General features: G+C 43.3%; 5 protein-coding genes and 1 non-coding gene across 14 annotated transcripts; 2 read left to right on the top strand and 4 right to left on the bottom strand.

The window, feature by feature from the left end:
- Positions 1–13092: 13092 nt before the first annotated feature.
- Positions 13093–39474, bottom strand: PTTG1IP2 (PTTG1IP family member 2). The gene is made up of 7 exons (XM_055589675.1): positions 39327–39474; positions 32657–32703; positions 26156–26249; positions 24503–24596; positions 20738–20799; positions 18329–18394; positions 13093–13354 (listed from the first exon to the last, which is right to left on the bottom strand). The coding sequence occupies exons 1-6, from the start codon at positions 39472–39474 to the stop codon at positions 18381–18383; spliced, it is 459 nt and encodes a 152-aa protein (XP_055445650.1). The 3' UTR covers positions 13093–13354; positions 18329–18380.
- A 37400-nt stretch (positions 39475–76874) lies between these two features.
- On the bottom strand, positions 76875–91039 carry CLDN12 (claudin 12). 2 transcript variants are annotated; one of them, XM_055589674.1, is made up of 4 exons: positions 90886–91020; positions 90189–90300; positions 89298–89385; positions 76875–80230 (listed from the first exon to the last, which is right to left on the bottom strand). In XM_055589674.1, exon 4 carries the CDS (start codon positions 80191–80193, stop codon positions 79459–79461), a length of 735 nt encoding a protein of 244 aa, XP_055445649.1. In that variant the 5' UTR covers positions 80194–80230; positions 89298–89385; positions 90189–90300; positions 90886–91020; the 3' UTR covers positions 76875–79458. The 2 variants fall into 2 exon arrangements, with proteins under 2 accessions (XP_055445649.1, XP_055445648.1); XM_055589673.1 differs by lacking the exon at positions 90189–90300 and having other exon boundaries at positions 90886–91039.
- A 16934-nt stretch (positions 91040–107973) lies between these two features.
- On the bottom strand, positions 107974–154627 carry SUN3 (Sad1 and UNC84 domain containing 3). Of its 5 annotated transcripts, XM_055589671.1 has the most exons (10): positions 154440–154627; positions 142847–142908; positions 133124–133227; positions 123075–123115; positions 121370–121541; positions 119998–120082; positions 117415–117530; positions 114998–115165; positions 109698–109790; positions 107974–108636 (listed from the first exon to the last, which is right to left on the bottom strand). In XM_055589671.1, exons 2-10 carry the CDS (start codon positions 142881–142883, stop codon positions 108517–108519), a joined length of 936 nt encoding a protein of 311 aa, XP_055445646.1. In that variant the 5' UTR covers positions 142884–142908; positions 154440–154627; the 3' UTR covers positions 107974–108516. The 5 variants fall into 5 exon arrangements, 2 of the variants coding, with proteins under 2 accessions (XP_055445646.1, XP_055445647.1); XM_055589672.1 differs by lacking the exon at positions 114998–115165; XR_008717530.1 differs by lacking the exons at positions 107974–108636; positions 109698–109790; positions 114998–115165; ... (4 more) ...; positions 133124–133227; positions 142847–142908 and adding exons at positions 152064–152393; positions 152546–152660; positions 153651–153818.
- On the bottom strand, positions 125428–125531 carry LOC129659784 (U6 spliceosomal RNA). The gene has a single exon (XR_008718252.1). It is a non-coding gene; the product is annotated as a U6 spliceosomal RNA (small nuclear RNA).
- Positions 154628–154773: 146 nt separating the features above from the next.
- Positions 154774–184170, top strand: C8H7orf57 (chromosome 8 C7orf57 homolog). Its single transcript, XM_055589670.1, has 9 exons — positions 154774–154853; positions 155079–155246; positions 163090–163272; positions 165076–165184; positions 165626–165782; positions 178373–178470; positions 180019–180218; positions 181198–181212; positions 183301–184170. Exons 2-9 carry the CDS (start codon positions 155192–155194, stop codon positions 183357–183359), a joined length of 876 nt encoding a protein of 291 aa, XP_055445645.1. The 5' UTR covers positions 154774–154853; positions 155079–155191; the 3' UTR covers positions 183360–184170.
- A 16978-nt stretch (positions 184171–201148) lies between these two features.
- On the top strand, positions 201149–227956 carry UPP1 (uridine phosphorylase 1). 4 transcript variants are annotated; one of them, XM_055589441.1, is made up of 8 exons: positions 201149–201226; positions 215054–215118; positions 221876–221990; positions 223182–223340; positions 224319–224433; positions 226618–226827; positions 227018–227164; positions 227758–227956. In XM_055589441.1, the coding sequence occupies exons 2-8, from the start codon at positions 215075–215077 to the stop codon at positions 227895–227897; spliced, it is 930 nt and encodes a 309-aa protein (XP_055445416.1). In that variant the 5' UTR covers positions 201149–201226; positions 215054–215074; the 3' UTR covers positions 227898–227956. The 4 variants fall into 4 exon arrangements, with proteins under 4 accessions (XP_055445416.1, XP_055445417.1, XP_055445414.1 ...); XM_055589442.1 differs by having other exon boundaries at positions 201155–201173; XM_055589439.1 differs by lacking the exon at positions 201149–201226 and adding an exon at positions 201440–201584.
- The last annotated feature ends 1515 nt before the right edge of the window (positions 227957–229471 follow it).

The following is a 229471-nucleotide window of genomic DNA, read 5'->3' as shown; positions in this document are numbered from 1 at the left end:
ATGGTGGTTACCAGAGGCTGGGGGTAACTGATACAAACCTTCAGTCATAAGATGAATAAATTCTGCAGATATAATGCACAATATAGTGACTGTAGTTAATAATGCTGTACCTTACACTTGAAATTAAAGCATAGTCTTAAACTTTCCCGTCACATATACACGTTCACACATCAGTATGTGAAGTGATGGATGTAGGAATTAACTTGGTTATGGTACTCATTTCACAATATATATGCATATCAATCATCATGCTGTACTGTTTTATATATGTGATTTGCTTTTTCACCACACCGTGTGGCTTGTAGGACCTTGGTTCCCCAACCAGGGATTGAACCCGGGGCCTCAGCAGTGAAAGTGCAGAGTCTTAGCCGCTGGCCCAGCAGGCAATTCCCTATATATGTAATTTTATTTGTCAATTATACCTCAGCAAAGCTAGGTCAAAGGAACTAAAGTGAGGACAAGCATTGGGAAACAAGCAAAAGCAAAAAGAGAGACAGAGAGGAGCAAGGTCAGGGTTGTTACTTCATGAGGGAAAAAGACAGGAAGTTCTCATATTTTGGGCTTCCCTAGTAGCTCAGCTGGTAAAGAATCTGCCTGCAAGGCAAGAGACCTCAGTTTGATTCCTGGGTCAGGAAGATCCTCTGAAGAAGGGAAAGGCTACCCACTCCAGTATTCTTGGGCTTCCCTGGTGGCTCAGCTGGTAAAGAATCTGTCCACAAAGAGGGAGACCTGGGTTCGATCCCTGGGTTGTAAAGATCCCCTGGAGAAGGGAATGGCTACCCACTCCAGTATTCTGGCCTAGAGAATTCCATGGACTGTAGAATCCTTGGGGTCACAAAGAGTCAAACACGACTGAATGACTTTCACTTCTCAGATTTTGGTGGAACAAAGAGTTACTTACTTCTGCATTGCTGTTACAGTTCACTGCATGCTCAGTTGCTTTGGTGGTGTCCAGCTCTTTGCAACCACATGAACTGTAACCCACCAGGCTCCCCTGTCCAAGGGATTCTCCAGGCAAGAATACTGGAGTTGGTAGCATGCCCTCCTGCAGGGGATGTTCCCAACCTAGGGATCCAACCCGTGGTGATTGCAGATGGAGTCTCTGCCTAGCATAGAAATCAATCTTTGATCCAGTGAAAGATCTGTTTTGCTGGAGTTACAGCCACATCAACTTAAATTTGTTTTTTCCTCGCTCAAGTTATTCCAGCCTTGATAGCTTCGAGAAGTGCTTCTAAATATATACAGAATCAAGTTTTATTCACTCTATAATGATAATTGTTTTCTTCACAATTCTTTATATCACATCCCCCACTCCCAGTTTGACTGAAGCCATGTTAGTTTACATGAAAGTACTGCAAGTAGCAAAAATATCAAATATAAGTTTATGCCTTCTTTTTTCCAAATTCTGCCTAATAGGTAAAGTTTAAAAAAAATGTTGGTGAAACCCACTTAATGAATATTTCAGAGCATTACTGAATTTTAGTGAAGAAACTATTTGGTATTGAAACAAGACTGGCATTATTTTGTTCTATTAAAAAATCCTCTAGTATTTTTCTTACATTGTTAAGAGTCATTATCTCTTTTTTTTAAAGAAAAAAACCCTCTGATTTTGTATTCGGGTATAGCCAGTTAACAATGTTGTAATAATTTCAGGTGAACAGTGAAGGGACTCAGCCATACATACACATGTATCTGTTCTCTCCCAAACTAACCCCCATCCAAGCTGGCACATAACATTGAGCAGTGTTCCATGTGCTGTACAGGAGGTCCTTGTTGGTTATCCACTTTAAATATAGCAGAGAGTACATGTCCACCCCAAACTCCCTAACTATCCCCCACCCCATCCTTCCCCCTGGCAATCACATTATCTCTTTTATTTTTAAACTATCTATAGCATTAAAAATATATTATCATTGATATATATTCATCAATACAGATTCTAATAACATCGATCATTACTTAAAATTTACTACTGTAGGGAAGATTTGAATAGTGGAGCATTTTTGTAATGACAAATGTAAGCAAGATCAGAATCTTTATTTATTGTCTGGTCATCACAGCAACGTCAGACACAAACATAGGTGCTGTGTGCACAGTCATGGCTGACTCTTTGCGATCCCATGGACCAGAGCCCACCAGGCTCCTTTGTCCATGAATTTTCCCAGCAAGGATACTCGAGTGGCTTGTCATTTCCTCCTCCAGGAGATCTTGACCCAGGGATGGAACTCACATCTCCTGCATTGCAGGTGGATTCTCTATCGCTGAGCCATTGGGGAAGCCCATATAAACAGAGAGTGTAGCCACTAATCTTTCTGCCATGCATAGATTTACATGTCAGGTGCTCGTACATTCTATATTTATTCCATGTTATATGCAAAGGGAAGAATATTAAGATTATAAAGCTAGTGAGGAAGGAGATTACTCAAAAGTTTAAAAAAATTTTTTTAAACTAACCATAAAATCTTGTTTCAAGAGTTTTTTCAACCCTTAGAATCACAAATTACTTCACAAGTCATAATGTAAAAGTAATGAAATACTCTACAAAAGTGTTCAATAGAATTTAAATTTTTAACTTAAGGGAATTTGGAAGTTCAACCATTCTCATAGAGGCTGTATGGATGATTAAAACCCTAAAGGAAGCCTGAAAGAAAAAGGACACAGTCATTACTGGAAATGTAATACAACGTTAACTCTCGGGTTTCACGTTAGACTAGAAAGCTTAAGTTCAAGGCCATTACACCAATTTTCATAGAAATATAATGTTCTCCAACTCATGGTCCTTCCCTTGAAAAGCTGTGCATGGGTAATAGTGATTATCAACTCAAATTAGTCACACACACCAGGGTAAATTGGAAATGAAAAGCTCCTTCAATTACTCAAACTAACATAAGTGATTTATTTCCTTCTGCTGACATGAAAGGAAAAGGGTTGAATGTTCAGGAAGGATAGCATTTATCCGCCCTGCTCTAAGGTCAGGGAGCTTACTCAGCACAAATACTCCCAGAAAAGGTTCGACTTGGCAGAAAAGAAACCATCTATTCCAAAAGGTTACCACGTCGGCTCGACTTTTCATCTGCTGTGATAAAAATCCTGTCCAGTCCATTATTGTAAGGCAGCAGCTGCTCTGTAGACTGATAGCCTCCGAAAGAGAGTAGTTTCTCATAATCCCCAGTGCAACTCCTCCACTTCAGACTATTTCATCTCCTGACACCATTCTTCCTCACAACCTCATGGCTTTGCTCTTCCATCTCAAACGCCTAATCCCAAATATTTCTCTACATTTTACATAGTCTTAAAGTGAGCTGACTGGAGGAGGAATTGGCAGCCCACTCCAGTATTCTTGTCTGGAAAGTCCCATGGATGGAGGAGGCAGGCTACAGTCCATGGGGTTGCAAAGAGTTGGACATGACTGAGTGACTAAACAACAACAAAGTCAACAAAATCTGATCCTCTCAGTCATGTCTAACACAACCCAAATTCCTTTTAATGACCTAAGCTGCTGCTGCTGCTAAGTCGATTCAGTTGTGTCCTACTCTGCAACCTCATGGACTGTAGCCAGCCAGGCTCCTGGGTCCATGGGATTTTTCAGGTAAGAATACTGGAGTGGGTTTCCATGCACTCCTCCAGGGGATCTTCCAGACCTAGGGATTGAACCTGTGTCTCTAATGTCTCCTGCATTGGCAGACAGGTTCTTTACTAGTAATGCCACCTGGGAAGCTCTTCAGTTCAGTTCAGTTCAGTCTTTCAGTCGTGTCTGACTCTTTGCAACCCCATGGACTGCAGCACACCAGGCTTCCCTGTCCATCACCAACTCCTAGAGTTTACTCAAACTCATGTCCATCGAGTCAGTGATGACATCCAACCATCTCATCCTCTGTTGTCTCCATCTCGTCCTGCCTTCAATCTTTCCCAGAACCAGGGTCTTTCCCAAATGAGTCAGTTCTTCGCATCAGGTTGCCAAAGTATTGGAGTTTCAGCATCAGCATCAGTCCTTCCAATGAATATTCAGGACTCATTTCCTTTAGGATGGACTGGTTGGATCTCCTTGCAGTCCAAGAGACTCTCAAGAGTCTTCTCCAACACCACAGTTCAAAAGCATCAATTTTTCGGTGCTCAGCTTACTTTATAGTCCAACTCTTACATCTGTACATGACTACTGGAAAAACCATAGCTTTGACTAGATGGACCTTTGTTGGCAAAGTAATGTTTCTGCTTTTTAGTATGCTGTCTAGGTTGGTCATAACTTTTCTTCCAAGAAGCAAGTATCTTTTAATTTCATGGCTGCAATCACCATCTGCAGTGATTTTGGAGCCCCCCAAAATAAAGTCTCTCATTGTTTCCATTTTCTCCCCATCTATTTTCCATGAAGTGATGGGACTGGATGCCATGATCTTTGTTTTCTTAATGTTGAGTTTTAAGCCAACTTTTTCTTTTCTTTTTTTTTCTTAAGCCAACTTTTTCATACTCCTCTTTCATTTTCATCAAGAGGTTCTTTAGTTCTTCTTTGTTTTCTGCCATAAAAAAGATATGGTGTTATCTGCATATCTGAGTTTATTGATATTTCTCCTGGGAATTTTGATTCCAGCTTGTGCTTCATCCAGCCAAGCATTTCTCATGATGTACTCTGCATATAAGTTAAATAAGCAGGGTGACAATATACAGCCTTGATGTACTCCTTCCGGATTTGGAACCAGTCTGTTGTTCCATGTCGAGTTCTAACTGTTGCTTCCTGACCTGCATACAGATTTCTCAGGAGGCAGGTCAGGTGGTCTGGTATTCTCATCTCTTTTAGAATTTTCCACGGTTTGTTGTGATCCACACAGTCAAAGCCTTTGGCGTAGTCAATAAAGCAGAAATAAATGTTTTTCTGGAACTCTCTTGCTTTTTCTATATAATACAGCAGATGTTGGCAATTTGATCTCTGGTTCCTCTGCCATTTCTAAAACCAGCTTGAACATCTGGAAGTTCATGGTTAAGCCTGGCTTGGAGAATTTTGAGGATTACTTTGCTAGCCTGTGAGATGAGTGCAACTGTGCAGTAGTTTGAGCATTCTTTGGCATTGCCTTTCTTTGGGATTGGAATGAAAACTGACCTTTTCCAGTCCTGTGGCCACTGCTGAGTTTTCCAAATTTGCTGGCATATTGAGTGCAGCACTTTCACAGCATCATCTTTTAGGATTTGAAATAGCTCAACTGGAATTCCATCACCTCCACTAGCTGTGTTTGTAGTGCTGTTTCTAAGGCCCACTTGACTTCACATTCCAGGATGTCTGGTTCTAGGTGAGTGATCACACCATCGTGGTTATCTGGATCATGAAAATCTTCTTTGTATAGTTCTTCTGTGTATTCTTGCCACCTCTTCTTAATATCTTCTGTTTCTGCTAGGTCCATACCCTAAAAATCCCCACATAATCTGATCCCTGCCTGTGTTTCCAGCTTAACCCTTGCTCACTCCGACCACACTGAACTTCAGTTTCCCCAAAACCCCGAGCTCTGGCTCACTCTGGAGTCTCCACCTGGGCTGTTCCTCCTGCCCCGACTGCTCCTCATCGTGTCTGGGTCCCTGTTTAAACTCCGCTCCCCTGGTGCCTTTGCTATTTATCGCAAGTACATTCACCACCTTAATTTCCCTCAATTCCAGTCCTTTCGTTCTTTCCAGCAGTGTCACAATTTTTCAATTATTTTTGTTTGCTCCTCACTTCTTTTGTACTTATCCTGGGATCATGGTTTTTTTTTTTCCCCAGCTTTATTGAGATATAATTGATATAAAACAGTGCATAAGTTTAAGGTATATAATGCATTTATTTGATTCTATATATTGCAAAATGATGACCCTAGCTATTACATCCATCACCTTGCATAAACATCATTCTTTTCTTGGGGTAAGAACATTACAGATCTGCTCTGTTTGTAACTTTCCAGTATATAATGTGATATTATTAGCTATAATCACCATGCTGCACCTTAGATCATCAGAACTTACTGTTGTAACTGGAAGTTTGTACCCTTTAACCAACAGCCCCCCTTTGCCCTGATGTTGTCTGTCTTGTTTACAAGGTATGCCCAGTGACCGGCCACAAAGCAAAATGCAAAAAATGCTTATTCAATCAAATTCATCCTGCTGCTGCTGCTAAGTCGCTTCAGTCGTGTCCAACTCTGTGCAACCCCATAGACGGCAGCCCACAAGGCTCCTCCGTCCCTGGGATTCTCCAGGCAAGAACACTGGAGTGGGTTGCCATTTCCTTCTCCAATGCATGAAAGTGAAAAGTGAAAGTGAAGTCGCTGAGTCTTGTCTGACTCTTAGCGACCCCATGGACTGCGGCCCACCAGGCTCCTCCGTCCATGAGATTTTCCAGGCAAGAGTGCTGGAGTCGGGTGCCATTCATCCTATCCTGCTCTTTCTCTAACTCCCTTTGTTCGTATTGGACTCAGAGCAAAATTAACTTGTCATTTATTCAAATATCATTATTATTCAAGGCAACACACACACCTATTATTAATGTATGCAGCGACTGTAAGGTGCAGCCATGACAGCCACTGTTTACTGAGTATTCATTACGTGCCAGAAGTATTTTACCTGTGATATCACGTTATATCCCCATAACTATGTAAAAAACTAGTTTTATCCCTATTTGAAAGATGAGGCAGCTGAGACAGAGAGAGGTTAATATGTGTTCCAGATATCACAAACTGTGATAAAACTGAAATTCTGTATTCTATCCAATAAAACAGAATTTCCACCGACAGAGAGGGAAAAGGAAAGTGATCTGCAAATGCAAAGGGAAGAGATAACAGTTGCTTAAGGGAGACCAGGAAATTGTATTTGAAGGTGGCATTTAAGACAGATTTGGAAAAAAAAAAAAAGGCATTTTGACAAATGAATATGAGGAGCTGGTATAAAGGGTCCACATCAGAAAAAAATTTAGTGAGAACAAAAATACAGGGAAAGAGACAGCAAGCGGGCACAGGAAATAGTAATAGGAGAGTTACTATATGTTGTCCCATCTTTTGAACCCAATTGTGTATGTCTTTGCCTACATCATTGAGAATTTGAAAGTGAAAGTGAATTTGCTCAGTCCTGTCCGACTCTTTGTGACCACGTGGACTGTAGCCTACCAGGCTCCTCCATCCATGGGATTTTCCAGGCAAGAGTACTGGAGTGGGTTGCCATTTCCTTCTCCAGGGGATCTTCCCAACCCAGGGATTGAACCTGGGTCTCCCTTATTGCAGGCAGGTGCTTTACCATCTGAGCCACCAGGGAATTTACCTATGGCTAAAGAAAGAATGAAAATGTAATCAGTGTTTTAAAATATCAATTACCTGGACCTATTCTGTAAGTTAAAAGTTACTCCCTTGTTCAATACCTATTTCTAGTAACTATTCTCTCATCAACTGGATTTTAAGTTTTTTGATGGCTTGTACCGTTGTCTTACGGGATTTCTTGGCGGCTCAGCAGTAAAGAATCCACCTGCAATGCAGAAGATGCAGGTAGCCCACCAGGCTCCTCTGTCCATGGGATTGCAAAAGGATTGGACACGACTTAGCGATTAAACAACAACAACCTTTGTCTTACACCTTCATCAGCGGGGTTATAAAAGTTGACTTTTGAAAACGTCAGTGGACAAGAAGAAAAGTCAGAGAGACCAGGGAGAGGCATTACACATAGTGATGTCAATGATAACTTACCACCCTTGCCCTTAAGGAGTTATATTTTGACAGAGAGATGAATTGATTTGTGTAAATTTATGTAGTACAGCAGATATGTTAGAAGAAATATTAATACAAAGGGCTAGAGCTCTAGAATTCCATAAGGCAAAATTATTTTAAAAATTAACTCCAATAGGTATTTAAATTACAATGACATTTTCCAAAAGTGTTTTTTTTTTTTTTTCCCCAAAAGTGTTTATGGACAACTTTTTTAAGACTAAGAACAGTAAATTTCTATGATAAAGAACACTTATAGAATAAAAGCTTCTTTGCAACAGTTATTTACATAGAACAGCAAAGAGTCTCATCTAAAATTTTATTAATGTACTTACTACGAATTCTTCTCAGTGAATAATCCAACGCAGCATCCATTTTTTTATGTTCCCTATCTATGGCTTTCTATAATCAAAGTTCTTGACTGGAGAAATTTAAATAACTTTTCTTGCACTTTTTGTAAAAACCAATCACCTTCAGTTTCTTCACATATTCTCACCACTCTCCCATCATAACATTTATCTAAAGTCCCGAACAACACACACACACACACACACACACACACACACCCACTCTAATGCTTGTATTAGGAACCAACTGACTTGAAGGTGTGGGGTGATTCTCCCTAATTTATCCTATTGAATGCATATAATGTGTCTTCATTCATGCACTCTAGAGTGCCTCACACTCAGCCTTCATTTTACAAGCCTCATTGGAAAACTGTGCTACAAAATCATGAGGGGTCATTTGCATTCTTAAAAAAATTGACGTATATGATAAACTAGGATCTGATGTTTACAGAATTGTAGTAGTTTAACAATACTTTGTTGGTTTTTTGTTGCTTAGTCGCTAAGTCATGTCCAACTCTTTGCCACCGCATTACTGTAGCCCGCCAGGCTCCTCTGTCCATTGGATTTCCCAGGCAAGAATACTGGAGTGGCCTGTCATTTCCACCTCCAGGGGATCTTCCTGACCCGGGGATTGAACTCGCATCTCTTGGGTTCCCCATATGTGGATTCTTTACCTCTGAGCCAGCTGGGAATGTAAATTAATCTTCTGTGGTGGAATTTTAGGTATTATGCATGGTAGTGATGATATTCTTTGAAGCCTGAGTTCCTCCTATGCTCGGTTGCTCAATTGTGTCCAACTCTTTGTCACCCCCAAGGACTGTAGCCCAGCAGGCCCCTCTGTCCATGGAATTTCCCAGGCAAGAATACTGGAGTGGGTAGCCATTCCCTTCTCCAGGGGATCTTCCCAACCCAGGGATTGAATACAGGTCTCCTGCATTGCAGGTGGATTCCTTACTATCTGGGCCACCAGGGAAGCCCGAAATGATCAAGGAGGTTTGTGAATTCTAATCTAAAATGTCATTCAAGTCTCCTCCCCATTTCATGCTGTCAGCTGTGCTCACTTGAATGACTGACACTCTCCTAAATTGTCTTCCTGCCTCAATCTCCCCTCTCTAAATCAGCCATTCACCCCATCTCCTGTCCTGCTCCCCTCAGTGATACTATTGAGATATATTTCCTTGCAAATGTGATTGCTATTCTTCACCTTTGCCAAAGCATGCTTCTACGTTTCTTCAAAATAAAGTCAGTATCTCTTTTTACTTTAAAAATGAAGCTCAAATTCCTAAGTGGGGATTTCAAGCTGCTCCAGGAAAAAGGACCAGATGCCTTTCTCATTACATAGTATCATGATTAAAAGCTCAGACCCTAGAGCCAGAGCGCCCAGCTTTGAGCCACTAAGAAGAACTGCTGCCTGCACTCGTGTAGGCTGAGGTGTCCCGAGTGACTGACGGCGAGGTGTGAGCAGGGGTAGAAGTGTAGCCCTCCACTCACCCAGCTATGCCTCAGAACAGGGCTTCTACAGGCTCAGGAGAAGGGACACCACTTTCCATTTCACGTAGAGGCACCGTTACGGTTCTGGTCCCTTTCACACTTAGTGCAGCTAGTACCAACGCTTTTCTCATGGGGCTGCTGTGAGGATTCAGTGAATCACAGCCCTCAGGGCAGTGAGTGCCCAGCAACCTTCAGCGGTTAATCACGCCCCTTCCTTGCTCCTTATACATTAAAGAAACAGAATTGGCTTACTAGTTTATTCATGTATAATTGTGCTTTTCCACCTTCATGGCGTTCATCAATCCTTCTGATTTCTTTCCCCCAAACTCTGTCCCCTAGCAGCTCTAATCTCTGCCTGTGCCCCCTTCAAACTCAACTGAGCTGCCATGATTGTGGCCATGAAGGACTTACTTGACGCCTACAAATATGAGCTATCTAGACTTTAACTCGACTCCGGGGCACCTATGGACCCCTGTTGTGGAACTTGACTTTACTACTATTTGTACTATCTAAACTAAAACTTGTATATCTTAAGACCTTGTCCTCCTCAAAAGATTTTAAGTGTCTAAAGGTAACCTGTAAGGTTCTTCCATATGTTTCTACAGCACCTACAGACATACAGGGACATAACAGGCAGTAACAGAACCATTTATTGAGTATCTACTATATTCCAGGCACTACAAACATTACTTCTCACAACAACATTTTTAGTATTGCTGAATGACTTAGTATTTAAATAATTTGCTTAACAAGCAAGCAAAAAATCTAATTCAACTTTAAAATTCATGAATTTAAATTTATGAGAGTTTTATTATAATTTTTGAAGTATACTTCATTTTTTATTATGAAATAGTAAATATTTTTGAGGAAATTTAGAAAATGAAAAAAGTGAAATTGTTCTGAATCCCACCACTGCAAAACAAACACTGTAAACATTTGGGTGTTAAGAATTGTTTTTAGTTACTACTAATAATATTCTATCATTTAATTGGGTTTTTACCTATGGCTGATTCATGTTGGGTTTTTAATAATATATTAAAATCGTTATAATCAGTCTCTCTAATTATCCAATTTTTATTACTCTATAGTAAAATCTACAATAAAGACCAAAGTGAACACCAAAAAATAAATAAATAACTTGCTTAGCATTAAACAGCTCAAAAGCCTTCTCCAGTGGCTCAGCGGGTTAAGAATCTGCCTTCAGTGCAGAAGACATAGGAGACAGAAGATGTGGGTTCGATCCCTGGGTCAGGAAGATCCCCTGGAGGATGAAATGGCAATCCACTCCAGTATTCCTGCCTGAAAATCCCATGGAGAGAAGAGCCTGGTGAGCTACAGTCCAAAGAGTCGCAAAGAGTCAGACATGACTGAGAGTGCAAGCAAACAGCCCAAAAGTGTTGGGCTGAGATGAGAACCTAGGATCCTGTTGGTTCAGGGATTAGACTACTTCATGGTAGTATCTTGCCAGGCTCTTTCTCTTGCCCAGTAGCTACCACTTACTGAGTGTATATTATATTCTAAGAGCTTCTCCTACATTTTCCCTCAATTTCCTTGCAAAATAGTTATTATTATTCTTATCCTAAAGGAAATCAGTCCTGAATATTCATTGGAAGGACTGATGCTGAAGCTGAAACTCCAATGCTTTGGCCACCTGATGTGAAGAACTGACTCATTTGAAAAGACCCTGATGCTGGGAAAGATTGAGGGCACGAGGAGAAGGGGACAATAGAGGATGAGATGGTTGGATGTCATCACTGACTCGATGGACATGAGTTTGAGCAAGCTCTATGGTTTGGTGATGGACAGGGAAGCCTGGAGGGCTGCAGTCCATGGGGTCACAAAGAGTTGGACACGACTGAGCAACTGAACTGAATTGATGTGCCCAGTTGCTTCAGTCATGTCTGACTCTGTGCAACCCCAGGGACTGCAACCCACCAGGCTCCTCTGTCCATGGGATTCTCCAGGCAAGAATACTGGAGTGGGTTGCCATGTGCTCCCTCAGGGGATTTTCCCAACCCAGGGATCGAACCTGTGTCTCCTGCATTACAGGGAGATTCTTTACTGCTGAGTCACTGGGGAAGCCCATTATTTCTATATGCATGAAGAAATCAAGGCTCAGCAATTTACCTGAGATCTTACAGTGAATAAATTCCAGACACATCTTGTAAATCTGACCTCTGAACTCCCCCATTTTCCCAAAAGCCTTGTCACATTTTAGGAGAGTCCTTTTAGAAAAATGTTACTGCCTTCCCAGAGTCTCATTTAGGTTGTTATATTTCATTTAGACACCCTTTTGACAGAAAGTATCACTATATACATTTATATTGAATAGAAAAAAGTCAATCCCTGCATTATATTTTATCAACTTTTATCTTTATATATCAACTATTAATCCTGCCTATTATAAATAACTTGGCAGAAAAATGATTGTTCCCCAAAGAATTTGATAGAAATTTACATAAAAACGACCTTGATGTCAGAAAAAGTTATTGATATAAAATGATTTAGACACCCTTTTGACAGAAAGTATCACTATATACACTTACATTGATATAAAAAATAGTAAATACTAGGTCAGGCATATGTTGAGAGATTTACACTTAGTACTTGTCATTATTAATTTCACCAGATAATTGGGTTGTGCTGTATTTCTATTATATTCAAGTTATTTGGAAGGTCAAGATAAAATACTAAACCTAAACAATAGGCACTGATATGAATACCAAAATAGATCTTGAACTAAATGCCAAGCAAAGAAAGAAGAAAGGGAAAAGGAAAGATGCAGGATCAGAGTCAAACACTAGATTTATTTAAGAGTTTATAAGAATACAACGTTGAAAAGGAAAAACTTGAGGCGGGGGTGATTTTACTGGAAATTAGTCTGACTTATTTATGGGAAAGCAATAATACCAAGTAAATATGCAGCAACTTCCAAGTTGATCAAAAGATACTTAGAAGATATTACTTAAAGTTACATGACTTGAATATCATTATTCCCTTTTGCCAGCGCTCACTATTTGATTGGAAATATCCTACTAGTTTGGGGGGGAAACAACGGGCAAGTGAAAGTAGAAGAAAATTAATAGAACCCAGATCTTCCCAAGCAAAGAATAACTCCAAAAGAGTGGAGTTATAGTAACCTTCATTATGAAAGCACCAGATTCCAGAGCTTCTAGAAGATTCTGAGGAAAACTGGACATATTTGCAATGCATTATAAATGTATAATTACCATTTAAATGGGGGAGAGAAGGCTGGTGAGTGAAATGAAAAAAAGGCATTTTCTTATAGCCAACCAGAAGTTTGCATTTCGGGCAATGATCATCTAATCTACAGAGTCAGGTTAACAAAGCTATTGTTGTCTGCCACTCACCCTCAGCCTTTTAACTGTCGGCTCTCTTCTACCAGCAGAAACAGAAAGTTAAATCTACCTCCATGATTTTCAGTCACAAATTTGCTCATGAGGCTCTGGCATGCTTGACAGGTAATTCAACAGCATATGTTTACCAAAAAAAAAAAAAAAAAAACAGAAGTGACATTAAGGCATCTCTTTTTATTCTCCCTTTTTATTATTTGAGGGCCCAATTTATAAGAATAAGTGAAAGTTTGGAGTAAATTTCTATTGGTTGCACAGTTGCGATGATTATGGTCATCTCATCTCACCTACAATCCAACGAAGACTTTCTTTAATAACATTCCTGTTTGTGGATTTGGCCAGGCAGCAACTTGAATGTGGAAAATACTGCCTTATTCCAAAAAGGCATTGAACATCCTTTTCAAAGTAGTTTAAAATTTGTCATGTAGATTTCAAAACTCTGGAAAAGTATCAAAGGTGTTTTTATTGGACAGTTGAATAATAAAGTACAGAAGGTAAAAGATTTGTCAAGAATCACACAAATTAAGTGGAAAGACACCTATCACATGTATATTTCAGAAGTCTAATTTATTACTTTTGGATTACTGCTACATTTCTTATGAGATTAGCTACTTTTTAAGATGTGTTTCAGAGAAGGCAATGGCACCCCACTCCAGTACTCTTGCCTGGAAAATCCCATGGACGGAGGAGACTGGTAGGCTGCAGTCCATGAGGTCGCTAAGAGTCGGACACGACTGAGCGACTTCACTTTCACTTTTCACTTTCATGCGTTGGAGAAGGAAATGGCAACCCACTCCAGTGTTCTTGCCTGGAGAATCCCAGGGAGGGGGGATCCTGGTGGGCTGCCGTCTATGGTGTTGCACAGAGTCGGACACGACTGAAGCGACTTAGCAGCAGCAGCAGCAAGATGTGTTTGCCAAACCCTGTCTGAATTTATCAGGGTGGCATATATTGACTGGATTAATTTTTGCTTCTATCTCAGAAAACTCAGTATTTAGAAGTAAGAATATAAAAATGGAAGATGAAACATTAATAAATCATGAAATGAAAGCCTGTGTATACAATATTAACCATGTAACAAAATTGATGGGATCATTAGTTACATAATGGCTACCCTATTTGGGCTTTCCTTTTGTGTCTTCTTTTGTCTATTTTATTTGGAATCTTTGAAAATATTTGTTACAAGTCAATGTAATGAGATAGGCAATGGTCTTTCTCATCATCTAAGCCAGAAATCCATGAACTGTGGCTGGTAAACCAAACCTGACCCTCTTGTGTTTTTGCAAATAAAATGTTACTGGAACACAGTTACATACATTCAATTATATATTGTCTATGGCTGATGTAGCAGAATGGTAGGGAAGTTGAGTAGACCAGAAAACGCCCAAAGCCTAAAGTATTTGCTATCTGGCCCTGTATGGAAAAAGTTTGTTAATTCCTAAACTGTCCCATCTCTTAGTGTTCTAGAAGACACTGTAATCCCTGGTGACAAACCTACAACCCCACTCTCTGTCCCATTAGATCTGTTTTTATTTCTACTTCTCCAAGACAACCATTTTTCAATCTCCTTCTTTTCCTAGTAAATCTACCATCTTCTGCTTACATAGTTTTCCCTTCTCGGTATCACAATTAAGTCTATTCCAAAATTTATTTAAATATAGTCACATGTGGCCCAATCTCTGCATAAGGTCAATCAAAATAACAGTAATGGAAAGATATAATTGAAAGAAATGTTCATATTCCTTTGGGTTGTAAAGAAAATGTAAAAGTTTAAATGGAGGAGTGTGCTTTTAAAGAGTAATAGACCTCTTGAGAGTCCCTTGGACACCAAGGAAGTCACACCAGTCAATCCTAAAGGGAATCAACCCTGAGTATTTCATTCGAAGGACAGATGCTGAAGCTCCAATACTTTGGCCACCTGATGTGAAAAGCTGACTCATTGAAAAAGATCATGATACTGGGAAAGGTTGAAGGCAAAAGGGAAAGGGGGCCACAGAGGATGAGATGGTTAGAGAGCATCACTGGCTCAATGGACATGAATTTGAGCAAACTCCAGAAGATAGTGGAGGACAGAGGAGCCTGGCATGCTGCAGTCCATGGGGTTGCAAAGAGTCGGACATGACTTAGTGACTGAACAACAAGAAGAACATTTCAAATCCTATCTTCCCAGCATTGCTAATCTCAATATCCCCCCAAATCAATGACAGCTGCTGTGGCCGATGCCTGGACCTCCCTTTCCAGAGCAGGGTACTCATTCCTCCAGCGGCCAGGCTCTCTTTGGTAATTGCCCTCAGTCAAAGGGAGCTGCCCCACTCAAAGTTAAGTCTCCTTTTGAAGAGCATTCCACATTTAATGACAGTTGAAACAGAGGTTTGGGACCCTTTGTCTCAATTAGAGAGGCCTACCAGGTTCCAGAACTCTCCGTAAAATTGACTGAGGTCTCTATTGTGATTCTATGACTATTTTCCCCCTGCCCAAGTCTCCTTCTCTGTCTCCCACACATGAGTTATTCCTAAGAGCATTCTCCAATAAATTCTTATAGGAAAAACTCTGCCTTGGAGCCTATCCCAATTTAAGATAGCTCCCTGTTCTAATACTCTTTCTCTCATTCCATTCTCATCACTCAAAGGCTTCCCTGAATCTCAGTCTTTCTAGTTCTTTATTCCTCTCTGCTCAAAAGTCCTGATTGCTCACAATCCTGGGTCAATTCTTTTCCTCTCAATAGAATTCATTACCTTTTCTTCAAATTTACTGGTTAGATATGAACAAGAATTGAAAAGTAGTTCTATAATTTGTGCTAGTATATTTTTATGTCTTATTTTAAGATCTCAAAATATTGCCTTATAGAAGACAATTTGGGGCTGGAATATCACGTCTATTTTTTAAATGTTTCAACAGTTTTATTTGTTAACATAATATCTAACCAAAAAGCATTAAAAATTGTAACTTTTATATTATGCATTTGAAAGTATTTCTATGATGATTATATGGTCAAATGCATAGTAAAACCTCTTCTGAAACAACATTTTCCCTCTGCAATAGCTATTTATTCAAAACAAACTGCTCTGCTACAAAAGTTGGACAGCAAGGTAGCATAAGAAGACCTAAATTTAAAAGATATACTAATATCATCAAATTTTTCTTTGGTAAGTCTACTCTGAAAGGAAAAAATGAAGGTTGGAGGAAAAAGGAAAGAGAGCAAGAAGAAGAGAAAAAGAGGAAGAGGAAGAAAGACAGGACAGGAAAGGACAACCAAGTTCAAACAAATCAAGAGGAAATTACTGTAAAATCATGAGTTACTTTACGTGCAGAACCTCTGAAGTTTGAGAAAGATTATCTTTTCCAGATACCAAATGTTTAATTTTTTGAAATTTCCAGCATTCGTGCTAGTTAGAATAAACAACTCATCTTTATTATGCTTGAACTTAAAATTAAGAAAAAAATGGAAACAAAAAGTTATGTGAGGTGGGAAGAAAAGCTTAACACCATCTCCAGATATTAAAATAATTTACATATCCTCCATAATTAATTAAGGTGTTAGGGAATGAAGAGCCAGACAAACCAATGGCAGTCAATAGATATACAAAAATACACTCAAATATGTATGGAAATTTAATGTATGAAAAAGATTCCATCTCATCACTGATGTAAAGATGGACTTTTAAAATAAATTGTGTTGGATAGCCATTTGGAAAAAGACAAAACTTGAACTGAATCTCACATCATATATTATGCCTAATTCCAAATGGATCATAGAGCTAAATGTTAAAAAATGAAACTATTTCAGATTATTTTCAAAGGATAAATTCCCAAAAGTGACATTATTGGGATTTAAAGAGTAAAAAAGATTAAGGTTCTTGATTCATATTAGCAAACTGATTTTTAGAACTCTTCTACTAAATTATATTCCCAAATGTAGTATATGTCAGTTCCATTCTTATTCAAGCCTGGACAAGAACTGTGTCCTATTTTTTAAAACATTTAATAAAATATGTGTGTGGTAGAGAGTAAGCTTTAGGAGCCCTCAGTTGCCCTAGGCCTTTCATGACCCTGGGAATATGTGTTATCAAACATTTTTGTAAAATTAAGAAAAGGATGATATAAAAACAATTTTTAGGAAGGCCTCCAAATTCCATAAGTTTCAGACCCCACACCACCAAGATCAACTCTGGATCATTTTATTAAACTATATGCAATTGCTCCTTTAATATGTCACAAATGGACAAATCTAGAAATTTCAAATGATTCAACTAATACGTATAATTTTGGCGATTCATAAGGGGAAACATCTCCATTAACTAATAACAGAATTACCAAGTCATAGAGTAACTCAAAAAGGTTTCGACAGATATTGTCAGATTTCCTTTTTTAAAGTTTGTAGAGATACCCAGCCCCTCCGACAGCAAACAGACAGGCGCGTGTCCCTCGCAGCGGTGGGCACCAGCCAGCGCGGCTGCAGCGCTCACCTGTGCACGAGACTCCTGGTGTATACCTGTCCTCCCAGCGTACTTGGTAGTACTACCACTTTTACTTTCAAAATGGTTTGTATGACAGACGGTCATCCAGGTGTCATCGGTCCTTTAAACTCTAGTTTTTCTCCTGGAGACCATCCTGGCTTCTAGGGGGCCTACAGGCTTCTGGGAGTTACCTGCATTCTCTTTCCCCCCTTCCTTATTCACCTGCACTGACAACGGCAGAGTCATAGACTCATGGAGCAGCATGCCTCTAGGTAGGGACTCCCTCTCTCTGTACGCGGATGCTGGATGTAGGAGGTAACAATAAAAGTATGCCTGTGTGTTCATCCTGTTGAAAGTCAAGCACCTGTGTGTGCACACAACGTATATGCACACACACCACACAAAGCCACATGACTAATTGTTTAAATCCAAGTGACAGCCCCCAGCTGTTCACCATCCAACATGCCAGCAATATTGGCAAGAGGGTCCTAGCACTGGAGCAGGAGCTGAGCAGGGCGACCTTTATTGGTCTCCAAGGGCTGAGGTTCTGTGACTCCCCTAGAAACAGTGAACATCTATTAAGGGCTTACTGAGCATGAGGGAAATTCTGAAAATTTTGCCCATAAAAATCTCATTTTGTCTTCAGACAAAATGACTAATTTAGTCACAATTACTAGAGAGTATTAATGAATAAGCAAACTAAGACACAGACAGGCCAAGTTAGTGGTCTAGTATGACATACTTAGTAAATGGAGCCCAGATTTCAACTCCTGACTTAGGAGCTGTTATAGCTCCATTTTCTGGTTCATGTTTCAGGCACTGAAAATCACTTTACATTTCACAGATTTTATTTCCATTTACTTTCTGAACCACTCTGATTACATTTCTGAAAAGCTTCATTATAGAAGGGAGGGAAGTCATGCAGAAAATTCATGCAATATAATTTGAAAGCTTACCATTGAAGAAACTTCCTTCTTCTCTATCTGGGCAATCCAGCTTTTCAGTTATCTATTCATTATACACTGTGAGAAGAGACAATCAGTTTACCTTTTCAAAGTCTTCCTAGGCAAAGTCAATGATGACTTACCTAATTTTCAAAAAAAATGCTAAACATAAAATATTTATGAATATCATATGATTTCTATTCTGAGATTTTTATATTGTTGTTTAGTCACAAGGTTGTATTCAACTCTTTGCGACCCCACAGACTATAACCCACCAGGCTCCTCTGTCATTGGAATTCTCCAGGCAAGATTACTGGGATGGGTTGCTGTTTCCTCCTCCAGGGGATCTTCCTGACCCAGGGATCAAACCCACGTCTCTTGCATTGCAGGCAGATTATTTACTGCTGAGCCACCCAACTGCTATTTTAATATTTAAGACTGAAATGACGTAAGGTATTATCAAATTGGGTGTGAGTCAAACAAAGAGAAAAAGGCCAAATATCTGGTGGTGACCACAAGACGACTTGTCTCTGATGACAGCCTGTGGATGCTCAATGAATTCCTTTTGAAGAGTCTTGTTTCCTTTATTCAACCTTTTAATACAGGCAGTCCCTTAAGCCTGAGAAGTTTCTTCTGGGTAAAAGTAAAGCTGCTTTGTGAATTTGATTACATTATATTCTTACAATGAATCTCCTGTAACTAACTGTTCTCAAAATGTGAATACATAACTGCTTCTACCTAAAATGAATAAATATCCAAACTTGTGCTCTTTTGTAAAAAAATACCAACCTTTTATTTTGTATTGGAGTACTGCCAATTAACAATGTGACAGTTTTAGGTGCACAGCAAAGCAACTCAGCCACATACATACAACCCTGTGCTCTTTTCAAAGCATTTCTCCTGGCCCAGTTGCTATGGAATTGAACGTGGATAGACACAAGTTGAAATGCCACATCGTTCTCTGCAGTCCTCTGGTTTGATTTCAATCCTAGGAAGCAGCACTTCAGCTCCTCTCCTTAAACAGCTTTTTTTTTTTTTTTAATTTATTTTTAACTGGAGGATAATTGCTTTACAATGTTGTGTTGGTTTCTGCCACATATCAAGATGAATCAGCCATAGGCATACATATATCCCCTCCCTCTTGAACCTCCCTCCCGCCTCCCACCCCCCATGCCACCCCTCTAGGTTGTCACAGAGCACCAGCTTTGAGCTGCCTGCATCATACAGTACATTTCCACTGGCTATCTGTTTTACATATGGTAATGTATATGTTTTAATGCTACTCTCTTAAATAGCTTTTCCAAATAGTTCATGATCCTGTTACCATTGAAACAATTTCTATGTAACAAGAGCTAGGGGTTAGCAATGGAGTCTATACATGCTTGACAGTTGATCCTTAAACCATACAAATTTTACCCTGCTTCTCATTCAGATATGGTATCATGTCCCAGAGGCCCAAAACAGCACAATAACCTGGATATCCCGACATTATTTTTAATGGAAATTATAAAGGACCTTGCAGTACCCTTTCATCAGTCAATATTTTATGGTTCAGTCATCCAGGTGAACAAGGGTGCTATGGTTCTGACTTTAGTTGGGCTTCCAGGATCTAGGGGCTTCCCTGATAGCTCAGTTGGTAAAGAATCCGCCTGCAATGCGGGAGACCCTGGTTCGATTCCTGGGTCGTGAAGATCCCCTGGAGAAAGGATAGGCTACCCACTCCAGTATTCTTGGGCTTCCCTTGTGGCTCAGCTGGTAAAGAATCTGCCTGCAATGCAGGAGACCTGGGTTCAATCCTTGGGTTGGGGAAGATCCCCTGGAGAAGGGAAAGGCTACTCACAGTATTCTGGCCTGGAGAATTCCATGGACAGTTGATGGGGTCGCAAAGACTCGGACATGACTGAGCGACTTTCACTTTCCCTTTCCAGGGTCCAGGCATGGGTGCAAGCATGTGAGAACCTACCCAGAGCTGTCCAGGTTTAGTGGAAGGAAGCTAAGATTTGAGTTCTGGGTAAGGAGGAATCTTGTAAGTAGGGGAAGGCTTAAAGAATCAAGCTGAAAAAAAGTAGAGACAGGGTCAGTCGACTAAGCAAGGCAAATTGTTTTGGGAAAAGTCTTCAAGGATTTCTTAAAGCAAAGTTAATTTTCTGTTGAGTTCTTTTTGTGGAGTGGGAGTAGGGGGAACTGGGAAAGCTATTAATACCCAACTCTGACTGGAAATTTTAGTCTTCTCTATCAATATGATGGTTTTTACCCATCTTAGATTAGCTATTGAGGTTATAAGAATATGTTTTAGAAATGAGAACAGTATTTAATATTCATACTTTAATTTTGATGCCTGGAATAAGTAAGGGGAAGAATTTCAATTGTGAGTTACTGAAAGAGTATGGGGCATTTCATCCAATAAATTAAAATACTTGCCAGGATCACCCCCATGAGGCATGTAAACTGTGTGTGGTCTTCCACCAATATAGACAGGAGTTCTGTTCAAAAGGATGATAAATTTGAAATTAGTGAGGCTTATTTTGAAAATAAATTTATCATTGGAGTTATTTTATTTCATTAGATTACATTTATGTAATGTTCTATTACCATTGTTTTATCACATATTAAATTCTCCTTATATTTATCCATCAGGAGACTTAAAGTGTTTGATTAAGGATATGGTAATGGAATTAAAATTAATGAAATGTCATTTAAAATTTCAGTAAGTTAGCAATAGAATTAACAACTGCTAATTTACTTCTCCACATCTTCTCTCAGTAGGATGTAAACTCTGTGAAGGCAAGGATTTATCTTTTCTTGCTATAATTATGTCCCTAGTGACAACCACATTACATAAGGCATAATAAATACTCAGTAAATATTTACTGAAACAGATGAGAGTCAAGGAGGCATTGAGTACATGAACAGTTAAACATTTATGTTATCTGACATTTGGAAGTTTAAAAAGTGCTTTAACTTAGAAGCATATCTGCTAGATAATAAGACCATTAGATCAGATGTAATAATCAATATTTTAATGCCCCATTACTCATTCATTTTTTAATTGAAAAATGGATGTTTCTGGAACCCAAGAAGAATCTTTGTATTATGAAGCACAATAAGTCCTTAACACAAATTTCCCTAACAGGATGCAGTTCTCATGGAATTAATAAGATTTCCAAAATTAAAAGATGCTTGGAAGAAAAGCTACGACAAATCTAGACAGTGTTTAAAAAGCAGAGATATCACTTTGCTGACAAAGGTCTGTGTAGTTAAAGCTGTAGTTTTTCCAGTAGTCATGCACGGATGTGAAAGTTAGACCATAAAGAAGACTGAGCACCGAAGAATGATGCTTTTGAAGTGTGGTGCTGGAGAAGACTCTTGAGAGTCCCTTGGATAGAAAGGAAATCAAACCAGTCAATCCTAAAGGAAATCAACCCTGAATATGCATTGGAAGGATTGATGCTAAAACAGAAACTCCAATACTTTGGCCACCTGCTGCAAAGAGCCAACTCATTGGTAAAGATCCTGAGGCTGGGAAAGATTGAGGACAAGAGGAGAAGGGGGAGACAGAGGATGAGACGGTTGGATGGCATCACCGACTCAATGGACCTGAGTTTGCTCAAGCTCCGGGAGATGGTGAACGACAGGAAAGCCTGGTGTGCTGCAGTCCATGGGGTCACAAAGAGTCAGACACGACTTAGTGACTGTACAACAACAGATCTCTAAATGAAAACGAAAAAAGAAGAGATAGATAGCAGGTGAATAGCAGAGCAAAACCAGAATGAGGGCAGTTGTTGGCCCATAGTTGCAGGGGTTTCAGAGCTTTCCATTCAAACTGCAGAAGCTTCAGTGATGGATATTTGCTCGGGCCCCTATTCTCTTGTGGGAATAATCAGCCACTTCACTGATAAGCAACTATGCAAAAAACTGATGACACTTATAAAAGACCGGGGCCCTAGGGGAAAATATAGGTATTTTTTTAAAAAGCAACAAGTTTGTTACAGCCTCTTGCCACAAATGTAATGTACACTTTTTGGTTCTTCCTTCTGGGTATATTTTTGTAATGAGATGTAAAGAATAAGGAATTACCTTCTATCTTACTGTTTCTTTTCTCCTTATATGTTAATAAGAAGAGGATAAAAAGTCTCATAGCCAGAAAAATACAAAGTCCTGGACAAATTACTGGTCTTAAGTAAGCGAACAGAACATTTGGCCAACACTTATTTTTTCATCCAGGCACATTTTACTTACAGATGGGCCTATTAATGAACCTCTGCCTAATCTATGGATCTTTCTATCTTGTCTATGGGTTCTTCTTGAAAAAGGCACACAAACTGAAGAAAGAAAATAATATTGTGTTGGCTTGAAGGAGAATGGAGAAAAGCTTCTCAAAGTGTATGGACTATGAAAATATTTTCCATACCATTTGTGAACTCCTTTTGAAAAAGTTACTTGAAAATACACTCCAGCAAAAGAAAAAAATAATGAATTCTAAAAAAAGGAAGATATGGGATTCAAAAAGTTCTTCTAACTCAGCAGAGCAGTGAAAAGAAACTAATTTTTGTAAATTATAACAGGAAGTCAGAGGACTTTTAAAAGAATATTTATAAGAAGAAAATGAACATATTTTACCAAATACTAAATGAGTAAACCAGTCCATTCTGAAGGACATCAGCCCTGGGATTTCTTTGGAAGGAATGATGCTAAAGCTGAAACTCTAGTACTTTGGCCACCTCATGCGAAGAGTTGACTCATTGGAAAAGACCCGGATGCTGGGAGGGATTGGGGGCAGGAGGAGAAGGGGACGACAGAGGATGAGATAGCTGGATGGCATCACTGACTCGATGGACATGAGTCTGGGTGAACTCCGGGAGTTGGTGATAGACAGGGAGGCTTGGCGTGCTGTGATTCATGGGGTCGCAAAGAAGTCGGACACGACTGAGCAACTGAACTGAACTGAAGTGACTGAAATGAGTAATCACAGTGTTAGGAATAAAGATACATGTGTCCTGTGTCCTTTTTGTCAAGAAATAATAAAGGTAGCTAAAACTCCAGGAAATCCAAAAGCTGTATAAGAAAGTTACAATGTAAACATGAAACAAGCTGAAATGTATCAGGATTTTGAGAAATGGAGAGTAAAGAAAGAGACTCTTTGGTTGGAACACTAGGTAATTCTTTGTTAAGCAATACAGGTTTGTGACATAGAACTACCTTTTGACTGAGCGACTTTACTTTCACTTTTCACTTTCATGCATTGGAGAAGGAAATGGCAACCCACTCCAGTGTTCTTGCCTGGAGAATCCCAGGGACGGGGAAGCCTGGTGGGCTGCCGTCCATGGGGTCACACAGAGTCGGACACGACTGAAGTGACTTAGCATAGCATAGCATATTTCCACTTCCGTTCTTTCCTAAACATTATTTACACAATCATAATGTGTTTTATTCTTTTTAATAGTTAAAAAAAATTTAGATTCAAATTATAGAGTAAATATTTCAAGATATAAATAAAGTTACAGAACAGAATGCAAATACTATACACTGAAAAAAGTCAAATGAGTGAGAAAGCTTACTGAATTCAGGAGTTAGAGAGAGAAGAAGACAAATAGAAGGAAACAGGTTTCCAGATTTTCTGATCTTAATTAACAGGAAAAGTATTGGTAGGTAGAGAAATAGAGGGCTGAATAGATTCCTCAAAGTGAAAAGGATGGCCAACAGAAGAAATGTTAGGCATCTTAACAGCTAGTAGTGAACAAGGATAGTTACAATTCTAAAATAGCAAAGTAATAATATCCTGTAACAGGGAAAAACAAAAACAAATATGGATCGTGCAAGATACATTTTTCAGTTTTCATGATGGGGAGCAGATAGATAATATCTAAAGCCAATAAATCATGAAAAAGAGAAAAAGCCATATTGTTCAAAGACTTGGAGTTAACCAAAAGAAGAACCACAAATAGAATCATACTAAAAGGATCGCTTTTGGAGAGGAGGTGTCAGAGGTGGAGTGGGGAGTGGGAAAATTAAACTTTTTATTTGACAATTTTCTGTACTTTTCGAAAAAGTGATGTGCCCTTATCATATGGATACATGTATTATTTTTATTACATGAAAAAAGTAAACCATTCCTTGATTACTAGCTCATTCTCTTCAGTGATATTATTCCAAAGTGTTTTCTTACTAAGGATAAAATGAACATACCTCTGTAGGTAATATTGATAAATGCAGAATTGACAAATGAACGCTATAACCATGATTGCAAGAAGTAGAAGCATCAGGAATCCAAACATGTCAACTGAAATGAATGAAAAGAACTATATTTTAAGCTGATAGAAGGTTAATTTCTCATAGTTTCATCATTTCTACTACCATGCAGTCTGATTCTTAAATACAAATTCACAGGTCATTGTTAAAAATTATACAGTAACATACATTATACACTCCAATAAAACCATCTTTAACGCAATCGTCACTAACATCTGAAAATAATCTGGGTTGCTAAAAAATGTTCTTTGTCTCCCTGGTGGCTCAGACAGTAAAGAATCAGCCTGCAATGCAGGACACCTGGTTTGATCCCAGGGTTGGGAAGATTCCCTGGAGAAGAGAATGGCAACCCATTCCAGTATTCTTGCCTGGAGAATTCCATGGACAGAGGAGGCTGGAAGGCTACAGTCCATCATGTCAGAAAGAGTCAGACGCGACTGAATGACTAACAGTACTTTAATCTCTAGATTGGTAAACTATTAGGCCACTAGCTTATTTTTTTCCTTTATCTCTAAACTCATTCCCAGGAGGTATCTCAACAGAAAAAAAAAAAAAAAGATCCTTCAGGCTACTGTTTCTGTACAAATACAAATAGTGGGTAGTGGGGGACGGTTTATTGTTTGAGTTTCAAGAGTTCCTTATCAAAAAGACAAGCAACATTTGCTGGGAAATCAGATCTCCAGCACTTGGAAACTTAATCTCCTCTCAATACTATTTAACTTATCAGCCTGGTGTACCTGAAAAATGAAACCAGAGGGCAGAAGATGAAGTAGGAGCCTAGGGGTTCCCCATTCATACTAAATACACAAAGTGTCACTCACTCATATCAGCTCTTTGCAACAAACAATTATGAATTCAATTTACCTGATGGTATCTGAAGAAAACATGGGTTTGTGAGAAAAATTTGTAATCTTTCACTTTAATTAAAAAAAATACAATATTACAGATATAATTTAAAGATTCTTTGATGATTGAGATGAGTTTAGTTCTAGGGAATCATTCTTTTTGATTGGCAATTCTCAGTATTAAACACATTAGCTGAGAAAATAGAAATTATAATAACACCACTGGGCTCAGTATGTCCTCATCCCCAGGATTAGCTTATAAGAAACTCCTGGAGTTCCTGAAGCAACTTAAGAACACAACCCTCCTTTCACTGGATTATAATCATTGTAAATAGGAGTATTTTAGAGATGAAATCTGAAGTATTTAACAATCGGTAAGGTAAGGCACCCACCAATCAGAATAAAGGTTGACCTAGTTTGGAAGCTAGTTTGGAGAAGGAAATGGCAACCCACTCCAGTGTTCTTGCCTGGAGAATCCCAGGGACAGGGGAGCCTGGTGGGCTGCCGTCTATGGGGTCGCACAGAGTCGGACACGACTGAAGCGACTTAGCAGCAGCAATTTGGAAGCTGGTTGGAAGCAATCAGGGGAAACAGAAATGAACAGATTTGCTGTATTTTAATAAAGTAAATATAATAATTTTTCTTTTTTTTTCTGCAGGTAATAATTTTTCAACTGTAGCAAATCACTAGTGTTTGCAAGTCTGTTATTAAAAAGTGCATAAAAATTCAAATAAGGACAACTCACCTTGACAGTTTAACCAAAATGAACAACTGACAGGACACTCAGAATTTGGAAAACAAATTTTTTTGCAAGCCTTTTCTTCACTGCACCAAAAACACTGTGTTGGAAGGAAAAAAAAAGTATAATAATCACAATCTCAGTAAGTCTCTGGTACTAGTTTGATAAGTATTCAATTTATAACAGCCATCATCATCATCATCATATTATTATTATTTGTAGTTGATGCTGCTGGTGGTCTGCTCAGATCTGCTTTACCAGGCCCACGCACACAAACCCAGCTGCAGTGTGTGACAGACAGTGGCTCAAGCTGCCCTTTTTCTTGCATTGTCCTCATGGATAGGTACCAGCTTGCCTCTGAGGTTACTTCCACCTCCATCAGTAACTGACAGGTATGTTGTGTTGTTGCATGGGTGTGCTCAGTCACATCCAACTCTTTGTGACCCCATGAACTATAGCCTGTCAGGCTCTTCTGTCCATGGGATTCTCCAGGTAAGAATACTGGAGTGGGTCGCCATGCTCTCCTCCAAGGGATCTTCCCGACCCAGGGATCAAATTCATGTCTTCTGCATCTCCTGCATTGGCAGGTGGATTCCTCATCACTTGAGCCACTGTGCATTGCCAACTGACAGGTATACGGGGTTCTGAATGATGGGTTTGCTTGCCTCAAGGCAGGCACCAATCTGCTATATAACCTTTTGCCCCAGGGCTGCCCAGGGTTCAGGCCAAGTGTAGGCTTTGGACGAGATCACATCTTAGCTTGGCTCTTGTCCCTTAGTTTCTCTGAGTCCCTTACTCCTTCATATTAATAATTTTGCTGAACAGCAGTCACTCAAGGAATCACATGTTCCTGGATTCTTTCTCAGGCTCTGTGGTTGTTAGATTGTGTGAGTGTACTCAGTCATGTCCGACTCCTTTTGACCCCATGAACTGTAGCCCACCAGGCTCCTCTGTCCATGGGATTCTCCAGGCAAGAATACTGGAATGCCATTTTCTCCTCCAGGGCGTCTTCCCAACCCACAGATCGAACCTGAGTCTCTTGTGTCTCTTGCATTGATTGGCACATGGATTTTTACCACTGAGCCACCTGGGAAGCCCTAGTGAACTAACACATTACTTCACAGACCATTAATAAGGATTTCAGTAGATAGGTTGCTTTTTGGTCCCTCCCTCGAACACTCTTTCCTATTCCCCTTGTCTGCAGCACTCTCACTTTCCTCTGGGGGTTCCTCTTCTACTATACATGGGCCTGGAGGTGCTGTCAACCAGCCGTGCCTTGCCCCCTTCCCCTTTTTGTTCTCTGGTGGTTGATGATCACTTGTAAATAGGAAAGCTGAATTCTAAGTCCCTTGTTGAAGTAAGTAAAAGCAAGGTATAACGGTGGCAACCACTGATGGGAGATAAGACCAGAATCTAGAAGAATAAAAAGAAAAAAAAAGATAAGGACAGCAGAGTGGTAAAAATGGCTGTCACTTACATAAGGCTCACCACGTGACAGGCACTATTCTGAGCCCTGTATATGTATTAAGTCACTTCACACTCATGACAACCCTATAAGCTATGGACTGTTATGTCCACTTTATAGAGGAGCAGAATGTGGCGCAGAGCAGTCCACCAACTCGCATGAAGTCACACATCTAGTAAATAGGGAAGCGTAGGTTCTAATGCAACCAGTCTGATTCTATGCTGGTAACCAATCCTATGAGACTGCTCCCAGACCCCTCCCAATCTCCTCCTGCTGGATATCCTGAGACCAGCAGGATATACATTCCAATGTAAAAAGTCACTCCTTAGATGGCAACCCACTCCAGTATTCTTGCCTGGGAAATCCCATGGACAGAGGAGCCTGGAGGGCTACACTCCATGGACTTACAAAGAGTAGGACACAACTGAACAACTAACACTTTTCAGACACTTCCTGAGAACAAGAGATACATCACAGGTCAGCTTTCGTTTTGTGTTAGCCAAGATCAAAGGTCAAGTGAAGGTAAGTTTCAGATTGAAATCATTTAGGCTAAATGGGTCCTGTCCTCTTGGACTTTTGCTTAAAGACTGGAACTTCAAAGTCAAGGGCTAAGATCAAAGATTACACCGTGGAGACTTCAGGCCTTGGTTATTAGATCTTGAAGTTTCTAAGAATCAAGTTCATGCCATCTAGCAGGGGTTTTTTGTTTTGTTTTTGGCTGTGCTGGGTCTTCATCATGGTGCACAGGTTTCTCATTGCGGTGGCTTCTCTTGTGGTGCACGGGTTCCAGGGCAACTTAGCAGTTGTAGCACAGGGGCTTATTTCCTCTGCGGCATGTGGGATCTTCCTGGACCAGGGATCGAACCCACGTCTCCTGCATTGTCAGGCAGATTCTTAAATGCTGGACCATCGGGGCAGCTCTAGAAGGGTTTTATGGGAGATGAGTTGCCAGGAAAAACCTGAACCTGTCAGAGAGGAGCTTGTGGTCACTCAGCACCAGGCTGGTGCCCTGGCCCAGGACACCAGGTTCACAGCATGTGAGCTTCTAAGGCAGTGCAGCCCCCAGAAGAGACTTTCTCCCCTGCCCCTCTCTTTGATAGGAGCTTAGGGAACAGTGGAAGAGGGACCTGCTTTGCAGGTTGAGCCAGGGGGTCGGGGGTGGCGGGGCGGGCAGCAGCCAGACTGGGTGATCAATAACTTACTCCCTGGTCAGGGAATATCTGCACATTTCCCTGAGATTCCAAAGTTATAGCCGGGTGGGAGTGGGAGGCAATAACTGACAATGATTCTGAATAATTCCAATTTTACTTGAGGGCTAGATGCATTATTTTGCCAGGAGCATTTTTTAAAATGTAGGGATGAGGAAGATAGAATATGTGCCTCCTAAAGGTCAAAGGATGAAACAGGCGCCTAAGGTAGTTTCTTTGTTTCTTCTCTGTCTGCCTAGCCTTCTTCACCACCCTGCTTCCTGTGGTAACCGTACCCTCTTTCCTTTGTGGAGCTCTTCCCCAACTTTCTGGGGTGCTACAGCAATCAGCCAGCTCCGCTCCAGCACTTTCTTCCTACTGGAATCACCAGATGCGGGTGATGGCACCCAGAGCAGCCCGTTCCTCTGGCCCAGTAACTAGTGCTGAACTGGACAGGAGAGACAAGTAGGGTCGATCAGAATCTTCCGGGGAATTGTATAGACATTGGGAGAGATCTGCTAAGAGCCTGCCTCTTCCCCGGCTCTGTGGAATGTTCATTCACCATAGAACACAATGAGGTCAGTGGCTCAGCGGTAAAGAATCTGCCTGCAGTGCAGGAGACACAGGAGACTTGGGTTCGATTCCTGGGTTGGGAAGATCCCCTGGAGGAGGGCATGGCAACCCAAACCAGTATTCTTGCCCGGAGACTCCCATGGACAGAGGAGCCTGGCGGGCTACAGTCCATAGCATGGCAGAGTCAGACATGATTGAAGCGATTGAGTACATCCAGAGGGAGGCAGAGCTGGGAGATAAAAAGAAAGACAGGAAATGTGAATAACAGCCTTTTAGACTCAGCTGTGTGTGAAGTCAAGGCCACCCTGGACTTACGAGTTTTGTGAGTCAATGTATTCTCTTTTGATTAAATTAGCTTGAGCTGGGTGTCTGTCACTTAACCACAAAGAGATCTAATTCCTTAACTGAGGCTAAAAAGTCTTCAAAGAGCAGAACTTCGAATTACCCAGAAGAACTGTAGAATATATTCAACCTCTCTAAATTACTAATGCATAATTTAAGACAAATTACAGGATTTTTTTTTCTTGTAGCTAAGGAAGATGACCTGTATAAACACAAAGCCATGCCAACCAGAGACCCTTCAGAGAGTGACAAGTGAGAAGTCAGCTAACAGACTTTAGACTGATGGATAGTATCATTAGAATGGAAAAAAATGCAGAGAGGAGGAAGGTACTTATTGTGCAAAGAGGGATTTTATAGTAGTGGACATAGAGAGGATAAAGAGTATTTACTAATTATTTAAGGCCAAGTGTTAGAGATAATAGAGGTTAGGTTACACTGATATAAATAGCATTGTTTTCTATAATTTTATTCATTTATTTACTTTGACTGTACTGGGTCTTTATTGCTGCATAGGCTTTTCTCTGGTTTTGGCGAACGGGAGCTACTCCAGTGGCAGTGCTCAGGTTTCTCCTTGTGGTGACTTTTCACAGTCTCTGGGGGCGCGTGGGCTCAGTAATCGTGGCTCCCAGGCTCTAGAGCACAGGCCCAATAGTTGTGGTGCAGGGGGTTTGTTGCTCCGTGGCATGTGGGATCTTCCTGCATCAGGGATTGAACCTGGGTGTCTCCTGCATAGGCAGGCAGATTCTTTACCACTGGGGGCTAGCAAGGAAGCCCTAAAGTATTGTTTTCTAGAGGCTGAAAATGTAACTAGCAGATACAATATGTCCACTCTATTTAAAAAAAAAAAAGTCTCTAAGTGGAAAAATATAATTTTGAAAGGAGTGGAACGGATAATAAATGTGATAGTAGTTCATAAGAGAAAGTACTCACTCCTAGTTGATTAACTATGTAAGATTTCTTTCAGAAAATAGGAAGAATTTGTCTGAGTTTTGAAGAACAGGTAAAAATCTATATAGGAAGGGAGGGCTTTAGACACAGAAGCTATAGTAGAATAAAGAACAGGTTTCAGCAATAAATACTAGAGAGGGTGCAGAGAAAAAGGAACCCTCTTACACTGTTGGTGGGAATGCAAACTAGTACAACCACTATGGAGAACAGTGTGGAGATTCCTTAAAAAACTGGAAATAGAACCACCATACGACCCAGCAATCCCACTGCTGGGCATACACACCGAGGAAACCAGAATTGAAAGAGACACATGTACCCCAATGTTCATCGCAGCACTATTTACAATAGCCAGGACATGGAAGCAAGCTAGATGTCCATCACCAGACGAATGGATGAGAAAGCTGTGGTACATATACACAATGGAATATTACTCAGCCATTAAAAAGAAAGCATTTGAATCAGTTCTGATGAGGTGGATGAAACTGGAGCCTATTATACAGAGTGAAGTAAGCCAGAAAGAAAAACACCAATACAATACACTAACGCATATATATGGAATTTAGAAAGATGGTAACGATGACCCTATATGTGAGACAGCAAAAGACACACAGATGCAAAGAACAGTCTTTTGGACTCTGTAGGAGAGGGCGAGGGTGGGATGATTTGAGAGGGTAGTGTTGAAACGTGTATATTATCATATGTGAGGCGGATCACCGGTGCAGGTTCTATGCATTGAGACAGGGTACTCAGGGCTCCCTAGAGGATGGGATGGGGAGGGAGGTGGGAAGGGGATTCTGGATAGGGAACACAAGTTAGTCCGTGGCTGATTCATGTTGATGTTTGGCAAAACCCACTACACTATTGTAAAGTAATTAGCCTCCAATTAATAATAATAAAAAAAAGAACAGGTTTCAGGCTTCCCCGGTGGTTCAGTGGTAAAGAATTTGCCTGCCTGTGCAGGAAACACAGGTTCGATCTCTGATCCAGGAAGATCCCACATGCCTGACAGCAACTAAGCCCCTGCACCACAACTGCTGAGCCCGGGAGCCTAGAGCTCACAGCGTCATGGGCTCTGCAGAGCCCATGTGCCACAACCGCTGAGAGCCCCAACGCCCTGGAGCCTGTGCTCCACAACAGGAGAAGCCAGCATAGGGTGAAGCCTGAGCGCCACCATGAGACCGTAGCCCGTGCACTCCACAACCAAAGAGAAGCCCAAGCAGCAACGGAGGCCCAGCACAGCCAAAGACAAACCAGTAAAGTCTTGTATACACAAGAACAGGCTTCCACAGTGGTGGGAGTGAGACTTGTCATCATGGGATTTTGTGGAATTATTGGGAAAGGCAAACTTTTCTCAAGTGGAGATGGACTTTGAACCAGACTACAGAGTGTGTTTTTTCTTTTCTTTTTAAAAATTGAATTATACTCTGTGGGAGAGGGTGAGGGTGGGATGATTTGGGAGAATGGCATTGAAACATGTATATTATCATAAGTGAAACAGACCACCAGTCCAGGCCGATGCATGATACAGGATGCTTGGGGCTGGTGCACTGGGAGACTCTGAGGGATGGGATGGGGAGGGAGGTGGGAGGGGGGTTCAGGATGGGGAACACATGTCCCCCATGACGGAGTCATGTCAATGTATGGCAAAACCACTACAGTATTGTAGTAATTAGCTTCCAATTAAAATAAATAAATTTATATTTAAAAATAATAAAAAATTGAATTATAATTTTTTCAAACAAAAAATTATTTTGTTTTTGAAGTATAATTTTCTAGAAGGAAGTACATGTTCACACTAAGTTTTTCTTTTATTTCTAGGTTCTCAAGGAATGGTGTGAAATGCAGAAATACATCTTAATAACTGTGACCAGTCATTCCTATTATTAAAGAACTGTGTAAAATGAAGTTTGGACTACCTTTTAGACTACAACTGTAAATTACATGACTTTATAATACTCCCAAGACAATTTCTTCATATAAAAGTTAACTTACTTTCTTTCTGTTTATACATGATTGACAATCATTCTCTGCAGCACATTCTGAAAAAAAAATTAAGTACAAAAATATAAATATTTTTATTGCTCGATTTTAGATAAAATGCATTTTGTTAAGTCATTCCTGTTTCATGGCAAATGTATCCATACCTGGAGCATTTTCCTTTATTATTTTCATAAGTCTAGACACTTTCTCATTGATACTATTTAAACCCTAACTCCTTCTTACTTTCTCCTCTTAAACTCAGAAAAAAATGAGATAGCATCATCCAACTTCGATGAGACAAATAAAGTTCAAAAAAACAACCTCCCTCTCCTACACTAACTCCCTGGTCCCACCAGACATCGAAGGCTACACCTCTGAAGCAAATTGGACTAATCCCATACCGCACTCACCGATCCAGGGAGAAGGAATCTGACCAAGTCAGACCAATCAGAAGCCTCCTTCCATGATTTACAGATTGGAACTTGAAGGTTAGGGGTCTCTAACTCTTCAAAATTTTAAATACGATTTTTATCTTTGTGTAATTATAAAAGTGATACATATTCAATATAAGAAATAAGGATACATAAAAATCAAAAGTCAGCTGAAATTTCACCATCCAGAGAAATTCTGATGCTTCATCTTATTTTAAACAAATTATTACCATGATCTAAATTTGAATTTTGCCATCATTACAGAGGACTGCAACCATTAAATCTTAAATTTTTAAATACTTAAAAATCTTAAATCTAGTCAGAGACTAGAATCGTCTCTCCTTTCCTCTCGTTCGCATTTTGGCATGACTCAGACTTTTACTTTTCATGACATTTCCATCGTTTTCCAAATCTATTTGCTCCTTATGGCCTCATTCCTTTCTCTGCAGCCTGCACTTCAGGTCAGGGAATGAGCTGATCTGGGTCCATCTTAGAGATTTAGACTAAGTCTTTGTAGAACTAACCAGTGGTCCTTCTTGTAGTCTTTCTTCCTATTACTGAAAAACCAGTGAAGGGCAGCTGACCTACATGACCATCGGCTACATGAAGCAATGAGTTCTTTCCTTCTTTTCCTCTGTGCCTGAAGAAAGAGACACCAGCTATTTCCACAGCATTCTCAGGGCCAGATTCTCCCTGTACTCTAAAGACTGATTGTTGTGTATATTTGTTTTCTATCTAATCACTTCTGTCCTCCTGAATAATTTTCCTAATACCTGCAGCATCACTCTCTCCTAGTTCTCTTGGAATGTTTCTGGCCATTCTTTTTGAGTTTTTTGGTTGGTTCCATTTGCTCTAATTATGCCTAAAATGTTGCTATTCCATAAAGTTCCATCCTTGGTCTTCTTCTCTTCTTCCATGAGGGATCACAAGTTCAAATACCTAGAGACGCCAGGCATCAAAATATATTATACCCCATATCAAAGCAAAAGCTTTATTTTTGATTGGCATTGCAAATAATTAATAACTAAAAGATTGAACAACTGAATCTGACAAGTTTATCTAGGATGAGTAAAAATATTTTTGGAATCAAAATTTTTTGATAAACAGGTAAGAGAAAAATTTAGGCAATGGATAATAAGATTTCATATATTACTATTCTCTAGACCACCTCTTTATATTTTATTTACTTTATTGATTTCTTATATAGGCATGTAAATTGAGTCCATGGGCTTTTTAATTTGTTAAGTGCTTTTTCAAGTTTCTATCAGCTTTGGCTAGAAAGTAGTTCTATTTCATAGTTTATATTTCAAAATTATATTGTTAGGTTCATAATGTCATCTCCATGTATTGAGCTGTTTGTATGTCAGTATGGAATATTGCTTATTATTCTCCTTAAATATTTTTTATTTAAATTCTGTTTTTATCTAACTATGTTGCTACACTTGCTTTATTTTTCATTAGCATTTGCAGTGTATATATTATTTCATCAATTTATTGTTTGTTCCTTTATTTCCTCTAGTCACACCCTGCAGTCACACCTGTTTCTGTTTCCTTAAAAGTTTTTGAGATATGTTTTATATTCTTCTTTCTATCATTGATTCATCAAGATCTACATTCTCCACCTATACAAGGATCTTAATGTGCTTTAACTTTCTTCCTTTCCCTTCCCACACCACTCCCCAGGAAGAAGTCATCTGGAATTTTAATAATTATTAGTTATCAATTATTATTAGACTATCAGTGCATTTACATTGCTATCAACTTGCAATCAATCATTTATAATTAATTCTGTTTCACTGGTTTCTTTGCTTACTACTCTTTTTTGAACCCCACATTTCCCCTTAGTTCATTTTCATTTTGCTGAACAATATCCCTGAGCACACGTTTCTCAGAGAGGGTCTGTAGAGTGACAGAAGTCACTCTGATTACATATAACATAGGTTATACATAGGAATGAGGTACCCAGGTGATAGAAAAGATTGAGAAATCTACCAGGAGGAAGACAGTGAAGACCCAGCTCACCCCAGATATCAGTACATGCTATGCTAGAGAGCAGAGGAAGGAGGCAGCTACCAGAATCCAATATAATAAGTATATGTAGAGTCTGCATGACAGATATTCTTGGTGCATTCACCATTAGCAGAAATAAACAAATATATACTATAGAAATAAAGAGAAAACCTGCAAGCCTTGCCTCCCTTTCAAATATGTAGCCTTCATTTTATTTCCTTGGAGAGAGGCCTGACTTGTCATCTCATTCTGACTTTGAGATATGTTTCACCGAATCTGTTTCTGCTTTGGTGGTTTCCTAGCTCAGCCCTTGTGGGGGAGACTGTCATCTGTTCCTTGAGTTTTGCTTTCTTCTAGGGCAGTTTATCTGTTTTTCTGCATGTGGCCATATGTGTGTGCTGTCACTCAGCTGTGTCTGACTGTTTGCAACCTCATGGACTGTACCCCACCATGCTCCTCTGTCCATGGAATTTTCCAGGCAAGAATACTAGAGAACCAGTTGCCATTTCCTCTTCCAGGGGATCTTCCCAACCGAGGACTCAAACCCACATCTCCTGCATCGGTAGGCGGGTTCTTTGCTGTTGAGCCACCTGGGAAGCCCACATGATCATGTAGTCCTTCACTATTTACTGTTAGCTGTGCAGTGTTTGCTTAGGTTCTATATTGTCCATTTTCACCTTACTAATGCTTTGACAGCTTCTTTCAGAACTTCCATGTGTGCTGACATAGTATAAGTGACATCTTGGCCACCTTACGACTGTCCTTGAAAATTTTCTTCTGACAAACTAGTTTTACCATATTTTATGGTGGCGCTAGTGGTAAAGAGTCCACCTGCAAATGCAGGAAATGCAAGAGATGCAGGTTTGATTCCAGAGTCAGGAAGAACCCCTGGAGTAGGAAATGGCAACCCATTTCAGTGTTCTTGCCTGAAAAATTCCATTGACAGAGGAGCCTGGTGGACTATTGTCCATGAGGTTGCCAAGAGTTAGACACGACTGAATGACTGAGCACACACACAACAGCACATTCTTTTCACTTGGCCGTTCTAAGCATTTGACAAAGGGAGAGAACTCATGTGAGTCTGTGCCACCAGACTTTGTTATGGTATCTGGACTCTATACTCTCTTCTGAGCTTTTGTCATTTTTCCACTGCCAGGGTTCACTCTAGCTAATTGCTAAAATTGCTAATTTCCAAACAGGGGATATCTTTGAATTGTTGATCTGCTCCCTAAATCCAGTGTATAGCCCAGGAACTTGTGTTTCCATCAGAGTCAGATCCATTGTTCAATTTCTCTGTTTTCCTTATTTCTTCTCTGTAACTATTTCTCTGTTCTTCAGAACAGGGTGAAAAATAGGACACCCAATCAGTTTGCATCTCTCTAGATCCGGGAGTACTAATGAACATTTTTGGAATTTAGTGACTGGGTCATTTCTAAGGGGTGATGGTGGCATTTGGAGTGTGGCCATGCTGTGCTGTTCTCTTCTGATCCAGAGTCTTCTATTTCTTTCCATGTTTGCCCTTTGTTGTCTGATTGCTCCCAGTAAGAGAACTTCTCTACAGTTTAGTATTTTTTTGTTCACTCATTAGGTATTGGAGAAGAAGATTCTTAATTCAAAGTACCAAGAGTAAACTAGAACTTCTTCAGATATTGCTTACTAAACTCTCAAATGTAAGTGAACATCAGGGTTAAAAGCTCTGGGGATCAAAGTAACCCACTTAGTAGGAGATCTCACTTGATGTGGGATCATTCACAGAGTCCTGTGGGTACCTGTGGGAAGGTCTATCACTCGGAGTGTTAGAAATGATAGAGGTGGCGGATTCATTTTGATATTTGGCAAAACTAATACAGTTATGTAAAGTTTAAAAAAAAAAAAAAAAGAAATGATAGAGGTGGAAATCTCCTGTGAGAGGTTAGAAGAGGTTTTGGAAGTGAAAGTATCATGTCTAAGAAACCACATGCTTATAAAAGGGGAAGGTTGAATGTGAGCTCAAAGGGGAAATTACCCCACGCTAAGAAGCCAACACTCAGGAGAGGCTCAGAAATAGGCTGAACCAGGTCTTCCCTTCAAAAGAGAAGTTGTTTTCTTAGAAACACTGACCAAGATTGGTCAGCCCCAGAACCAAGCTGGCAGAAGACCAGACTCTGTTATCGATTTGTTCAGTTACTCAGTCATTTCCAACTATTTGTGACCCCATGGACTGCAGCACACCAGATTTCCCTGTCCTTCACCATCTCCTGGAGCTTGTTCCAACTCCTGTCTATTGAGTTGGTGATGCCACGCAACCATCTCATCTTCTGTTATCCCCTTCTCCTCCTGCCTTCAAGCTTTCCCAGCATCAGGGTCTTTTCTAATTGAGTCAGCTCTTCACATCAGGTGGCCAATGTATTGGAGCTTCAGCTTCAGCGTCAGTCCTTCCAATGAACACCCAGGACTGATCTCCTTGAGGATTGACTCGTTTGATCTCCTTGCAGACCAGGGGACTCTCGAGTCTTCTCCAACACAGTTCAAAAGCATCAATTCTTCAGTGCTCAGCTTTCTTTATAGTCCAACTCTCACATCCATACATGACTACTGGAAAAACCCATAGCTTTGACTAGACAGACCTTTGTTGGCAAAGTAATGTCGCTGCTTCTTAATATGCTGTCTAGGTTTGTCATAGCTTTTCTTCCAAGGAGCATTCTTTTAATTTCATGGCTGTCATCTATGATTCTTGATTTATTTTTGTTTCCTCCTTTTTGCTCTTCCTCAGTATTTTAACATGGTTTTCTAAAAAATTCTAGTATGACTCCAATTTGCTAAGCGACAAAGGGAAAGATTTGTTTCTACGTTCAGCCTATGTTTTTAGGCACTCTTTGTGGGGAGAATGTGGCAGGTGTGGTAAGAGAACATTGTTTCACTTAAAGTATGTATAGGAATGATTGCGAGGTTAAGTGAGAGAAACATGTACAGGAGAGATGAAACCCAAGGAAGCAAGCCAGGTCTTCCGGTTCAGCCGCCCCCAACCCCCACCCTCTCAAAGGAACTTCTCATTTCAGGGCAAAGCTAAGAGCTTTCGGTTCGGTTTTAGGAAGGAAGACAAACTTGGTTATAGATACTATCTTTTTGGCTCTGAAAACCAGAAAGCAGTAATTATTCTGTCTCAGAGTCTTCATAAAAATGGCAACCTTGGCTTTATAGGGCATTTTCCAAGTAGTTCAAATCTCATCCTTATTCTATCTATACAATTCCAGTTTAGGATACTGGAGACTTCATCTCCAGGTTCATAAATTTAACTCAGTAAGGCTTTTAACATTTCAGCGTTTCTTCTGTTGGGGAGGGGAATCAAGGGAAGTCTCTAAACCAAAGTACTGACTTGATAAAACCCAAACTAAGAATGTATTAGTTAAGACCTTAAAACACTAAAAAAAGACTGTGTGCGTGCTTAGTCTTGTCTGACTCTGCGACCCCGTGGACTGTAGCCCTCCAGGCTCCTCTGTCCATGGGGATTCTCCAGGCAAGAATACTGGAGTGGGTTCCAATTTTCTACTCTAGGGAATCTTCCCAACCCAAGAATTGTCTCCTGCATTACAGGTGGATTCTTTACCATTTACCAGAGCCACCTGGGAAGACCCCAATTTAACTGGATTTCACCAAAAACATGAAGATCTTTTACAAATGTCTTCCCATTGTCAACTACAAATTGGCACTTGCCAAGGGCATTTGCCGTCTGCCTCTGAGGAGACTGAACCCTGTGCTGCGGCTGTTGACCTTCAACACCCCTGAAGGAGTTCAGGGTGGAGTGAGGCACTCTGTGCTCCAAGGAATCTGGTGGGACAGGTCTTTAGATAGTTAGATATTTTCACAAACTGATTTCATAATCCTAATCCTTACATCTCTTCATATATAGAAAAATCACTAAATCCCTTCATGGTGACATCAGCTCCTGGTGACTGGCAGAAAACCTCTTGTAAAGAAAGCATTTGATTGCATTGAGCTCCCCCTTCACCAAAACCTTATATATTGACCTTCCCCAATGCTTCTTTGGAGTGGTCTCTCAGAGCTATCTGAGGTGCTGTCTCCCAGGCTGCAGTCCTTATTTTGCCCCTCAAAAACTTCATTAGTATCTCACATGTTGTGCATCTTTTTAGTCAACACCGTCAACACCCAAAGGCAACTTTAGAGGTGAAAATTTCAGCCTTCCAGGAAGGCTCAAATATAAAAGCCATGGCACACCTCTGGGCTCAGGACGGCTTACCTACCATCATCCATAGCTTTTGGTCTGTGCTTGTTCTTGTATCTGGAGATTTGGGGAAAGCTATTTTCTGAGAAGCTGATAAACAGTTGGATGAGAAAGAGAGAGATAAAAACTGGCAGGAGGATTTGGCTCCACGACCGCAGGCAGCACATAGCTCCTCGGACCTGGGTGCCACCAGTTGCTGGCCAGAGGGACTGTGATAGGCATCAGGTACTTATTTGGACCTGCGGGCCCACTCACGGACCATGAGCCGTCCCAGCAGTCCCTTCCGAGGCAGCTCTTTCAGAGCCTTGGACTCCAGCAAAATTCACAGAATTTTAGTACCACTAATGTTCCAGCCAGAATGCAGAATGTTTGTCATGCAACACTGGCCTGCCATGGTCACCACCTACACTTTGTCACTGGTCTCGATCGAAGTCCATTACCCTCCCAAACCCACAGCATTTCCCTGCTGGGTTGTTGCTTTTGAAGAAGTCCTGAATTCTAAGCTCCACCATTCAATAGCTAGAAAGCAGTAGCAGCTTTCTTCGCCTGGTTATTAGTTTTTATTTTTAAAGTGATGGGGAAAATATAACTAGTAGTTAAGATGCTGATGCTGGGAAAGATTAAAGGCAAAAGGAGAAGGGGCCAGCAGAGGATGAGATGGTTAGATAGCATCACCAACTCAATGAATACAAATCTGAGCAAACTCAGAGACAGCAGAGGACAGAGGAGCCTGTCTGGTGTGCTGCAGTCCATGGGGTAGCAAAGAGTCGGACACGACTGAGCGACTGAACAACAAAGTCTGAACAACGACAAAGTCATAATGATATACTGGCAACAATATATGCTATTCTTTTAAAATAATCTAGGTAAAAATGTCACATTTCAGAAATATAAGTAGTATGATTTAAAGGATAAGGCAAAATTTGTGAAGGTGGTTCCAGAATGACTGAAACTTAAGCAATATTGCCCCAGTGCCCAGGGGTATGGTGGGAAGGAACAGGGTATAGAGGCCTCTGCTTGATCAGGGTCTATCTTGTTGTTTCTTAAGTCTTTATTGAATTTGTTACAATACTGCATCTTTTTTTGTTTTGGTTTCATGGCCCCAAGGCATGTGGGATCTTAGGTCCTTATCCAGGGATCAAACTGAAACCCCTGCCTTGGAATGTGAAGTCTTAACTGCTGGATCACCCAGGAAGTCTCTTGTTTTTTAAAGCTGAATGATGGAGCTGTCCCATGGCCTCCTTGACACATTGATCTAGACCACGCTGAGGACGATGAATCCAGTATTGACAATACAGATGGTGAACGGGACCAGCACGGAGTCTCTTTTCCTCACCTCTTTGTAATGCAGAGGACAGATAGAGCTGTTAATATAATATGAAAAATGCTCATAAACTGACAAGATAAGGACAGAAGGAAAAACAATAGTCATTTCAGAAGAAGAAATAAGTCCCTGCTGATCCTTTGGACACTGAATCAGACAATCCCTGGAATCAAATTGTTCGATCATCTGACTCAATAAGTCTCCTTTTGCTTAAGCCAATTTGAGTTATGTTTTCTGTCTTTTTGAGCATTCCTCAACAGCAACATATCAAGACTCCTCCTAGGAAGGAAAAGCGGTGGTTACAGATTTGTGACACTGTTCTTTTTTTTTTTTTTTTTTTTTTTTTAATTTTATTTTTAAACTGCAAAGTCCCTGTGCTCCTTCCTGGAGTTGATGTGAATATCTGCAACGAGGAAAGGGAATCTGTAACTCGACAGATCCCATGTATGAAGCTCCTTTTGTTCATAAATGAAGCTTGCGCTCTTGCTCTTTCTATCTACATACACATTTCCATATGTACATATGTATACACTCATTTGCATATGTACATACACATACAAAATTACCTATCCAAATAAGCAAAATTATCTATCCAAATACATACAAGATAAAGGTACCACTTCTATATAGTCCCACATTCAGAACAGAACATTGTGATTGTCACAGGAGACCCCTAATTTCTAGAGCAGAACCGTAGCTCCTGGTCAGGACACTCTCCCATGGCATCTCTCTCCTGTGCCTACTTAATGCCTTCCCTGTCCTGATGTGGACCTCAGCAGCTCTGAAGTCCCTGAATCTATTCAGATAACTGCAGCATCCCACTTCAGGCAGAGGGATGAGAATGTGATGTGATCACCCAGCACGCCTAAAACTCTTGGACTGACCTCAGTCTCTTGGCACTTCACGAGTTAGGTTTTATTGCCTCATCACAAGTACCATCATGCCCAGAGAGGTTGCCCCAACTCTGGCTGAACTGAAACCAGCCTCATATACTCCGACATAACAACTGCCACTTACTCATCGCCTTCCACTTGTAGCCGATGGCCTTGTTTACTACACCAGAGAAAATGGAACCAGTCCAAAGGAAATTTACCTAGATTCCACTTCCACACTTAGCCCAGCATCTGCACTCACATTCTCTGCTTTCCTGTTTGTAACCATAGAGAAATTGTTTGTGCTTCTGTTCAAAGGCAAAGCTGCTCCATGGGCACTAGATTTCACCCTCTATGTCTCTCCCATAGAATTGCTCCACCAACTCTCCTCTTTTTCTTCTGCATTATTTGTTTTTCAGTCTCTATTGGTTCATTCTCAATAGTATACAACATGCTCTTATTAATTCTGTCTTTAAAATCACATACAAACTTTGTCCTAACTCTACTTCTTTTATTAGGTATCACCTCATTTCTCAGGAGGAGCCTATACTTAGTGACTTCAATTTTCCTCCATTATTGTCTCTTGTTGTTATTGTTCAGTCACCAACTCATGTTTGTGAGCCCATGGACTGCAGCATGTCAGGCCTCCCTGTCCCTCACCATCTCCCAGAGCTTGCCCAAGTTCATGTCCATTGAATCGGTGATGCCATTCAACCATCTCATCCTCTGTCACCCTCTTATCCTTCCACCTTCAATCTTCCCCAGCATCAGGGTCTTTTCCCAAAAAAGTCCAAATTGTCTCTTAAACTCTCTCTAATCATACTCCCCAACCCCAACTCCACCAAAAGGCTTCTTGTCAAGGACACTAATGATCTCCATGTACTAAATCCAATGATTAGATCTCAACCTTCCTTTTCCCTGACTGATGGCCAACAACTGGCATTGTTGCTCGCACCATCTTCCTTGATACCCCCTCTCACTTTGTTTCTAGGTCACCAAGCTCTCTTGAATGTTATACCCCTCAGGTTATTCCTGCTTGGTTTTTTTTTTGTTTTTTTTTTTTTTTGATGCTACTTTTCTCCAAGACCTGTTCATATTTGCGTAGTCTAGAGTGAATCCTTGGTTTTCTTTTCTAAATACATTTATTCATCTAGTGATATGGTTTTAAATATCATGGCAAATATCATCCAATGTGCTGCTGACTCCTAAATTTCTATTTTCAACTTGGACCTCTCTCCTAAACTCCAGACAAATATATCAAAATGCCTATTCAACAGCTTCAAACAACATCTTATCTCTAGACAGTCAAAATTTATGATCTTCCATCCATGTTCCTATCCTTCTAATTTTTCAGTCCCCAAACCTTAAAGTCATCCTTGTTGTTTTATTTTCTGACACTCTGCACCCAAATTCATTAGCAGATCACCTCTTGTCTTCAGATGAATAAACCTCTCCCTCCTCTTCTGTTATTCTTTGCTCACAACCTTGTCCTGCCCTACTCTCCCAGCCTGTCGGTAACACAGCAGCTTTGGAAGGACTGATGCTAAAGCTGAAACTCTAGTACTTTGGCCACCTCATGTGAAGAGTTGACTCATTGGAAAAGACTCTGATGCTGGGAGGGATTGGGGGCAGGAGGAGAAGGGGACGACAGAGGATGAGATGTCTGGATGGCATCACCGACTCGATGGACGTGAGTGTGAGTGAATTCTGGGAGATGGTGATGGACAGGGAGGCCTGGCGTGCTGTGATTCATGGGGTTGCAAAGAATTGGACATGACTGAGGGACTGAACTGAACTGAACTGAACTGAGTAACTCTGTTAAGAGTCAGACCAGGTAACATCTCTACTTGGAAACTTCCATCTGAGTGTAATACTCGAGCTCCTTACCGAAAGCTGATGACTGTGTGGTCTGACACTTCCCTGCCTGGCCCCTCTGGCACCAGCTACTCTCTTTTTCTCCTCGTGTGATTAGGCTCCTGCCATGCTGGCATCTCTGCTGTTTCTCACATATACTCACTATGCTGTCAGCACAGGGTTTTACAATGGGTGTTCCCTCTGCCTGGAGCGCACTTCCTTTAGATAGCCCCTTGGTTAACTCCCTCAGCTCCTTCAAGTCTCTGATTAAATGGCATCTGCTCAGCAAGGCTTCACCTGAACCCCCTTGGAGAATATTGCAAGCCACACCCCCTTATAGCGGTCCTCCCAATCCCCTTAGCATGTTCTGTTGTCTTTAGGCTTTGTACTAACTTCTAAGATACTATGAAATTTGCTTCTTATGTTACTGCTTTTTTCCTTTCTCCTGTCCACTGGAAATATAAACTCCACAGAGTGAGGATTTCTGTCTCTTTTGTTTACTGATAACAACGCAAACATTAGAAGAATGCCTAGCACATAGTACAAGCTCAATTTTTCAAACTGAATCTATATCCCAAAGCATTCATCATCTTAGCTCTGGTCTTATACTCCAAGAAATCTCTACCTGAACATCCTCCAGATGTCTCAAACCCAGTATGCCCAAGGTCAGTCTCATTTTTTCCCATCAAATTTTTCCTTCCTCCTGTCTTCCCAGTTTGATTCACAGCACCAATATCCATCCAGTCACCTAAGAGGGAAACCTCAGAGTCACTCCTCAGCTTTAATTTTGGAACAAATGCCTAGCCCTTTCCAAAGGCTAACAGTCATTTGATATTAATCACAGTCCTTTAGCCACATACACAAACATTTTTTAATTGCTTTAGTCACTTGTCCTGGTCTCTTGTGGATTGTTTTCCATTGATTAGTGCATAAGTCTGCTTGGGCTGCCATAACAATATACCAGACTGGTGGCTTAAACAGTTAATTTCTCCCAGTTCCAGAGGCTGGAAGTCCAAGTTCAAGGTGCTGGCAGCATTTGTTTCTCCCGAGGCCTTCATCCTGTGTTCTCATGTGGCCTTTCCTCTGGGTGTGCGTGGGCTTCCCCGGTGGCTCAGTGGTAGAGAATCCACCTGCCAAGGCACGTTCAACCCCTGGGTCGGGAAGATCCCCAGAAGAGGGCCTGGCAACCCGCTCCAGTATTCTTGCCTGAGAAATCCCGTAGACATATAAATCTGAGGGGCATATTCTGTCCCTAACAGTCAGACATAGCACTTTCCCCTCATCCTGAGATTCACTCTTTGTCCTTCAGAATTATTCCTGTCAAAAAATTCATTCCTTGTGCACATGCAAACTTTGTTTTCCCTCGTTTACATTTTTTCCAGCTCATCTGTATTCTTGCCTTTATCAAAAGCAAATGTGCGTCTACGAAAATGGTTTTCAGTACTTTCCCTGCTTTCGTGTTTATTGGGTAGAGAGAATTGTTTGTAAAATATGGGGAAAAAAACACAACTCTTTTAGGTTTGGGGCACCAATTTCAACATGTTGGGGGATATTTCCCCCACAGTGCTCTGGACAACAGCTGGGTGCCCTACAATTCAACTAAATTCCAATGCTGTCTACCCAAAGGTGGCATCAGATTCTTCAGGGAAGGGTTCCGTAACACAAGACTGCACCCCTACCCCAACACACTTTAGACACAAGTCAGAACAAGTCCATGCTATCACCTGTGCTTTCAAGGTTCCCACAACATCCTGCTCTGGTTCAGTTAATTTACTAGAGTGCCTCACAGAGCACTGAGAAATGCTGTGCTTAAAAGTCATCAGTTTATTATAAAGGGACACGACTCCGGGGCAGCTAGATGGAAGAGATATGTAAGACAAGGTATGGGGAAAGGCTGAGCAGCTTCCACGTGCTCTCCAGCCCCACCACTCTCCCATTTCCCCGTGTCACCAACTGGGAAGCTCTTCACTCCCACTCCTCTGTAGTTTTTATGGAGGCTTCATTACAGAGGTGTGTTTGATTAAGTCACTGACCATAGGCAACTGATTCAACCTCTAGCCTCTCTTGAGTGGAGGGGAGTGGCGGGGGTGGAAAAGGAGGGAAGAGGGGATGATTGGCAATCAGCTCCCATACTTAGGTGAGGCTCCAAAAGTCACCTCATTTACATTAAAAAGGCACCTTTATCAGGGTCCTGGGTCTTCCCTGGTGGCTCAGCAGTAAGGAACCATCTCCAGTATTCTTGCCTGGAGAATCTCCTGGACAGAGCAGCCTGGCAGGGTACATTCCACAGAATCGCAAAGGGCGGACACAACTGAAGTCACTGAGCATTCACGCACGCAGCCATCATGGTCCTTACTTAGAAATTCCAAGGGACTGTTTGGTTGAAGTATAGTTGATTTATAATAGTATACTAGTTTCAGGAGTACAGCATAGTGAGTCAGTATTTTTACAGATTGTACTTCATTGACACTTATCACAAAATAATGGCTGAAGGAAATTCCGAGTTTTAGGAGCTCTATGCCAGAAATAGGATGAAGACCAAATATGTATATATGTATCTTATATATCACAAGCTGGAATCAAGATTGCCAGGAGAAATATCAATAACCTCAGATATACAGAATGACACCACCCTTTTGGCAGAAAGTGAAGAAGAACTAAAGAGCCTCTTGATGAAAGTGAAAGAGGAGAGTGAAAAAGTTCCCTTAAAGCTCAACATTCAGAAAACTAAGATCATGGCATCTGTTCCTGTCACTTCATGGCAAATAGATGGGGAAACAGTGGAAACAGTGGCAGACTTTATTTTTGAAGGCTCGAAAATCACTGCAGATGGTGACTGCAGATGAAATTAAAAGACGCTTACTCCTTGGAAGGAAAGTTATGACTAACCTAGACAGCATATTAAAAAGCAGAGACATTACTTGGCCAACAAAGGTCCATCTAGTCAAGGCTGTGGTTTTTCCAGTAGTCATGTATGGATGTGAGAGTTAGACTATAAAGAAAGCTGAGCACCAAAGAATTGATGCTTTTAAACTGTGGTGTTGGAGAAGACTCTTGAGAGTCCCTTGGACTGCAGGAGATCCAACCAGTCCATCCTAAAGGAGATCAGTCCTGGGTGTTCATTGGAAGGACTGATGTTGAAGCTGAAACTCCAATACTTCGGCCACCTGATGCGAAGAACTGACTCATTTGAAAAGACCCTCATGCTGGGAAAGCTTGAAGGCAGGAGGAGAAGGGGACGACAGAGGATGAGATGGTTGGATGGCATCACCAACTCAATGGATGTGAGTTTGAGCAAACTCCAGGAGATGGTGAAGGACAGGAAAGCCTGGCATGCTGCAGTCCATGGGGTCACAAAGAGTAGGACATGACTGAGCGACTGAACAACAACAAGCCTCCCAAAGCCAAAGAGGCAAAGAAACTCAGGTAATAATGCAATCCAATCGATGGATGTCAGGGCAGTGCAGAGGAGGGTGGAGAATGGGTTTGAAAGTTTAGCTGGTGAATAATCTATACCTTTACTTCACAAAACAAATAGCCCTCTCCTCTGATATATACTTATACTCAAATATGTATTTGTATATAAAATCATGGTGTATTATGAATTTTCATTTTATGTGTTTGGCTCCCTCTACTAAATCAAGACTCAGTTCTTACATGCCTCATTCATGGTGTTAAGTATGCTAGTACCCATTATAGGAGGAATTAATAAATAAATAATTTTTGAATAGCTAAATGAATGAATACTTATTGTCTGTCTCCATGGCTTAAAATTTTGCTGGGGGAATAAGGGAAAATGTACACTAATTTTGTGTTACATTTTAATGACCAATGAATTCCATCTGGCTCCTAAGTATAATAAAGATGTCAATAGCAAAAACAGGATAATTGTTCCTGATTGCTGGCTATATGCAGACATGAGAAACACACAGCAGAATCTAAGAATTTATACCACAATTTGCTTTTAAAAATTAATTTCCCATTATTTATAAAAATAAGACTAGCTCATTTATCTTTGGTTTTGGCTTTGAAAGTCCACATTTTAGTTTCTTATTTTGAATTTAATTTTTAAATTTTATACTGGAGAAAAGTTGATTTATAATGCTGTGTTAGTTTCAGATGTACAGCAAAGTGATTCAGTCATACAAATATTTTATTTTTCAGATTTTTTTCCAATATAGGTTACTAATGGAAGTGAAAAATTGAGTTTATCGCCAAAAGAAGCACTAAAGTGAAAATTTAAAGCATTCAAATGTTGTCTAACAGCCGAACCTTGATAACTAAACTGCTTATCGAAGGCAAGCAGGTGAAAAGTCTCCAGGATACTACTGGAATAATTAGTGAATACTGTTAAAGTTGGTATCGATGTCCCTTCCCCCCCAAAGTATAGAGAAATTGTGTTTTGGTGACTGATGTTCCTTTTTCACCTGTGGGTCACTGAGCTTTGAAAGTTGCGTGAGATGACGTTTAAGGCGAATGTGCAATTGGACCCATTACTTACTGTCTAGTACTGCTGTTGGCTCAGTGACAGGGTTGCGCCAGTTTTAAGCAGTGCTTCGGTAATACAGTAGACATTTCTCTAGACTTCACATTCTTTTTACATTCCCAACCAGTGGAAAGAAAGCACAGTGGGGATTGTTTTCTTGGTATTTTGTTTTTACAGAAAAAAGGAATGTTTATGATTTGTTGGACATTTCTGAGGGCACGTATAACATGAAAAGAACATTTCAGTAGAGAATGTACATTCTGGCTGGACACTGTTGTTAAATGCATTGTTCATCAAATGTTCTGTGATACTGAGTTTCAGGCATCAGTTGGATTATATTATGGTGAAATTTGTGATTAAGGTAAGCTAACTCAAAATGACAAGCCAAGGGCTTTTAAAACCCACATTTCAATGAAACCTGGCAGCACAAAAACAGCTGCTCTAAGTCTGCTCCTCTAATATTTCAAAGGAAGACTAGCAATGGATTTCTGATACCATATGTGCCAACTGCAGAAATTCTAGAACAGTCTGAGAGACCTTGGGTGAAAGGTCACACTCTGCCTTATACAGATGGCATGTTTAATTATTAAAGAGCAATTTGAAGCATCTAATCATTTTAAGCCCTGAAATGAAAGGTTTTCTCAGATACCTCGAAACTTGTTGCAACCTAAATTTTACTGTCAAACTTCCATGGAGCCTGGAAGTAGCATATGTGATTTCATATCCTAACTTGATTTACATTCTCATGTGAGCTGAATTTGTTTTGCAGGCTCTGAAAGACATTGTTTTGGAGGGGGAGGTGGGAAACTGAAGGTCATGTCTTTGGCAGAGAATTTACCTATTCCTAACAGGAAAATTAAATCTAAATCCTTGCTTCAGTCTTAAATGAGGCTCAAATTTCTCAGGAGGATGGCTGAATTGCCCCTTCTTTCAGCAGAATGTTTGCAGTTCTGAGAGAAATGTTTGCATCTAGCTTTGAAAATCTTTTTCAGAAAAATCTTAGCTTTTGTTTGTTACCCCCAAAAATAAATAAATAAATAAACCTAGCAAAGTATCTGACGTGCAACATTCAGTAAATATTAGAACCTCCTCATTCTCTCATTCAATGCATGCACACACATTTTCATGCTCATAGATTGGAATTCAAAGTTACGTGATCTGGCAAGCACCATGGAATAAAATCAAGGATAACTGCACCAATCTATAAAGGCGAAGTTAGTTCCTATTGTTTTCATCCAAAGAATTCTAATTGACATATAGAGTTTATTTGATAATGTCATGTTTTTATCTTCTTTCAAAACTTTATGTATTTTGCTTTTGGCTCCTCTTTGTTGGTGCACATGGGCTTTCTCTAGCTTTGGTGCCTGGCTTCTCTTGTTGAGACGCACAGGCTTAGTTGACCCTCTGCATGTAGAATCTTCCCGGACCAGGGGTCGAATCCATGTCCTCTGCATTGGCAGGCAGATTCCTAACCACTGGACCACCAGGGAGGTCCAATAATGTTTTCTATTGAGCAGAATCTGGGGGAAATGTCCCTAAACAATGTCAGTTGAAAATAATAAGAAAGGACATGCAGTAAATCTGTGGCTTCAAGTTCACATGGAAACCAGACTATGCTCTCCCAGGAGACTCTTGCTTTATTAAGACTACTGATCATTTTGCCTAGCACTGACAGGTGGTCAGAATAAATGGTCACAAAGATAATGGGTCTTTGACCTTGACTTTCATTATATGACATTATGTTACTTCTCAAAGGGAACAGATGATGCTGACTTCACATCTCTCCTCCAAATTGTTTTTACCAATCAACAAAGAGAGAACTGCTTTGTATCATTCTATTTACAGAGAAATATGATTAGGAGCTACATAAATCTAAAGACTATTTCTCCACGAAGATTTCTGTTCTTTAAAAAAATCACAGGTATTGGATTTCCCTGGTGGTCCAGTGGCCAAGACTCCACAGTCCCAATGCAGGGGGCCCAAGTTCCATCCCTGGTCAGGAACAAGATCCCATATGTCTCAGTTAAAAGGTTTCACCTGCCACAACAAAGATCAAAGATCTTGAGTATCATAGCTAAGACCTAGTGCAGTCAAACAAATAGTTTTTTTTTTTTAAATCACAGATATTAAGTGGGCTACTATACTCTTCTGAGTATCACCCATTTGCTTCCAATTCTTTGGTTTTGTGCTGGTCCATTTGAAGTCACACCAAAGAATAGAGGCTTTGAGCAACAGAGCAAGAAAAGAACATGATTATAAATATTCATATGTGTGTACTGTGCGTAGTCACTCAGTTGTGTCCGACTCATTGTGACCCCATGGACGGTAATCCCCAGGATATTCTGTCCATGGGGATTCTCCAGGCAAGAATACTGGAGTGGGTTGCCATGCCCTCCTCCAGGGGATCTTCCCAACCCAGGGATTGCACCCAGGTCTCCTGCATTGCAGGCGGCTTATTTCCCATCAGAGCCACCAGGGAAGCCCTTAATATACTTCTAAAAACATTTGGGATATCCTGAATATCGCTGGAACATATGCTTGTAGATACTGGATACTGATTTTATTTCAGAAATCGGATAACCTTCAGTTCAGTTCAGTTCAGTTGCTCAGTCGTGTCCGAGTCTTTGCGACCCCATGAATTGCAGCACGCCAGGCCTCCCTGTCCATCACCAACTCCCAGAGTTCACTCAAACTCATGTCCATCGAGTCAGTGATGCCTTCCAGCCATCTCATCCTCTGTCGTCCCCTTCTCCTGCCCCCAATCCCTTCCAGCATCAGGGTCTTTTCCAATGAGTCAACTCTTCACATGAGGTGGCCAAAGTACTGGAGTTTCAGCTTTAGCTTGCTATTCTGTAAAACAGCAGGTCACACTGAGAAATATGATCCTTCTAAAAATGCTTGCCTCTTCTTATTTTCAGATGATTGCTCACATGGGAAATCCAAGAGAATCTATAAGTTATGAGAATTAATGAGTTCAAAGAGTTTTCTTGATTTCAAATCAATGTTCTCATATGCTAGTCAAAACCAATTGGAAAATGTAATCGAAACAAAGGTCCCATCTACAATATCATAAAAGCTAAAGATATAAATATATTAGCTTTAAATATCAACATAATTTCAGAAATAACATTGAATGTAAAAAACGAACTACAGCATGGTAGATACAGGATAGATATTCATATAAATTGATAAATTTATCTTTTTATATAAGTACAAAACTGGCATTAAAAATTTACATGCTAAAGTACTATATAAACATTTATGGGTTAATATAAAAATTTTAGGTTGCTGGTTACTTCTGGAAGGTGCAAGTAAAGAATGGAATTGGAGAAACATTCACTGGGACTTTATTACTTAAAAAAAAAATCTGAAGCAAACATATGGTAAAATGATCATGTGTATTGTAGCTGTGTGGTGAATATCATTGTTTTCTTCAAGGGATCATCATTATTTTCTATAACTACTTATATTTCATAAAAATGTGTTTAAATGCCATTGTAATTGTAAGGAATGGCACAAAAAGATTTTTTTTTTTATTGTTCTCTTATACCAAGTGGAGGATCTGAGTGTGAAATAAGAATCAGTCTGAATGAGTGAACAGTTCTGTTTTTCTTAGGCAATTCGCCAACAAGTTAGCCAGAGATGAAACATGCAATAAGTCGGAACCTACATGACCAGAGTTGATGCTTTAGAAAAACAACCTCCTACAGTTCCCCTAAAGGAGAAAATTATCCCTCCAGCTTTTATGAAACAGACATGGTTTCAGTGGCCCTGGACTAGGGAGGAAAATGTCCTGAGTCTGGGGGCCAGCTGTGCCACTACTTGGTGTCTTCGGAGAAGCTCCTTTCTCCTGTCCTCAGTCTCTTCATTTGTAACACGTGGGTATTCCCTGCTTCCCCTTCGCACAGGCTTGCTGTGCAGAGTAAATGGAGTGATGCAAATGTGACAGAGGATCCTATGTACATGATTTTCACTGATTTTCAGGCTGAACGTTATAAAAAGCAAGTGTAGTTAAGACGTCAGGGGAGTGCAAAGACAATCACTTTGGGGGGAAAAAGAATAAACTCTGCCTGATATCAAAGGCACAATATCAGGGGAATAATCATGCATGAACAGAATTTAATCCCAAGGATTCTCTTTAGAAGAACATGTACAGAGATGTTAATTTTCGTGCTTTTTTCCCTCTACATTACTAGAGGACATTATTTGAAGAATTTCCTTCTTCTCTTATCAGGCTGAGTTGTTTGGTAGCAATTAAGATGCCTTAGGTTATTTTTGTGGGACAAGGGCTATCCTCCAGGATTGACTTTAACTGAAAAGAGGCTGTCAACTATTTTTTATCCACAGATGTAGAAACTCAGTGGTTAAAAGCACAGACTCATTAGCTCCACTGACTGAGTTTGACTCCAGACTCTGCTACTTATAATTGATGCCAACTTATTAACCTCTTTGCCTCAGTCCCTTCCTAAGAAAAACGATGATGATGATGGTACCTAACTTTAGGCTACTGGGTCTTAGAGAAGGCGATCATAGCTCTCCCCAGGGGTGGCCCTAGGTTTTATGGGGTCTGAAGCTTGTATTTTTTAGGGATCTCTTTAAGAGAAAGAATATAAACCAATACAATATTGTAAAGTAATGAGCCTCCAATTAAAATAAATCAATTTAAATTAAAAAAGAGAAAGAATATAAAATTATAAATACAAAGTTATAAGGCCAGTGAAGGGTTCAGGCATATCTGACTCTTTGCGATCCTATGTATCATAGCCTGCCAGTTTCCTCTACCTATGGGATTCTCCAGGCAAGAATACAGGAGTGGTTTGCCATGCCCTCCTCCAGGGGATCTTCCCAACCCAGGGATTGAACCTGCGTCTCTTATGTCTCCTGCATTGGCAGGTGGGTTCTTTATCATTAATGGTACCTGGGAAAAGGAAAGATATTCCCATCTGAATGCAGAGTTCCAAAGAATAGCAAGGAGATATAAGAAAGCCTTCCTCAATGATCAATGCAAAGAAATAGAGGAAAACAACAGAATGGGAAAGACTAGAGATCTCTTCAAGATTATTAGAGATACCAAGGGAACATTTCATGCAAAGATGGGCTCGATAAAGGACAGAAATGGTATGGACCTAACAGAAGCAGAGATATTAAGAAGAGGTGGCAAGAATACACAGAACTGTACAAAAAAGATCTTCATGACCAAGATAATCACGATGGTGTGATCACTCACCTAGAGCCAGACATCCTGGAATGTGAAGTCAAGTGGGCCTTAGAATGCATCACTACGAACAAAGCTAGTGGAGGTGATGGAATTCCAGTTGAGCTTTTTCAAATCCTGAAAGATAATGCTGTGAAAGTGCTGCACTCAATATGCCAGCACATTTGGAAAACTCAGCAGTGGCCACAGGACTGGAAAAGGTCAGTTTTCATTCCGATCCCAAAGAAAGGCAATGCCAAAGAAGGCTCAAACTACCACACAATTGCACTCATCTCACATGCTAGTAAAGTAATGCTCAAAATTCTCCAACCCAGGCTTCAGCAATACATGAACCGTGAACTTCCAGATGTTCAAACTGATTTTAGAAAAAGCAGAGGAACCAGAGATCAAATTGCCAACATCCGCTGGATCATGGAAAAAGCAAGAGAGTTCCAGAAAAACATCTATTTCTGCTTTACTGACTATGCCAAAGCCTTTGACTGTGTGGATCACAATAAACTGTGGGAAATTCTGAAAGAGATGGCAATACCAGACCACCTGACCTGCCTCTTGAGAAACCTGCATGCAGGTCCGGAAGCAACAGTTAGAACTGGACATGGAACAACAGACTGGTTCCAAATAGGAAAAGGAGTACATCAAGGCTATATATTGTCACCCTGCTCATTCAACTTATATGCAGAATACATCATGAGAAACGCTGGGCTGGAAGCACAAGCTGGAATCAAGATTTCCAGGAGAAATATCAATAACCTCAGATATGCAGATGACACCACCCTTATGGCAGAAAGTGAAGAGGAACTAAAAAGCCTCTTGATGAAAGTGAAAGAGGAGAGTGAAAAAGTTGGCTTAAAGCTCAACATTCAGAAAACGAAGATCAGGGCATCTGGTCCCATCACTCGTGGCAGATAGATAGGGAAACAGTGGAAATAGTGACAGACTTTATTTTTTTGGGCTCCCAAATCACTTCAGATGGTGACTGCAGCCATGAAAGTAAAAGATGCTTACTCCTTGGAAGGAAAGTTATGACCAACCTAGATAGCATTTTCAAAAGCGGAGACATTACTTTGCCAACAAAGGTCTGTCTAGTCAAGGCTATGGCTTTTCCAGTAGTCATGTATGGATGTGAGAGTTGGACGTGAAGGAAGCTGAGCGCCGAAGAGTTGATGCTTTTGAACTGTGGTGTTGGAGAAGACTCTTGAGAGTCCCTTGGACTGTAAGAAGAACCAACCAGTCCATCCTAAAGGAGATCAGTCCTGGGTGTTCTTTGGTAGGAATGATGCTAAAGCAGAAACTCCAGTACTTTGGCCACCTCATGTGAAGAGTTGACTCATTGGAAAAGACTCTGATGCTGGGAGGGATTGAGGGCAGGAGGAGAAGGGGATGACAGAGGATGAGATGGCTGGATGGCATCACTGACTCGATGGACGTGAGTCTCAGTGAACTCCGGGAGTTGGTGATGGACAGGGAGGCTGGCGTGCTGCAATTCATGGGGTTGCAAAGAGTCGGACACGACTGAGTGACTGAACTGAATGGTACCTGTGAAGCCCTTATCTACCTCTACATTTCTCTATTCTCCAAACCAGGAACCAACTGAGAAAGTAGACACCGTTGGAGATCAAAATACAGCCAAACAATCCTTTATCTACAATTTGAAATCCAAAAAGTTTTAAAACCCAAAAGAGTTTTTGTAATTCATTTGGCAGCAAAATCCAAAATCTTTGAATTCATTTGACAATAAAATCTGGTCTGACTTAATGAGACATAGTCTCATTAATTTATCCAACTTTGTCTCATTAATTTATCCAACTGTGCATGAACATTCATACCTTTTATTGCATAAATAACAAAGTGTTTGATAATGGGGAGTTGTCTCAGAACCTGTAAGTAAGACATATAACTTTTCTGAAGTCTGAAAACTTCTCAAATTTGAAACCCACCAGGTCCCAGGAACTTCAGATAAGGAATTGTGTAGTGTCAGGTACATTACAAATAAAGCTGAATTGGGGAACACATCAGAACCCCAGAAGTACAGGGGCAGGGTTCTGAGTGTGTACAGAGGGACTGAGAATCCCCTAGGCTGGGGCACAGCCTCCCCAGGGAATAAGCTGCAGCTTCTTTCCCATCTCTTAAACCACCAACTCTCCCAAGTTCATCCTGAGGAGGAAGGAGTTACACAGGAGAAGATTATGTAGCCCAACAAGTCACTCCCAAAGTGACCTGGAGAGTGGAGAAGAAACACAGTAAATAGGAAAAAAAAAGTTCCCCACTAAGAATGGTTTTATTGTAAAGGTGAAGGAGAACCATGACTTGCAGAATGGAGCTGGAGGAATCAACCTTCCTGACTTCAGACAATACTACAAAGCTACAGTCATCAAGACAGTATGGTACTGGCATAAAAACAGGAATATAGGCCAATGGAACAAGGCAGAAAGCCCAGAGATAAACCCACACACCTACGGGCATCTTACCTTCGACAAAAGAGGCAAGACTATACAATGGAGAAAAAGATAGTCTCTTCAATAAGTGGTGCTGGGAAAATGGGACAGCTACGTGTTAAAGAATCAAATTGGAACACTTCCTAACACCATATACAAAGATAAAACTTGAAATGGATTAAAGATCTAAACGTAAGACCACAAACTATAGAACTCTTAGGGAAAAAAAAAAAAAAAAACATAGGCAGAACATTTGTCATAAATCACAGCAAGAACCTCTATGACCCACAGTTCAGTTCAGTTGAGTCACTCAGTCGTGTCCGGCTCTTTGTGACCCCATGAATTGCAGCATGCCAGGCCTCCCTGTCCATCACCAACTCCCAGAATTCACTCAGACACGTCCATCGAGTCGGTGATACCATCCAGCCATCTCATCCTCTGTCGTCCCCTTCTCCTCCTTCCCCCAATCCCTCTCAGCATCAGAGTCTTTTCTAATGAGTCAACTCTTCACATAAGGTGGCCAAAGTACTGGAGTTTCAGATTTAGCATCATTTCTTCCAAAGAAATCCCAGGGCTGATCTCCTTCAGAATGGACTGGTTGGATCTCATGCAGCTCAAGGGACTCTCAAGAGTTCTCCAACACCACAGTTCAAAAGCATCAATTCTTTGGCACTCAGCTTTCTTCACAGTCCAACACTCACATCCATACATGACCACTGGAAAAACCATAGCCTTGACTAGACGGACCTTTGTTGGCAAAGTAATGTCTCCGCTTTTGAATATGCTATCTAGGTTGGTCATAACTTTCCTTCCAAGGAGTAAGCATCTTTTAATTTCATGGCTGCAGTCACCATCTGAAGTGATTTGGGAGCCCAACAAAATAAAGTCTGACACTGTTTCCACTGTTTCCCCATCATGAAGTGATGGGACCGGATGCCATGATCTTCGTTTTCTGAATGTTGAGCTTTAAGCCAACTTTTTCACTCTCCTCTTTCACTTTCATCAAGAGGCTTTTTAGTTCCTCTTCACTTTCTGCCATAAGGGTGGTGTCATCTGCATATCTGAAGTTATTGATATTTCTCTTGGTAATCTTGATTCCAACTTGTGCTACCAGCCCAGCGTTTCTCATGATGTATTCTGCCTATAAGTTAAATAAGCAGGGTGACAATATACAGCCTTGACGTACTCCTTTTCCTATTTGGAACCAGTCTGTTGTTCCATGTCCAGTTCTAACTGTTGCTTCCTGACCTGCATATTGGTTTCTCAAGAGGCAGGTCAGGTGGTCTGGTATTGCCATCTCTTTCAGAATTTCCCACAGTTTATTGTGATCCACACAGTCAAAGGCTTTGGCGTAGTCAATAAAGCAGAAATAGATGTTTTTCTGGAACTCTCTTGCTTTTTCCATGATCCAGTGGATGTTGGCAATTTGATCTCTGGTTCCTCTGCCTTTTCTAAAACCAGCTTGAACATCAGGAAGTTCACAGTTCACATATTGCTGAAGCCTGGGTTGGAGAATTTTGAGCATTACTTTACTAGCATGTGAGATGAGTGCAATTGTGTGGTAGTTTGAGCATTCTTTGGTATTGCCTTTCTTTGGGATTGGAATGAAAACTGACCTTTTCCAGAGTAATGGAAATAAAAACAAAAATAAACAAGTGGGACCTAATTAAACTTAAAAGTTTTTGCACAGCTAAGGAAACCATAAACAAGATGAAAAGACAACCTTCAGAATGGGAGAAAATAACTGCAAATGAAGCAACTGACAAAAGATTAATCTCCAAAATATACAAGCAGCTCATGCAGCTCAACATTAGAAAAACAAACCACCCAATCGAAACATGGGCAGAAGACCTAAACAGACATTTCTCCAAAGAAGACATCCAGATGGCTAATAAGCACAGAAAAAATTCTCAAGGTCGCTTACTATTAGAGAAATGTAAACCAAAACTACAGTGAGGTATCACCTCACAACAGTGAGAAATCACCTCACAACAGTGAGCATGACCATCATCAAAAAATCTACAAACAATAAATGCTGGAAAGGGTGCGGAGAAAAAGGAACCCTCTTGCACTGTTAGTGGGAATGTAAATTGATAGAGCCACTATGGAGGACAGTACAGACATTTCTTTAAAAACTGGAAATAAAACTGCCCGTGACCCAGCAATCCCACTACTGGGCATATACCGCTAAGGGACAGACTGAAAGAGTAGCATCGAAATATATGCATAACCATGTGTAAAAGAGAAAGCTAATGGGAAGTGCTGTATAGCACAGGGAGCTCACCCTGGTGCTCTGTGATAACCTAGAGGGGTGGGATGGGGTGGGAGATGGGAAGGAGGTTCAAGAGGGAGGGGACATGTGTTTACCTGTGGCTGATTTGTGTTGATGTATGGCACAAACCAACACATCAATTAAAAAAAAAAAATGAGTTACAGAGCTTAGCCTGGTTTCTGAGCCACAGGGAGCCTGAGTAGAAGCTGTGGCCACTGTTACTGTCCTATATCAACCTCACGCACTGACTCGTTTCCCTTTGGCCTCAATCTCAGAACAGTTTGAGCCTCCCCAACTCTGATCTCCTTCTTTTAGGGTGAGGGAGCTATTTAGAAAAAATGGCTCTTAAGGGATAGATTTCAACTTGTGATTTCATTTTCTCTTTCTTTCTGTCCTGTTTTATCTTGATTTCTCCACCCACTTATTTTACATTTTCCTTTCTCTGGTTACACTTTACTTATTTTTAAAACTTGTGTATTTTTTTAGTAAGGACTTTAAATCCTTTCTGGAACGAGACTGAGTAAAATTATATAAATAATTTTAAAAGAATTCGAAGAACGTCAAAAGTATTTGCTACTTACTCCACATAAAATATAGATGAAATCAGTCAAGTGTGGAGGAGAAACCCTAGGATTAAGCAGTCTTGCATGACTGAAATTTGGTGGAAGAAATAACCTTCATGTCAGATATTTTTGTATTCAATTATCTTCTGGCTCCATGAACCAGAAACTTCTCCCTTTAAAAGTATCAAAGAGCATATCATCTTATTTTATAAGAAATGTCTGATCAAACATCAAATCAAACTTCTTAATGATAAAATAGGTTACTGGAGTGGGGAAGAAGGAGCGGACAGTGCTAGGGCTTTTGGTGAGTAAATCATGTGCTGTGTGCTCAGTCACTCGGTTGTGTCAGACGCTTCATGACCCCGTGGACTGTAGCCCACCAGGCTCCTCTGTCCATGGGATTCTCCAGGCAAGAATACTGCAGTGGGTTGCCATTTCCTTCTCCAGGGAATCTTCCGGACTCAGGGATCAAACCTGCATCTCTTGCATTAGCAGGTGGGTTCTTTACCACTATCGCAACTTGGGAAGTCCAAGTAAACCATAAGCTATGTGAAAGTACAGTTCATGTATCTTACAAGAATTAATCAATTCTAGTATATATACGTGTGTGTGTATATATATACAAATATATATTTACTTTTTATAATCACAATGAAATGTGTGTCCACTGTAAAGTATTTGGGAAAAAGAGGTTACTACAAAAGAAAGCAATACACATGACCCAAATCTGAGATCAACTCTGAGATCATTGTTAACAGTTTGGTGTATATCCATGTAGTCTTTTCTATTGACACGGACAGTCTTCTGTTTTCTAAAATGGGATCATATTTTACTTATTGTTTATAACTTGCTTTTTCAGTTAACTACAGATCCTAAATATCTTCCCATATTATTAACTATTACTTTAAAATAATTTTTGTAACATACATAATACATGTTCTTGGTAATATATGCAAATAGTAGAGCGCCGTATGGAGACACAAGTCAAATCCCACTCATCCCACCAGCGTCTCACGGGCACTCCCTAGAAGTGCCCACTGCAATATTTCAATGTGTGCATGCGTAAAGGAGGTTGGTAAATGGAACTATAGCTCTTAAGAGAATTGAGGTAGGTCTCCATACTGATGAGAAAAGATGTCAAAAATATGTAAAGGGTAGAGTAATATTGATAATATGATTCCTTTTATGTAGAAAAATAATTTCCCTGCAAAGGCCCAGACAATATCTGAAAGGATGTACACACACACACACACACATGCACACATTGAACTATTGCAGTGGGCACGTCCAGGGAGCGCCCGTGAGACACTGGTGGGATAAGTGGGATTTGACTTGTGTCTCCATACGGCGCTCTACTATTTGAATATATTACCAAGAACATGTATTATGTATTTACAAAAATTATTTTATTTATTTAGTAAAAATACTAAAACACTATAAATGTAACATATATATATTTACTAAGTAAATAACACTATAAATTTAAATTATAAATTATGTAACATTTATAGTGTTAAATAAAATAATTTAAATTTATAGTGTTAAATAAAATAATTTTTGTAACATACATAATACATGTTCTTGGTAATATATGTTATATATATAGTGTTATTTATAGTAATATATTTATGTAACATAATCATGTAAATTTAAACACTATAAATGTTACATAAATAAAGATATATAACTTTTAATTTTTATCCCCTGGGAGACAGCCTTTTGAAATATGACATAAAGTAAAAATTATAAAGGAAAAATCTGATATCCTTGACTACATAAATCTCAAACATTTGCAAAGTGAAACAAACAAACAAAAATCACTAGGTATAAATAATAAATGAAAATCTGAGAACGATATTTTCAGTGCAAATTATAGATAAATGACTAATTTCCTCAGTGTGTGTTGGCATTTCAGGGATAAAGAAAAATAAGTAGCCAAACAAAATAAAAACAAAAGAAAGAAAAAGGAAAAACAGCCATAAAAAGGTGAAATGCCCATTCATAAAGAAATGAAAATCAAATAAAGATGAATGCATTTGGTAACTGTCATCGTTGGTTAGATGCAAAGAACTCTGTACTTACAGTTGCAGAAGTATAAACTGGTACAATCTTCTTTGGAGGGTGAATTGACAATACCAACATTCTAAATACATCTTTTAACTCAGAAATTCCACTCCTCAGTTTTGTTGTTGTAATTTGTCTCTAAGTGATGTCCAACTCTTTGTGACCCCATGGACTGTAGCATACCAGGCTTCCCTGTCCTTCACTATCTCCCAGAGTTTGCTCAAACCCATGTCCATTGAGTCGGTGATATCATCCAACCATCTCATCCTCTGTCACCCACTTCTCAGCTTGCCCTCAATCTTTCCCAGCATCAGGGTCTTTTCCAATCAGTCAACCCTTCCCATCAGGTGGCCAAAGTATTGGAGCTTCAGTTTCAGTACCAGACCTTCCAGTGAGTATTTAGGGTTGATTTCCTTTAGAATTGACTGGTTTGATGGTCTTGCAGTTCAAGGGACTCTTAAGAGTCTTCTGCAACACCACAGTTCGAAAGCATCTACTCTTTGGTACTCAGCCTTCTTTATGGTCCAACTCTCACATCCATACGTGATTACTGGAAAAACCATAACTTTGACTATATGGACCTTTGTCGGCAAAGTGATGTCTCTGGTTATAAATGTATTGTCTAGTTGTTATAGCTTTTCTTCCAAGGAGCAAACATCTTTCACTTTCATGGCTGCAGTCAGCATCGTTGGTGATTTTGGAGCCCAAGAAAATAAAATCTGTCACTGCTTCTGCTTTTTCTCCTATTTGCCATGAAGTGATCGAACCAGATGCCATGACCTTAGTTTTATGAACGTTGAGTTTTAAGCCAGCTTTTTCTGTCTTCTCTTTCACCCTCATCTGGAGGCTCTTTACTTTCTGACCTTAGAGTGGTATCATTTGCATATCTGAGGTTATTGATATTTCCCCTGGCAATCTTGATTACAGTTTGTGAGTCATCCAGCCTGGCATTTTGCATGATGTACTCTGTATATAAGTTTAAGAAGCAGAATGACAATATACAGCCTTGACATACTCCTTTCCCTATTTGGAATTAGTCTGTTGTTCCACATACGGTTCCAACTGTGGCTTCTTGATCCACGTGCAGGTTTCTCAGGAGACAAGTAAAGTGGTCTGGTATTCTCATCTCTTTAATAATTTTCCACAGTTTGTTGTCATCCACACAGTCGAAGGTTTTAGCATAGTCAATGAAGCACAAGTAGATGTTTTCCTGGAACTCCTTTGCTTTCTCCATGATCTAATGAATGTTGGCAATTTGATCTCTGGTTCCTCTGCTTTTCCTTAGCCCAGCCTGTACATCTGAAGTTGTCGGTTCGTGTACTGTCAAATCCTAGCTTGAAGGATTTTGAGCATAACTTAGTTAGCATGTGAGGCGATCACAACTGTATGGCACTTTGAACCTTCTTTGGCATTGCCCTTCTTTAGGATTGTAATGAAAACTGACCTTTTCCAGTCCTGTGGCCACTGCTGAGTTTTCCAAATTTGCTGACATATTGAGTGCAGCACTTTAACAGCTCCATCTTTTAGGATTTTAAATAACTCAGCTGGAATTTCATCACCTCCACTAGGCTTCCCTCATAGCTCAGTTGGTAAAGAATCTCCCTGCAATGCAGGAGACCCAGGTTTGATTCCTGGGTCAGGAAGATCCTCTGGAGAAGGAAATAGCAACCCACTCCAGTATTCTTGCTTGGAGCATCCCATGGACAGAGGAGCCTGGTAGGCTACAGTCCGTGGGATCACAAGAGTCAGACACGACTTAGAGACTAAACCACCACCACCACTAGCTTGTTCCTTGGTCTTTATCCCATATAATTAAGTATGTAAAAGGGTGTCTATAAGGATATTTGTTATAGTGTTATTTAAATAGCAAATTCTCATATTTGAATGCATTTAATGAAAACACATGAAACCATTCCTTAGAATTACTTAGAATAACCACTAGATGTCACAATTGTTGCACAAAAATAAAGCTATACCCAAAGTCAATCAAATTTGAAGGTAATAAAGAACTTTGTATATACAGTCCTTCATGTGTGCGTGCTCAGTCATGTCAGACTCTGCAACACCATGGACTGTAGCCTGTCACGCTCCTCTGTCCATGTTATTTTCCAGGCGAGAATACTGGAGTAGGTTGCCGTTTCCTCCTCCAGGGGAATCTTCCCAACCCAGGGATGGAACCAGCGTCTCCTGTGCTTCCTGCATTAGCAGGTGGATTCTTTACCACTGAGCCACCTGGGAAGCCCCCATACAGGCTTTCACTTCAAGATAACTGGTGCTTATCCAGGCCACCCAACTCTTCAACAAGGACAATTTACATCACGAAGTACTTTGTAAAACAGTATTTCACAAACTGATCTTCAAATTCTCTTTTTAAAAAATGTTTTTCTCATATCAAGGAACTCAAACCAGGGCTCTGCGGCAATCTAGAGGGGTGGGATGGGGAGGGAGGTGAGAGGGATGCTCTAGAGGGAGGGGACTTATGTATACATAACTACGACTGATCCATGATGATGTCTGGCAGAAACCAACACAACATTGTAATTATCCTTCAATTAAAAATAAGAAAAAATAAAAAAAAATTTATCACAAAGAAGTCTCAGTGGGTTTTTATATGCTTTTATAAAACTTTATTCTAAAATGCACTAAAATGGAGTAGGCTTTTGTGGTGTGATTTGGGAGCTTCCAGGAGGAACTCAGGCTTCAAAGAATCTCACCACAAACATGTATAATTCCTAAAATTTCGCTATGGAAGATTAATGTTGAGGAGTTTAAGAGTTTCCAATCTTTAGAAGTGTTAACTGTAAAATATCTCTGAATGAGGTGACCCTTTGAGCACTATTACTGAATAGTTTTGAAGATTTATTGAGCTTTAAACAAGAACAAAGCCCACTGCGAAAGAAACGTAAAATGAGTGCCCAGGAGACGAGGTGGGGCGGGGTGCCGCATGCTGGAAAGCGGCTCCGGCTGGGCTTTGCACGCCTACCTGGTCAGCCTTTACGCTAGGCGTGACACAACTCACTGAGATCTACTTCTGAGAAGTGCGAATACTTTGGGGACCCTAAGACCCTAGATAACATGGGGCTTATCAAAACCTGTATTCTCACAACGCTTTCCTAATGTCACCCTTATTTCCCTTATATCAAGTGCATATTTGATGCTGATCTAAAGTAAATACACACAAATATATTAGGAAATATATATCATTTATTTGTTTCTGTACTCAGAAACTAATAGTCAAAGCAAATGTTGAAACCAAGCCCATATTTAGTTTTCGATTAAGAAGTTCCAAATAAAAGCAACTGCACACAGACAGAGGGCTAAATAAACGTTTGGCTTTAAAATCAGGATTTCTTCATCAAATACAGAAGCAGGAGGTGCAAACTGAATAGGAAAAAAAATCAACAGTGTTAGGTGATAACTTTTACAAATAGTTGCTCACTAGTTTTATATCAGATATAAAATACAATCGGTAATGAAAGGGCTGAGAAGGTCTCACTTTGGCAAAGCAAAACAGAATATCAAACCTGAAGATTCAGGTGCTTTTTGAAAGTTTTTCATTTGTAATGAATTACAACATTTGTTACAATATTAACAAAGTGATATATGTAAGTATATTTAGTGTTAGATATTAGTCAGCTCCATATTAATACCTTTAGTCCATGGTACTGTCTACAATTTTCAAAGCAGATTTTCATACTTTCTTTGATTTTCTCCTATAGAATGACTTTTTTGGATTGATATAAAAAGTACTATCAGCCTGTAATTAATTTTCTCCATCCAACCTATAGGTCCAACTGAATTAAATATCTTTAACCTCAGGCATTTCAGAAAGAGGAAAATAAGTCTGCCTATTGCTTGTGGCCACCTCATGCGAAGAGTTGACTCATTGGAAAAGACCCTGATGCTGGGAGGGATTGGGGGCAGGAGGAGAAGGGGACGACAGAGGAGGAGATGGCTGGATGGCATGACTGACTCAATGGACGTGAATCTGAGTGAACTCCGGGAGTTGGTGATGGACAGGGAGGCCTGGCGTGCTGCGATTCATGGGGTGGCAAAGAGTCAGACATGACTGAGCGACTGAACTGAACTGAACTGATTGCTTGTGGGCAAAATTTTTTAAAGCTAGAGATGACATCAGTACCCAGTCCCCTAGCCACCTCCCCTGGCCTCACAGCTCTAGCTCATTCATGTCTTTTTCAAATGGACATGGTTTATGATGTCAGTTGTTCAGTCGTGTCCAACTCTACGACCCATGGACTATAGCTGCCAGACTCCTCTGTCCATGGAATTCTCCAGGCAAGAATACTGGAGGGGGTTGCCATTTCCTTCTCCATGGTTTGTAACTGAATAAGTAGTAATACCTTTTCCTTCACCATGCCATCATCCATTTTTTCCTATCCTTGAACTAAATGGTAAGGGTTACATCTTTATCCTAACATGATGGAAGAGCAGTGTGGTAGCTCTAAACTGGTTAAGGGCTGGGTCTTTTCCCCCACCCAGTTTATCTTAGGTCATATTATTGGAGAAGTGTGCAAACACACAGTTTTGTAGACCAGGGGTCTTCTAAGCATGGATGCAGCCATGATGATCCATCAGGGCAGCGATCCACAAAATCCAACCCAGCCAAACCCAGCCCACCACTTGTTTATCTTTCCTTAAAAATTTTTTTATTAAGATAAAATACACAAACATAGAATTTACTCTCTAAATCATGTTTAAGTGTGCGGTGGTATTAAATACATTCCGAATGTTATGTAACCAGCACCAATGACTGAATCCTTTATAGTGTCTCCTCCACCCACTCAAACTCCTGTGCATAATAGCAGCATCAACTTTCCACTGGGCCCTTCCCCGAGTTAATTAGTTTCTCATTCTTGTATTCCCCCCTAAAAATCATAGCAAAAGGGGAGAGGTGGGTCTCATAACTCTTGGCTCAATTACTTTGACTTATTTAAGAAGGCTAGTTTAACGAGAAAAAGCTGAAGCATGATACTGTGTTTCTTTAAACTTGTAATGCATTTTGGGTTTTTTTTTTATTTTGTTTTGAGGTTATTTTTAAAATTCTGTTTATTTATTTATGGCTGCACTGGGTCTTCGTTGCTGCACGTGGGCTCTCCCTAGTTGTGGTGAGCGGGGCTATTCTCTGCTTGTGGTGCCCAGGCTTCACTGTGGTGGCTTCTCTTCTTGCAGAGCACAGGCTCTAGGCACATGGGCTCAGTGGTTGTGGCACATGGGCTTCACTGCCCAAAGGCAAGTGGAAACTTCCCACACCAGGGATCAAACCCATGTTCCCTGCAAGGTGGATTCTTAACCATTGGACCAGCAGGGAAGTCCTTGTAATGCATTTTGAATAGGGTCATACTCATCTGGGCCTGTCATGGCTCATGGTAAAGAATTCACCTGCAATGCAGAAGACACGGATTCAATCTCTGGGTCAGGAAGAGCCCCTGGAGTAGGAAATAGCTACCCACTCCAGCATTCTTGCTGGGAAACTCCCATGGACAGAGGGGCCTGGGGGGCTGTGGGGTCACAAAGAGTTGGACATGACTGAAATGACTGAACATGCTCGATTCTCATCATCCAAATTCAAGTATCATCATGGAGCGCACTACCATTCTTTCTGGACAAGCATCTGTAAAGGAAGATTCTGATATGCAACATGCTACCTTGCATCACCTTTTTCATCCTCAGCTCCAATACTAGGTGTGGTCACTCACCTAGAGCCAGACATCCTAGAGGTGGAGTCAAGTGGGCTTTAGGAAGCGTTACTACAAACAAAGCTAGTGGAGGTGATGGAATTCCAGCTGAGCTATTTAAAATTCTAAAAGATGATGCCGTTAAAAGTTCTGCACTTAATATGTCAGCAAACCTGGAAAACTCAGTGCTGGCCACAGGACTGGGAATGGTCAATTTTCATTCCAATCCCAAAGAAGGACAATGCCAAAGAATGTTCAAACTTCTGTACAACTGCACTCATTTTACATGCTAGCAAAGTTATGATCAAAGTCCTTCTAGTTAGGCCTCAACAGTACAGGAACCGAGAACTTCTAAATGTACTATCTGAGTTTAGAAAAGGTAGAAGAACCAGAGATCAAATTGACAACATTCATTGAATCATAGAAAAAACAAGGGAATTCCAGAAAAACATCTGCTTCACCGACTACACTAACATCTTTGATTGTGTGGATCACAACAAACTGTGAACAATTCTTAAAGAGATGGGAATACCAGACCACATTACCTTCCTGAGAAACTTGTATGTGGATCAGGAAGCAACAGTTAGAATCAGATATGGAACAACAGACTGGTTCAAAATTGGGAAAGGAGTAAGTCTAGGCTGTATATTGTTATCCTGTTTATTTAACTTCTATGCAGAGTACACCATGCGAAATGCTGGGCTGGATGAATCTGGAAACAAGCTGGAAACAAAATTACCAAGACAAATATCAACAACCTCAGATATGCAGATGATACCACTCTCATGGCAGGAAGTGAAGAGGAACTAAAGAGCCTCTTAATGAGGGTAAAAGAGGAGAGTGAAAAGAGCTGGCTTAAAACTCAATATTTAAAAAACTAGGATTGTGGTATCTGGTCCCATCACTTCATGGCAAATAGAAGGGGGAAAAGTGGAAGTAGTGACAGATTTTCTTGGGCTCCAAAATAACTGAAGACACTGACTGCAGCTATGAAATTAAAAGATGCTTGCTCCTTGGAAGGAAAGCTATGGCAAACCTAGACAGCACATTAAAAAACAGAGACATTACTTTGTCGACAAAGATCCATATAGTCAAGGCTATTGTTTTTCCAGTAGTCATGTACAGACAGATGTGAGAGTTGGACCATAAAGAAGGCTAAGTGCTGAGGAATGGATACTTTCAAATTATAGTGCTGAAGAAGACTCTTGAGAGTCCTTTGGATAACATGGAAATCAAACCAGTCAATTCTAAAGGAAATCAACCCAGAATATTCATTGGAAGGACTGATGCTGAAGCTGAAGCTCTGATCCTTTGGCCACCTGATGCGAAGAGCCGACTCATTGGAAAAGACACCAAAGCTAGGAAAGATTGAGGGCAAAAGCAGAGGGGTCCAGCAGAGGATGGGATGGTTGGATTAGTCGGACATGACTTAGTGACCGAACACACAGACACAAACAGAACTTAAGGAAAGTCCGTTGCACCCTCACAACCATCTTTGAAAAGAAGTGTGGTGGCTATTAGCCTTCTTTGGTGGCTAGGACAATAAAGCATCTGCCTGCAATGCAGGAGACTGGGGTTTGAGCCCTGGGTCAGGAAGATTCCCTGGAGAAGGGAATGGCTACCAACTCCAGTATTCTTCTGGAGAATTCCATGGACAGAGGAGCCTGGTGGGCTATAGTCCATGGGGTTGCAAAGAGTAGTACACGATTGAATGACTAAGACTACTACTAAAGTGGTTAATACTGTGTCAAGGTGCAGATGTAGAAACTGAGAAACAGGAGCTGGGATTCTCAGACACCTGCCCATCGCCTACTTAGTGAGAGGAGACCCGGAACTACAGGGATCTCAGTGCTCTTGACTCCACACCCAGGGCTCCTCTGCTGCCTCCCACTGAAACAAATTAAGAATTTCAAGGCAAGCTTTCCCCGGTGGTCCAGTGGTTAAGAATCTGCCTTGGCGACGCAGGGGATACGGGTTCCATCCCTGGTCTGGAAAAATTCCACATGCTGCGGGGCAACTCTGCCCATGTGCTACAGCAGCTGAGCCCCTGAGCTGCAGCCACTGAAGCCTACACATCCTGGAGCCCGTGCTCTGCCACAAGAGAAGCCACGGTGATGAGAAGCATGAACACGGTGGCTGGAGAGTGTTCCCCCCCCCGCCCCGCCCCCCCCACCCGCCACAACCAGAGGAAAGCCTGAGCAGCAATGAAGAGCCAACACAGCCAGAAAAGAATACAGAAAGAAAGAATTTCCAGACGGCGTCCAGACTATTAAACCAAGGGCAGAGCCCTTCTGAACCCAGGACCTCATGTGCCTGCATGGGTCCCACAAAGCGCTGCTCTCATGACACAATGCCTTCCCAAAGCACAGATCCAGCTGGGTCTCGGGGGACCCGGGGAGTGCTTCTTATGTGTCCATGGTACAGCTTGTGCATATGCCACAGTCAAAGAATTGCTAATTTCTCTTGGCAGGGAGAGTGACTTTACTTCCAACAAAAAATTCAGAGGCATCTGTAGAAACAAAAACAAATACATAAACACAGGAAAAAAGGCTGCCAGTCCCTTGAAGGGCGACTGTCGATAGCAGGGCTCCCAAGTAAAACATCAGGGTAAGATGATTTTCTTTTTTCTTTGCCATTTTTCTCATTGGAGCATCCTAAATTTTGATTCCTTTACTTCCTTAACAATCATACTTTTGTCCTTTGAATAAACTGAATTTCTATTCATCATCCTTTCATGGTACCACTTCTAAAAGCAAGTATTTCACTTGAGTTGAACTTTAGAACTTTAGATAATTTCCACTTTTCAGTGTTAGGTCTTCCTTAATTTTTGCTCTGTTCCTGGTCATGGTGGTTCTGCTTTAGGGGAAATTTATCAGTCTCTCCCTAACTCTAGGCTTCCCAGTAGTAAAGAATCTGCCTGCCAGTGCAGAAGATGCAAGAGACAGGGTTCCATTCCTGGGTCCGGAAGATCCCCTGAAGTAGGCAATGGCAAACTCACTCCAGTATTCTTGCCTGGAGAATTCCATGGACAGAGGAGCCTGGCGGGCTCCAGTCCATGGGGTTGAGTCAGACACAACTGAACAACTGAACACACACACACACACACACACACACACACACACACACACACTGCCTAACTCCATGTTATTAGCATTAATGGCTTTTTCTCCCTCTGTGCCTGCCAAAGTTGTACTGGCTGGTGGAGAGAGAAGCAGTCTAAGAAGGGTAGGGACAGTTGGCTTTTGATGCTTTCCATTCTGTGGCTGAGCCATTCTCCCCCACCCCCACCCCCACCTCTCAGGTCACATTTTCTTTCAGTCTCTTTTATTCCCCAACAGAGGAATTCAGTGTCCTTTGGCTCCCCGCTCTGGGAGTCCTAAGCTACCTAGCTTGTGCCCTTTTCAGGCTAAGTATTAGGAAAGCAATCAGATTAACTTCACTGTACTGAAATACCAATACAATTCAGCTTCCCGCTCCTAATGCTGATCTCACAATTGCTGCCACCAAGTTTTTAATTTTTCTTTTGGCTGCACAGCATATGGATCTTAGCTCCCCAGCCAGGGATCAAACCCCCACTCCCTGCACTGGAAGTGCGGAGTCTTAACCACTGGACTGTCAGGGAAGTCTCTGCCACAGGATTTTATCTTGCCATTTGTTCTACCAAAGGAAGGTTTTGCTTGTCAACTCAACTGCCTGGTGAATCTTAGAATCAGCTATTTCCTCCTCTACCTAGGAAACTATCAGCTTTATTTTTCTTCCTGAAAGGCTGACCCCAGAAATAATTGACCATTAGATAAAAACAAACGATATATTTTTTTAAGGGATGGTTTATTTGTTCCTGATAACCATAGACCAACATAACACTATGTATGTGTGCTGTGCTAAGTCGCTTCAGTCACGTCCATGTCTTTGCAACACTATGCACTGTAGCCCACCAGGCTCCTCTGTAGCCCACCAGGCTCCTCTGTCCATGGATTCTCCAAGGAAGAATACTGGAGTCGGTTGCCATATCCTCCTCCAGGGGATCTTCCTGAAGGATAGAACCTGAGTCTCTTACTTCTCCAGTATTGGCAGGTGGGTTCTTTACTACTAGTGTGACCTGGGAAGCCCCAACCACTATGTATATGTGGACTTAAATTCACAGCCTAAAAGTTGAGAGTTACATTTTATTCGGCAGCGATTTTTAGGACTTCAAACCCAGGAGACAGTATCTCAAGAGACCCTAAGAGAACTGTTCACAAGAGGCGAGGGGAGGAGCCAGATTATATAGAAGTTTTGCAGAAAAATTTCAGGTAAGCTGAACATCAAGAGATTATTGTTAATTAGAGAAAACCAGATAACCCAAGTTAAGGAATTTAGCACTTTTCTATGTATGGGAGGGCTTCCCTGGTAGCTCAGTCAGTAAAGAATCCTCCTGCATGCAATGCAGGAGAACAGGATTCTATCCCTGGGTCAGGAAGATCCCCTGGAGAAGGAAATAGCAACCCACTCCAGTATTCTTGCCTGGGAAATGCCATGGGCAGAGGAGTCTGGTGATCTACAGTCCACTGGGTTGCACAGAGTCAGACACAGCTTAGCAACTAAACCACCCCACCACTGACTGCTGGGCAGAGAATTAATGATACAGGAAAAGGGTGGGATCCTGGAGACCGCTGACAAGCTATTGCACCACCAGTGAGCCATGGTGGTGGTTTGCCTGGATGGCTGTATGGGTAGACGCAAGAGTCCGGGCTCACTGAAATCATTCCTTTGGTATGCACCTCAGCTGTCTGGGGCCTGTATCCTGTGTTTCCACATCCTGCGTTTCCTCAGGGCTCACCGCAGGAGGTGACTGTAGTCTGATGGCTGCTATGATAGAGGGCAGGTATTCCTTCCTTCCTGAGTTCCCTCAGGGCTCACCAGCTCTCCACTGTGATGGTTGCGATTGCTGATAACTGTGACCTCCCTTGTTTACTGATACGGCAGGAAATATTCCACTTCTTATATATCATAGTGCTGCTGCTGCTAAGTCGCTTCAGTCGTGTCCGACTCTGTGCGACCCCATAGACGGCAGCCCACCAGGCTCCCCCGTCCCTGGGATTCTCCAGGCAAGAACACTGGAGTGGGTTGCCATTGCCTTCTCCTATATATCATAGTAGTTTGACTGTAAATGCGTGATTTAACATCTATTCCAAACCCCATGAGTGTTTATTCTTCAGTTTATTTCCCTGGTAACAGAGGCAGTCACTTATAACCTAACCAGAATTAGAAAGGACTCTGCTCCCAACCTAAACCCAGATATTTCTCACCTCCCACCCAGATTAGGCTGTTTTACCACATTTTGCTAATAAATATTCAGCATTTTCTAAGGGAATCTGGGATCATGAGAGAGATTTTTTCTGACATGGAGCCAGGAAAGCTCACAATACCTCTTCATAGCGTAAAGACAAATACTCCTCAAGGTTACCCCCGCGTTTGCTTTATGCTCTTTGTATCGGTCATCTACTGCCATGTAACAAACTGCCCCTGAGAAACGGAGTATTTCCTGCCATATCAGTAAACAAGGATGTCACAGTCATCAGTGATTCTGGCTCTCCAAACGTGAATTCCTGAGCCCTAGAGGCAGTCAGGAGGCAGAACGATGCCTGCATCATTGGCAGCCACCAGGTCGCAGCCACTCCCTACAGTGATCAATGAGAACTAAGGATGTGAACAAAGCAGGATACTGGCCCCAGATAGCTGAGGTGCATGTCAAAGGAATGATGCCAGTGAGCTCAGACTCTTGAATCTTCCCATATACAGAAAAGCACTAAATCCCTTAACCTGAGATGTCTGGTTTTCTTTAATTCACCACATACCTATGATGTTCAGACTACCTGCCCCTTGTTGCAAACTTCTATATAAGCTGCCTCCTCCCCGCGCCTCCTCGGAGCACTTCTCTCAGGATTACTTGAGATGCTGCCTCCTGGGCTTGAAGTCCTGAAAATTCCCACTGAATAAAACACAACCCTCAACTTTTAGGTTGTGATGATTTTTTTAAGTTGACAGCTCCACACATACCATCTTGAAACAACAGTAAGCACTATTTCACATAGGATGTGTGGGGCAGGAACTTGAGGCAGCTTAGCCAGGAGATTCTGGCTTGGGACCTTTCAGTCAGGTTGCAACTGAGACGTTGGCCAAGGCTGCAGTAATCTGATACCTGTTTCCAACATGGCTGGAAAATTGGTAGGGGGCCTCAGTTCTTCCTAAATTAACTCTAGGGGCTGTGTATGTCCTTACAACACGGCAGCTGGCTTCACCCCAGCGGAAGTGATCCAAGAGAGAGAGGCAGAAGCTACATCTTTTATGACCTATAACCTCAGAAGTCACAAGCTATCATTTCTGCAAAGTCTTACTGGTAACACATGTCAGCCCTGCTGCAGGGAAGAGCCAATTGTGACTCCTAGTTGGATCTGTTTCTTTGGTTTGCTTTTCGTTGCTTTATTATTATAATCATACGTAATGGCCTACCTTGGGGACCCTGCCCCTCTGCCTGACTATAAGGGCCTTTGTTCAGCTCACAGAGAGACAACTTGAATGGAATGCACAGGTGGGCATTCCAGCCCACCTGTGAATGGCTGCAGGAAAGAAATGAACACATCCCCTCCTATGTTGCAGGATAAATGGCCTTTTTACTTTACTTCCTCACCCCCTAACATCTAGATCCAGATAAGATGGTTATCTTGAGATATTAGTCTGCCACCTTCTCTGTCAGTTGGTTTTCCGAATGAAGTTGTATTCATTGTTTCAACACCTCATCTCCAAGTTTATTGGCCTGTCATGCTGCGAGCAGAGAGAGCTTGGACTCTGTATATTCAGTATGGGAGCAGGACTGCATAAGGATGTGAATCCCAGGGGGCAAGGATCACTGCAGACCATCTTAAAGGCTAGCTATCACATTCATTATGCCACTCTTTCCATCATAAAGGAATCAGAAATTCCTTGTTTCCAACGTGGCTTTCCTACATGGTTGGAAAACTGGTAGGGGGTCTCAGTTCTTCCTAAATTAACTATAGGGCTGTGTACATCCTTACAACATGGAAGCTGGCTTCGCCCCAGAGGACATGATCCAAGAGAGAGTGAGGCCTCTCTCTCTTGTGACCAATTTGCATTGGTATGTGACCAATCCAAAGGTCCTCGAGAAGGGATAGTCACTATTATTTATTATTGAATTTGCATTCAATAACTAACCCTAACTTTTAAGATATTGTTAGTGTCAATAATTGCCAAAAGTCTGATCAATGATGGGCACAATGAAAAAAACAACCTCTCCAGATAATGTGTGTGGCTGTGCTATGCCAGGCAGTGTGCTTTTCCTGGCTCCATGTTCCATGATGTGCTCCTCTGTTTACTGCTGCGCAAGACCTACCACTCAGTCTCAGAGCAAGAATGCAGATTCTGTTCTGAGAGGTAACTAACTGCTGAATAAAGTTGAGGAGAGACAAGGTCATGTTTGGATTTTATTAGGTTCCTTCTGTTGTCAGTATACGGGATGGGTTGGTGGTGGGGAGGAAGAAAGAGCAATACTGGAAATAGGCCCATTAAAAGTCTGTTTCAGAGAGTCCCTTTATCACAGATAAAGTTTTACACTTGTTATAATTCCCAGCTCCTTCATTAACTAAGTTGAAGCTCAGCAAATTAATCTCACCTGAGCAATGGTATGTGCTGATTTAGTGTTTAATAACAGCTGAGGAGGGTGGGGAACGAGAAGAAGGAAAGAAGGAAGGAAAGGAAGGAGGGAGGGAGGGGAGGAAAGAAGACAAAAAGGGAAAAGATAAAACTCTGTAGTATCTGCTAATTTCTGTGGCATCAATACTTTCACCATGGCCAACTGCAAACTACAAACATGATCTCACTGGACAAGGAGCTGGGAAGAGATGTGTACACCTGGCTGATACCACCAGGCTCCAGCACCCACTGCTACCTTCAAGCTCTTTAAGCAGAAGCATCCAGGAGCAGGTCAGTAGGTCAGAACATGACCCAAAGTCCTCACTCACATGGCCAGCAAGGGGGAAGACAGACTTCTTAGGCACCTGCTCACCCCAGAAGGGATCAGTCAGGAGCCAGTTTCCTCACTCTCTTCAGAAACATCCTGGTACTCAACTCCCAACCTGGACTATCCAGACCATAGAATTAGCCTAAGAGTAAGGACAAGAAAAAGGACATGGGCATAGGGGCAAAAAGTATTTTTAAATTTAAGTGAATTATCTGTATTCGTTTACTGGTAGCTCAACTGGTAAAGAATCTGCCTGCAATGCAGGAGACCCCAGTTTGATTCCTGGGTCAGGAAGATCCCCTGCAGAAGGGATAGTCTACCCACTCCAGTATTCATGGTCTTCCCTGGTGGCTCAGATGGGAAAGAATCCACCTGCAATGAAGGAGACCTGGGTTCAATCCCTAGGTTGGGAAGATCCCCTGGAGGAGGGCATGGTAACCCACTCCAGTATTCTTGCCTGGGGAATCCCCATGGACAGATTGAGCCTGGCAGGCTACAGTCCACATGGTTGCAAAGAGTCAGACATGACTGAGCAACTAAGCACAGCACACACAGCCTTTCAAACTATTAAGAATGAATTGTGGAGCAACACCACTAGATATATAATGCAGTTAAAGTATTACTATGCCTTTTCTCTTAATGAGAAGCTGTTACCTTTTTCTATAAAGCATAACCCTGGAGACATGAATCTACATATATATTTTTTTCTATAGAGGATTTAAGTGAACAAGGACCACTCAAAACTATGATTACTACATTATTACTAATAGGACCCAGTCACACTGGGTTTTTCACAATGTGAAAATAAAAAATTTCCTCATCCACCATCTCATTGTCTTCATTAAAATTTGCTGAAGCATTTGTTTCACAGAACAGTGTGGAAGGCTGGCCCATTTCCAAACAAAGTGAAAAAACCCTAAATTCCCTGTTAATCGCAGACTTGTATAAGAATAAGAAAAAGGCCCAACAATGGCCTTTTTCTTGCAGAGTTCCAGTCCTACCGTGAGGTTTTAAAGGGCTCTGGCACGCTATGGCACTGACACAGAACCTTCCTGGCTGGAGGGTGGTGAGACACCCAGCAGGGACAGGGAGAATGACTGTCTCCTAGAAAAGTTCTCCAGTGTGGGGGAGGGGAGGGGAGGGGACAGCCCTTAGGCTAACCTGTCAGTCTGCTTCAGGATTGCAGTTATTGATAATCAGTGAAATGGGACAGCTAATTCAGATCCCTTGAGTCCTGTGGTTCTGTCACTTTGATTTATATCTCTTCTGCAAGGACCTTTTTATTTTTTCCAGAGAAACCTGACGCAAGCTCTTCAAATTCTTTCCTAAACATGAAATATTTTAGAGATAATTTTGACTGTAAGTTTTTCTGCTTTTTTATAAAAATGAAGAGGTGTGAGATCAGGAGAGGTAGAGAAGGAAGCAAAAAGCAAAAGCAGAACTGACAAGCTACATGTTTCCTCAAGATGAGTCTTAAGCGATGGTCTTAGTGGAACTATCACAAAAGCCATGATTTGACCTTCTCATTGCATCATATCAAGAGGGGAGCATGGTGTTGGTTTAACATTGGTGATAAATTTATTCACCTGGTTAAAGCTGCGACTACCAAGTTGATCCATTGTTACTATTTTCCCTTCAGAAACTAGTAATTTGTGGAGCAGTATTTTGAGATCATGTAAATATCCTATTTTTTGTCAAACTTTCACCAGTTTTAATTCCATTGATGTTTCCCCAACTCCATCTATTTTTCTATACTGATCATTTGGTAGTTTACTGAAGAAGCAACTTTTCTTTTTTCCTATTTCTATCGGTAGGGATGCATGGCTTTTTGCTTTATTCAATAGATTCCATGTTATTTTGATGCTTAGATTGTCCCAGATTGAACCAGTGGGAACCTCTTTAAGCCGGGTCCTGTGTAATTTAAGTCCCCATCCTTCTTCGAGCATTTCTTTTTGCAGAAGACAATGTGCTGGGCTCATCTTGCACTTTTCCTACCCCAGGACTGGAATCAGTCTTTTTCTCCAAAGAGCTCTGTGTAGGGGATATTTTTAAAAATTGGTCTTGGATAGTGATTGCAAGCCATTTATATTTTTCACTTCTGGTTGGTAAATCACTTGTGAATTTGGTTAGCATGAAGAGTTTCTCCAGCATTTTGGCCACCCTCAGGGAGCTTGTGCAACTTGGGGGCAGACTCCAGACTGTAGTGTGTTAGTATAATCAGCTATGGGGATGGCCATCCTGAAATGGCTTCACACTTCTAGTGCAAGAGCTCTGGCATCCAATGTCCCATCAGAGCCATGGGTTCAGTGAGGGGTGCTTGTGAATGCTATCACTGGGAGGCCAAAAACTAAAAGCTCATTCCAGGTCCTGGAAATTTTGAGGTGCTTACCTATTAGGACCACTTTTCCTGGCAACCTTGAGTTCTGAAGAATGAAGAAAGGTCCTCCCACTTAACCATTTGTGAACTCGCAATCGCCAAGAGCACAGGTGGCTGGAAAACTACACTGATGAGGCAAGTCTGGCCTATTTGACTTTATTTGCTGTTTTTCTGTGGAATGTTGAAATAGTCCAGTGAACTCCTAAGACCAGTCTTAGAAATGAAGGGTCTTGATGCTTCTGAAACAATAATGCCAAGTTTTCTGATTCCAACTGCTATTCTACAGGGGTTTAAAAGGGGTTGTGTCTTTTACAATTTGCACATATTTGAGAAACATTTCTCAAAATATTTTACCTTAAAGCACTGATGAAAATGAGGACAGAAACAGAAAATTGTAAAAATACATCTTTTAATAAACATCAAGAAGTACAGTGCAGTTTTATCGAAGTTTTACACTGCAGTTTACAGCAAACATATTATCTATTATAGTGTATACTTATTTACAAGTAAAGTAAACTCAGGCGTTTTTTCCCCCCGTGGTTGGATAAACCAAAACTGGTGCATCAGACTACATTTAAGGTCTTCCAAACTGTTTCCCAAGCTTCTGTAAAAGGCCTTTAACATGAAGAGACTTGCAACAACAAAAGAAAGATATCCCCCATCACAATGATAGCCTGATGAATGCTCAAAAGTTATTTTAAAAATTATAAATATATGGATTCCTTTGATGGCTTTGAAGAATAAGAATAGTTTCTGACAGCAAATCTGAAATATTAATGACAATAAGGGAAACACCTGTTTCTATTGCCATGTGAATCCATAATAAACACTAATTTGAGGCCACAGGTTATGAAAATAATCCAAAAAATGCTTGTAGTAAAAGTTCAACAGTTTATATATATTTATATATATGGTCCCATGGACTAAAAACTGTCTAGAATATTAATGGCTTGGTCTGCTTTTAACATTACTTATACAAAGAATGGTGGAATTCTTGACACTTCTGGACAAAGTCAGTGAAAATGGGAACAGAAATTAATTAGTAAAAGGAAAATTAATATTAATCTTAAAATTTTACCTGCTGTTGTCTTGGAATGATCAAAACTCAGCTACATCCAAGAAGAGTAAAAAGAACTGAAGGAAATCAGAAGCTATTGCTTAAAAACCAGAGTTTTGCATGCTTTCAACTGAAGGCATTTAAAAATTATACAACTGGATGTACTTGCTATTTACATAAACCAGTGTTTGGAATTAGAAACGAAAGTACTGCTTTATACACAGAAGTACCAGAAGCATACTCAGATTTGCAAAAGAGGCACAATAACGTGTCAATCATGCAACTAGTTGTATGTGAGATTTGTAACGGGTAATAGAACAAATTCCCCATGAACACAGCACTGATGTGGAGCAAATGACATCAAATAAGCAAGCAGCTCAAATTCCTAAGGGTAAAGACCCAATATCCCTGAATCTATAAGCATTCATCTCGGTGTTAACATGGTTTCCTCTAAGCATTATCTCATTAGAAGAGAGATTTAGATACTTCTCCCTCTTTGATATGCCATCATATTTTTAGAGGTGAAAAGGGAACAATTGGTGGGTTTTGTTTTGGTTGTTTTTTTACCACTGTGGCCCATCCAGTTCTCATGAATCTGATACCCTGTTATCACAGCATCAAGACTAAAGGTAGGTGCTCTAAAGGGTCCAACAAACTGAATTTCTGGATCCATATATTGCTGGTATTTACAATAAGCCTGACTGTCAGAAAGCCATGTCTTTGGGTGAAATGTACTCCAGGAACAATGATTGAGTGAAGACCAGCTGCCACTGAAGTCAGTTAACCATATGATCTTCTATCTTGAAGTAAAATTTCTTAGTAGATGGGATGAGATCTCATACTTTCCATGTATTCTCTACAGCACCTAGTAACGTGCTGGGCAAAGATATATGCTCATGGAAATAATCGGTGATGGGGTGGGAACTGAATCAAGAGGGAACCTGGTCATGGGGAGGCCATGCCTCACTCCACCCATCACCCAAAAGGCAGTCACCCCGATGAATCTCTGCAGCTGTCACCGAAGAACAGATGCTTGTCCCCTGCCACTATCTGAAGGAGAACTAACCACTCGGGCCTCTTTCTTTCTCTTGGTCACTAAGAGATTACATGTGGGCCTGAGTGCCACCTGGTTGATGATATCTGGGAAAAAGAAAAGGTGTTTTTTTTTGCCTCAAAGGAAGCACCAACCCATCACATGGCACAGTTTAACTCTAATAATACAACTTATAGAACCATTAACTTTTATAATTAGGTTAAATGTTATCCATACTAATAGATATTTTAAAGGTTAGGCTTATTCTGACATCACTTAAGATACATTTTATTTTTAAACATAGGCATGAGGTAGAAGATAAGAACTCACAAAAGAAAGTCATCTTCAAAATACCAAACTCTATTCAATACAATTAGCCCCGAGAAAGAAGTAAGAAAAGTTACAGCCTAAGCTGGTAGACTGGCTACTGATAAACTATTACCCTTACCTGAAAAAAAAAATCTTAATTTGAAATTGTCCATTTTTTCCCACCAATTTAAGGTATTATAGAAAAAGGGCGATACACATTCTGACATTCTGAAATATTTCTAAGGATCGCATATAACAGCTCCTCTTAATAATCATTTTTTACTATGTGGCTCTAAATCACCTCAATTGAGACACAGGTCCTTTCTACCTAAATAACTGATCAGATATCAATATGGAGGTTAAAAATGCTTTGAGCACAAGAAGCAAGATAAAAGGAATGATTCACATTTAAAATATTGTACTTTTCATAAAAACTAGCAGCACTTCATCCTACCAAGACATACAGATTTGGCTTCACTGACTGATCAGGAACCGAGGAAAATGGATATACGTCCAAAACAGCTTCTTCACGAGGGAAATGTGAGGCTAGAAGGTTTCTTGAACAACGACTTCCCCATTAGGTGGTGTGGGAAACTACTGGAATGTCGATTTCAATGGCAGAGAGGCGGGAACGGGCTGAATAGGGCTGTGAGTACGTGTGCATACCGGGAGGGTGGGAGTACAGGGGCTGCCAGAAAGGAGAGGGCAAGGACTTGCATGCACAGTACCAAATAAATAGTAGCAGGGCCGTCATAAACAAGCCCCCAGCACTAGCCACAGTGACGTACACAGCATAGTCAAACGCAAAGACTGGCTCGAACTTCCTGTTCAGGTGGATGTTGTAAAAGATGACCCAGATGGACGGGGAGAGGCTCACAGTACCCGCCAGGAAAAACAGCAGCCCGGCCACCAGATGGCAGCCCGCACTATTGACCAGGCACTTAGCCAGCTTGATGTTGGGCACGGAGGATCTGAAGGCCGTGTTACACATTCCGATCAGGCAGAGCAGCAGGGCGCCCATCGCGATCAGGATGCTGAGCGGCAGGGCAAACTGGAGGACCCGCAGGTCCAGCTGGTCCACGGAGGAGTACCAGGCAGCGTCGTACATCAGGCAGTCATTGCCCCCGTCATAGCGGGCGCACTTCACCCACAGGCCTGTGTAGACGGTCAGGTTCTTCTCGTTTCTGTTGAACGTGATCAGTCGTAACTTCCTCCAGTTGGGAAGCAGTGTGCCCGCAAAGAGGCCTGCTACCGAGGCGATTCCACACAGGAAGGACAGCACAGTGGCCGCGTGGACATCCCGACAGCCCATGGCAGGCAGGCAGGCGTGTACAGTACTGCCAGTCAGACTAGGGGGACACAGAAGAGGAGAGATCATGAGGGGACCCCGGGAGAGCAGAGCAGGAAGGGTGGGGCTGTCTGCGAACACAACCAGGGATGTGGAATCAGACAGGGGAATTCTGTCCCTTGTCTCCATATGCAATAGGAACGGATATGAGCACACGTGCCATGACCGCAGAGCACAGGCGTACATGCACACCCCTGCTCACTAATAGCTGCTCATACAGCAACCAGAGTCTTCACACACGAGCATTTTTCTATCCGGTGAATCAGAGGAACAACCAACATAATTCCAAATTCACTTAACGTCACATCCAAAATTCTCTCAGTTTTCAAAAATCACTCATTCGACACCCACGTTATCAAGCACTTAGGTGTGTCAGATACTCAAATATGCAGGGCACAGCACCATCCACAAACACAACACCATCAACTCCAAACACAAATTCGGCCTCTGATGCTCACACAGATGTAAAAGGAGACTAGCAAAACAGGCAAAGGTGTGAGAAGAGAGGGCAGCGGAGTAGCTAAAGGCAGACGCTGAGCTAGACGGCTTGAAATCAAATCCCTGCTTCCTCAGTTACTAGCCAAGTGACCCAAGTGGCTTTGGATCAGCAACACTACTTCTGTGCGCCTCACCTTCCTCATCTGCAAGATGGGGAAAGTAACAGTGCCTAACTCACAGCTTTTCTAGGTATTCAATGAATTAATATGACATCAAGTGCTTATAATTATACCTGGCGCCTTGGAAGTGCGATGTGAGTGTCAACTATTCTAAGCACTCAGTGATCAGCTCAGTGCTTGGCATCATGGAGCAGTTCAAAGAACATTTGTGGAGTAAATGTTAAATAAGAAAAAGCAGACAGCTCATTCCTATGTACTAGGCATACCAGAAAACACAAAATGTAAATAGACTCCTCTCCAATGAGTTAGTCAAAGCAAAAAGACAGGAAAAAGGTCCCTGACATTATTCTGCATCATCACTTCCTCGCTGATTGACTATGGCTGGCATGCTTTTCAGATTAAACTATTGGTTATTGGTTATAAAACTGACATACTACTATTGGTTAGTCTACTATTACAGCTCATATATTTCTGAAATGACAACCTATCTCTATTAATGCTAGCAAGACTCTTCATCTCAAATTAAAAGGCTAGACTCTTTATCTGTATATGACATATTATAAAAAAAAAAAAACACAGTATGTTATTCAGCTTTATTTCTTCACGAGTTTGAAACTCACTCTCCAAACACCACTCAAATGTATTTTTTTTCTACTTTCTATCATGTCTCCTGCAAGGCAACAGAACAGACTGCTTTAATTTACTATATATTTAGTCCAATCACAAAAACTGGGAATAATTTTTAGTCAAGGCTATGGTTTTTCCAGTAGTCATGTATGGATGTGAGAGTTGGACTGTGAAGAAAGCTGAGTGCTGAAGAATTGATGCTTTTGAATTGTGGTGTTGGAGAAGACTCTTGAGTTCCTTGGTCTGCAAGGAGATCCAACCAGTCCATCCTAAAGGAGATCAGTCCTGGGTGTTCATTGGAAGGACTGATGCTGAGGCTGAAACTCCAATACTTTGGCTACCTCATGCGAAGAGTTGACTCATTGGAAAAGACCCTGATGCTGGGAGGGAGTGGGGGCAGGAGGAGAAGGGGACGACAGAGGATGAGATGGCTGGATGGCATCACTGACTCAATGGACGTGAGTCTGAGTGAACTCTGGGAGTTGATGATGGACAGGGAGGCCTGGCGTGCTGCAATTCATGGGGTCGAAAAGAGTCAGACACGACTGAGCGACTGAACTGAACTGAACATACTTTTACACACACACATATGTAAGTGTACAATATAAAAATTGGTTTAAGTGATTTTTATATTGTAAAATATAAAAGTGACCATTTTTTAAAACCCTCAAGAATAACTAGTTGTAAGTTTTTCTGTTCTTAGTTTACTATTTGTTTATCATGTTGTCTTCTGTCAATATTACCAAAAGTAGTAATTGTTTTAAAAAAAATGTTATGGATGAAAATACTTGGAGGAATTATGGTCGTAATTTATTTTTTTTTCCTGAGAATTTTAAATGCCTGATTTTAGCAACCAACCAACCCCCTGAGTCCAACAATGGAAACTGGTGCAGGTGTGAGGACGTTTACACTGGAAAACGCCACTAGTTTTGTCAGTCTCCAGAACCCAGCTTCCTGTTGGTTTCTGCTCATGTATCTTCTCCCCAGTATACTGAGAGCAACTTGCACACAAGTCATTTTAGGAATATTTGAATAAATAAATACTAGGCTCTGACCCAAGACCACAGGAGCTTAAAAAGGTAGGCTCTTAATGATATAGAACTGGACAAGGAAGTAGCCATTACCAAGCTTCATTCATTCAGCAGGGATTTACTACTCAGCACACGCAAAACACGCTGTTAGGTCCTTGAGGCACACCAAGGCCATAAAGATCTGGACTTTGCCCCAATATGTTAACCACCAGACTGAGGGAAAGAATATGCTGTTTTATCAAAACTCAAAGTGCTGATAATGAAAAAGGCATCTGATAACTACATATTAAGTGATCATTGTTAGGTATCAACCAAATAAGATATACAAGTTCATAAAAATGAATAATTCAGGGTTAGAGAAAAACTGAGCAATGAAAAGAAAGAAGACTTAATCAACATTGTGAAGATGTAAAAAAAGTTTCCCTCAATTCCTTTCAAAGCTTCAGAACGCCTTCAGATCACCACTGCTAAGTCCTAACCCAATCACAATTCCTTCCTGTTTTCAGAGGTAGGGGACAAATACTTGGATTATCAGTATAATTGAGTTTTTTCCATTCAAGCTCCCCTGTACCCCTGATTCCTACAAACGAAATGAGAAACAAGATCAGAACGAATTTTATTACTAAGAAATAAATTTTTGTAGTTCTTAGCCTATAGATTATCAAATGACACTAATAAACACAGCTGGATCAATACTTAAAATCTATTTCAGTTTTAAGTGTGTTCAAATTTATCACGAATCATATCAATCCAGATGTTGGATCAGTCCCCTGAATTGGCTTCTGCTCAATTATACTTGGCTCAGATCTCAGAAACTAACTAAAAGTCATATTTTTAGAGAGCCAACAAGTATACCTGGAGCAGCGGCTGCGCGGCAAGCAGCCGAGAGGAGCTACCCCACATCCAAGGTCAGGAGTGGCGGCTGCATTTTGCTGGCGCAGCTGTGAAGACATACCCCATGTCCAAAGTAAGAGAAAGCCCAGTAAGATGGTAGGCGCTGAGAGAGGGCATCAGAGGGCAGACAGACTGAAACCACAATCAGAGAAAACTAACCTACCTGATCACATGGACCACACCATGGATCACAGCCTGGTCTAACTCAATGAAACTAAGCCATGCGTGTAGGGCCACCCAAGACAGAGAGGTCATGGAGGAGAGGTCTGACAAAATGTGGTCCACTGGAGGGAATGGCAAACTACTTTAGTATTCTTGCCTTGAGAACCCCATGAACAGTATGAAAAGGCAAAAAGATAGGACACTGAAAGATGAATTCCCCAGGTTGGTAGGTGCCCAATATGCTACTGGAGATCAGTGGAGAAATAACTCCAGAAAGAAGGAAGAGACGGAGCCAAGGCAAAAACAACACCCAATTGTGAATGGGACTGGTGATGGAAGCAAGGTCTGATGCTGTAAAGAGCAATATTGCATAGGAAGCTGGAATGTTAGGTCCCTGAATCAAGGCAAATTGGAAGTGGTCAAACAGGAGATGCAAGAGTGAAGATCAATATTTTAGGAATCAGCGAACTAAAACGGACTGGAATGGGTGAATTTAACTCAGATGACCATTATATCTACTACTGTGGGCAAGAATGCCTTAGAAGAAATGGAGTAGCCATCATAGTCAACAAAAGAGTCCAAAATGCAGTATTTGGATGCAATCTCAAAAACAACAGAATGATGTTCGTTTCCAAGGCAAACCATTCAATATCATGGTAATCCAAGCCTATGCCCCTACCAGTAATGCTGAAGAAGCTGAAGTTAAATGGTTCTATGAAGACCTACAAGACCTTTTAGAACTAACACCCGAAAAAGATGTCCTTTTCATTATAGGGGACTGGAATGCAAAAGTAGGAAGTCAAGAAACACCTGGAAAAAGAGGCAAATTTGACCTTGGAGTACAGAATGAAGCAGGGCAAAGGCTAATAGAGTTTTGCCAAGAGAATGCACTGGTCATAGCAAACACCCTCTTCCAACAACACAAGAGAAGACTCTATGCATGGACATCACCAGATGGCCAACACCAAAATCAGACTGATTATATTCTTTGCAGCCAAAGATGGAGAAGCTATATACAGTCAGCAAAAACAAGACCAGGAGCTGACTGTGGCTCAGATCATGAACTCCTTATTGCCAAATTCAGACTTAAATTGAAGAAAGTAGGGAAAACCACTAGATCATTCAGGTATGACCTAAATCAAATCCTTTACGATTATAGAGTGGAAGTGAGAAATAGACTTAAGGGACTAGATCTGCCTGACGAACTATGGACATAGGTTCATGATATTGTACAGGAGACAGGGATCAAGACCATCCCCAAGAAAAAGAAATGTAAAATAGCAAAATGGTTGTCTGAGGAGGCCTTACAAATAGCTGTGAAAAGAGAATCGAAAAGCAAAGGAGAAAAGGAAAGATATACCCATTAGAATGCAGAGTTCCAAAGAATAACAAGGACAGATAAGAAAGCCTTCTTCAGGGATCAATGCAAAGAAATAGAGAAAACAATGGAATGGGAAGACTAGAGATTTCTTCAAGAAGATTAGAGATATCAAGGGAACATTTCATGCAAAGATGGGCTCATTGAAGGACAGAAATGGTATGGACCTAACAGAAGCAGAAGATATTAAGAAGAGGTGGCAAGAATACACAGAAGAACTGTACAAAAAAGATCTTCACGACCAAGATAATCACGATGGTGTGATCACTCACCTAGAGTCAGACATCCTGGAATGTGAAGTCAAGTGGGCCTTAGAAAGCATCACTACGAACAAAGCTAGTGGAGGTGATGGAATTCCAGTTGAGCTATTTCCAATCCTAAAAGATGATGCTGTGAAAGTGCTGTACTCAATATGCCAGCAAATTTGGAAAACTCAGCAGTGACCACAGGACTGGAAAAGGCCAGTTTTCATTCCAATCCCAAAGAAAGGCAATGCCAAAGATAGTTCAAACTACACAATTGCGCTCATCTCACAGGCTAGCAAAGTAATCCTCAAAATTCTCCAAGCCAGGCTTCTGTGAACTTTAAGATGTTCAAGTTGGTTTTAGAAAAGGCAGAGGAAACAGAGATCAAATTGCCAACATCCGCTGGATCACCAAAAAAGCAAGACAGTTCCAGAAAAACATCTATTTCTGCTTTATTGACTATGCCAAAGCCTTTGACTGTGTGGATCACAATAAACTGGAAAATTCTGAAAGAGATGGGAATACCCGACCACCTGACCTGCCCCTTGAGAAATCTGTATGCAAGTCAAGAAGCAACAGTTAGAACTGGACATGGAACAACAGACTGGTTCCAAATAGGAAAAGGAGTATGTCAAGGCTGTATATTGTCACCCTGCTTATTTAAGTTACATGCAGAGTACATCATGAGAAACACTGGGCTGGAGGAAGCACAAGCTGGAATCAAGATTGCCGGGAGAAATATCAATAACCTCAGATATGCAGATGACACCACCCTTACGGCAGCAAGTGAAGAGGAACTAACGAGCCTCTTGATGAAAGTGAAAGAGGAAAGTGAAAAAGTTGGCTTAAAACTCAACATTCAGAAAACTATGATCATGGCATCCAGTCCCATCACTTCATGAGAAATAGATGAGAAACAGTGGCTGACTTTACATTGGGGGGCTCCAAAATCACTGCAGATGGTGACTGCAACTGTGAAATTAAAAGACACTTACTCCTTGGAAGGAAAGTTATGACCAACCTAGACAGCACATTAAAAAGCAGAGATATTTCTTTGCCAACAAAGGTCCATCTAGTCAAGGCTATGGTTTTTCCAGTGGTCATGTATGGATGTGAGAGTTGGACTATAAAGAAAACTGAGCACCAAAGAATTGATGCTTTTGAACTGTGGTGTTGGAGAAGACTCTTGAGAGTCCCTTGGACTGCAAGGACATCCAACCAGTCCATCCTAAAGGAGATCAGTACTGAATGTTCATTGGAAGTACTGATGTTGCAGCTGAAACTCCAATATTTTGGCCACCTGATGTGAAGGTCTGACTCATTTTAAAAGACCCTGATGCTGGGAAAGATTGAAGGCAGGAGGAGAAGGGGACGACAGAGGAAGAGATTGTTGGATGGCATCACTGACTCAATGGACATGAGTTTGGGTAAACTATGGGAGTTGATAATGGACAGGGAGGTCTGGTGTTTTGCAGTCCATGGGGTCGCAAAGAGTCGGACACGACTGAGAAACTGAACTGAACTGAACAAGTATATGGCATTTTTCAGAAGGGAAATATTATGAACCTTAATTTAACTGAATTTCAATCTCGGTGCTGGAATTAATGTCCTCACTGTTTGTAACTTTCTTTGGCTGCTTTACATTTTATACCCTGCTCATAACTCTACATGTGTATGATTTGATACAAAGCACAGAGTTGGACACGACTGAAGTGACTTAGCAGCAGCAGCAGCACCAGTATATCCCATAGAGGGATAAAGTAACATCTTATAGGGACAGTGAGAGAAGGAATATGTTCAATGATTTAAAACTGAAAGATATGCTGACTCTTGGAGCTCTACCAATTAATTTGAAACCATGCATTATTTTTGCAATTGCAAATCTGATCATTTCACTATATTTCACCATTCAATAGCTTTCTATTGGGAGAAGGCGGTGGCACCCCACTCCAGTACTCTTGCCTAGAAAATCCCATGGACGGAGGAGCCTGGTGGGCTGCAGTCCATGGGGTCGCGAAGAGTCGGACACAAGTGAGCGACTTCACTTTCACTTTTCACTTTCATGCATTGGAGAAGGAAATGGCAGCCCACTCCAGTGTTCTTGCCCGGAGAATCCCAGGGACAGGGAGCCTGGTGGGCTGCCGTCTATGGGGTCACACAGAGTCGGACACGACTGAAGTGACTTAGCAGCAGTAGCAGCTTTCTATTGAATAGTTTCCTCAGAATAAAGTTTCCAAAGTTTCATATCTTTCCCATAATTTCCAAAGTTTTACTTCCCACCATCTGATTCCTGCCAGTATATCAGTCTCCTTACTGAGTCAGTTTCCTACCTTACATATTAGTCTATGTAGCCATAATGCTTTTCTTTTAACTTTTCAAATTTTGTTTTTCAATGTGGGCTTTTTCTCATGCTGTGTTTCCTCCTAAAACTTTCTTAATCACATCCTATTCTTTGCTTAGCTGACATGTACTTACCTTTCTAGTTTCCAGGGAGGCTGGACCTAAACCTCCCCTCTCCTCTCCAACCCTTCCCCTTCCCCCATCCCTAGTTACACGCCCTGGTTGCACCTTTGTAATTTTTCTTTGATAGCAGTAAATTTGCTTATATTCTCTGTTCAGTGTTTATCCGTCTCACCAGACTGTAAATTCCAGGAGGACAGAGAGCCTTCTGTTTTATTCACTGTGTCCAACACTGGCACGTAGAAGGCACTCAATTATTTGTTTAATGAATGAACAAAAAAACAAATGGAAGGTTCATATGAGTACAGTGAGGACACAGAGAGTTATCAATTTGCTCCAGGATCAGTTCCACTCATTACATTCATTCATACTCTGTGTTCTGAAGCCTCCAAACTGCTTCTAGAATGTGCCCCTGCTTTCCACTCTTTACTGGCCAAAGTCTCTCATTTTTAAAAATGAAGTTCATTTTCTTCCCCCAGAAATCTCCTAAGAAAGATGAGGCCATTCCCAGGTTATTTATATGCAGCCTCTGCTTCTAGGAACATATATAAGTTTAGCGACACTGGTTAATTCCCACCGTGGCTAGACAATCAATTATGACAGTTGATTCTCGTGTTTTCAACTTAATAGGTATGTTACATACAGGATGTGCCTTTAAGACTACTGGTTCATATACTGAATTAATGTTTGCTTATCAAAGTTAAACAATTTTTTATACTTGTATTTCTATTCCTTTTTAAAATATTTCTCCCAATGAGGAAAAAAAATAAACATCTTTTTGCCATTTGAAAGCCCCTTATTAGCGACTGCAGCAGATGTGCAAGGCTAAGAATACACTTTAACAATCTGAGGAGCACCCACGAACACTAGCTGGGCGACAGGTCTTGAGCTGAGTTGTATATACAGATGTGTGGGCTTGCTGTTTCCATCTGGGAGGCAGCGTGGTATTGTAGCCCAGGTGACCCAAGACTCAAACACCAGTCACAAACCACCATTTGCAAACCGAGCAAGTCCTATGCCCTCTGCATCTCAAATTTCTCAAATGTCCCCCAAGATAGTTGTGAGATCATAAACAGTAAAACCCTTCGTAAAACAGAATAGGGTGGGAAATTTAAGTCTGTGACGATTATTGGTAGGTTTATTTGAGAGCATTCTCTTTGAGAATAGCTACTGACCAAATCAGATAAGGCCTCTGTTCGAAACACCCACTTCACATCTGACTGTTCCACAATGACTTGCAGAGGAGATGGTACACAATTAAAGGTTATCAAAGATATTTCAAATAAAAATATTTTTCAAAGAATATCTTTCCTGTAGGTCTGAATGAGTTCAAAGAAGTTTGGAGCAGGAATAATGTCGAAGAGGTTTAAGAATTCTCAGATCCATTACTGTATTTTTTTCAGAGACAATTCTAAGGAATAGCTACATGAGAACACATCTGTAATAGCAGCTACATTAATCCTCGGTAGTAACACTAGCAGTCCCTTCTACCTTAGAAGGTACTGTCTCCCTTAGAAGGGTTTTCTTAGAAGATATTGATCATCAACATAGCACCTGGAATGGAGATCTATCCTATAACTTTATTTTGTTAAGAGAAAAAAGTGTCATATATATGGAAGTAAAAGGAAGAAATAAAATCAGGGCATGTACTTACTCTTTGAGGTACTTGATAGTTCCAAAGCAACTTTAATCAACTTAGAAGAAATATATGCACATCTGAACACAGTCAAGATGGCCTGGACCTAAAGAACAGGAAAAGCACTCCAAATTAATACAGTACTTCTTTAAAAACTCAATTTGAATTCATATGGAACTAGGAAAAATAATTACCAACCATCTAAAACCAAAGAAGTCTTAAGCCAAAAAAAGGTGGGCAGTAAGTTAAAAAAAAAAAAAAGTAGTTTATTCTTAAATTCACACAATATCTATTTGTGAGCTACAGAAGAAAAAATTAACTCTCATTTTGTGACTTAAGAAGATAGGAAAAACAAGGACGAAAATCACTTCACTGTTTTGGAAATCTTTTCATAACTACAGTGAAAGAACAAGGAGGGCTGATGAAGCACTATGTAATTAGTTGTCTTGGCATAAAACACATTCCTGAGGTTTCTTTTATTCCTTTTAAAAGGATACTGACAAAAAAACTAGTCAAAGTTGCTTGGTTTTACCATGCCCCCTAAAATTTGCAACTAGAATTTCTCTTCAGTTTATAGTTCCACCAACAGCTCAACCCACCATTTAAATGTTTTCATATGTCTTTCTTAAACATCAACAACTTCTTCTTCAAACACTAATTACCTCAAGTAGAAGGATGAGAAGGAAAACTTGTAATGCCTAAGAACTTCCTGGTTCAAGGCGTGTATATACAGATATATACACGTATATATATGTATATATATATACATATATACTGCTAGCCCTACAATGATCATAAAATAGAATGATGTTCCCAACAGTCTGCAGGAAAGGGATTTCAACCAGATTTTTTTTTTTTTTTCTTTTCTAAATACATGTCTGGTTGGTTTCAATCACAGTTGCTTATTACTTCAAAGTTAAGTTTTCGTAATATAAACACACAATAGGATCTCTGAGCAATCCTTTTAAAGTCAGGTCACCAAGTCTGGCCTTCTAACGTCACGACGGGCCCCTTGCAAAGCCTGTAACACAGAACTGGGGCTTCAGAGAAAAGCAAAGTGGGCTTCCAGAGAAGCCCGCCTCCCCACTACCCTCTCTGCGCTCCCTTTGAGCTGTGTCCTCAGGAGCATCAGAGTTGGTAGAAAGACAGAGGAGGTTGGAAAAAAAGAGAGAGAGAGAGCGAGCAAGCGAGCGAGAGAGAGCGCGCTTTCCTGGTTAGAGCCAGTGGAAAGAGACAGCAACAGTGACTGAACGCTGTCGGAACAAGCTCATCCCTGCACCACTAAGTGGGTTTGAACAGAGAGCAGGTCACCATTACACAACCAGCATGAGCTAGTGATTCAAAAATAGCAACCTGTACCTCCACAGCACACACCTGGCCAGCCAAGTCCCTAGTCCTGGCCAGACACGTCGACATTTTCATACTACTGGGTCCAAAGTAATTTTGAGAGCTTCATCAAACACCTCCTCATTCAGCATTCATGTCCACAAAGGTGGTCAGCACGTTCCAATGCTGAGTGACTCTCCTCGTTTAAGCAACCTTACACAAAATCCTCAACTACTTATGCAAAAGACCCAGAAACCAGAACATTGTTGCCCACACCTACCTGTTTCTCACATCCAGGGCATTTTCACTCGCCCACACTGAGGAGCCTCTCAGAGCGTCTTCCTCTCGGCGTCCCAGGAAGTGCGTTCCCAGAGAGCCGCTCCAAAGGCTTCTGGGACTCGTAGTCAGGTTCCCTAAACAGGAATGCCCTGGATGACTGGCAGACTACAATTCCCAAAATCCACTGAGCTGGCAGTCCCAGGCAATATCCTGCAACCACCTCCCGCCTTTCTGCTCTGCTTCCCACCTCCCGCATTCCTTTAACACCTTAACTTCCGTTTAGATTTGGGTTCGGAGAAGGTGATGGCACCCCACTCCAGTACTCTTGCCTGGAAAATCCCATGGATGGAGGAGCCCGGTAGAAGTCCATGGGGTCGCTCAGAGTCGGACAGGACTGAGCGACTTCCCTTTCACTTTTCACCGTCATGCATTGGAGAAGGAAATGGCAACCCACTCCAGTGTTCTTGCCTGGGGAATCCCAGGGACAGGGGAGCCTGGTGGGCGCTGTCTCTGGGGTCGCACAGAGTCGGACACGACTGACGCGACTTAGTAGTAGTAGTAGTAGATTTGGGTTATACGTCTACAAAACAGTTAGAGGAAACAGATCTAAAAATAATTTTGAGTTGGGTACCCAAACAAATATTTCCCACTAAGTAATTTATTTACCACTTTTTATTTACCCCGCCCCACTGGGGGGTGGGGGGAGGTAGTCAGAGTGTTATTTATTTGCTTTTAAACGTTTTATTTTGGCAATATGTAAACTGTGAACTTCCTGGTGTCCAAGCTGGTTTTAGAAAAGGCAGAGGAACCAGAGATCAAATTGCCAACATCCGCTGGATCATGGAAAAAGCAAGAGAGTTCCAGAAAAACATCTATTTCTGCTTTATGGACTATGCCAAAGCCTTTGACTGTGTGGATCACAGTAAACTGTGGAAAATTCTGAAAGAGATGGGAAGACCAGACCACCTGATCTGCCTCTTGAGAAATTTGTACACAGGTCAGGAAGCAACAGTTAGAACTGGACATGGAACAACAGACTGGTTCCAAATAGGAAAAGAAGTATGTCAAGGCTGTATATTGTCACCCTGTTTATTTAACTTATAGGCAGAGTACATCATGAGAAATGCTGGACTGGAAGAAACACAAGCTGGAATCAAGATTGCCGGGAGAAATATCAATAACCTCAGATATGCAGATGACACCACCCTTATGGCAGAAAGGGAAGAGGAACTAAAAAGCCTCTTGATGAAAGTGAAAGAGGAGAGTGAAAAAGTTGGCTTAAAGCTCAACATTCAGAACACGAAGATCATGGCATCTGGTCCCGTCACTTCATGGGAAATAGATGGGGAAACAGTGGAAACAGTGTCAGACTTTATTTTGTTGGGCTCCCAAATCACTTCAGATGGTGACTGCAGCCATGAAATTAAAAGACGCTTACTCCTTGGAAGGAAAGTTATGACCAACCTAGATAGCATATTCAAAAGCAGAGACATTACTTTGCCAACAAAGGTTCGTCTAGTCAAGGTTATGGTTTTTCCAGTAGTCATGTATGGATGTGAGAGTTGGACTGTGAAGAAGGCTGAGCACCAAAGAATTGATGCTTTTCAACTGTGGTGTTGAAAAAAGACTCTTGAGAGTCCCTTGGACTGCAAGGAGATCCAACCAGTCCATTCTAAATGAGATCAGTCCTGGGATTTCTTTGGAAGGAATGATGCTAAAGCTGAAACTCCAATACTTTGGCCACCTCGTGCGAAGAGTTGACTCATTGGAAAAGACTCTGATGCTGTGAGGGATTGGGGGCAAGAGAAGAAGGGGACGACAGAGGATGAGATGGCTGGATGGCATCACTGACTCGATGGACTTGAGTCTGAGTGAACTCCGGGAGTTGGTGATGGACATCATAGCTGCGATTCATGGGGTCGCAAAGAGTCGGACACCACTGACCGACTGATCTGATCTGATCTGATAGCCCATTATTGGGCTTCTCTGGTAGCTGAAACGGTAAAGAATCCACCTGCAATGCAGGAGTCTTGTGTTCGATCCCTGGGCTGGGAAGATCCCCTGGAGAAGAGAATGGCAACCCAGTCCAGTATTCTTGCCTGGGAAATCCCATGGACAGAGGATCCTGGCAGGTGGGCCACGAGTCTATGGGGTCACTGAGAGTCCCACTGGACTGAGCACTAACACTTTCACGTTCATGGCCCATTAACAATGCTGTGATAGTTTCAGGTGAACAGCAAGGGACTCAACCATACATATATGCGGATCCATTCACCCCAAACTCCCCTCCCATCCAGGCTGCCACATAACATTGAGCAGAGTTCCATGTATTGTAGAGTAGGTTCTTGTTGATTATTCATTTTCATTATAGCAGGGTGTACATGTCCATCCCAAGTATATCATTTTTTCCCCACCTGCTGTTTCTGAAGTAAATTTACTTCAAAACAACGGGTATGCCATTGAGGCATATTTGGGGCTGACCTGCCCAGGACAGAGGCTGAAGTGTCATGATCACACACATAAATGCAGATAGAGTAAGTGTGGCAAATGTTCGTAACTGTTAAATCTAGAGAGAGTTACGTATGCGGGTGTTCATTATACTATTAAAATTCTCCATACTTTTGAAATTTTTCAAAATAAAAAGTTTGAGAAAAAGCTTCATAGTTGTAAATAAAAGTAAAGGATGGCATCCATTCCTATCCCACTTTGCCGCTGTATGACCTTGGGCAAAGTAAGGAACCTGTTTGTACCTCAGAATCTCATCTGTAATAATTATTTATATAAAAAACTGCAGTGAGGATTAAATGAGTTGCTATAACACAGAAAAGTTTGCAATAGTGTCTAACACACAATAAGGACTGTACGTGTTTGCTATTACCATTTTTCTGTTGCTTTAGTAACAATGGGACTATTTATTAGTTATGGAAAAAGCCACTATCTGTGCATCGCTACCACTTTCTCATCTGCCACACTGCTTCAGAGAATGCAAGATGATTAAAACCCAGAAGCAATCTGACCCCAAAGCCAGGCCAAGAGATGTAGCAGTGAGAAAGAGGGCAGCATTAGATAGTAAAGAAACTCTGGGAACAGAAAGTGTCTGGGCTGCAGGCCAGCTCTGGTAATAGCAGATGGGCAAGAACAATACGACACAGGATTCTTTGCTCTGAACTTCAGTTCTCTAATGTAGACAATGGAACTGAAGCAGATAACTGTGTACAAAAATCATTTTATATATATTTTTTCTGCAATCATTGATGATTAGTTAAATCTAGTTAGAAGACTTTCGGAGAAGGCAATGGCAACCCACTCCAGTACTCTTGCCTGGAAAATCCCATGGACGGAGGAGCCTGGTGGGCTGCAGTCTATGGGGTCTCCAAGAGTCGGACACGACTGAGCAAATTCACTTTCACTTTTCACTTTCATGCATTGGAGAAGGAAATGGCAACCCACTCCAGTGTTCTTGCCTGGAGAATCCTAGGGACAGGGGAGCCTGGTGGGCTGCCATCTATGGGGTCGCACAGAGTCGGACACGACTGAAGCGACTTAGCAGCAGCAGCAGACTTTAGCTGGGATGTATATGTAGCTGATAGCAGTTTTTTTTTAAGCTACAAACAGAAGGGAAGACAACTCTGTTTCTAGACTTATTAATCAAGTGCAGGTCTATGGTTAGCTTGCCTTCGGTACAGAAAAGATGAAATATTTACATGCCCGAGTGTTACGGGAACCACAGTGACTAGGCTCTGTAGTGAATGTTTGCATAAGTTATTTTACAACAGGAGGTCCTGGTAAGAAATACAGAACTAATAAGCCACCACCAACCAGAAGAATTAGGGAAAGAATGAAAGGAGATGTCATATGTCCTACCACCTTCCAGAATCCTCCTTGCTGAAATCCTTCTTGGCTGAGCAATGCGTGTAGCACAGGAAGGACCCTGAGTCAGAATCAGTGGGCAGAGACAGCCCAGAAACTCGTCCCATCATCCACTGTAAGACCCAAGACTGGGAGCCATGTGGCAGAGCAGTTCCTCTGGGTTCCCTTGCCCTGCCACTCTCCGCCCTGGCACCCCTTTCCAATAAAATCTCTTGCTTTGTCAGCACATGTGTCTCCTCAGACAATTCATTTCTAAGTGTTAGACAAGAACCCACTCTCAGGCCCTGGAAGGGGCCCCCCTTCCTACAACATATTCACATTGTTTCTGGTCTATCTAATACATAGTTTTCCCGTGTAGATGATTAAATGAGCTGGGGAGCAGTGTGGACGCTACTCATTATGTTTATTTATTGTGCAAGGAAATACCCTCATCGGAAATGCAATTAGAGTGAAGCATAGAGTGATTAGAGTCATCAATTAGAGTGAAGAACAGTTTGGGTGTGGAGTTGGAAGTAAGGAACTAACCTTTTCATAATTGCAGGATAGTAAACTCTACCTGGATAACTATTTATTATGTGCGTGCTTTGCGCTCAGTTGCACCCGACTCTTTGCGACCCCTGGACTGTAGCCCACCAGGCCCCTCTGTCCATGGAATTCTCCAGGAAAGAATACTGGAGTGGGTTGTCATTCCCTTCTCCAAGGGATCTTCCCTACTCAGGGATCAAACCTGGGTCTCCTGCATTGAAGGTGGATTCTTTACCATCTGAGCCACCAGGAAAGCCCATGTATTTATTAGCTCTTACCAAAAGCTGTACCAGTGTCTGTCAGGCACCTGCTTCCTCACTTCAGTCCCCAGTCTCCTGAGGAAGGCTATTTGCAGACCTGTAGTTACCAGTTAATGTCGGAAAAATTACCCAAGGGGAAAGACTGACATAGCTGAGAGGTACTGTGGCAATCCTGATGGCAAATCCATCATTTGCTTGAATGCAAATTCAAGCATAGGCATTGCCATCAAAGGCAAATCCAGCATTTGTCTTTATTTTTTCCTATTACATGAGAAAACTGTAAAATGAGGGAAAGTGTACTGCAGAAGTGGCATGAGTGAACGTCTTTTGAGAATTATACTACTTTCAGTTCAGTTCAGTCGTGTCTGACTCTTTGCGACCCCATGGACTGCAGCACCCCAGGCTTCCCTATCCATCACCAACTCCCAGAGCTCGCTCAAACTCAAGTCCACCGAGTCGGTGATGCCATCCAAACAACTCATCCTCTGTCGTCCCCTTCTCCTCCTGCCTTCAATCTTTCCCAGCATCAGGGTCTTTTCCAACGAGTCAGTCACATCAGATAGCCAAAGTATTGGGGTTTCAGCATCAGTCCTTCCAATGAATATTCAGGACTAATTTCCTTTAGGATTGACTGGTTTCATCTTGCAGTCCAAGGGACTCTCAAGAGTCTTCTCCAACACCACAGTTCAAAGGCATCAATTCTTTGCCACTCAGGTTTCTTTATGGTCCAACTCTCACATCCATACATGACTACTGGAAAAGCTATAGCTTTGGCTAGATGGACCTTTGTCGGCAAGGTAATGTCTCTGCTTTTCAATATGCTGTCTAGGTTGGTCATAGCTTTTCTTCCAAGGAGCAAGCATCTTTTAATTTCATGGCTTCAGTCACCATCTGCAGTGATTTTGGAGCCCAAAAAATTAAAGTCTGTCACTGTTTCCCCATCTATTTGCCATGAAGTGGTGGGACCAGATGCCATGATCTTCGTGTTCTGAATGTTGAGTTTTAAGCCAAATTTTTCACTCTCCTTTTTCACTTTCATCAAGAGGCTCTTTAGTTCTTCGCTTTCTGCCATAAGGGTGGTGTCATCTGCGTATCTGAGGTTATTGATATTTCTCCCAGCAATCTTGATTCCAGCTTGTGCTTCTTCCAGCTCAGTGTTTCTCATGATGTACTCTGCATATAAGTTAAACAAGCAGGGTGACAATAGCCTTGACAGACTCCTTTCCCAATTTGGAGCCAGTCTGTTGTTGCATGTCCAGTTCTAACTGTTGCTTCTTGACCTGCGTACAGATTTCTCAGAATGCAGATAAGATGGTCTGGTATTCTCATCTCTTGAAGAATTTTCCACAGTGTGTTATGATTCACACAGTCAAATGCTTTGGCATAGTCAAAAAAGCAGAAATAGATGTTTTTCTGGAACTCTCTTGCTTTTTTGATGATCCAGTGGATGTTGGAAATTTGATCTCTGGTTCCTCTGCCTTTTCTAAATCTAGCTTGAACATCTGGAACTTCATGGTTCATGTACTGTTGAAGCCTGGCTTGGAGAATTTTGAGCATTACTTTGCTAGCGTGTGAGATGAGTGCATTTGTGCAGAAAGTTGAACATTCTTTGGCATTGCCTTTCTTTGGGATTGGAATGAAAATGGAACTTTTCCAGTCCTGTGGCCACTGCTGAGTTTTCCAAATTTGCTGGCATATTGTTTACAGCACTTTCACAGCATCATCTTTTAGGATTTGAAAGAGCTCAACTAGAATTCCATCACCTCCACTAGCTTTGTTTGTAGTGATGCTTCCTAAGGCCCACTTGACTTCTCATTCCAGGATGTCTGGCTCTAGGTGAATGATTAAACCATCATGGTTATCTGGGACATGAAGATCTTTTCTGTATAGTTCTCCTGTGTATTCTTGCCACCTCTTCTTAATATCTTCTGCCTCTTTACTCTTTTACTACTTTAATGATAGATTTTGCTTAAACAACTCTTCAGAAATTCTTCTTCATCATTTAGATGTTAAAGGAAAAATACATCAATGCATTTCATAATTCTTTAGAACCTTACCATCTTTGGAGCCCATTAGAAGTGTTAGGTACAGTGCTGGGGGCTGGGGCTCTGAGGAAGGAGCCCCTCCACCCAGGAGAACTGATGTCCAGTGTTCGTTGGGTGCCTGTTGCTGTTTGGTTGGTAAGTTGTGTCTGATTCTTTGGGACCCCATGAACTGTAGCCCACCAGGCTCCTCTGTCCATGGGATTGCCCAGGCAAGAATACTAGAGTGGGTTGACATATCCTTCTCCAGGGGATCTTCCCGACCAAGGGATCAACCCCCCATCTCCTGTCTTGGCAGGCAGATTCTCTACCACTAAGCCACCAGGGAAGCCTTGTTGGGTGCCTGCTATGTTTCATTTTGATGTATTAGAACCTTTTTTCCCCTTTTGTGACTTCTGAAGTCTGAGTCATATTTACAAAGGTCTTCCTCTATCCAATGTCATACAAGAGTTCTTCCAAGTTTTCCTGTTATAATTTTATAGTATGTTTTGATTCTGTTGCACCTGTAAATTTTTTACCATATTAGGAATTCAACATGTTACCAACTGGATTCCCTGGTGGCTCAGACAGTAAAGAGTCTGCCTGCAATTTGGGAGAACTGAGTTTGATCCCTGGATCTGGAAGATCCCCTGGAGAAGGAAATGGCAACCCACTCCGGTATTCTTGCCTGGGAAATCCCATGAACAGAGAAGCATGGAGGGCTACAGTCCATAGGATCGAGAAGAGTCAGACATGACTGAGCGACTCCACTTTCATTTTCTTTCTTTTCTTTCACCAACTGAGAAGTATGAATGGAATGCTCTTTTCTTAAAGACAAGGTAATTGTTCCAAGCCATTTGTTTTTCCCTATCCTTTTAAAAGTGCCACGTTTATCATGTAAATATTACATTTTGATGTAGATATCAATCTATTTCTAAATAGCAGAAATAGAATTTTTTGTTTGTTCCATTGATTTGTCAGCGTTCCAGTGCCACACAACTTAAATTATTTATATCTATGTCACTAATAATTCTGGAAAACCAGTCCAATGTGTGGATTTTTTTCCTCCCACCAGAAGAAATACTCCAACACCAGCCGGGTGTCCTATGAATCAAGTCTGACACACCCCACAGGTCCCACAAGACTGCCCCCTCATTCAGCTCCCCCCCGTCACAGTCCTATCCTTCTGATCAACGGGCTGTAAACTGGGGTACCATGATCCCCTCTTTGGATTTGAATATTTTGCCAGAGCCACTCACGGAACTCAAGAGAAACATTTTACTTACTTCCTACAAAAGGAAGTAACTCAGAAGCAGCCAAATGTAAGAGATGAATAGAGTAAGGTGTGATGAAGGGGCTCACTGCTTCCATTATCCCTCAGAACTGGCCAGCATTCCCTAATCTCCAAAGGTTCACCAGTGTGGAAGCTCTCCAAACCTCAACCTTTCGGATTTTTATGAAGGTGCCTTTACATAAGTGTGATCGGTTTGATTCAATCACTGGCCATTGGCATTCCATTCAGCCTCCATCTCCTCTCCAGTCCCCAGACATTGGGGGCTGAGATTGAAAGTCCCAATCCTCTAATCAGTGGTTGCTTCTCCTGGCAACCATCCCCCATCCTTTCCAAAGGTACCTCATTGACACAATAAAAGACACCTTGATCACTCTTATGGCTTTGGAAATTCCAAGGATTTTCGGAGCTCTGCATCGCAGTGAAGTGAAAGTGAAAGTCACTTAGTCATGTCTGACTTTTTGCAACCCCATGGACTGTACAGTCCATGGAATTCTCTAGGCCAGAATACTGGAGTGGGGAGCCTTTCCCTTCTCCAGAGGATCTTCCCAACCCAGGAATCGAACCCAGGTCTCCTGCATTGCAGGTGGATTCTTTACCAACTGAGCCACAAGGGAAGCCCATAAACTGGGAAGAAAACCAAATGCATATTTCTTACTGTAAATCACAGTATAATAGTCATACAGCTGTTTCCCTTTGTTGTCATTTTTTTCAAGGTTTATTTTTGTTGTTGTTCAGTCATTTAAGTCTGCCCAACCGTTTGTGACCCCATGGACTGCAGCATGCCAGGCTCCTCTGTCCTCCACTATCTCCTAGAGTTTGCTCAAATTCATGTCCATTGAGTCAGTGATGCTATTGATGTCTAACGGTCTCATTCTTTGGTGACACCTTCTCCAGCTTCCCACTGAGTTTATATTTCCATTGAAATTTTAGAGTCAATTTGGTTGAAAACACATCCCTTTGGTTTTCTATGTATATGTGTTTTAATCTTTTAAAAACTTGCTAAAATGGAAAATGTTAAACATATATAAATGTAGACAGAATAGTATTAACTGAAACCTTGTGAACCAGTACCTAAATTCAGTGATCATTTAATGGCCAAACCTTTTTATTGATCCTCCTGTTACATAGAAGACCCGATTCCATGTTGGATCTGCTTGGTGCTACCAAACATAAAAATAGTAAACACTCCATCTGTCCTGAAGGAGAGCCTTTTGTGGTGTATATTAGATAAATGGGCCAGACAGATCCATGAGCCTATGACTAAGAAAGACGGGATATACTATTATAATGGAATTTGTACACAATGTGTATGAGGATCAGAAGAGTGATGGCCCCTGAACGGCTCTTTCAGTTATTTTACGATCTCGCAGTTGGAAGTGTTTTGCAAAAGAGCAGGAAAAAGAGATAAGATTTCGTATGCAGAAGCATTTATGCGCTCACATCAGGAGGAAGAGGACTCACAGGACCGCCACTTTGTGGTGCAACCGCTGAAAGGAAACCAAGGGGAAACCACAACCCTGCCTGCCAAGAGGACCCACTCTGTACCACTGAACTCTTCACCTCCGTATTGGCCAGCCACCGTCCCACTTGGGAATACCAGACCACCTGACCTGCCTCTTGAGAAATCTGTATGCAGGTCAGGAAGCAACGGTTAGAACTGGACATGGAACAAGAGACTGGCTCCAAATAGGGAAAGGAGTACATCAAGGCTGTATATTGTCACCCTGATTGTTTAACGTATATGCAGAGTACATCATGAGAAACGCTGGACTAGAGGAAGCACAACTGGAATCAAGATTGCCGGGAGAAATGTCAATAACCTCAGATATGCAGATGACATCACCCTTATGGCAGAAAGTGAAGAGGAACTAAAGAGCCTCTTGAAGAAGTGAAAGAAGAGAGTGAAAAAGTTGGCTTAAAGCTCAACATTCAGAAAACGAAAATCATGGCATCCGGTCCCATCACTTCATGGCAAATAGATGGGGAAACAGTGGAAATAGTGGCTGACTTTATTTTGGGAGGCTCCAAAATCATTGCAGATGGTGACTGCAGTCACGAAATTAAAAGACGCTTACTCCTTGGAAGGAAAGTTATGACCAAACTAGACAGCACATTAAAAAGCAGAGACATTACTTTGCCAACAAAGGTTCATCTAGTCAAGGCTATGGTTTTTCCAGTGGTCATGTACGGATGTGACAGTTGGACTGTGAAGAAAGCTGAGCACTGAAGAATTGATGCTTTTGAACTGTGGTGTTGGAGAAGACTCTTGAGAGCCCCTTGGACTGCAAGGAGATCCAACCAGCCCATCCTAAAGGAAATCAGTCCTGATTATTCATTGGAAGGACTGATGTTGCAGCTGAAACTCCAATCCTTTGGCCACCTGATGCGAAGAACTGACTCATTTGAAAAGACCCTGATGCTGGGAAAGATGAAAGGCAGGAGGAGAAGGGGACAACAGAGGATGAGATGGTTGGATGGCATCACCGACTCCATGGGCATGAGTTTGAGTAAACTCCGGGAGTTGGTGATGGACAGGGAGGCCTGGCGAGCCGCAGTCCATGGGGTCGCGAAGAGTTGGACACGATTGAGCGACTGAACTGAACTGACTCCACTTGGGCAGACATTGACCCCTTTATAAATATAATGCTTACTAGGGATGAAAGGCGGAGAAGCAGCAGCAGCAGCAGCAGCAGTAGCAGGGATGAAAGGAGGATGGTCACTAACAAGGTTGGAGAGAAAGTGCACCAGCACCATCTAGCGGATCCAAATGGAACTCCAGAAGGAAAATCTTGCAGTCCCTATTGTGGAGCCTTGCTGCTACTGCTGCTAAGTCGCTTCAGTTGTGTCCGACTCTGTGCGACCCCAAAGATGGCAGCCCACCAGGCTCCCCCGTCCCTGGGATTCTCCAGGCAAGAACACTGGAGTGGGTTGCCATTTCCTTCTTCAATGCATGAAAGTGAAAAGTGAAAGTGAAGTCGCTCAGTTGTGTCCGACTCTTAGCGCCCCCATGGACTGCAGCCTACCAGGCTCCTCCACCCACGGATTTTCCAGGCAAGAGGACTGGAGTGGGTGCCATTGCCTTCTCCGATTGTGGAGCCTTACTGGGATCCTAATAATGGAGGCATTCCACTTTTAGAACACTGCAGGAGATGTATCTTAACGGGTCTTCAAAAGGGGATGCAATCTCAAAAACAACAGATGATCTCTGTTGGTTTCCAAGGCAAACCATTCAATATCACAGTAATCCAAGTCTATGCCCTGACCAGTAATGCTGAAGAAGCTGAAGTTGAACGGTTCTATGAAGACCTACAAGACCTTTTAGAACTAACACCCAAAAAGATGTCCTTTTCATTTTAGGGGACTGGAATGCAAAAGTAGGAAGTCAAGAAACACCTGGAGTAACAGGCAAATTTGGCCTTGGAATATGGAATGAAGCAGGGCAAAGACTAATAGAGTTTTGCCAAGAAAATGCACTGGTCATAACAAACACCATCTTCCAACAACACAAGAGAAGACTCTATACATGGACATCACCAGATGGTCAACACGGAAATCAGATTGATTCTATTCTTTGCAGCCAAAGATGGAGAAGCTCTATACAGTCAGCAAAAACAAGACCAGGAGCTGACTGTGGCTCAGACCATGAACTCCTTATTGCCAAATTCAGACTTATATTGAAGAAAGTAGGGAAAACCACTAGACCATTCAGGTATGATCTAAATCAAATCCCTTATACAGTGCAAGTGAGAAATAGATTTAAGGGCCTAGATCTGATAGATAGAGTGCCTGATGAACTATGGAATGAGGTTCATGACATTGTACAGCAGACAGGGATCAAGACCATTCCCATGAAAAAGAAATGCAAAAAAGCAAAATGGCTGTCTGGGGAGGCCTTACAAATAGCTGTGAAAAGAAGAGAAGTGAAAAGCAAAGGAGAAAAGAAAAGATATAAACATCTGAATGCAGAGTTCCAAAGAATAGCAAGAAGAGATAAGAAAGCCTTCTTCAGAGATCAATGCAAAGAAATAGAGGAAAACAACAGAATGGGAAAGACTAGGGATCTCTTCAAGAAAATCAGAGATACCAAAGGAACATTTCATGCAAAGATGGGCTCGATAAAGGACAGAAATGGTATGGACCTAACAGAAGCAGAAGATATTAAGAAGAGATGGCAAGAATACACAGAAGAACTGTACAAAAAAGATCTTCATGACCCAGATAATCACGATGGTGTGATCACTCACCTAGAGCCAGACATCCTGGAATGTGAAGTCAAGTGGGCCTTAGAAAGCATCACTATGAACAAAGCTAGTGGAGGTGATGGAATTCCAGTTGAGCTATTCCAAATCCTGAAAGATGATGCTGTGAAAGTGCTGCACTCAATATGGCAGCACATTTGGAAAACTCAGCAGTGGCCACAGGACTGGAAAAGGTCAGTTTTCATTCCAATCCCAAAGAAAGGCAATGCCAAAGAATGCTCAAACTACCACACAATTGCACTCATCTCACACGCTAGTAAAGTAATGCTCAAAATTCTCCAAGCCAGGCTTCAGCAATATGTGAACCGTGAACTTCCTGATGTTCAAGCTGGTTTTAGAAAAGGCAGAGGAACCAGAGATCAAATTGCAAACATCCGGTGGATCATCAAAAAAGCAAGAGAGTTCCAGAAAAACATCTATTTCTGCTTTATTCACTATGCCAAAGCCTTTGACTGTGTGGATCACAATAAACTGTGGGAAATTCTGAAAGAGATGGGAATACCAGACCACCTGATCTGCCTCTTGAGAAATTTGTATGCAGGTCAGGAAGCAACAGTTAGAACTGGACATAGAACAACAGACTGGTTCCAAATAGGAAAAGGAGTTCGTCAAGGCTGTATATTGTCACCCTGTTTATTTAACTTATATGCAGAGTACATCATGAGAAACGCTGGACTGGAAGAAACACAAACTGGAATCAAGATTGCCAGGAGAAATATCAATAACCTCAAATATGCAGATGACACCATCCTTATGGCAGAAAGTGAAGAAGAACTAAAGAGCCTCTTGATGAAGGTAAAAGAGGAGAGTGAAAAAGTTGGTTTAAAGCTCAACATTCAGAAAACGAAGATCATGGCATCCAGTCCCATCACTTCATGGGAAATAGTTGGGGAAACAGTGGAAACAGTGTCAGACTTTATTTTTCTGGGCTCCAAAATCACTACAGATGGTGATGGAAGCCATGAAATTAAAAGACGCTTACTCCTTGGAAGGAAAGTTATGACCAACCTAGATAGCATATTCAAAAGCAGAGACATTACTTTGCCAACAAAGTTTCGTCTAGTCAAGGTTATGGTTTTTCCAGTGGTCATGTATGGATGTGAGAATTGGACTGTGAATAAGGCTGAGTGCCCAAGGATTGATGCTTTTGAACCGTGGTGTTGGAGAAGACTCTTGAGAGTCCCTTGGACTGCAAGGAGATCCAACCAGTCCATTCTGAAGGAGATCAGTCCTGGGATTTCTTTGGAAGGAATGATGCTAAAGCTGAAACTCCAGTACTTTGGCCACCTCATGTGAAGCGTTGACTCATTGGAAAAGTCTCTGATGCTGGGAGGGATTGGGGGCAGGAGGAGAAGGGGACGACAGAGGATGAGATGGCTGGATGGCATCACTGACTCGATGGATGCGAGTCTCAGTGAACTCCGGGAGTTGGTGATGGACAGGGAGGCCTGGTGTGCTGCAATTCATGCGGTCGCAAAGAGTCGGACATGACTGAGCGACTGATCTGATCTGAAAAGGGGATACCTGAACAAAGGAGCTTGAACAAAATCCAGAAGGTAAAACAAAAACCAAATGAAGATCCATCAGAATTTCTGGAAAGGATTCATCAAACTTATAGGCACTACTGTGTAAATGTAAGATCAGGAGAGGTAGAGAAGGAAGCAAAAACAAAAGCACAACTGATAAGCTACACGATTCTTCAAGATGAGTTTCAAGCGATGTTTTTAGTGGAAGTAGGACAAAAGCAATGATCTGACCTTCTCATTGCATCATATCAAGAGGTGCATGGTGTTGGATACAGACCCTGAGGCCCCTGAGAATGTAAGGATGGTAAATATGACCTTTATTGGGCAAAGTGCCTCAGACATAAGAAGAAAATTACAAAAATTAGATGATGTGTTTAGAATGAGCCCTTCTCAATTAGTAGATGTTGCTTTTAGAGTATTCAACCACAGCGAACAAGAGCAGAAGCAAGAAAGATGGAAACCAGAAGGCAGCTTTTCTGGCAGCAGTACTGGATTCCCAGAAGCCGAATAACCTAAATGAGGTAAGCCACCACCACTGGGGGAGGAACAGTGTGCTTACTGCAAGGAGGATGGGCACTGGAAAAATGATGGCCCTAAAGTATATCAGGAGGACAGAAGCCTCTCATATGGTAGTAGAAAGAGGGGGATATTCTGATAATGAATGAAAAGTCCCAGGGCTCCCTTAGACTTCATGCATCTGATTCTAATTTCGCCACAGGAGCCCTGGGTGACTCTGCCAGAGGGGAACAAATTGATGGGCTTTCTAATAGATACAGGTGCCACATATTCTGCAGTGAACACCACGGTGGCACAGAAAACATCCCAGTGTATCCCAGTCTTGGGAGTTCTGGACAAGTAGTAAACCATTCATTTTAACAACCTCTATAATGCCAACTAGGGGATCTCAGCCTGAAACACAACTTATGTGTCAGAGCGCCCTAGCGCCCCCTTGGGGATGAGATCTCCTTTGTAAATTAAATGCTCAAGTAACTTTTTCCACCAAGAACAGCTTGACACCAGGGTCCCACTGGAGCATGTGCTGAGCCTACAAATGATGCTCATGAAAACCCCAGAGGAGACAGAGCTCTTCCCCACCGAGGTCTGTGAAAAGGTAAGGCCAGAAGTGTGGGCTGACAGCACTGTGTGTGTGCTCGGTCTCTCAGTCGTTTCTGAGTCTTTGCGACCCTTTTAGACCCCTTTTAGGCTCCTCTCTCCATGGGATTTTCAGGCAAAAATACTGGAGTGGGTTGCCATTTTCTTCTCTAGAACATCTTCCCAACTCATAGATTGAACCTGCATCTCCTGTGTCTCCTGCATTGCAGGCAGATTCTTCACCTACTGATAGCACTCTGTGGAAGGCCAAAAAAGCAAGACCAATACAAATCCCATCAAAAAGGGATTCTGGGACACCTAATCTAAAATAATATCCTCTGAGACAAGAAGCCCAAAAGGGAATACAGCCAATTCTGGAAAAGTTTCTGAAAATAGGACTGATTAAACCTTGCAGGTCTGCATATAACAAATGGCAACCCACTCCAGTGTTCTTGCCTGGAGAATCCCAGGGACGGGGGAGCCTGGTGGGCTGCCGTCTATGGGGTAGCACAGAGTCGGACACGACTGAAGCGATTTAGCAGCAGCAGCAATCCTCCTGGTCAAGAAGCCAGACTCGACAGACTATCAGTCTGTCCAGGACTTGAGGGCTGTTAATTAAGTCTTATACCCTGTGGAACCTAATCCATGGTGGTCTAGTCACTAAGTCATGTCTGACTGGCAACCCCATGGACTATAGCCTGCTAGGCTCCTCTGTCCATGGGATTCTCCAGGCAAGAATACTGGAGTGGGTTGCCATTTTCATCTCCAAGGGATCTTCCCGACCCAGGAATCAAACCCAGATCTCCTGCATTGCAGACAGATTCTTTATCGAATGAGCTACAAGGGAAGCCCTATGTACCCTGCTTACAACTATTCCAGGAGAATATGGCTGGTTCTCAGTCCTGGACTTAAAAGATGCTTTCTTCTACATTCCAATTACAGAAAAATCACAGCCATCTATTTACTTTTTAATAGCAGGACCCAGAAACACAGGTAGTCCAACAGTATTGTTGTATAGTCCTGCCTCAAGGATTTAGGAATTTCCCTACCTTGTTTGGGGAGATGCCAGCTAGAGTCTTTAGAAATTTAAGATTGGATGAAGGACTCTTACTCCCATATGTGCATGACTTGCTCACAGCGAGTCCTACAGGTGACAAATGTGTACAAAATACCATCAGGACCCTGAACTGTTTGGCCAATTGTGGATATAAGGCCTCCCAGAAAAAGGCCCAGATATGCAAAGAGCAAGTATCCAGGCTTTGCTCTCTCTGAAGGACAGCGGGGGTCTTTGGCCTCATAGGAAGCAAGCAATTGCAGAACTGGGAACACCTATGGGCTCGCAGAGTCAGACACGACTGAAGCGACTTAGCAGCAGCTGCAGCAAGACCCACAGCCAGCTGAGAGGGTTTCTGGAAATGGCAGGGTTCTGTCGGATTTAGATCCCAAACTACAGGCTCACAGCGAAAACCCCTCTACAGGGCACTGAAGGGACGTGATCTTGAACCCCTGTTTGGGACTAAAGAGTGCCAAACGGTCTGTGAAACAATAAAAATGTTAATAAAGTTACTCTCAACCCCAGCTTTAGCACTCCCAGACTTTAAAAAGCATTTCAAACTGTATATACATGAGAGATAGGGTATAAGCCTTGGGGCGTTAATTCAAACTCATGTCCTCCTCCAGGGGATCTTCCCAACGCAGGCTTATTCTTCACCAGCTGAGCTACCAGGGAAGCCCCTGGGTATGCAGTGGTAACACTTAAAGGGATTATTAAAGCAAAAGCCCTGCCCCCAGGGAGCTCAGCTCAGAAGGCAGAAATCAGCTTCTGGCTGATACATACACGGGCTCCCACTATGCATTCTCTGTGGGGCAGGTTCACTGGGCAATCTGGAAAGAAAGGTGGCTTCTAACCTCAAACAATAAAGATACTAAACAGGCCTCTGAAATCCTGTCACTATTTGAGGCAGTCCACAAGCCCTCACATATGGCCCAAATACCAGAATTTTTTTTTTCTGGGTTTTAATTAAGATTTAACTGAATTTGTAGATCAGTTTAGACAGAATCGACTTCTTGACAGTGAAGTTTTTGTATCCACAGACAGGTTATGTCTTTCCATTTTTTTAGGTCTTTTCATTGTCCACTGCTGTTTTATTGGGTCTTCATACAGTTTAATTCTTTCATTTGATTTTTTTTAAATTTCCATTGAGGCTTTTGTAAATTATATCCTCTTACTGGTTGTGGTTTATATTTTTTATTTTGATTTATATATGATAATTTTGTATCCATCTTTGTTTATAATGTATTTTTCATTGATTTTATTGCTTTTGAAGGAATTCATCAAGTCATCTGCAAATGAATTATGGTTGGCCTTCTTAAATTTTACCTCTAATTTCTTTAGCTTCTCTAATTACAGAGTGTGTCCAGATCAGTGTTAAGTAATAGTGGTAACAGGAGATATCCATGCCTGGTATGGATGAATTAATAAATGAAAGCAAATATGCTATTACGAGAAAGAGTGTTGAGAATTACCATCTTCTTCTAAATGCAAACTCGTTTTTCAGTGCTTCAACAACATGATTCATCCTCAGAAGCCACACTAATGCAGAGATTGAATTTATTTTCATACTTTCAATAGTAAAATTCATTCACTTTTTACTGCAGGTAAGAACCACTTTAAGGTTTCTCTCCCACTTCTGATTTTTGATTCCTATGGATGTGATATAATCAAAGGGAATTGGAGTACCTGACTATTTTGGACTTGTGATCATGGCTGCCTGCACCAGTTCTTCTAGCTGTCATCTCTTGGGGTGCCATGAACCCTGAATCTATATAAACAAGTATAGTTTGGGTGTCCCCAATTGCTGAGAATTTTAAGTTTCACACATAACAAGAATTCAGGAGCTTCATGCTGAAAAAATAGAAAAGATTAAAATTAACGTCTTATCAAATGAACTATCTCAAAGAATCTCAAGTAATGCTGATATAAATGAAAAAAATTAGAACACTTTCTTTCCTTCTTAACTCACGTACTTTCAAGCACCAGTCTAACGGATGACATCCTGGTCTACCATAAGGAAAGAGCTGATAAAAAGGCAGACACAGGGAAGGCAGATAGCACGGTGGTCTGCACACTGGGGACCTCTCTGCCTTCTCCTGCCTCCGTGGTGGTCCTGACTGGCTGCCCCAGGGAGGGGCCAGGGAGCGACGTGGATGTACAGTTGACTGTAAAACTTGGTAAGGGCATTCATTTCTGACACATACATTGCTTTCAGCTTAGATTTTCTCACCACTGGCCAAGAGGCGTAACACACTTGTGTTTACATGGCTTGAGGTGCCTTCTACGTCTTTTCACTAGTTCCTGTGACTAATGAGAACTAGTGAAATACATTTCTTATGCCTTACTGCCTTTTAGGGATTTATAAGTTACCAACTGGTATTCTTTCCCCTTTGAGTTAGGCTAACAAGTTTTTCTTATCTGGTATGAAATATCTATTCTCTCTGAGTTCCTCTCTGCCTCCAATCATCTTGCTTTGTACCATCATTCCCACCCCCTCTACCCAAGGAAGACAATAGTGACTGTCAGATTAAATATTATCAAGGGAATCTGACAAATAAGGACTGAGGAAGAGTATGTGTGTGTGTGTGTGTGTGTGTGTATAAAAGTAATGGCAAATAATAAAAAAATTTGTCTCGGAAACAACTTTTGTATTATATTTGCCTGTTTTTTTGCTTTAAAACTTATGAACATGATTGGAGCTAAGAACTGGAATTCAGACAAGGCTTGCTTATCTCACACTTTTGTCACAGTCATTCTCACACACCACTTTACATCAAGCAACCCCACAAATCCCTCCTGGGGATGAAGCATGGATACCGCACCTTCTCCCACCACTTTACATCAAGCAACCCCACAAATCCCTCCTGGGGATGAAGCATGGATACCGCACCTTCTCCCAAGGCTCTCATTACCTGGAGTGCAAATGTTTGGACGGTGGTCCCTGTTTTGTTATATACAAACTGACCTAGAAAAATTTCTTCTCCTTCACAGTGTTTCAAGATGCCCTATAAAGAAAGCAACAGACAGGGAGGTTGTAATGAATGTGTGTTCTGTTAAAATAAACGGAGTCAACTGTCTGATAAGTAACAATTCCCCAGACATCTTTGGGTGTCCACCAGGGACACATTGCTGCGCTGCATGTCAGTACTGGGTATGGGTCGGGGGGAGGATTGTGAGGCAAGAACCAGCCTAATCAAAGGGCTGAACAGACTAAGATGGAGAGAGACAGACAGACAGGATGAAGAGACAGATGACAGCCCATGTCAGCATTGACTTTGACCTCCTAACTGTATTTACTACGCTTTGGGTAAAATAAACCAAAAAATGAGCCCCAACATCGACCCAAAATGCGTTAAACTTCACCAGTTTGCTGAACTTTGATTACACAAATAGCTCCATCCAAAAAGTAAGCTTTTGTTGATATGTGTATGCAATTTCCCTTGTGCTTTTGACCTTCCTTCTCTACCCTTTAAAGCTGAAGATTTTTGAGGAGAGAGCGAGCACACTGGTGGAAATTAATTTATCTTGCAAATCTAAAGTTTATGGTTAGAGTCTTTGAATCGCAGCACCACAACAAAAAATAAAGTTTCATGAGTTCAATCATTTTGTAATGAAAATCGTAATATTTAAACTATGAGTCAATTTTGTAAAAGAATTGGGACTTCCCTGGTTATCCAGTGGTTAAGATCTCTGCCTGCCAACGCAGGGGATGCGGGTTGGACTCCTGATCTGAGAAGACCCCACACGCCACAGGGCAACTAAGCCTGTGGGCCACCACTACTGGGCCCTCGCTCCAGAGCTCGCGAGCTGAGGCTACCAAGCCTGTGCGCACAGCTACCGAGGCCCGCAAGCCCAGAGCCCACTGTCCGCAACAGAGTAGCTTCTGCTTATTGCAACTAGAGAAAGCCCACATGCAGCAGGGAAGACCCTGTGCAGCCAGAAATAAATGGATAACTAAAAGAACTGGATACTTCATGATTAAATAATGCCCCACAGTTATATATACTTTTCATCTATATATTGACATATATAAACATACATATTTCATATTTGACATATATATATATATCTCATCTCATATAGTTCCTTTAGCCTGTTCAGAGAGGCATGCTAGTTTTATTTCAAACCTTCTTTATGATCCTGTTTTAATTTCACTTGGTTCATAAATGTGCTAATATTGAGAAAAACAGTGACAAGTATTTTGTCTTACTAAAAGGATTTTTTTTTTCACTCTTTAAATATGGTCAATTTCTTAAAGGATTCTTGCCTGAAGGATTCACTCATAATTCCTCTCTAATGAGCAACTGTGTGCACTTTTCGGAGACAGGGTTTGACCTGCTCCAATCCAGTATAACTCAACTACAAGTGTCTGTAGAAACCGACTGTGAGTGCCAGCAGGCTCACATCTAAGGACGGCAGTCTGTTTTATAACTCGAGACCCACAGCATCTAAAGGTGTTCCAACGACACACAAGGCAGGTAAGCGCCGTGTTTAACGCTGAGTCCCCTTCAGAGAGGGACCCCAAGGGGATGGAGTAAGGCATAAACCTCTGAGGGAAACATGGGCGCAGACCCGAAGAGAAAAGCACCTGGAGACGGCCAAATGGTGGCTGGTGCGCTGGCCTAGAGGAAACTCAAGTCGCTCCGGCTGCAGGGGGCAACCAGCAGCACGCTGGAGCTGGTGCTGACTCCGAGTTCAGAAAGGGCCAGAGGTGGGGCCACGGTGTGGAGGCCAAGCATGAAGCTGGGAGTCCCCTCATCTGAGGGTGGGCTGATGATCTTTTTAAAAACTGATTAAGTTTTCATCGCACCGGGTCTTCGCTGTGTGAGAGCTTTGTCTAGTTGCAGCGAGCAGGAGCCACTCTCTAGTTTCTGCGCACGGGCTTCTCAGAGCGGTGGCGTCTCTTGTTGCAGGGCACGGGCTCCAGGCACACAGGCTTCAGTAGTTGCAGTGTGCAAGTCAGTACCTGTGGTGTGTGGGCTTTAGTTGCCCTTGGCAAGTGGAATCTTCCCAGACCAGGGATTGAACCCGTGTCCCCTGCATTGGCAGGCAGACTCCCATCAGCTGTACTACCAGGGAATTTCCTCTGATGGTCTTTTTAAAGAGCATTTAGAGCCTACCATCACTCCTGTCCTGGTGCAGAAAAGAACTGTCGTTTTCTTCCCACCTCCAGGACAACTGACCTCAAGAGCATCCTGCAGAAATAACAGGGGACGGTAGATCCTATCAAGAATGATGGGCTGTGCCCTGCCACACCCAGGGTGTGGGCAGAGCTGAAAACCCCTGGGCACAAGGTTGTAGGATTCCTGGGGTCAACCTTCTAGAAACCACACTCTGGGGTCTCCAACCAGACCATCGAGCTGTGAAGCTTGCTGTCAACTTGCCCATAATGTGTGCAGAAAAAGCCAGCTTTTGACTGTTCAGCTCTTAAATGAGACAGACAAGCATCACCAAATACACGAGGAAAGCACTTAGCAAGGAAGATGGAGCCCATATTATAAATAGCAAGGGAGGTACTTGGGAGTATGTGAAGGAGCTGAAAACATGGAACAAATCTACATCTGCTCACATCTTCAGACGTTGGAGAGAAGGTATTAGAACCACGAAGGAAGATATTTAGATTCTAGAAAAGGGAGCATTTGCCAAAAAAAAAAAAAAAATCAGAATAATCATGACAGCAGAATTTAAATATTCAAAATTAGGTTTAAAATATAATTTGATTAGATATTCCAAACAGTAAAACAGAAAACCAAAGAAGAAACATAAGATTAAAAACATTTTTAAAACAACAGATTTAAAACAAGTCAAATCCTTAGAGAGTGGAGCTGAAATCCCCTGATAATAGCTGTGCAGCAGGCCTGACCAGGCACCAGGTGGGAAGAGATAGGAGCAGAGTGCTCCTGAGGGATATCTTTAAAAAATAAAGGAACTTCTCTGGTGGTCTAGTGGTGAAGAGTCTGCATTGCAATGCAGGGGACATGGGTTCGATCCATGGGAAGGATGCAGGGAAGGGATAGTTATGGAGTTTGGGATGGATACGTACACCCTGATACATTTAAAGTGGATAACCAACAAGGATCTGCTGTAGAGCACATAGAAAGAACTCTGCTCAGTGATGTGGCAGCCTGGTTGGGAGGGGAGTTTGGGGAGAATGGATACGCGTATATGTACGGCTGAGTCCCTTTGCTGCTCACTTGAAACTATCACATTATTAATAGGCTATACCCCTGAGAGAGTCAGTTCCTAGGCAAGTTGATAGGGAGTCTAGAGGTCCCCAAGGAGAGAGGGGTCTGGAATCCTCAAGGAGGAAGAACGGACAAGCTTTTTTTCTTTCTCCACATTCCTTAGGATTATTTAACAATAATGTATCCTGCCTAAGGACAGTCTTTGGATTCAACCTTTTGTTATCTTAAAATGTTAATTATGGGAGTAGACCTGGTCTTTACAAGGATGTATCTTGCCTGAGGAAAGTGTTACCTTAAAATGTAAATTATGGGAGTAGGTCTGATGAGGTCTTTACAACCTCCAGACATTCTTTGGATTATATAACCTCATTGTTAACACTAGCAAGCGGATACTCTTTTTGCCCCCTTCTGATGCCTATGTCAGAAGCTTTCTCTATCTCCTTTATACTTTAATAAAACTTTATTACACAAAAGCTCTGAGCGATCAAGCCTCGTCTCTGGCCCTGGATTGAATTCTTCTCCTCCGGGGGCCAAGAATCCCAGTGTATTCGCGTGACTCAACAACAACCTTTCACCCCAATACAAAATTAAAAGGTTTAAAAAAAAGAAAATGTATTCAAGGTCATTGTATGACTCAGCTAAGAACAATACTGTTCACAGAGTCACAATGAACACATTGGATGTATACTGAAGCTGAGATATGCCATATGCCAGTGTCTCACACATGAAACACAGATTTATCATGTGATCTAGAAACTCCGCTCCAAGGCACAAACTCAAGAGAAATGAAAACCGAGGTCCACAGAAAGCTTTGTACCCAGCGCCTCACAGCAGCACTGTTCATTGTTCATAGCAGTCAGAAGAGTGGGGTCCATTCAAATGTCCAGCAACTGCTGAATGGATAAATAAAAAGGGGTCTATCCATATAGTAAAGTATTATTCAGCAATTAAAAATGAAATATTGACACATTTTAGCCTACACAGACCTTGAAAACATTATGCTGAGTGAAACAAGCCATTCACAAAAACCATTCACATATAATATGATTCCATTTTATAGGAACTATCCAAAATAGGGCTTCCCAGGTGGCTCAGTGGTAAAGAATCCGCCTGCTAAGCAGAGACATGGGATCTATCCCTGGATTGGGAAGATCCCCTGGAGAAGGAAATGGCAACCCGTATTGGAGCAGTATTCTTGCCTGGAAAATCCCATGGACAGAGAAGCCTGGCAGGCTGTAGTCCAAAGGGCTGCAAAGGGTCAGACATGACTTCGTGACTAAACAACAATGACAACATTTGAAAGAGGCAAATCTATAGATACAAAAGAGACTAGTGGTTGTCAGTGGCTAGGGCAGTGAGGTGGGGGATGAGAAGTGACAGATAAGGGGTGCAGGGTTTCTCTGGAGAATAGTAAAAATACTCTAAAATTGATCATGATCATGGTTACACAACTCTGTGAATATACCAAAAGTTACCAAGTGTACACTTAGTACCTGACTGAATTGCTGATGTGTGAATTATATCTCAATAAACCTGTTTTTTTTTTTTTTTTCTTTTAAGTTAAGACATAAACATTTTGGGAGAATTGGGAGAGGCATGGAAGAGAACTAATCTCCATTATCCATTCAAGGAAGTCAACAGTAACAATCAAAACTGAAAAATCAAGGAATAATAGTAAAAGCAAATATGAAGGCAGTATCCACATGAGCAGCCCAAACTCTGGCAAGTGAAAGCTTCCAGGGAGTAAAAATTGGTGGGAGAAGTGGGACAAGGGAAAATCTTGTTTCATTTTCATCTATGGGAATTGTACACGTATAACTTGGATAAAATTTTTAAAAATAGCATTAAGTAGTAGTAATCATCTGGTCCAACCCTCTCACATTGTAGATGACAAAGCTGAGATACTGGAAGTAATACACAGAAATAGAAATGTTTAGCTGCACAGCTCAGATGAGACCCCAGCTCCCAGTTCCTAGCTGATCACCTCCTATAACCCCTTCTGAAGGAAGATTTAGACAGCTCCTCACATAGACAGAAAATTCCTTGGGTGCGCTGGAGATGTTTCCTGAGGGGGACACCTTCTCTGAGATGTGCTCCATGGTAACAGCAGTTGGTATGATCTTCCTGGCAAGCTTGATTAGGGCATGACCCTGGGAGCCTGGAAAGGCCCAGCACTTCCCAGGGTGGACGTCCGGCTGGAAAGAAAGCACTGCATCAATCCCTGACTTGCTTATATATATCCACTCCTACAAGGTTGGCCAGCTAAGCACTACTGACTATAGATCTTGCTTATGCCTATAATATGAAGGCACTGTGTGAGACGTATCAAACAGCAAAGCTTCCAGATTCCCACAGGTGTGCTGACGTCAATCAGAACCTTTATTTCATGAGTATGTTTTCTTTTGTTGCTCTACTTAAGACTGTAGGCTGCTAGATGCAGCCGGTTGGTATGAGTGGTGATAGCACTGGTGAAGACAGTGCTGGTGGTGGTAATGAAGAGAGAGGTGACAATGACGGCAGGTGATGGTGATGATGGTTAATGTGATGGTGGTGGTGGTGGTGATGGTGACGGTGATGATGGTTAATGTGATGGTGGTGGTGGTGGTGATGGTGATGGGTAATGGTGATGATGGTTAATGTGATGGTGGTGGTGGTGGTGATGGTGATGGTGATGGTGATGATGGTTAATGTGATGGTGGTGGTGGTGATGGTGATGGTGATGATGGTTAATGTGATGGTGGTGGTGGTGGTGATGGTGATGGGTAATGGTGATGATGGTTAATGTGATGGTGGTGGTGGTGGTGATGGTGATGGGTAATGGTGATGATGGTTAATGTGATGGTGGTGGTGGTGGTGATGGTGATGGGTAATGGTGATGATGGTTAATGTGATGGTGGTGGTGGTGGTGATGGTGATGGTGATGGTGGTTAATGTGATGGTGGTGGTGGTGGTGATGGTGATGGTGATGGTGATGATGGTTAATGTGATGGTGGTGGTGGTGGTGATGGTGATGGTGATGATGGTTAATGTGATGGTGGTGGTGGTGGTGATGGTGATGGTGATGATGGTTAATGTGATGGTGGTGGTGGTGGTGATGGTGATGGTGATGGTGATGATGGTTAATGTGATGGTGGTGGTGGTGGTGATGGTGATGGTGATGATGGTTAATGTGATGGTGGTGGTGGTGGTGATGGTGATGGTGATGGTGATGATGGTTAATGTGATGGTGGTGGTGGTGGTGATGGTGATGGGTAATGGTGATGATGGTTAATGTGATGGTGGTGGTGATGGTGGTGGTGGTGGTGGTGGTGGTGGTGATAACAGTAGTGGTGATGGTGGTGGCGATGGGTGATGATGATGATGGTGGTGGTTGGTGATGATGGTGCTGATGATAATAGAGATAATAGAGGTGATAACGGTGGTGACAGCGATCCTGGCACTGGTGCTAAGGAAGAAAAATGATGTCCATCATTTTCTAGATCTAGACTGTACTCTGGACTGAGATTTATAGGTTTGCCCCTGAAGGTATTTCTAAATTAGAAATAAATTCAGGTGTGTAATTATGGTTAAGAGCTCTACTGTCAGTTGGTATCAAAGGCCTTTTGAATTGAACTGAAATGTTAATGAAAATCTTACTTGGATAGAAAGATGGTAACAATAACCCTGTGTACGAGACAGCAAAAGAGACACTGATGTATAGAACAGTCTTATGGACTCTGTGGGAGAGGGAGAGGGTGGGGAGATTTGGGAGAATGGCATTGAAACATGTATAATATCATGTATGAAACGAGTTGCCAGTCCAGGTTCGATGCACGATACTGGATGCTTGGGGCTGGTGCACTGGGACGACCCAGAGGGATGGAATGGGGAGGGAGGAGGGAGGAGGGAGGAGGGTTCAGGATGGGGAACACATGTATACCTGTGGCGGATTCATTTTGATATTTGGCAAAACTAATACAATTATGTAAAGTTTAAAAATAAAATAAAATTAAAACAAACAAACAAAAAGAAAATCTTACTTGGAAATTTCTGCTGTTAAAATCGGGCTTTATAAAAATGTGGTGACCTGAAGAGCACAAAGTACACTACTTGCAGTCAGGGGTCATGCACCTTCAACAGGTATTTGTCAAGTGACTGAGGTTTTTGGTGGAAAAGGAAGACTACAGAATCAGCTTTAAGAGAAGATATGGAATGTGTATGTCCTATTGGAGAAGTACATAGTCTAGTTCACTGACCTTAAAATAAGAATCAATTAGCTAATCATAGTTTTCTGCCCATAAAATAAGACATAATGTATTTTGATGACTATAAAAATGCAAGGAGATGGTTTCAGGTTCTCTGACAAGTTCAGAGCTGCGTCTCTTTCAGACATTAATATTTTCATGATAAATAATAGGAACAAGATCCTAAAATATAAACAGGTTATTTTTAATCTAACTCTTACCTGGAGAATGATGTCTGGAGGCATTTCATAATTTAAGAAGCCGATCCCATGCCAGTACAGTTTTGCTTTATTATTTTTGTAACTTTCTGAGGTCCCAGCTTCAACAACAGAGGCTCCTGATAAGATAAAATTGTTTTTTAAATTAAAAAAAAAATCACACAATTCAAAACACCATTTAGATTTTAATGGTGCTGGAAAACTATTACTGGGCAACTTACAGATGAGGTAAAACTCATACCAGGAAATTGGTGGTAAAAGTATGATTTTCAGCTTTCATTACCACTGAAATATTGTCACTTTGAGAAAATCATGTTTGTTCTGTGGTTTCACAAAATTTCTGGAACTGACATTATGATAAAAAAAAAAGAAATCTGGAGCCACTGATTTAGACATGGAACTATTAGGTGGATTGTGTTTATTACCTAAAGAAACATCTGGATCCCCACATTTTAACAGCTTTTGTGATAAATAAACCCGATTCACTCAAAAACAAAAGCAGAAAAACCAACAGTGTCATAAATATACTAACAAGTTGTATTTATAATAGCCTTTCTTCAGATTCATTGAGCTTTAATTTTAATCGAAATAAAAAATATACTCATCAAATATTATCCCTTCAAATTACTTCATTTTAGAAGTAAAAGTTGTTTTAAGAAATAAAATGCAAATCACTTCCTTAAATTCCATCTGGGTATCAAAATACAGCATTAAAAAAACACAAGTATGAGTGAATATCAAATCACCAGTGCTTTTTCTGAGAAGGCAGGATTTTAATAGTGAAGTTTGAGAGTGTTTACAAATTCCGGATGAAAGGCCTTTGTCAACAATGTGGTTTGTAATACTGTCTCCCAGCCCATGACTTGTCTTTTCATTCTTTTCAATATCTTCTTGCCAAGCAGAAGTTTTAAATTTGGATGAAGCCCAAATTATCCATTCTTTTCCTTTTGGAACTGTATGTCCAACTCTTTGAGCACCATCAACTTGCTTTTTCCCTACTGTCAAAAGTTAATTAGTGTGGGATTATTTCTGGACTTCCTATTATGTTCCATTGATTTCAAACTCTCATTACTGCAGCTTTATAATATTGTAGCTTAACATCAGGGAATCCTCCAAATTTGTTCTTCTTTCAAAAATGCTTCAGCTATTTTAGAGACAGTTTGTAGACGTCTACAAACAGTTGTGCTGGGATTTTGATCAGGATTGTATTGAATCAACAAACTAGTTAGAGAATTGCCATCTTAAAAATAATGAAACTTTTAATCGACAAACATGGAAGATCTGTCCAGCATTTAGGTCTTCTGTTATTTCTTCCATTTGTGGGTTTTGTTTGTTCATGTGTCCAGTTTTTAGCACACAGATCCTATGAAAATTTTATTAAATTTACACCCAAGAATTTCATGTCTTTCACTGTCATTGTGAATAAGACTGTTTTTAAATTTTCTTTTCCCAATTTCTGATCATGAGCATTTAAAAATGAAATATACACAGTTGAACTTACTAATTTCACTTATTCTAATAGAGTTTTGATGATTCTCTATGTAAATCTCTATGTAAGTAATAATTATTTGGCAGAGTCTTTATGGCTATATATGGTATCGTGTCATCTGCAAATTGACACGATAGTTTTACTTCTTTTTCTCCCATTTGGATGCCTTTTACTTCTTTTCCTCTCTGATTGCTATGTCTTGGATTTCCAATACAATGCTGAACAAAAGTACAAAAGTGAGAGCAGGCATCCTTGTCCAGATTCCGATCTTAGAGGAAAAAGCGTTGAGCTTTTCACACTGAGTACGATGTTAGCTGTGGACTTGTCATAGATGCCTTTACTATGTTGAGGTGGGTTCCCTCTATATACTTTGTGTTCTTTTTAGTGATTGCTCTGGCAATGTTAATACACATAACTAACTTTTCAAAGTCAGTTTACAGTTAATATCTTACCAATATGTGTAAAATTCAAAATTTTATATCCATAGAGTTTAACCTCACCCATTGACCTTCCCTCAAGACTTGTCACATCTACATGTATTAAAACCCCATCAGGGACTTCCCTGACAGTCCAGCGGCTAAGACTCTGCACTCCAAAGGCAGGGGGTCCAGGTTCGCAAGTCACGGAGCAGCTAAGCCTGTGCACCACAACTACGAACCCACGTGCTGCAATTGCCGAAGCGCACGTGCCGCGACTACGGAAGCCCGCAGGCCTGTGCGCCTCAACAAGAGAAGCCAACAGAATGAGAAGCCCGTGCACCGCAACAGAGAGTAGTCCCCGCCCACCGCAACTGGACAAAACTTGGCACAGCAGCAAAGACCCAGTGCAGACCAGTATTTAAAAAAAAAATTTTTTTTTTAAAAAAGGACGTTACATAGAGTTGAGACACTATCACTTAATCACTAATGGTGCATTGAGACTAGTTATTAGCAGTCATTTTTGTATGTAGAAGACAAAATGCAACGAAGTTTGTGATGCTTACGCAAACTTGCTGTGGCAGGCAGGCTTTCTCTGTGGTCCTCTTCACAGACGCTAGTGAACGGAGATCGTTCTGAAGTCCTGACTTTTTACATCGAGCTTAACGTTTCTTTACTCACCTGCCGACTTAAGGGCATAATCAGCCATCTGGACTTGATCTTCTCTCAGCTTTTTCAGTATGTAATTCACCAAGTTGGACATTTCCTATACAAATTGTAAAAAGAGTTTCCTGTTAAGAATCTCCATCACCTTCTTGAGTCTTGACAATTTACTCTATTGATTCGGACCTACGTTTGCTAATCGGCCAAACACACACAGGTTCTTCCTCTCCCCTCCACAGATCAGTGGGATCCCTGTTTCACAGGCAGCTGAGGTATCAGGGAGCTGAGAGGTGCTGGGCCACTCGCCAAGGTCATGGAGGAAGGCTGGATGTCAGTCCCCTGAGGAGCACCCCAAAATGCTCGCACAGTGGAACAGCCCAGTGAGGTTATGTGTGCGACCTGCTGGGCCCCCCTGCTTAGCAATGAAGACTGGAGTGTTCTGTAGCTGTTTGGGAATCGAAGGCAGTTTACACAGAGCACATGATTGCTTGTATTAGAAATTATTCCTCTTTTAAATCAATATTGGGTTATAAGGATGTTCTCAGTCTTAAGAAACCAAGCATCCTGAGAGAATGTAACGGTCTGAGTTCTAAATAACAAAGCACTTTGTCCCAGGGCCGTGAGGATGGGGGCTTGGAGGCAGTGGTGGTCAGCGTCAGCAGAATGTGTACTTCAAAAAACAGAATCTCAGGAAAAAGAAACAAAGCCAGTGCTAACAGAAGGAGAAGAAGTAAAACCAAGCTCTTGGTCTTCATCATCATGTTGCCTGATCTGGTGCTCATCCGGTCAGATACACTAGCGTTAGGTCCCTGAATAAAAATATTTTACTATTTAAGTATTTGTGTATAAACATTCAGAGACTGCCATTTGTGAATGAGCAGTCTTTTTTTTTTTTTTTTTTTTAACTGCAAAATAAAACAGAGTCAGTTACTTATTTGGGTGGAAAGTCAGTCTTACTGCAATACAAAATCTTCCCTGTGACATAGCCATTATGAAAAAGTGTGCTTCTAGGGGTGAGCCTTAGTAAAAGTAAAGTAGGGGCTTCCCTGGTGGCTCAGATGGTAAAGAGTTTGCCTGCAATGTAGGAGACCCAGGTTCGATCCCTGGGTTGGGAAGATCCTGTGGCGAAGGGAATGGCTAGCCACTCCAGTATTCTTGCCTGGAGAATTCCAAGGACAGAGGAGTCTGGCGGGTTGCAGTCCAAGGGGTTGCAAGAGTCAGACATGACTGAACAACTAACACTTCACTTTACAAGCTAATGTAGAAAAGGAATTTGCAAGAAGAAAGAAGACAGACCACACATCCCAGCCATCATTACATTTCCCCATCACATAAGTTGTCCACTTTCTGGAAGTGGACACGCCCCTGCCTTCCTCCCAGGCTCACTTACCTCATTGATGACCTCGGTGTGGTTCCAGCCTTCAGCGGGGTCTATGTCGGCATTCCAGCTATAATTGTGCAGACCATCCCGCATGTCTCTAAGCAATGCCTTTAGAACATCTATTTGTTCAATTAAAAGGAGAATTTCCCGGAAGTTGTTTTCCAAAGTCTGGCTCTCCTTCCTGTGAATGGAGACCTTCACTGTGAAAGGAGGAAGCAGTGGACTCCCTGCCAGCCCCATGCTGGGCTTCAGGGCCAGCAAAACCAAGCAGTGCTTTACCTTGCAGAAGAGAGAACCCTGAGTGAGGGGTGCCCCCTTTCCTAGAGAACAGCCCTGCGCTGTGCATGAGGAGCAAAGACATTTCGGGAAGCACTCCTGAGGGCATCGCAGGCATGGGCTGTGCTCTGTGCAGGGAAGGGGGGCTCAAAGGCCTTCACTCATCCCATTCTTCCCTCGGGGATTGAGGCCAAGCTGACTTGAGCAACTTAATAGTGCCCCAAACCCCCCTCTCACCACCTTAGGGGCAGGGCACCTTGCACTTTGAGTGGGGTACGGAGCAGGGGGATGCCAACCAAGCCCTGAAATTCTGTGAAACAGCCTTTAGAGACGAGTGACTGAAAGATTCAGGGGCCCAGGGGTGGGGGCTTAGGGGAATGGGGTGGGGGTGGGGCAGCTGCCTTTCACCAGCTCAAGGGTGCAAGATTTTACTTCCCAAGAATCGGCTCTGCTACTTGTACAGTTTGAGAGTTACTGGTAGAGAGAATAAGAAAATGTCAAACCAATGGGTATTTCTTTATGTTGAAAAAATGTAAGTACTGTTAATACTTATTGTGTGTGTGTGTGTGTGTGTGTGTGTTTAGTCACTAAGTTGTGCCTGACTCTTTGTGACCCCCATGGACTGTAGCCTGCCAGGCTCCTCTGTCCATGGGAGTTTCCAGGCAAGAACACTGGAGTGGGTTGTCCTTTCCTCCTCCAGGGGATCTTCTCCATCCAGGGACTGAACTCATGTCTCCTGCATTAGCAGGCAGATTCTTTACCGCTGGCCTTCCCTTTACCAGGGAAGCCACTTCTTTCCCCCCAGTTTATGAAATGGGCTTCCCTCATGGCTCAGTGGTAAAGAATCTTCCTGCCAATGCAGGGGATGCAGGTTCAATCCTTAGGTCGGGAAGATCCCCTGGAGAAGGAAGAGACAACTCGTTCTAGCATTTTTGCCTGGGAAATCCCATAGACAGAGGAGCCTGGTGGGCTACAGTCCATGGGGTTGCAAAGAGTCAGACATGACTTAGTGACTAAAAACAACAAACAAAAAAACAAAAACTTATGAATCAATATATGTTCACAATTTGGAAAATACAAAACTGCTGAAGAAATAGAAACTGTTAATAGTTTTTGTAAAAGTTTTTATCCCATGCAAAAAAGTTGTATTAAATAACAAAATAATTTTGTGTCCCACTACACTTCTCAGATAACCAAATATATTTTTAAATTATTTTAATGGCTTCATAATTCTCCATTCCAGGTATTTAAACCCTGGTCTATTTTTCTAATTTTATCCCATTAAAAAAAATAATAAATAATACTGAAAGCACCTCCCAGAGTACGTTCCCTTCAAGAAGGATCCACAGAAGTAGAAATTAGTTTTATAATTTTACAAAAGCATTTCAGTGTTTGGACACACGCCAGAAAGTCACACACACGAGAACATCTCACTCACTTTAAAAGTTCCAGTTGCTCTTTTGGCATTCGAAGCCTGGCCTGGAAAATAAAACAGAGCAAAACCAAATCATTCCAAATCCTGCCTACTCGGGTGGAGTTGTTTTTCTTATTTGTGGAGGGGAAGGAAATCAAGGACCACCCTTCATAGACACCCCTGGCCAGCAGGACCCAGAGTCTCTAAGACATCTGCATCTTCCTGCAAAGAGTGATGTTTAGAGGAGACGCAGAGACATCCAGCCCTGAGGCTTGTCCCTGTAAACAGTGAGGAGCATCCCTTTGTACATGAGGAAGCTGGCTGCTGGAGTCCATTAGCCATGACATCAGGAGGATCACAGACGCTTATCTAACACTGACAGGGGGTCTCAGAAGGACCATCTTGTGTTTGAACAGGTGGTGCCCCAGCCAGGCTGACGATGCTTCTGATGTCGAGGATGTGCAGGGCCTCAGTGGAGGCGGTCCACACAGGGGCAGCGGACCGAGGGTCTGCTCAGGCTGCCGTTCCCCGCCCCCACTCCAGTTCCCCCCACCAGCTCCTCTGTGTGGGAGGCTCCACATGCCACTCTGGTTCCTGGATCCCCCAGAAATAGCTGAAAAGCTAGCAGTTTAAACTGACAGAGGTGAATTCTCTCATGGGCCTGAAGGCCGAAAGTCCAAAGGCAGGCTGTGGGCAGGGCTGTACTTTGCTGAGGCTCCAGAGAGAGTCTGTTTCTTGCTTCTTCCACCTTCCGGCGGCCCTGGGCTTCCTGGCTGGCGCGGTACCACCCAGGCCTCTGCCTCGTCCCCATGGGCCCTTCGCCCCCGGCTGCTTCTCCTCTGTGTCTCTCTCATGAGGACACGTCTCAGTGCGCTTGAGAGACCATCTGGGAAAGTCAGGACAACTTCATCTCAGGATCCCCAATTACGTCTGCAGACTCTTTCTCCAAATAAAGGTCCTGTGGGCAGGTTCTGGGGGTTGGGCCATGAAATAGCTTCTCGGGGCTCACTTTCACCGCAGGGACCATCCATGTGTTCTCTGACAAACAAGGCCCATCCTCTCAGCCGACAAGTCTGCTTCCATGTTTCAAAAACTCTGGCTTCCCATCAGTGTGCTGTTAAAATGGTTCAAGGCACAAGGAACATCTTATCCATGCCACTATGTGCCATACAGAAAATAATTACCTCGCTTTCTTTTTTTCCTGCTGAGCATTTTAATTTCATTTTTAAAATTTTTATTGGACTATCGTTGCTTTATGATGTTGTGTTAGTTTCTGCTGTACAGCAAAGTGAATCAGCTACCCGTATACACGTATCTCCTCTTTTTTGGATTTCCTTCCCATTTAGGTCCCCACAGAGCACTGAGTAGACTTCCCTGTTCTATACAGTAGGTTCTCATTAGTGAGCAATTTAACTTATTACAGGCTCTCCTCAATATTTTTCTTTGTACAGAGATGTGGAGTTGGGAGCTGATTTTTGGTAGGGATAAATTCTTATTTCCAGTGTTTCAGTTGCTGTTTGAATAGGTTTCCTCTCACTAGGGACAGTGTTTTGCATTTCTGTTACTTTTTTTCTGTTTTACCCTTAAAAGAACATATAGAAAGTATGCCTTCACTAATTTGCTGATAAATGAATTTCAGAGTTCTTTGAAAGCTAACATTTTCCTAATTTTTAAAAGCATTTGCCTCATTCCCAAAAGGACTTCAGGTGGCTTCCACTTTACGAACAAACATAGAATAAAAAGTCTTTGAACAAAAAAGTGAGGCAATGAAAGTGAATAGAAAACAAGGACTGGAAAAGGACGAAAACATGTGAAAGATGGGTGTGACTTCAATTCCTGGAGTTCTCAGCTGTGGCCCTACATCTGTTCCTAACATTCTAACAGCGGAATTAGGTGTGGGTGGGAGGGAATGGGGGAGACAAGAGTTGGCAGCAGTCCACAGGGAAAAAAGAAAACCTCAAAGATGTGGCAGAGGCTGCTTTGCCTATGGCTGGTAATCCATCCCTTCCATGAGGCTCCTGTGATAAGAACGTGCTGGGTGTCTCCTAAGAACTTTCCCAGGGCTTCCTTCCTGGCAGGTGGGCAGAGCCCCATGGAAGGTTAGGACAGCCGTCCAAAGCCTTCATTAAGACTCTGCAGCAACTCCAACAAAGCACCTGCTGGCCAACCCTAAACATGCCCATTAAAGGAGGACCAGTGGGCATCTGCAGTCAGTTGAATGGGTGTAGAATTGGCAGCCTCCTGAGAAATGACAAGGTGAAGGAGAGAACGCAAAGGAACAGCTGTGGGCAGGGCCACAGCCTTGCTTCTTGCTGTTTCATTGTTTTACCCTTAAAAATATGGAAGACTTATCAATTAAAAATAAATAAATATTTTTAAAAATATGGAAGCCTTCACAAATCTGCAAGTCGTCCTTGTTTGGGGGCTGTGCTGATCTCTGCATTGTTCCAGTTTTTGTATATGAGCTGCCAAGCTGAGCGCTGTTTTGTTTTTTCAGGTAAGGTTGATTGAGATCCAAAACTTTATGTCTTAGACTGTGGCTCCGACACTTAGAGCTGGGACAGATTGGATGCAAGAGCTCACAAATGCCTCACATGGCCAGTACTTCTTTCTTTTTTTAGACAAAACTGTCACAAGTTAGGGCTTCCCAGATGGCGCTAGTGATAAAGAATCTGCCTGCCAATGCAGACGACAGAAGAGACGCGATTGGATCCCTGGATCCGGAAGATGCCCTGGAGGAGGACATGGCAACTCACTCTAATATTCTTCCCTGGAGAATCCCATGGACAGAGGAGCCTGGCAGGCTCAGTCCTTACGTCACAGAGTCAGACAGGACTGAACAACTGAGCATGCATGCAAGTTATCTAATTTTAAACCCTGTAACTTCCAGGTGAATCCTGGAAGCTATCGGATTGGCCAAAAGTTCGTTCAGTTTTTTTCCTGTAAAATGGCTCTAGTAGTGTTTAGCTGTCTTTAACTTTGTTTTAAACAATTTTGTTAGGTTGTATTGTGACTGCTGATATATCAGTGTGCATTTAAAAAAAAATTATCAAATTGGTGAATTTTTGTGTGGCTATTTTAATACTGAAGACAGAAGAAAAAAGGAACATTTCTGGCATATTATGTTTGGAATAATTATTGTTTGGATAAAATATATGTTTGGATAAAAATATAAATAAAAATATGTTTGGAAAAATAACCATTTTGGGCATATTTAATATATCAAGAAAGATAAAAATGCAACTGAAACACAAAGATTTGTGGAGAAGCTGCTGTGAGTGATTGAACATGTCAAAAGTGGTTTGTGAAGTTTTGCGCTGGAGATTTCTGGCTGAACGATGCTCCACGTTTGGGTAGACCAGTTGACAGGGATTAAATCGCGACATGAAGTAAGATTACTCAATGTTACATCATGTGGGAGATAGCCACCATATTCAAAATATCCGAATCAAGTGTTGAAAATCATTTGCACCAACTTGGTTACGTTAATCGCTTTGATGTTAGGGTTCCACATAAAGCCTTCTTGACCATATTTCCACCTGTGATTCTCTATTGAAACATAATGAAAATGGTCTGTTTTTAAAACAAATTGTGATGAACAATGAAAAGCTGAAGAGACTGTGGGGCAAGTGAAATGAACCACCACCAGCCACACCAAATGAATATGTACTGCTCTCAACTAGACCAACTGAAGTTAGTACTCAATAAATAGTGTCTAGAATCAGTCAACAGAAAGCCCATAATCTTCCATCATGATAATGCAAGACAGCATGTTTCTTTGATAACCAGGCAAAAACTATTGCAGCTTGGCTGGGAAGTTCTGATTCATCTGCTCTATTCGCCAAACACTGCATCTTTGGATTTCCATTTATTTCAGTCTTTATAAAATTCTCTTAATGGAAAAAGTTTCAAAAACATTTTGGGAAAATGGAATTATGAAGTTGCCTGAAAAATGGCAAAAGATAGTGGAACAAAACGATGAATACATTCAATAAAGTTCTTGGTGAAAATGAAAAATGTGTCTTTTATTCTTACCTAAAAAATCAAAGGAACTTTTTGGCTAACCTAATACAATGATTGCAGATTGCACCTGCAGTTAGATCATTAAGGTTGCTGCTTTACATAGAGTTTTAGATCTAAACCAATTAAATATTTGGAGCAAGTAATTTGCAATCATTGGTCTTAAGCCCTTCATTGTGATGGTGAGTATATGGTCGCTGAGACTGTACCGTGTGTGACAGCTGAACTGTGTCCTTAGCGTAAGTAAACAGGACAGGCCAATGGCCACGCGCTGCAGAGCTGGAGTTTGTCTTTCATCTCTGGAATTTATAGCTGTGTGGCTTTAGGCACACACAGAAATTCCCTCAATTGTTCTGATCCAGCATCCTGATCTATAAATAGATTCACTCCCATTGGAGGATAAAGTGATACCTGTATTTAATGTACTTACAATAACTTCTGGCGCATTATCCTCCCGTTCTCCATGGTGGGAGACTGGGGGGTGGGGCACATCTAACTTTCTGAAAAGCAATATTGGGACTTTCCTGGTGGTTCAGTGGTTAAGACTCCATGCTTCCACTGCAGGGGACATGCGTTCGATCCCTTGTCAGGGAACTAAAATACTATATGCCTTGTGGCAAAAAAAGCAATATTGATTAATTAAGATTCACTACTAAAAGGTCACCTAAAATTGTGAATATCCTTCCTGTATCCTTCTTTTAGTTTATCCTAAGTAAAAAATCAAGAATGAGTGAAAAGATTCAGCAACAATGACGTTTATATTGAAAAGTTGAAAACAATTCGATTGTTGAGAAATAAGTATTTGTTGAATATATTATTTATCCATAGGAATATTAGTTAGCAATCAAATGCTGTTAAAAGTAATATCTAAGGACTCCCCTGGTGGCTTAGTAGCCAAGACTCCACGCTCCCAATGAGGGGCCCTGGTTCTATCTCTGATCAGGGAACTAGATCTTGCATGCTACAACTGAGACCCAGCACAGCCAAATAAATAAATATTTTTAAAAATAATAATGTCTAAAGACAGGGGAACATCTTCAAATCTATTGTTAGTTGAATTTTAAAAAAGGCTGAGAAACAGCTTCTATTGCATGTAGCTTGGGATCTATAAAGAAGTCACATGGAAATGAGTCACAGATTCATATGATTTCTAACAGAACTATCTTCTGTGTGAAAAACAGGTTAACCATTGGTCACTGATCATAGTAAAACGCTGATGTTGTTGTTTAGTTGCTAAGTCGAGTTTGCCTGTTTTGAGACCCCAAGCCTGCCGGATATCCTCTGTCCATGGGATTTTCCAGGTAAGAATACCGGAGTGGGTTGCCATTTCCTTCTCCAGGGGATCTTCCACAGCAGGGGACGGAACCTGTGTGTCCTGTATTGGAAGGCGGATTCTATACCATTGAGGCACCAGGGAGACCCAGTAAAACGCTACCCTGGTGAAAAATACCGGTTTTATATGCTCAGCCTTAGAAATTAAGGAGAAGGCACTGTTGAGTGTGCTGATCCATCTAAACGTGTGAAGTGGAGAGGAAGGAGACCTTTCAAAATGACAGCACTCTCATTCACTCCTTCATCCACTCATGCTGGTGTCTGTGGAGCCTCCGTGTTCCGGGAACGGTGTCAGGCTTGCACAAGCTCTCTGCTCATTCCAATGAGTCCACGGTGAAGTAGAGACTGAGGTACAGGGACTGTCACCAGTAGGCGGCTGGCCACAGAAGCCTCTCCCAGGTGACACGTGAGCTGGGCTGAAATGCCAGAGAGGAGGTACTCCTGCAAAGATCTGGGGCAGAATATCATAGGCAGAGGGAGTGTATTAGTCAGGGTTCTTCAGAAAAACAGAGCAGGATGTGTGTATTTACACAGACTTACTTTAAGGAACTGGCTCATGTGATTGTGGAGGCTGGGAGTCTAACATCCGTGGGGCAGCCCAGCAGGTCCATGACTCAGAGGAGAGCTGATGTTGCAGCGCAGGTCTGAAGGCATCTGGAGGTGGAATGTCTTCCTTTTTAGGAGAACTTGGTCTTTTTCTCCTAAAACCTTCGACTGATTAGACGAGGCCCACCCACCATATGGAGGATAATCGGTTTTACTCAAAGTCTACTAATTTAAATGTTAAACTTACTTTAAATATACCTTCGGAGTAACATCTAGACTAGAGTTATCTTGGGTTTCCACAAACCCACAAGGAGATGCCCTTCCATCTGGGACCTGATTCTCACAGATTCTCAGTGTGGGCAAAATGAGCAGCCTCCTTGAGCTTGTGGGTGCTTTCTGTGTGACCTGTGAACTCCCCGAGGAATGATCCTCACTAGGCTGGAAAGCTGCAGGGACCACACGAGCTCCATCTTCCCCTTTAGGGGCTCCTCATGACAAGCACCCTGAGATTCAAAAATTGCTGGATGAACCAGGAAACAGAGAATTTCAAAAGCCCCAAGGGAACTCAGGTCAAGTTTGCTGACAGGGTGAGTTCATTGATCTGTCCCTTCTTCCGACAGAGCAGTGGTTGACTTGATTGAAGCTCCTGCCTTTCTTCCCCTCTCTTGTCTTCAGAGGCCAAAGTGTAGGATGGACAAGGCTCCTCCTGGCACACTGGAGAGTCAGGGCATGCACCAGAGAGCAAACACCCGTGTCTGGTCCATTCTCCTCTAGCTAGCTCCAGGACCAACACAAGCCATTCCGTCCAGAGCTCCAGGCAGGGGTTAACTGAAGTTCTATCTGCCAGGGCTTCCCTTGGGGTGCCAGCTTAGTTTGTTTGGGTTGCACCAGAACACCAGAGACTGGTCAGCTTGTGAAGAACAGTTGATTTCTCACAGCTCTGGAGCTGCAATTTCACGATCAAGACACCAGCACACCAGCAGAGCTGGTGTCTGATGAGAACCACTTCTGGTCCACAGACAGCGTCTCCTCACTGTGTCCTCACATAGCAGAGACATACCCTCTGCGGTCTCTCTCTCTTTTACGTTGTATTGATTCATTCATTCATTTGACTGCACTGGGTCTTCACTGCTGATGTGCACAGGTCTCTAGCTGCAGCAAAGGGGAGCTACTCTGCACGGTGGTGAGTGGGCTGGCTCCTCTTGTTACGGAGCACAGGCTCTAGGCTCACGGGCTTCAGTAGTTGTGGGGCATGGGCTTAGTTGCTCCTTGGCATGTGGAATCCTCCCAGACCAGGGATCAAACCCCTGTCCCCTGCATTGGCAGGTGGATTTTTAACCACTGGACCACCAGGGAAGTCCTGGGTTCTCTTTCTTTATAGTACTAATCCCAGTCAGGGGGCTCCACCCTTATGACCTAATAACTTCCCAAAGGACCCACCTCCTAATACCTGGGGTTTGTTGTTGTTGGTTAGCTGCTAAGTCATGCCCAACTCTTTTTTGACCCTCACAGACTGTAGGTCGCCAGCTCCTCTGTCCACACAATTCTCCAAGCAAGAATACCAGAGTGGGTTGCCACTTCCTTTTCAGGGGATCTTCCTGACCCAGAGATCGAACCTGAGTCTCCTGCATTGGCGGGTGAACTCTTTACCACTAAGCCAATAGGGAAGCCTTAATACTTGGATTGCTGCTGCTACTGCTGCTAAGTCACTTCAGTCATGTCTGACTCTATGCAACCCCATAGATGGCAGCCCACCAGGCTCCCCCATCCCTGGGATTCTCCAGGCAAGAACACTGGAGTGGGTTGCCATTTCCTTCTCCAATGCCTTGGATTAGGTTTCAACATATGAATTTTGGAGGTGACACAGCAATCAGTCTATGACATTCTAACTCTCGCCCCCCAAATTAATGCTCCTGCATGCAAAATACATCCTTTTATCCCAACAGACCCCAAAGCCTTCATTCATTCCAGCATCAACTTATGTCTAAAGTTCAATGCCTCAACTAAATATCATCCAAGTCAGATATGGATGAGACCCCACATACAATCCATCCAAAGCAACCTCCCCTCCAGCTAAGATGCTGTGAAATCAAACAAATTGTGTACTTTCAAAATACAGTAGTGGGATCAGCATACTATAGACATTCCCATCGCAAAAGGGAGAAACTGGGAAGCAGAAAAATTGATGGATCAGAAACATCCAATCTGTGGCAGGAGTTTACAGGGATTGGAGACTGTGGAGGATTTTTAGAGTCTCTTAGTCACAAAACCGGAGAAGGAAATGGCAAACCACTCCAGTACTCTTGCCTGGAAAATCCCATGGGCGGAGGGGCCTGGTAGGCTTCAGTCCATGGGGTCGTAAAGAGTTGGACACGACTGAGCGACTTCACTTTCACTTTTCACTTTCCTGCATTGGAGAAGGAAATGGTAACCCACTCCAGTGTTCTTGCCTGGAGAATCCCAGGGACAGGGGAGCCTGGTGGGCTGCCGTCTATGGGGTCGCACAGAGTCAGACACGACTGAAGCGACTTAGCAGCAGCAGCAGCAGCAGTCATAAAACCACTTAGTAGATCTCCAGTCCCAACATTATTTATTTTTTTAAAAAAATTATTGGAGTACAGATGATTTACAATGCTATGTTAGTTTCTGGAGTACAGCAAAGTGAAGCAGTTATACATATCCATGCATGCTAAGTCACTTCAGTTGAGACCCTATGGACTGTAGCCCGCCAGCCTCCTCTGTCCATGGGATTCTCCAGGCAAGAATACTGGAGTGGGTTGCCATGTCCTCCTCCAGGGGATTGTTCTGACCCAGGGATCGAACCAGCGTCTCTTACACCTCCTTCATTGGCAGGTGGATTCTTTACCACTCAGTCAGTTCAGTTGCTCAGTTGTGTACGACTCTTTGCAACCCCATGGACTGCAGCATGCCAGGCTTCACTGTCCATTAGCAACTCATAGAGCTTGTTCAAACTCAAGTCCATCAAGTTGGTGATACCATCCAAGAATCTCATCCTGTCGTCCCCTTCTCCTCCTGTCTTCAATCTTTCCCAGCATCAGGGTCTTCAAATGAGTCAGTTCTTCACATCAGGTGGCCAAAGTATTGGAGTTTTAGCTTCAGCATCAGTCCTTCCAATGAATATTCAGGACTGATTCTTTTAGGATGGACTGGTTGGATCTCCTTGCAGTCCAAGGGACTCTCAAGAGTCTTCTCTAACACCACAGTTCAAAAGCATCAATTCTTTGGTGCTCAGCTTTCTTTGTAGTCCAACTCTCACATCCATACATGACTACTGGAAAAACCATAGCCTTGACTAGATGGAACTTCATTGGCAAAGCAATGTCTCTGCTTTTTAAAGTGCTGTCTAGGTTGGTCATAACTTTCTTCCAAGGAGCAAGCGTCTTTTAATTTCATGGCTGCAACCACCATCTGCAGTGATTTTGGAGCCCAGAAAAATTAAGTCTCTCACTGTTTCTATTGTTTCTCCATCTATTTACCATGAAGAGGTAGAACCAGATGCATGATCTCAGTTTTCCAAATGTTGAGTTTTAACCCAGCTTTTTCACTCTCCTCTTTCACTTTCATCAAGAGGCTCTTTAGTTCTTCTTTGCTTTCTGCCATAAGGGTGGTGTCATCTGCATATCTGAGGTTATTGATATTTCTCCAGGCAATCTTGATTTCAGCTCGTGCTTCTTCCATCCCAGCATTTCTTATGATGTACTCTGCATATAAGTTAAATAAGCAGGGTGACAATATGCAGCCTTGACGTACTCCTTTTCCTATTTGGAACCAGTCCGTTGTTCCATGTCCAGTTCTAACTGTTGCTTCCTGTCCCGCATACAGGTTTCTCAGGAAGCAGGTCAGGTGGTCTGGTATTCCCATCAATTGAAGAATTTTCCAGTTTGTTGTGATCCACAGAGTCAAAGGCTTTGGCATAGTCAATAAAGCAGAAGTAGATGTTTTTCTAGAACTCTCTTGCTTTTTCAATGATCCAGTGGACGTTGGCAATTTGATCTCTGGTTCCTGTGCCTTTCTAAATCCAGCTTGAACACCTATTAGATGTTTTATTAGATATTCACATGCAAAACCAATATAACACATGTCTAGTTGGACTCTCTTTGTAGCACATTAAATTTTAAATGAGTAACAGACAAAATGATTTAAGGAAACATCACCTGGTAATTGTAAAGCCGTGAACCATATTCTGCAATTACAGCATAAATTTGTCTGGATTTCTGAGGAAACGCTTTCTCTTTAAACTTCATGTGATTTATAAATCCTGTTAAAGAAAAGATCAAATTTGATTAAAGAGTTTATCTGGAAATACTTATATTTTACATTGATGAAACAATTTATATTTTTAGGCAGCCCAAGAAAAAAATAAAAGTTCCTTCTCTGTGTCCATTCAGGCCTCGTCCCTCCCTCCTTGATGTGTGGTGTGCATGCACATTAACCATTAATCAGAGTGCCTCAAAGATGGGGATGAACTTTATATAAATATCAGTATGTCATTTTAACATATGAGCCTTTGTCTCAAAAATGTATATGACTGTGCCTTCAACTTCTAACACATGGAACAGGTCTCAGAGCTTCTAAGAGTCTGTCTCGTGGGATATAATTGTCAGTTTAGCTTGGATAAAATTCCTCTTTTTTCTTCTTAACTTGATTGTTAGTTGAATTTTTGTTGACAACATATACTAATAGAAATTTCTCTAAGGCGGGAAGCTATAGCAAGTTAGTTTTTTTTTTTAATTTTTCATTGTGTTGGGTCTTCGGTGCTGTGGGGGATTTTCTCTAGTTGAGACCAAAGGGGCTCCTGTCTAGTTGCAGTGCTCAGGCTTCTCGCCGCAGTGGCTCCTGTTGTTGTAGAGCATAGGCTCTACGGTGCACACGCTTCAGTAGTTGAGGCTCACAGGCTTAGTTGCTCCTCAGCATGTGGGATCTTCCCGGGCCAGGGATCAAACCCATGTCCCCTGCATTGGCAGGCAGATTGTTTATCACTTGACCATCAGGGAAGTCCTATGTCAGGTTCTTGAGGGACAATAATTTTCAATGGCAGCAAAAGGTGCTCAAAAAATTGTTTCTCCATTGACACAATCATCAGCTGGCAAAGACTATCAAGATCAACTTCATTGGAATTCCAAAACCTAATCACAAGCTTGCATCAACCAGAGGACTGAAGGAAAGGGCAGATTATTTTTGGCAAGAGAGCAGTGTGGCATTATCACTCACTTGCATACTATCTCCCAGAATGGTGGCAGTGGCTTTGTGGGTGGCAGCCAATATTTCTGATGCAGCTTGCTTGTGCCAGGGATCTAACACAGACCTTATTCTTCAACTACTTTGACTCTATGTGCTTATCTGCCTGGTGTTGCCCTGATTGTCTAGTGCAGAGGCCAATCTTCATTTCTATCCACTCCCATGCACTAGAAAAATCTTCTGGGAGGGTATAATGACTGTTGAAAGAATTGAAGACATAAACTGGCCATGATCATCTGAGCAAGGGACTGTGAATGGAGAAAGTGGCAGACAGATCCAACATTATGGGAGAAAGAAGGCAGAGGATGAAGGCTCATGTGGGAACAAGGGCTTGGAAGGGAAGGGAGAGTGTGGTGTGAGTGTCCAGGACTGGACACATGCTCAAGAAAGATCCCAGAGAAGACCCCAGGCTTGCACCTTAGGTGGATCTGTGGGCTGCATGCAAACAGGAAGTGAAGATTATGACAGAGTTGTGGGTGGCCCAGTTTGGCCTTGAAATAGTGTCCCAGCTTAGAGCCAAACAGCCCAGACTGGGAGAGTGGTTCTCACATCCTTGCTCTCTCTTTCTTATTCATTGATCCTAGGAAACCTGTCAGGACGTTGGTTGACCACTGTGATATCAGAAAAGTGACCATCACTAAACAAACAAATGACTACAGCCCTCAACAAGTAATAAAGCAACCTTTGGAAAAGGGGAAATGCCAATTCCTAGAGTTACTGCATTATAAAACTGAAATGTCTGGTTTACAACACAAAATTACAAAGCATACAAAGAAAAGTATAGCTCATTAAAGGGAAAAAAATTTGACTTACATCTCTGAGGAAGCTCAAACTTTGAACTCACTGAACAAAAACTTTACAAATCAACTGTCTTAAATATGCTCAAAAACTAAAGGAAACCATAGACAAAGAACTAAAGAAAACCAAAGAAATGAAGTATGAATGAAATGAGAATATCAATAGAAAAATTACAAAAGGAAACAAGTACAAATTCTGGAGACGTAAAGTACAATAGCTGAAATGAAAAAATTCACTAAATAAGCTCAACAGCAGATATTAGCGGGCAACAGAGAGATTCAGTGAGCTCAAAAATAGAACAACTGAGATTATCAAGTGTGATGAGAAAGAGGAGACTTGCAAATCCAGAGTTAGGCCTATACATCTACAGCTGATTGAATTTTTTGACAAGGGTAACAAGACCATTCAATGGGGGAAAATATCTTTTCCAACAAATGATGCTGAGACAACAAGATATCCATTTGCTAAAAAATGAATTTGGTTCATTTTAAATTCATTTGCTAAAAATATGAAATTTAAAAATTCATATTATATATAAAAAATAACTCAAAATGGATTGATTAGCTAAACATAACAGTAAAAATCATAAAGTTCTCAGAAAAAACACGGGGGTAAGCCATCATGACCTAGAATTTAGTAATGGATTCTTAGATATGACATCATTAAAATTGAAACCTTTTATGCATCAAAGGACATTACTTAAAAAGTGAAAGGACAATCTATTGAATAAAGGGAAATATTATGTATCTGAGAAGAGTCTAGTATCCAGAATATATTTTTAAAAAACTCTTACAAGTCAACAACAAAAAGACAAAAACCCAATTAAATGGGCAAAAGATTAGAAGAAATTTTCTCCAAAGAAGAGGTATAAATGGCAAACAAGTATGTAAAAAGTTGCTCAATATTAGTTTATATCATTCATTGGTGGTGGTGGTGGTTTAGTCACTAACTCATGTCCGACTCTTGCAACCCCATGGACTGTAGCCTGCCAGGCTCCTCTGTCCACAGAATTTCCCTGGCAAGAATATTGGAGTGGGTTGCTATGTCCTTCTCTAGATACCAGTCATTAGGGAAATATAAAGTACAGAATAAAAAATACAAAATCCCAGTGAGACAGCACTTCACATCCACCAGGATGGCTACAGTTGTAAAAAAACGAATAGCAAGTGTTGGTTGAGGATGTGGGAAAACTGCGACCATCACACACTGCTAGTGGGAAAATAACATGGTGCAGTTTTTCCAAAAAACAGTGGCAATTCTTCCCTAGCAATTTACTAGTAGGTGTATAACCCATAGAATTGAAAACAGGTATTCAAACAAAGGAGCAGCGGCTGCGATGGAGCAGGAGTGGCCGAGAGGAGCTACCCCATGTCCAAGGTCGGGATGGTGGCCTAGAGGAACTACTCCATGTCCAAGGTCAGGGGCGGCAGCTGTGCTTTGCTGGAGCAGCTTTGAAGAGATACTCCACACCCAAGGTAAGAGAAACCCAAGTAAGACGGTAGGTACTGAGAGAGGACATCAGAGGGGAGACAGACTGAAACCATAATCACAGACAACTAGCCAATCTGATCACACAGACCACAGCCTTGTCTTACTCAATGAAACTAAGCCATGCTGTGTGGGGCCACCCAAGATGGATGGGTCATGGTGGAGAGGTCTGACAGAATGTGGTCCACTGGAGAAGGGAATGGCAAACCACTTCAGTATTCTTGCCTTGAGAACCCCATGAACAGTATGAAAAGGCAAAAGGATAGGACACTGAAAGATGAACTCCCAGGTCGGTAGGTGCCCAATATGCCACTGGAGATCAGTAGAGAAATAACCCCAGAAAGAATGAAGGGATGGAGCCAAAGTAAAAACAATACCTAATTGTGGATGGGACTGGTGATGGAAGCAAGGTCCGATGCTGTAAAGAGCAATATTGCATAGGAACCTGGAATGTTAGGTCCATGAATCAAGGCAAATTGGAAGTGGTCAAACAGGAGATGGCAAGAGTGAACATTGACATTCTAGGAATCAGCGAACTAAAATGGACCGGAATGCGTGAATTTAACTCAGATGACCATTATATCTACTACTGTGGGCAAGAATCCCTTAGAAGAAATGGAGTAGCCATCATAGTCAACGAAAGAGTCTGAAATGCAGTACTTGGATGCAATCTCATAAATGACAGAATGATCTCTGTTCGTTTCCAAGGCAAACCATTCAATATCACAGTAATCCAAGTCTATGCCCCAACCAGTAATGCTGAAGAAGCTGAAGTTGAACGGTTCTATGAAGACCTACAAGCCTTTCTAAAATAACAACCCCAAAGGTGTCCTTCTCATTATAGGGGACTGGAATACAAAAGTAGGAAGTCAAGAAACACCTGGAAAAAGAGGCAAATTTGGCCTTGGAGTACAGAATGAAGCAGGGCAAAGGTCAATAGAGTTCTGCCAAGAGAATGCACTGGTCATAGCAAACACCCTCTGCCAACAACACAAGAGAAGACTCTACACATGCACATCACCAGATGGTTAACACTGAAATCAGATTGATTATATTCTTTGCAGCCAAAGATGAAGAAGCTCTATACAGCCAGCAAAAACAAGACTGGGAGCTGACTGTGGCTCAGATCACGAACTCCTTATTGCCAAATTCAGCCTGATATTGAAGAAAGTGGGGAAAACCACTAGACTATTCAGGTATGACCTAACAAATCCTTTATGACTATACAGTGGGAGTGAGAAATAGATTTAAGGGACTAGATCTGATAGAGTGCCTGATGAACTATGGATGGAGGTTCGTGACATTGTACAGGAGACAGGAATCAAGAACATCCCCAAGAAAAAGAAATGCAAAAAGGCAAAATGGCTGTCTGAGGAGGCCTTACAAATAGCTGTGAAAAGAAGAGAAGTGAAAAGCAAAGGAAAAAAGGAAAGATATATCCATTTGAATGCAGAGTTCCAAAGAATAGCAAGAAGAAATAACAAAGCCTCCCTCAGTGATCAAAGCAAAGAAATAGAGGAAAACAATAGAATGGGAAAGACTAGAGATCTTGTCAAGAAAATTAAGAGATACCAAGGGAGCATTTCATGCAAAGATGGGCTCAATAAAGGACAGAAATGGTATGGACCTTAAAGAAGCAGAAGATATTAAGAAGAGGTGGCAAGAATACACAGAACTGTACAAAAAAGGTCTTCACAACTCAGATAATCATGATGCTGTGATCACTTACCTAGAGCCAGACATCCTAGAATGTGAAGTCAAGTGGGCCTTAGGAAGCATCACTATGAACAAAGCTAGTGGAGGTGATGGAATTCCAGTTGAGCTATTACAAATCCTGAAAAATGATGCTGTGAAAGTGCTGCAGTCAATATCCCAGCAAATTTGGACAACTTAGTAGTGGCCACAGGACTGGAAAAGGTCAGTTTTCATTCCAATCCCAAAGAAAGGCAATTGCAAAGAATGCTCCAACTACTGCACAATTGCACTCATCTCACACGCTAGTAAAGTAATGCTCAAAATTCTCCAACATAGGCTTCAGCAATACGTGAATGGTGAACTTCCAGATATTCAAGCTGGATTTAGAAAAGGCAGAGGAACCAGAGATCAAATTGCCAACATCTGTTGGATCATCAAAAAAGCAAGAGCATTCCAGAAAAACATCTACTTCTGGTTTATTGACTATGCCAAAGTCTTTGATGGTGTGGATCACAATAAACTGTGGAAAATTCTGAAAGAGATGGGAATACCAGACCACCTGACCTGCCTCTTGAGAAGCCTGTATGCAAGTCAGGAAGCAACAGTTAGAACTGGACACGGAACAACAGACATGTTCCAAATAGGAAAAGGAGTACATCTAGGCTGTATATTGTCACCCTGCTTATTTAACTTATATGCAGAGCACATCATGAGAAACACTGGGCTGGAAGAAGCACAAGCTGGAATCAAGATTGCCAGGAGAAATATCAGTAACCTCAGATATGCAGATGACAGTATCCTTATGGCAGAAAGTGAAGAAGAATTAAAGAGCCTCTTGATGAAAGTGAAAGAGGAGAGTGAAAAAGTTGGCTTAAAGCTCAACATTCAGAAAACAAAGATCATGGCGTCCGGTCCCATCACTTCATGGCAAAAAGATGGGGAAACAGTGGAAACAGTGGCAGACTTCATTTTGGGGGGCTCCAAAATCACTGCAGATGGTGGCTGCAGCCATGAAATTAAAAAACGCTTACTCCTTGGAAGGAAAGTTATGACCAACCTAGACAGCATATTAAAAAGCAGAGACATCACTTTGTCAACAAAGGTCCGTCTAGTCAAGGCTATGGTTTTTCCAGTGGTCATGTATGGATGTGAGAGTTGGACTATAAAGAAAGCTGAGCACCGAAGATTTGATGCTTTTGGACTGTGGTGTTGGAGAAGAGTCTTGAGAGTCCCTTGGTCTGCAAGGAGATCCAACCAGTCCATCCTAAAGGAGATCAGTCCTGAATATTCATTGGAAGGACTGATGCTGAAACTCCAATACTTTGGCCACATGATGCGAAGAGCTGACTCATTTGCAAAGACCCTGATGCTGGGAAATATTGAGGGCAGGAGGAGATTGTTGGATGGCATCACGGCCTTGATGGACATGAGTTTGTGTGGACTCCTGCAGTTGGTGATGGACAGGGAGGCCTGGTGTGCTGTGGTTCATGGGGTTGCAACAAGTCGGATACAACAGAGTGACTAAACTGAACTGATTGAAACAAATACATGTACACACAGTTCTATACACAACACTCAAAGGGTGGACACAGTGGATGTTCATCCGTAGCTGAATGGATAAACAAACTGTGGTCTATCCATACATTGCAATTTTATTCAGCTACAAAAAGGAATGATCCGTCTACAACAGGGATGAGCCTCAAAAACATAAGCTTAGTGAAAGAAGCCCAACAAAAATGGCCTTACATTGTATGATTCCATTTATATGACACACTCAGAACACGTGTGTCCTTAGAAACAGAAAGCATATTGGTGGTTGTTGCCAGAGGGTGGGGGGAGGTGGGGCTGGGATTGACTAAGGGGTGTGGGGTTTCTTTTGGCGTTGATGAAAATATTTTGGAAATAGAAGTAGTACTTGCACAACATTGTGAATGCACTAAATTCCACTGAGTTGTTCATGTCAAAATGGTTCGTTTTATATTATGTGGATTTCACCCTAGCAAATAAAAATGGATGCAAGTTCAGTTTAATTCCATTGAAATCATTAACACATCAGTGGTGGCTAAAAAGGATCTGGCACTTTTGTGAGCAAATGAGTAACCTTACAGTGAAAGTGAAAAGTGAAAGTGAAGTCGCTCAGTCGTGTCCGACTCTTTGTGATCCCATGGACTGTAGCCTACCAGGCTCCTCCGTCCATAGGATTCTCCAGGCAAGAGTACTGGAGTGGGTTGCCATGCCTTCTCCAGGGGATCTTCCCAACCCAGCGATTGAACCTGAGTGGGGAAAGACAAAGAAGCAGTTTGTACACACTAAGAAGATGTATATATTTCAATCTTAAAAGATGTCAAAGGAGAGACTTCGCTGGCAGGCCAGTGGTTAAAACTTTCCTTTCCAATGAAGGGATTGCAGGTTCAGTCCCTGGTTGGAAAATAAGATCCCACATGCCTCTCAACCAAAAAAAAAAAAAAAAAAAGTAAAACAGAAGCAATATTGTAACAAATTCAATAAAGACTTTAAAAATGGTCCACATCAACAAAAATCATCAAAAAAAAAAAAAGTCTAAGGGATATAGGGCATTCGTTTCCAAAACAAGGAAAATTCTGAGCACAAACAGTTCTACTGTTCACAGGGCGTGTTCCTGATACAGGCAGGGCGGTGGAGCCTCAGAAGAGCAGGCATGCATCACTGGACTCAGGGCTGGGGTAGGGCTGCAGGAAGTCTCAAGGGCAGAGGGCTCGGGAGTCGGGAGCCGGCAGCAGCGACGGGGTCCAGGGAGGGCTCCTGCAGCTCACAGGCTGAAATCAGCAGAGGTGAAGGCCAGATGGAAGCAACAGAGCCAGACAGCATGCAGTTCTCAGTAGAACTGGAAACTTCAAGATGAAGTTTCGAGGTCTGCTGAGATGGGATGGGTGCTCAGGGCACTAAGATGCAGCTGATGGAAGACTGGCACAGACTTCAGAGAGCCCTCAGTCCAGGTATCCACGTGCAAGCCCAACTGAACAGCCCCCATTGCTGCGTAAAACGGCATTTTGTGGCGATAGCTGGGTGAAACTCTGACTTCCCTGGACACTGTGCAATTCAAGGTGTCCACGTACCACAGAACAATTCCTCATTGTACTAGGATTCATGGTGTGTGATATTTACAGCCAGAAAATGGCAAAGCATGTGTTCTAGCATTTCTTCAAGAACCCCGTGATGAGTCAGTCTCTGGTTGTCAAAATCCTTCAAGATGAGTCACCCAGATTTAGAAAAGATCAATTCTGTGTATTTGCAGTAAAAATATCAAGGATTCCTAACTTCAAAGCAACTTCTCTTATTTTGAACCATGATTCTGTAACAGGGAAGAAAAAAATCTGACTCCATATTGGATCTGTTTCTTTTACTTTAATCATTGCTTCCCATGGCTTTTGTCCATTAAAAAGATATTGTCTATACATAATGGCTTGCCTTGGGGAACCCCTCCCTACTGCATGAATGTTAAACTAAAGTGTCTTTGTTCAGCTCACTGGGAGATATTCTGACCCTGCCCAACTTGTGAATGACAGCAGGAAAAAGAAATGAATGCATCCCTTCCCTGAGGATGGCCAAACCAGGAGGTATTTTGCAACACTTACGGCCTTTTGATTTCTCAGACGGCTCAGATGGTAAAGAATTTGCCTGCAAAGCAGGAGTAGTGGTCGTGTTAGTCGCTCAGTCATGTTTGACTCTTTGCGACCCCATGGACTGTGGCCTGCCAGGCTCCTCTGTCCATGGGATTCTCCAGGCAAGAATACTGGAGTAGACTGCAAGGCAGGAGACCTGGGTTCAATCCCTGGGTTGGGAAGATCCCCTGGAGAAAGAAGGGATTGGCAACCCACTCCAGTATTCCTGCCTGGAGAATTCTATGGACAGAGGAGCCTGGTGGGCTACAGTCCATGGGGTCTCAAAGAGTGGGACACGACTGAGTGACTAACACGACCGCTACTGCTACTACTCCGGCACTGCAGGACCGAGTGACTTACACTCTCACTTCATGGTCTTTTTACTTTACTTCCTTTCCTCCTCCTCCTCTGTGCTGTAAAAGAAACTGGCATCCAGACCCGTAACATAGTACTCCAGGACTCTCATCCACCATCTTCTCGGATGCCCAGCTTTCTGAATAAAGTCTCTATTTCTTGCCTTGATACCCTGCCTCCCGATTTATTGACCTGTTCTGTGTCAAACAGAACGAGCTTAGGCCTGGTAACAATTCTAAGAGAAATAAAGTTCTCACTAAGTTTTCTTTTCTTTTTTTTTTTTTTTAATTTTATTTTATTTTTAAACCCCAAACACTGTATTAGTTTTGCCAAACATCAAAACGAATCCGCCTAAGTTTTCAACAAGGAAACCCAAATCACTTTTACAAGAGAACCTGAGTGCTGCAACCACTGAGCCCACAAGCCACAAGGAAGATCCTGCATGATGCAACGAAGACTCTTCATGCCGCAACTAAGATCTGATGCAGCCAAACAGATTAATAAATAAATGTTAAGCGGGGGGAAGGAATGGTTCAAGAGCATGCAGTCACTTCCAGGTTTCTGGGGCATTTATTGCAAATGTGAGTCATTCCCCTGCCATCTCTCTCATCACACACACACCCTGCGAAATGGCTTCAAGGATCGTTGCTTAGTAAGACTCACCTAGAAGAAGTAAGGTCAGTATAAACACCATACCCATGACAGCCTTCCATGATCGAGTTAACCTAAAAAGAAGAAAAATAACAGCAAAAAGAATTTAGCAATACACCACTCTTAACCTTTAATTTGAACTTTAACCTCTACAACCAAGTCGACAGACATGACTAGGCTGAGCATGTGAGTTAATTTAGTTCCTAATCCACTGTGAAACTGAGGGAAAACAGTATTCAGAGTGGTATATATACATATTCACACATACATACACCATACACATACAGCCCTCTCTTTCACACATATTACTGCCCTGTTGTTGCAGGTTTTTATGCCTATAAATGCTTATGAAGAAGAAAGCAAAAGAGGTTATCCTAGAGGTCTGCAATGTATCATGAGCCCAGAAGAAAAAAGAAAAAAGAGTCTGGACTGAGCCAACCAGGCTCCTCTGTCTATGGTATTCTCCAGGCAAGAATACTGAAATGGGTTGCCATTTCTTACTCCAGGGGATCTTCCCCACCCAGGGATCGAACCTGTGTCTCCTGCTCTGGCAGGCTGATTCTTTACTGCTGAGCCAGCTGGGAAGTCCAGAGAACTATGTCAATGAACATAAAATTCTGATAAAATTCTCTAAAGCAATCCTAACCCTTTCCCTCACTTTTTATTGAAATACAACATACATAAAGAAAAAAGCACAGATCATGGCACAGCTCAGTGGATCCAAAGGTCAACTCCACCCTCCCACTGGCAACCAGGGGGACAAGAGCTTTTGTAGATAGGAGGCAGCGGCTCCATGCAGAAACAGCAGTCAGCTCCGACAGTTGTCTTCAGATTGGTCACGGGTGGTCTGACCAGCATCATCCTGATTGTTTTAGGTACAGTTAATCTTCAATTTCAGGGTCCATTTTTTCCCATGTCTTTGAGGTCAGTTCTCAGAATTTCGGCAGTTTAAGTCATGGGTTCGCCTTGGAAAGTCTGGTCATTATGCAGTTAACTCCTTCTATCTGAGGTTTCATTATCTATAAGACAGCTCACAGGATATGGCTCAGAATATTAGGAACTAAAAGAGAAGGAACTAAAAGGTCCTTGACTATGCTTAATGACTACATTATTATCTGGTCTCCTTCGTTTTCCTTTGTTTCTGTATTTCTCATTTCCCTGATTAAACTTATTCTTTGACTCAAGTTTTCCACAGACAAAAGGTAGGCAGAGGACAAGGGGCATTGGGACAAGCACCATGGGGTCCTGCTCTGTTGGACCAGAAATTGCTGGGTTTGTGCATATCCGGTCTCAGCCGATCTTTCTAAAGAGTTTTACAAAGTGATTGCAGTGACATTTCCACATCCAACTTTAAAGATTTTTTTTTTTTAAAGGAGGAAAAAAAAAAAGAAAATGGCTAAAATAGACTAATCTCACTGAAACAGAAGGCTAGGAGCTTTGGGACAAAGTACTCTAAGATAGCAAATTGAAATTTCTATTTAAAACATATAAAAACCAGTTGATGATGAGTCATTCATTAATTACAGAAGGCACCTTGATGTAGCAGGAGAAGCACTGGGTCACAGCTCAGAAAAGGGGGTGAAGCTGTCACCGACTGTGCCGGTCACACAATGAGGCCAGACCATACAGAAAGGTGGAGTTTGGAGCAGAGAAAGTTTTATTGCATGATGGGGGGCAAATTTTGTTAGGAAGCATCATTACGAGCAAAGCTAGTGGAGGTGATGGAATTCCAGTTGAGCTATTTCATATCCTGAAAGATGATGCTGTGAAAGTGCTGTACTCAATATGCCAGCAAATTTGGACAACTCAGCAGTGGCCATGGGACTGGAAAAGGTCAGTTTTCATTCCAATCCCAAAGAAAGGCAATGCCAAAGAATGCTCAAACTTCCGCGCAACTGCACTCATCTCACAGGCTAGTAAAGTGATGCTCAAAATTCTCCAACATAGGCTTCAGCAATACGTGAACTTTGAACTTCCAGATGTTCAAGTTGGTTTTAGAAAAGGCAGAGGAACCAGAGATCAAATTGCCAACATCCACTGGATCAACGAAAAAAGCGAGAGTTCCAGAAAAACATGTATTTCTGCTTTATTGACTATGCCAAAGCCTTTGATTGTGTGGATCACAATAAACTGTAGAAAATTCTGAAAGAGATGGGAATACCAGACCACATGATATGCCTCTTGAGAAATTTGTATGCAGGTCAGGAAGCAACAGTTAGAACTGGACATGGAACAACAGACTGGTTCCAAATAGGAAAAGGAGTTCATCAAGGCTGTATATTGTCACCCTGTTTATTTAACTTATATGCAGAGTACATCCTGAGAAATTCTGGGCTGGAGGAAGCACAAGCTGGAATCAAGATTGCCAGGAGAAATATCAATAACCTCAGATATGTAGATGATACTACCCTTATGGCAGAAAGTGAAGAAGAACTAAAGAGCCTCTTGATGAAAGTGAAAGAGGAGTGAAAAAGTTGGCTTAAAGCTCAACATTCAGAAGACGAAGATCATGGTGTCTGGTCCCATCACTTCATGGCAAATAGATTGGGGAAACAGTGGAAACAGTGTCAGACTTTCTTTTTAGGGGCTCCAAAATCACTGCAGATGGTGATTGCAACCATGAAATTAACAGACGCTTACTCCTTGGAAGGAAAGTTATGAGCACCCTAGACAGCATTTTAAAAAGCAGAGACATTACTTTGTCAACAAAGGTCCATCTAGTCAAGGCTATGGTTTTTCCAGTGGTCATGTATGGATGTGAGAGTTGGACTGTGAAGAAAGCTGAGCGCTGAAGAATTGAAGCTTTTGAATTGTGGTATTGGAGAAGACTCTTGAGAGTCCCTTGGACTGCAAGGAGATCCAACCAGTCCATCCTAAAGGAGATCAGTCATGGATGTTTATTAGAAGGACTGATGTTGAAGCTAAAACTCCAATACTTTGGCCACCTGATGCGAAGAGTTGACTCATTTGAAAAGACCCTGATCCCGGGAAAGATTGAGGGTAGGAGGAGAAGGGGACGACAGAGGATAAGATGGTTGGATGGCATCACTGACTGAATGGACATGGGTTTGGGTGGACTCAGGGAGTTGGTGATGGACAGGGAGGCCTGGTGTGCTGTGGTTCATGGGGTCACAAAGAGTCGGACACGATTGAGTGACTGAACTGAAGCACAAGCCACCTAATTTCACCCAGTACGGAATCTCTAAGTAGCTCATCCACTTACAGAAAGCAATAGTGCCCATTGTCTGTCCAATGTGTTATTGTTATTGTTGTTCAGTCGCTAAGTTGTGTCTGACTCTGTGACTCCATGAACTGCAGCACGCCAGGATTTCCTGTCCTTCTTCATCTCCCAGAGTTTGCTCAAACTCATGTCCATTGAGTCAGTGATGCCATCCAACCATCTCATCCTCTGTTGTTCCCTTCTTCTCCTGCCTTCAATCTTTCCCAGGATCAGGGTCTTTTCCAATGAGTTGGCTCCTCACATCACATCAGGTGGGCAAAGTATTGGAGCTTCAGCTTCAGCATCAGTCCCTCCAATGAATATTCAGGGTTGATTTCTTTTAGGATTGAGTAGTCTGATCTTGCAGTCCAAGGGGCTCTCAAGAGACTTCTCCAGCACCACAGTTCGAAAACACCAATTCTTCAGCACTTGGCCTTCTCTATGGTCCAACACTCACATCTGTACATGACTAGTGGAAAAATCATAGTGTTGAGTCCTGTCCCCCAGGCCATAGGTGGGAGGCTTTGCACCAAAACCACAGAAGCAGAGCCCAGAATCAAGGTCACCTCTGAAGCTGACTAAGCCCCTTTGTAACCGTTGCCAAAAGCCCCCTAACAATCACTAACAAGCTTCCTGATTCCCAATTAGGCAAAGATGCCCAACCAATCAACTAGTGTCAGCTTTCCTGTAGGAATTTTCTTTGCCTTGAGGCTATAAAAATTGGCTATTAACCCACAACAACTGTCAACCCTCCCTGGTCTGTCAGGAGGTTGGCCTGCTGCGCTTGCAGTGCCCACATTATCTCTGCTCTTTGTTCTTAATAAACTCTCCTTTCTGCAATACTCTGGAAATCCTTTTCCAATCCCAGCTTGGACTGCTTCAACACATACCTTTGACTATATGGGCTTCGTCGGTAAAGTGATATCTCTGCTTTTTAATACACTGTCTTGGTTTGTTGTAGACATGTGCTAAAAGCAACAGAGAAGAAGGTCTTCCCAAGAGTCTCCTCTGAAGGGACATGAAATCTTGAAACCACCATCCTTCACATCTCACTGGTCACATGAGGGATCCACTGTCTAAAGAGAGTTACTCAAAGGTCATAAGACCCTCCCAAGGGACTGGTTTAAATGAACATTAACCAAAGGTTCACTAAGCTTTTTCATTAAACCTTAGCTGTTATCTGTGGGGTGGTTATTTCTTTACTCTCTGCTTTGTTTGACCAGCAGGCAGTGCCAAGGGCAAAGTTGATGAGGCTTGGGTTTTGGGGCCATCCAAGTGGTCCAAGATTTCCTGCTGTCTCCCCTTCTTCCAGTTAGAGGAGGCACAGTTGTTAGCTCAAAACGTACACCCACTAACAGCCCGTGTAGCCAGTTCTCACCCAGGGATGTAACAAGCGCCCTCCATGTAAAGACTTGTAAAGCATGGTGCTGGACCTTGCACCTGGCAGAGACTGAGCAGGAGGCCACTGACAAATGATCGACCCATGAGGCTGCAGGTTGCAGTCATAACTTCACACTGCCGGTGAGACTCATTCCTTTAAAAAGAATGTCTTCTCTTCCACAAACTTCGTCCCCCACTTGCTGTGTGTGCTGTGCCTAGTTGCTCAGTCATGTCCGACTTTTTGTGTTCCTGTGGACTGTAGCCCACCAGGCTCCTCTGTCCATGGGGATTCCCCAGGGAAGAATACTAGAGTGGGTTGCCATGCCCTCCTCCAGGAGATCTTCCCTCCCACTTGCTGTAATTAACCTTAACCCCTACCACAGAAGGAGACAACAGAGCAGAAAGTACTGGGATCCAGAGAAATCTTCAAAGTTTCTCTCTATAAAGGAAGGTTATTTTCCAGGGGGACGAGCACACGTGATACATGACATGTACACTATCAAATCTTAAGGAGATCACCCTGCAGTTACGTACCCGCTGGCGTCGGGGTTTTCCTGCTGTGGGAGCACAGCGCTCCCACTGGAGCCGCTGCTGGCGTCCTCAGAGGGAGCCCTGAAGAGCCTGGAGCTCCCCCTCGAGTTGGGTCTCCCACTCATCCCCCCAGCCGAGTAGCTGATTGCTGGCAGCCTCTTTGCTACTTGATGGAAAACATGAGGTGATACAAAATGGTTTGGGATTGGCTTGGGGTTTTGCCTTCTTCCTTCTCGGCTGTTTCTCCTTCAGGCGGAAACTGTGAGTGAACTAACCCTGGAGGAGGCGCCCCAGCTCTTCTGTTGCATCACCTTCTGTGACACATCACAATGGCTGGACGCCCAGGCAGGGGGCACGCGGCCTCCCCACCAGCCAGCACCCAGCCCGAGCGTGTATTGCAAGGCTTCACCGCAGCGGCTCCCAGACACACCGCAAAACGCCAGGGTCCCCGAGGCCCCATGCTTCTGCCACAAGAAATCTCTGTTTCACTGTGCTTGCTTCAGTACTTTTTCAAAAAATTAAATATCACGAACATATTATGTTCTGGGAAGACCCTAGAACACCACTCCCCTCCTTTCTTTCCTGCAGAAAAATGAAAATTGATATACAAAACGTTTTTGATATTTTACCACATAAATATGTATCCATAAATGTTTTCATGCTGTGAATTCAAATGATAAGCTACTCTCATCTTTCTTAGATTACTGGTCTTGAGAAATACTCACTTCAGATTACTCATTTTAACTGCTGTATAGTATTTTATCACATATACATCTGTCGATGACAGACAAATTCACAATCTGAAAGTTTTTTTCAGTGGCCTTTTTAAGGGCTGGGCTTTCCCAGTGGCTCAGTGGTAAAGAATCAGCCTGCAATGCTGGAGATACAGGAGAAATGGGTCTGATCTCTGGGTCTGGAAGATCCCCTGGAGGAGGGCATGGCAACATGCTCCAGTATTCTTGCCTGGAGCATGCAATGGACAGAGGAGAGTGGCAGGCTACAGTCCACAGGGTTGCAAAGAATCATCCACGACTGAAGTGACTGAGCTCAAAAGCCCTGAGGACTAGAGCAACACAAAATTTCTCAGGTAGCTCTGAGGAACTGTCCCGAAGAGGTAAGGAAGGAGAAAAAAAAAAAAAAAAAAAAGGAAGGAGCTAAGATATATAGGGGATTTTGCTGAAAATCAAACAGACTAACATGCAGTAGAATATCGAAAGATGACTGCTAATCACACATCTGAATTAATGGATTAATGCTTCTCCATTAATGGGAAGATGCAAGAGTCTGGGCTCATTGAAATCATGCCTTTGACATAGACCTTAACTCTATAGGGCTAGCATCCTGCTTTTCTCCACTGTGAGTCTTGTTGGCAGTGGCCTGATGGTCGGGCAGCATTCCTTCTTTACTGGAATGGCAGGCAACACATCACAATTCACTCTCCCAGTCTTTTATCAGTTGCTTTTGGTTTTTTAGCAACACGATCAAAGTTCAATGCCTGCCTTTGTCTCGTGCACACCACAAGGGCTTCCCTGGTGAACCTCCGGAATGGAATTGCTGGAATGATGAGCATGCTTACTTGGGGCATAAAACTGCAGGCTGACAGTTATTTTCCTCTGAGTCTTTTGAAGATGCTATTCATAGTCTTGGACTTGGCTGTTGGGGATAAAAATCCTACCTAATCTTCCCGGAGTTCACCCAAACTCATGTCCATCGAGTCAGTGATGCCATCCAGCCATCTCATCCTCTGTCGTCCCCTTCCCCTCCTGCCCCCAATCCCTCCCAGCATATATTTATGTAAAATATATATACTTATGTACAAATTTATGTGTGCATCTGTCTATCTCTATATATCCATCTCTTCACTTTGTTGAAAGTAAAAGGAAACTTGTTAGAAACCATGTTCTGCACCTTGCTGTTTTCAGGTAAAAATATATCTTGGTGACCAAGATGGTGGTGGTGGTGGTGATGAAAAAAAGAAATTTTAAATAATTTGATTATCAAAGCTGTTTGATCAAATAGCTTTGATTTTACGGTAGTAACTTTTCTCTCTCAGTAAATGTTTTATGAAAGTTCCAAAGAGTTTTTAATCTTTTAAAAACATATTGTAAAATCTGCCAAGCATAATAAATTAATTCATACTAGGAAAAAATATATCTTGGGTTTTGTTTTGCTTTGTTTGGCTGTACTAGGTCTTTGTTGTGGCATAGACACAGATCTTCCGTTTCAGCAAGTGGAACCTAGTTCCCTGACCAAGGATCGAACCTGGGCCCCTGTATTGGAAGCATGGAGCCCTAGACACTGGGCCCCCAAAGAAGGTCCTTGGAAGTTTTTCTGACTCACCCTGAGTTGATCTTTTTCTTTCACGGCTGCCTAGGGTTTCGGTGTATGAATGTGCACCAATCTGTTTACCCTGATGAGCATTTTTGTATTGCAAACAGTGTGCAATACTAACCACATGCTGCGGTTATTCTGCGTGTCTGAGTGCATCTGCAAGAACGCACAGCCAGAGGAAGAACCGCTGGGTCCACATCTGTCCCTGTCTGTCATTTTGATAAATGTTGCCTTTGTTCTCTCCAGAGGCTCTGCCAGCTAAGTTTCCACTGGAATTTATGATATTTTCCTCTTATTCACCAACATGGTGTATTATCAACCTTTTAATCTTTGCCAATTGAATAGCTTTGTAAAAACGGTACCTCAGGAGAGTTTCTTTTTGCATTCTGATGAGTGAGTTTGAGCTTTTTCCCCCACGTGGTTAAGACCCACATTCTTCTGGGTTCTGCTTTTCTTGTTTACCTGTTTTTGCTTTATTTCTTTTGCTTGGAAATGTATTTTTAAATTCATTATCATTCTTTCACTTAGGTCTTTGTTTTTTAAATTTTTATTTATTTTTGGCCGTGCTGGGTCTTCGTTGCTGTGCGTGGGCTTTCTCTCGTTGCCAGGAGCCGGGGTGGGGGGGGCCACTCTCCAGCTGCAGTGTGTGGGCCTCTCATTGCAGTGGCTTCTCCTGCTGTACAGCAGGGGCTCCAAGGCCCATGGACCCCGGCAGCTGTGGCACTGGTGCTCAGCAGTTGGGGCGCACAAGCTTAGCTGCTTCGCTTGCATGTGGGATACTCCCAGACCAGGGGTCAAACCCGTGTCCCCTGCATTGGTAGGTGGTCTCCCAACCACTGAACCACCAGGAAAGCCCTCATTTATGTCCTGAAGTGTATAGTTATTTCCTTAAGTATGTACTTATTTTAAAAGCCCTTTTCAAGCAACTGAATTAAAAATAAAATCTGTCTGGAGAGTACTTATTTTCTGATGAGTCACCATCTTTCCACGGCTTGTTTCCACAGTGACTTAGGGTTGTGCATGGCAGACTTATTTTGAGTGAAGAGTTTCCTATTTTCACTCTTGTTCGTCTCTGATCCTCTGTGTTTATTGGCCTCCCATGACTTCCAGAGATGTAAATTATTTTCTATTTGCATTTCATCTACTGCCATTATAAGTTTGGAAATAGGAGGTACTTGAGACCTCGGAAGGAAAGTTATGACCAACCTAGATAGCATATTGAAAAGCAGAGACATTACTTTGCCAACAAAGGTCCGTCTAGTCAAGGCTATGGTTTTTCCAGTGGTCATGTATGGATGTGAGAGTTGGACTGTGAAGAAAGCTGAGCGCCGAAAAATTGATGCTTTTGAACTGTGGTGTTGGAGAAGACTCTTGAGAGTCCCTTGGACTGCAAGGAGATCCAACCAGTCCATTCTAAAGGAGATCAGTCCTGGGTGTTCATTGGAAGGACTGATGCTAAAGCTGAAACTCCAATATTTTGGCCACCTGATGCGAAGAGTTGACTCATTGGAAAAGATTCTGATGCTGGGAGGGATTGGGGGCAGGAGGAGAAGGGGACGACAGAGGATGAGATGGCTGGATGGTGTCACCGACTCAATGGACATGAGTTTGGGTGAACTCCAGGAGTTGATGATGGACAGGCAGGCCTGGCGTGTTATAATTCATGGGGTCACAGAGAGTTGGACATAACTGAGAGACTGAACTGAACTGAACTGGAGACCACAACCCCAAAGCTTATATTTGGCAGAAGACCCCAACCTATTTGTAACTATTTATTTTAAAAAACATTTATTTATCTATTTGGCTGGTCTTGGTCACAGCATGTAGGACCTTCATCACACCGTGCAGGTCTACAGGTCAGCAGTTGCAGCATGTAGGCTCAGTTGCTCCACTTGTGATCTTAGTTCTCCCACCAGTGATCAAACCCATTGTAACTGGCAGAAAAAATTGGGAGTTGTCTCATACAGTAGGGCTGGCAGTGAATGCAGGCAGCACATGGAGACAGATGTCCAGGATATCCCTAACGTTCCAGTGACTAAGGCTGGAACGTTCCACTGCAGGGGCTGTGGGTTTGACCCCTGGTCCAGGGAGTTCCTCCTGAAAGCCAAGTGGCATGGCCAAAAAAATTAAAAAAACATTGGTTTCTGATAGCCTGTAACAACTTAGCTTTATCAATAATAAATCATACATGATAAATGGTCTTACTATTTTTCAAATATGAAGTATTTCTTCAAAACTAATACAATTACCTTAGCATTATATATAAATTGTTGCATTCAGTTCAGTTCAGTTGCTCAGTCGTGTCCGACTCTTTGCGACCCCATGAATCGCAGCACGCCAGGCCTCCCTGTCCATCACCAACTCCTGCATTATAGGAATTTAAATTAAAACGATTTAAACTGTTCTGTTACTTTCATATATTTTTTTACTCTGTCACTTTTTCAAAACATTTTACTGTTACATCTTAAGAAAGGTAATCTGTTTAAATTTATCGTAAAATGTGAAGTTTTTCTACCAAAGAGAAAGATCAATATCACTTTAATGCATAATGGAGGGGAGATGCTGGTAAGGACACAAAGAAATCCTGTCTCATTCTGTGCCAACCACAGATGATAATCTTGTTTCCATAGATGATAATCTCGGTTTTCAACTGGACTGAAAACCCAAAATGCTACCTAATACTGAAATACATAAATGTGTCAAAAAGGAAGCATTTGTCTTGAAATGATTAGATTATCATCAAACAGAAAACACCAAATTTGGAAATCCCCCCCATTTTATGAAACCGTAGTCTAAGGAATGTGCTGCATATTATGGAGGATTGAGTCTCCTGGGAATGATGTTTAGGGAAAGGAATTTATCTACTGGGTTGGAAGATGAAACAAGGATGGGCTTGAGCCTGAAGATGTGTCTTAGGAGTTTAGAAATATTAGCTTCAGTCAACAACATGAGCAAACCAAGAGCAGGCAAGAAGGAAGGGTCTGAGGGCTGTTAAAAAATCGGAATTTATACTCAAATACATGTTTTCCTCTTCCCCAAAAACTCATAAACAGTTTATAATCATATACAATATCTATGTAAGATATAAATCTCTAAGAATTTATCCATATATAAAATAGAGATATACTTTAAACAAACATCTACAAATAATTGAATATTTTTTCTCCATAAACTGCTGACTAAATCTGTACATGAAGTGAGATTGTATATGAGGAAAGGCTGGATCCTTCTAAAAACTCTGGGCTATTGTATGAAAGAAAGATCATATGTGTTAAAGTATAGCAAATAAACAGAGAAATCTTCACAATAGATTTTTCTTGTGCCATGTTTTCATTTGTATAGCAGCTCACTTACGTTCTTATTTGATTTGACATCTGCAAATACTTGTGATTTCAGTCAAATTCCAAAAGTCAGAACTTTATTCTGAGGAATGATCACTCTTCATTATAACTCAAATCATGATTTCAACTAGTAAAGAGGGCTGTCAACTTGAGTAAGTTTCCTTCTCTTCTGTTAACCAAGCTCAGAAAGAGAGAAAGATATTCTTTAGGCAGGATGGCTTTAATCAGTAGGATACACTATTTTAAAAAATCACCTTCTCCTGGCGCACAGTTCCCTGGGTAAACAATGCCCTGACTTATGCAAAAGGAAACCCTGTTATACTTAGTGAGAGTCTACATGTCTACCTGCAATGGGACAAACATTTGACATTGAGAAGTGACGTCTTGCTTACTTTCAAAACTGGGTCAGCTGAGGATCCTGAAAATATTATATGAGAGCTGGATAACTCACAGTGAGAGTAAATTCCCATCACAAGAATTCTCTTCTCCCTACCAAATGGTTACATCACCTCTCTTCTGCTAGATTTCTAATGCTTAACTTGTGTAGTAGCAAAAGCAGCGCCTTGTTTAAAGTTGCCAAATGACCACCGTTAAGACATTGTGATTTTTCTATTTTAGCAAAAGACAACCCTAGCTCCAACTGCTGCCTGGGCTGGTGGAATCACAGGAGGACTACAAACCAAGTTTCCAAACCAGAAATACTGAAAAAATAACGTATGAGGAAAGACGTGTGCATAGTAATTTTCCTACTAATACACAACTGGCAAAAATGGCTGTCTTTTGAGTTTTCCCAGGTACTTACTCGTCCTCTTTTTAACAATGTATTAAATAAACCGGAGATGGACAAGAAAACCGCTGTTGGGTTTTCCAGGACGTCAGGTGGGCGGAGGTCTCACCAGGAGAACTCTGAGGCTGGCACTCCCCAGCAGCCACGCTGCCAAGCCGGCGCCTCCACCTCGACAACCCCCAAGCCCCGGGCAGTTGACTGTAGGCGCCCAAGCCGCACCCCTGACGCGATTGGCCTGCCCTCACACTGCGCCGATTGGCTGCCTGTGCTCCTTCCGCGGCCGCCGGTTGGCCCAGGCCGTTGCCCTGGCGACGCGGGTTGCTGTAGTTCCGCGCCTCTCTGGGAATTTGGGATTGGTCTCAGCCGCCAGCGGGAACAGACTGGTCTCAGACTTTGCAGGTGGCACCCACCCAGACCCTAGGTCGGCAGGTGAGCGGGGTCAGACGGCCAGTGGGGTCGGGACTGGGAGGGACCCCTGTCTCCTGAAATGGGGAAGCACCGGGCTGGGGCGGGACTTCGGAACCTGTTGTCTCCTGCTGGCTACTCTGCGTGTGTGCCCATGATGCATATACCCTGGCTGGACGCGCCCCTGTTGATGGCTTGCCTGGGCATGCGCGCACTACCTGAATGGTGAGACTCCTGCATACCTGTCAGGTGGAGGAGGACGGACCGAGTAGGGGTGCGGACCCAGCCCCAGCCTCTGCAGCTCAGCCCCGGCAACGGTTCCTGGCTCACCCGTGAACACCCGGCCCAGCGTGTCTCAGGGCATGAGGAATACCAGCAAGGAGCTGCATGGGGCCGCGAGCCGCTATGCTCCCTGCGGTGAGTGACCAGAGGAGAGAAGATTTGCCTTTGTTCTGCTACTGGACAGGCTCACCTGTATTCTGCATGCTTATGTGGAGAAGGCGGTGGGGAGGGGACAGGACTAACATGGGGTGCCATCAAAGAAAGCTACACACTGCCCCTGTGCCCCAGGGTGGAAGTAAGGCTTAAAAGTAAGGTGGGGATCTAGGGGTAGAGGGGAGCTTGACTTCTGGGTTTTTTTCGTTTGTTTCCTTATTTTAAACAAAAGAAAGCCAGGGTACCGGCCCACTGCTGTTAGAGCTACTCAGTTCTTGGAGCAATAGCATCTCTGAAAATTTCTCTGTATCAGTAACCATGTGTTGACTTGGACACTTTCATTTTCAGCTGCATCCTTATGTATTTCATTGATCACCTATCTCTTGCTCCTAATTTAGACTCCAACCAGGGTAACTGTCTCCTGCTTTAAGTGGATGAACACAGGAATTAAGCCTCCAGTGGAGGTTGGCACTGCAGTGGGCTTCTCATTGTGAAGTTGGAAGAAGGGAAAGAAGAAGACCTAGCTGCTGCAGTCTGATTTTGACTTTGTTTTTATTCTTCCGCATCTTGTGAAGGGCTGGAGTAGGAGGATGGAGAAAAGGGTCCCGAAGCTCTGTTGGAAGAGGCGGGGTAGGGGTTGGACTGCAGGCAGCGGGGCCCGAGTGTGGCCTTCACAGTCTCCCCGTGCTTCTTGCCCAGAGCTCTACTGTGGCCGCTACTGATGAGACTGTGGCTGTGCTGGAATGGAGGGGAAGGGGCACAGGAGGCCTGGGTCCCAGTTTCCACTGTGGGCTCTCAGCCTGGTTTTCTGGTGTCTCAGCACCCTACTGCGTAGCCCCCCCTCTGTGCTAAACACTGTCACACTAACATTGAACTTCAGGACAGCCTGCTGAGGGGTTGTTAGCTCTGGTTTGCAGATGAGAAACCTGAGGCTTAGAGTTTCAAAAAGCTGCCCTGTTCTCCAAGGCTGAGGCTGGTTGCCAGGATCCTGCCTTTGGGTTGCCTCTCGTGGCTCAAAGACCAGAGAACTGCAGGATTGAGTCACCCTACAGTCATCTCTGAGCCGGGCTCCTTGTAGATAAAGGAAGCCAGGAGGAGACAGGGGAGCCGGTAAAGAAATCTACACGGTCGTGAGTGATCCGGTGCCAGACAGGTACTAATCACGGTTGCTGCTACTGCTAAGTCGCTTCAGTCGTGTCCGACTCTGTGCGACCCCATAGACGGCAGCCCACCAGGCTCCCCGTCCCTGGGATTCTCCAGGCAAGAACACCGGAGTGGGTTGCCATTGCCTTCTCCAATGCATGAAAGTGGAAAGTGAAAGTGAAGTCTCTCGGTCATATCCGACTGTTAGCGACCCCATGGATTGCAGCCCACCAGGCTCCTCCATCCATGGGATTTTCCAGTTCCAGGCAAGAGTACTGGAGTGGGGTGCCATTGCCTTCTCCGTTGAGAACAAGATAATTCTCACTCCTTCAACCATGTGTGTGTGTGTGTGCATGTGTGTGCGCACGTGTGTGTGTGTGTGAGACAGTTGGTTCACAGTGACTCATGTGCTGACTCTCTGCAGGGCACGCCATCATAAACTGCCAACCAAATTAGAGCTCAGTTCCTGCCCGAGGCTTCCAGTAATGAGATGTAGAAACTGTTCTCTGTGGATTAATTAGTAATCAAAACACAGAGAGGAAAAATAAAGCAAGAACTGAATGCTTTCCCTCTGAAAGAAAATACTTGAGCTGAAGACAATCAGATATGATGCTCCTAAGCCCTTCCTCCTGGTTCTAAAAGTAACTCTGTGAGCTCAGGCAAACTTCTTGAAAGCTTTCCTGTTGGGTTTTTTCCCCGCCTCTTTCTCTTTTCTCCTTTTCCCTCTATTGTGTTTTCACTATAGTTTTCATCTCATTACTGTTGTTTAGATATTTTAAAGATTTTTCCATGAACATTCATTTTTTATGCAGTGAACTCAGCTTTAGTTCTAAGTAGAAATTGTGTGGCTAACTTTTAGCTATGGAGGAAGGCGACTTCTTGTTCCTGGAATCCGTATGTGCTTGTGTAAAGCCATCTTATTTAGCCTGTTTTCCTGTGATCCTGCTGTATCACTCGGAATTCTCCAGAGCCCAACAACATCTGTGCCTGTGTGTATGTGTGTGTGTGTGTGTGTGTGTAGAAAGAGAAAGGGAGATTGACTGAGACATCGATTTATTTTAAGGAACTGGCTCACACAGTTGTGGAGCAGGCCGAGAAGGAGCTGATGCTACAGTCCTGGGTTGGAAGGCCGTCTGGGGGAAGAATTCCTTCCTTCTCAGGAGACCTCAGTCTGGGAACTGTGGCCTAGCCAAGTGGATGCAGGAAATCACCCAACGCACCTGCCAGGAGCTGGTCCTGTCTTAGACCCTGACTGCCATACATTTTGGACAGCTGGTTCCAGTAAGCTCTTAAATTCTAGAGACACTTGTGCCATGGTAGTGGCATCTTTTTAATTTCACATCCCTCCTAGATTTTGTTCCCCTAGTTCTCAGTCAGCTGTGATGTCTGTTCTTATATTTGGACATGTGGGTTCATCATTTTCAGATGCAAAGTGTTACCGGAACACCAACAGCCCGAGTGTCTTCTCTCTGTGGGATTATGAGTGGACCTGATAACTGCAGGTCCCTGGGCTTCTGCTGACACCTCTTGCTCCTGGCAGGGACCCTCACAGGTGGTCACCAAAGCCACCTGCAGGGTTCTGTCCTGGGTGCCCACTGAGGGGCCTCAGGGCTCTGCAAGGCCCGTTCCACTCACCACCCATGACCACTCTCTGGGGGGAGGTAGGGGTCAACAGATCAATGGGGAGGGAGGTGAGAGAGTAAGCTGGCCTTCTCTTACCCCGCTTTGCCCTCCCACCCTCGTCTTTATCCGATCTCAGATCCTAGAAATCTCACACACTGTTTAAAACGTATTTTTTTATTTTGGCTGCACTGTCTCTTCGCTGCTTGCACGGACCTTCCCCAGTTGTGGCGAGCAGGCGTCTCACTGCAGTGGCTTCTCCTGTCGGCAGAGCGCAGGCTCTAGGGCACACAGGCTTCAGGAGTCGCAGCGCGTGGCCTCAGAAGTGTGGTCCGCAGTCTTAGTTGCTCCAAGATTGCACAAGGGATCTTTCCAGACCAGGGATCGAACTCACATCCCCGGCATTGGCAGACGGATTTTTAACCACTGGACACACCCTTTATCTGTACTCATCACACGTCAGTTTTGCGGGACCCAACTGGATGTTTCCACGGGAACCACACTCAGCCCCCAATCAGTCTGCAGCCTGAGAGGGCAGGGCAAAGCCCCTGCCTCTCTGTTCAGCAACTCTTCAGGGTGCTTCGCCCCTTTTCTGTCTGACCTCTCGGGATGTCCTGCTTCCCGCCTCGAGCAAAAGGAAAGCTGAGGGGCTTGTGTGGAGAGGGTGCGACCAGCGTCTAGGAGGAGGGCCTGCCAGGATGCCCCCCTGGGGGGTGGGTGTCAGGTCAGGTTGTTCACCATCCAGCCTTCCTGAGGTGGCACTCGGTCCTGCTCCTGTCAAATTAGCAAACACGTTCACTAAAGCTGTGACTTCTGTCTCAGTATGTTTTTTTAATTGAAGTATACAGCTGATTTGCAGTGTGGTTTGTGCTAGTTTCAGATGTACAGCAAAGTTATTCAGTTACACACACACATATATATACATTCTTTTTCAAATTCTTTCCATTATAGGTTATTAAAAGATACTGAGTATAATTCCCTGTGCTATACAGTGGGTCCTTATTGAGTATCTGTTTTATATATAGCAGTGTGTACATGTAAATCACAACCTTCTAATTTATGCCTCCCCTCATCTTTCCCCTTTGGTAATCGTTAAGTCTGTTTTCTATGTCTGTGAGTCTATTTCTGTTTTGTAATTAAGTTTATTTGTATCATTTATCCATCCATGTTGCTGCAATGGCATTAGTTCATTCTTTTTTATGGCTATGTAGTATTCCATATGCACCACATCTTCTTTATCCATTCATCTGTTGATGGACATTTAGGTTGTCTTCATATCCTGACTATTTTAAATAGTGCTGCTATGAACATTGGGGTGCATGTATCTTTTTGAATTAGAGTTTTCTTCTTTTCTAGATATATGCCCAAGAGTGGGATTGTAGGATTGTATGGAAGCTCTATTTTGGTTTCATAAGAAAGCACCATAGTATTCTCCATAATGGCTGCACCAATTTACATTCCCACCAGCAGTGTAGGAGGGTTCCCTTTCCTCCCCACCCACAGCATTTTTTGTTTGTAGACTTTTTGATGATGACCATTCTACAAAACTACGATGACCTCACTGTAGTTTTGATGTGTGTCTGTCTGCTGCACTCAATATGCCAGCAAATTTGGAAAACTCAGCAGTGGCCACAAAACTGGAAAAGGTCAATTTTCATTCCAATCCCAAAGAAAGGCAATGCCAAAGAATGCTCAAACTGCAGTGCAGTTGTGCTCATTTTACCTGCTAGAAAGGTTATGCTGAAAATCCTTCAAGCTAGGCTTCAGCAATACATGAACTGAGAACCTCCAGATGTACAAGCTGGATTTAGAAAAGGCAAAAGATCAGAGATCAGATGATTCGTTGGATCATAGAAAAAGCAAGAGAATTCAAAAAAACATCTACTTCTGTTTCATTGACTACGCTAACACCTTTGACTGTGTGGATCACAACAAACTGGAAAATTCTTAAAGAGATGGGAATACCAGACCACCTGACTTGCCTCCTGAGAAAACTGTATGCAGGTCAAGAAGCAACAGTTAGAACTGGACATGGAACAGCAGACTGGTTCAAAATTGAGAAAGGAGTACGTCAGGCTGTATATTGTCACTCTGCTTATTTTATTTATATGCAGAGTACATCATGCTAAATGCCAGGCTGGATGAAGCACAAGCTGGAATCAAGATTGCCAGGAGAAATATCAGTAACCTCAGATAACACCACTGTAATGGCAGAAAGTGAAGAGGAACTAAAGAGCCTCTTGATGAAGGTGAAAAAGCTGGCTTAAAACTCAACATTCAAAAAACTAAAATAATGAGATCCAGTCCCATCACTTCATGGCAAATAGAAGGAGAAAAAGTGGAAGTAGTGACAGATTTTATTTTCTTGGGCTCCAAAATCACTGTAGACGGTGACTGCAGCCATGAAATTCAAAGACACTTGATCCTTGGAAAGAAAGCTATGACAGACCTAGACAGCATATTCAAAAGCAGAGACATTACTTTGCTGACAAAGGCCAAAAAAGCCAAAGCTATGGTGTTTCCAAGAGTCATGTACAGATGTGAGAGTTGGACCATAAAGAAGGCTGAGCACCAAAGAACTGATGCTTTCAAACTGCGGCACTGGAGGAGACTCTTGAGAGTCCCTTGGACAGCAAGGAGATTAAAGCAGTCAGTCCTAAAGGAAATCAACCCTGAATATTCATTGGAAGGACTGGTGCTGAAGCTAAAGCTTCAATACTTTGGCTACTTGATTCAAAGAGCTGACTCATTGGAAAAGACGCTGATGCTGGGAAAGATTGAAGGCAGGAGGAGAAAGGTGTGACAGAGGATGAGGTGGTTGGATGGCATCACCAACTCAATGAATGTGAACTTGAGCAAACTCTGGAAGACAGTGAAGGACAGGGGTGTGTGACATGCTGCAGTCCGTGGGGTCACAGAGTCGGACATGGCTTAGTGACTGAACAACAACAATAATTGATGATGTTGAGTGTATTTTCATGTGCCTATTGGCCATCTGTATGTCTCCTTTGGAGAAATGTCTAGCTTTTCTGACCATTTTTTGATTGGGTTTTTTGGGGGTTTTTGTTGTTGTTATTGCATTATATGAGCTGTTTGTGTATTTTGGACAGAAGCCTTTGTCCATCACATAGTTTGCAAGTATTTTCTCCCAGTCCATAGTTTGTCTTTTCATGTTGCTTAGGTTTCCTTGGCTGTGCAAAAGCTTGTAAGTTTGATTAGTCCCCTTTGTTTCGTTTTGTTTTTATTTCTATTGCCTTTGGAAACTGACCTAAGAAGACATTGTTATGGTTTATGTCAGAGAATGTTTTGCCTGTGCTGTCTTCTAGGAGCTTTATGGTGTCATGTCATATTTTTCTCTCAGCCATTCAGAGTTTATTTTTGTGTGTGGTGAGAAAGTGTGTTCTAGCTTCATTGATTTAAATGTGACTGTCCAGATTTCCCAATACCACTTGCTGAAGAGACTGTCTTTTCCCCCTTGTATAGTCTTGCCTCCTTCGTCAAAGGTTAGTTGACCACAGGTGTGTGGGTTTATTTCAGGGCTCTTTATTCTAGCCCATTGATTGGTTTGTCTGTTTTTATGCCAGTACCACACTGTTTTTGATTACTGTAGGTTTGTAGTATTGTCTGAAGTCTGGGAGAATTATGTCTCCAGCTTTTCCTTTTTCCTCAAGATTGGTTGAAAATTCTGGATCTTTTAATATTCCATGTAAATTTTAGGATTATTTGTTCTAGTTCTGTGAAAAATGTCATGGGTAATTTGATAGGGATCACGTTACAGCTGTAAATTGCTTTGGGTAGTATGGTCTTTTTAACAGTATTAATTCTTCCAACCTAGGAGCATGGGATATCTTTCCATTTCTTTAAATCATCTTCAGTTTCCCTTACAATTAGCAGCATATGTGTCTTCTGCCTCCTTGATCAGATTTATTCCTAAGTATTTTATTTTATTTATTTATTTTTGATGCTATTTTAAAAGGGATTTTTTTTTTTACTTTGTGATATTTCATTATTAGTATAAAGAAAGGCAACAGATTTCTGTATGCTAATCTTGTATCCTGCTATGTGGTTAAATTCATTTATCATTTTTGGTAGTTTTTGTTTGGAGTCTTTAGGGTTTTCTGTATGTAGTATCATGTCACTGTGTATAATGACAATTTTACCTCTTTCCGACCAATTTGAATACATTTTATTTATTTTTCTTTGTTGACTGCTCTGCCTAGGACTCCAGTACTATGTTGAATAGAAGTGGTAAGAATGGGCATCACTGTCTTGTTCCAGTGTTTAGTGGGGAGGTTTTCAGCTTTTTACCATTGAGTATTATGCTGGCTGTGTGTTTGTCATAGTAGCTTTTTATTATGTTGAAATAGGTCCCTCTGTGCCCACTTTGGTGAGAGTTTTTAATCATGAAATCTCAGTGTTTTAAAAGTCTAAGTTGATCAAATCTTGGCCAACTTTTGGCCACATAGTCCAGAGACTTGCCCATGTTTAAGTGATTTTGGATCTTTCTGGAATGTGTGGGTACATGATGCATGCTCAGTCGTGTCTGACTCTTTGCGACCCCATAGACTGTATAGCCCATCTGGGTCCATGGGATTTACAGGCAAGAATACTGGAGTGGGTTGCCATTTCTTGCTCCATCAGGAATGCATACTCCCTGGCATATCCAGAAATGCAGTCAAGTCCCAATTCAGGGAAGATTGAAGGAGAAGAGAGATAGACAATTAGGGAATTTGGAAACCTCACTGGGAGGCTAAGACTCCCAGGGAAGGGCTCTGGTCTCACTGCTTTGGGACAGCGGGGCAGCTGGGCGCAGAGGCCAGCCGGCCCCCTCGAGGGTGTTCTCCTGCTGGGCACTGTGGCTGCTGCTGGTGGCCTTTAGGATCTGCCGACTACATGACCGCAGGGAGACGCGTCAGGTAACAGGTGTTCAGAAGAGGGCAATTTCTCCTTTGCCTGTGTCCTGGGGAGGGTGAGACAGCCTCCTTGATGTCTCCTGGGCAGGGGACCAAGCCAGCTTGGGTTCTGTGAGTAACATCCCGACCCTGGGCCTCCTCTTCCCTAGACTGGTATTACCACCTTCCTGTGAAGCAGTCAGAGAAGGCCGTGGACGCCCCGCCAGCATCACAGATTCCTGGCCTCAGCGACCCGAGGGAAGCCCCTGGGCACACGCTTGGGCTGCGGAGGTACTGGGTGAAGGAGACAGACTCGGAGTACGTGAAGCTGGCCAAGCAAGGTGGCCGCCCTGGTGAGTGCTTTTGTGTGTGTGGGGGCGGTGGGCAGGTGGTGTGACCTTGTCGTCTGGACATCCAGATGCCAACTGTGATCTGGACACATGTTACTGTCAAGTGTAGGAATTTTGCCTGAGGTCATAGGACATCCAGGTCACCTGTCACAGCCCAGGGTGCAGACTCTTCAGGGACATACTGCCGTTTATGGGAAAGACCGGCTGGACTGTGCATTCACCAGACTGGGATTTTCTTTGGATTTCTCCTGAGCACCACCCTGGGGTGACTCCCACGCCAGCCTCACTGTCTAACTGCAGAGTCGTGGTCTCTGCACTGACTGAGGTCACCCTTCGGGGGGTAAGAAGGCGTTGCGCCTTCATCAGTTGCCCGTGAAGCGTCTTTGCTTCCTGTTGCTCGGTCTCCTCTTCCCTCAGGGGTGTATTAATATGTTCTGCATGGTAGAGACTGATGAGTGTCAGCGGTGACGCTGACCAACATCCGACCTTTATCCACGATTTCGCTGAGAAAGTCTTGCTCAGTTGTGCTAACTCAGGTTGCTGCTCAGGTTAGGAGTCACGTCTGGAACACCTTCTGCCGGGCCTTTGTGGAGAGCAACCCTGAGAAACGCTGACCTTTCTCTTTCTGGCCGCCGTTCCTTCCGTGAAGGTTGTCACGGAGAAGGTGGGCTATGTGGCAGATGGTGGCATCTGGGCCGTGATGCTACCAAGCCCAGAACAGACTGTGTGACTCGTTGCGTGTGAAGCACAGAAGCAGGGTCCCCTCCTCACTCTGAGCCTCGGGCTAAAAGAACATCAGTGGGACAGCTGGCGAAATCTGAATAAGATCTGTAATTGGATAAAAGGATTGCATCACACTGACTTCCTGATTTTGATCACTGCGCTGTGATTATGTCATAACCGTCACTGGAAACACCCCACGTGGTCCCCCAAAGAGCAACAGACAGTGACAATGCTAATGGGGGAGAGAGAGAAAGAACGAGCAAATGGGAAACGAAGCATGGTGTTTGGGGAATCTGGGTGACAGGTATAGCGGAATTCATACCATTTGAGGGAACTCTTGTCTACATTTTAAATATTTAAAAAATGAAAGTTCAAATAATAAAAAAGTTTCAAATGTCTACTAATAGTATCGGCCACTGCCCCGCTTAGCAGGCAAAACCTGCTTAGCAGGCAAACCAGTCACTCCCAGCTGGGGCCTGTCGACCCCCTGCCTGAGCCGCCCCTGTGAAAAGCCTCCAGCCTGGGGGAGGGGGACGAAGACCTGGCAGCAAGTGGGTGGGTTGGGAGCTGGAGTGAGTCTCTGTGCCTCTCAGCCTGGCTCTGAAGGGGACATCGGTTAACAGGACCCCTACTCTCATGATTTAGAGGGGCTGGTGCCCGCTTCCCACCAGAAACCTGGAGGCTTACCCCAGAAATGCCCCGGGTGTGAAGGAGTAGGGACACAGAACAGACCCTCCTGGGCTGAGAGAGGAGACAGCAAGCCGCCCCCTGGCCCCCGGCCCGATGAGTTTTGTCTCCACAGTCGTTGGCCTGGAGCAATGACACCCCCCACCTCCTCCAGGGACGCTTGGATGAGAGGAGGAGGTGGCGGGGCAGAGTGAGGGGCTGTTCTCTAGGCACCAGGCAGAACTGGCAGGTGAGAACCAGGGACACCCTGACGTCCGCCCCCTGCCCCCCGACCCCAGTCAGAGAAGCCCAGGAGGAAGCCCAGTTCCCTTGTCAGCAGCAGGGACCTGCTGGCTGGTGATGCTCAGGCTCGGATGGGGGTGGTGATGCTCACCGCCGCGTCTTTTTGCCTTCGAGATCTGTTGAAGCACTTTGCCCCCGGGACCACGAAGGGCTGCCCGGTGGCCTACTCCTTGCCAGACTGGTACATCCACCACAGCAAGCCGTCGACAGCAGACCAGAGACAGTGAGTGTCCTGACCCCACGTTGCAGCCACCGCCCAGCCCTGCACCCTCAGCCTCTGACTTTGCTCCCGGCCACTCCGCCTGCAGCCTCCTTGCCCCTGCAGCCCTTTTCTCTCTCACCCTTCCTGGCACTCTGTTGGCTGCCCAGCTTCTCCTGGGCCCTGCATCCCGGAGGCTTCCCCCCTTCCCTGCTGTCTTTTCCCTCCCTTCTTCCCTCCCTTCCCTCCCCCTCTCAACTCTTCCCCTTGCCTTCCTCCTTTCCCCCAGCTAAGAGTTGGAAGTTTATCCTAGCTGAATGAGGAGCCAAGAAAATGAGGGGTGGGGGGAGGTGGACGGGGCCTGGAGAAGGTCAGTACCGGGTGCTGGAGTTGGGGAAGCAGGGGAGGGGGAATCCGGAGGTGGTCCTAAGCAGCTGGCCAGGGCCCTTCCCTTTGTTTCTGCAGGGTCCCTGCTGTGTCCATACCTGACTACATGGTTTATGAAGAGTTTAACCCAGATCAGTCCACTGGCAACTTCGAGTCCAGAATGGGCCCCTTTGACTTTGACATGAAGACGATTTGGCAAAGAGAGGCTGAGGAACTTGAAAAGAAGAAAAAAAAGGTGACAGGAGCACCAGATAGATAGCATGGCATTGCTTGTCAGCTGTGTGTGTCTCCTGGCCCCGGAATCTGCCTTTTAAGTTTGATTTTTTCAAAGGCCAGTTGTTGTTCAGTCGCTCAGTCATATCCCACTCTTTGCAACCCCATGGACTGCAGCACACTAATCTTCCCTGTCCGTCACCATCTCCCAGAGTTTGCTCAAACTCATGTCCATTGACTCGGTGATGCCATCCATCTGATCCTCTCTCATCCCCTTCTCCTCCTGCCTTCAAACTTTCCCAGAATCAGAGTCTTTTCCAGTGAGTTGGCTCTTCGCATCAGATAGCCAAAGTATTGGAAAATACAAAGGTCAGAGGCCAAAATAAATTAACTTCCTTTTCTCCTTTTTTTTTATAATAACATTTTTTAAATATAGATTTATTTATTTTAATTGGAGGCTAATTACTTTACAATATTGTATTGGTTTTGCCATACATCAACATGAATCCGCCATGGGTATACACGTGTTCCCCATCCTGAACCCCCCTCCCACGTCCCTCCCCGTACCATCCCTCTGGGTCATCCCAGTGCACCAGCCCCAAGCATCCTGTATCATGCATCAAACCTGGACTGGTGATTCGTTTCATATATGATATTATACATGTTTCAATGCCATTCTCCCAAATCATCCCACTGTCTCCCTCTCCCACAGAGTCCAAAAGACTGTTCTATACATCCGTGTCTCTTTTGCTATCTCGCATATAGGGTTATCATTACCATCTTTCTAAATTCCATATATATGCGTTAGTATACTGTATTGGTGTTTTTCTTACTGGCTTACTTCACTCTGTATAATAGACTCCAGTTTCATCCACCTCATTAGAACTGATTCAAATGTATTCTTTCCATTGTGCATATGTACCACAGCTTTCTTATCCATTCATCTGCTGATGGACATCTAGGTTGCTTCCACATCCTGACTATTATAAACAGTGCTGCGATGAACATTGGGGGTACATATGTCTCTTTCAGTTCTGGTTTCCTTGGTATGTATGCCCAGTAGTGGGATTGCTGGGTTATAAGACAGTTCTATTTCCAGTTTTTTAAGGAATCTCCACACTGTTCTCCATAGTGGCTGTACTAGTTTGTATTCTCACCAACAGTGTCAGAGGGTTCCCTTTTCTCCACACCCTCTCCAGCATTTATTGCTTGTAGACGTTTGGATCGCAGCCATTCTGACTGGTGTGAAATGGTACCTCATTGTGGTTTTGATTTGCATTTCTCTGATAATGAGTGATGTTGAGCATTTTTTCATGTGTTTGTTAGCCATCTGTATGTCTTCTTTGGAGAAATGTCTGTTTAGTTCTTTGGCCCATTTTTTGATTGGGTCGTTTATTTTTCTGGAATTGAGCTGCAGGAGTTGCTTGTATATTTTTGAGATTAGTTCTTTGTCAGTTGCTTCATTTGCTATTATTTTCTCCCATTCTGAAGGCTGTCTTTTCACCTTGCTTATAGTTTCCTTCGTTGTGCAGAAGCTTTTAATTTTAATTAAGTCCCATTTGTTTATTTTTGCTTTTATTTCCAATATTTTGGGAGGTGGGTCATAAAGGATCCTGCTGTGATTTATGTCGGAGAGTGATTTACCTATGTTCTCCTCTAGGAGTTTTATAGTTTCTTGTCTTATGTTTAGATCTTTAATCCATTTTGAGTTTATTTTTGTGTATGGTGTTAGAAAGTATTGTAGTTTCATTCGTTTACAAGTGGTTGACCAGTTTTCCCAGCACCACTTGTTAAAGAGATTGTCTTTTCTCCATTGTATATGCTTGCCTCCTTTGTCAAAGATAAGGTGTCCATAGGTGCATGGGTTTATCTCTGGGCTTTGTATTTTGTTCCATTGATCTATATTTCTGTCTTTGTGCCAGTACCATACTGTCTTGATGACTATGGCTTTGTAGTAGAGCCTGAAGTCAGGCAGGTTGATTCTTCCAGTTCCATTCTTCTTTCTCAAGATTGCTTTGGCTATTCAAGGTTTTTTTTGTATTTCCATACAAATTGTGAAATTATTTGTTCTAGCTCTGTGAAAAATACCGTTGGTATCTTGATAGGGATTGCATTGAATCTATAGATTGCTTTGGGTAGTATACTCATTTTCACTATATTGATTCTTCCAATCCATGAACACGGTATATTTCTCCATCTATTAGTGTCCTCTTTGATTTCTTTGACCAGTGTTTTATACTTTTCTATATATAGGTCTTTTGTTTCTCTAGGTAGATATATTCCTAAGTATTTTATTCTTTTCATTGCAGTGTGAATGGAATTGTTTCCTTAATTTCTCTTTCTATTTTCTCATTATTAGTGCATAGGAATGCAAGGGATTTCTGTGTGTTGATTTTATGTCCTGCAACTTTACTATATTCATTGATTAGTTCTAGTAATTTTCTGGAGTCTTTAGGGTTTTCTATGTAGAGGATCATGTCATCTGCAAACAGTGAGAGTTTTACTTCTTCTTTTCCAATTTGGATTCCTTTTATTTCTTTTTCTGCTCTGATTGCTGTGACCAAAACTTCCAAAACTATGTTGAATAGTAGTGGTGAAAGTGGGCACCCTTGTCTTGTTCCTGACTTTAGGGGAAATGTTTTCAATTTTTCACCATTGAGGATAATGTTTGCTGTGGGTTTGTCATATATAGCTATTATGATGTTGAGGTGTGTTCCTTCTATTCCTGCTTTCTGGAGAGTTTTTATCATAAATGGATGTTGAATTTTGTCAAAGGCTTTCTCTGCATCTATTGAGACAATCATATGGCTTTTATTTTTCAATTTGTTAATGTGGTGTATTACATTGCTTGATTTGCGGATATTGAAGAATCCTTGCATCTCTGGGATAAAGCCCACTTGATCATGGTGTATGATCTTTTTAATGTGTTGTTGGTTTCTGGTTGCTAGAATTTTGTTAAGGATTTTTGCATCAATGTTCATCAGTGATATTGGCATGTAGTTTTCTTTTTTTGTGGCATCTTTGTCAGGTTTCGGTATTAGGGTGATGGTGGCTTCATAGAATGAGTTTGGAAGTTTACCTTCCTCTGCAACTTTCTGGAAGAGTTTGAGTAGGATAGGTGTTAGCTCTTCTCTAAATTTTTGGTAGCATTCAGCTGTGAAGCCATCTGGACTTGGGCTTTTGTTTGCTGGAAGATTTCTGATTATAGTTTCAATTTCTGTGCTTGTCATGGGTCTGTTAAGATTTTGTTTTTCCTCCTGGTTCAGTTTTGAAAAGTTGTACTTTTCTAAGAATTTGTCCATTTCTTCCACGTTATCCATTTTATTGGCATATAATTGCTGATAGTAGTCTCTTATGATCCTTTGTATTTCTGTGTTGTCTGTTGTGATCTCTCCATTCTCATTTTGAATTTTATTGATTTGATTTTTCTCCCTTTGTTTCTTGATGAGTCTGGCTAATGGTTTGTCAATTTTATTTATCTTCTCAAAGAACCAGCTTTTGGCTTTGTTGATTTTTGCTACGGTCTCTTTTGTTTCTTTTGCATTTTTTTCTGCCCTATGTTTTAAGATTTCTTTCCTTCTACTAACCCTGGGGTTCTTCATTTCTTCCTTTTCTAGTTGCTTTAGGTGTAGAGTTAGGTTATTTATTTGACTTTTTTCTTGTTTCTTGAGGTATGCCTGTATTGCTATGAACCTCCCTCTTAGCACTGCTTTTACAGTGTTCCACAGGTTTTGGGTTGTTGTGTTTTCATTTTCATTTGTTTCTATGCATATTTTGATTTCTTTTTTTATTTCTCCTGTGATTTGTTGGTTATTCAGCAGCGTGTTGTTCAGCCTCCATATGTTGGAATTTTTAATAGTTTTTCTCCTGTAATTGATATCTAATCTTACTGCATTGTGGTCAGAAAAGATGCTTGGAATGATTTCACTTTTTTTGAATTTACCAAGGCTAGATTTATGGCCCAGGATGTGATCTATCCTGGAGATGGTTCCATGTGTGCTTGAGAAAAAGGTGAAATTCATTGTTTTAGGGTGAAATATCTTATAGATATCAATTAGGTCTAACTGGTCTATTGTATCATTTAAAGTTTGTGTTTCCTTGTTGATTTTCTGTTTAGTTGATTTATCCATAGGTGTGAGTGGGGTATTAAAGTCTTCCACTATTATTGTGTTATTGTTAATTTACCCTTTCATACTTGTTAGCATTTGTCTTACATATTGCGGTGCTCCTATCTTGGGTGCATATATATTTATAATTGTTATATCTTCTTCTTGGATTGATCCTTTGATCATTATGTAGTGTCCTTCTTTGTCTCTTTTCATAGCCTTTGTTTTAAAGTCTATTTTATCTGATATGAGTATTGCTACTCCTGCTTTCTTTTGGTCTCTATTTGCATGGAATATCTTTTTCCAGCCCTTCACTTTCAGTCTGTATGTGTCCCCTGTTTTGAGGTGGGTCTCTTGTAGACAACATACATAGGGGTCTTGTTTTTGTATTCATTCAGCCAGTCTTTGTCTTTTGGTTGGAGCATTCAACCCATTTACATTTAAGGTAATTATTGATAAGTATGATCCTGTTGCCATTTACTTTATTGCTTTGGGTTCAAGTTTATACACCCTTTTTGTGCTTCCTGTCTAGAGAAGATCCTTTAGCATTTGTTGGAGAGCTGGTTTGGTGGTGCTGAATTCTTTCAGCTTTTGCTTGTCTGTAAAGCTTTTGATTTCTCCTTCATATTTGAATGAGATCCTTGCTGGGTACAGTAGTCTGGGCTGTAGGTTATTTTCTTTCATCACTTTAAGTATGTCCTGCCATTCCCTTCTGGCCTGAAGAGTTTCTATTGAAAGATCAGCTGTTATCCTTATGGGAATCCCCTTTGTGTTATTTGTTGTTTTTCCCTTGCTGTTTTTAATATTTGTTCTTTGTGTTTGATCTTTGTTAATTTGATTAATATGTGTCTTGGGGTGTTTTGCCTTGGGTTTATCCTGTATAGGACTCTCTGGGTTTCTTGGACTTGGGTGATTATTTCCTTCCCCATTTTAGGGAAGTTTTCAACTATTATCTTCTCAAGTATTTTCTCAGGGTCTTTCTTTTTGTCTTCTTCTTCTGGGACTCCTATGATTTGAATGTTGGGATGTTTAACATTGGTCCTGGAGGTCTCTGAGATTGTCCCCATTTCTTTTAATTCATTTTTCTTTTTTTCCTCAATGATTCATTTATTTCTACCATTCTATCTTCTATTTCACTAATCCTATCTTCTGCCTCTGTTATTCTACTATTTGTTGCCTCCAGAGTGTTTTTGATCTCATATATTGCATTATTCATTATATACTGACTCTTTTTATTTCTTCTAGGTCCTTGTTAAGCCTTTCTTGCATCTTCTCAATCCTTGTCTCCAGGCTATTTATCTGTGATTCCATTTTGATTTCAAGATTTTGGATCATTTTCACTATCATTATTCAGAATTCTTTATCAGGTAGATTCCCTATCTCTTCCTCTTTTGTTTGGTTTGGTGGGCATTTATCCTGTTCCTTTACCTGCTGGGTATTCCTCTGTCTCTTCATCCTGTTTATATTGCTGTGTTTGGGTGGCCTTTATGTATTCTGGCAGTTTGTAGAGTTCTCTTTATTGTGGAGTTTCCTCACAGTGGGTGAGGTTGTATGGGTGGCTTGTCAAAGTTTCCTGGTTAGGGAAGCTTGTGTTGGGTGTTCTGGTGGGTGCAGCTGAATTTCTTCTCTCTGGAGTGCAATGAATTGTCCAGTAATGAGTTAAGAGATGTCATTGGGTTTGGAGTGACTTTGGGCAGCCTGTATATTGAAGCTCAGGACTGTGTTCCTGTGTTGCTGGAAAATTTGCATGGTATGTCTTGCTCTGGAACTTGTTGGCCCTTGGGTGGTGCTTGGTTTCAGTGTAGGTATGGAGGCGTTTGATGAACTCCTGTTGATTAATGTTCCCTGGAGTCAGGGGTTCTCTGGTGTTCTCAGGATTTGGACTTAAGCCTCCTGCTTCTGGTTTTCAGTCTTAATTTTACAGTGGCCTCAAGACTTCTTCATCTATACAGCACTGTTGATAAAACATCTAGGTTAAAGATGAAAAGCTTCTCCACAGTGATGGACACCCAGAGAGGTTCACAGAGTTACATGGAGAAGAGAAGAGGGAGGAGGGAGTTAGAGGTGACCCGAATGAGATGAAGTGGAATCAAAAGAGAAGAGAGCAAGCTAGTCAGTAATCACTTCCTTATGTGTACTCCACAGTCTGGATCCCTCAGAGATGTTCACAGAGTTATACAGAGAAGAGAAGAGGGAGGAAGGAGACAGAGGTGGCCAGGAGGAAAAAAGGGGGGAATCAAAAGGAGAGAGACAGATCCAGCCAGTAATCAGTTCCCCAAGTTTTCTCTACCATCTGGAACACACAAAGAGATTCACAGAGTTGGGTAGAGAAGAGAAGGGGGAGGGAGGAGATAGAGGCGACCTGGTGGAGAAAAAGGAGAGTCCAAAGAGGGAGAGCAGTCAAGCCAGTAATCTTGCTCCCAAGTAAAAATGGGTACTAAAGATTGGGTTCTTAAAAGGAACAAAATTGATAACAAATACCAAAAAGCAAAGATTAAAAATCTAGAGTAGAGGTTGGATTTTCAAAAATACAATATTAAAGAAAAGAAAAAAAAGTCACAAAAATTATAAAAAAAAAAAAAATATATATATATATATATGAAGTTTGCTTTTAAAAAATAGGATCTTTTTTTTTGCAGAGTAATAATAGGTTATAAAAATGAAAATTAAAGGCATAATAGAGGACTTAAACTTTTTTAAAATTTAAAAAAATGATAGTAAAAATAGTAAAAATATATCTAAGACTTTCTCTGGTGTTGTTGTGGGCAGTGTGGGGTCAGTTCATTTTCGGATAGTTCCTTGGTCTGGCTTATATTTCTCAAGATCTATAGGCCCCTTCCTAAGTAGTCAGTACTAACTACAGGGTTTTAATCTATTGCACCTGTCACTTCCAAGGCGGTTCCCTCGGTTTTAGCTTCTGTTTGCTGGTCTCTTCAGTGTCTGATTTCCACACTGACAAAAGGGGGTGGTGGTGGACACTTTTTTAGGCTCACTTGTTCAGTCGCGCTGTGGGGAGGGAGGGACACTGCTAACAAATAACACTGGCATGTGCTCGCAGTGTCTCAGCCACACTGGGCCTGCCCCCGCTCATGGTGCGTGTGCCCTCCCTGCCCACACTGCTCAGGCTCTAGGTTGCTTCACCGGGAACCGTCTGAGGTCGGCCCTGGGCTGCATGCACCTCCCAGGTCTAAGCCACTCAGGTTCAGGCACTCGGGTAGTCCTCAGAGGCGCAGACTTGGTTGGGCCTGCATTTTGTGCCTGTCCCAGGTCTGAGCAGCTCAGGTGACCAGGTGTTTGGCGAGTGTGGTTGCTGCAACTTATCTCCTCCCCCATCCCTGCCGCTCGGTTTTCTGGGTATACAACCAGCACACCTTCTCAGGCGGATGTTGACCATCCAGAATCCCAAGAAGTCTTAGTTAGTGAAGAAGCCTGCTTGCAGTTTGGTAGATAATGCCACTCTGGGGCCGCGATTGCCCCCTTCCAGCTCTGGCTGCCTGTCACTGGAGGGGGATGGTCTGCAGTCGGCTAGCTCTGTTCAGTCCTTTGTTCTGTGAGCGGGCCTGACAGTGTCTTAGGTTAGGGCTTTGGGCGTGGTAGCTCTCGGGCAGTCTGGTTTGCTACGGCAAGTTAGTTCCCTCAGATTGTCCTCAGGGCATTCAGGCCTGGTCCTTACTCTAAGCAATGCAGCCCGCGCCTCCCTGCCCAGCCCATGCTTGCTAGTGGCGGGTGCAGGCGTCTGCGCTGCTTCTCCGCTGGGGGAGTTACCGCTGGACATGTAATCTGTGGTTTTTAATTATTTATTTTTCCTCCCAGTTATGTTGCCCTCTGTGGTTCCAAGGCTCATGACAGACTCGGCAGTGAGAGTGTTTCCTGGTGTTTGGAAACTTCTTTCTTTTAAAAACTCCCTTCCCGGGACAGAGCTCCATCCCTACCTCTTTTGTCTCTCTTTTGTCTTTTATATTTTTTTCTACCTCCTTTCAAAGACAATGGGCTGCTTTTCTGGGTGCCTGATGTCCTCTGCTGGCATTCAGAAGTTGTTTTGTGGAATTTACTCAGCGTTTAAATGTTCTTTTGATGAATCTGTGGGGGAGAAAGTGGTCTACCCATCCTATTCCTCCGCCATCTCAGGACTGCCCGCCCCTTTTCTCTTTATGAACATCAAACCTGTGAGGTGAGACTGCCTTTTGTTTAAGGAGCTGACATGGGGAAAGTTGGCCACCACTTCTCATCTGCCCAGATAGGAAGGGCGTTATCCAGTTTCTGAACGAGCCCATTCTGTTTGACAGTTTAAGGTAAAATTCCCCAGAATACTGTGTGGACAGGAAGGGAAGAGGAGACAGTGCTTCGCAGCTGCACAAACCCTGCAGGTGTATTTGACCTTGAAGGAATGCTGGCTCCAGGGTGACACACTTTCAAGGCATTTCTGTTTCACGGGAGCCATGGAAGGCCATCCCTTGTTGGTGGCTTTATGGTGGTGTCTCAGTTCAGAGGCCATTGGTCACGGCTCCTGGGATGTGGGGATCTGTGGGTGAGCTGGTGATGTTCATGTTAAAACTAGCAGCCGTGTCCTGGCGATGAGCCAGCCTTGCCACCCTCACACTCTCTCTCTCTCTCTCTCACACACACACACACACACACACACACACACACACCAACCCTGCCTTGCCAGGGAGTAGCCTTGCGGCCCACTTCCCAGTGTCTAGTTGGAGGAGAAACCTTGGAAGTTTATTTTGGGGCTTGGAAAATTGAGCCCCATGGGCAGGGTCAGCTGCCTATATTTAGCTGGCTGTTTGCCCCCAAGACACCCAGTCCCATCCCTGATCCTGGGTCTTGGCGTTTACACGATTACTGAATGAGCTGCTCTCAGGAACATGCATGTTCCTGACAACACCTCCCAGCAATACCCAGAGCCTTCGGATAGATGGTAAACAGGGTTGGTGCACATGCCCTGTTAAAGGCTGAAATGCTGCATTGCCCCCAAACCATGGACAGGGTCATCCAGGGGCTGAGAAAGTGCAGGGCTGAGAAAGTGTGGGGAGCAAGCCCGTTCTATCCTGTGTTTCTCTGCACAGGTGAGGCTCAGTTCAGTTCAGTTGCTCACTCATGTCCGACTCTTTGCGACCCCATGGACTGCAACACCCCAGGCTTCCCTGTCCATCACCAACTCCTGGAGCTTGCTCAAACTCATGTCCATCGATGATGTCATCCAACCATCTCTTCTGTCGTCCCCTTCTCCTCCTGCCTTCAATCTTTCCCAGCATCAAGGTCTTTTCCAATGAGTCAGTTCTTCACATCAGGTGGCCAAAGTATTGGAGTTTCAGCTTCAGCATCAGTCCTTCCAATGAATATTCAGGACTGATTTTCTTTAGGACTGACTGGTTTGATCTCCTTGTAGTCCATGGGATTCTTCAAGAGTCTTCTCCAACACCATAGTTCAAAAGCATCAGTTCTTTGGCACTGAGCTTTCTTTATAGTCCAACTGTCACATCCATACATGACTACTGGAAAAACAATGGCTTTGACTAGGTGGGCCTTTGTTGGCAAAGTAATGTCTCTGCTTTTTAATATGCTGTCTAGGTTGGTCATAGCTTTTCTTCCGAGGAGCAAGCATCTTTTAATTTCATGGCTGCAGTCACCATCTATAGTGATTTTGGAGCACAAGAAAATAAAGTCTCTCACTGTTTCCATTGTTTCTCCATCTATTTGCCATGGAGTGATGGGACTGGATCCCATGATCTTAGTTTTCTGAATGTTGAGTTAAAGTCAGCTTTTTCATTCCTCTTTCACTGTCATCAAGAGGCTCTTTCATTCCTCTTCACTTTTTGTCATAAGGGTGGTGTCATCTGTGTATCTGAGGTTATTGATATTTCTCCTGGCAATCTTGATTCCAGCTGTGCTTCATCCAGCCCAGAATTTCACATGATGTACTCTGCATATAAGCTAAATAAGCAGGGTGACAATATACAGCATTGATGTACTCATTTCCCAATTTGGAGCTAGTCTGTGGTTTCATGTTTGGTTCTAACTGTTGCTTCTTCATCTGCATACAGGTTTCTCAGGAGGCAGGTCAGGTGGTCTGGTACTCCCATCTCTTTCCATGGTTTTTTCTATGCTTTTTCTTTTTTTGCTTTTTCTATGATTCAACAGATGTTGGCAATTTGATCTCTGTTTCCTGTGCTTTTTATAAATCCAGCTCAAACATCTGGAAGTTCACAGTTCATGTACTGTTTAAGCCTGGCTTGGAGAATTTTGAGCATGACTTTACTAGTGTGTGAAATGAGTGCAATCATGTGGTAGTTTGAGCATTCTTTGGCATTGCCCTTCATTGGAATTGGAATGAAAATTGACCTTTTCCAGTCCTGTGGCCAGTGCTAAGTTCTCCAGATTTGCTGGCATATTGAGTGCAGCACTTTCACAGCATCATCTTTTAGGATTTGAAATAGCTCAAGTGGAATTCCATCACTTCCACTAGCTTTGTTCATAGTGATGCTTTCTAAGGCCCACTTGACTTCACATTCCAGGATGTCTGGCTCTAGGTCAGTGATCATACCATTATGATTATCTGGGTTGTGAAGATATTTTTTGTACAGGTCTTCTATGTGTTCTTGCCACCTCTTCTTAATATCTTCTGCTTCTGTTAGGTCCATACCATTCCTGTCCTCTATTGTGCCTGTCTTGGCATAAAATGTTCCCTTGGTATCTCTAATTTTCTGGAAAAGATCTCTAGTCTTTCCCATTCTATTGTTTTCCTATTTCTTTTTTTTTTTTTTTTTTTTTTTTTTTTGGCATGGATCACTGAGTAAGGCTTTCTTATCTCTCCTTGCTTTACTTTGGAACTCTGCATTCAAATAGGTATATCTTTCCTTTTCTCCTTTGCCTTTCGCTTCTCTTCTTTTCTCAGCTATTTGTAAGGCCTCCTCAGACAACCTTTTTGCCCTTTTCCATTTCTTTTTCTTGGGGATGGTCTTGATCCCTGTACAGTGTCACAAACCTCTGTCCATAGTTCATCAGCATTCTGTCTATCAGATCTAATCCCTTGAGCCTATTTGTCACTTCCACTGTATAATCATAAAGGATTTGATTTAGGTCATACCTGAGTGGTCTAGTGGTTTTCCCTACTTTCTTCAATTTAAGCCTGAATTTGGCAATAAGGAGTTCATGATCTGAGCCACAGTAAGTTCCCAGTCTTGGTTTTGATGACTATATAGAGCTTCTCCATCTTCGGCTGCAAAGAATATAATCAATCTGATTCTGGTATTGACCATCTGGTGAATGTCCATGTGTCGAGTCGTGTCCTGTGTTGTTGGAAGAGGGCGTTTGCTATGACCAGTGCATTCTGTAGGGAAAACTCTGTTAGCCTTTGCCCTGCTTCATTTTATACTCCAAGTCCAAATTTGCCTGTTACTCCAGGTATCTCTTGACTTCCTAGTTTTGCATCCCAGTCCCCTTATGATGAAAAGGACATTACTGGGGGGTTTTTTGGGTGTCAGTTCTAGAATGTCTTGTAGGTCTCCTTAGAAGCATTCAACTTCAGCTTCTTCAGCATTACTGTTTGGGGCATAGACTTGGATTACTGTGATATTGGTTTGCCTTGGAAACAAACAGAGATCATTCTGTCATTTTTGACAATGCACCCAAGTACTGCATTTCAGACTCTTTTGTTGACTATGATGGCTACTCCATTTCTTCTATGGGATTCTTGCCCACAGTAGTAGATATAATGGTCATCTGAATTAAATTCACCCACTCCAGTCCATTTTAGTTCACTGATTCCTAAAATGTCAGTGTTCACTCTTGCCATCTCTTGTTTGGCCACTTCTCATTCACCAGTCACATCCTCAACTGGGCGTTGTTTTTGCTTTGGCACCGTCTCTTCATTCTTTTTTTTTTTAAGTTTTATTTATTTATTTATTTAACTTTACAATATTGTATTGGTTTTGCCATACATTGACTTGAATCTGCCATGGGTGTACATGTGTTCCTCATCCTGAACCCCCCTCCCGCCTCCCTCTCCATCCCATCCCTTTGGATTATCCCAGTGCTCCAGCCCCAAGCACCCTGTATCATGCGTCAAACCTGAACTAAACTGGCGATTTCTTTCACGTATGATATTTTACATGTTTCAACGCCTTTCTCCCATATCATCCTGCTCTCGCCCTCTCCCACAGAGTCTAAAAGACTGTTCTTTACATCTGTGTCTCTTTTGCTGTCTTGGATACTGGGTTATTGTTACCATCTTTCTAAATTCCATATATATGTGTTTGTATACTGTATTGGTGTTTTTCTTTCTGACTTACTTCACTCTGTATAACAGGCTCCAGTTTCATCCACCTCCATCTCTTCATTCTTATGGGAGTTATTTCTCCACTCTTCTCCTGTAGCATATTGGGCACCTACCGACCTGGGGAGTTCATCTTTCAGTGTCCTATCTTTTTGCCTTTTCATACTGTTCATGGGATTCTCAAGGCAAGAATACTGAAGTGGTTTGCCATTCCCTTCTCCACAGGTGAAGCTGCCAGCCATCAAGTCCAAGTATTCAAGCAAAGTGGGGACCCCTCTTGGCCACAGAGAGCCTGCAGGAAGCAAACTGTCCTTTCCACCCATGTAAGTGCATGGGCTGGGCAGCGCAGTCAGGATTCGGTGTGGGTTTGGTCTTTGGTCCAGGTGACAGGCACCCTCCCACACCACAGGCGGATGCTGCCTAAGGCTATTCACCTCCCAGCAGCAGGCTTCAGGGTTGTCCCTGCAGTTGCACAACCTCCCACGGCCCGGCCTGTCCACTGGCCTCTTCTCCCATCTCCCCTTCCCTCCTGACGCCCCCGGACCCTGTGGCCCCCTCTGTCCCCTTGTCGTCTCATGCGCCTGTGAGCGCGGGCTGAGTTCTCTCCTCCATCAGCCCGAGTGCTGCCTTCCCCCTCTCAGAAACCCCCTCACCCAGGCTCACCCTGTCAACCTGGGACCACTCGGCCTAATACGTGTGTGCTGCTCAGTCCTGCCGCCTTCTGTCCCTGGGGCCTGGCCTCCGGGGTCCATGCAAGTGAGCCCCCAACTCTGCATTCCGCTGGAGCATCCATCAGGTGCCCTGACGTGTGGGTAGTTGCCCGGCTGGAGAGAGGGCCCCTGATGCCTTCTATTTCTCTTCACTTTCCCAGAATCCCATTTTAGTGCCAGAACTAATGCCGTTAATTATCTGACTAATTCTTCAAATGGCTTCTCCACTAGTGGGCGGAGGGGAAGGGGAGCGATCAATCAGTTACATTATGTGTGACAAATGTCATGAGAGTGCTGCACTCAGACTATGAGGGCAAAAAAATTCTATCATCTACCTAACTGTCCATCTCTCTGTCTATCCATTTGTCCTTCTATATATTCCCCTATCATCTATCATCTATCTGTCATCCATCTTTCTGTCCTCTCTACCCATCCATACCCCCATCTGTCTATCATCTATTTATATCTATATTTCCATGTCTATCTCTCTGTCTATACACAGAAACAGGGAGAGCCATTCAGAGCCATTAGGAAGACCCCTAATAACAACAGACTGATTCACAAGTCAGAGCCTGAGGCTCAGAGGGAACAGGTGATGTAGGTGCCCTGTTTGACACCTGAGTCAGTGCTGCTTTGGCCATGTCGATCTCCTTGCCTCTCCGAACGCAGGTTGTGATAGGTCTGTAAATATACAGCCACAGAGGTAAATGGAGAGAAGGCAAAGCTGTGCAAAGAAGCAGAAGATAATCTGTAATGTGAACTGGGCAGAACTCACTAAGAAAATAATAATTTGTTGCAAATTGGTAGAGTCTGAGTCACTCATCCCTCCCCAGGGACAGGGCAGTGCTTTCAGGAGAAAGCTTTCTGGAGAATGCTGGAATTCTGCTTCTTCTCATTGGCTGTTCTGAAGAAAAGCTTTTGGAAGCTGAACTAAGTGTGAGCTGAACCAAGTATAAGTGTCCAGGGCGTGCTTGCTGGTCACTTCTTTATGTTTAAAAGTGGAGAGAGATTGAGAAAGAGGTGGAGAGAGGCAGGGAGAGAAGAGAACCGTCTCTATTATGTCTTTAGGAACAATAACACATGTAATTTACCATGAATATGTTTGCTTCTGGATTTTCATTCACCTTTTTACTTAAGTACTTAAATTTTTCTCTTTTTGAGACCTGGTCAAAGACCCAGTTCACCTACAAACTTTTCGAAACTGATTAGCAATGGATATAAGGATGAGTGGTTACAGCAGCAGGCGGACTCAGACAAGAGGGCCCCGCAGACCCCTCAGTCCTCTGTCTCATCTCCGTCCCCACTGGACGCTGAGCCGCCCGCAGACCCAGAGGCTCCCGGAGACACCACGGAAGCCGCAGGTGAGGCGCGTGGCCACCGAGGCCCCTTGTCTCATTCACTGTATCATAATGAGTGATCCAAAAGCCACATAAAAAACCTACAGAAGTATCGAGGTTACAGGCACACATGAGGATAATATGTATTTTATTTTTTTCCCTCTTTATTCGGATGAATAGCAAAAGTCATTATTTCTGTAGCTTTACATTTTCTTTTAGTTGTTGAAAATTCCGACGCTTCTTGTGTTGTACCACACCCATAATATCGATTTTAGTCTCCTGGATCCAAAAGGTTCTGACCCAAGCAATGATCGGTCTTCTCTGGGGCAGCTTCAGGAAAAGCCATGGTTTCTGAGAAGCACTAGCAGTTCACGTTGAAGTCGTGCCATTCTCAGCACTTCTTACACTTTGTCGTTAAACTTTACATATCAACAGTTTAGTCCTTTCCCTGAAATTTGCTACCCAGAAACTCTATTTGATTTTTAATAATCGCAGTCACAGGGACAGTTGGTCTTATTTTTTGGCCACGTCCGTCTTCAAGTCTATCGAGTACTATGCTTAGTTTCTGTTGTTCAGTCGCCAAGTCATGTCCAGCTCTGCGGCTCCATGGACTGCAGTAGGCGAGGCTTGCCTGTCCTTCATTGTCTCCCAGAGTAGGTAGCTCTAGGAATTATTGACCGTTTACCTTTAGGAAACATATTTTCACCCTGAGGCTTCAGTTCTCCGATTAAGGAGGCAGGAACTGTGTTATGTCTCTCCAAGCATCTCAAGTGTTTTATGTGAGATTTTATATATAAGTGTGATCTCTGTGCACCTTCCCGTCCAGTGGGCACCTCACTGCCCCAGCCACTGTCTTAATGACACGCTGTCTTCACTGTCACCGTGATGCCATCTTAAGTCATACAACCTTTTACTAATTTTTAAGTAATTATTAAAAGTAATTCTTTTAAAATTAGCCTGTCTTATTGAATTGAAAAACTAACATACTTGTTCTTTATTCCAGAGTCGGCTCCTCCGAGTGAGTATTTTTAGAGAAACTGACCTGCGTCCAAATATAAAACGTGTTTCAGACACACAGAACATTTCATGGACATAGTTCTCGAACCTGAAGCTGACGTATCTCAGAAGCCTGTGAGATCCCTCTCCAAACTGCTGGTGTCCTAACTACGAAAGCTGGTGCCATCTACCCCTTTAAAAATCGAGTTCTAGCAACAGAGTCTGGGGACAGCAAAAGAAGGAGCACTTACGTTATTACAATAAGATTAGTCTTTTATGCACATCACACAAGATAAAGCATAGTTCAGTTCACTTTAGAGACCTACATTTTATTAGGCATTGTGTGAGAGATGTGGGTTTAAATAATGGTAAAGAAGTGAAAGGGGCTTCCAAGATGACTCAGCGGTAAAGAATCAGTCAGGAGACACAGATTCAGCCTCTGAGTCAGGAAGATCCCCTGGAGAAGGGACTGGCAACTCACTCCAGTATTCTTGTCTGGAGAATCCCATGGACAGAGGAGCCTGGCAGGCTACAGTCCATGGGGTCACAAAAGAGTCAGATACGACTTGGCAACTGAGCACAAAGAATGAAAGGCCACGAGAGGGCCCCAACTTAAATACAGATGTGGCAGGCACCAAGGCCCGCCTACGGTCTCCAAGGGGTTTTATTGTCGTTTTTCTGCATCGTCTGAAGTAGATAGAATTTACTTAACCACCACCAAAATATCTTATCTGGTTAAAGAACATTAGTCTAAGGTTATATACTTCCAACTGGGAAATAAATCATTGCACGTGTTATATAATATCCATGTGTTTGAATTGCAGCAAGACCCTCTGAACCTCAGAGGAAATTTTTCACAGTTCAAAATTAGTGCTTGGGGCTGGTGCACTGGGACGACCCAGAGGGATGGTATGGGGAGGGAGGAGGGAGGAGGGTTCAGGATGGGGAACACATGTATACCTGTGGTGGATTCATTTTGATATTTGGCAAAACTAATACAATTATGTAAAGTTTAAAAATAAAATTAAATTAAAAAAAAAATTAGTGGAAGACCGAGTTGGCAGGAAAGGCCCTGTAACTTGGCAGAATCACCATGCAGTTGAGCCAACCGGCCTCTGTGCATTTCCTGGGTCGCTGAGCATCCCTACCTGGTGCCGACCCTCCCTCACCAAGACTTCTGATCTGCTGGGTGCTGCGGCTGACCTCGGCCACACTGCCCAAGGCCTCCTGGTTCTCCTGTCCATATCGGCTTTTCACTTGATAAACAGCAGTTGCCCACCCGGAGCATGTCTTTTCTTTCCATGGAAAGCACCACCTGCCCTCCACCACAGCCAGCCGCTGCAAGCCTAGACCTTATCAAGGCTTCTTGAATGTGTTCTCCCTCAACTCGACACAGAATTACTGTTTTTCACTGCAATTTTTGCAGCCACTCTAGGTGTTTCTGACACTGCCAGACAGCTGCCTTTAGGTGAGCGGCACTGTGTTGAGCATTTTTGGTCAGCAGAGCCTTCTCAGCACATGCGGGACTGACTCAGGGACCACCAGCTGCCTGCGACTTGGAAGCCGGTGTTTCTGACACGTGATTAGTCCTTGTGGGTAGGAGAGTACACTGGAATTTTATGTAGACTACAGTTATAATCCGGTAAATAGGCTTACTACTTTAGTAAATCAGTACAGAGACATTTCTTTTCTTTTATTTAAAATAAATTAATAAGTTAGGGACTTCCCTGACAGTCCAGGGGTCGATTTCCCCTTCCTATGCAGGGGTTGCAACTTTGATCTCTGATCAGGAAGCTAAGATGCCACCTGCCTCCTGGCCCCCCAAAAAACAAAACATGAAACAGAAACAATATTGTAACAAATTCAGTAAAGACTAAAAAATGGTACACATGAGCCTCTCAACCTTCTGACATGGCCCACACTCTGTCTGGGGACCCTGTTTCTCTCTAAATAAACCCACTTCTTACCTATCAAAAAAAAAACCAAAAGATGGTACACATTAAAAAAAATTAGCTTGCAAAAAAAAATACAATTAATAGGTTAGATTTTTAAATTTATTAAACAGGCCATCTTAATATCTTTCTCGTCAACTCTTTGTTTTACATTGCAGGTTCAGCAGCACCTCCACCTGACTCAACGCCCGTGGAGCTCAAACAAACCCGGACGTAAAGGGCATCCTGGATCTATGTTACGGCTATAGTCACAAGTCCCCTGTTATAGTTTATTAACACAGATTTTACAGAGTGACCCGTCTTAGAACAGATGTGAACTCCCTGCTGCATGGCGGTGCTGGTGTTGGGTTTTGTTTCTTGCGTCTCTCTGGGATGGCAGGCAAGTGGCCTTTGCCCCGCTGCGCCTTGCTGGCCTGGGATGTCTCAGGGCCGCTTCCTCCCCATGCTCAGCAGATAGCACGTCACCTCCTGCTGTGTGAGCCTCTGTGGGCCCTACCTCTTTTGAAATCAGCTGTTTAGATGCTTAACTGGAAAAAACTCACCCAAAAGCTTTTTCACTGTTTTGGTCCTGAAATTTTTGTAGAAATAATTTTTCTGTTACAAAACAGCATTTAATTCCAGAATATTGTGATACAGTTTATATTAAGAAAAAGATTGATTTGTTATACCTTGAAGTTTTAAACATTTAATATAAAAACATTGCAGCATTTTCTAGTTTTAAATGTTTGATAATATTTTTTGCATCAACTGAAATTCATAGTAGCAAACATTTATTGTTTTGCATTAAATAAAAATGTTTAAATACTTAATTTAGTATTCTTAACAAAAATGTTTTAATACAGAGACAGTGCTCTCATTTTATAAATTTCATTGCCATTTAAATGTAAGTAATTAGCATAAAATGTAGTTTTACATTTTGTACATTTAATTCATTAATAAAATAATAATTTTCTGCTGGAAGATTTTCAGACAGCCAAGTAAAGCCAGAGATATTTTGACTTCTTTCCCAGAATAAACTTATCATGTACTTGCTCACCTCAAATTGAGGTTTTCAGTTAATTCTTCATTTAAGGACACTGAGTTCAGCACATTGATCTGTATCCTTGAATCAGCCATAGGGAGATTGTGAGTGGTGTGTGCGCTGAACAGAGAGAGTTCACTTTAGGGGAAGGTGCCAACTTTCTTTCCTTTGTCACCTTTTTCTTCCTCTTCTTTAAAACCTGCCCCATCCTCACCCTTCCCTCCCCAAGAAAAAACCATCAGGAACAGATACAGTAGCTTAGTGTTAGTTGCTCTGTCGTGTCCAACTCTTTGTGACCCTATGGACTGTTGCCCACTAGGCTCCATGGGGATTCTCCAGGCAGGAATACTGGAGTGGGAGAAGATCCCTTCTCTAGGGGATCTTCCCGATCCAGGGATCAAACCTGGGTATCCTGCATGGCAGGCGGATTCTTTACTGTCTGAACCACCAGGGAAGCCCCAAACAGTAGCTTATGACTGTTTAATTCTCTTTTGAAGGTATTAGAGTACAGAAACCTGTGGTTTAGGGAGAGGACAGAGTTTGGAGCAGAGACCTATGACCAGACCCTGGTTCCATGCAGGGTCTCTGGTGTTTGTTACTGGTAAAAAACAAACCTGCAGTTAACTTTCTGCTTGGTAATAAACAACAGACTTTATGAAAACAGAAGTTTTGCACATTCCATCCAATTATTTTGAAGCAAAGGGCTTTTGCCAAAAGTAAGAAAATACAGCAAAATCATTCTAAAGAAAAATTGTCAGCTTCAACCAGCAAAAAAAGTGTTTAATGAAATACTTCTTTTACACACATGTGCATGCAGGCATGGGCAAACACACCCTTCCAGGTCCTCATGCTTTTGTGACAAGCATCTGGCAACCTCAGCTCACCACAGACTGCTCTCAGAGCTTAGCTCTGAGCCTCGGTGTCCTTCTTTCTCAAAAAGAGATACGTCCTATCCAAAGGCTGTTGTGAGGATTAACCAAAATAAGGTTCAACGAGGTTCCTGACACAACATCTGACACAGTACTCAATCATTCTCTCAGCTTTCAGATCCAGTGCTCCGTTTGGTGGTCAGCTTACCAATGAAGGGAGCCCCAGGCTCACAAAGGAAAACCTGCGTCCCTGGAAAAAGCTGTGATTCCTACCTCTGTCAACTGGTTTACTTTCCGTTTATACACAGCCTTGAGAACTGCCTGAAATGGGCCCATGGAAAGCAAAGCAGAAATTAGTGGAAAAGTGAAAAGACCAGAGAAGCGCTTCAAGGAGGAGAATGCAGAACAAAAGCAACTGTGAGGCAGCATGGAGAGAAAGCGGAAGTGAGTGTCAGGAGTTAGAGCAGACATGATGATGGAAGAGAATGAGGCTCTGAACCCCTCGATGGGCTTAACCTGAGTCCAAGAAACAGTTTAAAAAATTGGCCAGACTGTACCTTAAAAAGCAAAAGAAAGTCCAGATGGATTCATTGGCGAATTGTACCAAACATTGAAGAAATTATAATTTAATTATAATTATATAATATATAAAACAATTATATGTAATTGTTTATAATTATAAATAATTATAATTAAAATTTATGATTAATATATAATATAAACAATTATAAATATATAATTATAATCTGTAATTATATGAATTAATTATAATTATACTAATTCTACAATCTCTTCCAGAAGATAGAAGCAGAAAGAATAAGTCCTAAATCATTCATGAGATCATCATTATCTGGATACTAAATTCAGACAGACATTACAAGAAAATTATGGATGCAAATTAAAATATCTCTCATGAACATAGTTGCAAAAATCTCTAACAAAATATTAGCGAGTTAAATCCTAAAATAGGGACTTCCCTGGTGATCCAGTGGCTAAGATTCCATGTTCCCAATGTGGAGACTCAGGTTAGATCTTTGGTAAGGGAACCAGAGCCCAGATGCTGCCTGCAGCAACTAAGAGTTCATATGCCACAGGGGAAGATCTCATGTGATCCAGCAGATGCTGGCAATTTGATCTCTGGTTCCTCTGCCTTTTCTAAAACCAGCTTGAGGTTCACGGTTCACGTATTGCTGAAGCCTGCCTTGGAGAATTTTGAGCATTCCTTTACTAGCGTGTGAGATGAGTGCAATTGTGCGGTAGTTTGAGCATTCTTTGGCATTGCCTTTCTTTGGGATCGGAATGAAAACTGACCTTTTCCAGTCCTGTGGCCACTGCTGAGTTTTCCAAATTTGCTGGAAAATATTACTCACCCTTAGATGGACACCGCTATAAGGACTCTGAGGCTTGAGACTAGCAAGACGGGGTGGCCCAATGCCCCTCACCATCCCAGCTCAGCAGGAAGCAGTAGCCAGAAAGACCTTGACACCCATATTCCCAAAGAAATTTTAGCCTCCCATGAGGCTAAAAGATAAAGAAAAGAAAAGCCCATGAAAATTGAACAAAGAAAGGTCCAAGCACCAGAGTGAGAACCTCAGGTGAAACAAACAGCCCTCATGGCTAGCCCAATTTACATAGGGCAGGCTCAGGAGGAGGAGAAAAAACAAAAAGAGGAGCCAAAATTGAGCCTCAGGCTTCTCCTCTCCACTCTGTGCTTCTTTTGGGTCAACCTGCCCTCATGCCTTGAGGATGTATTTTCCTTTGCTTGCCAAATAAAACTTAGCTGTAACACCGATCCATTCATCACTTCAGATTTTTGCTACGGCAAGGCAGAACTGAGGAAATTACAAACTCCCCCCAACAATAATAATTAATACACTTAGACAGAATATTAAAAAGCAGAGACATTATACTTTGCCAACAAAGATCTGTCTAGTCAAGGCTATGGTTTCTCCAGGAGTCATACATGGATGTATGTGAGAGTTGGACTATAAAGAAAGCTGAGCATCAAAGAATTGATGCTTTTGAACTGTGGTGTTGGAGAAGACTCTTGAGAGTCCCTTGGACTGCAAGGAGATCCAAACAGTCCATCCATCCTAAAGGAGATTAGTCCTGGGGGTTCATTGGAAGGACTGATGTTGACGCTGAAGCTCCAATACTCTGGACATCTGATGTGAAGAACTGACTCATTTGAAAAGACTCTGATGCTGGGAAAGATTGAAGGCAGGAGGAGAAGGGGATGACAGAGGATGAGATGGTTGATCGGTATCACTAACTCAATGGACATGAGTTTGAGTAATCTCTGGGAGTTGGTGATGGACAGGGAGGCCTGGTGTGCTGCAGTCCATGGGGTTGCAAAGAGTCAGACACGACTCAGCGACTGAACTGAGATATAACACCAAAGGAATAAGGTGTGAGAGAAATAATTGATAAGTTGGGCTTCATTAAAATGAAAAACTTCTGCTCTGGGAAAGACATTGTTAAGAAAATGATAAGACAAAACAAAGACTAGGAGAAAATATTTGCAAAAGATGAATCCGATATAGGACTGTTATCTAAAACATACAAAGAAATATTAGAGCTCAATAACAAGAAAACAAACAACCTGATTGAAAAATGGACCATGATAGACACCTCACCAAAGAAGATATGCAGAGGGAAAATAAGCACATGAAAAGGTGTTTCATGTCAGATGTCATTAGGGAAATGCAAATTAAGATGAGATACCACCTATACGGATGGACAAAATCCCACATTGACCACACCAAATTCTGGGGAGAATATGGAGCTATAGGAACAACTGTTTCATTGCTGTGGGAATGTAAATGGTGCAGCCACTTTGAAAGGCACTTTGGCAATTTCTCACAAAACTGAACATACTCTTGTCATAGGATCCAGTGTTCAGACTCCTTGGTATTTACCCAAATGAGTCCAAAACTTGTCTACGCATGTACCTGCACTGGTTATTTATGGAAGCTTTATTCCTAATCATCAAACCTTAGAAGTAACCAAATTCTTCATCAGTATGTGAGTGGACAAATAAACTGTGGTCCATGTATACAATGAACTATCACTCAGTGCTAAAAAGAGATGAGTTATCAAGACTTGAAAGGACACAGAGGAGCCTTAGACATGTGTGACTAAGAAAAGAAGCCAGTCTAAAAGGCTCCAAACTATATGATTCTAACTATGACATTCTGGAAAAACACAAAATTACAGGGACACTAAAAAATCAGAGATATCCAGAGGTTGGGGAGTGTGGGTGAGTAGGTGGAGCACAGAGGATTTTCAGGGCAGCAAAACTACTCTGAATGATAGTGCTGGATATACTCAAACACTCAGTCGTATATGACTCTTTGTGACCCCATGGACTGTAGCCAATCGAGCTCCTCTGTCCATGGGATTCTCCAGGCAAGAATACTTGAGTGGGTAGTCATTCCCATCTCCAGGGGATCTTCCTGACCCAGGGATTGAACCTGTGTCTCCTGCATTGCAGGCAAATTCCTTTACCCCTGAGCCACTGAGGAAGCCCATAATGGTGGATACATGTTATTAAATATTTGTCAAAACTCATAGAAATGTACATTACTGAAAGTGAACCCTAATTTAAAACTGTGGACTCTAGGTGATTATGATGTGTTAATACACGTTTGTTAATTGTATCAAATGTACCATCTGGTGTGGGATGTCACTTGTGGGGAAGGCTGTGCATGTCAGGAGGCATGGGATACACAAAACTCTCTATACTTGTCACTCGATTTTTCTATGAAACTAAAACTGCCCTAAATGTGGTGGAAGTACTCACTTCTCTCCTGCTCCCTTACAACCCACACAGAATGCTTCACTTCCCATACTTCTGGTCATAAACTGTGTGTTTATCCCCCAACAAGCAATTCTCTGCAATGGCAGGTGGTGTCTTACAAATTAACTTAATTCTGATCCTATCTTATCTGGAAATAGTGTCAGATCCCACAGGTCAAGGGCTCAGTCCCACAGAACTGCCTGCCTCCAGCACCCACCCCATGCCCCCAATCACAAGTCTAAGTTGTCACCTCTACTCTTGGTCAAACTGCTATAAATTGGGGCTCCCATGATCCCCTTCTTAGATTTCATAATTTCCTAGAATGGCTCACAGAACTCCAGGAAACCCATTTGTTATAAAAGAATGTGATAAAAGATACAGATAAGCATCCAGGTGGAAGAGATATATGAAGCAAGGTATGCATAGGGGAACACCAGAGTAGTCCTCTCTATCTGGACACATCAGCCTCCTAACACCTCCATGTGTCCACCAACTTGGAGGATGTCTGGACCTGGTTCTTCAGGCACTTTTATGCAGGCTTCATCACTTAGGCCTTAACTCCATTTTCAACCTCCCTCCCCTATCTGGAGGATAGGAGGTGGGAGGGAAATGTTCAGCCATCTTCATAGCTTAATCATTCTGGTGACAAGTTCCACCCAGGAGTCATGTGGAAGTCAACCAGAATTGACTCATATAAGATACACAGATGGGAAAGGGAGAAATACACCAGTCTATTTGCAAATAACATGATTTTCTATGTAGCAAATTCCAAAGAGGAGAGTGAAAAAGCTGGCTTAAAACTCAACATTCAAAAAACTAAGATCATGGCATCTGGTCCCATAACTTCATGGCAAATAGAAGGGGAAAAGTGGAAAGAGTGACAGAGTTTATTTTCTTGGGCTTCAAAATCACTGCAGATGGTAACTGCAGTCATGAAATGAAAAGACGCTTGGTCCTTGGAGGAAAATCTATGACAAACCTAGACAGCATATTAGAAAGCAAAGACATCACTTTGCAAAAGTCCAGTAGTTAAAGCTATGGTTTTGACAGTAGTCATGTATGGATTTAAGAATTGGACCATAAAGAAGGCTGAGTGCCAAAAAATTGATGGTTTTGAACTGTGGTGCTAGAGAAGACTCTTGAGAATCCCTTGGACTGCAAGGATATCAAACGAGTCCATCTTAAAGGAAATCAACCCTGAATATTCATTGGAAGGACTGATGCTGAAGCTCCAATACTTTGGCCACCTGATGTGAACTGCTGACTCATTGGAAAAGACCCTGATGCTTGGAAAGATTGAGGGCAGGAGGTGGGCAGCAGAGGATGAGATGTGTTAGACAGCATCACCAACTCAATGGACATGAATTTGAGGAAGCTCCAGGAGATAGTGGAGGACAGAGGAGCCTGGTGTGCTGCAGTTGATGGGGTTGCAAAGAGTTGGATATGATTTATAGAGTGAACAATCACAACAACCTCCCAAAGTCCCTATCTCCTAACACATCACATTAGGGGTTAGAGCTTCAACAGAGGAACTTGGGTGAAGTAAACAGTCCCTAACACCAAGGGTGGGGAATTCTCACTAAATTGACTCATCAGGATTCCTGCTAAACCTGGAACGAGCAGGCCAAGCCCACGGTGGTGCCTGGTCGGGAGGAAGACTCAGGATCCTGACTCACTCTACCCAGTAGAAAAGCCTCTAGGTCATTACAGTAATCAGAATAGGCAATGTTGACACATAGATGACCACAGCTTCTATAGAATAGGAAGCCCCAAATGCCTACAAAAACATGACCAACCAGCTTCTGACAAAGAGGCTGAGGTTATTCAGTGCAGGAAATACAGCCTTCTCAACAAGTGGTACTGGAGCCCCACCAAAAATAACTCCAAAAATCAAAACCCAAAAAACTTCACCCAACCATCACATCTAAAGAGGGATCATAAACATGAGTTTTACCTTAAAACTGTAACATTTTTAGGAAAACAACAACAACAAAAGAGGAAATCCCCAGGATTTATGATGCAGCCAAGAGTTTTTAAGACTTGACAGCAAAAGCATGACCTGTAAAAGGGAAAACGGATAAAAATCTCATCAAAATTAGAAAAAAAAAAGCTGCCCTGTGAAATCTATACCAAGAGGATAAACAGACAAGCTACAGACTTCGAGAAACTGTAAATGGTATCTCCAAGAGAACTTGTGTCTAGTACATACAAAGAACTCTCACAACTCAACATGAACAGGGAAAAGAAAAAAACAAGCAATTTGAAAGTAAGGAAAAGACATGAACAACAATTTCTAAGAGGATACACATGAAAGACACTCAATACCATTAGCCATCAATAAATGCAAATTAAAACCACAATGAGGTATCATGGCACGAGGATTAGAATGGCTGAAACAATGAAATAACATCAAGTGCTGGTGAGGACTCAGAGAAACTTGACTTCACATCCACTGTTGGTGGAAACGTAAAGTATTATAGCCACTCTGGAGAAGAGTCTGGCAATTTCTTGGAAGAGTAAATGTGCAATTATCATACAACTCAGAAGTCAGTCACTTGGCTTCTATCCAAGATGAATGAAAATTTATGTTCACACAAAAACCTGTACATTAAATTTCATAGCAGCTTTGTTCTTTATGGCTTAGAGCCAGAAATAACCTAGATGTCTTTCAGCAGGTAGATGGCTAAGCAACTGGGGCAGATCCATGTCATGGAATGCTGCTTGGCGAAAGAAGGGAACCAACTACTGATACATGCAGTGTGGACAGATCTCTGGAGATCCTGCTAGGTGGAAAACCCAGGTCCAAGGTGTGAGACACTGTGCGGTGGTGGTGGTGATTTAGTCGCTCAGTCGTGTCCAACTCTCTGCAGCCCCACGGACTGTAGCCCAGCAGGCTCCTCTGTCCGTGGGATTTTCCAGACAAAAATACTGGACTGGGTTACCATTTCCTTCTTCAGGGGATCTTCCACACCAGGGATTGAACCTGTGTCTCCTGCATTGCAGGCGGATTCTTTACCAACTGAGCTACCAGAGAAGCCCCTGCTGTTGCTGTTTTTCAGTCCCTCAGTTCAGTTCAGTCACGCAGTCCTATCCGACTCTTTGTGACCCCACGGACTGCAGCACACCAGGCCTCCCTGTCCATCACTAACTCCCAGAGTTTACTCAAACTCATGTCCATTGAGTCGGTGGTGCCATCCAACCATCTCATCCTCTGTCATCCCCTTCTCCTCCCGCCTTCAATCTTTCCCAGCATCAGAGTCTTTTCCAAGGAGTCACCTCTCTGCATCAGGTGGCCAAAGTATTCGAGCTTCAGCTTCAACATCAGTCCTTCCAACGAACACTCAGGACTGACTTCCTTTAGGATGTACTGATGCAATCTCCTTGCAGTCCAAGGGACTCTCAAGAGTCTTCTCCAACACCACAGTTCAAAAGCATCAGTTCTTTGGCTTTCAGCTTTCTTTATAGTTCAACTCTCACATCCATACATGACCACTGGAAAAACCATAGCCTTGACTAGACAGACCTTTGTTGGCAAAGTAATGTCTCTGCTTTTTAATATGCTGTCTAGGTTGGTCATAACTTTTCTTCCAAGGAGTAAGTGTCTTTTAATTTCATGGCTGCAGTCACCATCTGCAGTGATTTGGGAGCCCAAAAAATTAAAGTCTGCCACTGTTTCCACTGTTTCTCCACCTATTTGCCATGAAGTGATGGGACTGGATACCATGGTCTTTGTTTTCTGAATGTTGAGCTTTAAGCCAACTTTTTCACTCTCCTCTTTCACTTTCATCCAGAGGCTCTTTAGTTCTTCTTCACTTTCTGCCATAAGGGTGGTGTCATCTGCATATCTAAGGTTATTGATATTTCTCCCATCAATCTTGATTCCAGCTTGTGCTTCATCCATCCCAGCATTTTTCATGATGTCCTCTGCATAAGTTAAATAAGCAGGGTGACAATATACAGCCTTGATGAACTTCTTTTCCTATTTGGAACCAGTCTGTTGTTCCATGTCCAGTTCTAACTGTTGCTTCCTGCCCTGTGTACAGATTTCTCAAGAGACAGGTCAGGTGGTCTGGTGTTCCCATCTCTTTCAGAATTTCCCACAGTTTATTGTGATCCACACAGTCAAAGGCTTTGGCATAGTTAATAAAGCAGAAGTAGATGTTTTTCTGGAACTTTCTTTCTTTTTCAATGATCCAATGGATGTTGGCAATTTATCTCTGGTTCCTCTGCCTTTTCTAAATCCATCTTGAACATCTGGAAGTTCACAGTTCACATATTGTTGAAGCCTGGCTTGGAGAATTTTGAGTGTTACTTTACTAGCATGTGGAGAAGGCAATGGCACCCCACTCTAGTACTCTTGCCTGGAAAATCTCATGGATGGAGGAGCCTGGCAGGCTGCAGTCCATGGGGTCGCGATGAGTTGGATACGACTGAGCGACTTCACGTTCACTTTTCACTTTCATGCATTGGAGAAGGAAATGGCAACCCACTCCAGTGTTCTTGCCTGGAGAATCCCAGGGATGGAGGAGCCTGGTGGGCTGCCGTCTATGGGGTCACACAGAGTCAGACACGACTGAAACAACTTAGCAGCAGCAGCAGTTACTAGCATGTGAGATGAGTGCAACTGTGTGGTAGTTTGACCATTCTTTGCCATGGCATTTCTTTGGAATTGGAATAAAAACTGACCTTTTCCAGTCCGGTGGCCACTGCTGAGTTTTCCAAATTTGCTGGCATATTAAGTGCAGCACTTTCATAGCATCAGCTTTTAGGACTGGAAATAGCTCAACTGGAATTCCATCACCTCCACTAGCTTTGTTCATAGTGATGCTTCCTAAGGCCCACTTTACTTCACATTCCAGGATGTCTGGCTCTAGGTGAGTGATCATACCACCATGATTATCTGGGTTGTGGACATCTTATTTGTACAGTTCTTCTGTGTATTCTTGCCACCTCTTCTTAATATCTTCTGCTTCTGTTAGGTCCATACCATTTCTGTCCTTTATTGAGCCCATCTTTGCATGAAATGTTCCCTTGGTATCTCTAATTTTCTTGAAGAGACCTCTAGTCTTTCCCATTCTGTTGTTTTCCTCTATTTTTTTGCACTGATCACTGAGGAAGGCATTCTTTGCACTGATCACTGAGGAAGGCGTTCTTTGCACTGATTACTAAGCAAGGATGCTTATCTCTCCTTGGTATTCTTTGGAACTCTGCATTCAAATGGGTATATCTTTCCTTTTCTCATTTGCTTTTTGCTTCTCTGTTTTCACAGCTATTTGGAAGGCCATCTCAGACAGCCATTTTCCTTTTTTGCATTTCTTTTTCTTGGGGATGGTCTTGATCCCTGCCTCCTGTATAATGTCAGGGATCTCCGTCCATAGTTCATCAGGCACTCTTGTCTATCAGATCTAGCCCCTTAAATCTATTTTTCACTTCCACTGTATATTCGTAAGGGATTTGATTTAGGTTGTACCTGAATGGTCTAGTGGTTTTCCCTACTTTCTTCAATTTAAGTCTGAATTTGGCAATAAGGAGTTCATGATTTGAGCCACAGTCAGCTCCCGGTCTTGTTTTTGCTAACTGTATAGAGCTTCTCCATCTTTGGCTGGAAAGAATATAATCAATTTGATTTTGTGTTGACCATCTGATGATGTCCACATGTAGAGTCTTCTCTTTTATTGTTGGAAGAAGGTGTTTGCTATGACCAGTTCAGTCATTAAGTCATCTCTGACTCCTTGTGACCCTACGGACTGTAGCCGACCAGGCCTCCCTGTCCATCACCAACTCCCAGAGTTTACAGAAACTCATGTCCATTGAGTCAGTGATGCCATCCAACCATCTGGTCCTCTCTCATCCCCTTCTCCTCCTGCCTTTGGTCTTTCCCAGCATCAGGGTGTTTTCTAATGAGTTAGCTCTTCTCATCAGGTGGCCAAAGTATTGTAGCTTCAGCTTCAGTATCAGTCCTTCCAATGAATATTCAGGATTGATTTTCTTTAGGATTGACTGGTTTGATCTCTTTGGAGTCCACAGGACTCTCAAGAGTCTTCTCCAACACCATAGTCATATATTTCTATGCATATAACATTTTTAAAATGACCAATTTTAGCAATGAAGGACAGATCAGGGGATGCCAGGGTTTAGAAGTTGGTATGGGTGTAGGCTGTCAAATGGTGACATGGGGGTCTTTGGGTTATGAGATGTTCAGCAGCTTGACTGTGCTGGTATCATGTACATGACAAAGTTGTACAGAACAAAAGAGAACAAAAAACTTGAGAAATCTGAACCACATTGGGGGGCTCTGTTAATTTCATACTCTTGCTAAGATATCTACTACAGTTCTGCAAAATGTTGCCGTGAGGGGAATCTGGGTAAGGCTACAAGAGGTCCCTCTGTGTCATTCCTCGTTATTCACATATTGAAAGTGAAAGTGAAAGTTGCTCAGTTGTGTACGACTCTTTGCGACCCCATGGACTAAACAGGCCACGGAATTCTCCAGGGCAGAATACTGGAGTGGGTAGCCTTTCCCTTCTTCAGGGGATCTTCCCAACCTAGGGATCAAACCCAGGTCTCCTGCATTGCAGGCAGATTACTTACAAGCTGAGCCATGAGAGGCTCAAAAACAACAAACATTTATCTCCCACAGTCCTGGAGACAGGACGTTCAGGACCAGAGCATCAGCAGACTCGGTGTCTGGTGAGGCCCCTTCCTGGTTTATAACCGCCTATCTGCCCTGAGTCCTCACCTGGAGGAAGGGATGTGCATCTCTGTGTGTCTCCTCTGTGAGACACAACCTCATCATGGGAGCTCCGCTCTCGTGACCTCATTGCCTCCCAAAGCCATCACTTTGCAGTTAGGGTTTCAACGTGTATGTTTCCAGGGAGGCGGAATTTACATATTCAGACAATAATGGACATAGTAACATACAATATCATCTTAATACGATTTCACAATTTTCTCAATAAAAATTCAATTGAAAAACTGCAGTGGGCCCATGGGCTACAGTTTCAGGGCCAAGGCACTGGGAGGTGACTGAGGTCAGGGGCGACTCCTCAGAGATGATCTCGAAGTCGAGAACTAAGCCAGGAAAAGTTGCTCAGACAGGGTGAGTGTGCACTGAGTGGGCAGGAGCTTGGGGTGCCCACCAAGGACCTTCCTGTTTCCTCAGCTGAGAGGGTTATCTGTTGTAACTGGGAAGAACAGAATTGATTCCAAGTTGGGTCTGTTTCTCTTCCGTTAACATTTGCTTCCATTGCTTTTGTTATTGTAATCACTAAAAGGATGCTGTCTATAGGCGTCAGCATCGTAATGGCCCGCCTCAGGGAACCTGCCTTTCTGTCTGACTGCTAACCTAAAGTGTCCTTGTCCAGCTCACAGGGGGCCATTTTGACCCTGCCCACCTGTGAATGGCTGCAGAAAAGAAGAAATGAACACATTCCCTCACCAATGCTGGCCAACCCAGGAGGTATTTTGCAAGACTTATGGCCTTTTTACTTTCTCACTTCCTCCTCCTCCCTGTTCTCTAAGAGAAACTGGCATCCAGACCCCGTTAAGACAGTACTCTAGGGCGCTAGCTCGCCATCTTGGCAGGGGCCCAGCTTTCCGAATAAAGCTGTGTTCCTCGTCTCAACACTCTCAATTATTGGACTGCCATGTGGTAAGCAGACTGAGCTTGGACTCAGTAACACTGTGACAAACTAAAGCAAATTTCAAAAAGTCTCAAGTAAAAAGGTGGCTGTGGGTACTGGGTGGTTCTGTGTGGTGGGTGAGGGATGCAGAGACATGTAATTTGACAGGAACCTGTTACTGAGTCCAAGCTGGATCTGCTGGGCACACACCAGGCCAATGAATAGGAGAGATGAGGTGCTGACACAAGGAATATGACTTTATGCAGAGAGCTGGCTGACCAAGAAAATGGCAGTCGAATGTCTCAATATAACTATCTTGCCGGGGTCTGGATGTCTGGTTCTTTGATAGAGTCAGGGAGAGAGAAGCAAAGAGGAGCTAGTCAAAAGGCAGCAGAGACAGGGAGAGGCAGAGAGGAAGTAAAGTAAAAAGGGTCTTCCATTTTGCAAAACATCTCTGGGAAGGGCAAGCCTTTGGAAAGGGGTGTGTTTATCTCTTCTCTTTTTATAACCATTCACAGGTGGACAGGGTCAGATTATCATTTTATGAGCTGAACAGACACTTTAGTCAGGCAGAGGGGCAGGGTCCTTTGAGGCAGGCCATTATGTACGATTATAATAACAAGAGCAACGAAAAGCAAGTTAAAGAAATGGTTTTCAACATGGGGTCAGAATTGGCTTCTCCCTGCAGCAAACCTACCAATCATAACAGGCTTTTGTATCTCCCCTGTCCCTCATTGACCCCTGCAGAACGGGCATTTTCCCATCTGAGGGATGACTTCAGAAAGTCACCAGTCAGCACACAGCACAGCCAAGGTCACCAGGGGAAAAGTCACTATGGATTTGAGCACCAGTTAAAAAATTAACTGACTATTCCTGAGTGGCACGGTGAAGGATTTCTGTGTGAGACAATGGTTTAGAATGAGGTAGAAAGCGACAAGGACGAAGGCTCTGCAGGCAGAGCCGTGGGGATACTGCTGGGCCCTCTGCGCCTTTGGTGCGGTGTCCCAGAGGGGACATTCAGGCTGGTGGCCGGGGGTGGGGGCTGCTGCCCTCGGCTGTGCACCTCGCACAGCACTTCCGCTCATGCCCCTTTTCAGCAGGGGGCATGAGCCTGTCAGCAGGCAGCATCAGTTTGGGGACTGGGGGCGCTCTGATGTTTGGGTGTGTGGGTGGTCTTGTCACCTAGTCCAAGCTCGCTCTGTTGGGCACTAAGTGAAAGCCGCTCAGTTATGTCCGACTCTCTGCGACCCCATGGACGATACAGTCCAGGGAATTCTCCAGGCCAGAATCCTGCAGTGGGTATCCTTTCCCTTCTCCAGGGGAATCTTCCCAACCCAGAGATCGAATCCAGGTCTCCCGCATTGCAGGTGGATTCTTTACCAGCTGAGACACTAGGGAAGCCCAAGACTACTGGAGTGGGTAGCCTATCCCTTCTCCAGGGGATTGTCCCAACCCAGGAATCAAACCAGGGTCTCCGGAATTGCAGGTGGATTCTTTACCAGTTGAGACACCAGGGAATCCCCACAGGGCAGCTGATTAACCGAGAGACAAGATGCTGAGGCAAGGAATAGGACTTTATTCGGAAAGCCGGCTGAACAAGAAGATGGCAGACAAATGTCTGAAAATAACCATCTTATTGGGGGTCTGGAGGCCAGATTCTTTCTATAGAACAGAGAGAGAGAGGAGGTGAACAGATAAAGTAAAAAGGCCATTAAGTTTGCAAATATCTCCTGGAATGGCAAGCCCAGGAAAGGGATGTGTTAATTTCTTCCTTCCTCCCATCCACAGGTGGACAGCATCTGAATAAAGGCATTTTAACAGTCAGGCAGAGGAGCAGGATTCTTGGTATGAGCAGCCATTATGTATGATTGTAATAATAAAAGCAACAAAAAGCAAATCAGAAACAGTTCCAACCCAGATCAGGATTGGCTCATCCCTGCCACAGCCTGAGAACTCTGTGAGTGACACAGAGTTACCTGCCGCCTCCACCGTGTGCGGGGAGGGGAGCTCTTCTCTCTGTTCTGTCTCATGAGCAATCAAATGCTGGCTGTGCCCCACTATGTTGTTTCATGACCTCCTGATGGGGCCTGCCAGCTGCTTGGAAAACACTGTTCTTTGGGGTTTCCACCTTCGCTCAGTGAGGCATCCAGGGCAGCCCCGGGATGGACAGGGACTTGGGGAGTGGGCCCAAGCAGTAGGAAGCCTCACTGAGTATCTCTGAAATACTATCAGGTTTAAGAGAATCCGGCTTTGGAATTAGTCTGGGGTTGCGCTTACTCCCTGGAAGAAAAGTTATGACCAACCTAGATAGCATATTGAAAAGCAGAGACATTACTTTGTTAACAAAGGTCCGTCTAGTCAAGGTTATGGCTTTTCCAGTGGTCATGTATGGAAGTGAGAGTTGGACTGTGAAGAAAGCTGAGTGCCGAAGAATTGATGCCTTTGAACTGTGGTGTTGGAGAAGACTCTTGAGAGTCCCTTGGACTGCAAGAAGATCCAACCAGTCCATTCTGAAGGAGATCAACCATGGGATTCTTTGGAGGGAATGATGCTAAAGCTGAAACTCCAGTACTTTGGCCACCTCATACGAAGAGTTGACTCATTGGAAAAGACTCTGATGCTGGGAGGGATTGGGGGCAGGAGGAGAAGGGGACGACAGAGGATGAGATGGCTGGATGGCATCACTGACTCGATGGACGTGAGTCTGAGTGAACTCTAGGAGTTGGTGATGGACAGGAGGCCTGGCAAGCTGTGATTCATGAGGTCGCAAAGAGTCGGACATGACTGAGCGACTGAACTGAACTGAATTGAACTGGGCTTCCCTGGTGGCTCTGATGGTTAAGAATCTGTCTGCAATGTAGGAGACGTGGGTTTGATCCCTGAGTCAGGAAGGTCCCCTGGAGAAAGAAATGGTAACCCACTCCAGTATTCTTGCCTGGAGAATTCCCATGGATGGAGGAACCTGGCGGGCTACAGTCCACGGGATCGCAGAGTCAGACACATGCTGACTGAATAACACTGCTTTAACCTTTGGTGAGCCCAACTGAGGGCGTGTCACCACTTGGTGTGGTCTGCCCTTCTAAGGGAGACAGATTCTGCAGAATCAGGAGGAGTTCTCTGAAGGCATCCAAGTGGGTGGGGTGGACTGGGTGGTGACCGCTGGGTGTCCTTAGCTTTGCTGGCTGTAGGGGCAGTGCTGGAGCTGGTCGGGGTGTTGCAGAGAAGCCAATTCTGACTCCATGTTGGAAACATTTTTAGACTTGTTTTAAGTTGCTTTTGTTATTATAATTATACACAATAGCCTGCCTCTGAGGACCCTGCCCTTCTGCCAGACTGTAAATTAAAGTGTCCTTGTTCAGTCCATAGAGATAATCTGTCCCCACCCACCTGTGAATAACTTCAACAAAAAGAAGAGATTAACATACCCCTTTCAAAGGCTCCCATTTCTGGAGAAGTTTTGTAAGACTGAAGACCCTTTCACTTTACTTCCCCACTGCCTCTTCCTCTCTGCTCTGCCTTTTGACTTCAGTTTCTGATTGCTTCTCTCACAGGCTTTGTAAAAGAACCTGGCATCTAAGCCCCAACAGAATGGTTATTTGGAGACGTGAGTTGGCCATCTTCTTGGTCAGTCTGCTTTGGCTTTCCAAATAAAGTCCTATTCCTTGCCTCAACACCTCCTCTCTCATTGGTGTCCTGCAGCAAGCAGAGTGTGAGCTTGGACTCAGTAAACGGGCTTGACTGGGTTCACCTGTGTGCTTTAGAAATGGCTGGAGACAACTTGTTTCCAGGTGTCATATTTACCAGGTTCTAACTTAACAGAAGGAAAGTTATGACCAACCTAGATAGTATATTGAAAAGCAGAGATATTACTTTGCCAACAAAGGTCCGTCTAGTCAAGGCTATGGTTTTTCCTGTGGTCATGTATGGATGTGAGAGTTGGACTATGAAGAAAGCTGAGCGCTGAAGAATTGATGCTTTTGAACTGTGGTGTTGGAGAAGACTCTTGAGAGTCCCTTGGACTGCAAGATCCAACCAGTCCATCCTAAAGGAGATCAGTCCTGCGTGTTCATTGGAAGGACTGATGCTAAAGCTGAAACTCCAATACTTTGGCCACCTCATGCGAAGAGTTGACTCACTGGAAAAGACCCTGATGCTGGGAGGGATTGGGGGCAGGAGGAGAAGGGGACGACAGAGGATGAGATGGCTGGATGGCATCACCAACTCGATGGACATGAGTTTGAGTGAACTCCGGGAGTTGGTGATGGACAGGGAGGCCTGGCGTGCTGCGATTCATGGGGTCACAAAGAGTCGTACACGACTGAGCTACTGAACTGAACTGAACAGATTGTTTAGTCTTTGGTGTTTGGTTTTCTGGCTCAAGTGCGGCCTGTTGGAAAGAAAAGGACTTCATCTCGCAGGGAGAGCAGGCCACTGCGTGCACTCCCCAGAGGCCTGGGGCCCCCCGGGGGGGGGGGGGTGTGTGCCTCCCAGGTCCCCTAGTGACAGGACTGGCAGGACCGCCTGCGCTGGCTGGAGGCCTGGAGGCAGTTCCGCTGCCTCAGCCGGTGGCTCTGAATGAATGAGTCATTTCCTCCCGCCCTCCCGGGCGCTACTAGGACCAGGCAAGTCCCAAAGTGAATCCGGGCCAGAGAGACCCAGTGGACCACCTTTGGCCAGTGGGGCCCACTCTCATCCCTAGCCCAGCGCTAGCTCCACACCGGTAACTCTGGCACTCGCCCCAGACAATCCGCCTGCCCCACGCTTGCACTCGGGGTGGGTGCCCGCAGATACCCCGGCTCCGGCCGGAGCGGTGACCTCGGGGGGTCACCTCTGTCCCCCAAGTCTCTGCTGTCAGGAGGGGAAGAAGCCGCAGGGAGGTGTCGTGGGCGGGACGAGTGGCTTAATGAGTAAGCGGTTGGTCTCCGGTCACTCGCCGTCGCCCGCTGCTCAGCAGGAAACCCGCCGGGGATGGGGCGGGGGCGCCGGGATGGGAGGAGCTGCGGGCCAGCGGGCGGGGACCCCCGGGAGGCCTGACTCCACCAGCTCCCCAGTACCTCCCGGCACAGGTCGGGCAGTCTCTGCGCGGGGAGCCTCCGTGGTCGGAGTCCAGTTTTCGGGAATCACCCTGCCGGTAAGACGACTCGGTGCGAGGACGCGGGGCCATCGGCAGGGAGGGTGCGCGGGTAAGATGTGCCGGGAAAGCGCACGGGGAGCGAGTGCGCGGAGCGAGCGCGGGGAGGGCAGGCTCCGAGGGTGTGCGGGGAGGATGCCCCGGGAGGAGGTGCGGGGAGATCGTGCGAGGAGGACGTGACAGGAGGGTGTGCGGGGAGGGCGCGCGCAGAGGAAGTGCGGGGAGGATGTTCCGGGAGGGTGTGCTGAGAGAGCGCGCGCGGAGGACGTGACAGGAGGGTGTGCGGGGAGGATGCTCCGGGAGGATGTGCGGGGAGGACGTGACGGGAAAGTGTGCGGGGAGGATGTGCGGGAGGGAGGGCGCTCATGTTCGCCTCTGCCGCTCGGGTGTCGGGGCTCCGCCAAGATGCTGGGTCCACCTGGTGCATGAGATGCGCAGTCCAAACCGAACGAGATCGGTCCCGGGACACCTGGAGCGTCCCCTTCTCGCGAGGGGAGAGTGGAAATGACGTTTTGGAGAAAGACTGTTACCAGACCTTCAGAGTTAAAATGAACCCAAGTGTGTGCGTTGAGTCAACAGATTAAGTGTCACAGCGTAAAATACTGGCGTCAAGGTGTCCGGCAGGTCAAAAGAGAAAACTTCACAGTTAAAGTACCTGACAAATATGATTTGCACCGGGGAGCGGGTCTGTTTGCCGCCTTTGAAAGCGGCCGGTTGCTTTTAAGACGGGCGTGTGGGGGCGCCTCCCCAGCTCTGGGGTCTGGGCGTGTCCAGGTAAGTCAGAGTCCCCGCCCGCAGCCTTCTCCTACCCGCTGTTTCCCAGCCCTGGCCGTCTTGCGCTTTCCTCGCCAGAGGTCGGCTCTGCCCTGGGCAGTTCCCGGCTGATGGTGACTTGCAGAAACCCCCCTGAAATCCAGGCTGGAATGGGGCCATATCCTGTTAGCTGGCTCCAGGCGTAGAGACTCTGCGCTCTGAACTCTTCGGCTGTTTTCCGTCCTCCCGGCTGCCTCTCCGTCCCCTTGCCCTGGTCTCCCTTCGCACGTCTTACCCCCTTCCTGTGTTTCCGGGTCAGAGACCTTTGATTCCATTCATTGGCTGTGACCCTGGCTTTTAAAAGATTTGCACTTTCCCTGAATAGAAAGAACTGTCGCCTAGTGGGTTTCCCACCCTGCCAACCCCTCCCAGGACTGTCTTGCCTTTCACTCGGGCTGCCTGACTCTTAGCAGAGGGCCCCCTCTCCTACTTCTGGGTCAATTTCACCCCACTCCCCCGGCCCCACGTTTCCGAGGCCAAACTGACCTTTTAGCTGTCTTTCTACATTCGCTTGAAGACTGCAGACTAATTCAAACAGGTTTATCAGACATGAATTATGTTTTTTATTCCAGTACTCTCAACCCTGGTAGGCATTGAAGTAGCACTTTAGTTGAAACAAAGTAGTTATTCTTTACATTGGCTTTTGTCCAAGTGAACTTTCTTGTTGTCCTAAAATTAATACAAATTCATTGTTGTTTTTTTTTTAAACAGAACAAATATACAACAAGAAAGGGAAACTTTTAGTTCTTCTGCTTCCTAAAGATAAAGGGCTTCCCTCATAGCTCAGTCAGTAAAGAATGCAATGCAGGAGACGTGGGTTCGATCCCTGGGTCGGGAATATCCTCTGGAGAAGGAAATGGCAATCCACTCCAGTACTCTTGCCTGGAGAATTCCCATGGACAGAGGAGCCTGGTGGGCTACAGTCCATGGGGCCACAAGAGTCGGACATGACTTAGTGACTAAACCATGAAAGATAAACCCTGAACATCTTTCTGGTCTTCCCTCCCTCCTTCCTCTCATATACACACACATTTGCTTTTGAAATATGTTCATTCAAAAAATATATATAAACATTTACACACTAATCTATATGCCCAAAGTAATCTGCCTGTCTGCATTGGATTAAATAGGTTAAAACTAAAATAAAACAGAACAACAACAAACACAAAACAAGAAAATCAAAACCAGCTGCCAGCTGGAGGGCTTTTTAATTTTGCAAGTTGGATCTAGCAGAGCTAGAGTGAGGACCCAGTTAAGGAAGTGGCGCTGGTGGTTTAGTCGCTAAGTTGTGTCTGACTCTTGCGACCCCGTGGACTTGTAGCCCACCAGGCCCCTCTGTCCATGGGATTCTCCAGGCAAGAATACTGGAGTGGGTTGCTATTTCTTTCTCCAGGGGATCTTCCTGACCCAGGAATAGAACCCAGATCTCCTGCACTGCAGGCAGAGTCTTTACCAACTGAGCTCTGAGGGAAGCCCTTGTAAGGAAGGGGTGGGGTCAAACTAGGTTACATCCTGTCTCACAGAAGAACAACAGGCAGTGGAGAAATGGAAACACTCTCTGGTCAGCCCTCAGTTAGGAACCAGAGTGTGAATTTCAGAACCTTTGCATTCTCTGCACTGATGGTTGGCAAGAAGGTGACTGATGGCCTCCTGTATCTCATGTGGAAATGTTGCCAAGCTCTTGGCTCCCAGTCCACCAATGCTGAATAGAAAGATGGAGAGACAGTTTGGAGGAAATAGAAGTGACTTTATTCTGTTTGCTGGGCAAGGGGGAGAACACAGCAGGCTAGCACCTCAAGTACTATGCCCCACTTCTAGCAGAACCTAGAGACTTTATAGCCTGGGTCTCGTCATCTAGGGTAGATGATAAGGCTCAGAGTGATGAAGGTCTCGCCTTCTTGCATTTTTTCAAAATAGTCACAGCTGGCGACAGGCTGCCTGGTAATTGGGTCCGTTTGTCTCTGGGTTATGAGCTTCCCTGGTGGCTCAGCTGGTAAAGAATCTGCCTGCAATGAGGGAGACCTGGGTTCAATTCCTGGGTTGGGAAGACCCCTTGTAGAAACGGAAAGGCTACCCACTCCAGTATTCTGGCCTGGAGAATTCCATGGACTATATATTCCAGTCAGTCAGTCATTCAGTTCAGTCACTCACTCATGTCTGACTCTTTGTGACCCCACGGACTGCAGCACACCAGGCCTCCCTGTCCATCACCAACTCCCAGAGTTTACTGAAACTCATGTCCATTGAGTCGGTGATGCCATCCAACCATCTCATCCTCTGTCATTCCCTTCTCCTCCTGCCCTCAATCTTTCCCAGCATAAGGGTCTTTTCCAACCAGTCAGTTATTTGCATCAGCTGGCCAAAATATTGGAGTTTTCAGCTTCAGCATCAGTCCTTCCAATGAATATTCAGGACTGATCTCCTTTAGGACCGACTGGTTTGATCTCCTTGCAGTCCAAGGGACTCTCAAGAGTCTTCTCCAACACCACAGTTCAAAAGCATCAATTCATTGGTGCTCAGCTTTCCTTATAGTCCAACTTTCACATCCATACATGACCACTGGGAAAACCATAGCTTTGACTAGATGGACCTTTGTTGGCAAAGTAATGTGTCTGCTTTTTAATATGCTGCCTAGATTGGTCATAACTTTCCTTCCAAGGAGCAAGCATCTTCTAATTTCATGACTGCAGTGATTTTGGAGCCCAAGAAAATAAAGTCTCTCATTGTTTCCCCATCTATTTGCCATGAAGTGATGGCACCTAATGTCATGATCTTAGTTTTTTGAATGTTGAGTTTTAAGCCAACTTTTTCACTTGGTTTTTTCACTTTCATCAAGAGGCTCTTTAGTTCTTTGATTTCTTCCATAAGGGTGGATTCATCCACATATCTGAGGTTATTGATTTTCTCCCAGCAATCTTGATTCCAGCTTGTGCTTCATCCAACCCAGCATTTCTCATGATGTCTTCTGCATATGTTAAACAAGCAGGTGACAATATACAGCCTTGACAGACTCCTTTACCAATTTGGAACCAGTCTGTTGTTCCACGTCCAGTTCTAACTGTTGCTTCCGGACCTGCATACAGATTTCTCAGGAGGCTGGTCAGGTGGTCTGGTATTCCCGTCTCTAAGGCTTTGGCATAGTCAATAAAGTAGAAGTAGATGTTTTTTTCTGGAATTCTCTTGCTTTTTCGATAATCCAACTGATGTTGGCAATTTGATTTGTGGTTCCTCTGCCTTTTCTAAATCCAGCTTGAACATCTGGAAGTTCACGGTTCAGGTACTGTTGAAGCCTGGCTTGGAGAATTTTGAGCATTACTTTACTAGCATGCTGCTGCTGCTGCTGCTGCTCAGTCACTTCAGTCGTGTCTGACTCTGTGTGACCCCATAGATGGCAGCCCACCAGGCTCCCCTGTCCCTGGGATTCTCCAGGCAAGAACACTGGAGTAGGTTGCCATTTCCTTCTCCAATGCATGAAAGTGAAAAGTGAATGTGAAGTCTCTCAGTCGTGTCCAACTATTTGCGGCCCCATGGACTGCAGCCCACCAGGCTCCTCTGTCCATGGGATTTTCCAGGCAAGAGTACTGGGGTGGGGTGCCATCGTGTGGTAGTTTGAGCATTCTTTGGCATTGCCCTTCTTTGGGATTGGAATGAAAACTGACCTTTTCCATTCCTGTGGCCACTGCTGAGTTGTCCAAATTTGCTGGCGTATTGAGTGCAGCACTTTTCACAGCATCATCTTTTTAGGATTTGAAATAGCTCAACTGGAATTCCATCACCTTCACTAGCTTTGTGCCCATCTTTGCATGAAATGTACCCTTGGTATCTCTAATTTTCTTGAAGAGATCTCTAGACTTTCCCATTCTGTTGTTTTCCTCTATTTCTTTGCATTGATCACTGAGGAAGGCTTTCTTATCTCTCCTTGCTGTTCTTTGGAACTCTGCATTTAAATGGGTATATCTTTCCTTTTTTCCTTTGCCTTTGCTTGTCTTCTTTTCATGGCTATTTGTAAGGCCTCCTCAGACAGCCATTTTGCTTTTTTGCATTTCTTTTTCTTGGGAATGGTCATGATCCCTGCCTCCTGTACAATGTCACGAACCTCCATCCATAGTTCATCAGGCACTCTGTCTATCAGATCTAGTCCCTTAAATCTATTTCTCACTTCCACTGTATATTCATAAGGGGTTTGATTTAGGTTGTACCTGAATGGTCTAGTGGTTTTCCCTACTTTCTTCAATTTAAGTCTGAATTTGGTAATAAGGAGTTCATGATCTGAACCACAGTCAGCTTCCAGTCTTGTTTTTGCTGACTGTATAGAGCTTCTCCATCATTGTCTGGAAAGAATATAATCAATCTGATTTCAGTATTGACCATCTGGTGAACATCCATGTGTAGAGTTATGTCTTGTGTTGTTGGAAGAGGGTGTTTGCTATGACCAGTGCGTTCTTTTGGCAAAACTCTGTTAGCCTTTGCCCGGCTTCATTCTGTACTCCAAGGCCAAATTTTCCTGTACTCCAGATGTTTCTTGACTTCCTACTGTGTAGTCCATGGGGTCAGAAAGAGTTGGACAGAACTGAGAGACTTTCACTTTCAATTTATTGGCCTGCAACCCTCTTTCTGCAATGCAGGAAGCTACAAGGGTTGATGTATTGCACAGGAGCGCGGGGAATGTAAGCACCTGGTGCAGGCCGTAGTTTATGGAGTTAAGGGTGACAGGTTGGCTTTGTGAAGTAGAAATCTTGTTACAAGCAGCACAGATTCTCTGCAGTTAAAGTAGAGCCAGGAGTGATTAACTCTTTCGGCACTCTGCTTCCTCTCTAGCCTGTTCACTGCTCCCTTTACTTTCCTTGTTCTCAGGGGAGAAAAACTTCCTATCTATTTTTGCTGCAATAGAAACAAAGAGTAGTTCTCAGCAATTAATGATTTTAAAAAGAACAAAGAGTGAGGAAACCAGCAACCCTTTTCAGGCACGAGAAATCACTGTAGCAAAGACCAGAAAGCACTCATAAAGACCCCAGTTCTGTTCCAGAGGTAAAGATCATCCTGGTGAACATTCTTGAGCTGTTTTGCCCAAACCCACTCAAGGGCTCAACCACCAGATGAGCCTCAGGAATAGTGATGCTGACCTGTGCTGACCCCCGAGACGTGCTCAACACGTGCCTAGATCTTGTCAACCTAAAGCGGATTTAGGAAGGGGGCCCCTTCCAGGGCCCGAGAGTGGGCTCTTGTCTAGAACTCAGAAATGAATTGTGCGAGGAGATGTGCATGCTGACAGAGCAAGAGACTTTCTTTATTGGGAAGGGGCGCTTGGGCGGAGAGCAGCAGGGTAAGGGAGGGAACCCAGGAGAGCTACTCTGCTGGATGGCTCCTAGTCTCGGGTTTTATGGTGATGGGATTAGTTTCCGGGGTGTCTTTGGCCAGTCATTCTGACTCAGAGTCCTTCCTGGTGGTGCACGCCTTGCTCAGCCAAGATGGATTCCAATGAGAAGGATTCTGGGAGGTGGGTGGGAGATGTGGGGTCGCCTTTGATCTTTCCTGAATTCTTCTGGTGGGTGGTGTTTGTTCTTTGTACCTTACCAGGACCTCCTGTCATAAAATAACTCTTGGCAGATGGTTACTGAGGTGCCTGGCCAGCAGGGGCAGTTTCCGTCTGTTTCTCCTAACAGTGACTTTGCCTCTTAGTGCTAAACTCTCTGCTCTTCGGGCAAGATTGCTGCTGCTTTTGCACATACACAGGATGCTTGAGTGTGTTATCCACTGGGCAAGGGCACCTAGAACTCCACTCTACAGGGAAGGTCACACTTGCCCTTTGGTGAACACACATGCACCCTTGGCTTAGGACATCCCATTCTGCTACTGGGGGAGACAGCGCTTTGAGGGCTAACTCCCTGTCTCTTTGCTTGTTACCAGTAGTAAACGCTCCTGCTTTAACCAAAGGCTCCTGGTGTGTTCAGAGGTTCCGCACCCCTGGCATTGGGTCCATTGAGTCTCCTAGCAGTCGGCAAAGAGTCGACATTACTGAGACAACGACAATCAGGAACCCTCCTGATTCTGTTTTTGGAGACTGCAAATTAAAAATACAGGTTACCAAGAGAACAGAAAGATTTGAATTTATATGTGTATGGGAGAATTCAGAGAAAAATGCAATCTTAGGAGGTGGTTAGAATCCGGGGCTTATATACCATCTTAATGGAAGTGGGGAGAGACAGAGAGGCACTTGGGAGAGAAAATGCCTTCTTAGAAGAGGATGGGGCAGGAAGGGCACTTACGCAAACACCGAGGACCTTGGAGAGAGAAGTGGTCACTTGAGAGAGATGAGCAATAAGACAGGACAATATCTGTTTGGGTTTTTTCAGAGAAGAGGAGATTAGTTTTTTCTAGGAGGGGTAGTGACACATTTGGAAAGTCCCAAGGTTCAAGCATGTAAGGGCTTTCAGGACCTCAAAGTCTTGAGAACAGAATAGTTGTTAGGTAAAAACGGCTTATTCTGGAGCCCTTTGTGTGGATTTCATATGAAAGCCTCTGACTGTCATTCACTGCGTCCAAGATTTCAGAGCCCCCGGTCACTTCCAGGATGGGGTCACGTTGGTAGTGACACCTGGCTGCCCTTGCGCCTGGTCTTGGGCCAGCGCCCAAGTCACCCCTCTCCACCCCGAGCCCGCTGAGCTGCTTGGCTCTGCATCCTCCACATGTCTCATGGGTTCAGGTCTCCTTGCTGTGAATACTGTTTGTCCTGTCCTCTCTTTGCTGCATCTTTCCTGGCTATTTCTAGGAATCTGGGATCATTAAGAAACAACTCAAAAAAAAAAAAAAAAAAAGAAAAGAACTCGTTCCTCACGTTGAACTAGAGAAGTCTGTGCCTTTACCTGGCTCTCCCTAGGCCAACAGGCATTGGAGTTCACGTTCACACGTGTTTACTACACTGGACTCAGAGTCCTGCATTTTGTCCTCTCTCTACAGATCACACACAACACGTGCTGATACGAACCTTAACAGGTACACCTGTTGGTGATTTTACTTGAATGACTAATGAGTGCAATTCTTAGCACCTTCTGCTATCTTACAGATAAATAGGAAGGCATTGTAGTTGTTCAGTTGCTGAGTCGTGTCCAACTCTTTGTGACCCCATGGACTGCAGCACACCAGACTTCATCATCTCCCGGAGTTTGCTCAAGCTCATGTTCACTTAGTTGGTGATGGTATCCAACTATCTCATCCTCTGTCACCCCCTTCTCCTGCCTTCAATTTTTCCCAGCATCAGGGTCTTTTCTATGAGTCCGCTCTTCGAATCAGGTGACCAAAGTATTGGAGTATAGCTTTATCATCAGTCCTTCCAAAGAATATTCAGGGTTGATTTCCTTTAGGATTGACTTGCTTGATCTCTTGACTGTCCAAGGGACTCTGAAGAGTCTTCTCCAACACCACAGTTGGGAAGCATCAGTTCTTCGGCACTCAGCCTGTTTTATGGTTCAGCTCACATTTGTACATGACTACTGGAAAAACCATAGCTTTGACTATATGGACTTTTGTCAGCAAAGTGATGTCTCTGCTATTTAATATGCTGTTTAGGTTTGTCATAGCTTTCCTTCCAAGAAGGAAGCATCTTTTAATTCCATGGCTGCAGTCACTGTCCACAGTGATTTTGGAGCCCAAGAAGATAATCAGGCTTTAGCATAGTGAGTGAAGCAGAAGTAGATGTTTTTTCTGGAATTCTCTTGCTTTTTCTATGACCCAACGAATGTTGGCAATTTGATCTCTCTTCCTCTACCACTTCTAAATCCATCTTGTACATCTGGAAGTTCTCCATTTACGTACTGCTGAAGCCTAGCTTGAAGGGTTTTGAGCATTACCTTGCTAGCATGTGAAATGAACACAATTGTATGGTAGTTTGAACCTTCTTTGGCTTTGCCCTTCTTTGGGATGAAAGCTGCTGACCTTTTCCAGTCCCATGGTCACGTCTGGGTTTTCCAAATTTGCTGGCATATTGAGTGCAGAACTTTAACAGCATCATCTTTTAGAATTTTAAATAGCTCATCTAGAATTCTATCACCTCCACTAGCTTTGTTTGTAGTAATGTTTCCTAAGGCCCACTTGACTTCACACACCAGGATGTCTGGCTCTAGGTGAGCGACCACACTATCATGGTTATCTGGGCCATTAAAACCTTTTTTGTATTGTTCTGTGTATTCTTGCCACCTCTTAATATCTTCTGCTTCTGTTAGGTCCTTGCCATTTCTGTCCTTTATTGAGCCCATCTTTGGATGAAATATTCCCTTGGTATCTCCAATTTTCTTGAGATCTATAGTCTTTCCCATTCTATTGTTTTCCTCTACTTTGCATTGTTCACTTAAGGGCTTCTTATCTCTCCTCTTTGGAACTCTGCATTCAGATGGGTATAGCTTTCCCTTCCTCCCTTGCCTTTTGCTTCTGAGTTACTAAAAAGGTGAAGTAAAAGTATGAGGCAAGCGCCTGAATTCCCCCTGACATTTCCGCTCTGGCCACAGCTGTATTGGGTGAATAGGGGTGGGCAGCACCGGGTGGCACCTTTTGTGGGTGGACAGCACTGTGGTGCTGATTCAGTGCTGGGGTTTGTGCAAGTTAGAGTTTCTCCGCCACAGAGGAAATGAAGTGGGTGCCACACAAGTATTGACCTGGGGTGATGCCCAGGCTGAACGTCAGTTGTACAACATCAAGGGTGTGTCCTTAGGAAATACATAAGCATATTGTCTGTTGGAGGAAACAGGTGCATGATAGCATTAATTCAGTGACGCAAAGGAAAAAGCAGTTGTCAAAAATGTTCCCTAAATTCTCTGAATGAGCTTGCCTATGATGACTTCTAGTTACACTGCACAAGGACTTCCCTGGTGATTCAGATGGTAAAGACTCCCTACAATGCAGGAGATGTGGGTTCTATCCCTGGGTTGGGAAGATCCCCTGGAGAAGGAAATGGCAACCCACTGCAGTATTCTTGCCTGGAAAATCCCATGGGCAGAGGAGCCTGGCAGGCTACAGTCCATAGTGTTGCAGAGTCGGACAGGACTGCGAGACTTAAACTTCCAGCGCTCTTTAAGTTGTGACCTGAGTTGAACCAACTGCAGTGGACCCTGGTGGGCTCCCTCTGTCTTTGTCTGCATTAAACCCCAGGGGGACAGACTTTGGCCTCGATGGTGAAGGACCTATTTTCTGATTCCTTTGATGGCTGGAAAAAAATAATGCATCTTCTTGACAAAAAATAAAACAACACCACACAACTTAAAGTTGGGAATTCAGTTTTGTTTGATGGACTTACTGAGGACTTAGGTCTGGGGAACAGCCTTTCAGGTAGCTGTGAGGAATGCTCCAAAGAGATAAGAGTGGACCCAGGATATATAGGAGTTCTGCTGAGAGCAAAACAAAAGCCAGATGTTTAAGTTGAACATCAGAAGATTACAGCCAATCGCAGAAATCAGACATCTCAAGTTAATGATCTCAGCGCTTTTCTATGTGTGGGAGGATGAAGAGGCCGGGCTCCTTGAAATCATTCATCTGATGTTCATCTTAACCACCTAGGGCCAACGTCTTGTTTTTCTCCATCCTGAGTTTCCTGGGGTGCACCATGGGGATGGCTGCCTCGGCTGAGGACTTGATGGAGGCAACATTGTTTACAGCAGTGGCTGGTGACATCCTTTTACCCACAAGCTTCACATACACATTAAACGATTTATTTATTTGGCTGCACCAGGTCTTAGCTGCAGCCTGTGGGATGGAGATCCCCAACCAGGGCCCCTGCGTGGGGAGCTCGAAGTCTTTGCCACTGGACCACTGGGGAAGTTCCCTATACCTTTTTATTAACTTGAAAATTTCTTCTGAAATTCCACCTTCGCATGGTTTTGTGAGTGGTTATTCTTAAGCATCACCAGGGTCTCCTTTTACAGAAGTGGGGCACTCACCTTGTTGGTGGCCTGCAGAATAAGGGTGAATCTGAGTGAGCAACCAGTCTGCCCGTGACAGAGGTGTGGCTCTTGGACCCCGTCTGTTCCAGCTGGTCTGAGGGCAAGTGAATTGAGAGGGGAGGGACTTCCTTCACCCCCTCCCCATCTCTGACCTTTCAGTGGGTGAGTGGGGAAGCCATATCATTTATCCTCCACGCCCAGCTCCTTCTGAGAGTGACATACGGCTCTGGTGGTTGTACCAGGATTCCTTAGGCAAATGTGCATGCATGCTCACTCCACCTGAACATCTTAAGATATTTAGTGAGGAAGTTACCAGTTACAACATTGCAAAGGCTGTAATCTTCTCTGCACAAAGTTGGTTAAATAAAGCTTTCTTGTCGGCAAGGCCAGGACCTGGCCCCAGGAGGAGTTGTCTTGGGGGTGGGGAGCTCACAGCCTGGAGGGGAACACCCGTCAGGCACTAAACTGAGTCTAGGAAGCCTACCACACTTCAGGAAGGAGCTGAGGTCCAGGGCGGCAGAGGGCAAGGATAAGACAGAGAAAATGCATTCTCTGCTTCAGAGGGAAGCAAAGAACTGGGCTAGAGAGTAACACTAGCAAGTCCAGACAGGATGCCTTCTCTGTGGCTAAGTTTCAATTCCTGGAAAATAGGGATGGATTCTCCCTGAGGACCCCTGGGGTACCCTCTGAGCTCTGATTCAGCTGCCGCCCTGTGGGAAGGCGCCTCTCACCCTTCCTCTTTCCCATACCCACCTCCCCCATACCACCCCCAGAGGAAGAGCTGGCAGACCAGAGGGGGCAGATTGCAGGAGGAGGTGACTGACTCTCCATGACCCTCGGCCCGACTTCATCTCTCAGGGGACAGTGAGGGCCAATAAGGAAGGCTGTGGGCTGGTGCTCCGGAAGACGTGTCTGCACTTACTACAGACAATGAGATGGATCCCAGAGGGGCGGTAGCTGCTGCCTGCAGGGTGCACATGACGAGAGTGGCATTTCCTGGATGCCAGACTTCTTCAGAAACTGGGCTGTCTGCATCTCATTTCATCCATCTGCCTGCTGGATGCTGTAAAGGCAAACTATGCCCTTAAGAGTTTGATCACTGAGCACAATTCTGATTTGTTTTCTCCGCACCATCAAGCAGTTCTCCACACCAGCTCCTACACCATCAGGGAGTCCTACAGTTGGACTCAATTCTGACACTGTCTACCTGGGGACAGTGTCAGACTCCACAGGCTAGGGGCTCAGTCCAACAAGACTGTCCGCCTTCCCCAACCCCAAGCCCTGCACTCCCATCACAAGTCTGGGTTGTCACCTGGCTATGGATGGGAGGTTCCCAACAACCACCCTGCCCTGCCCAACTTGGGTACAATCAATTTGTGATGGACTCAGGCTGCTGGGCTTCCCAGGTGGCACCAGGTTTAAAGAACCCGCCTGCCAATGCAGAAGACATAAAAGACACAGATTCGATCCCTGGGTCAGGAAAATCCTCTGCAGGAGGGCACAGCAACATGCTCCAGTATTGCCTGGAAAATTCCATGGGCAGAGGAACCTAGCGGGCTACAGTCCATAGGGTTGCAAAGAGTCAGAAATGACTGAAGTGACTTAGCATGCATACATGCACAGGATGGCAATTCCTGAGAAGTGTCCTATAAATGCTAAGGGAGGATGAAGTCCAGGTGAGGAGAGACAAGGCAACTCTCCAGAAAAATCTGTGCCCCAGACCCAATTATGATAATATTCTTTGGTCTTCAGCATTTTCTAAAAATGGTCAAAATTTAACTGTGTAACAGCAGCCATCGATCCTTTTCTCCAAAAGGAGACCTTCTGGGTTTTTGCTTGGTGGGTTTGGTTTTCTGATAAGTGGCTGGTGGGGTTCCAGGTTGAGAGCCTGAGCTGGGGGTGCTGGGGGTGGCTCCATGCAGAATCCACTCACCGTGTTCACCTCTGGCAGATCCTCAGGCTCAGCTCTGTAGTGTCAGTAAGATAACTCTGGTTACCTCTCATGGACTTCCCTTCTTCCCGCTCTGAGTTGGAGCAGGGTGGTGGGTTGATCCATACCTGCCCCAGGTCCTTCCCTTCCCTCCGTGGCAGGCTCTGGAGAGCTGCTGCCTTTGCTTGCTCCCTTCCTGCCCTGAGCTGGAGGAGAGTTAAGATTCTAGAAGGATGAGGCAGCCCGGTGTAGTCCGTTGGGTCAGGGCTGTCTTGCCCCGGGGATTGCATGAGACGCCAGCCCACACTCTGACTTTGGGTATATTTCCGCCAGCTCCTCTCTGAAATTAGCAGCCTCCCTGGTTGTATATACGTGCTGCATGTGATGCAGAAATGTAGGGTTCCTCTCGAAGGCGCTGGCCCTCCACAGGTTAACGTGGCCTTGCTGACTGAGCGACAGTGGTTCCTATTGGGAGGATTAACTAGTGTTCAAATAATTAAACAAGGAGCCCACTGGACCGTGGTGGCTGTAATGCTGAGGCAGCCCGTGTCAGCAAACTGAAATCTAAGCGATAAATGCCTCAAGGATGCAAATCCAAAACAGTACGAACAACCATCACACAGCCGTCTGGGCCTCTTGCTGCGGCTGTCGGTCACCTACTCGCTTTGCTCCCACCTTCTCTCTGTAGGTCGCTCCCCAGCTCCCTGGGTGACCACTGTCTGCGATCGCTGTGCCCTCAGATGAACTCCTAAAATGTTCACTATTACCTTCTCACAGACTCTGCCGTCTTCTCCTAGGGTCCTGCCTCAGCTGAGGGAATGGCCTCCACCGCGGCTGAAACTGAGAAGCCAGAAGATCACAAGTAAGGTGACCTGCGTGCTGCCTGGCCTAGGCTGGTGGGGATGACCTCAAGCCCACAGGAGCTGAGGCATGTGGACACCTTGGTTCTTGGGTCTGAGGCCAAGCGGGGTCTGGGGGACTGAACGCTGGGTTGGCTGGCAGTTGAGCTGGCTGAGAACGCCTGGCACCTGGTGCCGGGCACAGCTTGTAGCCTTGGGGTGTTTGTCCCTCAAGGATTGAAGCGCTCAGACCTGTGTCCAGTGGGGTTTCCTTACTCCTGGACACTTTGTTGTTGTTTTTTTTTTGCGAGCTAAGTTTTATTTGGGGCAAAAAGAGGACTGCAGCCTGGAAGGCAGCCTCAGATAGCTCTGAGAGGCCACTCCAAAGAGGCCATTGGGGAAGGTCAATACATAAGATTTCGGGGAAGGGGGAGCTCAATGCAATCCAACGATTACCTTACAAGAGGCTTTCTCCTCTTGGACACTTTCTGAGTCACAGTCCCTGCTGCCCTCCCAGCTCTCTTGGTTCTGACTTTCAAACACTTTCCTTATTTCTTTGCAGTTGTTCATTATCCACTGTATGATTCACATGGCCACTCTTTTATGTATATGAGTGCATTGCTGGTATTGATGAAAAAAAATTAATAGTCAATATGGAAAAAAAAAGGAAAATTATATTCCAGTTAGCCTGAGAATTATAACCCAGGAGATGGCTTTTCAAAAAGCTCTAAGGACTGTTTTGCCCAAAAGAGGTCAACGGTTTTGAGACAAAGTGTAGTAACATCAAATGATGTATTACTGGGGCTTCTCAGGTGGCGCTTGTGGTAAAGAATCCACCTGCCAATGCAGGAGATGTCTGAAACGGGTTCAGTCTCTGGGTCGGGAAGATCCCCTGGAGAAGGGCATGGCAACCTCCTCTGGTACTCTTGCCTGGAGAATCCCATGGTCAGAGGAGCCTGGCAGGCTACAGTCCATAGGGTCACAAAGAGTCACGACTTAAGAGACTTAGCGTGCCTGCATGCACGCACACACGACATATTACTGACAGTTTACACAATCCAGATACACGTCCACAGAGCAGTGAGTCATGGGTTGTCATGACCCCTCACAAGATTAAGAAGGAAGATGACAGCTAAAAAATTTATGGCGTTTGGATTCCACTTGCTTGACTTAGTATGAATAGAATGCTAGATTTGTAATTTATGTATCAATGGCACCCCACTCCAGTAATCTTGCCTGGAAAAATCCCATGGACAGAGGAGCCTGTTGGGCTGCAGTCCATGGGGTCGCTTAGAGTCGGACACGACTGAGCGACTTCACTTTCACTTTTCACTTTCATGCACTGGAGAAGGAAATGGCAACCCACTCTGGTGTTCTTGCCTGGAGAATCCCAGGGACGGGGGAGCCTGGTGGGCTGCCGTCTATGGGGTCGCACAGAGTCGCACAGACACGACTGAAGTGACTTAGCAGCAGCAGCATTCACTCAAAACTTTGATATAGTTCTGAGTATTTTGGCATCAGTATTACTGCTAAATGTCTAGAAAGTTTGTTACCTTGGTGATTTAAAAAAAATTTAAATGAGGCTTGAAAGTTCTAATTCAATTTTGAGAATATGAAGAAATACTATGTTATAAAAAAAAATCTAGGAAACATGTTATACAGTATTGTTAACTAAAGTAGAGATTTTGTTTAAATCTAACAATATCTTATGCTAGTGTCCATTGTTTTCATCCCTTATTCAAGATTCATGTGTTCAGTTGCACTGAGCAGCTTCAGCTGCATGCAACAAATTCTGGTAAATTCTCTTTTCATTTTTATTCTGTTACAAATATTTTCTAATTTTCCTTTTTATGGTTTCTAAGATACACACTTCATTTAAAATGGACAATTAATTTCCAAATACATAGGATTTTTAAAGTATCTTTGCTATTAACTTCTCATTAAATGCTTTCTTCTCTGCAATCAGCCCCTGTGTTTCTTTAGTCTCCTAACTTTATTGAGACTTCCAATGGCTAAGTCAAAGATCTCTGTCGGTAAATGTCACATTGCACTTGAAAATGTGGGTTATTTTGAAATATCTTTTGATACTAATTTCTAACATAATTCCACAGTAATAAGAGAACAGATTCTGTATGATTTCAATACTTTTAGACCTAAAGGCCATCCAGTAAGAGAGGAGGAACCCACCAAGTTAACCTAGGAGTACTGGACAGAGGTAATTGGCCACGAGCTCAGCAATTAGTTTGACTTTTGAAACTTAAAAATGACTGAGCCCAAGGAAGAAATACTTCTGGTTTATAAGCAAAAGTGTGAGCAGTTATTAAAGTAATTAGCTTACAGGCCTGGTCTGGCATCTTGAGTCAGCTGTCTACTTCAGATATCATAATTTTCTTGTCCTGGTCTGGCGGTATTAATCTTAATCGAAGTCTAAGGAGGCCTAATAGAGTCCCTTCCAAAACTCCTTTATCTGATGTCTTTCCCACATGTATAATCCCCTGGTTGCAGGCCATGGTACATGTGATCTTCGTTCAAAGATAGATTACTGTAATAAGCTTCAGAAACAAACTGTACAATAATGTAGCATAGCAACAAGGAGTCATCTGAGAAATGCATCCTAGGCAGTAAATACAGACCTCAATTAGTAATTATTAGATAATTAATTTTATTACCTGATAAAGCTGATGAGAAGGGAAGAGTTTCCAGTTTCTGGAGAGATCAGGTAGAAAAGATAACTGTCTCAATTCTACTTACTAATGTGTAATTTACCAAATTTCTGTTATTAGCTTGAGGGGAAGAGTTTCCCTGTGTCTGGAAAACAGGTCCAGTGGTTAGGACTCTGAGCCTCCAGTGAAGGGGTCACGTGTTCAATCCCTGGTTGGGAAACTAAGGTCCCATAAGCTGCTGAGCAAGGCAAAAAACAAAATGAGCAACTCCCCCCATCAAAAAAGTAAATAAATAAAAACCACCGACCAGGAATTGAATCCAAGTCCTGGTAGTGAAAGTGCCAAGTCCTAACCACTGGACTGACAGGGAATTACCAGAAAGTTCTTGCTATGGAATCTTTTTGAAGATGAAGCAGTCTATAAATGACAAATGACTTAAAAAGGCAAGGTTAAAGGTCTGATTACATTGTATTTGGTAAAGAAACTTGGCTATTTCTGTGACATACAAAATTTTAAAATAATAACTACAATTATGATTGTAAACATTATCAGGATGTACCAGATTCTAAGGAGTGGCATATAATTTCTAGAACATGTATATTAGTAATACTTAACCCACACAATGTAACCTAAGAATATTTACCACGACAATGCTGCCCATGTAATTTAACATACCAAATAAGCCTCATGAGTTTAATTTTACTCTCTCTGAGATGCTTCAGGGGTCCTTTCTGAAGAATCCCAAAGTCAACTTCAGGGAGAATTTGGCAAGTTTGTCAAAATAGTAAAAAAGTTTTAAAACACTTGGTCAAATAGGACCTTAGGTCACTGTGGAACAATACTTAATTCACTTAACCAAAGTGAGAGCACGATCTTTCAAAAGCAAATACAGCTCACCTGAAAGGCAAAGACGTACAATCCAGTAGGGAAAACGGCTCAATATTCCAAGAGAACTTTATTTTTTTAAACATTAAAAAAATATGTATTCATTTTTCACTTATTTAACTGCATTGCATCTTAGTTGTGGCATGTTGGGAGCTAGTTCCCTGATCAGTGATTGAACCAGGACCCCCTACATTGGGAGCGCAGCGTCTTAGCCACTGGACCACCGGAACGTCCCTCCAAGAAAACTTTATTCTCTTAGCACAGAGAGAAAACCAAGCTTCAGTTTCGTATCAATTACTCTTAGTAACAAAATATATTTAATTGAATTCAGTCCTACCTCACTATACATAAAACTCTTTTCTCAGGATTCCCTTCTTCTAAGAAGGGCTCCTTGGTTCTCTTCTTGGAGGTTCCTCAGGAGGTCCTCTGGAGCCTCACACAGGTTGGTCACCTGCTCACGTCCTAATCCCACATGGACACCTGCCCTTTCCTTCCTTCCCTGCAGAGTCTTTGGCCCATTTTCAATTTTGGGGGCTGCCCCAGGAATGGCACTTGCAGAGATTACTTTACTTGAAATAGTAGGGTCCTGAGTGCTTCCAATCATTGACAGCCAAACACAACCTGTGCCCACTGTCCTCTCCCTGACCTCTGCCCCCAAGTTGAGGACCCTGGGGGCTGATGGAGTGGGGATAGTGTGAAATAAAGGCTGGAGAAGGGGACCTGGGCACCAGGTGAGGTGGACACACAGCAGTGACCCCTCCTTTGGTTTCAGAGTCCCTTCCTCATCTGCCAGCCCCTTTTTTAGAAAATGTTTATTTGTATTTATTTGGCTGTGCTGAATCTTAGTTGCAGCACGTGAGATCTGTCTTAGTTGGTGCATGCAGGATCTCATTACCTGACCAGGGATTGAAACCCAGGCCCTCTGCATTGGGAGCATGGAGTCTTAGCCACTTGCTCACCAGGGAAGTCTCTCTGCCAGTTTCTTGAGCATGCGACCCTAGACATCTGGGCCAGTTTGTCCAATAGCCATGTTTTTCCCTCCCTGCTGATAAACCCCTGGAATCAGAAGTCAGGTTTCATTCCTTTTGCATCTCACCCATTTCTTTTACAGAGTAGGTACTCAACGAATATTTGTTAAACAAATAAAGTGACAGAATAAAGGAAGATAAAGTCAAGTTTGAAACTGTGTGTAGGCTAGAGGAACAGTTTTGCATTAATATGTCTTTTACTTGTTATTTTAAAATCCTTTTAAAAAATGGAGTATAACCTTTAAAAAATTGAATCACTGTGGTAGACCTGACTCTTACAACACTGGGGGTCAATTAGGCCTCAGTAACAAAAGTAAGTCCGGGCTTGTTCTGTTGGCTATTATGTCTCCAGAATTACACCCTATTTCCTTCTCCTCTTCCTGGAATGAAAGAGGAAAGAAAGCTTTTGTATTTTGAAATAAGTGACAAAGTTGTTTGGTCACATCCTGTTTTGTCAGTTCCGATGCTTGCCTAGTAACGCTTCTGTTTGTAGCCTGTCTTGTGAACATCCTGAAGGAGGCCAAGAACAGTAATTCTAGTGCAACAATTACCTGTAAAGGAGCTTCAGATGCTGTGGTTGTGTTGCGACTTCAGAATTTCAGCTTGGCCTGGAGATTCAGAAGGCATTCAGGGAAAGCTTGGGATTTTTCCCCGCTGGATTTGGTCCCCTGGAAAGAGACTCCCTGCCCCAGGAGAGTGGGCTTGGCTGGGACTGGTTGGGGTCCAGCACAGACTGTGGCTTGGGCAGGTGGCCTCTCCTGAGTAAGACTCTCGCATCTCTGCCCCAGGGCCATCCTGTGAGCCAGCCATCAGCACCTCCCCTTTAGAAAAAGATCTGTCTCTCTTTAATATTTTGTTTGCGTCTTTAAAATTTTTTTTAATTTTTTTCACTTGATGATCATTTTTATTGACATGTCTTAACACAAAAAATAATGCATTTGCATTACAGAAAAATGGTTGCCTCTTTTTGTATTGCTTCTCGACACTGTTGGGCTGTGAATTAACTTGGATGTCATTCTAAGGAAATAGGAGGGAAATGTGAGAAGGGAAAGGAAGAAGAGATGAGATGCAGAAGACAGAGGAGCAAGCGCCTTTGGTCTAGAGTGAGGACCCATGGATGCCAGGAAAACAGGGGCTAGAGACAGCAGAGGAGGTTGCCTGGGTCAGTCGCATTGTAGTGTTTACAAATCCCAGGATGCTTAGACCTTCTCCTGTATGGTTTTTTTCTCACAGTTAGATTGAGAAGGAAATGTGATCAGTGGGTTCTGAGCAGAAAGTCTGACTCAGAAGGAAGAAATAGAAGGTCCTAACTGCTGTGGACTGGGGCCCCATGCTGCCTCCCTCTTTGCCCCTGGCACTGGGCAGCACACTTGTGTTTGGGATCTGGAAGGCACAGGTGTAGAAGGAGGTGTATCTAAGGCTGCAGAGGCAATCGAGACCTCAGCATCATGTTAAATAAGGTTTTATTGGAACACATCCATACCCATTTGCATGTTGTCTGTGGCCACTTTGATGTGACAACAGCAGGGTTGAGAAGAGGTGATGGAGCCCGTATGACCTTCAGGGGAAAAAGTATTTACCATTTGGTCTTTTATGGGAAATGTTTGCTGACCCCTACCGCCAGCTAGCAGTGTACCGTCCAAGAGAAATACAATGCGAACCACACAAAGTTTCAAGCAGCTGCAGAGAAAAATACAAAATGAAAAGATGTCTTTTCTCATCACTCTCTTTGGATGTTTGTACCAGCTAAGTGCTGGCTAATGACAAGGAAATGGAAAGGCATCAGATTGGAAAAGCCATCTCTGAGTGGGAGGATTATAGGCCATTTTTTTTACTTTTATTTCCATGCATATTTCCTGTGATAAGTATATTATTTTTAACACAAAGCCACATTTATATGTTGAGTGAGCTTGAGTTAGGTAGCAACTGGCTACACTCTATATAGAGTGAATTGGCATTTTGAGCTTTGTATACCATTCAGTGCTCTTGTGAGTTCTGTCTGATCACCCTCTAAAACCAGCCCTGGAAGTGAAGAGGGGGTGAAGGGGAGGAGTGGGGGGAACTCAGATGGAGCAGAAGCCTCTGTAGGTTGGGGTTGCCCCGCTGCTGGGTTCCACGTGCCTCGCTGGCACAGAGCGCCTCAGTGGTCCAGTTGGCCACTGGACGCTGGTTCTGTAAACTGTCTCCTTTCCTGTTTTGGGCAGTGACTTGGTGCAGCTTTGCAATCCCCACATAGCAGCAATGAAGGAAGACATCCTCTACCACTTCAGCCTCAGCACCAGCACGCATGATTTCCCAGCCATGTTTGGAGACGTGAAGGTAAAATGCTCAGGGCTTTCAGTTCTTGGAATTTGTCCTAAGATCGCTAATATTCTTAGTGCTTCATTGAGAGACTAGAAAAGAGCAGACACTAAATCTTTTCTAGGGGACTGAGGGATAACGAGGAGGAGCAGTCACCTTGTCTGCTGTCTGTCATTTAAGATGCACATCGATTTGTTGAGCTGGTTCCTTCAATGACTTAACCTGCTGAATGCAGCTTCCAGGCTCCCCTCACCCTGAGCCTGAAGTGCCTGGGTCCAGAATTGTCCTCATAGAGGACTTTTAAAGTGGACTAAAGTTTAGGATTCTAAACTGAAACGGGCCGCTGACCCTAGATCCAGGGCTGCCTCATGGGATCATAAGGTCATGACCAGGTTATGTCCCACTGGCCGCCTGGTTCTTTCATGCTGTTTGTTTCAAACTGAGGGACGATTTTCCATTTTCATTCTTCCCTTAAATCTAACCTATAATTTTTTTCTAGGCTGTAAAAGTTTTCTTTTTTATGTTTAGAGACTAATAATTCTTTGATCATTGAGTCCCTAAGAGTGACTTATTTGTTTTTCTTTTCTGAGCTTTCTTGTTTTGCACTTTGCAGACCGCAGGTTCTGTGTCTCTGAGATTTACCTGCTCCGTCCACAGCTACGACTCCCCAAGCCCCCACTGGCCCCTGACTCTTTCTCAAATTGGCCATTGGGTTCCCTGCCGGCAGGTGAAAGAACGGTTAGAAGTCCATTTTATGGATAGGCTGCTTGCACACCGAGGGTCCTGCCCCACCTTATTCTGAACCCAGGCTCCCTCCAGATGGATGCCCACACAGCTGCCGCCCACACAAATGGATGGACCCCGGGCTGGCGTGGAGCCTGGATTTAATCTGTCCAGCGAGGGCAAGGCTGTCCTGCATTTTGTGCGTCTGATTGCTTCACACTGTTGGGTCCAATAGCAGTGAGCTGAGTCCATGAACCAGTGTTTCTTAAATCTGAAGGAATGCTGGAATCACCAGGGGGCCTCCACGGCACACAAATTACTGGCTCCCCATACAGAGCGGGTCCGGGGGGTAGGCCAGGGAAGGGACCTGCACTTCTAGCAAGTTCCAGGAGATGCTGCTGCAGTGGGGGGTCCCACTTCGAGGGCCCATGCTCCTCAGACGGGGTGCATTCCCTCTGCTGATGGGGTTCTGTTTTCTGTCTGCAGTTTGTGTGTGTTGGAGGAAGCCCTTCCCGGATGAAAACCTTCATCAAGTACGTGGCCATGGAGCTGGGCTTTGCCCACCCAGATGCTGACTATCCCAACATCTGTGAGGGCACTGACCGCTACGCCATGTTTAAAGTGGGCCCGGTGCTGTCGGTCAGCGTGAGTACCTGCCCTGGCGGGAGGCCGGGGCTCCCCGCCTGCCCTGCACACAGCCCGGCAGCGGGGACAGGGGTGAGGGGAGCCTGGAGCTGGGGCCTGCCTTCAGGACAGGCCAGGACACACGTGGAAACACATGTGCACGCCCACCCAGCTGTGTGCTCGTGGTGAGGACCCAGGTTGGAAACCAGGAGGACCTGCCTAGACCGGGGCCCCAGGGAGGGTCAGGACCAGGACCAGGTGGCCCCCGCCCTGGCCACCTCACAGGGACTTACATCACACATGTGTGATTCAGCAATGAGTGAACACAAATCTCTGGTGTTTCTCGTTTCCCGGTTCTGGTTTCCTTTGTAGGCAGGAACATTAAGCAAGTGCTGCCATAGAGTAAGGCTGCCCAGACGGTGCCCCTGCTCTGAGTAGCTGAGATGTTTGGCAGCTCCAACCACACTGCACACACCCAGGAATCAAGATGTGTTCAGATCCATGTGTTCCATGGATACTAATAATCCATGGAAGCACGTCCCACATGCCAGACTCCATGACAAACACATCCTCCAAGGACTGCTCCACCTTGGATCAGCTCCTGGTGGCCATGACTCCAGCAGACCTCTGGAGAAGGGCGATGGTTGGGGGTGGAGAGGCAGCGGCCTTCATAGGGCGGAGCCACAGGCCGGCCACTGAGGATGGCTGCGGCAGAGCATGTGGAGAAAGGGGAAAATGTGTGCAGGGCTTCCCAGGCCAGAGGGGCTGCTCATTGCCTGGCAACCGCGGGCCTCTGGTCCTCAGCTGAGATCCGTTCTACTGGTTGTGGTGCATCAGGTGGGGTCATCCATGCAACAACATCATGCAAACCCTCCCCACATAGTCATCATTTTTAACTACGTTTTGAAGTTCATCTTCTTTACGACCACTTAGCAATGCACCACAGGGCACACAGAGACTCCACCGGAGTGTGACGCTAGTGTTTCTCCCTGGTTCTAGCACGGGATGGGCGTCCCCTCCATCGCTATCATGCTGCATGAGCTCATCAAGCTGCTGTACCACGCTCGCTGCTCCGGCGTCACCCTCATCCGCATTGGCACTTCCGGTGGGATAGGTCAGTGTGCAGCGAGTGACCGGGACCTTGCTGGGGGTAAGGGGGGGCCTCGAGGGGACCCAAAGCTCCTACCTGGGCTGTGCCCAAGGACAGCTCAGCAGCAGCAGCAGGTGTGAAAACAAGTTTGTTTTGTTATTTATCTGTTTTTTTTTTGGTCCAACTACTTCTCCCAACCCATACCCCAGAAATAGCTGCAGAAAGCTTCCAGGCCACCCGCATGTGAAAACCCATTCTTTTGGGGTTATACTCTCATGCCTTCTTGTTTGCTTGATTCTCTCTTTTTATTCTTTCTACTCCCTCATTTCTCTGCCTTTCTCCTTCAATTTGCTCACTCCTTCCTATTCTTGCAAGGATGTGAAGTACCTTATGAGAAAACCTACAGGAAACTCAAAGGGGGAAGAAAGAGATGGAATACAAAATTAAGATAAGTGTTCTTAAATTGCCTAAAAGCCCTCAGTGCTCATCGTAATTTTTTTTTAACATCACAAAACGCTAAAACTTATGTTGAGTTTTAAGCCAAAGTCGTTGAAACAAACTTGTTTTATGTAAGTTGTCCTGCTTTCAGATGTCCCAACTCAGGGCAGGTTTTTCTGCTGAAAAATGGGTTCTGACAGTTCTCACTCCCATCAAGGAGCTGGGAGCTGCTGGGAGGCCTGGCCTCTGCATTGGTTTTTGACTGTCTAGGCCTGACTTCCCCTGGATTTACGGTAATTTGAAAATTTAGGTTTCCTTGCTGTGAATGGGGCTTCTGTAGGCCCTAAATCTTCTTGATACATAGTCTCATTTTCTTTCCACTACATAGACAGATTGATAGGTAGCATCCATGTTTGCAGATTGTCATTCAAAGTTTAATGGGGTTCTCAGAAAACACCCCAATGACTAGGGAGGGCCCTGCGCACTTAGCTGTGATACTTTCCAATGCGCAGGCTTTCCTTCATGCACGTGGCACCAGTATCGCCAGAAGCGCCGCCAAACTCTTCCTGAGTTACTGCTCTGCAGGGATTTTAAAACCAATAACCAGAGAATGAATTCTGGAGGGAGTAGGGTGGGTTTTGAGTCTCCCAAAATTGCTCCATAGAAATGGACAGATCAACTAAAGAGCTGGACCCCAAATCCTCAACAGCAAAGTGTGACATGGCATCCCCCCAAATCCCGAAATAGGAATAGTGGGTGGGTAGCACAGGCCCCCACTCAGGAGGAAGCATGAGAAACTCTGGGGTTCCTGGTGGATGTGAGAAGAGAATTCTGAAATAGCCAATGGGTATCCTGAGAGAGTGCAGGGTCTGAGGAAGAGCAGCTGACCCTAGAGGAGGGCTGCACCCTCCAATTTGAGGCCTGAAGCGGCTGGAAAATCCTGGGCACCATGAATTCATAAAAGCCACCATCTGAGGGTTCTTTCAGGTCCACACTTGGGGTGGGGAGACACTTGAGGAGTGTCTGTTGAAGCAGCAAGGAAAGTCCAGATGGACACACAGTGGGGTGGGCAGAGCCAGAGCTTGAGGATTGGTCATATTTTTTAATGTTTCATGAAAGCAGCTGATATGGGGGTAAGGGCGTGGAGCCCTGGAACAGCTCTCATGGCTTCTTTCTCCTTAATGTCTAGGAAAACCAACATCCCATTAAAGCAAGTAGTGGTGAGAAATGCTAATGGTCAAATCTCAAGCAAAGTTATTAACAGTCCAAAGACGGAAGAGCAGAATAATGCTGGTACAAATGTGGAAACACCCAGGGAGGCCCAGAAAGCAGATCCTCACCAGGGGTCACTCCTGGAGGGAAGCCAGAACATCAGGGGCTGGTGGCCAGAGGAACCAGTTTTGGGGAGCCTGGAAATTCCTTACACTATTCTTGGCTACTTTTGTTTTACTCAAAACCTTAAATACTAAAACAACAACAACAAAAAACTACAAAACAAGGACCAGCTGAACACTTGCTGGTAAAGGGAGCCCCAGAGAGTTCCAGCAGCAATTGTTAAGACGCTGCTCAGTGGGGTGCAGAGGCCCTTTTTTGCACTTTTTCGTATTTTCTGTATCCTCTACCCATTCGTTTCTTTTACCATCAGGAAAAATAAATCTGGTGTTGAAAAGGGGTCCTTACCTATTTCTTTTTAGGGCCTGACTGACCTTTCTGTGTTCCTGTGCATGGACCAGGCCCTTCCCTGCCTGACCCCCGCCTTCCTTCCTTCAGGTCTGGAGCCCGGCTCGGTGGTCATCACCCGGCAGGCAGTGGACCCGTGCTTTAAGCCGGAGTTCGAGCAGATTGTCCTCGGGAAGCGAGAGGTCCGGAACACGGACCTGGACGAGCAGCTGGTGCAGGAGCTGGTGCGCTGCTCCGCGGAACTCGGCGAGTTCCCCACAGTCGTGGGCAACACCATGTGCACCCTGGACTTCTACGAGGGTGAGGGGCGCTCTGGGCTCCTGCTGGGGGTTTGCCGCCGACGTGCGCTTGGTTCGCATGATTTTCCACTTCGGGCCGGATGTTGGAGGGCAAGCAGGCCGGGCGGGCTCGAAACCACCTCTGAGTCTGGGGAGTGGGATGGGCGTGCAGTGGGTGTTTACTGCGTACCGAGTGCTCCACGGTTTTCCAGGGCAAGGCCGCCTGGACGGGGCGCTCTGCTCCTACACTGAAAAGGACAAGCAGGAGTACCTGCTGGCAGCCTACGCGGCAGGCATCCGCAACATCGAGATGGAGGCGTCGGTCTTTGCTGCCATGTGCAACGCCTGCGGCCTCCGAGGTGGGATCCCTAGGCCGCCACCCGCCCCCACCCCCCGACCCTGCTGAACCCCCTGCTTCTCACCCCTCTTCACCCAAGTCCTCCCCGGATTACCCGCCCACCCTGCCCCCAAGGCATGCCTCCGGCCGAGTGCATAGCACACCTCTGTGCTCTTCAGATTGACACGCGCTGCAAAGCAGGATCCGCAGTGTCTCTGCTGGGACTCAGGTGCCACTAAGGAACCAGAAAGATGAGAAAGCTACCCCTCTGCTCAGGGCGGGCTTCGCTGCCAACTGTCCAGTGAATCTGCCCCTCAGAGCTCCTGGGATTTCTGAGTTGTAGTTCCTGGCCTCAGCCCCCCAGGCCCAGCTCTGCTTCCAGAAATCCTGGCGTCCCTGTTGTCTCATCACCTGGCCTTTCAAGGCAGTACAGGGGCCCGAGCTAGTCCTGAGGTTCGCTGAGGGAATCTCTTTGGGACACAAAGGCAGCCGGAGCATGAGACAATGGGACAGGATGCTCTGCATCCCACACCTTCTTGTGAGGAGTGGAGGCTGGTCTCCCGGGATTAAGCTAGAAATCCCCGTTTGTGCTGACCTTGCGTTTGCTCCCTGCAGCGGCTGTGGTGTGCGTCACCCTCCTCAACCGCCTGGAAGGAGACCAGATCAGCAGCCCTCATGAGGTGCTGGTCGAGTACCAGCAGCGGCCCCAGCGGCTAGTAGGCCAGTTCATCAAGAAGCGCCTGATGCAGGCCTGATCCCCCAACATTTATCTAGGGGGCGTTTGTGGTTCCTGCAAATAAAATCATTGCCACAATCTCCTCTGTGTGACTTCCTGGATCCTTTATACAAGAATCTAGGGAACTGATTTCAGGTCAGAGGCAAAGAAAATCCTGCCTTAGCTATGCAGATTAAAAAAAAATTTTTTTTTAATTTATTTTTTGGCTGTTCTGGGTCTTGATTGCTGCGTGGGCTTTGCTCTAGTTGTGGTAAGTTGGGGCTTCTCACTGTGGTGGCGTGTCTTGTGGACCATGGGCCTTGCGGCATGCAGGCTTCAGGACTTGTGGCGTACCGGCTCTGGAGCACTGGCTCAATGGTTGTAATGTAGGGGCTTAGCTGCTGCCAGACAAGTGGGATCTTCCCGGATCAGGGATCTAACTTGTGTCTCCTGCATTGGCAGGCGGATTCTTTATCGTTAAGCCACCAGGGAAGTCCCAAGGATTTTTTTTTTTCTAAAGCTTCGTTGGAGCATGCCCTCATGTTAGCCTGATTTGGGTTTTCTTTAAGAAAGTTCCTCAATATTTGAAGTATTTCTAGGGAGCTTTTTCAGATTTGCAAATACTAATTGTAGTCAGATTTCGCTAAGTGAGACTCAGGTCCACTTTGCCTGTCAGCAGCCCTGCATCAGTGCCTCCGTGTCCCTCAGCTTCCTCCTGGGGTCAAACGCCCTTCTCCAGACTGGAGGCGGAAAGGGATTGGAGGGCACTCCAGGGTGTCCCCTCCTGTCTCAGACGGGTCTGGCAGTAGCTGTTTTTGGGGTATCCCCAGGTCCCCCAGCCCAGAGGCAGGTGCTCTGGTTGCCTTGTTGGCACATCTACACCCTTGTAATGTTCGGTATTCAACTCTGTTTTAGGTTCTCAGAGGGCTGTTTTCTGATTGTACACTGAGGCCTGCACTTGTGCCTTTTTGGTTTGGGGAATCATGTGGGGACCGTGGTGTTGATGTATGAATATGGTCCATGCACTCTTCAAAAAGCCTCTTTCCTGAGATTTTGAGGTTCATCCCAAATTGAGGGTTGGTAATCAAGTCATTCAAGAGGCACCAAGCTGGGCGCTGGTCCAGATGCCAAGACCCCTCTATTACAGGGAGAGGCCAATAATGACTCCATGTTAGAACTTTTACTTTAACTCTTGCTTCCCTCTTGCTCCTCTTCACTAAAAGGATACTGTTTATACATAATGGTTTGCCTGGGGGAGTCCTGCCTGGCTGCCTGAATATTAAACCAAAGTGCCTTTGTTTAGGACCCTGTCCACCTGTGGATGGCTACAGGAAGTAATGAACACATCGCTTCCCCAAGGCTTGCCATTCTAGGAGATATTTGCAAGATCAATGGCCTTTTAACTTTGTTTCCTCACCTTCCCCATCTCTGTTCTGTAAAAGAACCTGGCATCCAGACCTCAAGATGGTTACTTTGAGACTTTAATCTACCTTCTTTGTCAGCCTGGTTTTGGAATAAAGTTGTATTCCTTGCCTCAGCACCTGCTCTCCATTAATTGGCCTGTGGCGCAGTGAGCTGAGTGAACCCCCTGTAACACCTCCTGGCTCCCAGTTG

Source organism: Bubalus kerabau, chromosome 8 (genome assembly GCF_029407905.1).
Source record: "Bubalus kerabau isolate K-KA32 ecotype Philippines breed swamp buffalo chromosome 8, PCC_UOA_SB_1v2, whole genome shotgun sequence".
Lineage (NCBI taxonomy): Eukaryota > Metazoa > Chordata > Mammalia > Artiodactyla > Bovidae > Bubalus > Bubalus kerabau.
This window is presented reverse-complemented; position numbering and strand designations above follow the sequence as displayed.

What these genes read in the sequence shown, in the direction of transcription:
- PTTG1IP2 (XM_055589675.1), bottom strand. Translation starts at nt 39,474, where the DNA reads ATGTGCTGCCTGCGGTCGTGGAGCCAAATCCTCCTGCCAGTTTTTATC. An exon ending in ACCAAAAGCTATGGATGATG is followed by an intron (nt 32,704 to 39,326) that starts GTAGGTAAGCCG and finishes TTTTTTTTTCAG; the next exon opens with AATGTGCTGCAGAGAATGAT. An exon ending in TATCAATATTACCTACAGAG is followed by an intron (nt 20,800 to 24,502) that starts GTATGTTCATTT and finishes CCTTTTGAACAG; the next exon opens with AACTCCTGTCTATATTGGTG.
- C8H7orf57 (XM_055589670.1), top strand. Translation starts at nt 155,192, where the DNA reads ATGAGGAATACCAGCAAGGAGCTGCATGGGGCCGCGAGCCGCTATGCT. An exon ending in TCGACAGCAGACCAGAGACA is followed by an intron (nt 165,185 to 165,625) that starts GTGAGTGTCCTG and finishes TTGTTTCTGCAG; the next exon opens with GGTCCCTGCTGTGTCCATAC. An exon ending in AAACTGTCCTTTCCACCCAT is followed by an intron (nt 178,471 to 180,018) that starts GTAAGTGCATGG and finishes TCTCTTTTTGAG; the next exon opens with ACCTGGTCAAAGACCCAGTT.
- CLDN12 (XM_055589673.1), bottom strand. Translation starts at nt 80,193, where the DNA reads ATGGGCTGTCGGGATGTCCACGCGGCCACTGTGCTGTCCTTCCTGTGT.
- UPP1 (XM_055589439.1), top strand. Translation starts at nt 201,441, where the DNA reads ATGGGAGGAGCTGCGGGCCAGCGGGCGGGGACCCCCGGGAGGCCTGAC. An exon ending in CCATGTTTGGAGACGTGAAG is followed by an intron (nt 221,991 to 223,181) that starts GTAAAATGCTCA and finishes TTCTGTCTGCAG; the next exon opens with TTTGTGTGTGTTGGAGGAAG. An exon ending in CAACGCCTGCGGCCTCCGAG is followed by an intron (nt 227,165 to 227,757) that starts GTGGGATCCCTA and finishes TGCTCCCTGCAG; the next exon opens with CGGCTGTGGTGTGCGTCACC.
- SUN3 (XM_055589671.1), bottom strand. Translation starts at nt 142,883, where the DNA reads ATGGGTATGGTGTTTATACTGACCTTACTTCTTCTAG. An exon ending in ACACCGAGGTCATCAATGAG is followed by an intron (nt 120,083 to 121,369) that starts GTAAGTGAGCCT and finishes CAATTTGTATAG; the next exon opens with GAAATGTCCAACTTGGTGAA. An exon ending in TCCAAACATTTGCACTCCAG is followed by an intron (nt 108,637 to 109,697) that starts GTAATGAGAGCC and finishes CTATTTTTTCAG; the next exon opens with CATGAAGCTCCTGAATTCTT.